Source organism: Camarhynchus parvulus, chromosome 2 (genome assembly GCF_901933205.1).
Source record: "Camarhynchus parvulus chromosome 2, STF_HiC, whole genome shotgun sequence".
In the NCBI taxonomy this organism is placed as follows: Eukaryota; Metazoa; Chordata; class Aves; order Passeriformes; family Thraupidae; genus Camarhynchus; species Camarhynchus parvulus.
Window position 1 is genome coordinate 35,074,345 of NC_044572.1, and position 226,948 is coordinate 35,301,292.

Genomic DNA, 226,948 nt, shown 5'->3' on the forward strand with positions numbered 1-226,948 from the left:
GTTACACGAACACCGCCAATAGCAAACCCCTGGATGACGGGACGATGTGATTGTCTTTTAAAAAAACCCGCAAATAAACACCCCACTCCCTGTACTGTGGTGAGCAGACTCAAAGGTGCTATCCCAAGGCCGACGGTGGGGTCTCTGAACCTTCCCACAGCCCTCGCCAGGAGCCAACGTGCTGACTCTGAGGCCTGTGTCCCAGTTCCTTCTGGCTCTCAAGCCGAGGAGGCGCTTTGCTGCTTTCATCTCACAAGCTGTCTTATCAAAGGAAGGGGGGGTGCAAAGTGCTCTTATCTAATTTCAGGGCCGAGGACCTCCGGTGGTGCCGAAAGTGCACCATTAGCCACAATCACATCTTCCATCCCCCACGGGGGTCCAAAGAGAGGTATTGTGAGGAGCAGGCTCTTGCCTTCACCCATGTCCCACATCACATCCCATTTGCATATGGAAAAGGCAGGACGGTGCTGGTATTCTCCCTCTTCTTGCTGTGTAATACTAAGAAGGTGTTTCAGAGACTGCTCCCTCATAGTTCTGTTACAGAGGGAGGCCCATGTTGTCTAGCAATTCACACTATTTACCCAGGGGATACATGATTTTTGCATAATTGGTGATAACTGGGATAATGAAGCTTCAATGAAGAAATTGTGTGATAAGATGTAAACATTCTTTTGGGAGATGAGACCAGCTCTAGAGAGCACAAGCAGGGTTGCAGTTCTAATGTGGAAATAGACTTGGGCACCACTGGAAGTGTTTACTGTTTACTTTGTCTGAGGCTTTTGAAGCAAAGTAAAGTGTCCCAGGATTTCTTCTGATGGTGAGATAATGTGCTTTCACTCGAGTAGTTACCCTCTCCCTCTAAGAGCTCTTGGATTTTTTTTTTTTTTGACAAATAAATATAAGCCAGATTTGTACTGGTGTTGTGCCTTACAGAGCAAAATCAGCTAAAAATACTTGGCAATTACACATTTCTTGATAGTAGGTGATGTAGCAACAACTGACTTATTTATTTTAAATGCATTTGCAATATGCTTTGTATTGTTAAAATGGTTTTAGACCTTTTCTGAATACAAGATACTGCGTAGTGGCAGGCACTGAAAATTATTTCCTAACAGTCAAGTATTATGCAGTTATGATTCTGTTTGGTTGTAACTAATCATTTTAAAAATAAAAGGACTGGAAAGGAAATAAGTGAGTTCCAGTTGAAAATGTGGATTAAACCAGCCACTGACAATCACTGAAATGTTGCACTAGATGCTGGGCAAGTGCCCCGTGGTTCAATGTGCACAATAATATGTAATGAACCTTGAAAGCTCCTGTGCAATAAACTCAGACAACGTAGCTGCTGAGGTGCTCACTGGTCATTCGTTCCTTCAGACCCTGGAACCCAAGGACAAAGGGACAGTAGTATCAAATTTCCATGAAAGCTTTTTTTTCCCCTCCACCCAGTGTGTAGATACATGCTTTTAAAATTTCCTTTAGTAAAACTACAAGGTACTGGATTTGGACTGCCTTTTTATATTGCTGACTCCATGCTGACCAAGAAAAGATCTGGGTAGGGCGAGGGGAGTTCTTTAAACTTTCTCCTCAGGGGTGCTTTTCTTATGGGAGGCCTCTTCAGTCAAGGGGCATCTGAAATCCTTCTCTTGAGAAGAAGCAATCAGAGCAAACCTAGTGTTGGGAAAAGGGGGATAAGAGAGAAGGGGGAAAGTTTAAAAGCTGGAAACAGAGAGGTGGATGATGAAGAACCATATTCCAGCTACAGTTAACCCAGAATGGGACTGAGGAAGAAGGAAGCACAAAGGGGTGCTTTTGTTGCCAGGGTTGTCATACTACCTTTGGAGGCCAAACTGTTCATGTTTCTTACAGGCAGAAGTAGTTTGCCTGTGTTTATGTATTTTAAGGTTCAAAGAAGTGTTTTTGTGTGTGTGCGTGCGCCCAGAATGGAAGAATGAATAAGCAGAAATTGCACTGATGCATTTCTTAACTCCTGCATCTAGTTTGGTGTAAGTTCTGTGAGGGCCAGATCGTCAGAACTAGCCAGAGGCTGGAGAATGAATGCAGACTAGTGTTTTATATATCTCATGTAGATGCTTTTTTGCATTTTTAATCCTTAAACTGTTGTGAAAATAGACTTTCCGCCTCTCTTCTGTACCTCAAAGCTGCCTTGTTCTACAGTGAACCTCTGTTTGCTCTTTGGAAATGTCTCAGGTTTGTTGTTTGCAAGTCTTTACCTAGGCACAAGAAATACACAATTTGGGTTTTATTCGAGAAGCCTGGTGTGCTGTTCAGATGGCTGCTGCTAAGGTTCAATATCAATACCGGCTAATATGTGACTAAATATTAGCCATGTCTTAATCCTTGCTTATGATACTGTCACCTTTGAAATTTGGTCAGAATACGAAGTCAATAAATGCACCTAAAATACCTCACAATGCTCCTCCATCTTTATCCTGACCTTGAGCTGTGGGAAGAAGACGTAATTCTATCTTCCTGCTCAGTCAAATCCTTGCTTCAATGAATATGATAGCAGCCACTGAAAAACTAGATCCATGAGAAAAAGGGCTAGCAGCCTCGTCTCACTTTCCCTGCCCTCTGTGCACAGCGGTACCTGCAGCTCAGGGCTCACCCACGCAGCACGGCCAGCAGGAGGGAGAAGGCCTCTTGGCCATAACCTGTTGCACAGAAATAGTCCTCTTGTTTCTCAGCCAGAGCACCAAAAAAAGCTTAAGTAATCTGTACACATGTAAATTAATTAAGCTGATACAGAAAAAAAAACCCTGGCATTTTATGGAGCATCTGAATTACTGTTTTTAACCCTTGAAGTGGAAATAATTTCTTATGTATTGGACAATACTTCCTCTGTATAACCATAGAGCATTTCTGGCCACTGGATTATTAAAAGGCAGTTTGCACTCTTAGTATGGGTATTTTTCTCATCTTCTTTATAAAGATCATGGATCAGAAAGAAAGTTGAGGAAATAGGGTGACTGAAAAAGTACTTGCTGTATATTTTTAAAAGTAAACAGTGACATATTGACAAAATAAATAGAAATAAGCAGATGAGGTGAACCTCAGCTATGTCAGTTACAGTGCTATTTTCTTAATATTAACCTAGATACTAAGGATTGCTGGTTTGGGGCAAAAGATAAATATTTAGGAAATAGAATGAACTTTTCAAATAAACTTGCAAAGTATATGCTTGCTTATTCCTACTCTTGCCAAAACTAAAAATAAATCTCTGAGTGGTTGCCTGGTGAATCATTCCCTGCTATTGTAGGTTGGTCAGGCTGGACCTCAACAAAGATTATAGGGAGCACCTGCAGAAGATGATCTTAAATTGGAAACGCTGGAATAAATGCCTTGAAAGCCTCAAGACTTGTAACCTCAGATGTTATGTCAGGGTATGACTTAAACTGAACTGGAAAAATGGAGAGGAGACCTGACTGGAGGAAGAGGAGTCTTCACTGTTTGGAGGATTGGTTTTGGGTTTGTTTTTTTTTTGGGGGGGGGGGAGGGGAAGATGTACGGGTTTTTTGTTTGGTTTGGTTTTGATTTTTTGATTTTTTTTTTTTTTTTTTTTTTTTGGGTTTTTTGGGGAGTTTTTCCGGTGATGGTGGCGTATTTTTTTTCTTTGTTGTTTTTTTTTAGTTCTCTCTTCACTGTAATGGCACCAGTGATAATTTTATATTTAAAATATCAAGTCTCTTGTCCCTGAGCAAGATAACCTCATATGAAGGCTAAAATCTGAAGGACAGAACTTCTGGCCTTGGCCTGGCCAGTGCAGCTGGATGCTCGACCTTAAAGTCCATGTTTAATGTGGCTCATTTAAATAGCTGATATCAGAAGACAAGCTGTTTCAAACGCAGCCACAAACTGGAAGCTCATTTTACTGCCTCTTGGGATTCTATCTGGTAGAACAAAACAAAGAAACCCAAACCTTGTATTTTCTAAGATGTCTTCTAAAAGCTGGGGCAAGAGAGGATTGGTTATAGAATGATATTTGACACCATATAATTACACAATTTTGAAAAGCAAACCATTCCTCTTCATCTCTAATTTATTGTAAATAAGATGAGAAACCTGCTGGCTCTGATTTTTCATTTCAGAATACAACAAAAGAGATAAAGTTGCTCGATTTTATAGACACAAGCAGCAGTGAAGTAGTTTATCAGTTTTATCTTTAATGACACATCTGAAATTCACAAGTAGCTCCAAGAAACAGTATTTGAATGTAGTCTTCAACTAAAGCATATTGATTAGCAGCTGCAGCTTATGAATTTGATTTACTGCCCATTTGATCTAGATAAAGCAATATAACATCAGCTAATACGTGTTTTGGGGATAGCAAGTGGCTTTCCATGATAGCTGTAGGGCATGATTTTAAGAAAAAATCTACCCTGGTGAGTAAACCTCATCAGATCAAAACATCAGGTTTCTTCTGAGTTAAATGCAAAAGAATGATTCTTTTCAGAGTATTAGTGACCAGACTATTAGATGTTTTGGGATGTGGGAAATAAACTTGATTCTCAGACACAAGCCTGTGTATGCTGTGAATCTCCTGCTGCCTGTTTGCAATATTTCAGGTCTTTCCCCTCATCCAAAGTTATTGTTCCTCATGGTAGTTCCTTTTACATAACGAGGTAAAGAGCATTACTCTCCTCATTCCTGAAAATAAGAACCATACCTTTGTATGCCTGTTGAAGTGAAAAATTTGAGGTAGTGTGTACTTGAACTTTGGTGACTCACCTTTTTTTCCCCACTGCTGACTTAAGTTAATTTTGCTTTCCGGGTCTTTGTTCTATCATCAGTCTGTAAATGTTTGAGCAGATAAACCATCCACTGATCTCTCAAGAGCTTCAGTGACAGGGCAGCACTTCAGTGGCCAAGGGAAAAGGAAAAAAAATAGATCTGTTTCTGGGCTCTTTCCTACTGAATTTCACGAACAGGAGCAGAACTGAGCCTTAGTCTTGATTCTGGAGCTATGACTACCTGGGAAACAGAAGGAGCCTCATTGTCTGTGCATTCTTGGTTGTGTTTATCTTGGCACGTCCTTTCAGTGACAAGTTTCCAAAAAACAGAATTGGTTCACCTGTCCTGTTTAACATCACTGAGTTCAGGACTAGGAGCATGGTGTAAACTTCAAAGAGAAATCCTGCCAGCAGCACTTCCTAGAAATGCTGTAGCTCAGACCACTGCAAAAAGGGGAGGAGGAGGAGAAAAAACATATTTTCTGACTTCTCTGTTCTTGCGTTCTTTTCATGTTATACCAGTGCTATAATAATCTCCTTGCTAGACCCTAAAACAGCTAGAGAAGTAGAATTTATGAAATGTACAGAATATACAAGGACAGCATTTTACACTGGCATACATCTGGGGAAGAGATAAGCCCATGGCTAGATACTGCACTGAGCATTTAGAGGTAGTTTAATTCTTCCTGCAAGGCTGGCAAGTTATGGTTTGTTCCTAGCTCAATTCTCCACTGACTAACAGTAGGTAGGAAAATGCCTCTAGGTAATATATTAGCTATCACAGGTGTTAATTAACATCTGCTGAATTGCCTCTGAAATGGCAAAGAGTGAGAAAGTGAAGAATCACATTAGAACAGCAGTCATTGTGGAGCATGACTGAAATCACATAAGCTTTAGAAAGCTGAGGTCCCACTTTAAATGATCAGTTGAAGCACTTAAAATATTATCTGTTTTTGTTGATGACAGCTATTTTTTCTTAATCCATATATTTTTATTTTTCTGCTGTTATAGTTTACCATACAGACATCTTTTTAATGAGTATTCTAATACACTATGTATTACCTCTCTAGTTTTATTGATTGGTTTTTCAGTTTTTTCCGCTGAAACAAGAATTTGGCTGAGCTTGTCATCTGCAAAAGGTTTCCACAAAATTAGAGGATAAACCTATGACTTATGCATAAATCTAAACTCAAATTCATAATCTTGCAGTTGTGGAGTGCTCTGGAGAAGTGAGCTCACCTGAAGACTAATCCTTTCATCTTCCTGAAAAAAGGCATCCATCATCCCTACTTTAAAGAAAGGAAATGTAGGAAATAGGGCTAAAGTAAAGCTTCTAAGTATGTGAACAAAATTATGCATCTAGTCTGAGAACAGAAGTCAGACTATGCCAAAAGTACCTAAGAAAACCAAGGTGTAAAAAGTGGAGGCAAAAGTCTCAAATGGGATTTCTAAAGTTTTAGATCTCTAAGAGGAGCCTTTAGGTATGTGGGAGTTTTAATATGACTTAAACTTAACATATCACTGCACAGAGACTTCCAGGACATGGCTGAGACTTCAACTAGAACCAGAGATGGGCAGAGGTGGAATTGCATCTGTGGCATGTGTGTCCCACTTGCACAGGTAGGAAAAACAATTCAGTTATATCCTAAGATGTGTATATAAAGTAGTGGTGTGGGAATGTGCCTCCCCTCGTGCAGCTGCAGATTTCCAGTGTGGTCAAAGGGTCACACTGACAAAAGCATTGAGGTGTCTGATTCCATTTACTTCAATGGTGTCTCAGTACCTTTGTGTCTCTAAGCTTCAGTAAAAACTCATAAAAAGGGAGTGTAGTTACGCAAAACTGTCAAAATTATACTAAGGTGAAAAGGTAGAAAAGGAAAATTTCTGGTTTATTTACCAATGCAAATGGAGTTAACACTGCAAAAGAGCTGCCTAATAACATATGTCTTTTTTATTCTGTATTTTCAGCTATTTGTGCTGAAGCAGTGTAGCTGCTTTCTCCCCTCCTCCCTGGTATATTCTTGCTTTCCAGATGCTATTTGATCTTTTGCAGTCAACTTGAAATTATTCCTTACAGAACCTCAGCCCCGTGTAGCATTTCGGCAGGGCTATTGTTCTTTTGTCCGTTGCCTGTAGATCAGCTTTTACTGCTAAACAGCTTCTTTATAAAGCCCAATGAAACCTTCTCTCGTGCTTTTGTTTGCATTGAGAGCAAGACCAAAGGTTGAAGAGGGTTTTAAGTCCTGAGGTGTGCGGAGCACCCCCATCCCTCCCTGTGCTTCAGTGTTAGTTACTGCTTCGGCCTTTACCTGTTTTGCTTTGCCAGCCAGGATGGGGCACACCCTCACACAGCACAATACAAACCCGTTTAATTCAAGCTCTTTTTAAAAATACTTGCTTCAACAAATGCCTATGTCAAGCAGCAGTCATACTGCACCTTTAAAAACCCTTTAATCCAGAGTAGAAACCAGCAGCACAATTTTAACTTGTTTTTGGGTCTGAACCATCACTGTAAATGTTGTCAGGGCTTGCTCCCAAGGCTGGGGAAAGGTCAGTTGCCAAGGCTTTGCTGGTCCTTTATGGCATTTGTGTGCTCTATAACAGTTCCTACAAGTGATACCAAAAAGTGCCTGCTATTAGGGAAGAGGCAAAAATGGCAGCACAAATTTGGCTTCTTGAGATTGGCAACTTCTGCATGCAAATGCCCAGTGAGCACTGGCAAGTGGGATATTTTCAGGATATACACCCAGCCTTTGGTATCTCCATGTAAGATGCCAGCTGCCAGAGTGTGTGAGGGATTTGCTTTTAGACGTGGACCTGTGCCAATCAGCATGCAGGAAACATTTTGAAAATGCTGTCCTTTCTCTCTTGGGAACTGGGGCATCCCTGCACACCCCGTGTGACTCCTCAGTGGCACTGAGCCTGAGGAGGCTCAGTCTTCTGCATGTCTCCTAGAGCACCTTGGCAGTCCCTCGAGAGGAAAGAGAACTTGCTCAACCAACAAAATGGGAACTAAAAGCTACTACCAGCAGTGTTAATGCCACAGGGATCCTGGAGAAGTGCCTCTCCATCTTCTTTGCCAAATTAAAGCTGCTTGTGGTGGCTGTGTTTCTGCTGCCTGTTGCAGTGACAGCTTTACCACCTGCTTTCATCTGACTTTAAGTAGCATGGCAATATCATTTGCCATGTTTGACAGATTTTAGAAGGGGTGGGGTTCACTGAAGGCTTGACTAAGGAGAGAGCTAGGAGAAAAGTCATTTTTAGGTGATAAAACAGGGCTAAATTTATGGGGAGGGATTCCCTTGTCTAATGCCTGTATCTATTGAGGAACGCAACAACTAAATTCTTTTATGAGTGGCAGGATCTTATCTGAAGATGCAGCTGACTATGGGGGACAGATCTATCTGCCCTTACACTCTAGTAGGAAATGGTGTGTGCTCTGAAGGACTTTAAACCTGAGGCTCTTCATCCTTTCCAATGGATGAGATCCCAACATGTAGAGAATGAGCAGCCTTTTCTGTCATGTAATTGGTTTTTAAGACAGACACGTTGGCAGTCCTCTTTTTATGCTTATGGCAATGTATTACCCATGTGCCATTTTAATCAGTCTTCCTTACAGCTGCTCTGTTAGCCTGTGGTGTTAATCTTCACCCTGAACCTGCCCAGAGGCTATTAAAATTATGCCTGAAGAGGAAGATGCCTTGTGGTATCAGGTAGTTAGAGAAACCTGCCCATCCAATAGACTGGGAAGAGTCATTGCCCCAGGTATCTCTTGTGACAGAGGAAGGGCTGAGTGCCCTCAGACATGAGGGAAACATAATTGAGGGAGCCACCTTCCTTGTAAGTGCTTTAAATGTCAGCTTAGGTATCTCAGTGCTGTTGATGGGGCTCAAAAACTATCAGACAAATTCCAGAACAAAGACAGGGTTATAACCCCCAATGGGAATTTCTCGAACAGTCAGTGTTGATGTCTTGTCAGAAGTGGGAGAGCATAGCAGAAGAGTTATCTCATATTCATCCTATTCAGGAGATGAGAAGGGAATGTTTGCTATCAGTTACTGTCAGAGGGTGCTGGATTAGATGGATGTTTGGTCTGACCTGGTAAAAACCTGTGTCTTGTTAAAGAAAAAATGAAAATAAGCTCTATGTCTTTGTGGAAGGAATGGTGCTGACACACGAGTTCAAGAGGCAATCCTAGGCTCTGGAGGTGGCCTTGGTGAAAGCATGATCCAGCAGAAAGGTAGGATACAAAGTACTCATGACTGTCCTTAGAACTTTCACCTGAACCCAGCACCTAAGCTTTGAGTTTGGAGTGGAGTCCAAAACTGAAATTCCTTAGGGAGCATGGCTGTGCTATCACACAGAAGTAATTTGCACCAGACCAATGACCCTTTACAAAAGACTACAGTAGAGGTGAACTTGTCAGAGCTGGTTTTTCTCTGGCTCAAACCTAACAGGTACCTTTTGCAACTGCTACAATGAGCTATAAATTTGCCATATTTTATCTAATTGTGGCTGTACTTTTTCACACCATGTACCTTGTTCACAGGCAGATAGTATTTCCTAAATGCTTTTGAATTCCTCTGCATGGGAGCTGCATGAACAGAAGGGATGGTTTTCTGCTCTTAGGGGTGAATGAGTACTTGGCAGGAGCTCCCGTGCCTGCATTAGAACATGAAGTATCTTTAAAATGCTTTGTCATGTTCAATATTTAAAAAAAAACCCAAAACAAACCAACAATAAACACAAAAGACAGCTCCAGGCATATGCAGGGTGAAATGGCGTGCAGGTGCTTATGGCAATTAAACTGTCCAATGTTCAAACAATAAAATATTCAGAATTATGCTGTAATAGACAATGTCCTTCCTGCTACAGGGAGGGGCTGATGTGAAAGGCTTTTCACCCACATCCCTTGGGAGGTTTCATCTCCTTCCCAATGGAGACACCCAGATCTGTCATCTCCAGTGTTCCCTTTGCAGTAGAAAGCAGTTTTTACACTCAGGTACTCTTTCTGATGACTCCAGATTTTAAATTTACATACCAAGGGAAATATTTTTTAAATCAGTTATGTTGTAACCTTGAGATGATCTAGAGTACACCCTGGTAAAAATGTAATTTGCAAGAAGAGTGAGAATTTTACAATTCCAGCCATGTAAAGGTAACCCTTTCATGTGTACATAAAATTGCTTAACATTGATCATTTCCTGAGCTGGCACATAGTAGCATCTTATAGTTTATGTTCACAGTTTATGTTTTTAGGTCTTAGTTGTTAGAGCATGGTGACAATAATGCCAAAATCCTCTATGGGCCATGGACTTAAGAGCTGGACTTGATCCTTGCGGATCCCTTCCAGCTGAGAATATTCTGTGATTGTGTGGGTTTCCTCAGCAACAGCCTCAGTCTCACAGAGACTGGCTGTCATTTTACACCACTGTAGTAAGCCCAAGGAAAAAATCACTAAAAATGCTTCTTTTGTCATAGGTACTTCACAATCTGTTTAGAAAACAAAACAAAAATCCAGGGTTTTTTTTGAAGGAGCTCCAAGTTCCTCCAGAGCAGGGGCTATTGTAAATTGCATCACCAAGGTGAGGCAAGGAAATCTGACAACTGACTTTTAGTAACTACTGAGCTTTTAACCTGTAGGAATTGTGAATCCCAGAGGCAATCTGCCACTCACAATTTTTTTTTTCCTCACCCTCCTAGGAGTTTGAAAACATGCAGTTTACAAGCTTTATTTGTTGGGCACTGACAATAGCTGCTGCTATTGATTCTGATTCTCTGTCAGGAGTGATCCTGTTTGGAGGATTTAAGCTTTCCATAACACTTAAATCTTTTGCTCTTTAATGCACCAGTCTTCACACTTGCTCTGCCCTCTGAGGTCTCCAGAGGCATGCTGAAATTGCAGACTGGTACATCAAGGGAAAACACAACCAGGAGATTCCAAGAGGTTTTAATCAGGTATTTAATTATGTTAAACCTAAATATCCTAAAGCTTTATGCATTAGCAATGATGGTATAAATGTTAATTTTCATGTTTGCAGGCCTTCCTCTTGACAGTGATGACCGAGCTAAGGACACAACTTCCACAGATTTTCTGCAGCTGTCTGCTATCCACAACTAATAACACATTGTAGGATTCGCTTAATTATGCTTAAATTTAAGAGTACTGTATGTAACTAAATCAGAAGCAAGTCAGGCCTATAATTTTATTAGATTCCTTGGGGAGGAAGACTTAATCTGATGTTCTTAATACTTGTCTGAAAGTATGTCTGGGTGCTTAAGGCATTACAAAGAATGAATGGCTGACCCTTACCAGAAGTGGTGGAGAGCTTTAAAAAATAGCACATAGGCCTCTCACCAGTTCACTGTATCAACATGGTTTTGTCTTGGGCCTGGAGCAATCTCAGTGGGCACCAAAATAGTTTTTAATCTCTCTCTGCCACCTCCCCTAGTAGCTCCTTTCACAAGGTGTGATTACTGCTGTCTTCCGCTCAGCTGTGTGTAGCTGCTCTGGCATGAAAGGTCCTTGACTCTGTATTCTCCATGTAAGGCTTTTTAATTTTCCATCTGCATGTGCTGAGTAGCTCTGCTTTTTCCTGGCTTAGAAAAGCTGATCAAGGGATGTTTCCCATCCTACACTCATGCACACTGCCCTCTCCACAGAAGGGATGGCACAAGAACCCTAATCCATTGACAATATGCTCCTGAAAATGTCCAAGAAGGCACCTGGAGGAGGAAGCCAGAAATCTGCAGGGCAAAGTCTGTCTCTCCCCCAGACAGAGCAGGGGAATACAGTTCATTCTTTGTGATTTTGCCATGAGTGCTAGAAGTGCCGTTGGTTTGAACTGTAAATTGTGCCAGATCTGGAAGGTTGAAGGATCAGGAAGAGCAGCAGTTGAGGAGCAGGACATCATGTGCTCTGTGTTGGTCACAGATGCATCAGGGTAACCTGCCAGAAAGGAACAGGGTGTGACAGTATACTGTCTGCAGAAGTGATATCCAGTAAGAAACAGGTTTGGACATAAATATTTATGCATGTTGTGTGCTCTTTGAGGGGCAAGCAGTCTGCTTTGGTATGGTAAGAAAAAGAGCCCACTAACAAACTGGGGGCAGGGTTGACACTCATTCTGTCTTTTATTGTTATTTGCATTATAAGCATGACACAGGGCCTAAAAACAAACCCTTTATTAATGTTTGAAGTAGTAATGTACTAAAGCTAATCCTGATCCATGGCTGGTGGATGAAAGGACATTTAATTTCCCAATTGAGAAAAGCTGCTAAGGACGGAAAAACTTTCCTATTACACTGTTGACATCTGATACTCAGTGGAGTATACCAACAGTCCCTACTAGCCTCAGAGACAAGAGAGCTATTATGAGTTTTTTCTGCTTTTATTGTCCAAGATTTATATGCAGAGACATCTTGATTTCCTGCTGCTTTGGAAAACAAATAATTACTTGTAGATACATGCAGAGGTTTACTGGACCATAGGACTATATGTCTAAAGCAATGTTTTAACTTCAGTGTGCAGCAATCACCATATGTATTTAAAATTATACATATTTGACTGCGGCATCCAGAGCAGATGTGTATAAAGAAAGACATTTCTTTTAATTCTTGTGTGTGAAAACTGAAGCTATAAGTATAAAAAGGGTGTGGATTTGAAAAGTTGTCTTCCACGGCAATTAAAATTGAGTAGAGCAACTCCCTTGTTACTTGGGCAGTAAATTATTTAATTGAAAAAGGAACATTCCTCTCATGAATCAATAATATTTTAAAAGACAAAATTTTTAAAGGGTAACAAACAGTCAAGTGCTGGAAGCATTTTCAGCTCTTGGTGAAAAAGCAGTGGAGGGCAAGGTGACAAGACTATTGATTAGTCAGAAAAGTCAGAGTTTAAAATACAGTCTCAAGAGTTGATAAATAGAATGACAGATGTCAGTACAGTAAGGATCCAAGGAAAATAACCCTTGCAATGGTAAACTCTCTAGAAATTATCACTGGGCAGTAAAGAGAGCTTAAAACTGCTTGTTGACTTTTCCAACAAGAATGCCAGTTCAGTACCCTTTGACAGTCCAGAAAGATAAATCAAATGTTAAGATTTGTCAGTAAAGGAACTGAGAGCAAACATGAAAACTGCAAGTTCATGATGTGACTACGGTGTGACTGTCAAAGGCAGTTCTGGTCCTTTTTTCTGTGAAAAGATGGTAGGACTAGAACAGCTGTATAGAAAGGTGAAGAGGCTGTCATAGGTTTGGAAAGGTTTTTGTTCAAGATGAGATTAGAGAGATTTGCTTGGGCAAAAATAGTGACATAACAGACATAACACACCTATACAAAATCAAAAAAGGCAAAGAAAAGTGAGGACAACACCATTATTTTCTCTCTATGCAAAAGCTTGAGAAAGCTGGTTTAAAGAAGTTGGGAAGTATTTTTCACAACCAATGGATTAAGATGTGCAACTCCTCACTATAGGGTGTTGTGGAGACAAAAAGTATAAGTTGAGGAAAATATTATTAATAAATTTGCAGATAAAAAAAGCCATCTGAACTATTAAATAAAAAGACATGGATTAAATCCCTCTCTTGGGTCAACCCTAGCTAGTCTGGTAGCATCTGTGAGGATATACCAGAGGAAGTATAACTGTGCATTTGCTTTATTCTTACACTCCTTTCCTAAATTTTTGCTACTGGCTGCCACAGAGCCCAGCTACCAGCCTGGACGGACCTTTGCTCAAATCCAGTGTGGCTGCACTTGGGCACCATAATCTGTCTGTTTGAGAGGCAAATACTGAAATTAAGTTTGTACACCAGATAGTGCTGGAAAATACATCCTATCTTGTGAGTCCCATAAAAAGTATACAAGCCATCTATCATTCCCTTGTAAATATATGGCAGGGAGCTATTTTAAAGCAGCACGATGTGCTCGTTATCTGTGCTCTGTCAGACTATTGGTACTAACTCAGTACTGTTATATTGCCACAGATTATGTTATTTTCATAACACACGTCATGGCAGAGTCTTGGCGCCAGGAATATCCTAAACTTAGGATAGTTTAAAAGGTCATTTCTCTATTGTCGTCAAATAGTTGTTCTGAGATCAGGGTCTTGCTACCAATTGGTCTGGTTTAACAAATTCTTGTATAGGATCTTAAAAATTAGGATATGCCTAAACTGTAAGTCTGAGGTGCATTAGAGTTCACAATTTTAGATTATTCTCTGAAAATAAATGACTTCAAAGAACTAAGAATTTACCAAATATTACCAACCTCAATAAATTAACAACCCTAACCCTTGTATTAGAGAGGGCTGAGAAAAAGGGGTTTTTTTTCATGATTAGAGAGAGATCCAGACTAAAGAGTGATTTCTTTTTAACAGAGATCACCCACATTTTCCCATTTATGTAGTAACATTCATTATATGAGGAATTCAAAGTGCTTTACAAATATGAGTTAGCTAATGGCTATGAAGCAGATAGACACTGGAGTAGCCTCATTTTTTATAATGAGAAGACTTCTCTGAAGAAAACTTAAACGGTTTAAAAAAATCCCCTGGCAAAAGGCAACAAAAAAGTTATTTTTGTGAGACTTTCCATGTCTCTGCTGTGCTGTATTTTCACATTATTTTTATATGTTGTGCTTCGAATTAAAGAAAGATTAAATACTTACTGAAGGAATAGCTGAGACTCCAGCAGTTATTAAAAAAACAAAAAACAACACCTTCCTGTAGCTGTGGTTGAGTTCAACTGAACTTCACTTTCTATAATCCTGTTCCTGTTGGCAAACTTCACTTCTGCAACTGCATTTTCCATGAGCTCATTACTCACAACAATGCCACCCTCTGAAATCCTAAGTGCTAACTCAGAAATCACTCCTTTCTCTGGAATATTCCCCACAGGTTAAATTCATGCACTCTCAATAGCAAAGGCATTAGTCACTGATCAGCATACATTCCCTCTTTGAAAGGGGAGGGAGAGTAAAGCATTTTGGGGAAGCTGCAAGCTGGCAATTCAGATGGAGCAAAGCTGGTGTCTGCTATTGCCCTTTAGTATGGAAATTGATGTTTTGGTTCAGCTGGAGGATCAGTAGCTGGAGATGTTTTAGCAAACAGGCTTTGGGGTTGAAGACAATTAATTACTTCACATTAAAAAATAAATAAATAAATATATAACCCCATGACCAAAGTTTCAGTGGAAGACAACTGTGCCCCTGTGAAATGGCTTGTGAATGTAAACAGTGGGCAAATGTAATGTAAAAGAAGGGCAAAAAGGGAAAGCTGAAGGAGAGCAGGGAGGTAAAGCTGGTTCTGATGAGCCAGGTAACTTCACTTGTCATCTGCTGAGTTGTGAAAAGTGGGTGGGAAACGTGGCCTCCTGGTAAATGGATGGGATATTTCCAAGAGAAATTAAAAGGCAGAAACAATCCTGGAACTGCCAAGCTCTGAGCTGGTGGCCCTGGCTAAAATGCTAAATTCTGCCTCTCTGTTGGCAGTACGTTTTCTCAGAAAAACTGAGCTCCTCCTTGAAAATACTTTAAATTACTTTTCAAGCTGAGTACTCAAACCATGAGTCACTGCTTCTCACACTAGTTAGTGATCAACTCATGCTTATGTATCTGTTTAAATGCCTCAGTGTTTCCTGTGGAATATTCTCCACAAAGTACCAAGATACATTTCAATGTCTTCTATTTTAAATTAAGAACATTTCAATGAAGAAAAGCAACAGAAAGAAGGCTCTCTCAGAGAGAGACAGAACAAAGTGTGGAACTATTCTTCTTTAAAGTCCTTTGCCTTTCATGGTGTGACTGCTGTTTGCTCTCTGTTAAAATGAAACATGGAATTACTCACACGAGTAGAAAAAATGTTTAGAAATGAGTCCCAGTATTTTCAGGGAGTTACAAACAGCACCCTTTAAAACTAAATATCCTTTATTAAAAACAATGGACCATTTTATCTTTCACATAATTCAGAGGCCAAGCAATCTTTCACAATTGAGCTTTCCCACTGTCATCAGTGGGAAAAAAAGCATGGAATTCCCCTAGCTGTTCTTGAAATGTCTCTTCTAGGTTTCAGCTGACCTCAAATACAGGTTTTAAGGAACTGAAGGAAGACAGGGAGAAGGTTAGTCGTCAGTTTAGAGGGAAATCATCATTAGGCACCATGGGAATATGGCTGTTAGGAAGATTTGCTCTAGTATGGCATTTACCAGGAAGGTAGTGCAAAGACTGCATACAAATGACAGGCTGTGGTAGCAGAACAACCAGGGCAGCAAGAATTGCTGCAGTCTGGACGAGCTGCATCACAGAAGTAGCTCAATGAAATGAAGAACAACAGTAATTTACCAAAGAGTCTATATCCTTAATGAGCATAAGATCCCTATAATTTTACTGACAATGCATTTGATGTACTGTGCTCCAGTTTATTGCAGAAACAGCAGGAAGTCTCTTTGAAAGCAAAGCAACGTCAACAACAACAAAAAAACCTGTAGAAAAGTAATGATTGTTTCATGTCTCCAGGATTCTGAGTCCTTTTCTTCCTGAAGGTACATTCTGACCCTGTGACCAGGAATGCCATGCTGATACTTGAAGTCCCTTAAACACCATGACTTGTTTTTTACCCACAAACAATGCTATTAAGCTGTTGCAGAGAAAGTGTTGAATCAAGGGTAGTGTGGCCTGGGAGGCAATGCTTCAAGTCTGTTCTGCACTGATGAGATTGCAATTTGAGTATTCATCCAAGTTTGAATCCTTCAGCCATTAAGAAATAGGGAGGGCAAGTAAAAAGATTTTATGAAGGTACTTAATATGCATGAGCAGAAGCCTAGAAAGCATGATATATGAGGTCAGACAAGAGAAATTAGAGGTTTTTAATCTAGAAAGGAAAAGAAAGAACAGGAAACATAATGGTCTCGAAACACCTATAAAATTGCTGTAAGAAAGAATAATCTGCTTCCTGTGTCCTTGGTAGCTAATGCAAGGAGTAATAGGTCTTGACTTCAAAGTGGGAGCTTAGGCTTGACATTTGAAAAAGCAAAGGTTGGAAGGCTTGCCTTTGCTGTACACAGCTTTAAGATAAGGGTGTCTCAGAAATATAGCTAACATTGCCTTGGGGCAGGAGACTGGAGCCAGGGATCTCAGCAGATTCCTTCCAGCCGTCCAAGGAGTTGGTTGTAAAGGGAGAAATAGTAGCTGTCTGTATCTGATGGCTGTTTTATGGACACAGGAGGAGCATTCCCACCAAGGAAAGAAATTTATATGAAGCTGATCAAGCATAAAACATTTGTTTGGTCCTGGGAAACATGCTGAATAATTGCAATCCCTCTATGGACCTAGGATATTTTTGACACCAGCAAAGGCCATAACACCTTCGTGATACCTGAAGGCATGTACTATGGGAAGGTAGAGTGATATAAAGGAAAACCTCATATTGGGGATGGTGTTGGGTCTTTCTCAGCAGTAAGATTTTTAAGGGGTTGTAAATGCCAAAACTTGGCCCTTTCCACAATGACTCTGAGGATTGCAGCCATCTGGCCTTGGGGAAGCTGAAGCCATAAATGACTTCTGCAAAGTGCATGTTAAGAGGAACAACTGGCTCTGATGAAGAAGTAGGAGATAAAATCTCAGCAAGAACCAGTGAGCGCAGGTGTTTCCAGCATCCAGAGCAAACCAGTGTGGGAAGATTCCAAGTTTCATGTGTTTTACTCTCCCAGTACTTCTCATACTGTGCCCACAAACATTTACCTCTTCTTGCCTGAGCTGGAGCAATTAATTTCCTAACCAATTAAAAATGTTGTTTAGATAGTTTGGTCTGCATCTAGAGAACCCTAAAAAAGGCATGAATCAACACGAGGGAATATTTCAGCTCAGCCCCTTGCAGCAGTCCCTGGATGTTTCATTTAAACAGCAGGCAACACAGTGCCCACCCTGGAGCTGCACAAATCCGAGGAGACAGCAAATTTCACATTCCCATCTGTCAGCAGCAAGCACAGCCTCGGAACAGTAAATCTGCCAACTTAAGTTAGCAATTAGCAATAAAAATCCAATTATTAAATAGCAGCAAAAGTCTTTGGCTGAGAAGTTTCAGAGCATGGAGCAAGAACTGGCATTTGCTGGCCACCCATTTGGTTCTGCAGGAGGTTCATCTGTTCATGTAATGTGGCTGAGTGTCCTTACAGCAAGATGAAGACAAGCTTTTATTGCTTCCCAGTAAACAGATTTCACAGACTTCTGATTTTTGTGGGAGATGGAATGCAGGTTAAAAGTTGTCTGGGTAAACCTGTGCCAAAACTGTCAAGCAGGAGGGAGACTGCAGAAGAGCATGTCCCTGAAGCAGGAAGATCTAGGTGCAGATGGGTGCTCCTTAGGGAGCACAACCTCTGTAAGAAGAGCTTGTATCCTGCTGCCCTCACTGTTGCTGGTCAGGAGTTTGTCCAGCTTCCTTCCAGAGAGAAGGATTTGGTCATGTCCTGGTGCTCACTGACCTTATCACCCTCCAGAGCTCCCAGAAAGGAGCTTGTAGCCAGCTGGGAGTCAGTCTCTTCTCCCAGGCAACCAGTGATAGAACAAGAGGACACAGTCTTAAGCTGCCCCAGGGAATGTTTAGGTCGGGTACTAGGAAAAAATTCTTCACAGAAAGGGTGATTAGACATCGGAATGGGCTGGCCAGGGAGGTGGTGGAGTCACTGTCCCTGGAGGTGTTTAAGGAAAGATTGGATGTGGCACTCAGTGTAACCAGTGACACTTCTGGTCACATCAAACAATACATAGAAACAAAAATCAATTCCTACAGAAACTATAGGGCATTCAGACCATGAAAGGCAATCCCTCTTTGCAAGCTTCCAGTGGCCAAAGTATGTACCATAAACCTTGATGTGTGAACAGGAGAATGGTGAGAATGAGCAGGGAACGCACTCAGTGCCACATGGTTTGGCTGACAAGGTGGTGTTGGTTCTTGGGCTGAACTTGATGATCTCAGAGGTCTTTTCCAGCCTCATTGGTTCTGTGATTCTCTGATTCTGAGGTATACTCGTGCCTCTGTCCTCCCTGCCCCTTGACAGGACTATGGAGATAGGACGATGGAGATGGGACTAGCCTTTCCCTCTCAAAGGTGTTTAGATTTCAGTTTTAAAGCCTGGATGGAGAAATTGCAAGGAGAAGAAATTGACCCCTAAATACCTTGATTATAAAGTAGGGTTGGTAAGGTACAGAAACTGTTATGTGCAGCAATATCCATGGAAAAACACTAGCTATTTTATTAATAGTCAAAAGAATACCAATGAAAAGTAAAAATGTTTAATAGTTAATACTTGACATGTACAAAATCTCACTGCTAGTAGGAAATGAACATGGTTGTGTTGCCAGTAAAATCTGACATGAATTGGCTCTTATTTCCATGTAATTTAACATTTTCCATCAGTGACATGGAAGAAAAAAATAATTCCCAGTCTTAACAATTATTGAAGTCTTGAGCTTGCACAAAGACTGGAGATAGTGGGTAAAAAGCTAAGAGGTGTCATGCACAAAGACCAGTCTGTGTCTTCTGTCACATCAAACAATATATAGAAACAAAAAACAATTCCTACAGAAACTGTATGGCATTCAGACCATGAAAGTCAAGCCCTCTTTCCAAGCTTCCAGTGGCCAAAGTATGCACTATAAACCTTGATGTGTGAGCAGGAGAATGGTGAGAATGAGTGGGGAAGGCAGACGGCCTCCATCATTCCACTGGTGTAGCCACTTCTAAAAGAACATCTAGTTCCTTTGTCTGGGAATGATTAGAGAGAAGACTGATCATGTAAGATCATACAAGGATGATTAAAGCACTGGAAAATAGACCTCAGTGTGAGACAAGAAGAGTTCAATCTATTTAGCTTAACAAAGGAGCCACAGCATGACAAAACTTTGATCTCAGGCTCCTTCATCTCACAGGCAAAGATATAACAAGATCTGGGACAGGATGGCAGCAAACCCAGATTATAAATAAGATGTAATTTTTTATAAAATCGTTGCAATTTTAAGGTAGTAATAAAATTATTTTTAGATAAAAGGCTTTAATTCAAGCAAGAAAATGTTTGTCAAAACCTCCTAATTCATGGTATATGTGAAGTCAGATACATTAACCAAAGTAATCTCTCAACCCAGATAATCTATGGGTTACTAAGAAAATTTCCCATGACTACTGTTTTATTATTTCATTATATGTTACAAGCACATCAAGAGGCTCTCAATAAAATCCACATTTCTTTGTAGTCAATACTATGCACGTATGTTTCAGAGAGAAAGTCTGTACCCCAAACAGGTTCTAAAAGAAATTATTTTATGCCCTGTTTTGCAGATGAAGTAATTTGACCAAAATCAGACAGGAAGCTTGTGACAGAAAATAGATTTAAATCTATGTAGTCCTTAGTGCTACCTTAAGCAAAATGTCACCCACACCTCACTGGGACATCTGCCAGTGTTATGTGCTAACAGAGTGAGTGCCCTCCTAAAGTCTCTGCAGTGCCTACGTGCTTTGTGCCCCAGAAAGGTGATGGAGGAGTGCAGAAGGAAAGGGAAAGTTCACATAGTTCATAGGGAAGGCACCTCGATTCTTGCTCATGGGACAACACTGATGGGATTTCTGGATCAGTTTTCTTTCTTTTTATTAGAGCCTGCAGAGGACAATAAAGTCAGACTCACATAATGTGAATTAGCTATTAACCTGTCAGTGCCAGAAACAGAGATATAGGGAGCAGTGCATGGGAAGTGCAGGTCTGCCCTCCTGACGTGCGCACAGTTGAGGACACGTCAAGATTTGTGCTGCTCTGAAAGCATTTGAAATGCAGCCCAGCAGCTACCTCTCAGCCGACTATAACCAACCACAATCACACTCTGCTTGTGGGAAGCCATTGCCCCTGATGGATTGTGTCCTGGCTTTGGATTGCACTGCAGGCTGCCTACGGTCCCAGTCCTAATGTCTCCCTCAGATGTCCCTGTGTGCTGTTCTTCTCCCCATTTCGAGAAGGGAAGTAGAAGTAAATGATTCTTCTCTGCTTTTGTTTTAATTTTCTCTTCTTCATCTTGCACTTTCAGACTGCATTTTTAATGAAACTTAACGTTTTGAGAGGAGTGTTTCTGCAGGGGGGTGGAAACAAAAAATCCGTGAGTGCCACTGGGAAGATGGAAGCCCACTGTCAGAGAACTCTTGTATTGGAAGATATGTACATCCTCTGGGGACTTTAGGTGTGTAGGAAAGATGCACCTAGACTCAGTGGCTATTCCTTTGGTGGATATATCCCTATGCTTCTTGGCAATGTGTCATGCAGAGTGGGGAAGAGAAGCCTTTTTCTGTCCTGTGCTTCCAAACATGCACATGAACTCACACAGTTCAGAAGAGTCAGCTGGTGCTTTCAGGTGTTTATGCAACACTGTCATTGCTAGCTAATGCAATGGAAATTCTGAGCAGCAATTACATGGCAATTAGTAAGCTGAATGCTTTACTGTGGTCATAATTCCTTTCCATTTTATTCAGTGACAGCAAGAATGTCTTGGCCAAAAGCCAAGCAATTCCTCAGAAGGGTGATTCTGCATCTCCACGGCACCCAGAGAGTTAAATTTCCTAAAGAAATCCAAAAGCCAGCAGTGAAGATGTAACTCTGTGAGATGCATGGCAGGAATGATTGCTACAATAATGTTACACAGGGACAAGCATTTTGAAAATAGCCCTTTGGCAAAGGAGCTGATCTCCTCCCATCTTGTAGATAGGCTAAGGGCTTTTTCTTGCCTTTCGTGATACTGCTTTTTTATTGTTTCATACTTTGAACACTTCTTATGAACTTGAAAAGTTATGACACATTTTCTTATCTCATTAAGATAAGCAAGAGATGAAAATTGTGCAGATCCAAAGACCCATGTCTATTTGGTCCTGCTGATCTCCCCAGCATGTCCTATGACTGAGGAAGGCATATCTCAAGCTGTTCAGCTGTTACTAAGCTGACTAAATGAAAACAAGCGAGCTAAGGGTAGTGGGGTGTGGTGCCAACCTTTGCTCATGTGCTTTTGTTTGCAGTTGGCAGAGTCCAGGCTCAACTTATTTATCTTATTCCCTGAAATCCATATCTCTATATTTAATTGTTGTCAAAAGGAAATGGGCATGCCTTGTGGCTGCTGATTGAGCTAGGAAAAGGTAGTGGTCACCTTCTATTAAATATAATTTTTTTGCTGCAGGACTGCAGTGCTATGCAGCTCGTTGTCATTAGAGTTTTAAAGCACTTGTTAAAAACTTCACCAGAAGCATAACTATAAAATAAAAGACTTCTTCAATCATATCTCAGCATCAATCAGAATAATCCTTAAACTACAAATACTTCTTGGAATAGATGCAGTAAAAAAATGCACCCATCTATGAGGCATCACTTTTGTAAACTTTCTCAAACCTGGGAGATTTGTTGGGGGATGCATGACCAGCTGCTGCTTTTGTATCTAAACCACAGCTCCTTTGAAAAGATGAAGTAAACTTCAACTAATTAAAAGAAATTGGTGTATATAGCCATGATTCTATACAGACTGTGGCATTTTAAGGCTATGAGATAAACCCATTTGGAAATACTGTCTGTGGACAATACATACCCTCAGTATATTGAAAAGGCTAATCGCTAGGTTTCTCAAAAACATTTCTCTGTTTTTCTTTGTCCTGTTGCTCACATCGCCTCCTCCATTTTCATTTTTGTGGGTATGATAAAGGAATTGGTGTACCTGCAGAACCATAGTTGGTAGGTCTTCATTAAAGGTAAGGCCTTCCTGGTGACTTCCTAATCTGGACAATAATCAGAGAATGAGATTAAATGTATTTTGGGTAGGTACTCCACTCTTACTGTTAAATACAGAGAAGGATAATAAGGAACATGCACAGCAGCACTGCATGTACTGAATGTATGGTAAAAATCAGAAGAGCTTGGAATTTAGGAAGCAGCACATTTTTGCAAGAAAAGAGTCACCATTCACTCTTGGTAGTATAGTATTTGCAAAACCCTGTAAAAGAAAAGACAAATTCAAAGGTAGATTAACTAATGTAACATTGCATTCCTAGAGACCGAGGTGAGTCTAAATCTTTATTTATTCTTATAATAAATAGGTACATGGGACTTGCTGTCATGATAAAGTCACTTCAGAGTGCAAGAAGAAAAGTTTTGCTTATATGTATATGTGTCAGGGACAAGAAACATCTCAACAGGGACTGAAAAGCAGCTGCAATTCACTTTGAAATACATGCCAGTCAGAGAGGATTTACACCTAAAACATGTCCTCAAAGCGACTTATGCCTAAAAAGTAGACTCTAGAATATTGTTTTCCCCTAGACAGACTTTATGACTGCTATTCTGATGTATTAAAGTCTTATCTTTGAGTTTTTCTTTACTTATACCGAAATTAAAAGAATGAGCAAGATACTTTTAGTTTCCATAATTTTTAAGAGATCGCCACCAAGTGGAAAAAGGGAATCAATACCATTTTCCAGCTCCCGGAGGCAGCAGGTGTATGGCACCGCTTAGAAATGATGGTGCGGATCAAAATATCGCCATAATAACGCATGCAAAGTAAATATTAAGGATCATGCAATCAAAGGTAGTTCTTATTTTAGAGTGAATTAATCAAGGAGGTAAACCATTTAAATGTAGATGACATAGCTTTCACTACCATGCCATGCTCTAAAAGAAACAGCCCTAAAGAGGTAACTTTTTATTTGAACCACTGACATTGGTTATTACGAAGACAAGAAGCACCTGAACTGCACAACTGTGACTTATTACCATTTAGAAAACTCAAGAGAAATGATTGCATTAACACATCTACCTTTTTAGCTGGCTGGGTTTCAAGTAGCTAAGTCTCTTAAAAATTAGCATGCTATTATTCACAATTTTTCTGGCCTAATAAATGTTACTTGTAAACCCTGTGTTTGCATAGGGAGAACAGGATTGCTCATAGAGGGTCCTGGACAACAAGCTGGACATGAGCTAGCAGGAGTCCAACAGTATCCCAGGCTGCAGAGTATGAGGAAAGGCTGGGAGACCTGGGACTGTTCAGCCCAGAGAAGAGAAGCCTCAGCAGGGGTTTCTCATCAATGTATACAAATATCTGAACAAAGGAAGATGGTTCTCGTTTCAGTGTTGTCAAGTGACAAGTCAGTGGGCATAAACTGGAACACAGGAGTCTCTGTCTGAATATAAGGAAACACTTTTCATATCATAGAATGGTTTGGGCTGGAAGGAGCCTCTAAAGATCACCTAGTGCAGCCATCACTGTGAGGATGACCTGCACTGGCACAGGCTGTGGCACAGGTTGTGGAGTCACCATTCTTGGAGGCATTCAAAAGTTATCTGGGAACTAGCTCTTCTTCCATTTACCATACCAAGTTTACCAAAACTTATTGCTTGAAACTGAATTTCTTGATTCACAGAAGGAAACTGTTGACTTGAAAGTCCTGAAAGTAGAGATAACAGGATCTTCATTTGCTGTATCTACATAGAGGTCAATGTGTTTAGTCCACTAAACAGAACTTTGCAGTTACTTGATCTATTCTTATTTGCCATTTCAAAAGCATTTTCTGTATTCTATAAAAGAAGTCAGAAAAACACACAAAAAATTACCACCATTGATTCTTCTGCAAAACCAACATATTTTTACATAATTTCGAGATACCTTAATTTTTGGGATCACAACTAGCAATTTTTTTTAAGTGAAGTAATCTTTAAGTAGTGCTTTCAGACCACCTTCATCCTGTGTTCCACAGTACTGTTGGAGGGCTCTGCAATAATAAGGCCTTTTGTGGTCCAACATTATTTGCTATTTATAAAAGCCAGCCAGCTATGCACAAAATAAACCTAGTCTTCAGGAAATTTGTATTTAGGTGCAGCTACAGAATCTACAATCAGAGGTGGCCAGTTCCTGGTCCATGGAGTTCCCCTCCCCTGTTCCTGGACTTCATGAGAAACCATTTCATCCAGAACTTCTGCAGGCTGTGTTGCACCCCCTAACAAAAGCAAGGGCATTTAAGATCCCGTCCTTTGCAAAATTCAGTGCTTACATAATCATTAATCCTCTCCTGCATACCCTAGGTTTTTCAAATGGCACTTACAATGTGGGGGACAAGTCTCTAGTTCCACGTGATTTATTAAATGAAAAAAAAAAGAAAAAAATAAAAAAACCAAAGACTGACTTCCCTCTGGGCTCTTAAACAAAGCAAGTCTTCTACATCTCCAGTGATCCATGAACCATCACGAAATGTTCGTGTTGGTGATTCATTGCACCGTGACCAAACACATCACCAAATGCAACCAGCTCCAAAGACAAAAACACACACACATACACAAGACAACTTTTCACTCTTTCTCTGGAATTAAGAGCTTCCTGTCAACTATATTATACTATGTTTTGAGCCAGTGATCCAACACAGACAAACTTGTCTTGGGAGCCTTGGCTTGTGTTTCATCAAACAACCGATATTGCTAACAGGCTCCCTGTTGAGCAGCAAGGATCAAGTGCCTCTCAGGAGCAGACCCAAAAGAAATTTTACTTAAAGATTGCTGCTTTTTAAAATAACTTCATCTTTCAAAACCAATTGCATGCTTAAGTCTGACTTGTGGCAGTGGCATTGAAAATCAAACCTGAAAAGAGGGTCCAGCTCCAGTCACCCCGTGGACATCAGAGACTGCTCAGGATGTGGCCACTGTGCCACAGTCCATTGTAACAATTCATGTCCTGAAAATACTGTGGCAAACTCAAATACCCAATGCTTTATCATGCATGTAGTTATGCAAACATTACTCAGTGTTGGGATATGTTCATAAGACCATGTAGCTAGGTATGTGTTTGTTTAAAACCTGGGAGGAATGCCAGACCTATATTTTCCTCCTTCCTGTTGATTAAAGGAATAGGGTGCAGTTGAAATTTTTTGTGCAGTGAGCAGCATGGAGTCCTAAAGAGTGTGGGAAACAAAGACTTCATCACTCACAGGAGCCCCATCCTCCCTTTGTGCATACAAATCTGTAAGAATTATATTGGATTATGGAAAGAGCCTTGGTCAGGGCAGGAATACTGGTTGGGAATAAATTCTAAATTGAAGGGACTAGGTCAGCCTTGTTTTAGCAGGATGATGGTTAGCATGTTAATTATATTTGGTTTTAAGCTGATACAGCTTAAACAGTGCAAATACTAGAGGTTAACTGGGCAACAGTAGAGAATAAAGATGCAAAGCACCTCAATATTAGTGTGTTATCTGTCCTCTGCTCACATAGCTGTTTCTGGATTAAAATACCTGATTTATGCACCTTGTAATAATTACATCTTCAAATTGATCACGCAGTTGTAGTCCCTTGATTAGTGTAAAGCTTTGCTTGGTGAAGGTACATTCAAAGTTAATGTCCCAGTCTACTGTGTGGACAGCTTTTACGTGAAAGGTGCTGATCTCAGCTGTCTGGGATGTGGTGGTGTCTAATCATATTTACTAGGCCATCTTCTCAGTCATATCAAGGTCTCATATGCAATTTCTTTTTTGCAATGGAAGCCTGTGTGCAGGCTGCTGCCTTGACTGATGCAATGAGGGATGAACCTCAGACCTTGGGGGAAACAAACCTCAGGGATCTATGTGCTGCTACAGTTTGAGCTGAAGATCACTGACATCATAGCTGTGAACTGTAAAACGCCTCCCATCAGCACAGATGGGATCTGTATCACATCCCACAAGGGGTTTGCACTTCAGTTCAGCGAAGTTTGGCTACCTCAAGCAGATGAAATTTGGCCGTGGGGCTGAACAATGCTGCTCTGTTTAAACTCCTACTGGTTTAATGAATAAATAGCTATGAACACCACTATCAAAATGGTCTCTTAGTCTCTTTGCCTTTATTCTCATTCCTACAGAGATGGGAATAGGAGCAGTGTCAGTTTGTGACTTGTAACCTCTGTGATGTGACAAGGTTATTAATCCTTTTGTCAGTCTAAGCCACATTGAGAGACTGAAGCAGAAAACGAGGATCAGCTTTCCTTAGCAGCACCCTCCTGTGTTTGGATGCATGTATACTCTGCTATATCAGTGACAATTCTATCTATGTCAAACCTTTTCCTTTTTACATATTCATATACATTAATGAAAATTTAACATATTTTGTGTAGATTTTATTTCTCTGTTGCGATGAAAATAGTCACAATGTTGGCAACTGTCTCAGAATATAGGGATCTGGCCATGGGTCTAAGGCAATGTTTGGCTGTTCACTGTGCAACTCCCTTGATTATAATGTGTTTATACTATTTCATAAGTGTTAAAGTAATGAAATAGTGAAGTAGGCACACTGTCTTCTCTTCACTGACCCAATGCTGCAATGAACAATCTGTTGAAGACATTAAACCTCTTACAGAAAGTAATAACCTGACTGCACACATTCAGGGCAGATTTTGTAGGTGTCCCATGATTGCCCTAATCTCTTTTGAACATGTGGCAGCCTCCTGGTGTCTTGGTAGGAGGATTCGGCTGCATCCAGTCCCACCAGTCTTTGATAGGTGGTCTTCATCTTCATTTTGGAGGAGTCTATTAAATATCTGCTGCATTGCATTGCATAATTGATAGGGGAAGAATATTCCTGGAGTTATTAGCTGCAGGGAAGACCCTGAGATGCAACAATCTGATACACATTTGGCCCATATTTAGCTCATTTTTGGAAAGAGGGTTGAGTTTAAGCATTATTGAGTTTTGAATGTTGGGATTGATTTAGTTCCTCTTTTTTGTGTTAGTTGGGCTGAAAATGTGGATAAGACAAGGTTTGTTCAAAAGCAGTTCTGCTAACTTGTTTCAGACCTATTATGTTTCATGACATGAGAGCTGAGCACTCTCAAATGAGTTCTTCCCATAGGCCCACCCTGCCCTGGCTGCTCCCCAAGGCAGACCTCACTTCAGCTCCTGGCTCCCCAGGGTGCAGCTGCTAAGCCACAATTGCCTGCTCCTAAATTGATTTCAAATCCTATTTTTCCCAGGAACCAAATTCATTCCCAGCCTTGCTCAGCCACAGAGCTCAAGCTGACAGAAGATTTATGACTAGCCTCACTTTATTAAGGCAGGATAACAAACAGAAATGGTTTACTGTCAATTGAGCAGTGGTCAGCTGTCCAGCTCCTGGAATCCCATAACCCTCAAGCTGCAAGTGTCTTCTGTATACATTTATTTACTTGTATCTTGCAGCATATTGTTGGGTATTCTCTTTTACCATTCCCTTTCTAAACGGTTACATACTTTTCCCAAGCCCTAAGGAGGCACACAAACTCCAAGCCTCAGCAATGACAGGTACTCAGGTCAGACTGTTTCTTTCAAGGCTGTAGATGGGCTTGTCCCAGTCCCTAGGTGGACAACAGACATTCTGCTCATTTGTCTGGTATTTGAGCTCTTAGTAGTCACACTCTTCTCTTTACTTCAGTTGCTCAATTGTAATGATTAGACTTGCAGCTTTCCAGGCCCCTGTTGCATTGCATTAACCTCTGCCTGGCTGCAGTCTGCAGCTCCAGCATTTGCAACACAAATGCACCTGACAAGGGGCCTGCAGCCCTGGCAGTACCTGCCAGAGTTGCCCCATAGCCAAAGTAAGACCAAGGTCACCCCAAGCAGCAGCTACAGACCCCAACCCTGCATCTGTCATTCCCTTGGGTGCACCCATTATACTCCTCTCTTCATCCATCACTTTTGATCAGGCCTTTGGAGTCTCGTGCATCAGCGCTCAGGTGAGTGGTCTGTTACAGAGCAGCCATTTGCTCAGAAAGGGATTCTCTGCCTTTCTGTACAGACTTGTCTGCATCCACTCTTGTTCCTGCTCTCCTCTGTACTGAAAACCTTCCTCTAACCAGCCTGTAATGTTCGGTGCAGGCTTCCATGTAAGAGCAAAGTATGATAAGGTATCCGCAGCAACGGCCAATTAAAGTGAGGTAAAAAAAGGAAAGATTTTCAAGGTTAAATATATAGCAGGAGGTGATTTAATTACTCACAGGGTAGGGGGATTGAGAGCCCAAATAGCCAAATCAGTGCAGCTGGAATAATGACACCCAGCAGCCTCCCAGGAAAGTACAGAGGAGAGATAAGTCTGTCTCGAAAGAGGCTTAAGATAACTCACATTATATCGCATTTGCTGTGGGCTAAGCCTGAATGCAGGACAGTTGCCATGGCTTAGCTGATGTGCAGTAACTTCTTTAACTCTCATACCTCAGTCACATGTGTGAGCCCTAAGATTGCAGAAATACACACTAGATCAGATTTGCAGAGTTCCATAAAAACAGACAGAACTTAGAAACACAGGAAAAGAAAACAGAAATTGGTTCAGGAAGAGAAACAAAACCAGTTCCTTCAGGATTTTTTTGTAGACTCAGTTCAAATTCCTGCAACACCTTAAATCTGCACGAGTGTGACATAAAAGAAAAGAACCATTACATGAAGAGTGAAAGTCAATGATGTTGTTGTTAACAAAATGTAAAGCTAAACATAAATTTCAGCTGTGTGCTGAACTAACTGGGTGAAAAGCAGAATGAGGAAATGGGTGTTTTGGTGAGAATAAAAAATAAATCTGTGCTTTGGGAACCAAGAACAACATCCAGGTTTAGTGACAGAGTCATGGAAACAACACTTTTTCTCAGTTTTTCCCATAGGGCTTGTTCATAGATGTCAAATGTCCTTTAGGTCAGACAGCAAAGAATGGTGCAGCTCAAGACTCTCACGTGTGTCTTCCAGCACCAGCTCCAATGACCAGAGTTAAACAAAGTGGATAGTTTCAAGACCAGAAGTTCAAACACTCCCTAAATCAATGACCAAGGCACTCTTGTACAACATCAGACCTAAATACAATTTCTTGCTTCAAATCAGACAAGAAAGGGATCTGAACATCATCTTCCTGTACCCTAGTGAGAGCTGTATGTGGATTTAGGTCAACTATAAGCAGCAGAGACAACAAGACCTGTACTACAGGCAGCAGACATCCATGATCCTGCTTCTCATTTTGTCAGAGTGGGAGCCTGAAAACCTAATCAGGGCTGTTAGAGCAGGGAATGAACCATTTCAGAATAAGCAGCTGTCATCCCCACCCCTTCCTCTGGCTGCAGCAAGTCTGGCACTCCTGAACTGTCCTCCACACTTTCTCTATAGTCCTATCCTTCCCTTCATTCCCTTCCTCCCTTCCTGTGGTAGAATGAACCTAGGCTTTAACTGCAGGCAGGAAAATTCATTTTTTCTGATGCTGCTGAGATGCCTTAAGCTGAATCTGCTGTAAGCACAACACTTTTGCCTAATAAATCTCATTTTATTCCAAACTATATATATAAAACATCACAAAGAAACGTACCATCTCAAAAAAATAATAGTTTTGTTTAATTCTCAGCATATTTACAAACTACAAAATAAAAAGTCGTGTTTTCCAGTCCAGTGAAAAGGATTTTTCTGTCTTTTCTTCAAAAGACAAATTAAAAACTGGAAATCTTAGACAGATGTGAAATAAAGGAGTGATGTCTTATAAATCAGGATGAAAGAGACATATATGATCTCAAAGATGAGTAGAGAAAAAAGATCCATGAGAGATCACTAAGTACATTAAAAGCGGTAGCTGAGGTAGAAGCCGCTTGGTGTGAAACCTCTGATTTCAGCAAATTCTGCATCAAAATCCCTTCCTTTTTATTGAGCACTCCAAAAACTGCCCCCCAGCTGGAGAAAAGGGTGGTATGCAATACACTGGAGAGTCCTAGAAGGCAAAGAAAAGGCAGAAATTAGCTCTTAAGACAAAGTGGTTGCCTGCTGTGTAAAAAGGAAACGGCATAACTGAGGAAGACGTGGTGACCTTGTTGCCTGGAAACATTTAAAATGTGCTTTGTTAGTGACTTTCCAGTTGGCTGGGATGGACTTGGCAGTGCAGTACAAGCCAGAGGTGTTGGCTGATTGTGAGCAATGTGCCAGCGGCTTGTTTTCTGCGGGATCATTCTGCCCTTTGTGTCAGGACTAATTTGGCCAGTGAAACGTTCTGCACCATGTTTGCTGCTCCAGAGCACCTGTGGTGTGTAGCACCTGCCCTGCTGCAGAGTTTCCTAGAGGGGAAGGGAACTGCAGGCTACCTGAGCAGCTTTGGTGGAAGCCTTTCCCATTCCAAAGCCCTCTCGCGCTGAACACCAGAATAATCAGCCTGATTAGTGCTGAGCTGCTCCTCTGCACACTGTCTTTGCTAACCTTGGAAATTCAATTAGAAATTATTTCATCTGGCCTGGTTCTGTTTATTCATTTAGCTTTTGAGCTGAAGTATATCCTACGCTTACGAGATGAGTTGATTGGGCAGTTCTGGATTCTGCAACATTTTCTAAGGGAACAAATATTCTTGTATTCTTTTACTGTTGTACTATCAAGGATACTCCGACGGTTTTCTCTGATCTTACCACAAACATCATCCTTCAGTCTCAGAATAAAAATGTGATCTCTGCCTTGGTACATTTCATCTCCCAGTATTTTCTAAGAATGTGTTCAGCTTTGACCCATTTTACCTCATGTTCAGGTAAGTTTTCTTTACTTATAAAAGTTTATCTGAGGATGAACATAGTGACTTGATAAATATATGATTAAAACCAAATGACAAAGCACAATAATAGAACTAAATAAAAGGGAGTTCAATGGCAAGCTTCTGATAGAAAAAGCAGAAAAAAATATCTTGCTCCAAATTCTGTTCATAGGTTTTCCACTTGTGGAACTTCTGCATTTACATAAATTACCATCTCCTCTGCAAAAGATTATTAATCTTGTTTTTCCTGGGGAATGATGAAATTTGTGGTGTTACTAGCATTGCCTTCTACTGAGGAGCACTAATGCTTGTGGTTATTTGGGCTAGGTTACCACAGGTGGAGAAATCAGAGAGTGAGGGCTGGGTTGTATTCTTGGTGTTTTGTCACCTCCAACTAGATGGTAGCAAGCCTTGCAACAGCACGTGTCACGTGTCAAAGAAGGTGAGGGGTCTTTGTCAGCATCAATAAGAGCTGTAGTGGATTTCTCTCAAACTCTCACAACCTCGAAGGAATCCTGCTTTGCCTTCCATCCTTTAACACCATTCACTTCACAAACTAGACAAAACCCACAATTTTATTTTCATCTCAGTATCTTGAAGAGATGAGCAGGCAATTAAGCCTTTTCTGTGCCCTACAGGAGAAGTGGATGCAAACAAGAAGATGAAAAAGATTGTTTTTGACACACCATGCCTCTTGTAACTTGCAGGATAGTTACTGCAGGCAATTGAACTATTTCTCCGGAGATTTTTTTTTTCTCAGATACTTTTACATCTGGCTTTTAATGCAGAATTCATTAGCACTTTAAGTCATAATAATGGAAAGCGCATTGAGATCCTGAAACAAAAACAGTTGTTATTACAAAGTATTAAACACTGAGTAAAAGAAGCAGCTCCTCAGTGGTACGTAACAGTTACAGCTTTTATTCCACAAATCACTTAAAGCCACTTATAACTACTATTATTAGGCATAAAAGCCCACTTGGGCTTTACGAATGCTGGAGAACTGAGACAAAAAGATTGCTTCAAAAGGAACAGTGTCTTGATCATCATAAATTTTTTGGCCCCTGTTAAAACCTGGCCATAAAAAAATGGAGATTATACCAGCCAATTGCATAGAAAAAAAGAGTCTGAAGATTTAAATACAATGTATCTACAAAGATTTTATTTTAATTAGAACATAGGAGAATAACAGCAGCAACCTGCAGTGATATCATCAAATCAAGGCTGTTTCTATGGGAACACCACCAACTCCCAGAAATTATCATGTCAGTTTGCCATAAATAGAAAAAAAAAGGAAAAAAAAGGAGAAAAAGGAGAAAGGAAAGGGAAAAAGATTACAGAAGAAAGAGAATGAAGAGATTGAAGTTCTCTCCTTTTGATACTTATTGCCAACATGTTGTCAAGTTTTATTCTAAAATAAAGTAGTGAGGTAAAAACATCAGTTGCACTGTTCCTGCCACCCATTCGAGGCCTTGAACATCTTTTATGAAGACTTTCTAAAGTGTTTTGTGGAAAGAAAACTTATGCAATGCATTATTCTATACTGATCTCCCTGCTTCCTGCATTTTCTATAGCGTGAGTGAGCTCAGGATTGGTGTAGGAGAGAGAAATACTTCTGATCATAGATACTTGCTCTATTTCCTCATTTCCATTTTTCTGTTAGCTCTGTAATTTGAAGGTCTGGCCTGAAAGGGATACAACTACAGAGAAAGAAAAGTAAACAAGGAACACACAAACAGAAATTATTATTTCCCTCCATATGCTTATGTGATTGTCCCCCTTTCCCAGCAATCTTCTTTCCAATAGCTACCTCCATCCCGGTGCCTTCAGTAACCTCATAAACAAAGGAAAACCACTCAAGTTCCTCCCAGGAGTACCTAGAGAAGTCATTTCCCTTTGGGACTCCAGTTCAGCAGCATTTCTGCCTTCTGACACTCAGCAAGCTTGTTTCTCTGGCTCTCCTCGCCACTGACACAGACTCCCTTCTGTGGAAGTAGTGCCTTTCCAAAGAGCAGCCCAGGCCAGGAGGAACAGATTCCTGGAACTGTATTCCCAGCTGTGAAGCTCTCTTGCTTATGGTTTGTGGCTATTTTTTCCTAAGTGCAAGATGTCTGTTCTATTCTCAATGATTCTCTTTAATTTCTCCCTCTCCAGCCATTCCTCCTGCAATTATCCATTATAATATTTTTGAGTCTTGCCATATTGTTGTTAGTAATATTTCCTCAATGCCACACCATAACTTGTATTATTTGCTTTATATGAGAAGAAATCTTCCACTTAGAAGTAGTCCATGATAATAAATTATTATTGAATTTTACCTCATTGAATGACTGAAATAATAATGTCACTTTCAGAAAATGAGACAATGATAGTAACTGCTGCTGAGAATATTGGCAGTGAACTTGATGATAGTCCTTCAAGTGCAATCTTTCCCCCTTAACAACTTGATTGAAACTCCTATCTGCATACAGCACAGCAGAGAGCATGCCCTTCTTCAGATCCCCACAATGAGTCTAAAGTACTGTAAGTGGGCTGGGAGAGACAGGAACTACATTTCAAAGAGGAAAAATGCTTTTAAACATATATTAAATGGTTGATTCCACCACTTGTCAAGAATAGGTGTGAACCCACTTGTTCCTACAGGTATTATGAAAGTTTTTCATCTGCAGCAGAATGTAAAATTTCAGATTTTGTTGTTAAGTACTGAAATGCTGTACAGGCATTTACTAACATTTTATTTGCATCATAGAATGGCTTAAGTTGGAAAGGATCTTAAAGATCATCCTGTTCCAACCCCCTGTCATGAGCAGTGACACCTTTCACTAGACCAGATTCTTCAGAGCCCCACCCAGTGTGGCTTTGAACACTTCCAGGGAAAGGGTATCCACAGCTTCTCTGGGCAACCTCTTGAACTGCCTCACCACCCTCCCAGCAAAGAATTTGTTGGTTTCAAAAGAGAAATCTTAGTTTCAAAGAAGGCTATAATTTTCTTTAGACACAAAGGGCCAAATTATTACTTCAAAGAAAATCTGAAGGATTTTCAATAATATATCTACATGTTAAAGCTGAAAATTTGCTTACGCAAATAAATCATGAGGCCTGCTGCTCGCATGCCTCCTATTATCCAACGACACAGTCCAACTCCTCTATATGAGCATAATTTTAAGGAGGGCAGAGCTGAACAGTATTTCAGGTTTGACTGGTGGTGAACTAGACAGAGAAGAGGAGCATTCTAGAGGCAGAGGAAGTACAAGGAAGTACAATAATTTGCTGAGAACAATCAGTTATGCCTGACTTACCACCAGGAGCTGTAAGGACAATCTGGTCACTCGTACTCAAGATGTGAACTCTCACCTCACTCTGACAAGTTGCACACACAGCATTAATAGCTGTGCATGCCATGGTGTAGGAGACTTCCATTTGCTGTTCTGGGTAAAATCTGAGCTAAATCCTGTGCTTGACATCAATGCTTAAAAACAGAAGTCTTCAGAATAATAGGCCCAGCATGTAGAAAAACACACATGCTGCTTCTCTGCTACAGTGTGATAGCTGAAGCAAAAGGAATTTCAGGGGGCGGGGTGGGAAGGAGGGGAGGGGTAGCCGAGGGGGGAAAGTCTTACAAAGATCACAAAGTATCTTTCTATTTTAAAAAAGTGAAAGCAAAGGAAAGCGTCTTCTTCAAGCACACTATTTTTGCCTCCTAATTATTAACTTCAATTAGGCTCCCCCTGGTGGGGATGAAAAGGGCACGCTCTGAAAAGTGAGAGCCTGAAATGGTATTCTGATTCTTGCCCTACTTCACTTTTCACCCTAATTGCAGACTAGCACCAGGCATGCTTTCAGCTCATTATTCTCTACAGAGGCCTGCTAATGGTATTTCATGTACTGCCTAATTCTACAGCTTTAACATGGAAAAATTCCTTTCAAATTCAATACCAATGAGAGCAAACAGTAGGTCTGCCTCTCTGCTTTTTGTTTAGCTGTTCAGTAACTGGATAAACATTAACCAGCTGGATAGTGCAATTATAATTTTTTTAAGGTACTGTAAATGCTTGCAACAGCATAGTATCTGGCAGCCTCACAAATATTAATGAATGCATTCTTGTTCCACTCACACTATTAAAAGTGATTAAGTACTTTCACAGAGGTCATGCAGAAAATGAATGGCAGAACCAAGCACCGAGGAAAATCCGAAGTTTTTTCCTAAGAGATACTTTTTAAGACATCCCACAGCACAAACAGAAATAAGCCGAAGAAATGCAATTAGAGAAAGAATTGACATTGGGCACTAATTATTTACTAGGAGCCTGAATGTATTTAGACTTCATTTCCAATGAACTCAGCAAACAGCTTGCTCAACAAGATCAGGAGTAAGGGTTTAGGATTTGGATTAAAAACACGGAAAAAAAGTAAACACTAATACCCCTCTCTAGGGAAATCATCTCTACTAATTATTTGTCTACAGCTTTCCTCAATATCGTTGTCTAAACTGCATTTGTAAACATGGCTCCATTGTTCTGTAATAAGCAAATCATGCACTTTTAGGAATTTCTTGCTAAAATGTATTAGAGAAAATTAAAGTTCTGAGCTATTATTAATTCTCTATAGAAAACACTTTATTTTTACCAATAATAAGGGAAAGGTAAATATTTGGAGACAAAAATATGGGAATATCTCTCTTCATACACAGGAGTGTCTCTGTTAATTGTGTTAGCTCTAAAGCTAACAAAGTCATCAAACACAATGGCTGAGACTATTATTGTAACAATTTTCAAATGTTGAAAGCTATCAAGAAGTGTAATCAAATGGCACCCTGAAAGGAAGAAGCTTTTTTTTGTTGTTTTTGCTCTTAAGCTTGTAAGTTTCATGCATTTTTAATGCAAAAATTTTTTTTACATTAGTCACAAATGCCTTGACCTCTCAGTATTTTTGTTATATTTTACAAATGCATGCATAAACAAAGACAAATACAAATGAATTTACATTTTTGGGACGTATTTAGCCTTGATCAAAGTTGGGTTTTTTTAATTTGTGTGTTAAAGTTATGTATTTTTTGTTTGTGTTCAGTGCTGACCAGAAAGCTTTATGTGTGCTTCTTATTCAAAACACCAAGGCGCAAATGCTGTAAGAAGATTTTCAGCTTTTTCTTATATTGTCTGGAGAGGAAAAGAAGTGTAAGTACTTAGGATAAGTATAAGCACTTCTTTGGCAAGTATTTATGTTGGCACATGCCAGCAAAGCCTCACAGATTGTTGTTCTCAAAATCAGTAACCATGCCAAATAGTTGTGATTCTTTCTCTGTTTGAGACACACAACCTCCTTTTCATTGATTTCATTTATTTCAGACACTTTTCATTTTCTTGTATGAAATTTTGAGGAGTCTTAAAGGTGACAGTGTCATAAACACATTTTTAGTGCAGGAAAGTATTTTTAACTTTTTAAGAGATGGTCAATGATATATTTGCTAAGAATGATCATCATCTAGTATTGAACAAGATATGAACAGGAGGAAATTCCTATGAAGTTATATGCGGAGTTTTGTTCTAATTTATATTTGTTTGTAGTAAAAACATGGTGAATCGAAATGAGATTTCTCTCAGTCTCCATCAGATCCTGTAGCAGCTCACCACAGGCCATTCACAACTCTCCCATCTTTAATGGCCGTGACTTCTTTGTATAGAAGACAGAGATTCTGATTCTCCTGTTTTAGGTTAGATTTATCCTGACATCCATTTGTGCTCTTGTTAGACTACACTTTTGCTATGTTTTAGAAACTATAGGCTTATAATGAATTTGGCTTTCAGCAGAAGGGCCAGGACCAGAAATGGAAAGGGTGCAAAATTTCTCATTAAGTCTGATAAGACTGAAGACCTTCAGCTGGGGTTCAGCTGTGCAGGACATAGCAAATGAAAGAAATGTAGGAGAAAAGTACCAGGTGTAGCAGCTGTGCAAGAAAAGTACCAGCTGTCTGTTCTGGAATACAAAGATGACAGGCCAGGGGTGTTATGTTGCTCAACACAGACACTCAGAAAATCTTCTCCAGATCAACCTCAGAGACACATTCCCAACCTGTGATGAAACCCAAAATAACCCTTACAGTTGCTTGTGACATGGTACCAAGGAACTACAGAGAACCAGCAGCCCAAGTCTAAGACACATACAGAGATTCTCCTTTTCTAAAGAGATTGATGTATTGTTTGATTCATATTGAAAAGTGTTTGTCAAGAGTAAAAATATAATTGTGATACACAACATAATTTTTAGTAGTTATGTGGGCAGAATGTATGGAAAATAAATTCCATACATGCATAGCCATAAATGCATTTATGGCTATGCATTGTAAAGCATATCAATATTAGCTACAAATATGTTTGAGGCAAATTTTCAGTATGTAAAGCACTTCAAACAATCTTAAATTGGTAATGATAATAAAATCCAAGAAAGATAATAAAACCCAGGAAAAGCACATCCTATACGATAATGTAGGGTAAGTTTTGTCCCTGCTGCATTACCCTTTCTGTGATCTCAGATACCTCTGGGAGGAAGACCAGCAGGAGAGGAGGAGGAGGAGGAGGATTACATGTGGACAACTAGAAGAAATGAGTGTTTCAGTGCACTGGCCTTCACAGAACTCCTTGAAGTTTGTGCAGAAGTCTTTGGCCTATTCCACTGCCATCAAGCGCTTCAGTACCTTTCTTCCAATTCAGCAACGGAAAAGGAGCACCTCTTTCCTTTTTCCTTTTCATCTACATCTCCCAAAGACAAAACAGAAAGAGGAGACTTTCATAACTCCTAGGCATGTAATCCAGTAGGATTCTCTGAATGAAATATAATGTATGATAAGTTTCTGTACCTAGCCAAGAGGCAATGGGGTCTCCTGCAGTGTTTTAAATGTGGGCAAACTGTGTCCCACAGGAAAAGCTGATTGTTTCAGACCAGACCAGTGTGCAACATTTGTACTGGGTCAGTCCAGCCCCATAGGGTAGAAATGGTTGCTGCTGCACTGGACAAATTCTGCAGAAATTATGTGGACCTTGTTGGAAAGTGAAAGAAATCAAATTAAAGAAACAGGACAAAACCAGGTTTTTTCCTATAGCTCTTGCAGCCTGTTCCTCTGAAGTTCTTTTTCTATCTAATCCAAAAGGTGGACAAAGTTCATTTCAGCATTAGCAATCTAAAATCAAGTCTCAGCTGAGACTAATTTGCATGAATAATGAAAGCAGTTTTCAAGTGTGGTATTATAGATTTTTTTTTAAGTAAATGCAGATATTTTGATTTTTCTGGAGTGCTACCTAGGACCCTCTTGGCTTTGTTTTGTGCTTTGAAGTTCAAACTAGTGACCAGTTAGAAATGGATTTAGTGCTCCCTGACCGCTGTGGAAGCAACTGGGCAGATACTTAGGACTTAAAATTATTTAGTCTGGCAAGCAATCAAGAGGATATTTTCAGAATAATAAATCAAACTCACACCTCTGGACAGACAAGACATGGAGATCTAGAGCATTGATTTTTATGCCCCTGCCCTGATGAGCAGAAGTGCCACAACAGCCCATTGTTGACTTTCCACCAATCTCAGGCTGACACTGCCATCATTCAGGTCCAAGTGACATTGATTTGTCTGGACTGCTTTATAGACAAGCAAGGCAATGAAAAACAGCATTTTACATTTCTACAGCTAAACAGGTGTTCCAGAGAAATCCAGTGAAGATGGGCCTGCCTCTCACCCACCTGAAAACACATCCAAAGGCTGCTGGGCAGACCAGAGCCCACATTATGATTTTTAAGTTAATTCATCAGCATCATCATTCTTGACACACTTGCACATAACAAACTCGGGGTACCCCACTCCTCCAGCTATCCGGGAGGCTCCTCCACTGCAACTCCTTTGCCCTGACAGAAACATGGAAGGCTCATTGGGGCAAGACCTTAATATTCCCATCTTAATGCAGTCTTGGAATAAATCCAGAAGAAAACAAGATTTTTTTCCCCTAGTGCTCAATCAGGGATACAAAAGCCAAGGGTGCCCAGCCAGCTCCAAGGGCAAGGCCCTCAGGGCACTGCAGGGAAGAAGTGGTTTGGCAGGTGCACGCGTTTGGGCAGAGGGACGGGGCAGTGTCATCTTTTTTCCGTGCCATGGGGCAGCATTGTGGCATCCACGTGGGCTTTCAAAAATAGCTTAGGCTCTGCCGAGGCACCAGCATGTGGGAGGGTGCGCCAGGCTACAGCCGGACTTCACCCTCGCACCAAAGCCGCTCCAGGGCTGGGGGTGGAAAGTGGGGCCCGCGGGTGGGCGGGCTGTGTCTGTGTGTGCATGTGTGTTAAATTACTACTTTTAAAAATATAGATTTATTTTTATTCCCTCGTGAAGACCGGCGCGGGCTTTTCCCCCTCAGGATCCTAAGATCCCTGCCCTCCTTTCCCCGCCCCCGCCAGGGGAGACTGGCGGCCGCCGTACCTGGCGCCCTCTGCCCGGAGGAGCGGCCCGGGCCCCGTCGCCAGCGGCGCCGAGCAGGTGGGCGCGGCGGGGGCGCGGGCGGGGCTGGGGGTCCCCGGTGCCCCGGGTCCCCTCGCAGCTCGGCCAGCCGGGAGCGCGGGCGGGGGCGCGGCCGCCGCCTCCCCTCGGTCCCCGCTGGGGCCCGGGCCGGGGCTGGGGCTTCCCCGGTGCCGCGGGGTCAGAGACGACTCGGCGGGCAAAATTGGTGCCGCGGCTGGGCCCCGGCCGGGGGCAGCGTCCGGCCGGCGGGGCAGCGGGGGCTCGGGGCGACCGCGAAACCCGCGCCCCTGGGATGTGGGTGCTCCCGGCGGCGGAGGAGGAAGCGCGGCTGAGGTCAGGCACGGGCTGTGCGCGGTGCTGCTCCTCTGTTGTGTCAAGCAGCGAGAGGGCTGTTTTCCGGCGGCGGTGGATGGCAAGAAGTTTGGGGTTTTTCCCAGTTCTCGTCCTTGAAGTAGATGTGCTGGAATAGGTCAGCCGAGAAAACGGGGCTGAGTGATTGTGAAAAGTACCGTGTATTAAATACTTGTGTATATATTGGAGGGGGAATGCTGGAGAAGTGTTGGAAAGAAGCTCTTAAAGGTTTAATAATAATGAACATGGATAAAATTGAGACTGAAATCTAGTGACTTTCTCATCAGCCTGCTGGCGCTAATTCAGAGTGACAGGGGATGTGTTGGTAAAGGGTAGCACGCGGATTTTTTATTTCTCTTTGGATATGCTCGGAGTCTGCAAAGACATAGAGATGATGGGTTATGTGACAGCCTGCATCTCTGGGGTTGGGAAGGAGGTTGGGCTTGTGTCGCTCAAGAAATTCAGGAGTTTGAGAATAGGGAGGACACATGAGACCTGCGTGCCTTTGTTTTGTTGAAAGTGGAATATTACGAAGCGAGGTTTCTGAAAGATAGCAAAGTAAGTCTGGTTTAGGAGAGGAAACTGATATAAGGTAAAGTTTGATGATTTTTGCACAGAACAGTCTTGGGGTGGTCTGGATTTATGGGCTAAAGTCTGCAAGTGCTCCTGCTGATTCAGACAGTGACATATTGCTGAAATTGCGATAGCAGTGATACCTGTTACTGTGCACGCTGCATGAGTCAAGTCGTTGAACTGCCTCCTGATACAATCAGTGTTTTCAGTTTCTCCATCTGTGTATGCGGTGCAAGTTCCTGTTTATTTCACAACGTGTGTTTGTATAATCTTTGTTAACATCTTCAGTTCGCGTGCTTTGTGCTGAAGGAGAAGCCATAGGGCAGATAATCAAGGAAATGAGTGCAACTTTACTGCGTGATGGCAGTCGGAGCTGGGACACTTGTTAGGCACTTGTGTGCGTGGGGATGGTTCCTGTTCACTGCGTGAACCTGTGACCCAAAGCGTGTCCCGCCTGGAATGCGCAGGCGGTGCAGGCGCTGCTGCCACCCACGGCTCGTACGGGACATTGCCCTGCGTGCAGTGGAAAGGTTGAGACTGCTTTGCTGGCAGGTACCGGCTTCCATGTGCGAGATAACATATGAGGAGCTCAGTGTGGGACACTTAAAGCAGATTGCGTAAGTGTGGTTTTTTAATTGATAGACTGCTTTGACTGTTTTGCTGTAGATAATGATGGCAAAATCTGGGTTAGACTTATAACCAGAAAGAATGCTGTGGGAGTTGATGTTTTTCCTGGAGAAGATGCAGGTTACGGAATGGGGCTTGCAATTGAAGTATGAAACTTTTTTTATTTGTCTTTTTTAATAAAGGATATATATTCTCTAAAGACAGGGGTGTATAAATAGTTTGACCAGCTTTGCATAAAGACTTCGGTTGCTTAGGGGCAGATGCAATGTTTAATTCATTAACTGCAGTGCTCAAGTTATTGCTGGTTTGGATCTATGCCTGAAAATAATTGAGATGCACTTGAAATTCAGATTCTATGATTGTACTGCACTGGAAAGGGCAACATATGACTGTGTTTATCAAATCATGTAGTATAATACAAAGCAACTTCCTCTTTTTTTTTCTCACTCCTTCCTCACCTGTGAGAGGAAATATATATATATAAAGATCCTGTAACATCTCAATTTCTGTTACTGCAGTGTGGGAATTTACAATGTTTGGAGTCTGTACATAATGACTACTAAATCTGAACTTGCAGAAAGTACTTAGATAGTTGGGTTTTTAACAGTAAATCAAAACATAGCACTGTCACATCTCAGCAGTAACACCTTAAAAGTCAGCACTGTTTGTTGAATGTCCTAACAGGATCTAGCCAGATGCTAATAGTTATTAGCATTATTATTTTTATACTTAGTAATTTTATTGCTTGATGAGGCCTGTATTTTGGGAAACTCGTTGTCCTCTGAAAAGAAGACCTTGAACAGAAAATAATATTTTAGTCATAACAAATAGAAAAATATTTGCATATTTTAAGAGACAGATGTTGAGAACTCCAAAGTAGAATAACACAATTAACTATTTTACATCTAAAAAAAATTAACTTATATTAAGTATTAAAAAGTTTAGTATTAATGTTTTAAAGTATTTTAGCTCCAAAGAGAAGCAAAACAGGGAAAAGGCTGATATGAAATCTCTTTGTTTATAAGTCATAACTCACCTATAATAATTATTTTTTCAGACACATTGCTTTTGTGGAAGCTTTTCTTCTCTGTGACTGGGACTAGTTCTGTTCAGTCATGCGAAGTAGGTGAGACTGGACAAGCTCAGCTCAGCTTTCTTGCCCTGTAAGTTACTGATGCTGCATGTGTGTGAGCATCTGCTGCATTATTACATGGGTATTTTATGCAGTTCATTTAAGTTCTAATAAATGAGATCGCAGATGAAAAGTTGAAGCTTAAGGAAATTATAATGGGCTCTGCTGCACCAGAATAAAAAATCCCATCTTCTTCAGAGTGTATATGAAACTAGTATCTAAATAAACATAGCAATCAAGTGAGATACCCAGTAAAGTCTTTTATCTAGAAGTCTTTAGTACTCACATTACACTGAGTTACCAGTGGCTCCTATGCAGTTTTGAGATGCAGCTTTCTGGACTGCCTTTAACACTGCTCTTACAGATCTTCCTCAATTAGTCTATGTTCTTACACAGAGTAGTTACTGTCTTTGTGAGACTGAAGCTTTCTGAAAACAGGCATATAGTAGCAAAACCTTAATGGTACTTCACAGTTGCTTTTTTATCTGTGGTCATTCTGCATCAGGGTTGTCTGGTGGCTTCATAGCCAGGGTGAACAGAGATATAAAGAATGCTATATTTGCAAACAGAATAAAACGTCCTTGGGGCTTCCAGATTGGAAAGAAACTGTATTTTCAGGCAAAATTGTATTTTTTTGAATACGCCCACCTTAATTTGACTTGTGAGTATTGTGAAGTGAACTCATTCAGTTATTACAGACAGGACAGCTGTAAAGCTGCCTTTTGATTGCTTTGAAAGAATGTAAAACAGCAAAGGATTTTCACAAGATGCAAAAAGCATGTTTTCATGCTGTGGTAATTGAAACAGCTGAAACGGATTTCACTACCAGAAATACCTCTCTCAAATAAGATCATGCATGGAGAGCTTAATTCTTCTTTGCATTGACGCTGTGTCATCTTTCCCTGTTGTTAGAAATAGATAGATAACTCTGTGGTGTGAATGGTGTCACTGTGCAGCCAGACCAGGCACAGCAGAGCAACATAGCAGCTATGCTGTAGCTACAGGGTAAGTGCTAAAGTGAAAAGTGGGGGAAAACTGGGCCAAAAGTCCCTACATGATTGAGTTCTCTAAGCATAAGAACAGAAAATTCAGCATGAAAGCGCTTGCTCAGTCCTGACCCTGCTCTTAGAATGTCTAAGAAAACTAAACAAAACTATGTCTGCTCTGCAGCTTCTGTGTAATGGATATTCTATATCCTCCATTTACCCTGGTGGCAACTGTCGTGCCTGCCTTGACAAATGGATGTGTTGGCTGGAAATTTACAGTGCTTCTGCTTCATTCATAAGAGAGGGGTAAAATGAAGGAAGTGAATGAATAGGTTTAGAGATAGTAACCCCTTTGTGTTGGTGCCTTTCACAGGTCTGTAAATGACTGCTGTACCATTTAACTTCTAGTTACTATATCATGCTTTCCTCTTTTCATTATAAGTAACAAAAAAAAAAAAAAAAAAAAAGAGGAGGACAGAATATAGTACTGCAATCACAAAGGAGGTCTTGGGGTGTTTTGTTCCTCTTTTGTACCCTCATTGTTTTAAAGCTATTATGTTACTGCTTTCCTAACTGGCATAGTTATGTGTGAGAGAAAAATATGTATGCAGCAGCACTACTGATGTGTATAAAATAGTCCTGGCAGGTTTTTGGCTTTTGTCCAAGTCAGTTACACATTTTTATATGCTGAAGAAGAAAATAAATAACGCTGTATCTGTTCAAAATCTGTAGATCTGCTGTGTTAGTTGAGTAGACACGTAAAGAAAATCATGAGGAGCATAAAAGGCAAGCCAGGCTTATATACCACGGAAACAGACTGGGGTTTTAGCAATTTATTTTCAGAGGGAATGTTTGCTTCTCTTGGGGATATGTAAATTACTGCAAAAATATCTGTCAGGTTCTGCCTGGGATTTGGATAGAAAGTTGCTTTTATTGGTCAGTTGTGTGAGTGTGAACAGCTTAACATGTTAGTGATGTTACTTCTGTTGCTGCAGACCGTATATCCTGGAGTATTTTCAGAGTTAAACCCTAAAGAACTGATCTCACTTCTACTGAAAACAAAGGAAAATTTGGCATTATAAAAATAAGAGCTGGATTAGCCCCTAGATTAGTAAATTGGCAGAGGAGGTGGGGAATATCTGTGTAAGGTACTGTGTGAGTGATAGATGTGGGGCCTAACAGGGCATTTAATGCAGAATGAAAGCCTTTTTTAGCTTTGAAATGACTAAGTAGCAAGGAAATTATGCAAAAGCAGATTGTACAAAATATCCTTGGATCAAGTGATCATGAGTTTACATTGACTTAACAGTAGGATAAATTATGCAGTCCCATGTGGGGGTACTTGGGCTTGCTCTGAACAGACTGTACCAAGAGCTGCAAAGGCCTGGACTAGTTGCAAAATGCGTATGCTGTGGTTACTTTGCTGCTTTCCTCTGCCCAGACTTTTTGACCTGCTTGTTTTTCTCCAATACTTCAATCTTTTATCCAATCCATCAGATGGAGCTTTGTACATTTGCGCTAATACTTACCAGTTCTAGTCAGGATGTATGTCCTCATATCTCCTAGAATCACATTTTCTGTTTTTTTTCAGAGCTGTATCAGCCTAGCTCTGCATTTCTTCTGTTTTTCTCGTAGCCTGTGCTGAACCTTTAGTATCATCATGCAGAGTTACTTAATTTTACTCCATGTGCAGTGTTTCTTTCCCCAGAACAGACAACTCTACCTTTTAAATGAAATGCCTCTTCTTGCCTTGCCTTGCAACAAGATCAGGCAAAAGGTGCAGTGAATGGTGACAAGGGCAAAGAAAGTGGAGAGTGGGAATGGAGAGGCTGGTAAACCACTAGGAAAGGGGAGAAATATTCACAAAGTGAAGTAAAGAAAGAGGATGGGCCAGATCCAGGCTGGTTAATGTGAAAGCTGAAGTCCAAAGCCAGCGTAAAACTTGACACCAGAATTAATGGAAACAAGTGAGTCCTCATCTTTAACCTGCTTGGTCTGATGGTAGCAGATACTGATTGCTCTGCAAGTATACTTGGGAGCTGTTCAAAGAAAACCACTTTTCTCCTTTGTGCCTATGAAAGATACAAATGCAAAAAAAATTCTATTGCCATTTAATCACTAGAATAATTTTCCTTCTTCATCAGGCAGCAAAACTAGTTGAATATTTTTGAATTGCTGATGTTCGTTGCTTATGCCATGTGTACAGGTATGTATCAATCACAATTTCCTCTCTAAATATAATGCCTTTCCCAGGGAATTACCAGTGAAGACCTTTCATAAGTCAAAGGGCTGAAACTTCAATTTAATGAACTCATATTGTTTTTTATCTCAGCACTTTGTTTTTTTAGCAATTCAGAACTAGACCTACAAATCAAAACACCTTTTATCAGGAATTTTTTTTGTTGCAGTTGCAAATGACTGCAATTTGCTGTTCATTGTACAAAGTAAAATCATTGTCCTGAGTAAATGGATGTAAGATTGGAGCTAGGTACTTTGTGCACTTCCTTTAAAAACAGCTAACAATTTTCTGTACAGGAAAGATATTTACACCTTTATGCACATAGGCAGTTTGATCTCAGTTTTGACGCTTAAGGGAGAATAAAAACATATTGCCTATTATTTTTTCATAACAATGAGCTAGTTAAAATAACAAAAAATGCAATGTTATGGTAGCATAGCATGGCTTTCTTAATAACATAAGAGTTTATATGTACAAGTACAAGAGTACAAGTATGTACTTGTACTTATGGAAACCTTACCCTGGTGTAACGAACATCTGAGATGAAACTATCAATTATGTCACTGAAATGGGACAGCAGCTTCAACAGGATTGACAGAAAAGGGCATGAAAGTGAGAATGAATGTTCAGAAGTTATAGTTTAATTTTTTAGGGCTTTAGGGCTAACATTTTTACCATTGGAATAGAAATTAGGTAATCACAATTTCACTGAAAACTGGAATCAAAGTTTCCCATTCTTTCTTTGAGGTGAGGATTTCCCTGACAACTTATTCCTGCAGGGGACCAGATCATTATGTTTTACATCCCTTGTGAAAGGCAATTCTCCTTAGCACATACAGTGACCACAGTCCATGCTGGGGCCTAAAACTGTATTGTAGGAAAGCACGGCACATGTTGAATTGCAAAATTTATTCTTCTTCCATTGCCAGTATTAGACTGTTTTTTAAGCTGATAGCTATCAGCCTGACATGACATGACATGCATGCATATTTCTATAAATTTATCATTTCAAGATGTAAAGCTGTGAAAATCAGAGCTCTGATAAAATATCGTGATTGAAAGTGGAAATTCCAGAATTATTTAGGAACTGGATTTTTAAAGTGCTCTAGTCTTCCAATACCCATATTTGCAAATTCTTTTCACTTGACTGGCAGTTTAAAACAAGGTTTGAGCTGTCTGTAGCAAATATAGAAGAGCAAGATGCTGAATACTACCTTGTTTGCATTTTCCATTTTGATGCTAGCTACTTAATTGGAAAGCAAAACTTTCTTCTCTTAAACGACTTGGTTAAACAATGCTTGGAAATTTTTTTTGTAGAAACCATTCCGTGTACAAGTGTACTTTTTAAATAACTCTGTATTATAAAAATGATAGTCAATATATTAATAACTATAAAGGAATAGATCATTAATAATTATGTGGAAAACATACAATTAGCTTCTTAGCAGAGGCTGCAAAATTTGCAGATGTTAACCTGAAACATCAAATTACCTCTACAGAGAGAGATCAAGCGCTGCTCACACTGATACTCTTGAGGAGTATAAGAGTAAACAGTTGTCTTCAGAATGTGCCTGTGACCTTGAATGTCTACTGAGCTGCACTTTCTTTAGCTTAGGCCAATGATTAACTTTGCTAATGGCTGTATATCAAATTCACCATTGTTTGTATAGCTGGCAGTGAAACAAGCCATGTCTGTCTTTGTGTGGATGATGCAGTATTAATTTCAAGGAAACCCTTTGTATAAATTGTTTCCTTTGAAAAGTTATGTCTTTGTGCAACTCCTAATTACTTCTAATTTACCTCATTTGTCTTTGGGCTCTCTAACTTCAGATTAACACTACTACAGGCACGACATACTTCTTCTTGGTATGTGTTGTTCTTTTCTCTTAGTCCTTATTTAAAAGAGGATGATGAATTCTCTTATTCTGCTCTCTTACAATCAGGCTTCTCTGACAGATCCCCATGGAGCAGAGGAAGCTACACCCTGAAATAGTCATATGTAGGGATGTGAAGTCATCTGTGCAGCTTTGCTCTGAAGGGAGGTTTGTCAAGACATAGCACTGTAATTTCTGGCCTCAGCACCACAGGGAACCCAGCAGAGATCTGCCCACAGCACACATGGAAGCAAGGCGTCTTCAAATTCCTGTAGTCTCTGCTGGGTCAGCCCTGGACAGTTTGTGGCAATTTTATCAGGCATCTGACAGAGTAAGAGTCATGCTGGGCTTTTTTCAGGCAGAAAGGGGAAGCAGCCCTTAACTGCATTAAGCCTGGTGGAAATAGTCCAAGCTGAGGGGAACTTACAGTCCTTGGCTTAAATTCAGGATACTCTTACGTGCTGTGAGACAGTCCTACAGACCCTGTAGAAGACAAATGCTGCTTAGAAGTGTTTCATCAGGTGTTTAATGGAGAAAGAGCCCTTCCTTAAGGTTTGCACATTCCAATGGAATTGAAAAAGTCAGATTCTGCCTTAAGTTGCAGTGATGTAAATGGTGACTGAGAGCAGAAATTTCTCTCAAGTTGTACACAGTTCTGATGTACAACTGTGAGATGGTAAAAGGCTGGAGTTTTCTTAGCTGTGGGAATATACATGTGAAAGTCTTAATATATATAAGATGGGTATGTATATGGTATTTGCCTTCCTGCTATAAATGAAGGTTCTGACAGTTTGACACTTCTACACAGTTCTTAAATGTCTTAAATGTTCAAGATAGTCTTGATAGCAGAGACTATCAATTATTTTGTGAATGGGGTTATCATTGGAGGGTGAAAAAGAGACTCATATTCAGAGGCTCTATCTTGATTCTTTCTTGTTGGGTTCTCTAAACACAAAAAGTCATTCACATTCTCCAAAAAAGAAAAAAAATGTAGCATCCAATGCTTAAATATTAAATGGTGTGATTATCTTAAAATTAGAATCTAGACTAGCTCATTCCAAACAGAAGATTTTTCCAAATCTTTTCCAGTTGTGTGATAGTGACAGCAGGAAAGTTAATCTGTGTAACACACATCTACTGTTGTCTGTTTTAATCTTCCCTGTATCTGCATGTGTTGTACTGTCTTTAAAAGATCTGTGGAGATCTCACGCCAGTGATTTCAGCTGTTCTTCAGTGATGTTTCACAGGAGCAAATGGGCAATTTGCTAATTAAACAGTTATGCTAATTGTCTACCTTTGAGATCATGAAAGTTGAGCAGATGCTTATTGATCCTGTTTTTTCCCAGGTAATTTTGAAATTATTTGACTTTTCTGTTGAAATATAAGGGCTTAAAAACTATAATTCAGAACAGTACAGTTAATCAGAAAATCATACTTGATTATATAGAAGTTGCTTAAAAGATAAAAACAGGTTGTGGTCTACTCTTTTTCTTAAGTTTTTAATCAAGAAAGCAAGACAAATACTATAGATAAGCTCTCCTGCACACCTTTGAAATATCTCTCTCAGCTTTTCCTTTGAAGGAAGAAAACCTTTACATTTCCCCAAAGGTGAATTACCTACTTCAGAGTGTACAGCTGCAGTGATTGCAAATCCAGTAGTAATGAATCTGTTATTTTGTAGTCCTTTCTCCAATTTCGTTATAAGGGTCAGATTTTCAGTGCCAGCTGTGTTGTTTCATGTTAATGACTATACCACCTAAAGACCTAGGGACACTGGCCATTTAAAAAATACCCCTGTTTGGAGTAGTTTTAGTGTATAAATGCATATTATGCACATTTAAATAATTGTGATTTTTTTTCCCTTCTATCTTTCCCCGTTCTAGACATTGTACTAAATTAAAGGTACAGCTGTTTCGTGCCTTCCCTTTCCTTGATGGGTGAAGGCATTTTAGAATAGTTTTTGCAGTCATACCTGTGGTGGTTCTGCTGAATATCAGTGTGGCAGGAGAGATTTGAGCTGCTGTCCAAAATCCACTGTTTCTTAGTGCGGATCTCTGCTCCCAGCAGGATTTTGTTTTAATGTGAGCCCTGCACTGAGGCTGTGGCGGTGATGCTTCAGGAGGAGACCTTTGGGAAGCACTTGGATCAGTTTGTGCATGTCTGGTAGCTTAACTAAAGTGAGACCAAAGCTACAGAAAAAAGGTTTTGAGTTTCTCACAGGCAGATCCAGCACAAGATTGAGAGAGCAGTTCATGAAGAAGATCTGCACCTCCTCTGTCTTGTCTGACACTTCAAATTAAAGTTTGGGTGAAGACTTTATTTGGGCCTTCAGAAATCTGGAGCTTGAGTTCTTACATTGATGACTGCAGACTTGTTCTTAAACCCAGCTGCTATTCAAGCACATGTGGTGAGAACACACAAAGAACAATCTGTGACACTGAAATTGCCAGGTTCAAAATTTTCCTTACCAACAGAACAAAAGAACACCAATTGTTTTGAGATCAGAGAAGAGTAATAATGTTCTCTGATTGATGAAAAGTTCACTGCCTTGTGAGAAGTAAAACAACTCCAAAAGTATAACAAGTCCTTGCAAATGTACTTTTGAATTACAGTGCTTATATTCCACGAAGCTGATGCAGAGCAGTAGGAGAAATTATTTTGCTTGGAACAAGGTAGAGTCATCTGCAGTGGAGTGCAAATGGGATCAAACTAGGAGACAGAGAAATTAGGCTGCGTGTCAGGCAATCTGAACTAAAAGAGTTATTTGACTGGGAAAGAGCTTCCCAAGGGAAATAATAAAAGCCACATTATTTGGGACACCTAAAATTAGAGTTCAGAAAGCACTAGAAAAAAATGTACAACCTTGCTTTGGTGGGGAAGTGGACTAGAAAAGGCAGGGTTTTGGATTTTCTTTTTTTTTTTTTTTTGTTTGCAATAAATTCTACAATTGTTGGGCTCAGTTCTGTTCTGTGATACATAAGTCAAGGTAAGATTTACATTGCTTCTTGCCTAAGGAAACTGAGGTTAAAACTATAGGCTTCTCCCCTCCACCTTGCCAGCCTTTTGAAGTGTATCTTTTTATTTCTGTCCCTCAGGGATGGTTCAGACCTCTCTCTTCCAATTATAGGTATGCATATTTAGAGGGGTGGAGAAAGGGCACATGTGCCTTAAGGATCCTTTGTAGCATTTCCCTCTTACCTGGCTCTTACCAGACCCTGGAACTGGTCAATATGATCCTCCTTTTTTTGGTTTTAATTCCGAGTTTATTTCGATTGCTATGTGGAAATCCATAAACTCAGCATGTTCTGAAGCTATTGTGTGAAATTACGTATGTATGTATGTATACATGTTTTTGTGTGTGTGTGTGTGTGTGTATATATATATACAGTATAGTGAGGGGAGAGGCAAATGAAATAGAGCCTTTAACCAAGGAACAGAGGCCTCCAAGTAATGTGTGTTGATATACTGAAAGTGCTGCAGCCTTCTCCATAATTTTCTTTCAACACAGTCCATGTGATATTGCTGCAGTAATACAAAAGGGGTTATCGTAGCCAATCCTACATATTAAAAAGTGTAGATTGTGCAGTTATGACTAAATGTTAAGAGCCAATTGTTTTTTATTGTACGTTAGCTTGAAGATTCCTGTCTTTATCAGCATACACTGTCTACTTGTGAGATGGCAGTGCTCCTTTCAAAGCCCACTTGAACAAATAGAGCCTCCATGTGGAAGATGGTTCTTCACTGTGTAGGCATTACCCTGTAGTAGTTCTGGTATAAAACCCTGAGTTTTAGTGTGCGCACAAAAGGATGCCAAGGTCAGGACATTGAGCCTCCAAATTTGTGGTAAGAGACTAAAGAAGGCATGTCACCAGGATTTTCTGAAAGATGATTCATTTGTAGAGGGTTTGAAAAATCATGAGAGGAAAGCTATATGGTGTCTCCAGTATTTCATTCAAGGGCTGTGTGTTACAGCCCCACAGAATGCATTTTTCCTTGATGCCACTGGACAGGAGTATATGGGAGTGGGATACATGGTGAACACTTCCTCTGCACTGAATTTTGGGTTGTAGTTTCTACACAGTTTCTAGTCCTTGAATTTAGGCTGCATCATTTGGAGAAACAAGTGCTAGGGCAGGGACTGGTGGAGAGGCAGCTAGAAAAGTCATTTAATGGCATTTCAGACTGTGACTTTTAAATAGCAGGAGCTGATTCCCATTTCCTTTCTCCCACTGCTGCTTGCCTCCAATGTGCTCTACCTCCTGCTGCCATTCATGTGGTCTGCCACAGGAGCGTGGGCTGTATTTTTTTTTCCTAATTTGACTAAGAGCATATTTCCCATTCTAAATCCTTAATGAAGACAAAAGGCCTGTATTGCAGGGTAGGAAGATACTAACCCGAAACATGTTATTAGCTGGGAAGACTCATTCTCCTTATGTCCATGTTTTTGAATGGCTTAATTGAGGAAAAGAGATATCTTCTGATGATGGGTTTTTGAATAGGGCAACAATGAGGGTGGAATTATGGAGATGCTGTGATGCCAGCTTTCTTGGAAAGCTTCATTAAGAGATTATTAAAGTGATTGTAACTGATTCTGTTACAGATCAGGGTGCTTTGATCAGCCAGCCCTTTGCATAGCGATCTCTCAAGGGAGAAAATGAGTGTTTCAGAGGTTCTGCATGTTTAATTTTGACTGATCTCTCATTAACTATTTTACAAGATGGAAAAGGAGGAAAATACTCAAACGTTGGGATATTATTCATATACACTAGGTAGGAAGTGACAAGTCTGCATGTACATTTTAATTTCACTGCCTCTTCCAATCTAGCCCTTTAGCAAAACAGCCAGATATTCCACTCAAGATTGTAACTTGCCTCATTTCTGTTATCTTGTCTCCTGAACTTTTCCAGATTTAACTTTAATGCCTCCTCCCTACACAGATGATTCTGGAAAAGCATAGAGTGCCTGTTTTTAAAAATGAAGGGAGAAGCAAGGCAAATAGGTTCTGGGAATTGTGGTCTTTTCAACTTAACATCAATTTCTAGTAAAACATTAAAATGTGAAAAATGTTTCTAAGACCTTTCAGGAGTCAGGGAAACAAATTATGACCTAGAGAGATGTATAAAGAGTAAATGTGAGAAACCAATGTAATTTCTTGTTAAGATAAAGCCTTGCAGAAAGACAAAGCATATGACATATTTTGTGTTATTGTAGGGTTTTTGACACTGTTTCATATGACATTGTGAAGAGTCTCAGAAAATAATCGTGACATGATGGATGTAGAACAAGATGTAAAATTAGATGTGTTTGGAGCCTTTATCCAAGTGTCACTATCAAAAGAAGATTTCAAGCATCGCTTGCATAGGCCTCTCTTTGGCACTGCCTAGTACTTCCCTTTGCAACATTACTGATGAAATACAGGAGTTTCTTGTTAACTTTAATGATGACTGAGTCATGCTGAGGGCATGGTTAGGTATGAAAACCAGTGAGTGATGCGTTGTCATTCTACAAAAGATTTTTTTTTTAAGAAAAGCATATAGCTTTTGTTGGGAAGATAGGTGCCTTTTTGTCAATGTATTACTAAAGAATTGTGAAATTAATATTTAAAAATGGCAGGAAAAACACTTGACTTCAACACTTGAGATGTCTGATCCTTGATGTTATATAATTTGGTAATAGAAGCATTAATTTGCAGAATTATTTCTTTATTGGGGACTTAAATAATGAAGGACTTAAAAAGTCCCTTACTCTCTCCCTAGAGCAGCAAACCTCTGGCTTAAAGTCAACTGAGTTTTTGTCCCAGCAGGAGTGTCAACATGTGGTCGACTGTGATTTGTTCTCTGCAGAATTGCATTTCAGAGCTATGGGCTAGGTTAAGGCAAGATGTAATAGTTGGACAGGCTAGGATCTATGCATTTGGTGCTCATGGCACTGGTCCAGATGCGTGAGCTTGCTCTTTAGATGTATGTTGTCATCATAACTGTAATGAGGCTGCTCATGCTGTACTTTTGGAAGCAGTGCAGTATAAAAGTCTTCACTCTGCTGAGAGCTAGATATTTTGGCCGATCTTCAGCTTGCAGTGTATAAACACATTCCCCTCTGTTTTTTCTTTTTATTCTTCCACTTTTCCTCCCTTCCTTCTCCTCAAGGACATAGACTGGCAATATTTTTCACAACTGGGTGAAGCTAGAAATCCGAGCAGATGCCTGTGCCGCCGCCACCACCTCCTCCTCCACCACCTCCACCACCACCTTCTGGAGGGCCCCCTCCACCACCACCTTCGGGAGGGCCCCCTCCACCACCACCACTGGTAAGATTGACTTTTCATTTCTGTGTGCAAAAGCTTAGCTGTAGTAGCCAGCTCAGAGCCCACAGGGTTTTGGCATGGATATTCATAGCAAATATCTGGGGCAGATGTTTGTTTTGCTGGCACTGATTCTGTTCATTACAGCAGTGATCTCCAAAGTGGGGTGTGTGAGATGATCCATTGATATGTGGGATGAAAATCCTGCAACTTCATACATGTGTATATTTTATAAAGAAATAAAGCCATGTGTTTTGGGGTGCATGCTCAAAAATTTTGTTACTGCTAGGAGTGCATGATCAAAAGGTTTTGAGATTATTAGAGTGCATATGGTGAGAATTTAGCATTTGTGAATACTTTTCCAGCCAAAGGGAATTCATTTTTGTATTGGTAATGGTACAGATGGTAAGTATTAATTTCTTCCTCCTTTTTCTTACAGCTCCTATTAAGACTCACAGTGTTCAGCTGCACATTTTGCCCTTTCTAGCACACGGTGTCTTCCTGGGGATACAGCACAATATTCTTTTGTACATGTGCAGGAACAATTACAGCTTGTAGCAGATCATTACTGTGTGTGTCATGAAGTAGAACATGTGCCTTGCCAGCATGTTTGCAATAAGAGGAGGATGCTCTGGGTGAACTTTCAGGGTATTACATTTTCATACCTTCACAATCAATTATTGTACCTATTGTAAAACCTGTTTAAGTAATTCCTTGAATTCTGTGATCAGTTGGTCATAACCTGTTTCTGCATTGAAATTCTTAGACTTTTCTTGAAAGAGCGTAACCTGGCATGGTTGTGTTCAAGTCATAAAATCTCCCCTGACTTTTTTTCATACATTTTTCCATCACTGATGTGGTTATTTGGAGAGTATGTTAGACTGTGTAGCAAAACAGTACATGGTACTTAAAATGTACTTCAAATGTACTTCAAGTTTATTTTTTTTAAGAACTACATTTCTCTGTTGCATTCCTTGGCATCTCTGCTGGTTTTGTTCCCAGGAAGGTTGGTTGATTTTGTATGGTATTGTTCATAATGCTCTTATTTTATCTTTTTTTTTCCAGAAGGAGGTTTCTTTGCAAGTTTCTTTCTGCTACTTTACAGGCTAAACAATATTGTAAAACTCCCCATGAGTTGTGGAGATGAAGAGGAGGAGGATAAAGACAGCAAATCAAATAAGCAGTGTTTGATTCTTTTCAACATTCAGCTTAAACTTTGGCACCAGGAGCAGTGTTTCCAATTAGCAATTCTTCTGGGCTGGTACACAGCCTATACTTAGATGCTGAAATAAGTGGGCTGCATATTGTGAGCAGCTCAATGCTCACAACTGCAATTAAAGTCAACAGAAGCTACAAATGTTCTTATCCCAATAAATTTAGATCAGTAAAGTATCTAGAGACATTTTTAGACTCCTCTAACATACACCAATTATAAATGACTTGAGAAAGCTAAAAGGACCCCTAAGGATCATTAAGAACAAGTTTAGGATTTTTTGATTCCACTTCCCTTTTCTGACAACTAAACCCACTGCCGTGATAGGGTTTTGATACAAGAAGGCTTGTTTTCATATTGCAGTTGGATCATTCTGTTTCAAATGGGTGGTCTCTGTATAAGACATGCAGAATTTTGAGTCAGCTCCATCTTGGTGACATGATACATACTAGATGTGTTTCTAGTTATTGTCTGATATTGAAGCTTTGCTTTTAATAAGTCTTGATGCTAAAAAGAGTATATGAATCAACACAAATAATTAATAAAATAGCGTGATAGGACATTGTTTTTTCTGCAACAGCAAAATTACTTTTCCCTGTCACAACTGAATGAGAGAGAGGATCAGGAATCTGCCTGGTGAGTTCAGCAGAAGCACAGAGTAGGAGGCTGCTCTCCAGCTGGTGCCAAGTTACAGAGTAAAACCTTGTAGTTGGGGAGTCTTCAGAAACTTGCTACAGACCCTATTTTCTTTTACTGGAAAGCCCTTTTCTAGAAATTGGCATTTGTCTTTTACAGTTGCTAATCTGCCCAGCTGTTGTTACAGCTGCTAGATCTACAGTTGGGGATGGAAGAAGGAAAAATTTTTACAGGTGTATAGCTTTAAGGAAAACCTTCAAAACAAATAAGTTATTATTTGGCCGACAGATGGAGAAGTTCCAAAGTAAACAGCACAGTGATTTTTATTATACTGATATGATTAAATCAGAGTAAGATTTGCATGTCAGCAATTAAAAGTTAGGTTTTAATTTTACTATTGATATGCAGGGTGAGCCACTAGTTTAATTTATGTGATTTATGTTAAAAGAAAAATGTCTGTGTGTAGGTGGGGTTTTAGAACCTGTAGTTTTTCATTATGCTATTGCAGGGGTACCAGGGACTCTCTTGCTTTTCTGGTTATGGATGAGAACCATACTTTCCTCTTGCTTTCACTATCAAGAGATTTTTAGCAGAAGTAGTCACCACATTATGTTTTCTCTGCACATTTTCTTTACTAATATTGTAAGCCTTGATCCCAAATAATTTTGCAGTCCTTACTTCGTGGAAATTCTAATCACTGTTGGCACATAACTTTTTTGTCCTGTTGACTCTTAAGGCTGAAGAAACTTCCTTCCTAGTGTTTTTTGGCCTTGTACCTGCTGTTTTCTAAGACTTTTGGACTTGCTGATATTCTGTAAGTACTTGTACTGCATTTTGTTCACAAAAGTTGTTACAAGACAATACAAAGTGATTTGGAGATGGTATTTAAGACATGCTAGGAGCCACCTGTGCCCAATAGCCAAAAAGCTACTGGCTGTTAGAGCAAACTTAAAAGGAAACAAATTCCTGGATTTCTCAGGAGGGAATGGTGGGATGTCTGCTGTAGCAGATGCAGGTGGCTGAGTCAAAATGCAAATACAGCTAATTAGATTAATTGACCATGTCTTCAAATGCCTGCCTTCTGGGGGTCATAGAGATGAGAGGGGTGAGTAGGCAGAATAAAACTATGCCCTGATGTATTTTCTGGCACTGGCTTACAGAATTCAATTCCCTTCATGTTCCATTTTCCTCTACACCTTAACAAAGCACACTTAGACAGGAGGCTTTTTCTAAAGCTCTTCTAGTTTATGGGTGTGCCATGTAAGGTAGAGTTTTTTAATAGTTTTTGTTGGTGGTCTTGGGGAAGAGGTTGGTAGTTTTGGGGTTTTTTAAAGCTTTCTGCTCACGAAAAATTTAATTTTATTCCCAATCTGTTTCTTTTACCAGTCCTGCCTTTAAGCTTGGCATATGAGGCAACCAGGTTAGTTTTGGCTTGTCATATTTTCTGGAGTAGGTGTCACCACTGAGACGATTAAAATTTTTCTCTACTTCATTTCCCAAGAAAAGGATCAAGAGAGAATTTTGCTTTGATAAACACTGTTCACTTATTACATGCAGTGAAGGCTGCTTACTGCTGTGTGGCCTCTGTATATATGAATTTGTAATGTTAAGATCAGTCATCACCTATTAAAATGTTAATATTGGAGGAAGTGTGGATGTGTAGCAGCCCTGCTGGGTTGTGCCTTATTCAGAGATGTTTGTTTAATGATTCATATGTTTGTGGGGTTTAAGAAAATACTTCTGTTCTCTTTAGAATTGGTATGAATAAAGTCTTAGCATAGAAATTAACCCCCAAAATCACAATGGATCAGATGATTAAAGCTCATAAAGTAGCACCAGGTGTTTATTTGTTGCCTTGTGGCACACTAGAAACAAGGATAGCAGAAGGAGAAAGTAATATGCTTACTTTGGTGATAGAAATGTGAACCTTGAAACGATGATGAATGCTAGAATAGCATTTAGATTAAGCATAAGAATTGCCTCATCCTTATTTAGTTAAATTTTTTTAAAAATTAAAAACAGAATTACTGTTGTAGGTAAACCTGTCTGTGTTTACCAAGTTTTTTATTCTCTTCTTATTTTCTACTCTGTAATAGAAAATTCAGAAAAGCAATTCCTCATGATATAGTGTTATGATAAAATCCTGATTTACACAGAAGGATTTCCAGGGTTGAGAAAAACATCACCTGATAGTTTCCCTTGGGGGGATGTTTTTTCCCCTCCTTCATGCAGTTGTTAGATTGAAACCCTTGCTGAGCTGTTTCCTTCAGCTTCACAAGAAATTCAGAGAGCTACAGTGTTCATCTGAAGTTGTGTGGGAGTTGGTTTTGCTCCTCTGACATTTAGCACTACTGTTCTTTGGAAAGAGAACAAACAGCATATGTAAACCATCTTGGCTGAAGATAATGATGATTTGTGGTATTTTGATTTGGTCTTACCAAATATAGTATGCGTGAATGTGCACATATGAGCACTCATATGCATAAATTTTTGGTCATGCTTGCTAATTATTTATTGTAAAAATTAAAGTAATCTCTCAAGTTTCTATTCAGACCCCTAGACATGCAAGTGTAATACTGAAAGAACAGCATTGTGCATGGTGCCAATAGCAAAATAGTTAGGAATGTGTTTATTAAAATTTTATCTGAGCTGTAAGATCATATTTAGTACTTTGTCATGGAGCCTAGGGAGATACTAAAGCACAATATTTATTGCTGATAGGTAAAACACACCAGAATGAGAGAAAATGCTGGCTTGGTAATCTTGTTGGTGACTGACTGATCATACAGACTGTGCTGAGGGCTGGACAAAGCACAGCTGAAATTTTTGAGTGCTGTATTCCAGATGAAATAAAGGATACTGATGTATAGTGTTTTAATAATAGATCATATCTCACACCGTCTGCTTTCATAAAGAAGTGAGAGTGAATCATGTAGAAAAAAAAATACTGTATCTTTGTGTGGTTTATTTGACTTAATTTTTAGCTGTTGGAAAATTGGGATTGCGTAGCTGTGGTGTCTCAAAGTGATGTTGCTGTAGCTTTCTGTATTTCTGGTCAAGAAATACAGAAAGAGTAAGTGGGAGCTGTGAAATATGGGAAAGATGAAAAGAAAACATAAATACTAGTCTGAAAAGACTGTTTCATCTGGACAGGTACAGGGGCATGGATTGCATATAGTTCCTAGCTGCTAATCTTCTTGAATGCTTCACTTGAGAACTCTTATGTCACCATGTTAAATGTATTTACAGAATGTTCTGCAGGTTTCTTCATAATGTCATATGTCTGAATGGAATGGAATGCATTTGAAGAGCATGCTTTCTCTTCGTTTTTCGTCTGTATAATGTACAAGTATGGAAATTGCAGAGTGGATTTACCAGCTGTAAATGATCAAGCCCAGGTACCAGAAGCAGCCTAGCTGCAGACAACTAATAGGTTAATTTACCATTCTAATCACAAAGTAATAATGCCCTTAATACCCCATCTCTAGTGTATGCAGTGGCTACATATTAAATTCCATCTGTCAATTAATATTATACTTTTAGCCTTTTAATTAAAAGAGAACTCAAAATTATAGCAACGCTTGAGTAGGACTTCTGTGAATGGCTGGAAGGTGAGAGTGCAAGAAATGCCAGTTTCTTGTTGTTCTCTCTTGGGTTAACCATAATTTTGTGTAGGTGCTAAATGGCTTTTTAGAATGATCAGTAACTTCTGCGCAGGTAACTGGGTATGAGAAATAGCCTAGTGTTCTTAGAGGTTAAATTGTGATGTGTATAGGTTGTTACCCGCTGAAGTTTTTGTTGCCACTACTCATGGTATCCCTTGTCATTCTGGGGAGTCTGCAATGGTAGACAGAGAGAATAAACAGTGCTAGTGTCACCAGCTCCCATGGCAATGTTTTCAGCCTTGTTCTGTTTGACATTTTCATTGCAATGCCAGGCCCTCAGATTTCCTTGTTTATGTAAGAGTTTTCCCTTTCTTATCATTGATGCAGAAGCTATCATGGGACTTTGAATCACAAAATTTTAGTAATCAAAAAATGAAGTCCAAAATTAGCTTTTGAAGCCAGTCTCAGGGTATTTTTTATTTGACTTGTGATCTTTCTGGACTGCTGGGAAACACTTTTAGAGTAGTTTAAATTTTATACTGCCTTAATTTTGGTGGCTTCTGTTACTGCATGTTTTCTTTTAGTACAAGAATAGTCAGAATTTACATTTAAAATGTCAGTGTCAGAAAGTTAAATACCTACAGAAAAGCTCAGCAGGTACAAATGATCCTGCTTATTCTGTTGCATTTTTTGTATTCAAGTACAGAAATCTAGCAACCCACACTGGAAAACCTTAAGTGCACCCTAGTGAATTACCCCCTGCTCCATTTGAGGCAGGAGCAATTGAACCCTTTAGTATACAAGATTTTATATTATCTGATACAGTGGTGCTAGCATAAGGGACAGAGGGTTTCTTGGGTGCAGTGGCATTGATTCCTGGTGGTATTTAAAATGAGCACTGGGAACATAGATTTAGAAGAAAGTTGCTTCTGCTATGCTGGTTTTTGTGTTCTGTTCCCTGGCATTGTGTGTGGTGGTTGCTTTAAGCAGGTGCAGAGCAGGCACCAGGCTCTCCTCACACTGAAAGGCCTCACTGCTTGGGACTAAAGCCAGGACTAGGCGGTGGCTGTAGTGCCAGGAAGAGATCCATAACAACTTTTGCACTACTTCCCTAGCTGGGAGCTGAGAAACAAGGTCAGGGTAGACTCAGCCTATCTATGTACACACATTGCTCAGTGACCTTTTCAACCTGGCAGGCTCAGACTGCAGAACTTTGTGCCATGGAGACTAAGATCATGGGTAATCAGTACTGAGCTGGGTGTAGGTGGAATTGTCAAGTGCTGGTCCTGTCATTCTGTTGAAACAATGATTTCATAAGCTGCCAGGAAGCAATTTGGCAGGTTCCCTCATGTGGGTTCCCTCAGAAAAGTTGGCTGGAGAGTGACCCCTCACATGGGAAGCATTTGAAGCTTGGCTTGCTAGAAGGCTGAGAGAGTGCCATGTTTGCCCAGGCAGACCAGGTGCCAAGAATTAATTAGTCTTGTCCTATGCTACACAGCAGAAACGCAGAAGTGGCTCTGATCTCACAAATGACTGTGCAGGTAGAGTCTTGCACTGTGGTGAGGTCTTCTGTAATTAAAAAGCTTTAAATTAGAGGTCAGTACTCTCTTGTGAACAGAACCAAAACTGTCAGGTACCAGATCTCCCAAGCTTGTTTAGAAACAAGCAGTTTAAAATATTTAAAATAAAGGAAGACATCTACTTTGTTGTTAAGACTTGTTAGATTTTTCCTTAAACTGGAAGGGGGGATTATTTTGATTATTTTATTTTGTATTTGACAGTGCATGAGTGAAACTACACCTGATGCATATGTAGTGAAAATACAAGAAGGATGACAATGTTTTTCTCTATGGTACTTCGGTTTGTGATGTGCTGGAAACTGAGTTTATTATTTTAATAAGCTCCTTCTTTTTGTTGCTGCTGCTTTTCTTGGCACATTCCTGGTGGAGACTTTAGCTGCTGGTTTGAGAATTCTTTGTAAAAGCAATGCTCTTGCCTGCTGGGCAAACTATTTCTGCTGCAAATGTAAAATGATTAATTCCTGGCATAATTCAAAACAAGTAGTAGTGGATTGATCTTGGACTCAAGTTCCAAATTCCTCTGGGGTTTCAGATTTCATGCTGAGCTACAATTGGATAGATGACTTTTATAATCCTGTGCAATGTTGAGGAAGACACGCTGGTCAGCTTACACTGAGATTTCTGGTTAACTTCCATGTTTTACTTTATTCCAAAAGAACCTCATTCTTTTAGTAAAAAGTTACGACATTGTAGTTGTTAGATTGTTCTGGCATCTTACTGGCAATATTACTTTTTTCTGTCAGTTCTGCTTTTGGAAAGGATGAAGTCTTTGAGGAGCTGAATTTGTTTAAATACCTTAGTCTGATGGTTACAGGAATCTCCTTCTGGAACTCCTGTGGTCAGCAGTTCATGGTTAAGTGGAAGGAAGCTACAGAGTAGGTTGCTTGCAAGCAGGTCTCCCCTGTTCTTGGTCCACTCTTTTTTATCATCAGTGGTCCCAGAAGGATATTTTAAGACTCGTACCCTTTGAGGCCCCTTACTCAAGGGCTCTGGCTTTCCAGACTGCTGTGAGCACCAATCCAGTGCCTGGCTTTCCTTCAAAGGAGTAGGAGATTTATGGCTGGATAGGGACCCAGTCATCATCTCTCTCTTCATTCTCCCCTGCTTGGAAAGTCTTGCGGTGCCATATGGGTAGTAAGAACATTCATCATCCTTCCTCGGATGATTTACCAACCACAAACAAGCTGTGTTTTTCTCTCATATTCTCAGCTATCTCTGACATGACGCACATACTGCATTAGGCAGCCAGCTTCACCTTTTTTATCCTCTTTCCTGAAAAATCTGCATTTGTTTACACCAGAATTTTGGTTATTGTTAATATCAAAATAATATTTGGGGAATTTTGTTATATTTCCAATGGTTTCTGCTCTTTCTTGATGTTTTATACATACCTTATTTAAGGTTTAGATGTTTTAGTTGTCTCTCATTATTGACAAACATTTTCTTTGACCAGAGCTGGCACTATCACATTACTGACTACACTGCCTCCACAGCTCTTGCTTGTTTTGCCCTACCTGCTGTTTTAGATGCTGGTTTTAATTGTCCACTGTCATGTTTGTAGGCTTTTTCTCTTGCATTTTTTAGTTTAAGTTGTGTCTCTGAATCATGACAGATTGGGTGCCAGAGAAGGCCAGGACTGGCTCAGGAACAATTTTTTTTTCCCCTGTAAATATTTTGTCTCTGTGATCAAATATCCTTTATCCTGGAGCTTTCTGCTTAGCCTTTATCTTGCTGCACTATCTTTCCCTTCCTTAAAAGCCAAACCTGAGGTGTTTCATGCTGCAGTGGTGAAAATCACTTGCCTCAGCCTGGATCTGTGCAGGTTTGTGTGAGCATGGCAGAGAAGAATAAGAAAGCAAGGGGTGTCCTCAATCTCTTTTTCCACTGAAATATATGCTGCTTATGCCTTCTGCCAGTACCTGTGCTTGATCCCTGCATTGAACCTGGGGGATTTTGTCTACAGGAGGAAAAACTGGTAATGGGAGAGAAGGTTAATTGCCACCAGATTCATAAAAATAATTTACATTGTCAGCAAAAGAGAGAGCTTTCCTTCTGCCCATAATAAAATTCTGATGTCAAATGTATTCATTGATCTTTAATGTTATCGTTATATGTCTCACAAAATAATTAGGGAAAAGCTCAACATGTTTTGACCTTTTTTTTGTTTTAGTTTTTTATCTAGTTCGGATAAATAATTTTCTACACAGGTGTCTTCCCAGTGTTTCCTGTAAAATATGACCAGGAGAAGGAATCTACTATGATGATACAATTCATTGCACATTAGAAGTGTAAATACTTGGTACTATTAAGTTCTCTGAGTAAAAGTATGTAGTGCCTTTGGATGGAATAATGCTTTATTTTATCTTACTTATGGCTCCTATCTAATTTAGAGTTCTAGTACTGGATCATCTTTTCACATCACCTGATGGGTTTACTCTGAAAGAAAGGCCCATGACTGCCTGACTGTTGGGTTGTCCAGAAGGCTAGAGGTACATTTTTCCTGCAGCTGTCCTGTTTATGTAGATCTGTATTACTTGAAGTACTTTGCAAATGCATTCAAGAGCATATTTAAAACCAGAGTAAATACAAGCCATTTATGGGACAGTATGTGTGAACTGTGACTGAACTACCTGTCCAGAGTCGAGAGGATTTCCCCTTTTCTGTGTGCAGGGGTACTCTTTAAAATCTGAAGATTATAATTAGTATTAATATAAACTTTTCCAAATGGCTGGTGTCTTCTGCATTTACATCACTTTAGTATCTGAGCACGTATGTCTCTTAAATATTTTAAGTATCGTAGGAGCTCAGAGGGTAGGTCGATGCTCCCGTCTGTCTTGCAGGATGTAAAGTGACATTCTGAAGGTGATGCAAATATCACAGCAGAGTGTACCCAGAAATGGAGCTCATTGCCATGCATTTTAGTCAGTTTTCCCTAGAAAAAGTCTCTCAGTTCTTAATTTGTCTGATACAACTCAATTTAGGATGTTAACATTGTGATTATTCAGGGTAAAACCTGGAGTGGTCCATGTATAGAAAGTGTAAAAATAGAAACTTGTTCTTCTAAACTAAGCAATCCACTTTCACAGAACTCCTGACTGGAAGAAGCTGTTACAAACCACTGGCTGTGCCACTCCACCACAGGATACTGCACATTACCAGGTAGTTCTGCACAGGGACCTGGTGACTTGTGCTTCACAAAAAACACTTCTGCCAGGGAGGATCCAGCCTTGATCTGAAGTATTATCAAGAGATTGATAATCTGCTGCTGCCTGTGGCTTGTCTGTTTGCATCTCACATTAATTCACCAAATGCCTGTCTCTGCTGCTGAGTCCTCCCCACCATTCCCAGTACAGGTTGTCGTGTGCAGGCAGACCATCCCTCAGACTTCAGGGCTGACAGTCAAAACAGAGTTGCTGAAATCTGAGCTGTTGCCTCCACTATTTTGAACACTGCTTTGGCTCTTTCTTTTGCACCTCCAGGTTTCCACAATGTAATTTTAAAAATCTGGAGACCAGAACTGAGCTTGGTATTCCATTTTTGCTCACACTGTATTTTTCTGAAAGGATGAGACATATTGGAGGAGTGTACTACTCCTCCTTGCCATACTTGGTAATTCAGGCTTGCTGCTGGAGCCCCCTTCCAGGTCCAGGCTTGTGGGACTTGGAATGCAGGCTTTAGTTTCAGAGATACGACCATTATTTGTAATACAGTCCCTTTCAGTTTTACGTTTGACCTTTTTACATTGTGCATTTTCTTTCTCCTTTCCCCCTCCAAGTAGCAGTGGGAAAACATGTTTTGGTTTGTTGTTCTTTTCAAACAGCCTCAAGCTGCACTGATTTAGATCTCTCTCTATATTTATGCTGTCCTCATTAATAGTTCCACTAGTCTTAGTTACCAGCTTCAAATTCTGAAAGGTTTATTTCCAACATTGATGATTTACAGTCTGAAACATCACTCTAAAAAATATGATTTGATGGTATTTTCCTATTTACAAGTATTTTTAAGACCTGATAGATAGCCTAAACATTAGTCCCATACTTTACTGCATATCATAGCTGAGTGTGTAATTTAGGACACTGAAGACAAAACGCGGTGGAGTTGGGTGAGATGAAAATGAAGTAATTCTTATGTTCAGGCTATTTACATGTGTGGTTTGTTCCATTCTGTTTCTAAGTATGTACTGAACGTGACGTTCATTGTGTCTGAAATAGTAGCAGAATAACCTAGTGGTTGCTAAGGTAATGAGAACCCACCGTTCCTTTACCAATTCCTGTAAATAAAGTATGGAATTTAATTTCACTCTATGTTACCTGAGGCAGCTCTGGCATCTGATAAAACAAATGATCTTCACATTCTTCTCCACTTCCCTTCTGATTTTCATTGAAATACTGAGATGTTTCTCTTTTTGTAAATAAGTGAGGCTGCCCTGCAGATGGTGGGGTAGAAGGTAGCCTAAGAATTACATCTTTTATCTTGCAGCTGTTTTCCCTCTGTGACTTAAAATGTATTTGTCTTCCTGCTGAAACACTTCTGTTGCATGTGATCAGGGCTGAAGATTTGACAGCCATAAGAGTTCCTCTTTGTTTTTCTCCTGATGCAGAACTTACATGTTTGTTATCTGTGCTTGTGCTATGGATTGCAAGCACAGCATGAGTGTGAATCCAAGATTTATTTCTTCATTAAAGAAAGGAAGGTTGTCTCAAAAAATAATATGGTAAATCCAGAAATTTGCAAATGCTGGACACCAGTAGATGGTGAGATACTTACCTGGTGAAACGATGCTTGGCAAGGATTATCACTGGCCTTGGGAGTGCGGGCAGCAAACAAAACATCCAAAGGAGCTCTGACTGCTGTGAAACCAGGCAACACTACACCCCAGACCATCTTGACTTCGTAATGGAAAAAGAGAATCCATATCAAGCTCCTCAGCAGCTAATCAATCATCCGAGTCCACCAGGCTGGGCATGGAAGATTGAATCTCTTACGTACATTAAGAGGAAAAAGAAGCTGGGGCATGGGATGGAGTTATGCTTAGAGTAAGGGAATCTGCTGTAAGAGAGAGGCAGCTTCTTAGGCTGCATTATGGGATGGCAGAACAATATTCCTGCTTTTTTATGCCACAAATTTTTGTCTTGCTTGTGTTACATTGATACCAAGTTATGGGTCACTTGCCACAAGTCACCACAAGTTGCTTATTTTAACCTAATAGCTGTCTGGGTATCAAGACTTTGTATTCTAATAGCCTGTCTGCCCAGAAAAGTAGATCTGGGAGGTGAAGTGGACAGCTGGCATAATATATGGACACTTGAACCCGGAAACGAAAGACAGCTGCTAGGTCTAATTTTAAACATAGCTCTTGATCAGATCCCCCTAGATCCTGCTTGTCCTGCCACGGCAAAGTCATTAGTGGGAGTAGAGACACAAGAAGTTGAATATATTGGTAAAGAGCTTTTGTGAGGAAGGGAATCACCTTTGTTCCAGTTATGGTATTTCCATTTTTCACAGTAAGTACTGTCAGCTTCCAGAGAAGGGGAGTGGAAATGGTTTGTGGCTGGTACACAGTCTAACACCGCTGACACGGGCAGCTCTTCTGGGGCCTCGTAATGGACAGTGGGACTCCCTGTTCTGCAACTACGAGGGCAGGCAGCGCTGTTCCAAACGAGGAAAATGTAGCAGAGTGGGGGTTTTCCTAACATTTTAAACTAGCACGTGGTTACATATCAGCCGGTTGTAATTCCGAGTTTTTACATCAGGGCTCGGGAATGCGGCGGCGTTAGCGGCGGTCTGGAGCGCCATCTAGCGGGGCGGAGCAAATCCCGCTGGCTGGGTTTGGATTTTTTTTAGCAAGTACAAAAATTACCACGAATAATATCCTACTGATAGAATTCTTCGCTTGGGATTAGCGAGTTAGACACATTATTAATTCAGCAGCTTGTTAAGTGTTTTCAAGTTTCTGTTTTGCTTTCAGAATGTCATTACCAAGCTGGGTTGGCTTTGGAGGTTTTTTCAAGTGTGACGGTATTGTTCAGTTTTATTACAACTATGATGCTTAAATTAAGGGCAATGGAAACATTGCTGGTACTCGTCCTCTTTAGGGAGTTATCTAACTTCAGGGAATTTTGGTAGCAAGCAGAACATTGCTCCTCTGATGTGAAGATTCCCCTTTATTAGACTGCTCTGTTAATCACAATAGGTTTGGGAATAACAGCTTTGCTATCTGCTTTTAAAAAGTGAAACATCCCATTTTTTAAAATATATGCTTTTTTAATATATATAAACTTGAAGAAGTAAGAATAAAGAATAAATTTTGTTTGTTTTACTAAAGAACTTTAAACTACAACTTGACTTTACACTTACCAAGCTTGGTTAGGATAGAAACTTTACTAAAACATAATTGTATTATTCTAAAGGCATTCTGCTTAAACTGGTGTTAATCTCCAGTACAGACAGACAGTCTAAATAAGTTAATGATCACATTCAAATATAAGTGCAGCATGCATTTATCTATCTCTTTTCCTAAGAAAAGTGGATAAACCAGGTATTTATTATATTTTGACACATAAAAATTTTGATGTAAAGCATTGTAAATAGTGTGATAAGAGCTGATAGAGGCAGTTGGAGCTGGAGTTGTGGGACAGAGGCCATAAATGGCCAAATTAGTTCACATTTCATTTAAGCATGCTTCCTAATTTGCTTTCAACAGTATTAGCCTAACTAGTATTAGTTTTATGGTATATTTAAACTTTCAGCTTTCCTGCCTCCTGCACAACCAAATGCTGCTCCTGTTGATTTGACTCAAAGGCTTGGGAGTGACAGCTGCCAGGGAGGGCTTATTTCAAGTCTTCTATCCCATGTTTGGCTCTGTATCCTTTCTAAACACACATTTTTGTCTGTACCTCCCATCTAAAGCTCTTCTTGTCAACAGGCAAGCTCAGAGATACCAAAATTGCGAAAGGACGAGCAGAAAGCACGAAACGCGCTCCTGGCTGATATCCAGCAGGGAACTCGCCTGAGGAAAGTGACCCAAATCAACGACCGCAGTGCACCACAGATTGAAAGTGAGCATGGGCTCCTCAGCAAGGCCCTGGGGGAGCTTTGCTGAAGCCTCAGGCATGGGTGGAGGTCAGGTGGACAGTTTAAAATTAAAGAGCAGGTTTGAAGGTCAGCAAAGGTCTGCATCATCGTATGGCTTTAGGATGCAGAGAGGGGACACTTTTTAAACGTGCATGCTGCTCTGAGATCAATGACTCGTAAGTCTCCAACTGGTTATCACCTGAACAGGCATTCCTTTTTCCAAAATAAATAATGAATGATGAAATCCTTAAGAGCATTTCAATAAGATAATTTGGTAGGAATTGTTGGCTCTAGCAGAAGAATTGTTCTTTATTAGATTAAAAGAACAAAAAAAAAACACACTGAAAAATTCTGGAAATGTGAATTCACAATTAGGCCTAACATAGCTACTTGTTGGTGTCATGCTTTGTGTGAGGTTGAAGAGCACCAGAGGGTGCTGGGCTCCAAGGTCAGAGAGGGATGGCAGTTCCTGTATAACAGTACAGGGAAGAGTTTAGCCTTGGCTTTTATTGCCACCAGGCCTTAGCAGCCTCGGGGCAAGGATGAAATGATTTTCTGATATATCCTGCATTTTTCGTTCTTTTTAACAGAACCCAAAGGAGCTAACAGAGATGGAGGTAGCCCAGCTGTTAATAAAGGTGGCTCTCAGCAGCCTTTGGGAGGCTTATTTGCTGGTGGCTTTCCTGTTCTCAGACCAGCAGGCCAGAGGGACATGACAGGTAAGGGCTTCATTTGTATGAAAGCAGAGCAGGGTGGGCAGAAATTTGGGATGAAAAGTAATTTGGGATTAGCTTTGCTGATTGATTTTTATTGGGGTTTTCTTCTGAATGCTTAGTTCATCATGTGACCATGGAAGGCTCAATTAATAATGTGATTGAAGCCACCTTTCTAGATCTCAGGTGCCTTATTTCTTAAAACATAAATAAAAAGCTATCTCCACACTTGGTAAGAAAGAGATTAAATAGATCTCTGTAGCTGGGGTTTTTACATTATTTTAATGAAAGTTTTAATTGAGTCTTGAATACAGTATTGAAATCTGAGCTTATCAGTTTCAGAACAAATGGCGAAGTCATATTCCTTCCCTCCACTGTTGTATATTTCTACAGTATTACAGTCCTGTGTATGACTTTAAAGATTCATATTTAAGATTTTTGCCCTCTGGATTTTATAGAGTACAGCTTTGATCCAACAAGGTAATTTACTGATCTGAAAAATAAGGGTATTGTTGCTTCACAATGACAGGAGGAAGGCACATGGGGAGCCCCACTGCTGCTTTCACCTCAAGAAGTGTCAGTATCAATGAGAAATGACTTTTATAGTCACAGTAATGACCTCTGACACTGCTGAGCAGCTGATGCCTGCTCAGGAAGCACAAAGCAAAGTAGATTTTTGTAGGGAAAGACAGAACTTTGCTCTTCCTGAAGGTTTTTTGCTTCCAAAAGGCAAGCCAAAGATGCACAGCACTGTGTGTGGTGGGGCTTTTGACATAGCTTCTGTGGCAGTAACTACTTTGAATTGTTCTTAAAACTATGGCCATACCTATCAGACTGTGTGAGTGTTGAATGAGATGCCTTTTTTGGCATCTTGCTTTGTGATAAATCCTTGACATTTACACAGGAAAAGACATTTTGTAAGTTCAAGAGTCTTCGGGCATTTGCTGTTAAAAAGGAAATACCAGAATGTGTGCCTTCTGGAAAGCCTTTGAGGCCTTGCTTTTAAAAACTTGGGTTTTATCTGTGGAGCTGAGGTTTCTGTAATATTTGTGTGAATTTTTTGATCCTGAGCAAGTACTTAACTTGAAGGATGCCAGTTGATGTGTGTCAGACTGCTCATGTACTTTTCACCAGGAGTCGCAATACCCAGCGGGCTGTACCAGGCAAGATGAGGCTGGTGTGAAGCCCCAGGCTCTGCAGAAAAGTTCCTTCTTCTTAAACTGTTCCATTCTGCAGAAGTTGAGGAGCAGGGATGGGATAAAGGTCTCCCAGCAGGTCGTCATATAACTAAGCAGAATCCCTGGTGCCCACTGGAATGCATCACCTCCTAAGCCCCATTACAGCGTGGGCAACCGGGATGAATGAGTTTGATCCCTCCGGGTATCCACTGGGGAGGGGAAGATGAAGAGCTTGCCTTTATCTCTGTTCGGTCTGAGGAGTGGGAACGCAATCTCGGTGTGTAACATGTGATATCTGGTTTCCAGCAGGGAAGCTCTCCGGAGGCCGAGCAGCATCCCCCAGACCCTCCGCACCGCCGAGCAGCGGCGCTGCCAAGGCGAACAGCACCCCCTCGCAGCCGGCCGAGGTTCCACGGGCAGCTGTCCCACCGGAGCCTCCCGGCACCTCCAGAGCCGCAGCGGGAGCGGGTCCCGGGCGGCCCAGCCTGCCCGCGCCCCCTCCGCCGCCCCCCGCTTCCAGCAAGCCTTCCCTCACCTTCCCTCCTCCTCCCCCTGTGCCCCCTCCGGCCGATCGCCCTGCCAAGGGGGTGACCCCCGGCGCTGCTCCCCCGGCCCCGCTCCCTCCCCCTCAGGCTGACAAACCCGCCAAGCCTCAAGCAGGCGCTTCGCATCCGCCCCCGCCGCCCCCTCCTCCTCCTCCTCCCCCCCCGCTGCCCCCCGTGCCCCCCTGCGGGCTGCCGGGCAGGGCCGCCGAGGCCTCTGCGGCCGCCGCCGCTCCGGCCGAGGGAAGGGACTGTCCCCCTCCCGCGCCGCCGCCGCCACCGCCGCCACACGCCCATCCCCCGCCCGCGAACAGGCTCTCCTTTCCCCCCTCCCCGGCCTTCAGCGGTGCCGACGTGCCCCCTCCGCTGCCCCCCAAGTCTCCCCACCTGCTGTCCCAGTTCCATAAGCCGAGCAACATCCAGTCGCTGCCGCTGCCACCCACCCCCGGCCCCCCTCAGCCCGCAGCCGTGGGGGAGACCAGGAAGAAGAGAGCTGGCCGAGGCGCAGGTGAGAGAGGCACCTCCGAAGGAAGGAGGCTTTTCCTTCCTTCGGATAGCGGGGAAAATCACAGAATTATTTGGGTTGGAACAGGACCTTGAAGATTATTTAGTTCTTCAAGGCCGCTTTCCAACCCAAACCATTCTATTACACTGGTGGCTGGAGAGCATGGAGGGGCAGGGATGAAGAGCACATATGGGAGGAATACCTGTAGGTGATGAATACCCAACACACTTGGCTTTTTGAAGTGCCAGGCAGTTCTTAGCACTGGGCACACATGCCTTATCGTTTAAGCTGCCACTCTTGGAAGTGACATGCAGATCAGTGGAGACAAGTCTTAGGACCACTGGGCTGCTTCTTGCTTTTGTATTGGCATTGGTGTGTCTCGAACAGTGGTACCTGACAGGCTCAGGTGCGGGAGCAGACTACACACCACGGTGTCTGCCAGGTCAGCAGCTGCTCATGTGCCAGCCTGCCTAGGATACCAGTCTACAGCTGTACCCATGCAGGAGCAATACTGGCAACAGCTGGGAAACACTAGAGAACGTAATGAAACAGAGATGGGGCAGCTACCAGCCACAGGTGAGCAAAAGCAAATCTCGCTGCAGCCCTCTGCTGTTCAATAAAGGGAAGCAGCCAGTGCCTCCTGCAATCAAGGTGGTTGTGCCAAAAGCTTCTCCACCTACTTGGGAAATAGGGTATTATCCAGTATTTCCTTGAGTAGATGATAGAAGGAAATTTTGTTAGACTCCTCTAATGTAATGAAAATAATAAAAAATATGAGCCTAGGTCTGTGTGGGTTTGAGAAATGGAGACAGCTACTTAACAGGGAACATCTGAAAGAGAATGTTCTGTACCCTGTATTTTAGCAGCCACATGTCAGGAGAAAGATTACTGGTTCCCTTTGAGAGCCAGGGTAAAGGCCGTGTAAGTACAGCAGGTCAGGTGCCTTGTGGTGGTGCTTAATGCTGCTCAGAACTCTCTGATGAACTGTTGCTATGTTGAGATGCCCATTTCTCATGGTAGTTCAATTTTTATGTTTTCCATAAAATTACCCTGCCTGTCCCTTGTTATGTAGGAGAATAAGCAGTTTTGAGAGGCTGCTAACTTGGAGGCCTTGGGCTCCCTCCCCCTCACACAACTCTTGTGTTCTTCCAGATGTAAATTTGGATGGCCCTTGCAACTCCTCAGTGAAATGCACAAAACTAATGATAATTACATTGCATAGCTGCGAAGTGGCAGGAAATTTTGTTTTAGACATACCACCTAGTGTGGTTGTTTTGTTGATTTCCCTTGCTTAAAGAGACTGCTTCTTCTTGTGAAAGTGGAAGGATAATCTTCCCTTCCAGACTGGGACAAAACCACACTTCTGAATGTCACACTTTCCTTAGAACTGGAGATGAAGCCCCAGCCAATTCCAGTAGCGACTTGAATTTAATACTTAATGCTACAAATCTATGGTCAGGCTTGGCAAACAACAGCTATGGGTATGTTTGCCTCAGATACTGCATTCTTTGTACATCCCCTCCTCTTTTTTTGTAGTTTACTGTTGGGTTAAGTCATGATGGTGTTTATATGGTGGTCTCCTGGTTTTCTTTAAAGGAACCGGTGCTGGGAAGCTGGTCACACCTCCACAGCCACCTGCAAGATCCCCAACAACTGAACTTACAAGCAAGTCTGGAGTCTCAGCCTGGGCTACAGCTCATGACCCCTACACACCACTTAAAAATGGAAATATGCACATCATTGGTAATATCATTAAATTAAATATCTTTCTGTAGTTAAGAATTTTAGAACAAAAGCCTGTGTGTGTCTCAGATCTCAAAAACTCACTTAAGACTTGTCCTAGAAATAACAGGGTAGTATAGTAGAAACATTTTTGTACAACTTTATACAATTATAGAAAAAGGATTTTTCAAAAAGGATTTTCATTCAGTCAGTAGAAAAGAAAAGCACGCACTACCTGCAAAGTTACTTAAAAATATGAAGAGTTCTCATAGTGTGCTTATATTACCATTCTTCAAACCAGATCATAGACATTTAGAGGTTTCACTCCTACAGGGCAAAGACCAGTAAGAATTATTTTTGTGGTCTGATGAATTGGCCATTCATTCTTGTTTACAGCTACATGTCTTAAACTAGTGATGAATACCTCTATTACCATAATACCATCAATGCAGAAAACTGGAACAGCAGACTTAACTTCACTTTTAATAGCAGGCAGTGATTGCAATTAAGGTAAAAAACTGGGGGGGCTCACAGAAGTACTCATCAAGATGGTTTATACAGAATGAGCCACTATCAGTTCCAGGAGAAAATAAGCCAGCATTTTTAACAGAAAGTACTTGTGGCAACATAGTTGGGTTTGGGGGTTTTCTTTGGGTGTTTTTGTTTTCTTGTTGTTGTTGTTGTTTTGTTTCTCTCCAGCATCAGCTAATGTTTATTTCCCTGAAACTTCCCAGATGACTTTGAATCGAAATTTACTTTCCATTCTGTGGAAGATTTTCCTCCACCTGATGAATTTAAACCATTTCAGAAAACATATCCCAGCAAGATACCCAGAGGTAAGTGTGTAAACATGGAAAGATCTGATCATTATCAAGAGGTTTAAAAATGTGGATGCAAAATAAAGAACTGAACCAGCATTAGCATACGTGGACTGCTAGCACTGGCACAGAGAAGAATGGGATTTGTCACAGTGGCAACAGGGACTAAAGATATAATGAAAAGCACTTAGTTACTCTAGAGTCTTAGCTAAAAACAAATGATGTGGCTGGATATGCAGCCTGTGTTTTTAGATTGCTAAATTTGCAAAGCTTGTGATGTTAAAAACAGTCATGTTGGAAAAACATATTTGGGCAGCTACTGGGTTTGATTTTTTTTGTTCACTAATTTGTGAAATCACAGAGAAAGATACCTTGATCCATATCTTCCATTATGTATTATGACTTAAATCCTATGCATGGTGTTTTAGACACCTGAATAACAAAGAGACTTAGTACCTGAACTTTGTCAGGAAGTGATAAATGGCAGAACCTTGCTTTATTTTTTTTTTCCTCCTTTCTTAACTTAGTAACTTAGAATCAGGTCACTGTTGTAAGAGCAGTTCAGATATCCAGTTTTGAAAATGGGTAGTTTAAAGTGCCAAAAGATCTCATGCCCATATTCTGCTTTTTAATAAAACCCAGTTTTCTCTATTATTAGATCTCCAACTTTTAATTAACCTTTTTTTTGTTTCCATGCTAAGGTACTTAGCATGACTTTTCATAGCAGCCTCAGTCAAGCTAAATTGTCTGCTGTATATTCTGACTTTTTACTGAAGGGCTGCAGAGCACAAGCAATATGTGTGTGTATGTATGTAAACATACGTATGTATATATCAGGGGTAGCAAATAAATGCAGCATCCCTGCTATATAACTGCATCCAAAATACTTATTTAAAATCTGTCCTGTCTATTTACAGATCCCTCTAAAAATCCTCCATTAAGAACACATGTGAGATGAGAAGAGTCTTCTGATGCTCTCTGGACTAGTATTAAAAAAGAAGATCAAGATAATATATAAGACAGAAGGGGTCCCTGTTGCAGTGATAGATTGTACTTGAGTCACAAGTACTGCAATATTAACATTTCTATAAACTGTAAAACAATATAAATTACGCCTTTTGAACTGGCCTACATACTACAGGAATGTTAGTACAGGCTTTTAAATTACTGTATATAGGTGAATATTTTTTAAGCAAAGCAGCATAAAATTTAAATTCTTTGTTGTGTTGAAGCAATTCTCATTCTTATTATGCTAACAATGTTACCTCAGAATGTTTTGCGCTATGTGCCTGTTGTTCTTTTTTCCCCTTCCATCATAATTTTTGGAAATTCTCCAGTTATTTAGACATTTTTTCAATGAACTGTCAAACTAATATGCTATCTTTAGTCTGTTTTTATGTTTCTTCACTTCTTCCATTCTGCCTGGCCTCAGATTGCAGCAGGATGTCACTTTCATGAAGAGATGGGCCCACAACCCTTTTCTCATGAAGCATGAAGAGGAGATGCCAAGGAGGCTGCTAATGAGCCTACCTCCTAAAGATTACATATCCTTATAGGATAGTGTTGAAGAAGCCCAGCTGGGTAGGGTGGTCATGGACTTGACAAAGATGACAGAACCCTTCCAAAGTAGAGGAAAAGGAAGTTGCTCTATTGTAAGCAAGAAAAAGAAATGGTGTGTGTGAATACACATGCCGTGATGAGCGTATGTAAGGGCACATGTCCTGTCTTTTCCTGCTGGCACAGTGGGTATTTACCATTTCTGTGATAGATTGCCTTTACCCAGTAATTCCAAAGCCTTTGGATGAGGGGCCCAAAACCTACATTTTAGAGCTACTACTATTTGCTAGCAGTGAAGGTTCATTGCCCAAAACATACCACATGGAACACTCGGCCCCCAAAGTGGTTGTTGTCTCAAATAGAGTTGGTTGGGAAAAGTAACAACCTAGCAGCAGACAAGACTTGAACTACTGCTTTTAATATTCAGACCTTGGGTATGGTCTTTGGATCACAGATGTTCAAATCTGATCCTAAGATGTTTATTTCTAGAATTTATTACCCTTATTCTTGTGCACTGGAAGGAGTGGTGCCAGCGAGGTGTCAGGGAAGTGATTCTTCCCTCTGCTCAGCACTAGTGAGGCCACACCTGGTGTGTGGCCACATGTCCAAATTCTGGGCTCCCCAGTGCAAAGAAGACATGGCCATGCTGAAGAGAGTCCTGCAAAAGACGACAAAGGTGATAAAGGGACTCGAACATCTCTCCTGTGAGGAACAACTGAGAGAGCTGGGACTGATCAGCCTAGAAAAGAGAAGGCTCAGAGGGGATCTCTCCAATGTATATAAATATTTGGAGGGAGGTATAAAGATAGAGCCAGACTCTTTTCAATGATGTCCAGTGACAGAACCAGAGGAAATGGGCAGCTGTAACACAGGAGGTGCAGAACATCAGACAGCACTTTTTGACTGTGCAGGTGACTGAGCCTTGGAACAGGTTGCCCACAGACTGTGTAGAATCTCACTCCTTAAAGACACTCAAAAGCCATCTGGCCTTTGTCCTCAGCAGCTGGCAGTAGGTGACCCTGTTCGGCCATGGGTGTTGGACCAGATGACCTGTAGCCATCCCTTTCAATCCCAATCACCCTTTGATTCCCCTTTTTACAGCTTTTCTGGGTTCCTAGACCTGGGTTGCAACAACCCAAGGCACCTCTGAGGGCAGAGTGGCTGGAAATCTGCCTGACACTAAAGGAGTGGGGTGTGCTGGCTGACAGTGGCTAAACACACTGAACAGGGGCCAGTGTGTGCTCAGGTGGTCAAGAAGGCCAACAACATCCTGGCTTGAGGAGGTTCAGAGGGGACCTTATTGCTCTGTATAACCCAAAAGGATACGGTACCAATGTGGAGGTCAGTTACTTCTCTCAAGTAACAAGGCACCGGACAAGAGGAAATGGTCTCAAGCTGTGCCAGGGGAAGTTTAGATTTGATATTAGGAAAAACATCCTCACCAGAAAGGTGGTCAGGCATTGGAACAGGCTTCTCAGGGAAGTGGTGAAGTCACCATTTAATACCTACAGGTATTTAAAAGACTTGTAGATATGGCACTCAGGTGATGCCTCAGGTTTTAGCTTTTACACTTTTCAGATTCTGTACTGCTTTAGTGTGTAATACTCAGCTTCATATCAGGGGATAGTAAGCTCTCATCATAGAGTAGGTAGACAAAGGACCCTTGATCCTGAGGACCAAGGACAAATGATCCAAATTTCAGGCCCAAAAGCGTAAACAGCAGTGGAATGAAGAGAGAAAAACAGGAAGGATGGAACTTCATAACCTAAAGCTATAATTGGATAATTAACTCCAATATGCTAATGGACCAGAACTTATAAAAGTGAGAGACCTTGTGACTCATCATCCATTTTGTGACCATTTTGGGTTCATCTTGGGTGTAGCCCTGGCTGGGCTCTTGTACACATTGGGCCAAGGTGTATCCATTGAGGCCTTCTAATAATACCTACTTTATTCTTTAACTCTGTCTAGTCTCTGTTCTAGGTCAGCCTTCACAAGGCATCACAGAGACATGGTTTAGTGGTGGAGTTGGCAGTGCTGGGTTAACAGCTGGATTAGATGATCTCAGGAGTTGTTTTCCAGTATAAATTATTCCATGATTCACCAGTCTGAATAAGAATACTGCTGTTCCAGGGTGAGTCTGGTGCTAACAGCCAGGCTATTACAGTTATGGCATTAATTTTTATAATTACCATCAGTTCCCCTCAGAGAGGTGTAATAATGTTATAGGTCACTGATGATCTTTCCCCATGGTGTTGCCTTTGAAGAAAACTTTTTGGAAAACACAGGTAACTGCATCTTTACATCCCTGCTTTTCTTTGTTGTTACAGCAGCTCAGTTATGCTGTAACTATTCCCACACACATGCACATTCACGGTGTGAGATGGTGTAGGGGTAAGAAGATCTTCACCCATAGGACTCCAAGAAATCAACATTACTCTTTTTTTAGCCTATTGTGATAACTTGCTGTACATCATGTGAAAAGAAAAAAAGAAAAAAAAGTGGTGATGCTTTGACCAATAGTGTCACTTACTGTAGTTACTTGATAAATATGCATGAATGTAGTAACAAACAGGGGTCTACATCTACATTGCTTCTCGAACAACTGGAAAAGTTGAATACTGTTTTAAAAACGATTTTGTTATAGTATTATTAAAAGTGGCATATTGTTGGCTGTCATTTATTCTGAAATTTGTGTACTGCTCTGTAGTAAGTACCTTCCTAAGGATTTTAAAACTAATTCTAGACTACCTACCAGCAATATATAAAGGAGAAAAAATTTTACTCCATTTTTTATTATGGTTTGGGTATTTTAGAAATAAACAACATCTTTCAGGGATGAAATGAGAAATCCTGTGCCTATTTGCTAGCATTTCTGAAATATTTCCATTTATTTGTCATTCAAGATCCATTGAAGCATCTGGAGATACAGAGGATCACACTGGCTGTCACCCTGAGGCAGCTGATCCCACAAGTCCCAATGTGTCCTTCCACTGAGACACACCTCTTTTCAAGACCACTGGAAATACTAAGACCATGCAGTTGCTCTGGTTTCTACTGATTGTACCCAAGCATGTTGCTGTACCACAGCTGGTTTTGGTTTTTAACTGCACTATACAACCAAAGCAAAATCAACATACTATTACAAAATTACTACCTGGATCACTGTGCTCAAAACAATTTATTCATTCTGTCATATAAGCAGTTCCACATAAGGACATAAACGCCCATGAGATAATTGCAAGTGTTGCTTTCTTCTTTCTTAAGAAACAGGCAAGTAAGATACATGTTTTTAACAGGAACACTCCTTTCATCTTGCCTCCCTCCCAGCTCTCCAAGATTAGAGATCCAAGTTGTGCAAAATAACTGTGAGAAGTGGTACATCCCAATTTTTGTCCTCTCACTGGAGCAATCATTTTATTCTTGTTCCCTGATTGTGCAGAAATACCCAGCTACTCCTATCAAGAGATGTGATTTCATGGGAAATCCATTTACTTCAGTTACAGGCAGCTGGAAAAAGCACATTTCTCTTTCAGTGGGCTTCATCCCCTGCAACGTTCTCTGAAATCAAGTGTGCTTCTTGCAGTCAGCCCCTCTGGTTACCATACAGAGCAGCTAAATTTCAGGGATCTACTTGAATATTTCCTTCTCCTATTGTCTACACTTTAAAATACTTAGACACAGGAGTTGCTCCTAGGATAGACAGCATGGGAGGATTTCATTGTGAATGGGAGATTATTAGGTAGGCCGTAAGAGAAAATATATTCTTCCTTGTTTTCTGTAAGTGAAAAGGCCCCATGTTTTCTTGCCAATTTGCCATTAAGGCAATACCAAAGTAATGAGTCTGAATGTAACAAATTCATTTTAAAAATCCTGAGAATGCAGTATGCCAATATGGCAATGACTATTTCCCTGATGCACAACTCTTACAGTTTCAACTTGAGGTGTTTCTGCTTTCTAAGAAGCTTTTATTTCCTCACTACAGAAGCCTGTGGTTCTTAACCATCCACTTTCTCAAACAGTGAAGGATTTTAACTCCATATGTTAACTTCACTTACTAAAGACATGGATGTCCTCTTTCAACCCTCATGTATGTAAAAAACCCACCAACCATATTCACTGGACACAGTGTTTACTGGTTTAATTCTCAGTGTTTTCCCTACCTCACTTCCACAAGAAGAAAATACAATGAGAAGCAGGTCTGCCTGTAGGACTGTGGAGGAAGGGAAGCATGCTGCAGCAGTGCACCTAATGTAAGGAAGCATAGGACAGCCATTTCTAAGCCTAAACAGCTGGATTGCCACACCCACCAGCAACTCACTGGTACTTAAGGGATTCATCAGCCATGTGTCTCACAACAGAGATTACTAGGAACTGTTCAGCAGTACAAAGGCAGAAAGATGGAGAATAGCCAGGTACTTATCAGTGTCCAGCATCTATTCCTTTAAAAGATTCCAAATCTGTAGCTTGTATATAAATCTGACACTTTATTAATTGCATCTTAAGAGCCAATATGTGTAGATCTCTACGGCATCCGGGGTGGCTCTGCACTTCTGGAGCAGCAGCCAGGTGCACTACAAACACAAGCTGGCTGAGAGCAAGGGCAGAACTTAACCTGATGACTGAATTCTGATAATTTGTACAGGCATAATGTCAGGTGCTGAGCTACTGCAACCAGATATGGCCATATGAGTCCAACACAACAAGGTCAAGAGCCAGGACATGCCTTCCTGCCCATCTCAAACTGTGATTTCAACTCTACCATTTCAACTTTGTATGAATTAGCAAGAAGAGAAAAATGCAAGTCAGCTTTGCTGCAAGCCTAGTCCTGAGCAACAGAGGGAAAACCAGATTGCTTTCAATGACAATATGGCAATTAGCCTGATGAAGTTAAATCTTTACTTTAATTGGTTGCCCAACATACATGTTTTAACATTCTGTACTAAATTAGCCAGCATGCACACAGTAATTGGACCAGTCAGTGACTTTCTCCTTTCACTATATACATACACAAACAGGAACACCACAAGATTGGACAAAGGAAAGCAATTTGTTAACCGGATACAGCTAGCAAGTAACATTTTTTCCTCTAGAAATGTTTTTTCCTGCAAAATCACAAGTGTGAAGACTTTCTTTCAAGGCTTGAAGAACATTGCAGTCTTCCAATGAAAAGGCTAACAATAGCCACTGTAGCTGAAATGAGATAAAATTTGTTGAAAATCCATTCCAAGCAAGAGTGAAATTGAAAAAAAAATCACCTGCAATGCAGCATAGGGAAAAGGGACTTTGGAGACAAGCTGAGCAGGTAGAAAAATGGGTTTGAACCCAATTCTTAACATCCTCAGCTTAGTGTAAAAGAGGAGGAGGTTCAGAATCAGATCCAACATTTCACATTCACTGGTAGAGTAGTACCTAAAGAATTGTTTGCTTACTTTATTTGAAGAACTTTAGTTCTGTGTCAACACAGTCATAGAAAAGATCCACTACTTCAGCTGGATCCAGAATCTCTGTACGAGAAAGGATATCTTCCATTGCTTCTAAACCTTGTTTTTCAAGGTCTAACATAATCCTCATCAGTTTCTGGCCTTTATCCTAAAGGCATGAAATAACCAAACTCAGTTAACCAGCAAACAGGCTCATTAAAGCATTTTACTCCCTTTGTTACAGAGTTATTTTCAAATATTTTTAAAAAGAAAAAGCCTTTTAAAGTACAAACTACTTCTGTTATTAGTTATTTTGGATGGCCAAAGGCTAAAAGGAACAGTCCTGGACATTTTGTGCATTAAGAAAAATAACCAAAAAGGAGTTGCTAAGTTTAAAGCAAAAAAGGAAGAGGGTGAAAGATGGATAGAGGAAAATTATACAAGGCTTGTACATATAACAGAGGTAAAGCAAATTCTTAAACTTGTAATCCCACTAACAAAACTATGTGAGAAGACTGGAAGCCCTAAGAATTGAACAGATTGTGGTATTTGCATGTGCATCCCTCAAATCAACACCTGCAAGATGATGAATAGATCTGAAATTATGTGTCATGTAACAGTTTTAAGACTCCAGATTCCAGGGAGGTCTTGTGTGCTGCCATTCTGACTTACTGCTCTTTGTGTTTCTAGAAAATTTACTCCTGAAAAGGTGTAATTTCATTTTATCCAGATGTTATTTAAACCCTACCTTTTTATTTTCTTTTTTTCTTTTTTTTTTTTAATGGAGAAGTGCTGTTTGTTTTGCTTGCAGCTTTAAGTCATTTAGAATGAGTGGTGGTTCTGAGTTGTTCAGGGTTTTTTTCTCAGCATTTTGTCCAGAAAGAGTAGGGCATCTCATCTAAGGTTTAGGCTCTTGGATGGGCAGCTTTTATAGCATGAAACCTGAGTAGAAACTGCATTTTCTTTTCTACCACAACTATTGGTGTCACATTGTGGGGACTTTAATAGGCAACAGTCCACAAGATGCTAAGATGCCTCTTCCAGGTCTTCCCTAAGTCAACATCTTGCACAATGATATGAGAGCCAGCTGCACATTAAAACAATGTTACCAGAGGCCACAGATTTTAAATTACACCATTACAAGAAATCAAAAATCTAGCCCAAACTGCATTTAAATAATGTTTGTACTAGCAGAGGTTATCATAGCTTCCGTTATCAATAGTGGGTAGGTCTGAATGTTGTTATGTCATAGCAAGACTCTGATCCATGCAAATACACACACAGGACAATTGTAGAAAAGCAAATCCTCTGTGGGAGTTCAACCCAGCTGTATGAGGGTCTTCCACAAATTGCCTGAATACCCATAAAAGCTTGACAGGTGTGCCTTGGTGATCTTTCCCTCTGTTTCACTTCCTTAAAATCACTTTTCCAGTTTACTGCTGTAGTTGTAATTGCAAATGTTGAGATGCCCAATGGCACCAAAAGTTGTATCTCAACCATTCAGAAAAGCTATACAGAATAATCTCCTTCCTGACTTTACTTATTCCAAATTTTTTTTCCTAAGAGATCTTTAACCCTAAGTTTTTACCATGGAAGGTTTTCAGCCCTTGGGTATGTACTGCACAGCACTGCAAAGGGTGCTTTCTTCTCATATGGCATTTTCAGTTAAAAATTAACAAAATGCATTGAATTGCAAAACACAAGACTCATAAAACTGTCATGTGTAAATTATTCCTTCAAGAAAAATACCTTTCCAAACTATGTAGTTCTTAATCCAGCATATGATTTAAATCACAACACTCCTGCCCTCTTCCTAGCACAAAATTCTGATATAATGTTGCACTAGCATCCAGTGTTCTAATCACTAAAAAGACTATATGCACAGTGGGGATTGAACAAGATAATCAGCTTAACAGTTTGACTTTTCATTTTGTAAAAGTAATGGAACAGAGCTATACTCTAAGGACAACAAAAACTATGCAGAGTAGTTTGTCCTTCAGAGGGCATCATTAGTCAAGCTACACTCTCAAGGATTCTAAGAATATTCAGAGAATGTTTTTCAGTGAGTGACTGTGAACTAAGGTACGGAGCTGGGAATCTACATTGACTTCTATTCAAATTACACACCTATAATCTCAGTTGTCATTCAATTTTAGAAGCCTTCTCCACAGTCTCAAGTCAAATGTAATGCTCTCTTAAAAGTCTGTGCCTTTTAGCACAGAAAGCCATATACTCTCAGTATTCAGGGTTCCAACAACTTCAGTTCTTTAATTCCAGGTCCCACGGATCTTACCTGATCGTTCTCCAGGAGAGATCGGGCCCATTCATGTGCCTTGTACAATTCATGCCTACGATCTGGTTTCTCCTGGAATCGAGGTATCTTTTTAGCAGGATCATCATTGCCAAAAGAAGGAGACTGCACTTTCGGTACTAATTTTACATCATCAACAAAAATAAAGGGTTTAAATATGGACCTGAAAGAAATGAGAATTACTGCTTGCAGTAATAAGAGACATTTCATATATGTTATTGAAATGTTCACCAGGTTGTTTTAAAACAACACATACAGCGCAGCATAGGTAATTCATCTACACTAGGCATGGGTAAGGTTAAAGACTTGGTACTGGTCAAGCAAAACAAATCTACATGCTTTAAAGAACTGGGTTTGGCAATTATTGCAAAAACTTATTACCCCTTTTACCTATAAGATTTTCTGGTGTCCTCATGCCAGTTCTGCCACTTCTTTAGCAGAGTAGCACTGATTTTCTCCTCCAAGTTTTTTTGTAACAAATCTCAACATTCGGCCTCACATCAGTTTTTCTCCTCTGTTCCCACTGGCATCTCTCCTCCTCCTTCCAGATTTAAGTTTTATTAAAATCAGAAAAAAACACTTGCGTGGAGCAGGGAAGATTACATATCTTGCTCAATATCAGAGGATTTTGCATATCAACAGCAGCACTTTAGAATTCTACTTCAAGAGCTGGGAGAAGACATGGCTACCAATACTGTGACATTTCTCAAACTATTTTAACACTGAGTTTGGATCTAAACTCCTAAGAGAGACAAACAAAAAACCCCATCAATACAGAATCTTCATTACTGAGAAGCTGAAAATAGGTTTTGGCAGGTGAATGGAACAACTGCCTTCCTTCTCTTTAGATACAGAACAACAAAGCACCCTGCATTCTGCAGTGAAGAACCTGCCAAAAGTGAAGACTTCTGCAACACACGATTAATAACCACTGCCTGTGTACAGTCAGCAGGTTCAGTGCTGCAACCCTTTCCATCAGTGTCACAAAGCCTTGCTGACTAAGAATTTACGTGACTCACTAGCTACATTTAAAATAATTCTTTCTTAATGCATTACAGTGTCGAATAAAGCAAGAAAGGTCTTTAAACAAGGCTTTTAAGGCAGGTTTTTGACCTTGAAATGGACAGAGATCCCAACAAATAATTTGAAGCCTTGCTCCTTCTTATCGCAGAGGATTTGCATCAAGTCAAAGAAAAGTTTGGGTAAGCCAGTTTAAAATTGACACTTAACCCTGAAAGTCTGAGTTACATAATGCAAGGTGGGTGGAAAGTCCCTTTGGCATGGATGACTTCCACAGCCCTCAGTAAAACCTACCAGTCCTCTAACAGGAATGACAGTCAAGGGCACCATTTTCTTCTCCCCATAACCTCTTTACCTCAATGCAAGTGGCAGATCTCCTGAATAACTTCAAGTGGTTTAGTTTAATTTCTGTGAATCCCAGGTGGATTCTGCTTAAAACACAAGGTAATTCATTAATCTTTGATGATCTGGCCCATGAGTTCCCTAATCTCCTCAGCTACTTTCAGCTAGAGAGGACACCATGTAAACCAACTGGAAATTGTCCCTCAAATAAAAGACATGCTTGGGATCCCAGCAACTTGCAGATGTTTTGCTGTGTTAACATTTTGATGTCATATGAAGCTACCTAGAGTACACACCCCCTCTCTGATAGTTAAAACACTTCATTTGTTGAAGTTTTGCACCTACCTGTCCAAGAGAAGTGACTTGGCAAGTCCCCAACTTCATAATCTCAACAACTTTCCAAGTGGAAAGCAACTACACTGGAATTCCTGGCCCCTCCCTAAACTGCATTTCCCCTGGAAGCTCAGTAACACAGGGCTGTCAGATTGCACATCTCGGAGCACTGTTCCAGTTTGGGTGGCAGGGTTTGTTTGTTACCTTTGAGCCCATCACTGCTCTGCACCCCAGGGAGCCCAATGCTGTGGCTTACCTTGAAGGGTCTGGCGTGCCAGTGAAGTAATGAATACAGGGAAAACTAGGGTCCTGAGGCAGAACAGACACTATGCTAGCTGTAGTAAGGAAAGATTCAGAGTCCACACAGACACCACTGTCCTTGTCACGCAGGACATCAATCATAGCTTGTGCAGAAACGTCACCTATATGGAGGGGGGGAAAAAATTCCTGAGTGTTCAATGGCTTGGAGCCCAGGTAAGGATTTTAGCCTGAACAAGCTTTGGCCTAAAATGGCCACTGACACTTGGCATGGGCATGTCACAAATCCCAGTTAATAGTTTCTACTTAAGCAATGAACATTCAGAAAGAACGTGCCTAGCTAGTAAATGAGAATGGTAAGAAGCATTAATTAGGCATGGCAATTGCCAGGTAATTGCTTCAATAGCAGAAATGCTATTAAAAAGGTACATTTTCAGGAAGAAGGCTGTAATACTGCTTTACCAGCCACTATGAACAGACTACTTACTTAAAACATCCATTTTCCTCTACCCAAGCAGGACAGAATGAGAACATCCTGATTTTCCACTTCTCAATTTCCATTCTCAGTCAAAATTTTGAAACATCATCTTGCAGTCACAGACAGCAGACCTAGACACCAAGATTTTTCTCCAAACCCCTATCTACAAGAATCCTCTGTTCTCATTGTGTTTCCTGCCTGTGTTCATCCCAGCTTTCCCTCATTGCCATTCCATGTTTTCTTCCCCATATCTTCTCAGGCTCTGCAGTGACTCAAACCTTCATGCCCAGGTGCCTCAACACACCAGGAGACACAGGATGACTCAGCAGCCTGCAAGATTTTCAGCCATAGCCATCTGTCTGTAGGGACCCTCAGGGTTTTTAGTGCTATAATCCAGATTTATTTAGATCTTTTACCTATAGTCCTTCAGAGTTACTGTATCTGCCTCAGACACTAACCACACTCCCTGCAATTCTACAGCCTTTGCAAGAGCTCTGCAGTGCAACAAATATCTCACCTCTACACTCTTTAGAACATTTACCAACATGTGAAAATGCCTACAGTCCAGTAAATTCACATCTGTAGTAAAGGGCTTTTTAGAAAATTATAATTTGTGCTATTTTTCATGCATGAAAGATCAGAGATGCATGCAGTCCCATGCACTGCTGCAGGCTGTCCATTTCAGAGGTATTTTGGCCAGCTGCAGCGAACTGAAGTCAGTAATAAATCTTGGTGTGGAAATAAACCCATCCTTTGATTGCAGAGAATAGCACAATGTCTGTTCCAGTAGCTTTGTTCTGCTCAACAAAGAAAAAGGCACTTCAGTTTGCAACTGCTCTTCCTTAAACTATGCTCTTGAAACTTTCCCCAAACAGTTAAATCTACATTTTCCCCACAATGCAGATTCCACTGAGCTCAATCTTTGATATGTGAGGCCATTTTTTAAAATAGTATAATTTTATATTAGGTAGGGCCACTAAAATTACAGGAAAGCACAGATGCAGCAGCACATCATGCATATCAGAGCACTGAAGGAAGTTACTTTGTAATTGTAATCCTGTTTTGAAACCTTAGGGGTGACATTAAGGGCTCCATCCTAAATAGTGGCAAATTTAGGGACAGTCTTTAGTTCTGATCCTCCTTCCTACACGGTTTACATGTAGAGATGTTCTCAGTCACATGTAGTTCTGGACAGAATGCCTGAAAAGGAGGCAGCAGTGACTAAAAAACCCAGTGTGCTCACAGAAAAATAGTTCAACACTTACCACCTTGTTTTTCTAGGCTCTCCCTGCCAGAACAACAGGCTAAATGGTCATCAGCAAGAGAAAACACTTCAGAAAAATTGAAGTCAGAGTCTCCATTCCACCAGCCTTGACTTTTCACATAATTCCTTAGTTCAGGATGCTCAGCATCAATTTTTGTAGTTAATGAAAGCTGATTGCAAATGCATTTCACTCCCTCTAGAAAGAGCCACATATTAAAAGAGAGCATTAATAGTTTTCCTGGGAGAAGCTGGAAGGAAAATGTCATATCAATTAGGAAACAAATTAATCCATTGGTTAGTGTGTACATTTGGCATGACTGTGTAACTATATAATTACACATACACAGAATTACCAATCCCTGCAGGTTACAGAGCTCAATCCTCTGTGCCCTGCTGAGACACTGACACCTGTGATTAACAGTGGGATTTAGACAGAATGCCAGTTTCTCAATCCACACCTCACACCTTCTGACCACAAAGCAATGGTGGTATCCAAATGCCAAAGGCACCCAATCTTTTTTCTAATGGTATATTCCCCACAGACACAAGAGGGCTTGAGATCTGACTTGATTTCAAAATATATTTCAGCAGAGCTTCATTTAATGAACCTTCCTTGCCCTTCAAAATTGAGAATTTGGAAAATGTTTTTAAAATCACTACAATTGCTTTAAGCTTCCCAGCTGAGAAACAGTTTCATTGTAAGATGCAAGATAGGTTCAAATTACAATTCTTTTATCTTAGATTTTAAAATGGCATGAAGTAAAAAGAATGCATAAGCAGCCTCCAAAGAATACTGAATGTGGGGTTTTTTTTGTTCCTTTTATCAAAAATACTGCAGTGCTTATAACCATATATCCATAGCATGGCAGTGGTTGCTGCAGATATTCCTCAGGGAGAATAAAGCAAATGTATTGGAAGCCAGAGAAAGAGCTGATAAAGTAAAACTATAAACTAAAATAAACACAGATTCTGGAATTTGGCACAAATAATTTCTTAGCCAGAAACAAAACCAGTAGCTGTGGAAGTTTTTAATACTGCCTTCCAGAAAAGTTATCTTGCTTTTGCAATGCCCCATGCACGCAATTTAAATAAGGGGTAACAACTTCAGGAAATTCAGTGCATCATTCTGCAAAAAAAGTCCCTGTCATCCAATTCTGACTTACACAAGGGTCACTGACAGCTTATTCTGATTCACCCTTTCAAACATCATACTTTTCTGGGAATTTTCTTGACTTGAGTGATGAGGATATTTGTATTCATGTCCAGCTAGGCAAGTCACTCTTTAAAGAGCTCTTTAAGTATTACATTTATAAACTCATGCAAAATAATATTTCATGGGTTTGATCCACCACAAAAAACCAAATTTAACAATCAAATATATTTTTCCACTGAGACTCAGGAACATTAACAGAAAGGATTTTGAAGTATTTATTCTTAAATTATTTTCAGAGAATTGCTCGATAAACACTCACTATAGGCTTTACAGTCCTGCAGCAGTAATATCAGAACTCTGAGGATAGTCAGGAAGAGATATGCCTTCACACTGGGGAATGACACATTTTCCCCATTTTAACAGCATTTGTGCATTCATTTGAAAGCTGAAGAGGCACACTTATGGTTGCAAAAAAGACCCCTTTGAACAAAGTAAGAAATGTAGAGTCCTTACATAGCCAGCAGCCTTTCCTGCAGGGCTGCAGGAGGTGGAAACTACTTATCTGCAGCTCACAGGGACCACCTGAAGAGCAATGTGCTGGTAGAAACCAGAACAGAGCTGCAGAATCATTTCAAAAAGCTGCAAGCAGCAGATGAAGGCAACAGTTTATTTGCTGGGAAGGAGGACGTGAAGGTTATGTATTGCTGATGCAGCTAAAACTGCTAAATAAAACCCACTGTTCTTCAAATATCAGGCAGGCAGGTCAAGAGAAGAAGGCAGGCTGTCACTGCATAATCCCAGGAACCTCAGGAGTCAGCTGCTTGCCCCAACTGGGGTTTCATCAGGACAGCATTTTCAGTCTTCTCTATGTTTGGTATCTGTTCATGCCAGATAACCTTTAAGGACACCTCTAGGTATCCTTAAAATGCAAGCTTTACTTGGGAAAACACCACCTCTGTGAAGGAAACTGATTCCTGTTTGGTGGCAGGGACTGACAGCAGACCATCACATAATACTGCACAGCCTGGTGTTATTTCTTTGCTCCTTCCCATATCTGCTATCTCCTACCTTTCATCATTTAGGGGGAAAGGAGGAGAGAATTGAATGGATCTGTCGTAGCTCAAGTCATGGATGACAAAAATCCTCTTGAACACTCTGAATTTTCACTTCATTCAAACATGAGTACATTTTAAAATATCTCTACTCTTATGAAAATAAAAATACCTTCAAAATTGAGAATAAATTAAATACAGACCTTAAACAATCATATTATATTAAGCAGCCTATATATGCTGGAAAAGTTTTAAATAAATTCATCCACTAAGCCAGTGAATTCTAGAAGTTAGTTTGGCAGCTCTGGCTTCACACATACAGAAAAAGAAACCATTTACAAGTTTAAAGAGCTGAAAATTATTGTTTTGCATCATTTAAAAAACAGGGATATGAAGGGAGTATATCTATTTCAGTAAAGGAACCACCACCAGCAACCCATTCAATTTATCATCTGAAAAAAGTCCTTTTATTAAAACTATCAATGGTTATCCTTTCCTCACAATATTTTAGATTTGTAAGTAATAATTTGGGCATTAACTCGTTCAAAAATACCATCTGACCTGTTCCAAACAGAAAATAAATATTGGAAAACACATCTATCAAACATAAAAATTGTGATTATTACATAGTTTATGCATAAAGGCAACAATCTCCACCTTCACCGAAAATGCTAAATCACATCAGCAAATGCAAATCAACACATAAAAAAAAGTCAGAGTAGTGCAAATATAGAAAACTACAATTGGTGATTTAATCAAACACTTGCATTCATTAGTCACTTATTTAAACACACTGACTTTAAGACCAATTCTTCCAAGACAACTCTTTACAGCTATTTTTAATAGGATTTGCTGCGAGTTCTAAACTAACCTGTGATTTTTTCAGCTGCCCAATACTTTCCAGAAGTCTCCAGTATCCAGGCTTCATTCCTGTCCACAATCAAAAATGCACTTTGGAAAGTGTGGCATGAACTCCCATCTTCATAATAATTTCCACCTTGTCCATGCTCTTCCAACAGAGCAACTATTACATCCAATGCTTCTTTAGCTGTTGCCCCCCTTTCTAGGCCAAGTCTGTAAGAAAAGGGTAAAACAGATTCACAAAGGAATGATACAGTAAGATCTCCTTAAGTTACTATTTTTAAACACCAGCACTCATCTGAGTTTGCCTAATATAAGAGTTCTTGCTTGAATTAGTAACTAAAGGATGAGCTATAGAATTATTTGTTTCTAGTCTTGATTTCTATGCTGGCTCTTTACTCTCAAGCCTATCATAGGTGGCTTTTAGTTTTTTTTAAAATGTCCAATTACCAACCAATGATCTCAGCTGCACTGTAAACATGCAATGCTCTATTTATCTCCTTCTCAGGCAGAATACATTTGAAGGACAATTTGCAAGTATTTTTTTTAAGTAACAGCTGTACCAAGGTTACTTTTCTGTACAAGGGTGGGAAATTGTAAATAATTATTACCAGCTATTTAAAAAGAGAAGGAGTATTCAATATTTCAACTTCTCTACAACCTTTCTTTCCCAATGCTCTGGTTGGCCATGGAAACCAGGTGTTATCCTCCTATGCATGCTACATGCTGTAAAGACAAGCATTTGTGCACAGTCATACTTCAGAGCTCCTGCAGAAGCTTGCCCAAAAAAAACTCTTTGAATACCAGATATGGCTTTTGTCAGAAGTAAGAGCAACCACATGCCTGAAAGAACAGAATTTTAAAAGGAAGTCGAAGCAAAGCAAGAGTATTTTACAGGAAAGCAAACTGAGGTGTGGTAATAAATTTTACAAAGCCATAGGGAATGACTGTATCCTGCCTTGAGTAAGTGGCATTAAATAATCCCTTGATATAATTTACAGCCCTAATTGAATCAACAACAAAAGCAGTAATGAGAAATTGAAATCAGAACTGCAAACAATTTCACTGGTTCCAAAATCCAATTACTTGTAATAAGGAAATGCAGTGTTTCAAACAACAGTGTATCCATGCCTCCATCCTTTGGGAGTTACCTGGACCAGTCCAAAATTTCTCTCTGTTGTTTTGTCACCTTAATATTTTCTTCTGTGTTTGTCTTTCTCTAACCGCTCTGTAGACAAAATAATTTTGACTGATGGACAGTTCCAAGAAAATCACTTTTTTATACGTAAGTACTATCTATGCTAGCTCTTTCCATTTCTCTTGAAGTCCCATGACAAGAAAACACTGCTCTGTTTCTTTTCTAAAAACTACAGTAGACAAATCAGGTCCTGATAATTTGAACACAGATTTGTTGATCTCAGTACTTCTCTGCAGTGGCTCTGCATTGTTAAATACCTGGCTACCATTAGCCTTGTTTTAGGCTGAATTATTGAAAGCAGTGTGTTTCATCTCTCTCAGCAGCATCTATTTCTCACTAACTCACAAAGAAGAGCCAAGAGTCAACCAGAATTTTAAGGCTTAACTTGAAGTGACAGTTCCTTCCCCATCATCTTCTTACTTGCATTTATAGGGTCTTTCCCTTTCATATTTTCTTGTTAGCTGAAACTTGTTTTGTACTGGTGACTCCAATTTTAGTCTCTCTGCATTTATGGTTTTCCTTCATTCTTTTCATCACTGGTGCAATTGCTTTTTCAGACCAATACAGCTATGCCAGTCTTTGCACATACCAGAGACATAATTTAAAATCCAGTCCAAAATCATGTCTTATTTGTTCCCTAAGAGCAGTCCCTGCCACAGGAAAGTGAATGGACTGAAAACTACCTTGGTGACCATACAGCCACTAGATTCAGTGATAATCTGCTCCCTTCTCCCCAGTTAATGACCAAAACCATTTTGATCTATCTACCATTTAGATCAAAACCTGCCAAGAGACATAACATCCCACTAAAACTTTAGTGTCTCCCTGAAATGTTCCATCTGAGATGGTTACAGCCTAGCGTTCACTGTCAAAATGGCAGCAAGGATCCAGGCTGAAGAAGCACCCTTTAGGTATTATTTTTTTATAAATGGCTCCAATATTACATTTATTTCCATTAAGTAAAGGTCTAGACTCTGCTTTTGCTTGGCTGCTCCTATCTGTCAGTCACAAGGGACAGGAAAAAAATAAAAGGAAAAAAAACCCATCCTACACGACAACCACCCAACTCATTTCCACAAAATTAAGTCTTGTCAATTATCTCAGCATCAGTGTCCTGGGCAACCACAGCATAATCCTCCCACAAACACAATTCAGAGTACCCTTCAAGGTGAGCTGGAAGAACAGTTAGAAGCAATTTCAATGCCAGATGAGAGCTTGAATTACTTATTAATAAAATTGCAGTGATTTAATACAATCCACTGCCTAAGTACCTCCAATATACTGTCATATTGTCAAAACAATATTATCTTAAGCTTTTCAACTTCACCTATCAGTTACATAATGCAGGCTTTGCAAATTAACTAACATACTTGATGGCATTTTACTTTATTCAGCTTTGAGATCTCTAAGGAAAGAAATTGGTAAACAAATTAATACCATTTTAAAGACCATTCTTGACTCCCTGCCAAGATTGGCATCTCTGTGTGGCTCTGAAAAAATAATTGCACCTGTGATGAAGAGAACAAATAAATAATACAAACACATAGGGATTAAAATTAGGACAAAAATTCAAAAATAAGGGTGCAACTTACAGGTTTCTCCGCATTTATCTTTTGTATGATAATGCTGTCCTAACTTATCAGCAAAACAGTACATGAACTCTTCAGAAGAATATGCTTCCCTAAGTGAACAGGTGCTTTATAGTTGCAACTGTGCATCAAAAAAAACCAAAACTGCAGGCAGCTAGGAAGAATACCTGAAGAAAATCCTGATAAGCTAACTAATGCAGCAATACTAGCATAGCTTTCAAAAATCAGCTTTTGAATTAATCCCTAGGGAAAAAAAAAAGTTTCCTTAGGAATTTGTACTGGGGCATATTTTCTGTCAGTTTTTCTGTATGTTGTGACTAGGTCCATGTTCTCCATTTAGATTAACTGGGATGGGGACCAGCCTGCATGGAATAGGACCAACTTCTAACCCTGAAATCCATCACACAAAATTTATCAGTTTGTTAAGAATCATTCAAGTGTTCTGACATGCTGTGATTACTTGTAGTTTGTGGTAGTGCCTCCTTACTTTGGTATGTCCTGATTTGCTAGTGTGGGTAAATCTAGAGCTGTTGGATAACATACATATTTGAATGTTAAACAGTCCTTTGAGAATGTAGTAACTGAGTAAGAAGTTAGTAGAAATCGACATTTAAACCAATGGTTTGTTAAAGTTTCCAAAGGACTGTGGTAGGACGGAAAAAATAAAAGTAGAAAGTCATCTAAGTACTTTTCTTCACAAAAGGTTGTCCTACACTTTCTTAAACAACCCTTCACATCTACCCAGACTTCTTTGATACAATTAAATTTACTGGTTCTCTCAGGTACAGTTTCTCCACAGATTCCTTCAGTGTATACAGGTCTTAGAGAAAATACCAAAGAGAAAGTTAACCCAATTTCCCTCTTGATTTTGTCATTGGTCAGATTTTATAGCTCTCTGATCACATTTCCAATTTCCACTGCATTCTCTTCAATTGGCCCATATTCCTCTTGACTTATGGTAGCTGGAAGCAGACACCATTTCTGCAGAGACATGTTAGAGAACACTTGCAGTTACAGTTCCAGGCAGCTATGCACCTAAAAACAAGTTCTTCTAACCCATGCTTCCCATCTTGCTCATGAGAATAACTCCTAAGGTTTTAACATCCTCTTAAAAGTCAAGGTATCTATTTCCTATCCTTTTATCTATAAAATATCTTAACTCGTTGCAGGAGTAAAGTAGAATGGTTTGACAGGATTTTTCTTGACTACCAGTTATTACTGTGCATTTATCAACTCCTTGATATTTGAAGTTTTTCCCCTTCAGGAACTGAGATTAGGCTGGTTTACAGCAACTCTTTTTAACAATATTAAGCATAGCCACAACATTTAACTTTTTCCAGTCAACCAAAACATCTCCCATTTTTCACGAGTCCTCAAGAAAAATGAGAATTCACCTGTAACTACTTCAGTCAGCTCATTAAGTATCCCAGGGCAAAGTCCAGTAGGACTATTTTGTCTAAGACTGATTTACTTAAATATGCAGCTGTTGTCCTGTTTGGTCTTTGAATTGAGTCCATTTGCTTCATTTCTCTTTGTAATAAGTCCGCACGTTCTCTCTTCTTTCATTTTCAGCTTTCATCCCCCACCCAAACCTCCTTTAAATTCTCTTCACCACAAGATCAGCATGCAGGCTGAGACTCAGAGTGCAGCACAAGCCTTTTGGGAGCCAGCTGTCAATGAACAGCCTCACAGGAATCTGTGTGCCAGTGTTTGAATAAGGGCAGTGCCTTGCATTGGAATGCATGGGCTGAAGGAAGCCATTGGAGTTTGTTTATGCCTACAGTTGGCTATAAGCCCAGAATAAGCTTTTGAGGTCAGAGAAGGCTGTGGTAAAGTGGGGGAGAATGAAGGGCGCACCAGAACTCTAATATTACAAATTAGTTAGCAGTTCTTTACTAACAATGTAATCATATCTCCTGCCCTGTCAGACTAGCCACTGCTGGACTGCAGGGTAGGTAGACAAGGTAGATTGAGTGAACCCACAACAGACTGGCACATTCTTGGTAGCTAAATTCAGATTGCAAGTGTTTTAAGTTTTCACTCAGCTGTATCTGGAGCCCTACCTAGCCTGCTTATATTGTTTTAAAATCTCCTTAGACCAACACCACAAAGCTGTTACCTGGTACCAGCATCACCTGAGGCTGACCATGAAAGGCTGGGCACAGCTCAGCAGGACACTCACCTGACAAGATCCATGCCTAGCAGGGCTTCAGACTCAGAAGCTGGTTCTCTGGTCACGACAGCTTCGTTAGCTACACACACTCCGTGCTCATTAGCTCCCATTTCTGCCCCCCAGAGCCAGGAGGGCCTGCTCAGCACCACAGCGTGAGTCCTGGGCACCTGCTCAATCTCGATGTACGTGCACTGCAGAGACAGCAGGGAGAAAGTTAAACAATCACTTCATCTACTGCTGTGACTGAAACAAAACATGCCTTCAATGTACAGAAAGGACACATGTTGTTTAAAAGGTCCATGCTTTGTGAATGAACAAGGAACTTGTTTAAACAATATTTAAGTGTCATGTTTGAACCTTCGCATCCTTATATTGCATAAGGCTGGGAGAGTACATGTGCTGATGCTTGCAGGCTTCCAAGAGACAAGCAGGACCCAAATGCTAGGATCAGTGGAAAGCAGCAGGAGACAGACTGTACTGTCACATTAATAAAGCACCAATCATACCTGTACACAGTAACAAAATCAAACATTCTACCACCTCCCCTATTGTCAGGGTACCCGCTGTGGGTTTCTCTGGGTCTGGATTGAAGGCACTTGAGACTGTAGTTCATGTTTGAACTCAGGTATTTATTATTTCTTATCAGTAAAACAATCTCACTACTGTGAGTTCAGCAGTTTTTCATTAGAAGGCACAAAATGGCTAACTATCTCTTGTTCCAAGGTCTTTTATGACTAAACTGTCCAATTAAGAACTGACACCTAGATTATTTTCCCTTTCAACCCAATAACTGATCTCACAGAGCCTGCAATGCGGACTTTTCTGCCCAATTACAAAATGCCACCCAAACCCATGAAGAAGAAGGATGAAGAAGAAACCCAGGATGACACCCTGTGTCCTCCATCTTGCTTCCATCCACAACATACTAGAAATCCCAAAACCTAGATTTCTCACCAAGTGATACACCTACACTAATCTCTATAATCTATTTCACACTTTTGTGGGTTCTAGTCTATTTTGAAGTCTAGGAAACTTTCTCCATGAATGAGGGCCAAAGTCAGTGCTGCCCTGGGGGTCAGGACACCCCAGAGCAGACAGAGAAATATTCCCAGCGCTCTTGGTTTCCACTCCCTAAGCACCATCTCCAGTGCTTTATTACAGACACAGAGTAACAATGGTAACTGGGACAAAATACATTAGAAGGCTTCCTCCTCCCCCTTGCTGCCACCCCTGCAGCTGCCCCAGCACAGAGACAACTGGTAGAAAGAGGAAAAAAGAAAAACAAGCCTTGAAAAGATTCAGTGGTACAATAAACCACTTTGATAAACAGTCACAGAAGTAAAACATGGATATTGCTGTTGTTTAAACTGGTGTTTTTACTATTTTAAATTGTCTGCTTTAATTAGAGGTCTGCAAATGTACTCTGACAAGTTTAAAACACAAAGGAAGGCTGCAGAGAAGTCATAGTAACTGCAAGGAAGAAAGAAATTATGTTGCCTTTCAAATACATTTACTTGCCTTCAAAACAAGCACTGTTTTCCCAGAAGCATGGATGACAGCTTGATCCATCATTGGTTTGTGCAAAGCAGAGAAATATTTTATATTTTTCTTTATATTTTACTGTTGAGTTCACATCAAGTTTTTCATGGATCAAACCCTGCAGAATTTGCTTTTGAGAAACCTAAAATTGTCTGTATTTATGAGGCATCTCTTAAGGTCCAGCATTCCTATTGTAACATCTTCCTTACAGGAAGTAATCTGCAACAGGTTTTTAGAGGAATATCTGATCAGGTGTATCAAAGTAAACAGGATCATCAAAATGGACTTGTGGACTAAAAGTTATTTGCCTTGTTTGCCTGGCTGTGTTGATATTAAAATCTAAAGCCAAAGAAATCAGTCCAAAGTGATCAGAGCTTTAAGAAGCTTTGTTTTTTTCCTAGCCTTTCTTTCTGCCTTTAAGGATTATACAGCATGATCATCATCCGCCTCCTGTCTTGAGCAATGATTTTCACAGTAATAGTTCCTCTAGCATGCAATTAAAATGTGTAATAGACTATCTTTGGTCAGAAACGGGATTTTCAGAGTCCTTCACTTTGACCATGCAAGAGGGATACAAGAAATGAGCTTGCCACCTTCATTAGGTAATGTGTGCAAACAGGTCAAAAACAAAAAAACAAAACACCACAAAGCAGAGGGGCAGTGAACTGTTTCAGTCTAAGGACAGGCTTAGGCAAGCAGATCCTGTCAGGGACAAATACCTGCTGTATTTGTAGGAGATCATCCCTAATATTTGACCAGGCTGTTTGACCAAATTTGCTTATACACAGTAATACACTGTGATTTTGTAGAGGCAAATTCCTCATCTATCAAGGTGCAACAACATTTGGCACTGGCCAGGAGCTAAGATCTGTAAAGTAAAAACTCTTTACACAGTCCACTCTTAGCTTCATTGTGTAACCAAGCCATGCCAAAACTCACATTTCTCATCAAAACTCCCCCCTCTCCTTTCGAGCTGTCAGCAAACAAATCTCATTTTTGACATTCTGCACAGTTTCATTTCAGAGCTTCAGGTGAGTGCAGTTTGGATAAGCACCCAAAGCATGTGTGTGAACAGGGAATAACTGCATTTGCAGGATGTGCAAAGGGGAGCTGGAGCAGCAGGGGAGGATTACATGTGAAGACAACACCAGAGCAGCTCTCAGGCCCCAGGTCTCAGCCTCAGACCCCTACATGTCACAGGTGCTCAGCTGCCTGTAGCCATCCTGCTACAGTGAATCTTCTCAGTCCTAGAGCAGAAAGCAAAACCCTAGACACAGTGCGAAGGAGACTCCAGTACTCTGTACACCCACACTTGCAAAGCATTTTCTGGCTGAATAGCCCCATTATACCAGCTTGCTTACACTGACTCTTTGATTTTTTAGAAGGAAAAATGATAACACTCTGAAAAGTGATAGTTAAGCTAAAAAAATGCTGAATGCCTTTGCTCTGCAAAACATATTTGCAAGGCTATCCTTGTTACCAATCACATATTATTTGGTGTCTCATTCCAAAAGCAAGCACTCCCAAAGCCGCTATTCATTGCAGAGATCTTATTGTCAATGGTAGCAGTTGAGAAAAGGAAAGGAGGAAATTGTTTGTTCCTGCTTGAGGAATCCAGAGCACTCTGAAAAAAATGTGTGTTTGTTTTTTAACTATGTAATCAGAGGCCAGAAAACATCAGTAGGCAACACTACACACCTCAAAACACAGCTGTCACCTTCTATATTGCTTCTTTATGTCCCCCAACCCAAAAAAAGGTGAACACGGAGCATATTTTCATGCTATATCCAGTGCCCATACAATAACTCAGGTACATAGACAATATTCAAGCCTTGCCTTATTTATAAAAATTGTCTCAGAAGACCTAAATAACAGAAAAACCATTTCAATCTGACAGTTGCTGACAGGTCTTGTAAAACTACTCTTGACTTGATTCTTATTCATTTGTCATGGTTATTGGCACTGCTGAATAAGTCTTGATGACATTTTACCTTCCCACTATAATTATTTACTCCAGTAAGCATAAAAGTAGGCACTCAATGGGATTTATGCATTAAGGCAGGAGCTTGGTTCATATTTAAAATAATAGGTATGAGCTTCTCAAAAAGTAGGGTCCAGAGGTGACAGTAGATTATTAATTTTAAACATAAAGCTTCATAACTTCACCACTTCCCCCCCAAAACAACATCAGAAAACCCTTTCCCAAGAAACAAGAGGAACTGGGCTATCCACTTGTAGCCAAGACACATAAGTTGTAAAGGTAGGTCAACTAGAGCCAGACACTGGATTTGCAACACAGCAAACCATTGCTCCTTCTTGTTCCACAGAAACCAGGACATATCCTTTCAACAGCTAAAGCACAAAAGGAAATAGTGGGGGAAAGACAACACCATCCACCAAAAAAACCTCACTGGCCACTAGATCTCTAGAAACAGGAGCTCAGATGATGACAGGATTTCAAAAGCAGGCAAAAATTTCAAAATCCCTGCCCCTCCTCCTGCACCCCAGAGACTTGGCAAATCCCTCCAGCACAACAGCAGAGCAGCCTGTTCCACTGAGCACTGGGCCAAACTGGGCAATGACAAATAAAACAGACATCAGGTACTGCTGTGATTCTGCTTGCCACCAACCCTCTCTTCAAATTCCTGAAATGCCCAGCCTCAGCTGGACTAACATTTTTCTTTGATATAAATGCTAAAACCAGAAGAATACTGAAATATTTGGTGGCAAAGGCTGAGAGTGAGTGGTGTCAGGCTCCATTGATTTTCTAGAATTCAAGCCCTGAAAGTGGCATAACTGGCATCTTGCCCTGTGACAGTAAATTCCCATTAGAAAATATAAAACTGAGGAAGAGAGACATCACACACAAGAGATGCAGCCAACAACTTTAAAGAGAATTGAACAGGCTGGGAACTAATGATATTTCTTTTATTTCACTTACAGTATCAAGAAGAAAATCTTATCAAGGGAGTTCTAAGAATAGCACAAGGCACAAATGTATCTGCCAGCCTAGCTAGGGCATGCAGATAAGTTGGAGGTATTCCAAAACCAGACAGGACAGTCATAAGCACAAGAGATTTCTTCTTTCATTAATGAAAAGAAACTATTGTGCAGTTTCTACTGTACCAAGGCTGCAGAAGCCCAATTCCTAGCACTGTCAGTCAGGTCATTATGAAATATCAATGAAATCACATAGGCTTCAGCCTTGGATAACAAAGGCAATAGTCAGGGAATGCTTTAGAAAGAAATGATCTTTGAAAGGGGGCATTAAAATTCCAGATACAAGAGAGATCCCAGGCCAACCCCGTTCCCTGCCATCAGAATCTGCCTGGAATCTGGCATTAACTCTTTGTTTCACTGCTTCAAGCACTGCCACACCATAGCACATATCTGAAAGAAGGCAAAATATCTGTGTGATTGCAGCAACTCAGTAAGTTGTGCTGTGGCTGCTTTTTTAACCCCTTCCAAAAGAGGGGTGCAAAAAACATGTTGAGGTAGCCTCACAGCCTGCTGCACCTCTGGCCATCAAGGCATTGAGACTGACAGCCTGCTTGGAAATGTACAGACAGGAGATCCCACAAGTGACATGGGCTGCCTGGGCTTCCCCTTCATGGGGAAGTGAAAATCTGGAAAACTAGAATGGAGTTGTTCAAGGAAGCCCCTCAGACTATCTACTGCAGAGGTGCCTAGCAATGAGCTTTACAGACAATTCTTCTGCTGCTTATTTACAGAAACAAGCTTAGTAGAGCTCAAAAAAGTGGGAATAACCTCTCCTTGGAAAGAGAAACATGCAGGCAGTACTGCACAAGACAAAAGAGGTGGTTAGCCAATGCTATTACCACTGCTTGCTCACACAGAAAGCAGAACTAAGTATAGAGTGCAAGACACCTGGATGATGATTTTACCGCACCCATTGAACACGGTCATGACATCTCCTGCAGCAGCAGCAGGACTTGTGCCACAGTGAAGGGAACAGCCACACACCAGGGTAAATCCAGCCTGGGCACCTCCCAGGCAGTCAGCCCAATTCTAGTGCTCACATGGTCAAAGCAGGACAGTGAGCAGAAGTCTCTGCAGCAGCAGGATGAATCCTCAGGTAGCCAGCTCTCAGAAACACACACCGAGGATACTCACATTGTAGCCAGATATAAAAGCATTTACTAACTGTACAAATAGAGAAAAAAGCCATTTTCTGCCACAGTAAAGTGTCTTTCTTTTCATATTAAGAACAGTTTTTTTCTCTTTTATGAAGACTCTAGTGTACTTTACGTAAGTTTTCTGTTTGCATATTATTCCCAGCTGTTTGCATTAATTGCAACCAATAACTATAAAATTTGAATCTTATCTCTAGCAGTGTGTAAGATTTTATTCTAGGAACATAGATTTTATTCTAGGGAAAAAAAATTACAGGAGGTAGAAAAAGCGAAACAGTTCCCCTGACAAAAAGCAGAACTATCTGCACCCTCTGGCTGACTTTAATCTGCTCTATCAAGCCACCAAGGAGCCTCAGGCACGCGAGCCACTGTATGGAAAAGTGCTCCACAAAGCAAAATTTAAATGTCTTTAAACAAATCAAATACCACAAAGTTCAGCAAGGCACCCAAGGCTGAGAACACTCTCTGGAGACACTGTATGTCAGAGTAGATTTAGCAGTCAAGAATGCACCTCTTGTTTTTAAAGACACACATTTAGCAGTCTCCCAGGGGATAAGCAAAAGTAAAACTGAAATGTGGATGAAGCCTATTAATTTAATGTTTTAAAACAGTGAGAAAGAGATTTGAAAGAAGCCACAAAGAGCCCATCACAGAGACATCCTTGGAATTCTTGGATATCTTAGGCATCTGAAATACTTGCTCACTCATATGTTTTGGACACAATTAAATGGTTTGGGTAAAGATGGAAGAGTTGATAGATTTTTGCCCCACACAATTCTAATACTATCCTCTCCTCTTCCTGTCTGCAACAATTAAAATAAGAATTAAAAAGATTAAGAACAAAAAAGAATAGTTCAAGCTAACCAGTTTTGCTCTGGTAGCAGAAGAGAACAAACAAGCAGCACTCCCACAGTAAAAATAAGCTTTGAGAGGGCAGAAACATCCAAGAGATTTTGGCTTCCAGCTCTGAAGTGCTGCTGGGGTGAGCACTGTGCTACAAAGCAAAGTCAGCCACATCAGTGTCAAGGCCAGTGGCCTGCAATGGAGCAGAAGAGAGAAAACACTCACATTAGCCAAGCAACAGAGCTGAAGGCAGCAACCAGTTTCTTTTCTTAGCTGCTGTCTGCCTGCATGGTGCCTCCAGTCTCAGGGTGAGCTCCAGCAGGGTGGCCTGGACAAAGCCTCCAGTCTGGGTGTGCTGGAGCTCTGCTGCCCACCAGACCAGCCAGCAGCTGTCTCAGTGGAGAGGCAGGAATGCAGCTTCCTAAACCCCCTCTGAACTGCAAATCTGCAGGCTAAAACCTCATTTGTTTACACAGAGTAAGCAAAACGCTCCATCACAGGCACAAACACTGCTGTGCCCCATCAAGGTTTCCTGCCAGGCACCACTTTCCCATGGAGGTGTCACTGGGGGTGCCCAGGTTTACACCCACACCTGCAGCAATGCGAGTTAGCACTGCCACTCTCACCTGGAGGCTTCCCAAGAAACAAATTCTCAGTAGATCCTGCTGCTGATTGACTTCTGCTACCAGATTCTGAACACCTTGCCCATGACACAATGCAGAAAACCCAAACAACTGGCAACAAGGGGAGCCAAAGCAGCCCAGAAGTGAACTGCAGCACTGGTGTGATGCCTGGTGATTATGTTACAAACACCAGGATTAAGATCACCAGGTGATACAAAGCCAACTTTAATACAGTCAAAGTCTGCTTTCCAAGCTTTACACTGTCTTGTGACACCAGGCAGGTACCCACCAGTTTCCTTTAGGTGAGTTTTTATGTCTGCAGTTCTCAGACCAATGTACAGAAAAACATCTTACTGCTCCTCTGAAAACTCAGAGCAAGGGGAGGTAGAATGATACCCGTTAAAAAAAAAAAAAAAAACGCCAACAGAGGAAAACAAAAGAATAACTAAGGCATAACTATGTCATGATGTTTTAAAGAACAAAAAAATTCCTCCTACCCCACAGAGGACTGGCTTTTAGCCCAGATCTGTGTTTAATACCAACAGAGTAGAAAAATTCTGAATGTTCCACAGTTTTATAGACTTCTTTGCTAGTCTATCCTTTCTACTTTCCCCTTTCCATTCCTCTATAAGAAGTGCATGCTGTTAAGGTGAAAGAGCTTTTATAGCTCTATAGTAATGCAAGAAACCATGACTATTTTGAAATCATGAATATAAGGTCAAATTAGAGGAAAGGACGATGGATCTAAAAGGAAAAAGAAATCCACATGGGAAATTCATCCACAAAAATGTCATTTGGCCAAGACTTCTTCAGCAGAAGGAAAACCACAGCAGGTTACTAGAGAATAAAAGAAATCTAGTGAGTAAAATCTACCCTGAAAATAAGACAGAGGGGCTTGCATCTTAATTCTCACTAATGTGACAAATTCTTAAAATCCACATCTGGGGAAAAAAACCATACTTTTAGTAGAGGAATTCAAAAAAGGACCTTATTTATGCTTAGGGGAGCAATGCTTCACCTGCTCACACAAATTCAGTTGGCTGAGGACTACAACAAGGAAGAAAGCTAATCAGCATCTGCCCCTGCAAAATTGCAATGCAAGGGAAGAACAAACCTTTGAGAAAGTTGTCACACACATACACAGAAGGGACCTTTAATGAAAAGCCCCATTGTTCAGGGTCTTGGGAACCTGCTGACGTGGAGGGAAGGAATTATGTTGATGAGCTAGCTGCAGGGTTACTTGTCTGGTAGATTGAGGCAGAAAGATCAGGCTGAAAATGACTTGAAGTATTCACTGAGTTCCCCTGAGACCCTGCCACAAAGTGACTGAGAGCTGTACAGCACAGCCCTCCCAATTCCTTTATGGCAGCAATCTCACTGAATTACTGAGAGCCACTTTTGGTTACATTGTGCATTTTCACCGTTGCAAACAGGAGCAGCACAGAACAGAAATAGGAAATAAATAGGATACAAACTCCCTGACAGAGTTCTGTAGAACAATCCATGTTATTACCACATCTTAACAGAAATTCAGAACATGAGTGGCAGCCACAACCAGGTAATCGCAATTTGATACACACTGAGCCACACTGTGTGCAAAAAATAGAATATAATGAAAACCAAGTCCACTATCATTGTCCATTGAAGGTAAGGAAACCAAAGCAAGTATACAATATGGAATGGAGAGAAAAGCTGCTCATTTGGGAAAAAAGAAACCCAAAAGATTAGGATGGATGAAAAGAAAAATCTAGTCAGAGGCACAAAGGATTACCGACTTAGAAAAACTGTAGTGTGAAATTGATCAGCCACATTTTTCCATTTGTAAATATCATACATTTAGTTTTTCAGAGCTGTTTAGTTTTACGAAGTGTAAGGGAAGGAAAGCTGTAGTAAAAAAGAAAACCTACACCAACAGCAATTGAAGTGTTGGCAGCTTTCACGGGTTTTAAAGAATTAAGTATTAACCCTGAGTATGTCAAAGCTACATATGGAAGCTTTTGACACTTCTCTCCACTCCCCCATCAGTTAATTACCTCTGACAAGTTTGTTTCAGAGGTAGATAGTGCTGCATGCCTGGTACTTAACAAGGGAAGCAGCTGGATCCAAGCCTTTCCTTGAAGCTTTTCTTGTCTCTGAGGTACCACTTACTACCAATACACAACGACTGTGAAATCCGCCCAGACAGCTACCTTAGACCTAACAAAACAAGTAAAATCAGTTCTGTGGTTTAACCAGCTTACTCTACTCAAAATATGCATGAGTAAAAAAAAATAAAAGCACATTAACAACGCTCAGTGCTGACTGTGATGAAGAGGCAGTGATAAGTAATTACTTGCACTGCTCTCAGAGAAAATGATGATGTTTTCATCCTGTGCTAGGAGGAAACAGGAAGAATTTTGGCAAACATCTGGAGCCTGTATGTTGCTGTACACAACTCTACTTGAAAAACCTCAGGGTAGCTAATGAAGAATTATGTAGTAGTTTAGACTAGCAGAAGCCAAAGTATCCATGAATTAGGACTTAAGCCCCTACTTCAGAAAAAAAAAAGGCCCACTCCAGTCTGTCATCTAAAAGTGCATCTTCACTACACTGCAACAAACTTTACCTTGATTAAAAAAAAAAAATCAGCATTTAAGGACACTGGTTGTAGATCCTTGTTGGCAGACTAAATCTACAAACTGTATTGTGCTATGAAAAGGAATTATGCTTCCTACTTCTAAAAGGTGTGGCAAAAGAGTTGAGTTCATGACTGAATTCTAAAAAACAGGCACTAAACCAACTAATCATGGTGTGAAAGAGAAATCATTATAGATTATTGGTTTAATTATATGCCAATTATAAAATTATAGATTATTATATATGGCTTAATTACATGCTTCAGCAAATTATGACAATCTCATCAAAGATATGGGGCAAAGAGACCAAAAGAATCAAGAACTCTTACAGGAAGTTCTTTCAAATTATTCTTCATTAAGGGTACAAAACAGAGAAGCTTTTCAAAGTTCTTCTTCCCCAATAACAGAACTTTTGTTTGCATTTCCATTTCCTGTTCTATGAAAAGGTGTTTCAAAAGAAACTGCTCTGAAGCTTTCTTCTTGTCTTATTGTCACATTTGTGTTACATATGCCAGCACATGTCTACAAGGTGCTACAGCATTTAACTGTGCATAGTGTTCCTGGGGGAGGGGATTTCTTTATATCCAAAATTAAACCATTTAATAATGCATAAGTAGTACGAGATGTTGGCAGCAAAAAGAATTAAGAGAATATTAACTGTTAGAAAGAATAGCACCAAACCCTGTGAAATCTGGAAGTCATCCCATTTGAAAAACAGCATTAAAAGTGGCATTGGCCTTCAGATCTCTCCTGAGTAAGTGCAACTAGATCCATACAGAATGTGTTTGGATGAGAGACATCAGCCTGGTGCAGAACACCTCCTGTCCCCAGCCTTCTGCAGAGCCACAGGGCCAGGAGGAAGCTGAATGCAGGGAGCCTCCCAGATTCTGCTTTCCCAGCTGCCAGGCAGAGCAAGAACCTGGGACTCTAAAAGCTCCTGGCAGTGCCACGTCAGGCTCTGTCTCCTCTGATAAAATGACTGCCTGCACAGATCCTTGTCTTTCCTTCTGGTGCCTCAGTCTCTTCATTCCACCTTCACTTAACATTTTCCCCTCTTCCTGTCTTCTGGTTCATCTGTCCCTTTGCTTCACTCTTCCACATCTGCTTATCCTTTCATTTCTCCTGTCATTAGAACAAGGCTGCAGTGACAGACTACAATTACAACAACCTCCAGCAGGGTCCCTTTCAACCTGCATCCATGGCATCAGTGTCCAGCTTCAGGACTCCACATCCAGTCCGGATTCAAGAAAAGCTACAGCACTAAAAACTGACCATGAGGCACGTGCAGAACATGCCAACAGAGCCCATGGCATGTACAAGAGTTAAGTCTGGCTTACAAAGCTTGTGCACTGTCATTCCCCTCCTCTCACATCCCTTATTAAAGCACAAGCTCCTCAAGTCCCAGATTTCTGGCTACCTGTTTTTCAACTTGTGTAGCATAGCCAGGCCCCATTACTGCCAAACAACAACCATGAATGAGAATAATTCATTTGACACATGACAAACTCTGAAAATTAGCTTCTAGTTCCAGTTAGCCAGGATATTTTTCCCTTAAAAGTAAATCAATTGACTACATGGTGCAGGAATCTGAGATGTGAACAGTTTTGCCTGTCTGCCAGAAAAAAGTAGAGGTCATGAATTTTTCCCCAGTTAAAAAAGTTACATTGTGAGTTTCATTTTCAGATGTGTAAAAGAATCTTGTCTTTTTCTACTCAAGAGATTTGAGTGAAGTGAGCAAGGACTCCACAATCTGATGGGAAAACAAGACAGTATTCATTTCTTCCAGTAACAGTGACTTCTCACAGTTTGAATGCAACAATTCACCCTTACCTCCACTTTGCTTCCTGGCTCGTGCTCTGCAGCAGCAAAGTAGACCACCTCCTGCACTTCATCCCTGGGCCGTGCAGAGTTCTTCCCAAAGACCACCAGCCCATCCTTAGAACAGGGGGGGAAGGCTACAAAACAGTAGCTTGGAGGAGCTGCAGCCATCCTAGGAAGGAAAGAAAGCATCAACAAAACTAGTGAGGTTTTATTGTTCATAACTGCATAGATTAGAGAATCATTCAGAGCCTACTGGTACCAGCTGTAGCTAAGAGGGAATGCACTCCCTCTGTCAGTGGATCGTCGTCCAATGATAAGGGAAGACGGGGTCAGCTCAAAGGAAGCTTATCTGAATTTAATTTTAAAAATATAGTAATTTGCATCATTTTTCAAGCTTTGTGAAGGCATAAATAGGAGAAAAGGCAAGAGAACTGTGCCTTGATGAGCCTGCTTAGTCCCCACTGAAAGAAGAGACTCTGCCCTGGAGCTCCTTGGGAACGTATGACCTAGATGTATTCTGCTGACTCAGACAAGTGCAGAGACACAGAATAACTTTAAATAATTTACTCCCTCTGCTCACATGCACTTCAATATTTTTAAAAAGGAAAGATAAAACATGTTTGAGGGATTCCTAAAAGAGGACAATAGTATAACTGGAAACAGAACAAAGATACAGCACAATTACATCAAAAACTGTCAGTCAATTTATCTACTCAGATGGGAGACAGACTGAAGCACTAATTGTAATTTATTTTCTTTGTGGTTTGTCTGCATTGCTGCTCTTACCTGAAGTTAATGGATTGCTGTCTATTTGTTTATGCAGACTAATGTGACATGTTTATAGGATAATTTTAAGTGTTTACAATAACAATATATTAAGAAAAAATACCAGCTGTTTCAGGACTATTACACTACTGTGTGGTCTTGTGTACATTGCCATATCTGACATTTTTTTCCACCATTCAGGAAAACTTCTGGCACATATGGCTACAAAAGAAAAATGTGGGGTGTTTATCACTTGCTTAAAAAGCACTCAACACAGATGTCTAAGTTTTCTTCATAGTTCTTATCACAGCAATAGAAACTCAGCCCCCAAATAAGCAAACATCTTTCTCTTCATCTTCCACAATATCCTGAAGAAGTAAAATACTAGCACACATTTGCACTCCTTAGAAACAGCCAGCACATGAGTTTCTCCCCCAAATTCATCTGCAAGACAATGCTGGGCATGGGGAAGTGTGCAAAGCTGCTTTTTCACCATTAGCTTGCATATGCTTCAAACCATTCAAATTTGGCTTTTTCTTTTTCTTTTTTCTTAAGCAGTGCCATTTGAGTAATAGTTCTCACAGAACAGCAGATAATAAAACAGAAGAATTCCTTTTCTATAAAGACTGTAATCCATAAAATGGTAATTGTTTGCCTGTGGGCTATGAACAGGTCACACAGATGCTCAGCCTTGCAAGAAAAGGTCAAGTAGTTCCATGTTAGAAGTGCCCTCTACCAAAACAATGTGAGGCAATGAATTGTCCAGGGAACTCACAAAATCCTTCCATTTAGGTAAAATTATAACCATCCACTTGAGCTGAAAATGCATTAGGAAACAAACAAATCCCTTTTCATAAGCAGAGTTTTGACCAGTGGGAAAGGACAAGCTCCTTTGAGCTGGAATTACTTCAGCTGATAGAGCACATCTGTCAGAGGACCCTGGGCCGCAGACCTGCCTATTGTGCCTCTAATCTAGGACATTACTGGCTCTACAGGAGTGTCTTGCACACAGACAGGACACAAAGCCCCACTTCAGTTGCCATTCATTGCCTGCAAGTCCTCAGAGCACCTGTGGCTTAACTGGAACCAGGAGTGTTTGTGGAGTGTTTGCCCAACCTTCACCACTAATGAAACCATTCAGAATTTTGTTACGAATTACTCCAAGTATGAGTATTGCTGTGTTGGTGATGTCAATAAAACTGCTCTCCAGAACTCTAGGAGTTCCCATCTGCCTTCAGGTAACTCATCTTTTAGAGCACCACCAAATTTGTCTTCTGATACACTGCCAAATGAGCCAAAATCTTGAACAACTTGCAGATTTAGTAAGGATCTCACTATTCAAAAGAAGTATTTCCTTTACTCCAAACACTAACTAAGCAGATTTATTTGAAATACATGACACAGCTGAAAAACATTAAGCATCCAAGAGCCTAGCAAAAAAGGTTAAAATTATATACAATACTAATTTTTATTAAATTGATACCTAAACCTATTGGCAGATAAGCTTAAGAAGAGGGGAAATATTTCAGCATTCTGTTACTGAACAAATACAAAGGTATGCAAGGCAGACATTTACATACCTCCAGTCTGAGTAGATAGGGAAAAGAATTAAAAGCTTGTAGGTATCTAATGCCCTTAGAATTCTGAAACTCCCCTGAAAGAAATAGTCTCAACTGTATGTGTGAGATTTTATTTTTTTCCCCCTTAAATATACCAACAGTTACTGAACCTAAAACAAATTGCCATTTTGGTAATGCTTTAGAAGTATGAAAGTATGAAAGTATGAAAGTATGAGTAAGTGTGGGAATTTTTTTTTCCTTAAATACACCAACAGTTACTGAACCAAAAACAAACTTGCCATTTTGGTAATGCTTCTTAAGCATGAAAGTATGAGTAAGCTCCTCTATAACTAGAGTTCCCTTCAACACACAGTGTATTTCATAAGCATGAGCAAGCTGCCCAGTAACTAGAGGTCATTTCAACACAGTGTATTTCATACAGGCAAGTATGTAACAGTCACACACCATGTCAAAGGTTTTAATCTAATCCTGAAAACATGACTATCAGTGGAGGAGTTTGCACTGGGATCCCAGATTACATTTTAGAGAAGGAAGCCATCCAGCAGTCTACTGCAGTTTAAATCTACTCAGTTTGCTAGGCAGCACATTTTCCCTGAACCTCATTTGGTTCATTTTGAATATGACAAGGATGGCCATTTCTCAGATATACCCATAACCTCTACTTGTTCAGAACTCTACTGCACTTTATCTTCCTCCATCACATAGCTCAAACAGTCTGTTAGCAGCCACCTGTCTAAACAGGACATTTCTATTTGCCTGCTTCATGTTCTTCTTTTCTTTATTCAGCTTCAGGTTCTGCTCATACTCATCTTCACATATTTGCCACCTTTTTGCCCTCTTACACAGCTCAATATGGGACAAACATCTTTCACCCACAGGAGGAAAAGAACACTCCTTCATGGTACCTCTGATAAATCAGCCTGACTTATAAAACCACCTACTGTTATAATTCCTACACCTTTTTTCACAGAGAGTTTGCTCCTCCAGTGAAAGGCAATCCTGAAAACCTTAGAAAACACAGGGAATGACTGCAAATAGATCTCAAAGAACAGCTTGCTGCCCATTCACACAGTTCTTTACCACAGACCATTGTAGGCTACATGCAACATCACTGCACATGGAAGCCCTGGAAACAGAGCTGTACATCATGCTGTGCCACAATGGAATAACTGCTGCAGTTGCAGGGACTTAACAGGCACCATGCTTGGTTGACCTCGAATCACTGCAGGCACAAAGGTTGAAAAAAGAGTTCTGAGCAGCAGCCACAAGCCAGTACACTCCACTTGCTATCTTTTTATTTGACAAAAACACGCTGCAGCAGGGATGCAATATTCTACCTGGTCATACTTTTTTCCAGTCTCCTGTGTTCTGACACTATGAAGAAGACTTAGTTAACAAGTTCCTTTATTAAGATCTTTTCTCATTGTGATAAGTCCCACTTAACACCTGACAAGCCAAATTAATTGTATGAATATATCACCACTGCTGTCAGTGGTAAAACAGACAGTACTGAGTTCCTAAGCATTTTAATGCAGAAAGAAAGGAGTAACAACCATTGGGCAATCATAGAATCAAAACAGTTGGAAAATAGCTCCATGATCATTGAGTCCAACCTCTGAGCAAACCATCACAGCACTAGGTGCCATATCCAGGGGTTTCTCAAACACCCCCAGGGATGGTGACTCCATCATCTCCCTGGGCAGACTGCTCCAATGCTTAACAAGCCTTTCAGTGGAGAAATTCCTCCTGATGTCCAACCCCAGCGTCCCCTGGTGCAGACCATGTGCTCTTCCCCTGTCACTGGCTGCCTGGAGAGCAGGCTGATCCCCAGCCAGCTACGGCCTCCTTTCTGGCAGTTGTAGGAGCAATAAGGTCTCCCCTGAGCCTCCTTTTCTCCAGGCTGAACACCCACAGCTCCCTCAGCTGCCCCTCATAGAACTCACTCTTCACAGCTTCATTGCTCTTCTCTGAACAAGTGTCTGGCTCCAAATATCACAAAGGGAAACAACAGGTACAACAATTATCAGGGTTTTATAAACATGTCTGAACATTGAAATGTTCAGAAATGCTTCTGAAATAGAGTGAACAGGGGTGTGTTATTGCCTAGCATCACCTCAAGAAAACTAAACCCATAAATCTGGATAAACATAAAGCACCAACTTTCAGGTTAAAAATATCAAAACCTGAAACATTTTACATGAGGATCTTACACAGATGCTAACACATATTTTAAAAGCTCATAAATTCCAATTAGAACAACTTGTGGTGTTATAAATAAAATCTCTATCTAGTAAAAAAAATCTCTAGTAAATATCTATCCACAATCAGAAATTTAAAGTGCTCAACATAGAATAAAATCACTATTAAATCTGTACATAGAAGTTGGGACAATCTAATGGAAACTTCATTTAGAGGTCATTTTTCACGTACAAAAAAATGAACCGACAAAAATACAAAAAATAATGCTGCAAGAGAGATTAACACATGGAACAAGACTGCAGTACCCCATCCTCCACCTCATGATCATGAGTGTCAGAGGCTGAAGCTATGCTCTTAAGAAAATAGAGACAGGCATAAATAATTCAGCGTGCTTTGGAGCCTTCCTTCCCCCCAGCCCAAGAAAACTGAAATAGCTTTGCATCCACAACAAAGCACTCTCAGCTTAGCATGAGAGTCTAAACTAAAGAAAGGAAGATTTTCATAGTAACTCATTCTAGATTCCTTGGGGTTTTATTCTTTGTTATTTTTTCAGAATAACACTGTGTACTTCTCTGAAAGCTGTAATTTGGTACTGCAATAATCTTTTATAAAGCTCAAGAATCTGACTGCTACAATAAAATTACTTCTCAGAAAAATAACTTTATCATCCCACATCAAATAGATGTTGACTTTTAAAGTCAACTTATTTTCCTGGCCTGGTTTGCCAAAATAACCTGAAGACATTCAGCACAAAATAATTAATAGTTTTACAAAGCTACAAATTATGTGAAAACTGGCTCACCAACAACAGCTTTCAGTTGCTCTTTTTAAAGAAAAAAACTACAAAAAATAAAGATTTTTAATGAACTATTGTGATCTTGAAGCACTTATAACAAGTTAGTGTTCAAGTAGTGCCAAAACCTATAAAAGTACAACTGAATTTGCTCTTTTCTCTGTCTTCTCTGTCAATTGAAAAACAAAACAATAGGTTTATAATGAAAGTGCAGCACTCACTAGGAAGCAGTGGGTGATAAAAAGGATTGGTGTGAGAAAAAGAGGGTGAAAGTAAGGGTCTGTCTTGAAATTTAACTGATGTTTATTGAACTAAGCCAATATTTGCTCTTCACACTTCTCTTTTAATTGCTGTTCACTTAATGCCCTGCATCTTTTTCTCAGGGAAAGCTAGAAATGCAGCTAACATTGCAGATAAAAACCCTTTGGGTTTAATACAAGTTTCCAAAATGTTCATTAGTAGTTATTGTTGATCTCAATTAAGATTTATACCAGATGACAAAGATCTGAAGGAGATATTCCTGTGTAGAGCAAGTCCTTTCCAGCAACACACCATTTAAGACATTTTAAGTGATGTATGTCTGCAAACAGGTCTGCCCCAACACACTACGCAAAGTTGTTTTCTACACAATATAGTCTCTTGCTCAAAAATGTAATAATATCCAGTCATTACCATGTATAAGGTAAAAGGTGCTGCATGAGAGGTCAGCTGCCACCAATACAGATCCTCTTTGCAAGAAACTGGAGCAACATTCAAGCAGATATTAAGGATATTAAGCTTCAGTGAGACCAAGCAGTCAGCTCTGACACCAGAAGAGCATTCACCTCATGCTGTGGTGAGTAGCATTCAGCTGTAAAATTTGCCTTGTATTGATTTGGCTCAGAAACTTCAGCTTGATCAGGCCAAACCTTCACCCAGGAGCATAATTGCTGTGTTCATACTCAGCATGGCCATGCTAGCAAGCAAGGATGGAGCAAGGAACAGCACACCTTGCTTTCATCCACCTCAGTGAGGCTCCACAGATACATCACACAGACTCATCTTTCAAACACTTTCTGTCTTCAAGAGCTTTGTTGCTATAGCTGTCAGGCTCTCTGAAGCTCAGACATGATCAAAGTGTTGTACAGGGTGAAGACTAAACCTCTCCTAATTCCCAATTTTTCAAGCATACCTGAGATTGTCCTAGATTAATATTATGATTATTAATGTCCTAGATTAATAGTACCATCATTAATGCTAGTAATAATCAACATAATGCTTTCAAGACAGCACAGGCGTCCACAAAAACAAGTGTGGTAGTGTCAACACTAGGGTTTCATCTCAGACCTCCACAGCAGTTTGGTCAGAACATCAGTTTTATTGATCATATAGCCTGATCCTTCTGCCCTCACTTCTTTGGCTTCTTCAGATTAAAGCTGGTCTTCAGCACGTGCTTTAGGTTGCAGAAATACAGGCTGCTAAACTCCTTGCTGCTAAGTTTGGACTACATTCTGGTGATGACAGCATTTTCTTTAATATTAATCTTACAAAAGATATTTGAGCTGCTTTTAAGGTCCAGAGAGCACATTAAACCTTTTATGAAGACACATAATGTGGTTTTGTGTATTAAAGGATGACTATTCCTCACTATATTTTGTGCTTTTATAAAACAGAAACCCAGCTGTGCTAATATTGCTGAACTATTTCAGTAACATTTAAAGATTTCAATAAACCTGTTTTCATTGCACCCAGAAAGAGTAAGTGAACTAATCTGCAAGAAACATTTACAATAAAAAACAGAGAGCCAACATATGAGCAAGGATCCTCAGATTTGGATCAAGGCTCTCTCATTAGGAAAGGAAGAATATATGGAATGGGCCATGTATAATTTATTCTCAACTCTTCCATATTTTAAATGGAGTGGCAAAAGAAAGCTCTGTTACAATTGTGAAAACTTAGTTCAGGGCTTAGTTGTTAGTTTTCAACCTGTATTTTAACTTGAAATTAAGACGTTTCTTGTGCCTCAGACAAGCTTGTATTTCCATTTACAAATCAAGCCCAGCATCTTATGCACATAGAGACATGTGATCTCTGCACCCTGCAGAAAAGCAGTGCTTCCAAAAACAGAAATGAAAAGCAAAATTCATTCAGCTGCAGGCACAGAACAAAGACAGCAAACTGAAAGGCACAATAATAATACTGTTCCCATCTAAGGAAACACTGAAAGGTTATTTTTCTTTTTTTATTGACAATTTGGACAGTTTTAATGCATGACTTATCAGGCAAGAGGAAGGTTGCATGTATTAAGAAATTAGAAAGCAGAGACTGTTCCTGAATATAAAGCACAAAACCATGCCAGATCCCTGTGTCCCTATCATTCGGACATTTCATTATCAGACCTAAGTCAGATTGTTCGGCTCTTTCCTAACTAACAATGGATGATGCCAATTTATTGCTTGAAGGTGCCACATCCTACTGTGATTGTTTCTGTCCCTCCAAGCTGTGCCTGACAAGATATCCAAGAGGAGTTTGATCAGTAGCTGAAATTTAACAAGCCATGCTTAAGACTTTTCCTTTTTACATTAACTACATACTGAAAATTTCTCAAGAATTTACTCAAAACGGTCAAACATTGTGTCAGGGATTTGGGATGGCCTTTTTCTCCAGAAAATTTACTTTTATTTTTGAATTATGAGAAATAGCAATTCCCTACACAGGCATAAAATCAAGTTGCACGTCAAAGCTCTACTAAGCTGTGTGCTCCCTTCAGTCATTTAACTGAACAAATGCATAATAGGCCTGGAAGGAATTGAAAATATTTCTCTTGCTGTATGTGGGAAATTTTGAAAATTCCTGCCAACAGCTGCCAGATTGCTTTAGACTGTCTAAAAAAAAATCAGGTAGTGGCCATCAAATGAGCATTCTAAAATTCTTCAGCACTTCAAGTCCTAACAAATGGTGAGACTTCAGCTGTTACAAAAGTTTACAATCCCTTGAGCAACCAGTTCTATTTTAATTCTGTAATACACCCTTGTATGTCCAAAGTAGGTCCTGGCTTTCAAAGCAGGCATCTTTCAAAATAAGACAGGATCTTATTTTTTGCCCCATGTCATCTGAATTATGTTAATGAAAACATAGCTCTATTTAAAAACAAATCAGGGTCAGTCATCCAGAAGACAACAGATTTCAGACTCATTTCCATCACAGGCTGCACATACAGGGAAAATTCATTATTTATACAGACTTTTCACTGAGTGGGTGTCAGTGCTCTTAATTAAGTCCCCAAGCAGTCACAGAACTCCATCCCTTTTGTGGCTCTTATCCCAGCCTGCAGTTTAAGGTCATATTTGTAACACTCTCCATTTTGTAGGGAAGCACCTGCTCTCTTGCTCCTGTCACTGGGGCACAGACCCTTGTTAGGGGCTGCTGGCATCTAAAGCATCTTTGTGCAACACCCAAGTTCACAATGAGGAGTTGCTGACTGCAGTTTTGCTGTTTGTGAGGATGCAGCTCAGTCGCGTTCTGCGCCTCGGTCGGGTCTCGGTCCCCACACAAGGGACGCTGTCTAGCTCCTCACAGCTGCCTAATGCACGCTGACTGCTGTCATTTCACATCAGCAACACTGTTATGTCAACAAGGAGCAACATAAAAAGCATCAAAGTAGCTTGCTGGAAGTCTCCCTGTAGTTTTAAACATATCCCAAAAACCAGAAAATGCAACACTATCGATAGGAGTTTGCAAATGTTAGGATGTAACACAGCGCGTTGTCAGAAATCAGGCATTCACAGAGAGGCAGGTCTGGGCAGCAATTCTGTTTCTCAATCTGCTGAATTCACAGCAAAGAGAAAAATACACTATGGGGACAATGTCCATCTTCACAACTCTTCAAGTTCGTAACAAAGAAATTCTTGCTAGAAGCTTTGAACATCTAGCAAACTTTCCAACATGCAAGCTGCGTAAAGAATCCACAGTTGATGGCTTCTGAAGGAGAGGGTGGAGAGCCAAATTCAGCACCCTTTACCAAAGATACCAACCTTGGCATAAGTAAATAAATGGAGCTTAAATCATGCCATACTTTACCAGAAAAAAAAAAAAAAAAAAAAAAACAAAAACCAGTTTTACCAGAAAGACATTTTACCAGAAATGTCTTTCAAAACTGGAAGAGACCTTTAAAAATCTCAAGCTCTAAGCATTGAAAATACTATTCTGGGGAGGACAAAACTGACTGATACCAATAAAGGATTTTCATCCACCACATTTGCCTCAATACAACACCTGCCTTTTTAGACTGTTTCTGTAAGCTCTGGGACATAAGCTACTTACAGCATTATAAATGGTTTAAGTTAATTTCAGTGTTGGTTCACCTCAAAAAAGCTGAAAGTCCCGTGTAGCCAGAAATCTACTTCCTAAGTAGAGTATGATTGGAGGGTTTTCAAGATTTTGTTTTGCCTGGCTGGAAGATTTAGAGTGCATATTATGAACAAAAAGCATGTTTGGAGGTGCCTTAAATCACTAATTCTACAACAGCTTTTAGAGCAATAGTTGAAACTGTAGTAGTCTATAATCAAATCAGCCTGTCACTCCACTTCACACAAGTTCATGTATTTATTATCTTTTAAACTAGCTTGTACAGACACATAGATTGCATCACAAAATTTACCAAGTTTACTACAGCACAATATTTTCTCTGGGTTTATTAAAGTTTCATATCCTACACATAAGGATGGCTTTTCTCAGTTCTGTGACACTTTTTCATAGGGATAGATTTACAAGCATGTGCATTCATAGCGTCAAGGCCCTAAGCTGCCTTCCATTTGAGAATCTGGTTTAATATGATTTATTTCCCCTTTAACTATCAGTACCGGAGAATTTTCTTTTTAAGGCAGATTAATCATAGCCTGTACCGTACCGTTATTACAGTAGCACAAATAGAGATGTCAGTTTGTAGGATACATCTACCTGCAGGGAGGTTTATCTGCTCATCAGTGACTGAAACCAGCACTTACCTATCTGAGCGTAACAGTATGCTTAGAAAGGCACATGAAGGCATCTAGGTTTCAAGGTGACCATATGAAAAGGCACCTTCAAGAAAAAGATGGGGGGAAACAACCCTCCCTCGCCGCGTCTTTACAGAACAGAAGGGAAAACAGCCGCGAATAGTGAGTGCAGCCAGCGAAGACGAGAGGCCGGACAGCCTTGCTTCCACCGGGAAGGCAAAGGACAGCCGGGGACAGCATCTGCAGATGCCAGCTCCCGGCACTGAGCCCTCCCCGCACCGCCGGCCCGGGGGAGGCGGCGGCGCAGCCCCGGAGCGGGAGGCGCGCAGACCCCGCCCGGCGGCGCGGGGACCGCCAGGTGCGCGGAGCCGCGGGGACAGCGCCCGCCCGCACCGGCTCCGGGAGAGCGGCTCTGCGCCATCCTCCCGCGACAGCCCCGCCGCTCCCTGCCGCGCCATCCCCCACGGCTCCCTCCTGCTTTGCCTCCCTACATCCCTCCTGGCCCCCTACATCCCTCCTCGCCTCCCTACATCCCTCCTTGCCCCCCTACATCCCTGCTCGCCTCCCTCTCTCCTTGCTTCCCTCCCTGTCCGCCGCCGCCGCCCGGCGCTGGCGGGGCGAGCCCCGCCGGGGAGGTCGCTGCCCGCGGACCCCGACACTTTCCCCTGCGCCGAGAAGTGACACGCTCGTCCGGCCGCGCCGCTCGGAGGAGGAAGGGGACGGGGAGGCGATGGGGAGGCGATGGGGAGGCGATGGGGAGGTGCCGCCCTGCCCCGCGGCGCTGCCGGCACCGCTCCCGTACCTGAGCGCCGCTCCCGCCGCTCCCGCTCCGCTCGGCCCCGCGGCGCCCCGGCCCCGCCCCCTGCGCGCGCAGCCGCCGAGTCCCGGCCGGCGGCGGAGGGCGCGGCCCCGACCGTGCTGCGGCCGCGCCGCACCGGGGATGCTCCGGATAGCGGCCAGCCCGAGCCCGCGCCCCGTGCTTTGGGATGGCCCTGGAGCGTCCCACTGTGGTCCCGTCCCACCCGAGCCGCTCAGTGATGCTGCGGAGAGGCGTCAGCGTTCGTTCGGCATGTTGTCCCTCAGCCCGTCTTCAGGACCGAGAGCGTGTCAAAAGAGCAGGGGCTTTTTTATTCAGTTTTAGTCTCATGACTAACTTGCGTTCCTCTGTCTCACGTAAAAGTAACTCTAGGAAGAGAACTGGGAGTTTTAAAATATGGCTGCTGCCTGCTTGACCTGTCAAACCGCTGCCTAAGGAATTCTCCAGACTTTGCCAAGCCGAGGAGATGAGCTCATCAGAAGTATCCCCAAGGAAAGGGTTGTTAAGGATTGGAATGGGCTGCCCAGGGAGGTGGGGAAGTCACCATCCCTGGAAATGTTCAAGAAACATCTGGGCTGGCATTTAGCACCAAGGTCTAGTTGACCTAGTTGATGAGGAAGTGATCAGTCAAATGTTGGGCTCGATGATCTTGGAGATCTTTTCCAACCTAATGAATTCTGTGATTCTATGGTTCGTGACTGAGGAATTCCCTGCTGCTGCATGTGGAGTGTCACAGTGGGCTCCAGCCCCTCCAGCAGCTGAACTTCCAGGGATCTCTCAGCTCTTTGGATGCAGCAGCAGCACCAGCACCAGCAGGCCCAAAGCAAAGCAACACCCACTGTCCCTCTGAGGGTGGCCCCACTCACAGCACAGTGTCCCTCAGCCGTGGCATGTGGAGCAGATGGCCTGCCCTCCTTGCCAAACTTGCCCAAATGGGGCTGTCCTCTGTGCTCCATCCTCAGCGCACAACCTGTGCCTCCATGCAGAGGTAAAAATAGTTTAACTGCTGAGTATAAGCATGCAGGTCCCTGCATAAATGGTTAAACTGCTAAATACAGTCTAACACATATGGTCATATGGTACTGGTAGAAGACAGCACCTTTATGTTTCTATCTCTGTATTCAAGGAGAAGAAGAACCTTGCTGCACATTCCACCAATTCCTGCCTTAAACCAGGCACTTAATGTGCAGAAGAGACTGCCAAGTATGTTTGATGAGAAGATAGGAAGGTTAAAAGGAAGCAGGGGGAAACGGTCAGAGAGGCAAGGATGAGCCAGTAGAGATATTAAAGAGCATTACAAACTAGAGTATTTCAACGGGAGAGCAGAAAGAAGCAAGTATGATAGGTTGGTAAAGCTATACCACTTAAATATTGCACTGCCTGTTAGATCTGGTTTAGTAACCTGGCTAAAGAGAAAACAAAAACCTGGCTAAAGAGAAAACAAAAAGACAGACAGAATCTGCATATGGGATGATGCACATTTAAAGAAAATATAGAAGGAAAAATTCTGAAACTCTATGCACCAAAAAGAATTTCCTCTCATCACCACAAACAGCACTGCGGGTCTGCATCTGTACAGAAATTGTGGATAAGCATTGGACACTGCTGCTGTCAAACTTAAATGCAGATCAAAAGTTGCAGCTTCATTATGTAACTAAGAGAGAAAATAGTTTGCTGTTCCCAGTCTCAGTGAATGTGAAACACTGTGGCATTGCACCTTTCGGGGTATGTCAGTAGCCTGAATAGGGACTACTTGGGCTCAGTGCTTTTGATTAAAAAGCTGAGCTGATCATTAGCAACACGGAAGCCCTTCATACTCTAAGGGTTTCCATTATATATTTTAAGCAAAACCTTTGCTTTCCTCTGATATCAGTTTTGCTCCATCAGAATTACATTTCAATGTGTTTTACAACAGAAAATTACTGTATATGTCCTGCTTAGGATATATGATTGAAAAGTGATCTGAATCACTGAAAAGCTGAGGACTTTATACCAATTTAATTGTAACAAGTTCAGTTGAACATAACAACCCAAATTCCTTGCTCTGGAGTTACATCAAGGATGAACTGCGTCACAGGCAGCTTACTTCTTAGAATCAGAAAGACAGCTGATGAAAAGAGCAGGTGCAATTTAGAAATGGGTTCAGATTATATCCTATTGCACACCACTTATATTACCTATATTATGCTCACTTAGATGACTAAGTCTCTTCTCTAATTACACTGGAGATGATTATGGCTGAGTATAATCTACCTAAGAATTATTAGACTGTCTACAGAATGATTACATACTGTCAACACAGAAATCCTTGATGCTTCCTTTCTGTGTAAGCTGTCATGAACTGTGCAAAGCAGCAAGGATGAGTGGTTAGAGCATAGTACTGGGAATCAAGAGAGCCTGTGGTGTATGCTGTTTTGCCATAAGCTTGCTGCTTGGCTCTGGATAAATCTTGTAGCCTCACAGTAATTAAATTACCTCACACAAGAAATGGGGAGAGCATTTACTCAGAGCTGCATCTTTAAAGTCTTTGAATGGAGATTGCTGAGTAAACAGAAAATACAGAATTATAATAATTAGGAGAAAGCCACAATGCCTATCTATTGATTATTTTCTCTTTAAAAACATAACAGCAGAATGTATGGATTTTATAAATGTTTTTTTCTTTTGTAAAAGATTGGTTTCAAATGGGATGCAAAATGAAAGAAGAAGAGCAGGAAGGACACCTCTTTAGAAAAGACAATTTCAATGAATCTTTGTTCCATGTTTTATATATGAAAGGAAGAGAACAAAAGGCAGACACTGAAATATACAGCTTAAGTTACAGTGTTTTTTGGTTTTCTTTAACCACCTCCTTAGTTGGAGATCAAAGCTAGTTCAGCAGAACTAGTGCCCCAAAATCATCAAGACGCTGCAGCACTAATCTCTGTTTCATCATTTCCAAAATATTTTCCTCTGCAAGTTCAAGACAGCAGCCATGCAGACACAGAGCAGATGGGACTAGTTTTCTCAATAAACTATGTTTTGGAGAGAAGTTGACTTAATATAGATGGTAGAAAATACCATCTAAGTGTTGAAATTATATTAAGATGCTTAAAATGATAGATTTTGGGGGAAGGGTAGTACAGCCAAGAAAAGCTTGGTATTCATTTTTGTGATTTCAGGGCACCACCTTAGTTGTGTTTATGTCTGGTGGAACACTGATTTGGAATACCTAAAAATCAGATGAACTTGGGTTGTTCAGAAGAAATGCACTTGATTGCTAAAGGCAATCTAAGCCTATACCCATGAAGGCATTAAATTAAATTATTCCTTTTACAGTGAGTTACGGGAAAAGAGCTCCTTTTATACAGAAGAGTAAGTAACATTGAAAATGCCTATGAGACCTAGATGATAGTTACATCATAGGCCAGTAAATTCAACTGATGTCATAGAATGAACCTAAAGAGCAAGAAGTGTCAATGGCACTTGGGTGTTTTGGGGTATTTTGTATAGACAGAAGACTGGACCAGAGAACTGAGAGTAATTCTCCTACACTAAAGGTAGCTTCCACCCATAACAAAGAAAAAGGATGGAAGGGTGGCAGGTGCTGGATTATGATGTAAAATAAAGATGTCACTTGCTGAGTTCTGTGAATGTTCAAAATGAAAAAGATAGGAGAAATCCTGGCTACAGCCTCTTCATCCAATTATACCATTGAAGTTTAATCTATGGAAATGGCTGCAGCTGTACATAAAAAGTGACTGTAGGCACATCAGCAGGCTTAGATGCTGAGCTCTTACTCATGCACCACAGAAGGTGATTCATATCTCTGTTACACAAGTGACAGAGCAGAACACGACTCCTCAGTGTGAGAGGGACACAGTGCTGCAAGGACTCCAGGCGTGCTGCAGCACTCTCAGTGACCAGAAACCTGTTAGGCACAGCAGCACTGAACTACACAACCAACCACTGAACCACCAACCAAGCTGCTCCATTGCCCAGTCAAGAAGGTTGCCTACTCCTGCAGTAATGTTGTATCAAAAAATCATCAGTCTCTTGCTTGGTTTTCATAAATTTTGTTGTTTTCCTTACTTTAATTCACAGAAATCTGGGACAGGGTATTTATATTTGTAACTCTGAAGTGTATCACAAGACACATTTTTTATTATTATTGGCTTTTTTATTGTGTTAGAATGCCACTTGTAACAGTGAGGCTAAAGCACTTGACAATAGCTAAAGACTCATAATAATAAATAGTCCAGGCAGATGGACTGTCATCCTGAGAGGGTAAGGCAGTAATGACAGTGAAGTAGCATAAAATACAGAGGCAAGAGCATTACTTTCTTATGCAATGAACATGTTTTATCTTCATCTGTGCTTCATGGTTTTTGATGCTGCCTGTACAGAAATGCTTGTAGCTGGCCAATGAACTGCAAAAGTCATCTCACTTCCCTCTGCAATAAATGTGCTACAGTAACTATGTTATTAAATTTTTATTAAAATTCAGGCATAGGGTTTTTTCTCAGCTTAGCATTGTTCATCAAATTGCAGCAATGTGAACATCAATACATAAGACAAAATACATTCTTGGTGTTATATGGGTGATACAGGAGTTAAAGTGACTGCACACCTGCAGCAGTTTCATGTCTTATATTAGTGTGTCATGGCTAAATAATCTGTATGTGAATTGCTGCAAACTAAATCATAGCACTTGGAGAAAAGATCAGACAGTAACACAAGGGACAGCAAAATCCCCTGTATGACTTATCAGACTTATCTGGTGCAGTGCAAATAGCACTCATTCAGGGGAGGCTCTGGTTAGTAACCACAGCAACAGGTCTGCTGAGTACTCCTAGAAGTTATGTATGGGTCAGCAACCTTTTCTCTCCTCCATACATATCATTCACAGGGGACTGTGAGCAGTGGCATGTCCTTCCTGGGCTACAGATGTTTTTGCTGCAGCATTTTCCAGTATTCCATTTTTCAACAGACTTAAAACTTGGAGAGTTTTGGTTTTTTGTAATATGCTTTCAAGGAGTTCTGACTCCAAAAACTCTTTCTATGATGGATGGAGCCATTTTCCTTATTCATGGAAGGGTAGATAGCTGCAAGGTAAGAAGAGATGGCTGATAACAGAAATATTTCTAACTAAGATAAAACAAGTGCTTTTGGCTCCTGTAGTTCCAAAAGGATAGGAAAAATGTGTTTTCTAAAATGTTCACAAGTGAGTATCTCTGTCATAAAAGAGTCCATGTTTGCATAAATGGCCTTATCCACAAGGTACAACTGGAAGATAGTAATTAATAGATGGTCAAAATTAGAAAGCTCACACTGTAGTGTAAGTTTCATGCTGTTGCATGTTATGTACATATTTTAACAGAGAAATGTAAATAATAAATTACCCAGGAGTTTTTAAACTTCCTCATATTTGCTGTGGATATCAGCCAAGAAAAAGTGGATGATATGGAGAGATATTCCCCTGCTTATCTTCTCTGCTGCTCCCTGCCAGCCCAAGGGCCCTGGTGTTTTCTCCAAGCCTGTCTGTAGCTTTACTGGTGTGACAGCATGAGCCTGGCTGCTGTCGCGATCCGTCCCAGTGAATGGGTGACGCGGTGATTTTAAGGTGCAAAATAACCAGCAAAGGCACAGGGGATTTGCAGTAACAAAATCAGCAAATGCAGTTTTATTGAAAAGACCGCAACAGAAATGCGTTGGTGAGGGGAAGCTGGGGAAAAAGGAGAAGATAAGGAAAAGAGGGAGGAAAGAGGGGGATGGGTATAGCTACCGAAACGTGGTGCTGCTTTTATTCTTCGAGGTTCAGCCGTCGAAAGCTCACCAGGCCACGTCCCGGGAGATCTCAAAGGCACGGCTGAACTGGACCCCTGTTATAATATCTTTCGCTGGGGGAAGGAAGGTGGTTTCTCAGCCGAAACAACGGTCTTCAGTGGGGGAAAGTACAGAACAGGGGGGTACACAAAGTCCAAGCCAAGCAACCGGCGAGAACCATTGTTTTCATGGCTCAGTGCTCGCACCTGCGCTTACTCTGGGCAGCCTTCCGCCCCCCACTGCACACCTCCCCCGAGTTGGGTGAGGTTCAGTCCCAGTCTCTGGAAGAAGGTGCAAGGCGGGTTTCTTTGCACAGGGGGTTCTTGTCTTGATCCCTTGATGAAGAGGCCCGCATCTCTGCTCGTCTGTCACGATGGTTGAAGGCAGGCGAGAGGGGTCTTCTCTTGGAAAAGGGGCCACCCCCACAGCTCAAACCAGCCAGGCCAAGAGGTGGGGAGAAAGTCCAGGTCCATTGTTCAGAAAAGGGCAGAATGTCCCTTCAAGTTCAGCGTGGCGTATAACAGATAACACCTATGGAAACAGTGAGCTAAGAGGCACATAACTCCCCCCTCCACTGGCTGGTTTTAGCTTTTCGGTGCTCATGACAATCGTGAGGCAAAAATGCAGGATATTTCAGACAGACTCTCACAGCTGCTGCCACTCCAGTCTGTCCTGAGGCTCTGACACATCCCACTGACAGCTGCTTGCTCAGGAAACAAGGTGTGAAGGTCCAAAGCCAGCAGAGGTCTGGCAGATCACACCTAGAGCCCACCCCACACAGCCCCAGCACTGCGTTCGGGTGCAGGTTGTGGCTGTTTCAAAAGGTGCCATGGTGAGTTGGGCTTGGGTTGGCAGGAGCAGAATGTGCTCCTAAAGGCATGGGAGCATTGGCTGCTTCTGCTCCAGGCGTGCTCCCACTGCAATTTGTGCTTGTTTGTCAGTGCAAGGTGAGCACCATGTGTCTGGGAGCTTTGCTTCAGACAGTTTTGCAGAGGTGGAGCATTGGATTATGTCAGAGTGTGTTGCAGACAGGTAGAAAAATTATAAAAGAAAGGTCTCATAAAATCAGGCCTGCTCTATTAAATCAATAGCTAGCCTGTCATTTCTTCTAAGTGCAGCTAGTACATTGCAAGTTTCCATTGTGAAATCAATCTTGGTATGAATAGTTCTTTACTCTGACAACCTATTCTTGGGTGAAAAATAAGTGCACCTGCATAAACATTAGAGCTGTTCCATGAGAACCCACAGAAGAAAAATGTAAACAACCTGAACTTTAGCACATACACACAAATCCCCTTCTGTCCAATAAATGAAGTAAGAAAACTACCAGCCAATAGATGTTGCGTACGAGGTCTGTGAAAAATGTATAAAATAAGTTATGTGAGTAAAGATTCAGCTTTTCCTGCATGAAGAAAATGGAACCTCACATGATTTATTCTGGTAAGAGTGCACGGCACAGCATGATGTCCAAGTAAAGCCCAGGTTTTAACCCAGCTGCTGGTAGTGACAGCCGCAGTACAGACATGATGGTACATCATAAGGGCTGAGATACTGGATGCAAAGGTAAATTCTCACCTTCTGTAAAAATGAAGGAACGCCACCAGTCTTGTCTCTCTTAAGTATTGTGGTTAGTGTTACTAAGAGTAAAATCCAGCAGGTCATGATTTTCTTCCAACTACAATTAGTCCATACCCAGAGATGGACACAAGTTCACCAAAACCATTTTGTATTGCATTTGTGGAATGAAAACCTATTCTCTAAAGAGATATCCCAGCAGATTAGAGAGACCAGAGGTAAACTCTGCTATTTACTCCCAGAGAGAGAGCAGGCCAAACACACACACACAAAAAAAAATAGGTATTATCTAGTTCCATAGTCAGGGAAAGTGTCAGAAAGGGAAACATAACTGCTTTAAAGAAATTTCAATGGCAAAAACATGAAAGAGGACAGGATTGATTTAATGCTTCCAGTCTGAATCCCAGATGAGGAATCAATTATCCTGCATCATTTAATCTCCTTATGCAGGTCATGACACAAACTAGAAATTAGAAGCATCGTGTCTAAAATGAAGAGCAGCTCTTAATGGTAGTTGGCATCAGCCTCAGACTTTTTAGAGGAAAACATAGGTAGGATTTGGGGAGCTCTGAAGAGTTGGCTCCACTGGATTTCTGCAGTCAGACCCTAACATTTAAAAGTGGATTCATCCTTGTTAACCTAATGGAGATGCAAAGCAGTTATAAGAAAAGAAAAGGGGAAAAAAAGTAAAAAGAAAAAAAAATTATCACTTTGGAGAAACTCAAGCCTACAAGGAACATGACCTTCAGAAAATTTGCAAAAAATTATTTATCTGCCATGTTGCAAATTATCCTTTGTCATGGCAACTTTCTCAGAGAAACCAAGCTCCTACTTTTTTTACTTGATTCAACAGAAATACCGCATGTTCTCTGAGCAGGTACAACCCCTAGCTAAACCAATCATTTTGGAACGAAAATTCCTGGGAGGAAGAAAAGTGATGCAGTAGGAGCCTCCATCTGAATCCCCTCCAGGCTGGAAGAGATGATAACCAAGTTCTTGTCCCTATACAACCTCCCACTGAGATTGTCAATTATATTTCTTGTGTGAAACTGTTGACATAATCAAGCACAGGCATGAAAACAGAAGCAGTATAGCTAAAGAAAGATCTTTATTTTGTCAGAGAGTTGTTTTTCCTATGAACCAGGAGAAAACTAGGACACAGAATGTCAGCATTATGATTAACTTTCAAGAGAAGCTAAAATTATCCAGGATTATACAAATATAAGCAGTTTTGATCTATTTCCTGTTACCAAAAACAATTCACAATTGAAGACAAATTAAGGGGTTTGGGGTAGTGTGTTTTGCGGGTTTTTGCAAAAACTCTATGATGAGGCCAATGTATTTTCAAGAAGTAAACTCAACATACCATTCTGAAAACTCTTTTAACAAACCTTAGAAGTGTTAATTTAAATTTTGCCTTAAATTCCATATAGGAACTGTCCAAAGCAGTTCTAATCAAAGCCAAAACAGGAACTACTAGCCTTATTACTTGCAGTCCCTACAACAGTGGCTGCCAGTGCTCTTTCCTCCAACTAACCAGATGCCAAAGGATCCAGGAAAGAAAATCTTTTTGCATTTCTCACATCCCTCTACATAATCCCACTCTCTCTGACATTTTCCCTAGCTTTGTGTCTTTTCTCAGAATGCCCCAAAGCAGTGAGCTTTCCCAATCCTGCTGGTACTCACCTGCATCTGAAACTAGATTTCTGGATCAAGGGATAGATCACCTTGTATCTATAACAGCATAAAGGATGGGATGTGGGGAACACCTACAACAAAAGTAATTTAAAGGCCAACCTGTACAACCTATTTTTTACACCCAAGTACTCAGGAACCCAACTATGTATCACTGTCATTTAAGATATCATGAAGAAGAAATTATGGCAGCAATTTGTTCAATATGTACTTAACACTGGAACTTTATGACTCTCTAACATATCATACTCACCATAATACCAAAACACACCCTATGCTTGGGATGTTCCTGGCAGCACAAGGACATGCTCTACAGAGGGATCTAGACAGGCTGGATCAATGGGCTGACTCCAGCTGAATGAGATTCAACCCCCAAATGCTGGGTCACATCTACCCCAGGCAGTGCTACAGGCTGGGACAGAGTGCCTGGAAAGCTGCCTGGAGGAAAAGCACCTGGGAATGCTGGTTTACAGCAGCTGAACATGAGCCAGTGTGTGACCTGGTGGCCAAAAAGGCCACTGGCATCCTGGCCTCTATCAGCAGTAGTGTGGCGAGCAGGACCAGGGCAGTGATTGTCCCCCTGCACCCAGCCCTGGGGAGGCTGCAGCTCAAACCCTGTGTCCAGTTTTGGGCCTGTCACCAGAAGACACTGAAGTGCCAGAGTGCATCCAGAAAAGGGAATTAAGCTGCTCAAGGGTCTGGAGCACAAGTCTGATGAGGAGAGGCTGAGGGAGTTGGGAGTGTTTAGCCCAGAGAAAAGGAGGCTGAGGGGGGAAAACCTTTTCACTCTCTACAGCTGCCTGACAAGAGGTTGTAGTGAGGTGAGGGTAGGGCTTTTCTCCCAAGTAACAAGGCACAGGACAAAAGAAAACATCCCCAAGTTGTACCAGGGGAGGTTTAACTTGGATTTTAGGAAAAATTTCTTCACGTAAAGGGTTGTCAAGCATTAGGAGAGGTTGCCCAGGAATGTGGTGGAGGAACCGCTGAAACACCGGCAGGTGTTCAAAAGACATTTAGCTGGGGCACTTGGACATTATTGAGTGGTGGACTTGGCAGTGCTGGGTTAACAGTTGGATTGGATGATCTTAAGGGTCTTTTCCAACATAAATGATTCTATAATTCTATGACATAAGTTACTGAAAAGATTTAAGATAAAATAAAATGATTCATTCTGTTTGCCTTGTCAGTTTATCTCAAGAAAGAAAACTTTAAAAAACATTTCAGACTAAAGCACCATTCCTGAAGATTTGCCAAAAGCTTTCTTGTGTCACTGCATTGCTTATCAAGAATTTTCAAATAAAATGTGCTCTGGAGGCTGCTTCTGTACCTACAGAAGGCAGCAACTCCCACTGTAATTGTTAGGTACTGACTGTGAATGACAGGCTGCAGTTCTAAAAAACATCACCATATATTTTCCAAAATAACCACAAACCAACAAGAAATGTTTGAAGAAGGCTATAGGATGCTGAAGGAAAGTGCTCCGTTTTGAACCCTCTCCACTTTTTCAAGTGCCATGTTTTACAGATAGGCAGTGAGGGTTTGTTTCTCCAGGGAAATACACCTCACACTGCACACACAAGCTATCAAAATGTTCCTGAGTGCCACTGAAGCTCCAATATTCCTCCCCACTTCAGGGGACAGGCAGCTGCCTGCCTCTGGTGTCCTGCAGGTTGCTGGCTGGCTCCTGCTGGCACTGCAGCAGTTTGTTCTGTGGATTAACAAGCAAATGCAATTGAGGTTAAAACAGGCAGTGCTATTTCTACCTAAGAAAGCCTTTCATCTTCACAGGAGGACTTTTAATGGTAGCAAATGATAATCAAGTTGAAGTGACTTCTCAAATCTGCTGCTGAATCTGCACTTTAAAAAAAAAACATTTTCAGTTCAATTTCAGAATTTAACACAGCTCTCAAACAAATTACTAAGAAAAATCATACTCTCATTTGGCATAAACCTATACACAACACCAAATAAGGCATCTTGGCCTTGCAGCTTTAACACTCTGCTGGCATTAATAAATAACTCTATGTTCACTGAAAGTTATTTTTATGAAATGCTTTAAAAATCCAAGCAGAAGATTATGCCTATGTACATTTCACAGCAGTCACTGACTATAAACTCCCATTTAATACAAAAGAAACAACTGGCCCTTACTGGAGTCACTTATTGGCACCCCATTATTTAATCTTAACTTTTAATATATTAGGTCAGTAACATGGGCAAATTTTATTCCATTCTTTTATGCTTTTATTCCCCAGCCAGATGTTTTGAGAACGTTGTAAACACTGCAATGATCTAAAACCCTCTCTCACACCCAATGAAAGCCTCAGTTCTCTCTTCCCCGCAGCACACACACAATTTCCCCTTCAGCTGGTTGGGTACCTGCCAGTCCCCACATCTAGGCAAGACTGGCTTAAAGATCAGCTTCATATCTGTAATCCTCCCTTGGCCTAGGCTGTAATTGTCTAGGTTCCCCACATAGTCAACAGAGAAAGACTCTATTTGGGAAGGCAGCTATCTCAACACAAGATAAACACACGTGCAATGAGCTGCCCCGTGCTCCAGTGACTGTAGGGGAAATCAAGACAGCCAGCACAGAACATGCAACCAGCCTTGGGCAAACTGAAGTCAGGCAAGCTTGATTTTTTGTAAGTGATGAGAAAAAAATATCAATATGCAAAACCATGACCAGTAAGAACAGCTAAATAGGTAGTGACTATTCATGATTGCTTCACAATAAAAGAATAAGGGCAGGAAATGAGCCTAAAACAGAAGGGAAACATTTTCCTACACTATTTTACTGAAACTCACAGCATTAGAAGTAAAAGTTTTATTGGGGTCAAGAAAAGCAGATGGCATCACTGAGGAAAGAGACCTAAGGTTACTAAAAATAAAATACATGGTTGCAATTCCTGTCACTTAGAACATCATCCACAAAATGTCAGATGCTGGAAGACAACCAAAACAGAGCAGCCCAGTGCTGCATACCCTCACAACTTTTCTTCTGCCCCCAGTTGTCACTATTGACAAGCCTCTCTGCACACCCCTCTGCAGCTGAGCTGTTCAATGAAGCAGTCTCCTAGTCCTCAGTTGCAACACTAGATGGCAGGGAAACATCTAACACACGTACAGCACTGAGAGCCTGGAATGCAGTCTGCAGTAGTTAAGGGTTAGTGCAATGCAGCAATCTCACTTTCAAACAACTGGATTTGCTTTGCATCCTTACATTGCTTTGGGCAACAATTTCCAAGTACAGGGCTGTGTTCATAGACCCATAGGTTAGTGATGTCAGAATAAATTCTGTCCCTGAGATACCTTGCCCTCTCATTTAAGAAACCATGGACAATTGTAAAATAGGTCTTCTCCAGAAAGATCTTTCAACTCCAATTTTGTGTTTGAAATCCTAATGATCTCCTCTGTAAAGACACAGCACCATAACACTTACCTTAACACCTCATTTTTTCTAAAAATTCACTTTTTAATTGAAAGTTCAAATCACTTGTGCACTACTTGTGAAAAATGCTGCAAAGGGGCAATGAAACAAGTTCTGCCACTTACACAGCTGCAGACAAGCCCATGGAAACTGTTCTTCAGACCATACTGATCTTCCTGTCAGTACACTCTCTCTCTTCTGCAAAGAGGAAAAACTTCAGACTTGTAACATTCTGCTCGACACTCCTCAAATTGTGAGAGAAAGGTATGAGCTTTTCTGATGAATGCCAAGTCTCAGTTTCAAAACAAATGTGTGTGTACATTTAAAGGACACCACCTCTGCACTGCAGCACAACTTGCTGCTTTCAAAATTACAGATGTTTCCTAGAATGTTGCTGGCAGTAGAAGTGAAAGTCTGACATTTAACTGCTGCTTTGTTCACAAAATTTAATGAAAAATGCAGAAAATTATTGGCATGGGTGGTAACACTCTCCCTTTAGAAGGGCAAAATCAGCACATGATAATCATTCTTCTCATTCAGCTTTGTATCAGTTTCTCAGCCATACAGAGATGCTGATGCCTTCTACTACATCTTTTGAAAATCTGCAGAAAAAAACCCCAAGGTCAGCAAACTGCTTTTTAAGCAGTGACACTCAAGAAGGAAGGTCAAGTAATCAAGCCACAGACTACAAGTAATACGTAAGGTAGCTGCTGAAAGTGATCTTGGCACACAAACAAATTACAGAAAGTCACTGAACTGGATTTTTGATATTCATAATGAATGATAAATGGAAAGTTTGTTTCATTTCAGAAAAATAATTTAATACAAAACTTTAAAAACACTGATGTGCAAGTCTTCACTGTATACGAGGAGGAACATTTTCACACTTTAAAACAGTTTAAAAGATTTGTACATAACGAACTGAAATTCTCTTTTATATAAACAAAGTGTTTCTTTGCCAACAGCAATTGTCACTTCCAAAGCACAGAATTAAGATGACAGGAGAACCAGACAGTCTAAGTCACTGCTATTTGTGTCCAAAAAAATTATGCCACTCTTTTCTTGCTACAGCTCATCATGCTTGTACGTGAATTCCCTTGCAGATATAAACCCGTCACTGTCTTCATCCTCCTTATCAAATATGTCTTCAACCAAAGCATCATGCTGGGTGTCATTTACCACTGCTCCATGCTTTTCAAACTCTTTCTTCAAGTAAATTTTCACCTGTTAGACAAAAGGTGAGAGTGAACATTTTCAGACTTATGAAAGAATTGATTTCTGCAGCATAACTGGGATGCTGTGCTCAGGATGGTGGTATTAGATTACAGATACCTGCCCTCCTATGCCACTGCCAGAATAATACTTGTCTAACTGACTCTGCAGTCTCTTTGAATGAAGGGTCTTTAGTGATAGAAGTGATGGTAAAACTAGCAAAGCTGTTGCCATACCTTTATGGTATCTGACTCAAAAAATGAGTCAGGACAGCCTGTCTTCTGATGTCTTGATGTCTATACAGTAAAGTAAAAATAGCTGGGCAGAAGTTATTAGCTACCAATTGGTCAGAGACAGCTTTTCCACATTCTAGCACCCTGACAACCCAGTACATGTAAACAGCCACTCCAGATATATACAGAAATCTGTCCACAATCTCAGTGCTTGCTGCTCCAATGGGAAATACATTAAAAGATTTCTAGACGTCTCAAAAATTTTAAGGATGCAAGGATTTCTTAAGGATTTTAAACCCAAGGTTTCAAACAGACCACTGGAACACTTACTTACATTAAGCTAGATAGTAATGGTAAGCAGTGTTTTCAACAACATCGGATTGCTTTTAGTAAGTTTTTAAGGTTTAACTAAGGAGATCTGAAGTGTTCTGAATCACAGAGCCTTCTACAAAAATTACAATACCAACATATTCATCTATTAAACAGATACCACTTGTATAAGAACCACGGGCCATGTTTCAGGTCTGTTTTAATCACTTCAGTCTCTGGGATTTGTTAGGGCTAATGCTTACATTCCTAATATGCAGACATTACACAAACTGACTGTCTGATACATACATATTATTAATTAGCCTTCTGAGTCTGGTAAACTGGTACCAGACCCAAATCAAAAAGAACTCAGTGGTTTACACTAGCTTCTCATGGATCACTTTTGCTGAAAAAGCAGAAGTTTGCAAATGAGAGGCAAACAGATGGTGAATAGTGCTGAATACATGTCCTTCATAACGAAATAGGATTGCCCTACAGCAGAAGAGATCCCAGTTTATTAATAAATCAGCAATTAAATCAAAAAAGCCCTGAAGTCTGGTTTTATTTCTAAGATGCTTTACTTTATCCAAGTCTTCCACAAGCGTGCAGCACATGAGTCACATGTCTATCCTCAGCTTACCAAGGCTCCTTTTGAACCTCCAGTCCAGAATTTTCACTAGGATGCAAGGCTCAGAGCAGTGTAGCATAGATGTGCATTCTTTTCCACTCTCCCATCCTGTTAAATTTGCTCACAAGAGAAAGATAACCCACTCACCTCTTGCTTGGATAGTTTCCAGTCATCATTAAGATCCATCTCTTGGAATGACTCATGAGACCTTGGTCCATTTCTAATTTCTAGAAGGTCAATGTTGAAAATCAATGTGCTCTCAGGTGGAATTTTTCCTGCCCAAAATGGAGAAAAGTTAAAACCAAGTATATATTCAATGCCATTTAAAAGCCACATGTGTCAGAGCAATGTCCAGCAAGTCTAATAATTTCAAAGCATCCTGCAGTTCGAACTAGCAAGGACAAGTATCTGTAACAGTGACGACACAACCATGTCAGCCTGTAGCCTGGACTCTGAGCAGCCCCTACAGCATAAATGCAACTTTAGATGCAACTGTTTTGTTGGAGACTAGTAGGTGCTGATGCAAGCTCTTATTCAGCAATTACCATCACAAGTTTGTCAAACAATGTTCTTGAATCTTTTTTCTCTCATGGCCAAAGCTAGATGAACTGGAAAATAGTAAAGGAGACTGTACAGTCAGACAGGCTACAGCCAAGAGTAAAGTACAGAGCAGCAGGAAGGGAGAATTTAGTCCTTGTATTTGCTGTTCTGCCACTGGAAAAACTCTTGCAGAGGGGATGATGCTGGTCTCCCTCAGCAGCCTCTGGACTCAGGGCACAAAGCACTGAGCTGTTTCCAAACACACAGCAGAAACCAAGTACCCAAACCTGATCACAAGGCCTGTGTTACCACAACATCACTTTTGATCTAGGTGAACAGACTGGTAACTTCCTAACAGTGCCACAGAGCACTCCCCATGCCACCCCACCTCAAGGATATCAATTCATCAGTCACTGGCTTTGACAGAGATGTGATACGCCCTCATGCTGGTGGCTTCAGCTACTGTCAAAGACCTTTTAGCACATCACTTTGCTCCTTTATACAGAGACAGGTTGAATACCACCAAATATATCCCTATATTGGACAGCAGCACCCCAAAAAATTATTTCTGTGCCTTGAGAAGACAGGGAAAAATAATCCACATTTACCACTTTGGAGCTGTGGTGTTAAATATACCCTGAGCTGCAGCAACAAACAGGCTTGAAGAGTTCTGGGATGAAAAAACATGCAGAATCTTCTGGAAATACAGGGCACAGTGCCCTGTTTAGGGTTTGAAACACAGGTAATTTTTTGAGTGTTACAGAAAAAGGCATCTGACTCAAATGATGAGTCAGAAAGCAACCAAGGTGGGAGGCTAGTGAAATTATGTGCATTTGAAGGAAAGCATGAAGAAAATGAAATAATTCCGTCTTCAAGGGCATCACTTGAAAATAGCAACATATTATGCTCAAATACTTCAAAGTCTTCCTAAAGCAAGTAATTTCTTACCGCAGTTAGCAGTGTTTAGCTGTTTAACCTTCTTGCACTAAACACAGAGGTGAGGCTTGCAAGTCTTTGAAGAACAACTACGGTGCTTTACATATTAATCAAACAATTAGGCCTGTGATAACTACATGAGCACTGCAGCATTTCACATCTTCTTGTGGAAAAATTTACAGCTGAGCTCTGCATAAAGACTGAATGACAACCACAAAGTTCCTGTTCTCTACTAGAAACATGATTACTTCTAATACTGTATCTTGAACTGTAAACCAGGGCTTCTAGAAAAATGTGTGTTGAACAGGTACATTTAATAAAGGAGAGTATGAAGTGTGCTGTAGGTATGAATAGTACCTGGCATGAGGCAATATGGAGCCCTCAGCCTGTGTGCAGCCCTACTGGCCACAAGACACAGATATGCAAACCGTCCTCATTCCCAAAACAGTCTCATGGTGGTAGGAGAGAACAGCAGCAGGATGGACTGTACGTTTCCCGACATTTATTCTTTCTGCTTTGGAACCTTCCACTACCGTAGGTCATTTGTTGCAACTCTTGTCATGACATAAATAATTGCTAAAATTATTAATTGCTCATAATAATTGCTCAAAAAAAGTTAACTAAAATAAATCCCATAAAGCAGAAATGGAACCATTCAAGCTGTCACTTGCTTAACTGCATATTCCAAATCTGGCCCTCCTGTTAAAGGAATCTGGAAATATTTGAAAGGAAAAGGCCCAAACACCCTCAGAGAGGTTGAGATGTTTATATCTGTCTGCACAGCAGTCAGTGCATTTTCAGTAGGTGACAACGTGACTGCCCATGCGCATCTTACTGTGGATAACAGGGACCACTGCCCAAACTGAAAACAGGTGTAAGAGAGAAAGAATTAATGTCCCTATATGGAGGAATAAACAGTGACTTCTTACTGTATCATCTAAGAACTGGTTGAGCAGCAGTACAAGGTGTTTCTTAGGGTTCTAAAAGGAACCTGAAAGCAAGAACGAGTCTTGCACATGCACATTCATGAAGTATTGCCACAAAACCAGATCCAACAGCCAAAAAGCCAACTGTTACCTAAGCAACCACCTCCACTTGACTGTAAAAGAAGAGAGAAAAAAAACCCAACTAAAAAAACAAAAAGAAAAAGCGGGGCACTGAGCTTCTGTTGTGCTTCTGTTGAGCACAGCACTAACAGAAAAGACACTCAGAACATACAGCACAGCAGCTACAATCAGTTTCTGGGATTTTTTTCCCTGCATTCACAACACAGCCACTTAATGGATATTACTGCTGGAAACAAATTTATGAGAAAGAGCACTTGATTCCCTCAATTTTTCTCTTAGGCCAAGAATAACAGTAAAATACAGAGATGAGAAACAATTAGAGCAAGGGGAGTGCTTCACATGTTTTACCTTTCCCTTCTTTTCCATAAGCAAGGGCTGGTGGAATGGTCAGCTTCCGTTTCTCTCCCACACACATGTCCTTCAACCCTCTGTCCCAGCCTTTCAGAGCTTCCCTTATGCCAAGTGTAAACCACATAGGTTGGCCATTGTTGTGCTTGTGACTGGAAAAGAAAGGAATAAAACACTTCCTGTTTAAACACCGAGTTCCACAAAGGCCCGATGGAATATGCTCATAATGTAGATATACAGTTAAAAACACAGCACCACTCAGCACCTTGACACCTCCTAAATGAAAGACCTACACTTTCAAAGTCTTTAAAACTTATGCTTTGCATGACAAGGTTCTTTGGGAAGTGGAAAGAAATGAAACAACATTTACCTCGTGTGTCTATGACAACACTAACCAACCCAGATCTCCACTTCCCTGATCACTTCCACTTGGAAACTGATCGGACTAGAAAAGGCATTTTCTTAAAAATCTACAGTCAAGGCCATAGTAAATTGCAAATCACGCAGACCAGCATGGTCATCATAGCAACATACATTTTAACATGCTCAGAAGCATCAGCCTCATCTCTTTCAAAAGAAGCCATTAGGGGAAAAAAAACCCCAACAAAGCAACTACATAACAGTCTAGGAAAAAACAGAAACAACTGCATGCAAAACATTCAACTTTAGATTTGGGAGACAAGACCTTTTTCTGATTTAACCAGATGGTACAACCCGGACTACTTGCACCCTAGTAACAGACCAGGAATTTGAAAGCTCTATCTACTAGTCATGCAGGAGAGGTGTTTAAGAAGAAAACAGAACACTTACAGAAGTTAGTCAGCAGCAAAAACTTTAGTGTGTCGCTAGAAGTCCTTTTAAAGAGGCAGGTTAACTACAAGAGAAAATTAGTGAGATTTTAGTTGAATTGTCTGCAAGAGCATAAACATGCAAAACTGTCTCTTTTTTTTTCATATACAAAAGTAGCCTTCAGGCAGCCGGCAGAGACTTGAATATTTTGCTGTCTCCCACTATTAACACTTCGTTGATGTTTCACAGGACATCCAGCATTAGCAAGTCGTTGCAGGCTCTTAGCAGACTCCCTCGAATTTCTGGCTCTTCCTCCTATTTGCATTTCTGTGGCTCTGGTATGTTGACTTGTCTGGTCGGGGGCAGGTAAAAAATAATGAAAAGCTGTGATTGTGCTGCCGCTAGTGGAAGGACTCGTATACCTTTTTTTTTATTAACTAATAGTTTGCTTTAGAAACCAAAGAGAAATTTATGCGCAGCACAAGACCTATTAAACCGCTGAGATCACATACCAAAACCTGCACCTAAATCATAGAATCATAAAATGGTTTGACTGGAAGGGACCTTAAAGATCATCCAGTTCCAGCCTCCTGTGCCATGGGCACGCCTTCAACTAGACCAGATTCTCATGGCCCCATCCAAGCTGGCTTTGACCACCTCCAGGAATGGGTTGTCAACAACTCCCCTGGGCAGCCTGCTCCAGTGCCTCACCATCCTCAGAGTAAAAATTTTCTTTCTAATAACCTGATCTAAAGCAGCTCTAAGTTTGAAGCCGTCCCCCCCTTGTTCTGTCACTACATGCCTTTGCAAAAAGTCGCTCTCCATCTTTCTTCAGGTAGTGGAAAGCCACAATTAGATCACTCTAAAACCTCTTCTTTTCCAGGCTGAACAGTGCCAGCTCTCTCAGCCTTTCCACACAGGAGAGGTGCTCCATGCATAACATCCCCATCTTTTAAGAAATGCCACATGGCTCTACTTCCTACAGACTGACCAGAAAACAAACGCTAAGTAAGATTTATTTTATAACCTTGGGAAAGAAAATTGGCCTTACTGTTGGTAATCAACTTGTACAGCATTGTGAGACACTGCTTCACACCAAACTTTCTGAGAACAGGTAGCAGTGGGAGGCACCCCAATGACCAGTTTATGCAGTGTTATTTAAGCTCTTTTATCCCAAAATAAATAAGGCATTAATGCATTGCTTTTGGGCATTTGGGGAGGGAGGAGTAAAAAAAAAACCAACCAAACAAAAAACCACTTGCCCCCTGACAAAATGCTCCTCACAGAACTATTCGCAGATGGGATTGTGGAGCCCTGTGAGAGGCCTGGATTCAGAAAAGCATTACTAGAAGAGATCACCTATATTAAAATAAATAAATAAATAAATAAAGGTATATTTATTTATTTATACATATATATGTATGTATGTGTATATACACACACACACACACATATATATACACATACACATAAAGTAGCAAGTCCAGAGAAGGTGAAGGTGCACCAAGATTGTTGGAGGAATGGAGCAGCACCTCTCCTATGCGGACAGGCTGAAAGAACTGGGGTTGTTCAGCCTGGTGCAGAAAAAGCTCCAGGTGACCTAATTGTACCTTTCCAGTACCTCAAGGGAGCTTACAAGAAAGATGGAGAGATACAATTTTAAAAAGGGCTTGTAGTGACGGGACAAGAGGTGATGGCTTTAAAGTGAGAGCAGGCTCAGATTAGATATTCGAAAGAAGTTCTTTACTGTGAGGGTGGTAAGCCACTGGAACAGGCTGCCCAAGGAAGCTGTTGACAGCCTATTCCGGGAGGTGTTCAAGGCCAGGCTGGATGGGGCTCTGAGCAACCTGAGCAGCGCTCAAAGGCTCCTCGGATGCGGCTGCTCTGAGCAACTTGAACTAGTGAAGGGTCAAGGAATCTTTAGGGTCACGCACAACTGTAGGCATTATATACATATATATATATACACATATATATACACACACACGTATATATATACATATATAGACAGATATATATACACACACATATATAGATACACACACACATATATATGTATGTATGTATGTATTTCCCCACGCAAGCTCAGCCAGCAGCTCGCCCAAAGACACGCCGCTCACTTACGTCGAGTGAAACATGGATCCGTCCCTCTCCAAGAAGCCCTCGTAGTGAACCAGCATCAAGTCCCCCCACTTGGTCCGCCGGTGGCAGAGGAAAGGCTTGTGCAGCACCTCCACCTTCACGTCGGGCGCGGGGGGAATCAGCGCCGCGCCCGCGCAGCCCAGCGCCGCGCACAGCAGGGCGGAGCCGAGCAGCAGCAGCCCCGCCGCCATCGCTGCCGCCTCACCGCTCTCACCGTGCCGCCATCCAGCGCCCCGAGCCCGGCCGCTCCGTCCGACGTGGCAGCGGCGCGCACCGCTGCCAGTCCCGGCTCCCGACGGCCCGGCACAGGCGTCGCGCTCGCTGATTGGCTCTCCGCAGGGCGAGCTCAGGAGGAGCTGTCGCCCATTGGGACGCGTCCCTGTCCTTCTCTCAGCCCATCCAATCGGCAGGCCCGAACAGCCGAGGGGGGTGGGCGGGCCGGGCGCTCCGGGAGCGCCGGCGAGCGGGGCAGCCCCGCGCAGCGCGCGCACAATAGAGCCGGCCGCTGCCGGCCGTTGATTGGGCGGCGGCCGCAGCGAGGGCGCGTTCCGATTGGCCACGGGAGGCCACCTGCTCTGGGCATTCCGCGTCTGCTCCCCGCGCCCGCCTCTCCCTCCCGCCGGTCACGCGGGCCGCGATTCACAGCGCGGGTTGCGCTGCCGTAGCGCCGCGGGGCCGTGCCGTGGCTGCGCGGCTGCGGCGCTCCCTGCGCTGGGGAGCGTGGCGGCGGCGGCGGGGGGCGGGCGCGGCGCGGGCCGGGCGGGGGCGCGCGCCCCCGCGATGGCGCTGTGTGGCGGCGGCGCGGCGGAGCGCGGGCGGCGGCGGGCGGCGTGACCCCGCCGGGGGGCGGCCGCGCTGCATGGGGCCGGGGGCCGGCCGGCATGGAGGGGGTCCTGTACAAGTGGACCAACTACCTGAGCGGTGAGTGCCTGCCAGCGCTCAGCCTTTGCGGGACGGGCGCCGTCATCTTCTCGTATATGTATTTATACAAGTACATACCTGTATGTATTCACTGTGCTTGCTGCGTGCGGGTCAGCGCTGCCCCTTGACCCCGCCACGCAGGAGAGCAGCCCCGGCGCTGCCTTAGTGTCACTGCCCGGCGTTTATCCCGGTGCCAGTGCCCGTCCGGGGCCGTGGGTTGGGGTTTGGGTAGTTTGGATGCTCTGGGTCACAGCTCCTGCAGCGAACTTCCCCGTTCTCCACACACCTCCGGGGAACTTCTATCGAGGCGACTCGGGGCATTCCCAGAGCTGGGAGAAAAACGTGCTGCCATTCAGTCCCACCTGGGGGATTCGGATGAGAAGGCATGCAGAAAACCAAAAAGACTAGGAAAAAGGTGGAGGGGGTTTGTCCGGCTAGCTCTAGGCCCAAATTTTAATTTTTAGGGTGTTCCCGTGCCATGGAAGGCTTGATTGTCATGGCAGGTTGGAAGCAGCCGTGTGTGGCCAGGGTTTGCTCAGCAGAGGTTGAAGGTGGTGGGGTCAGAAGCCCCCTGTGTTCCCATGGGATGTCACCTTCGAGTCAGGTGGGGCAGAGGTGTGTGGTTTGGGGCTGTGGATGGGGTCTTGCCAGGTGCCCACCTCTGTGTGGTTTGTGGGAACAGTTTGGGAACTTGAAGGTCGGAGAGGAGTAACCACGACCACCCTGACACTGCCAGGTGCGAGTGCTGCTCAGCAGTGTGTGTGTGTGTGTGCAAGGGCTGCTGCCTTGCTTGACTTTCTCCCGAGAGGCTGGAACAGCTGCAGCACTCTGGTTAGCTGGGAAAGTGGAGGAAATCAAAATTAAACAAAGAAAAAGCTGAAGCACAAGCGAGTGTTGAATTCATGTGGTAGGGATGGGGGGGCAGCAGTGGTGCACGAGGCTGGATTTATTGCTATGCTGGAAGATTGCTGTGACTTTTCCCCTTTAGGCAATAGGTGTTCTGAGATGAGAATCAAAATTTGTCAGGTCTCAGTGAACAGACATGGATTTTTTCCTTTTGTTGTTAATTATTTGTGAATGCTCTTGAATTATGAAGTGGTGGTAGGAGCAGCCATGCTTGCCTTTTCCATGTGAATTGCAGAACTGTGGGATTGATGTTAGTCCTTTCCCCATACTAACACCACCTATGGTTCAGCTGATCGAAAGTTTTACATGTTTTTCTTTGCATTGCTGAGATGCTGGGGTGTGTCTGGAACCCTTGTGCTTGGTTTCATGCCATGAGACCTGGGAATGTGTGTCTGTAGGAAACAATCCATGTTGTTGTAGATAACTGAGTGGCATTTGACATTTTAGTGCCTGAGTGTGCCTGTTGTAGGATCAGCTGGTCTTCTGTTTTGATGGTAAGATGAAGACTAAGAAGTAATCTGTTTTCATCAAAATCAAGTTTTCTATTGCTAGCCACACTGATAAGCGCTTCCAGTCAAATGACCCTGCATGAAGAAGGATGATGCTTTGCAAACCTCAGTCGAGTGAATGCAGAGTGAAGGAAACTTTTCCTTGCGTATGTAAGATTTGTACTGGCTGAAAACTAGGAGAGGTTTTGCTGTCAACACAGAGAAAATCTGTGATGGAAGATTGAAGCATCCTTCTGATTTCTTGGTTGAAACTTGACTCTTCCAGTAAGTGTCGTGGTCAGGGTCACTCTGCCTTTTGTTAGGTTGCAGAAGGCCCATGGTGTGTTTGAGAACAGTAAATTTGCTGTTCTGCAAGCTGTCTGTACATACTAGTGCTTTCTTTTGCTGCAAAATGAAGAGTTCCTGCCCTGAAGCCATTAAGTTACAAATTTATGCAGAGATGAAAAAAAAAAATTTCATTCTGGAATGTAGCGATCGTTGTAGCAATAACGAAGAGCTGGAGAGTGAGAGACAGGAAAGCCTCCTTTTGGGGATTAAGGGAAATAAGAAGGTTCAACAGGTCATCCAGAACAGTATTTCTGCCAGTATTCTGCCCCCAGTACGCTTTTCCTGTTGCTCAAGATTGATGAATCAGGTGCAGTACAGTGTAAACGATGCATGCAAAAAGTGGGGAAATTGTGTGTCATCCCTCTGTGTTGGTGTGTGCCTGTGCTAATAACGCAGTGCTGATGTACTTCAGAATGAGGAGGACCCCTCACAGTCAGAGAAGAGATAGACCAGGCATAAAATTGTAGAAAAGAACTGCTTTTCCTTCTTGCTGTGAGAGAGGAGCTGATGCGAGTTCGTTGGTAATTGAGTCTTTTCTGGGAATTTTGATTTCGTAATGTCTTATGTCATTGCCATCATGAGAGGTCAAGTCCACATCAGCCCATTTCCTCCCAGCTCTTGGGCCCAGAGCTAGATCTGTGTTGCAAATTACATAGTTATTGACAGCAGGAACGTTTCAGAAATAGAAAACAAGTTTGGTTTTCTGTGGGTAAAGGGCAAAGAAAGCACACCGTGATTGCCACCAACTGAAAGACAGATCAGTTTGTCTTACTGCTTAAACAAGTTATCTTGTTTGTAATAAATGCACTTGTTTGCTCTGTGTAGATTAGAATAAATTAAATCAGTATTACCTGGTTTCTGCTGGAAGGTAGGGTTTTTCCTCTGGTGTTGATCCTGCACTCACATTGTGGTTTCTATATGCAGGGTTTCCAGTGCTAACTTGGAAATCTCTTGAGTTTAGAAAACTGAGATTTTTTAGAGTTTTTCTGTCCCCTAATGCAATGGCCACCAGAGAGTGATTTCTCAGTGTGTTACTTTTGTTTAAGTTCAAGTGAAGTGTGCCAACTTTGGATCAGATATACAGTCACAAAGTTCTAGCCCATGAAAATCTGTTGTGATCTTGTGTTTGTGTTGTGTGTCTTTTGATTGCTCTTGTCTATGCTTCCCTCGCTAAATTGGTTAAAACCTTAAGAGAGCAGGGAACTTTGCAAGCAGAATTATTGTCATATAAAGTGAGACAGCACTTTTTCTCTTGGGCAGATATGTAATGCATCTGCAAACTTCAAATTATTAATCCTCAAAACCCAGAGCAGGGTGACTTAAATCATGCAGGCATGTTAGTTGGCCTCAGCTGAGCTTATAGTCAAAGCATGTAACATGATCTTAAAAAATTCCTATATTTCATCCTTTGCCAAAAGTCTCTATCTGATGTTAGCTTTGCTCGATGGGGGCTGGGGATGGGTGTGTGACTATTGTTTCAGTGCCTCTTAACTGTAGTAAGCAGTTGGAATGATAAAAGTGTCACTGTGTGCCCTCCCTGTAGCTCCTCGGTTTGTTGTGCTGCCACTGCCTGCAGTCCTGGCTGAGCACAAACCATTCTGGTGTGGGCAGCATCAAAGGCAGATCCTGGCTGCAATGTCACAGCGTGACTGATCTCCAGCTGGGGAATGCTGCTGGCAGGATAGAGAAAGGACAGACCAAAGCTGAACTGCTCGTGAAAGCTGCTCTTGGCTGCTTGGAAACTGCCTCCCATGGGACTCTGAATTTAACCTGCAGTGTGTGCTCTTTGTTGAGCATAACTTCTGGTTAATAAAATAAATTGATTTAGTCTTTGGGGTTAGCCTTGTAAAAGACATTGATGATTTTTTTCTCATCAGGTTTATAGAATGAGTAAGCTACTGCTGGGAAGCAGCATGGAATTGGGGAATACCTCCCTTCAATGGTGTGTGAGAACTTGGCACTTTTAAGTTGATTTTTTTCTTTCTGCTGAAATTCAGTTCAGTTTAGGTCTTCAGTTCAGGCATACACCCTACCTGGAATTGCTGGCCACAGGCAGGATTGCTGCTAACTCTGGAAGAATGGTATGGATCAGCTTTGGCTGGTTCAAAGGCAGCTTCATCATTTGAGGAAAATGACTAATTCCACTGCCTTGCCTGGTATTTTTTAGGTGCTCCATAAAATGGCTTTGATCACTTTCCTTTACAAGACTAAGCTTTTCCTGATATTTAAATATTCACTATCTTATTTGTGGTGAGTAATTCTACCCCTAAGTAATTAATCTTCCTCAAGGCATGATAGACTCGCCTTCATGCCATCACCAGTGACGCTACATCATGCCACATACTTCAGATAGCTCTCCCCATCTACCTGTATGTAATCATCCCCTCTCAGTTTATTGTTGTACTTTGGATTCTTTTCAGTTTATCCCAAGATAAACCAAGAGCCAACACCAAGCAGTATATTTCAGCTTCCACATAAAACTTTAAATTGCTCTTGTCTCTAATGATTCAGACTTCTTTAATAAACTTGGGGATAGAGCTCAAGAAAATGAGAAAAAGCATTAGTTCTTGTATTTTGGATCTGGATGCATGTGATATTGCTTAGAGCAAGTCTTTGTTTTGGGAGTTTGAGAAATCTGACCTTTTGAGATGAGAGACACATATCCTTCCAGCTGATATCGAGCTCTGGAAATAAGCTTCTCTGTTTCCAGACATAGAGGAATTAATCAAAAACTTCACACTTAGAAAAAGACTTGGTTCTAAAAAGCCTTTTATAATTTCCCCCTTCATTTTAGCCTCTGGGTATAGTCCAAGTTCTGATTGTATAAAATTAGAAGTCTGGTTTTTGTGGAGGTGGACCTAGACAGCTGAGGTTTCTGTTGCCTTCGGGGCAATGGACTGCCATCTGTTATTGGCTGTGGCCTGCTCTCAGGATCCAGGTGTTGGTTTAGATGAATGCCTGACTCTTAGCCAGTTCTGGCTGGATGAGACTTTTCATGCAGTATACTTCAGGGACTGATTAGTTAATTCTCTTTGGATGTTGCTTAGTTGTCTTTGTGTGATTTGACCATTCTCATTATTTTTTCCCCTTTCCATCTGTATTTCTTCATGCAGCAACCTTGCTTTTGTCCAACCTTTTTGGAATTATGTAATGTGTTCACAGTAGAAAAGTTTGATGAGGCTGCAGGAATGGAAATCGGTGTCCCCTCTCTCCTCTGTGTTAGAGCAGTGCTGCAGAGCCTCCATTCCCTGCCAGGTATGCTGCAGTACTGGTGCCGCTGCATTCAGTCCCCCTGCACTGAAGTAAGTAAGTGATCACAGGAAATGGCTGGGTAGGACAGAAACCAAAGGTGTGGTAGACTGCTGGTGAAGAGATAGCATCATGTGGTATCTGTATGTGCTTACATAAGTTCAGTGTGTTAACTTAGTCTGGCCTGATAACCACCCCAGGGGTCAGAGAGAGGAGCAGCTTGGTTTCCGAGGCTGGGAAATACAAACAGAGGAGGAAAACTCCCAGGAGCTTTGTATTACTTGAATTAGTGTCTGAGCAGAGGGCCTGTGTTATTGAACTTCCGCCTCCACCCTCTGCCCTTCATCCTTTCACTGCGTCCCCTTCGAAAATGCTTGACTGATACATTGTGCTCTCTGCTCTCTGTGCCTTGGCTGGGCACTGCCATAAAATCGTTTGCAAACAAACCCAGTTGCCCTGTGATGACAGGATGCTCTTTCAGCGCTGCTGACATTGGCCTAACAGTTGTGATTGAAACAAAAATGGACTTCATGGAATCCCTGTGAGAAAAACAGTTTGGGAGAAGGTCGTTGTGTTAAAGCCTGTTCCAGCTGTTGCTTCCTTCACTCTAGTGTCCCTCAAGCAAGTGCTTTAAAAAGTGGTACCATTGTTAAGGTGCTAAATCTTTGACCTTCATTACCTTTAGGGGCTTTAGGTATTGATTCCTGCTGTTAATATGCGCATAATCAGAGTAAAATTGCAATATGGGTATTTCCAGAAGCTGCTCTCTAGGTGACAGGATAATAGCTCACAGAAGAAGCATAGATTGTTACACACTCTTGTCTGCCTTTCTGCTGTTCCTCATGGATACACACTGGATTTTTATCCTGTCAGATTGTTCTGCTATAGAATTAAGGCTGCAAAATGTCTTCCGGCACCTGGGATTGCCCTTCCCAAAATTCTGGGTAGCCTTAGGAGGCTGTGTAGAAAAAGTAGGCAGCAGTTTTGAGTGCAAAATGCTTATGTCAGGATAATATTTTACTTCTGTTCCTTGAATGAGAAAAAAGGGGAAGAGTGTGAACTTTGATCTGTGTAAGATCCTTTCTTGCAAATTGCTTTTTTTGACTGGAAGCCTGGTTGACTGACAGTGTCTTTGCCCTGCTAGAGCTGAGTTTTCAGCAGTTCTTGTCCAGCTATCCAGTCGCAGACACAGCACTGGGCCAACGATGTGGTGCTTTTGCCCTTGGGAGATAAAGCTGGAGATGGTGGGTCAGTGAGCACATGGCACAGTTTACATTTGCTCAGGGTGGGATGAAACATGGATATTGCTCATTCTCACTGTGACATGGCTCTGACTATCAGGGCAGCAACTCTGGGACTCTTTTGTGACCCTGCACAGAAAAACAGCCATCTGTCCTGCTGTGCCACCTGTAATTAAGTCTTAGATCTTGCCCTTGTTATAAGCAGTAGGGAGGTGATGGTGGCTTTGACTCCTCCTATTAGACAGATGTTGTAACATGGAAAGTCCATCATCATCTCCCATCTGCAGTTAAAGTCTGGATTAGGGTCAAGGAGTCCAAAGACTATCTATTGCAGAAGTTTTACAAAAACTTATTCAGAAGCTCAAGGAATTAATAAGCCTAAAGTGTTACATAATTCTCATGGAAAGCAAGCAATGATAAAAACCTGGATGTCTGGGCATTATGCGTTTTAGAAATGCAGGTGGAAGTGGCATCTCTTAATTGCAGCTTGTTTTCCAGGTCATCAATTTGACTTCTTGAGTATGTAATTCTCCCAGATGGCTTGGCTTTGTAGATGTCGGACATGATCTACATGTCTTCAAATGCTGGTTTTGTTTTTCTTTTCTTCAGGCTTGGCACTTTGGAAGGAATGCTGTCTGGAGTCTGAGTTGTATAACATTAAAGTTTGAATTATGTCCAAGTTTCAACTGTGTTATCAAGAAATGTCAAGTTTGCTCAGTGATAGCTACATCCAGATTTCCTGAAGTGTAATGATAGAAGTAGGCAGATCTTTCTTTCTGTGGAAACTTCGCGAGAAGTAGTGAATCCTTAGCAGGCACAGACTACTTAAATATCTGTTTTGGTAGTGGACAATATCAAATCTTCAAGGTACTGCAGGCACTAACTTTAAATTTCACACAGGAGTGCGATATGTACTTTAACCAGTGCCTGTGAAGTCATCTGGAATATCCTCACTCTTCTGTGGCTGAGACCTTAAGCTACTAATCACTTTTTATTGTGCATTGTGCTTTATTGGGGATTTTTTTGTACATACCTTTCCCACCAAGGTCAATTTTTACTGTTAATGGTACTGTGCCTCTAAAATGAGATGTTGGAAGTACCAGCTATATTTCTTCCTGCCTGTGCACCACCAGTATAATGGACTTAAATTCTTCTTCAAAGTTATGTGATAATGCTGGCACCAGGAACACCTTAAAAGGTTCAGCTTTACCTTTCTATATCAGGTGATATCTGAATGCTCAGTTCCAAAAATTGCAGTATTCCTGCGACAATTTACAGGAGGCAAGTAACACTGAATAAACCCAAGGCTTGTGTTATTGGAAGTGCCTAAGTATCTTTTTGCTGCTTTGGTTTTTGTTTTGGTTTCTTTCATTCCTCCATTCTTCACTTGTCTGCAGAAGTGAAGCTCCTGTAATTAAAGATTGTATCCCTGTGCAGTGCCCATGATTTGTCAGCCACGTGCTATTTTTAGCTGGTTGTTTAGGATAACCTTCCCATGGCTGCTGACTGTCAGTGGGTACCAGGTGGTTAGTGCATCTTCTGACAGAACCTTGCTGTGAGGTTTTTAAAAATTATTTCCCTTTTACAAAAAAGCGGTTTTATTATTGTAACAATTGTGTTCTGAAAATATATATTGTCCTAGGTAAAAATTGTCTATCACAATCTTTTTAATATATATCTAATAATTAAAGAACTATTGACTCCTGCAAGGGAATACAGATAGTTGCTCTGTTCCCCACAAAAAAAACCCCAAGACCCAGAACCAAAACAACCAACCAAATAAAAGTCTCAAAAAATATATTCATTCATGATATATTTTTAACCAGCCTCCAAAGTGATGGAGGCAGAGTGATTTGTATGTTGGCTAATTGATTGCACAGCCTTTGATGGATGGGGCACAATTTGGTTGAGCATCAGCTGCAATTGTAAGCTGTAGGACCATGGCTGAAGTGATTCATGCGCAGCAGCAGGAGCTCCAGACTGAATTAGAGGCTTGTATTGACTGTGGCACTGTGCATTATTTAAAGAATTGGTTCTGTGCCATTGAGTGTCTGAAGCAATTAACTGCTCCTCTCTGCTGAACAATCACTTCCTTTTTTTGTGAGTTCCCGCATATCAGTAGTGACTTTCAGGAGAGTTGCTTTGTTTTGGAGGCAAGACAAATAGAAACCAGTCTTGCTGATTTAATTTTTTTTCTCATTCTTGTAATTTTCCCCCCTTCATATAAAGTAAAGAAGTGCTGAGAGTACTTCAGATTTTTGGTATTTTTATATTTTTCTGGGAGATAATGGAAGAGATCTAGAAGGGAATGAAATATTATTTATGTTTAATTTGTTTTCCAGCCACCACACAGGGTTCAGCAATCTATAAACTGGGTTGGACTGAATGCAGTGGTATTGATTTAAAAAAAAAGGCAGGGGGGCAAGCCAGACCATACTCCTGCTGTTCGCCTGAGGCTTTAGGCCTTTCTAATCTTAAACTGTGTTGTGCTTGGCTTCAGCAGTTGTCTAAGGAACCAGTTTCTAGGTGGAAAGGAGCTGTCATTCCTCCAATGTGGTATCAATCCAAGCCCAGCTTGGGCTCCTGCTGCACAGTTCTGGTTGGCAGAGCCCTGGTGCAGGGGACAGCAGAAGTGAAGGCCCTCTGCCAAAATACCTGAGAGCCCATTTGGCCCACACAGTCTTGTCCAAGTGTTTTCTTTCAGAGATGGTTGGCTGGCACAATGTGGGAGTGTCAGAACCTCAATCCATTGAACCTGGCCAGGGATGTTTGTTACAGCTCAGTAAATGAAAGCTGCTTTCCTCCAGTGACGTTGCTGCCTCATTTCTTCTTAAGTTAATGAGCTTGTAGTTTTTAATTAGACATAAATGGCAGCTGTCGGGTTGTGTTTGGTTTTATCTTTTCATACTGCTGTAGTGCTTCCAAAAGTAGAAAAAAAGGATGATTTACTTCTAAAGTTAGGCAGCAGGCTGGGCAAAAGTGTACCCAGAGCTAGTGGTGTGGGTCTAGCCTTGTTTTGGTTTTTCTCTGGGAAGGTGTCCAGAAGTGCGGGTCAGTAATTCAAGACTATGTTTTATGTGGGCAGCACAAGGAGTTTCAAGAGGCGTTGAAAACTGCTTCACTGAAAGATGGTATTCAGCATGTTCAGAAATCAACAGATCCGCCTCTGTTCGTCTGTTGCTTTTTAAGAGATTCTTACACGTTGTTTTTCAAGATAACCTGGCTAGCCCTTCCTTCAGGGGAGGAAGACTTGGAAGGCAAGACAGCAGGGGTGGCTTTTCGGAAGAGTGAAGAGGTTGGGTTGAGGAGTGGTGAAAGGAGTTGAGGGGGGCTGAACTGAGAAGGCAGTTTTGGAAGACAAGAGTGAGTCAGTGATGCTATGTTAGCAAAATACTGAAAATGACATATGGCATCTCAAGACACACACTGCCATGGTCCAGCTGTGTGCAGAATGGATATAGAGGTGTCAGAAAGCAGAGATTACGATGTACAACATCCAAGTCTGTCCACAAATCTTAATGCTTCAAAGAGTTTGGTTTTCCAGGGGGACTGAGAATCTTTGGGGGCATATATGCGACAAGTCTCAAGTGAGAGAGATGGTGGAATTGCAGAGAGAGGCGTAACTGAGAAATGCAGTTTTGTTTTTCAGGCTGGCAACCTCGGTGGTTCCTTCTCTGTGGTGGCATACTGTCCTATTATGACTCTCAGGAAGATGCCTGGAAGGGTTGTAAGGGAAGCATCCAAATGGCTGTTTGTGAAATTCAAGGTAACTAAGATACAGTAGCACTCAGCTGCATTTAAAGTTTGTCCAATAATGTTGCATTCAAGATGAGAATTCAGGTGACAAGAGCTGTTTGGCAGCTTGATTTCTCTGGTATGTATTTGCAGTAACTTGATGTATATGCAAGTTTTTATACCATAGTATTTTGAAAATGTTGAGAGAACTGCAAGTCTCTAATATCATGGGTATTCTACGTGCAGGTGGGTCATTGCTTTTCATGAGCTGTGGTGGAACATCACACAGCTTTAAATGACTCTTCATAAGCACAGAGCTGAAGCTAGAAATATGAATAATAAACTTCAGTATTAGGTCTGCTCAGTCATACTACCACATTTTTGAGGTTCACTTAAGGGCTGGAAGCTTGAAAGAGAGGCTTGCCAGAAAAGGATGCCCTTTCCATAAAGACTCAGATTATACTGATCACAAAACTGTCTTTCATAGTTGTACACATGTGTGTCCTGCCCATTCCCTAACTCAGAAGAGAAGTCATAAAATGGCAGTGGGGGAAGTTGGGACCATAGATTTCTCCTCTTTCATTTCTGTTTGACCTGCCGCCTGACGCATCTCTTGGGATGTTTGGCTGGGCTGGGAAGGGCCAGGGGGCTGGTCTGAAATCTATGTTGCTTTCAGTTCATCCTGCAGATAACACACGAATGGACCTGATCATCCCAGGGGAGCAGTACTTCTATCTGAAGGCAAGAAATGCGGTTGAAAGGCAAAAGTGGCTTGTTGCGCTTGGAACTGCCAAAGCCTGTCTGACTGACAGCAGGACACAAAAGGAAAAAGGCAAGAACACCCTTTTGCTGGCACATGATGTTTGCTTTAAATTTCCCCATGCTTTGCCTAGTGCATGTGCATAGGACAACTTCAGTGTCCAGCCTGTGCTTCAGGTCTTTGGTGCTGCTGAAAGCTAAGATATGTGGGAATATTAACTAGAAATCTCAGGTATTAATTCTCAGGGTAGGGATTTGGAAACTTTGTTTTTTTCTTAAAATACACTATATAAAAGTAATTTGAGAACGATGTGCTGATGGGTTCTGTACGTACAGTGAGTAAATAATCCCTGCTAGGGGTCACTGTGATGCAAACTGTAGAAGAATGTAAGACCCCACCTTGTACAGCTGTCTAAATATGATGACCCAGCCTCTTACACCAGTGTCTCTTCAGTTTTGGAGTTCCTCACATGTTTCCATGTTCTAATTGGGCTGTCTTCTGCACTTTGAGAACTGCTTCAGCAACTGGGTTCCAAATTTATTAGTAATCAGAAACCTAAATCTGATCATGGTCAGGCTGTGAAAATTAATTCACTTACCACTTTGCTTTCATCAGCTGTCTCACTTCCCTCCCCCAATGAAAACCCCTCTTGCTTACAAGTGTGGCATCAGTCATAGAGCATTGTGAGGCCTCATGCCTTAACCTTGTGTAACCTCAGCACAGTGACTATACAGAAGATGGGAAAACAGCAAATTATTAATGTCCTGAGTAAATGCAGGGGGTGGCAAGCACTTCCTTTCCCTGAGGTGAGGATTTGCTTCTCCTCTTAGCCTTATGCGTGTTATCTCCAGGCTTTGCATCTACTGGTTCAAACTGAGTCAGAACTGAGCAGAAGATGCTACTGTAGAGTCCTTCACCAGTGCCTAGAAGCAGAACAAAGTTGGATCTGTAAAGTGACATACAGTAGCACAGGTTGAAAAGCTAGTCATGTATTTGCAGAACTAAAGCACATTAGTCTTACTGAGAGACAATTTATTTTATAATTCAGGGACTCTAATATCAAAAACATTACTTCTGAAAAATCTCAGAATTACTGTTAATCTTATCTGGATTAGTCTTCTCAGTTCTGTACTCTCTGTTTCTCAGAACGAGAAACATATGGACACACTGGAATGAGTCCAGCAAAGGGCTGCTAAGATGATTAAAGAAAATATCTAGTGAGAGAGCATAAAAAAGATGAAGCCAGAGTCTTCTCACTGAATGAATAAGAGAAGATATGCATGAATTTTTATACAAACCGCTCAATTGAAACATAAGCAAAAATGTTTGTTGTGAAGATGAGGGAGCACTGAAAGGCTGCACAGAAGAGGTTGTGTAGTTTCCATCTTTGGCACTGTTCAAAACCTGACTAGACCTGAGTAATTTGTTCTGACTCTCCTTGAACAGGGGAGTAGAACTAGCTGGTCTCCAAAGGTGTTTTCCAATCTCATCCATCCCATGATTCAAGAATATCTATATTAAATTAATCCCTTTCTGTTGGACAGAATGCATCTTTTATGTCTAGTGTTTCCTACCTACAACCCTATCTAAACAATGCTATTGCTTGCAGTTTAAACTACTTTGTGAAAACAAAGAATATTACATGTAGGGCTTTTCTCCCATTTAAAAGGCCTGCTAAGACCAAATGTTGTGTACTTGCCTTGCACTGGATACAGTAAATTTAACTTTTCTTTTGTTTAACTTTCAGAGTTCACTGAAAACACAGAAGCCTTGAAGACCAAAATGTCCGAACTTAGACTGTACTGTAACCTCCTTGTTCAGCAAGTGCATAAAACAAAGGAAGCCAGCATTTCTGGTGTGTCAGAACCAGAGGTACAGCTCTAGTTTTGTTATAGACCACATGTGTAATGTTTTGGGCACATGAGCTTTTCTGGATACCCAATGTAGTATTCACTCACAGTTACTTAATGTTACAACCTTCTTCTGCAGAGAACCTGAGGGAAATAAAGTGCTCACACAGCAGTTCTTGTTTAAATGGAGTATTGTGTTGTTGCAAATGACTTGCCCTTTGTTGGGCTAGCAAGTAGTGATATGAGATCTGATAGCTGTGATCTAGACAGTAACAGCTCTGTGGGTGATCATGTGTTTACAGTGGATCAGAAAAAAAGCAAAAGATCCTTTATAAAAAGATAATTTGCACAAACACACATTTTTCTGCCTGAGTCCTTAATATCCTGCTCAGCAAAACACATCCAAAGCCCTTAAAAGATCAAGAGATGTTGCAGACCACAAAAAGAGCAAAAGTGATATAAAGAACTGCTTGGTTTGCCTCACTTAAGTTAAAGTTTCAAACCTTGCAAATCTTTGTGACCAAAGAAGCCTCATTTAAGAGCGATCTCCTAAAGACAGTGATCTGCCCCTTGCTTGGAGAGAGAAATGTGTGAAGAAGAATGCACTCCTTTACTAGAGAAGCTGGTGTGGAGTTCCAGGATGCCTCCCACTGGAGAGATGGGTCTTCAGATGCAGAGCAAGCAGGCAAAACACCTGAAGGTTGATCAAACCTTTGGTTTGGTGTCCAAACCATCTCTGTAAAGATACCTGATAAACTGTGTAAGGTGAATTGAAAGATAGTGCAGAAGCATGATGTGGTGTACAGATGACTAAAAGGCACTGTTAGAACTTGCAGCTCGCAGATGTTGACCTGTAATGTGGTGTTTATCCTGCTCATATTTCATGCATCTGGGGGAAGACTCTATTTCCCTGATCTTACTGGCATTTAACTGCAAAGATTTATTGCTAAAAGCATTTCAGCAACAATAACTCACTTTGCAGAGATGAAGAGGCAATGTGATACCTCATTCTGCATTTTGTCATTTCCAATAAGTTTCTGTTGATAGGGTTTTTGAAATGATCATCTACAGATCATTCTACATCTATTTAATTTGTTTACTTTTCATATCTCCTGTCAGTGGTGTTTCCTGGAATGCTGTTGTTGAATACATTCAGGCCTAGTAATTCTTGCACTTCTAACACCAATAAGATAACTAAGAGGCATTGATTTCAAAACACAAGCATATTAAGCTGCTTGCACTGAGACGCTGAAAAGAGGGGTAATACTGCAAGGGGACATAGCCACAGTAATATGTGATGCCAGTCCTCTGAGCAGCTGACACATTGAGTTTTAATTCATGTTAGCCAGAAATCACAACTGTAGCAGCTGTGGGCTTTGCAGACATTAGTTGCTCCAAATTGATCTCTTCCCACAGAGTGAGATTGATATGGGAGCTCTGTTGAAATCAACCTGTGACACTTTCCTGAAGACTCTTGAAGAATGTATGCAGATTGCAAATACTGCCTTCACTTCTGAGTTACTGCATCAGACCCCACCTGGATCCCCAAATTTAGCAGTTCTCAGAACGAGCAAGGTAATGGCCAGTATCTTCTTCTCTCAGCCTCAGCAGGGATGCTAATGGGTCTTTTTGTCAAAAGTAGCATTTGTAGAAGTAGGGAATGCCTTTTTACCCATATCATAGCTACTGGTCCTACACTGGACATACTCTGCTATTTCTTGTGGTTTGCAAGTGAGGTAGGGCCATTTTTTTAACAAACAGTGACCAATCGCTTAACCTATAATGACAGGTGAAAATTATTAAACATTAACTTTCAGGGCCTGAAAGTTACACAGTGGTGTTTCACAGAAAGTCCAACAGTGGTGTTTCAAAGTTCTTTGGCTCTACAGCAGGTTTGTCCATGTGGGAGCTCACAGCAATTATTATTCTGTTAAGCTGCAGCAGTATTGGATGTGTGCTAATATGTCAGTGGGAGCTGATGAGTTTAGCTTTCTAATGAGAAAGGCACTTTGTTGATTCCTGGATCCATAACTGTATATGGAAAACTGACACATCTCTGGCTAACAGGAAGTTAAGATCTATGTAGGAAGGTAGATGCATGGCTGCATATGAGAGATGGGATTGCTTCACCATACCTGGTACCTAGCTTCATGTTTCTTCTATTTTTTTCAACACTTTTTGATTAATAAAGAAAATGTTACAAAGGAAGCTCACTGCATTGTTTCTCTTCCATATGCTGTGTGGTGTCTCACTTGACACTTGCTAACTACTTTCTGAAAGAAATAATCTGATTTTTTTTCTTTATTTTTTCTTCTTTTATTTTCAATATTGTAATGGTGTAATAATGTAGCACCATTTTCACATTTGTCTGTATGCTGCCTCCAGGTCAGAGAATTAGGGAGGGTTTTTTTGCTGACTCCAACTTGTGTTTAATAAAATGTGAAGTTTGAGAAGCATGATACAGTCTTCTTGCTTTAAACAATGTTATCTCCCCTCCATATCTTTCAGGTAAAGCACTCTGTCTTGTCCAGTCACACCTCAACAGAAAGGTATAATAGAAGTATTTACTGCTAGTCTCTTTCTAATCTGTGTTTGGTAGTGTCTGTTCTTTCCTTATTGCTAATCTGCTCTTACTGGATACAGGCAGAATTGTGTTGCTCTGAGCTGCCTACTTGGAAGCAGGTGAAACAAAAGGGATCTGGCTCATCCCACTTCATGTCTCTTCTGTATCAGCCCTTTTCCTTTCATTTTTCTCTGCAGTCCACCTGGTGTCTTATTGCTCAGTCACCAGCCAACTCTCTCCCACTTCAGTGCTCCTTCCTGCATTTTAGGTTCCACTCCATAAGCTCATAAAAATCATTGATGGTGAGCAGACTGATTCCTGGAGTAGGTGGCAAGGATGTATATTTTAAAATACTAATGAGGGGATATTCTAGAAGTTACAATACCTGCCTGCAGTTTTCTTTTCTGTAATCGTATTATTATGTACCTTTTTAATAAAGATCATTGTAAATATACTTGAAATCTGCAAGATGAGGTTGAGTCTTTAATCCTCTTTGCTGCAAAAAGCTGCCTCATTCTTCTTATTATTTTAGACAAGTTCTTTGCTCAGAGCAACCTGTGACTTCTGTCAGCTGTTTTTCTCTTGTTATTTGTGTGTTCACAGGAAGAAGCTTACCTAGCAATGCTTTATGCACCAAGTATTATTCTTTCCCTTTCTTCAGGCAGGTGGAATTGAACCCCTGTGAAAATGGCTGTGTAAAAGCAGAAGTTAACCATCAAGAACAAGCAGTTATTAAAAGCATGGAATGTTTAAACTTGGAAACAAATGAGGGGGCTGGTGATGTTTATGTTGAAGATTGTGTAGGAAAGGATTTGGCAGGTGAGTATATGCATAGTCTTTTGTCCACAATGATTATTCTATAGGTGTAAATTAAGGAAGGTGTAGGCTCCTTGTGAGACTGCTGATCCCTGGCTCCCAGGAGAGGGAAATATCAGTCTTTTAGTCTGATACTGCCTCTTGCAAGTTTTCTTGGCATAGCTCCTGCTGCCTTTGCTGATGGCTAACTTGGGACTGAATGGAGGAGATCAAAAATTTGGTTTTGGACAAGTTGAGGCTCTCCAGGTGCAGATTGAAGCCTGACAGGGCTTGGGCTCTCTGTGCACTGTGGGCAGACACATCATTCCCTGCTAGTATTAGGGCTGCAGTGTCAGAGCGGGCTGTGGAAGCTTTTGTGTGTATGTCTGAGGGCTTGAACTTTTTTTTAGTCACTCTTGATTGCTCTGACAAATGTTTTCTGCAACTAAGATCCTAGAAAGCATCTTATTTCTTCCTTTATCTTAGCAATAGTGTGAAAGTTAGATTTGTGTGCAACTTCAGTGAAATACTGTTGAACTGATTCAGTATAAAATTCCCTCCAATGTGCTTGTATTGTTAAGGGCTGCTGAACTTAATTTGGATAACTATTCATGTAACATGATTTTTGCACATCATGTTGGATGGACTGTACTGTTCTTGAACAGTGGCTTTCTCTGCCTGGCTGTTCTTCCAAAACATAAGTATGCAGTCAGTGAGTCAGCAGAAGTTTTTAAGTCCAAGTTAATGATGATAGTCATTTTGCCCTTATGGGTTCTCTTTGGAGTTTTTTCCAATTTTGGGGTTGGTGCTACATAATGTGGCAAGTTCCTGCAGAATAATACACACATGACACCATCTAGCATAATATCAATAAAACAGCACTAAAGCAAGGACATCACACTAATTCAAGTTTTTGGAGTCATTTAGCTACTGTGGTTCCTGTGCACAAAAGAGAAAAGGCTACCCCCTGTTGGGTTCAGATATTTGAGCTGCAGAGTTTTGCTGTCAATATGGGGTGGAGTTAGGATGTGCAGGCCATCCATAGAGGATGGGCTGACCCAGCCAGTCCATGGGCTTTGTCTTGCTGATGGCTGTACCTGGGTGCTCCCTCTGACCCCAAGAGCTCTGCCTTGCCTCAGATACTTTTTCTTCCCTCTCCCCATTTTTAAGAGCAGTTAGTCTTTAAAAGTGCTTGAGCACTTAAGTCCCATAGCAAATTTCTCTGTCATTTAGGGCTTACAGTGTTTGAGTTTGAAATTTCAGAGGGCCCAGGGTTTTTGCATAGCACTCCTGCAGTGTCACTGCAGACCTGGGCTGTTTCTCTACTCCTCAGCCTATGTGGCTTGGTGAAGGACAGATCAGTGGCGTCACTCAAACCTCTGTCATTCCTTGGCAGACACTGTGCTTGGGAATGTCAGTGATGTCTGAGGCTGGAGAATGGCTGGTGTGGGTATGAGGGGTTTTCTTTTCACCCAGCACCAGGTTTGTTCAGTGGTTCTCCAACTAATTGGCACTGCCGTAAGCCTGCTTTCAGTTGTCACCTGGAGGAAAAGAGTTCCTTGCAGCTTGATCCCTTCAGCCAGAAGCTCAGTTCTGCTTCATGTCTCTCTCTGATCCTCACTGACACTTGAGAGTATTCCTTTCCTGGAAAGACAGGTTCCCTGGGAAATTCTGGATGCTAGTTTGACAGTCTGGCAGCAAGATGTGCTGTAGCTATGGCCTCTATGATGCAGATGCTGTGAATCATTTTTCCTTCTTTACTTGTTCTCTCCATGAGGTCCGAAGGTCTTACCATGTATGGGATGTATATGAAAGATTATGTCTTTCCTTTGTCTTCCTTGTGCTTTATGTGAAACAGATGTACTTGGCCCCAAAGAAGAAATAAAACTAACCACAATAGGGAAGATGTACCTGGATCTTTTTCTGGAAAACTTTAAAGATATTTACAGTAATCAGGGAGAACATAGCAACCTTTGATAATCATATAAGTGTCCATTTAAGCAGCCAATTTGCTTACCTGTCAGAAGGAGTAAACATGTTGCTATTATTCTTTTGCTTTTGAAAATGCATTTTGGCACTTCAGCAATACTGGGAAAGTTACAACCATGTGAGAAGTAATCTTCCTTTCAAGGAGATGAGTCAGCTCCCTGCTGCACCAAACTGCTTCTTCAGTGCTCTTCTTTCTCACAAGACTGTCCTTGCTTAGGTTGTATGGGTTCACCTGTACTGCAGCCTGGTGCTTGGTCTATCTGATTAAAAGAAATGGGGGGTGACTGATTGAAATGTGGTCTGAGCACCTACCAAACCTGCAGTGGTGCTGGCAGGGATGCTTTTAAACTTGCATTATCCAGATATCCAAGTGCCTTCCTTCAAATAGAAAGGCATTTTGATGAAAAGGAATAACGATATGTGTATGTAACTGGGGGTTTTTTTGTTTTTCTTTTGTTTCCTATAAATGTTAGGCATTCAAGATGATGGGGAGGACAAACTGCAAGCTGTAGAAGGCTGTGGTGCCCACAAGATGCTGCAGTCAGAAAAAAATTCTTTAAGTGGATTGACTCTGTGTGAGGAGGAAAGAAATGAAAATGATTCTCCTACCTTCTTCAGTGTCATGAGCAATAGGTAGTACAGATTTCTATTAAAAGGATTATTGCAACTTTATGTTAAGCCTTAAATTGAATTATTTTTAAGACTTTTCTGTCTGTAAAGCTGTATTTACTGAGATTATATGACAGGACTGCCTACAGCACAGTAATTGGAAGAAGATATCTTTTGTAAAAATAGCTGTACAGAGTTAAGTGGGAGGTTTTTCCTTGTTTATAATTGCAGGCCTTGCTTGCACACCACCCAATGTGTGTTCTCTGCAGTCAGTTACTTTAACATAGTAAAACAAAAGCCATGTTGGTGGTTTCATGCCTATAAGTTTTCCCTCTATGCAAATAACTCAGACAGGAAATCTAATTTTGCTTTTGGAGGTTACATAAAAAGAATAGTTAAAGTAACAATATTTTCTGCTTGTCCTGGACACCAGGTTCAGTGATATTGAGCTTCGGGAGGAAGAGGGCATACCAACAGAGGAGTTCCTGGAGTCGTGTTATGCAATTGTGCCTGTTCTGGGTAAGCAGCTTCTTTTCTTCTGACTCCTTCTGACTGCTGCTAGCAGCAAGCAAAGGTGGAACAGTTGGGTTGGAAAATTTGTTTCTTCACTAAAGTGATATAATAGAACCAGTATAAGCAGAATCAGTTTAACTGGTACCAGAACATGTTTCTTACCCCTCTGCTTTAAAGAGGATCCACTCTCATTGAGATGGGATCCACCTATAAGCTGTTTGGCAATCTTGGTGTCTGTATGGAGCAGTGATTTCTCCCCCTCAAAAAAGCAGCATAGATGCCTTGCAGTCTAGTACAGCTGACAGCTCACCATCTATTTGATTCTTTTGTACTCACTATTTGATTTTTTCAAAGACTTTGATCTTCACCTAGCACAGCCCCCCACCAGCTTGACCCCTGCATCTAGTGGATGTGGTGGCCCTGTGAGCATGCAGCCTTTAGAAGACTTGAACTGTAGGTCAGAATATTTTAGCAACTGGGATGGATTAGTTCTACACCAGAGAAAAACATTGGTTTGTCATTCATTTAGTATTTTCCTGTCATTTGTTAAATGAGTAAATGAAGTTATTTTTACTAAAGCATGAGAACTGGAAAAAGACACAATTTTAAAATGTCTCTTTTTTTTCCCTAGACAAGCTGGGACCAACTGTTTTTGCTCCAGTTAAAATGGATTTTGTAGGCAACATCAAGGTAACAACTTATTTCTAGCACAAGTTTTTGTTTTTTAAACAAAATATCTACTTTAGACATGAGTGCTCCAGAATCTTTGTGGTAGGAGTCAGTGCTGGAAGGTTATTTAATATTTGATAATGTTACCATCTGTCAGCTTAAAACACTGAAATGCCCCTAATTCTGTTCTGACAGTACATGCTGTGTTTAATAAATCCACTTGTGTGCAAACTTATAAAATACTTGATTGACTGCCAAGTAAAACATCTGTTACACCTAATGAATGTGACTTTGATCCTGAGCTGTATAGGTTATAAGTCATGATGTGATGTTAGCAATGTTGACTTTAACCTGTAAAACGAATGGAGGGGATGGGGGGAAAGCCCCTTTGCTCAATCAAGTAGGATTGAGAAGCAGTTTAAGAAGCAATTTCTCAGCAGACTGGGGCAGCCCATGCAAATGCAAGCTTAGTTCTTGTTCTGGAAGTTCTTGCAGCTTCAAGTACCTTCTGAAGAACCTTCAAGAACCTTTGAAATGCTGGTTATGAGACAAAATGTGTTCAATGTAGCAAGACTTTTTGTAGCATTTTCTTGCAAGAAAAGAGAAATAAAAGCAAAACGTATCTTCTGAGTGTATGCTGAGGAATGTTGTATACAATCAGATTTCTTTGGTTGCTTATCTTATAGAAGGTAGCCACTGGAAGACTGAAAATAGCAAGAGAAAAGAATGCTATTTCAAAACCTAAAACATAGAGTATTTATTGTTAAGTGATAGGCAGCTACTCCTTCAATGTAGAAGGAAAAATCTGTTTGTATGCCCTTTAAATATTGTCTCTTATGTTTGCATGAGGAGCTATGTATAGAAGCTTGGGAATAAATGGAAACCATAGGCATGCTGAGCACTGCCAAATGTAATATTGAGAGTTTGCAGTGGTCAGAAGGTAAATTTTGCTTGTAGTTGAAGCTCTGGGCAAATGGGACTTTGCTTGAAGAGCAGTTTGAATTAACTCCTTTCCTCCAGTGGGGAGGATGTCATGGGAACTTCAAGCATTTTGTTGGACAGAAATTGTAGGTCCCATGTAAATTTTTGACTGAGATGTTTTATTTTGGTTGTGTTAGCCGGATGTGTCTGGGGTGTGCCCTGGGATGGCATGCCCAGTGTGTCAGAGCAGCCATGCCATGCCATGGGGAGTGCGTGACATCCTTGGGAATGTATAGGCCCCTGTTGGGCCCTGAAAGACCTAAAGCTTTGCCTATTATGTTCTTTCCAGAAAATAAACCAGAAATTTATAACCAACAAAGAAGAGTTTGATACCCTTCAGAAGATTGTGCTCCATGAAGTGAATGCAGGTGTAGCACAAGTAAGAAATTCTGCTACAGAGGCTCTCCTGTGGCTGAAAAGGTAATGGCCTTCTAGCTACCTTCACTGTGAACTGCTGGTGCCATGAAGGGCCTCTCACCAGTGCAGTCTTATGTACGTGGGGCAGGCTGGTTACTTCCCACAGGCTCCATCAATCCAAACTGGCCAGCTTCAAGATTAATGTGCTTTCTGTGGCTGTATCACTGCAACTTTGCCCAAAGGCCTGAGAAAAACATTGCAGGCAAACTTTTTTCCTGTAAAAGTGAAGTTAGAGTGAATGACTGACTTGGCTAGGGCATCAAGCAGATGATTTCAAGCTGCAGCAGAAATGTTTAGCAGTGTTTTTCCCTTGGACTGGGAGAGAGGCTGGAGGAGGTGGCTACAATTTTGTTCAGATTGAAATTGACTCCTTAATACTGACTTTTATTGCACTTTGGAGTTGTATTGCAACGTTGGGGGCTTTGTTATACTTTGGATTACTTTCTTATACACATGGTTTCTTTTTATTTCATGGGTTTATCCTGGCAGAGGTTTAAAGTTCTTGAAAGGGTTTTTGACAGAAGTGAAGAATGGGGAGAAGAATATCCAAACAGCTCTGAGTAAGTACCAATTGCTTTGTTCTTTGTCTACTTCTAAATTCACATACTTGGCTGCTTTCCTTCTTGTTTAGAACCTGTGTCTTCTTTTCTTCAGTGGCTGATGAGGAAAGTGATCTCTAAGACATAACATTTTTGAAAACTGCAGTTTTTTAAAATGGCTGCTTTGAGATGGGTTACTAGATAACTGATAAATGTCAATTCATTAGCAAATAAAGATTCCTTTAATTGGCATACTTTTGGCAGAGGAGACAGTCAAGTGCTTTGACTCATTCAAATTTCTCTACTGGTTTGCAGTGGGAGCTCTCCCAAATGTATAATTGCTGTTTTGTTAGTTTTCTAATTCCCTGTGTGATTGGCCATCATTCTTGGAAATCACCACTTTGCCAATTTGGCTGTGAATTGCCTGCATGAATTAGTAGGGAGGTTGTAACAAAGAAGAAGGATTTTTTTCCAAGTACACAATTTCTGACACTTTCTTTGTCGAGCTACTGGCCACAGTAAGTACAAAACAAAATACCAACTTCTCTTAGACTTGGCTTGGTTGCTCCTGGGCAAGACCCTCTCTATATGCATGCAGTATAATGTTGTAATAATCCTTTAAACCAACTTCAAAACAGCTTTTTTAAAGCTTTTTATATAATCTTCTTTTACACAGTGAAGCAGTTGCCTTATAAGATTAGTAAAAAGAACTACTACACTGAAATGTGTAGCAGCTCTTGGAAGTGGGGCTGTAAATACATTGCTCCCATATATGGGTATTAAACACCATGGAAAGTGATTAGGCACTTATTTGACCTTCTGAGTCTGAAGGCTTCAGCACTGAACTGCTTCTTGAATTGGTCTGTGTCTGCAGCAGAGTCATGCTGCTGGTTTTTTGTACTTTTTCATTTCCTTTCTTCCCCTGAAAAGCTCTTCTATATCTGTACCACCAGTGCAGCTTTGGTTTACTGTTGGAATTTCACTCCATACAGTATTTTCTTAGACTTTGCATTAGTCTTCCTGTCTGTTGGAACACTTACTTGCTGTGGATGAGTTGAAGGAGATTTGACAGGGGAGCTGAGACCCCAGTGCAGAAATCCCTAATCTGTCGTCTCCTTTCAGTCTACTCAGAAACAGCCATTATTTACATGAGTAGCAAGAATATACCCTTGAATAGTCATCTCTAAGCTCTGTGTTCTCTTTGTGAACTACCATACATCTATCTCTTGATTTTTTTTTTTTTTCCTTTAAGACAATGCTTATGGAAAGACATTACGGCAGCACCATGGTTGGGTTGTCCGTGGGGTCTTCGCTGTGAGTATTTATCTTGGCTGCTGACAGAGCTGAGGGTCTTGTCCTTGTGATCTTATATTGTGTGTAATTAATAAACTGTGTTAAAATTCTAAGTATTAAAATGAATAGATTCCTTTGCCAGACCTTATTTTCAAACTGAGGATTGTGGCTTTCACTATGTTCAGTACTGGACTTTCAGGATGCAGCCTTATTTCTAGAGATGAAACGGGCAGATTTTACTTGCATGCACAATTTTTTAATTATTTGCTTTTGAGCACAGTTTTGCAGGGCTATTAAATGAAGAAAAGAGGTTTTGAGGTTGCTTTTTTGAAGATTGATCTCTCTTTGAATATGAAGATCATTCAGACAGGGTTAGCACAGCGTGTGTGGGGAGTTGGATAGAGGAAATTTTTCGTCCAGTTTGGCAGCTCCCCCTTGTGTCTGTCATTGGAAAATTACCACTGAAATTACGAAAGGAAAAAGGAAGACCTCATCCAGGCAAACATGACTTTGAGAGGAGCAGAATTGGAGAGAGCTTTCTAAATAACTTCTTGAGAATTGGTGATGGTGTGTAACACTGGGTTGGGAGCTCCCCTAACTAACTATATTTTATTTGGAGTTTGTATTTAATTGATTTCTGATGTGCTCAATTTATTTATACAAAATATGATACACAGACACTTTCTAAAAGTCTAGCATCTCTGAAGATGTCTTTAACTGGGGATCTACACAAAAATAATAATAAAAGATAATATTTTATAAAGTTAACCTCCCTTCTAGTTAAAATTCTCAATATATGCATGTACACGTGATTAAATTGAAGCTATGCAGTCTAAATGCCAAGAGGGAAGTCTTAGAAGTTTTCCAAGGCTTTAATTGTATTTCTTTTCCCATTCTGTGTTGCAAATCTAAAAGCTTTGTTTCCTCTCCCAGTTAGCTTTAAGGGCAGCTCCAACGTATGAAGATTTTGTGGCAGCTCTGTCTGTAGATGAGTGCGATCCTCAGGAAGAAACATTTTACAAAGGAATGCAGAGGGACCTCAACATTTACTTACCAGCCATGGAAAAGCAGCTAAATATCTTGGACACTCTCTATGAAGTACATGGTTTGGAGTCAGATGAGGTGGTATAACTACAGCAAGACCACATCTTAAAAATTCAGGGACTGTGTCTATTAACAAAGATTCCTTCCATTTTGGTTTTGGGACATCATTTCTGTTCATTGTATCTTTTCAAGTGGGAAAGGTGTTGAGTGTTTTGGGGGAAGGGTATGTGTCATTTTTATCTTTTCAGTATGCTTATGTTGCATTTAAATGCAGAGGTACTGTCTCTCTTTGGATCATAACTATGTCCGTGGTGAATGTTTTTGACTGTTTCTCTTCTGCCTGTGCACCTCCTCTTCTCTTCACCTCATAAAAGTAACAGAGCAGAATTTGGCCTTTGCTGCTGTACCTAAGGAGAGACCTGCTCATGCAGCAGAGCTGTTGTGTCACCACTTGGCACCCAGGCAGGTGCTGCTGCCTCTGACTCTCCCATTCCCTGTGCCCACTCCCTGCCATGGTGTAGGAAGATAGTGAGAGTTATTGTTACCCTGATAGCAGAAGAGAAGGACAGCTAAACACCAGCTTATAATGTGGTTTGTCCCTCAATTTGGGTTGAAGCTCTTTAATGCAAATAATATATTTGCATTACATAAATATTTATTAAATTAAATAAACATTTTAGTTCAAATATTACAGAGATCTTCACCACAGGTGTATGTGGCTGGTGGTCTGAGTGGCCCCAAGGTCTAGCCTTTGAAACAGGATGTTGTGTTCTCTGACCAGCTCCCAGTACATGCTGTGGCTTCCCTGCCGTATTAGAAACCGTTTGTGTTTTAGGGGTTTCTTGAATCAAATTCATGCAAAACTGTAATACTTGCTTTTAAGTTGAGTACAGCTAGCAGTTTGAAAAGCAGATGTCATTAAAATCCTTCCTAGACTATCATTATGGGCAGAAACATCATGCAAGTAGACATGAAATGAATAAAGTATAGGGGAAGCTAAAATTTGTGATGGAGCTATTAAACATGGGACCAATTACAAATCTCGAATTTTGAAATTACTTAGAAGTGACTAAAAATTAAGAAAGATTTCTCCCTTTTCCCATTTTGCTGACACAGATAAAAACGTGTTCGTCAGCATTGCTGCTGTTAAAAATAATGAAGAACTCCTTTTAGCTGGTTAGCAACAGAATTTCTAGTTGTGTTGATGACCAACCAGAAGGCTGTCTGTGAATTACTGACTCCCAAGGCATAACCAGGTCTCTCTGTGTTGACCTTGGGCTTCAGATGGCTTTGTACAAAGAGCTGAGTTTAACTCATGTGCAGGAGTGGTGAAGACTCTGCTAGTGAGGTACTTAGAATTAGTAAGTTTTCATAAATACACAAGGCAGTGTTGCCATACTCACAGAAGTAGTGCTGGCTTTTGCTAGGCTAAAACCAGTGTTGTTAGTAAAATGAATGTACTGCAGACCTGCTGCCCTGCATTGCTCTGTGACAGGAGCCTCTGCACACTGAATACTTGATCCTTTCTAAAGAGCTTAGCATTGTGAGCTTTAAGAAAAGCATGTGATACTTGAAGAAAAGGCCAACATCAAACTTACTGTATAAAGAAAGATACCAGGACTCTAAATTAGACATTCATGGAGTCATAGAATGTGCTGTGTTGGAAGAGACCCAAGGGGTCAGGATCATCAAACCCAACTCCTACCCCTGCACAGGACACCCCAAGAATCCCACCACGTGCCTGAGAGCATTGTCCGAAAGCTACTTGAACTCAGATGGGCTCAGTGACCATTTACCTGGGGAGCTTATTCCAGTTTCCAGTCCCCTCTGGGTGAAAAGCCTTTACCTGGTATCCAACCTAAACCTCCCCTGACTCAGCTTCATGTAATTTCCTTGAATCCTGTCATTGGTCATGAGAGTGAAGAGATCAGTGTCTGTTCCTCTGCTTCCACTCATCTTCATGAGGATGTTGGAGACCACAATGAGGTCTCCCCTCAGTCTCCCTTCTCCAGGCTGATCAAACCAAGTGACCTCCTCATAAGGCTTCTCCTCCAGACCCTTCACCGTGCTTGTGGCCCTCCTTTGGGCGTTCTCTGACAGCTTAATGGGTTTTTAATATTGTGGCACCCAAAACTGCCCCCAGCTCTCAAAGTGAGGCCACCCCAGCTCAGAGCAGAGCAGGACAATCCCTTCCCTTGCCTGGCTGATGATGCTGTGTCTGCCCCCCGGGACAGGGCTGGCCCTCTTGGCTGCCAGGGCACTGCTGACTCAGATTCAGCTTGCCATCAACCAGGACTCCCTGAGCTCTCTGCAGTGCTGCTCTCCAGCATCTCATTCCTGTGTGTGCACACAATCTGGACTGTCCTGTCCCAGGTGCAGAATCTGGTGCTTGCCCTTGCTAAACTTCATGCATTTGGTGATTGCCCCTCTCCAATTCTTCAGGGTCTCTCTGCAGGGCCTCCCTGCCCTCAAGGGAATCTTAGTTTAGCTCCTCCCAATTTGGTGTTGTTGGCAAACTTACTTAGCATCCCTTCCAGTCCTGTGTCCAAGTCATTTATGAAGATGTTGAAAAGCACAGGGCCAAGGATAGAGCCATGTGGAACTCCTCTAGGGGCAGCACATCAGCCTGATGAGTCACTACCATTTGTGCCCAGCCCATGAGCCAGTTGCTCACTGATCATGTAACATGGTTATTGAGCTGTGTGCTGGTCATTTTGTCCAGAAGGTTACTGTGAGAGTGTTAAAAGCTTTGCTGAAGTCCAAAAAGATCAGCTGGCTTTCCTAAGTAACTAAGTGGGCTGTCGTAGAAGGAAATCAGTTTTGACAATCAGGACTTCCCTCTCATGAAGCTGTGCTGTGACCAATGACTGCATTGTCTTTCAGGTGTTTTTCAATACCTCCCAGAATGGTCCTTCCCATGATTTTACCTGGCACTGAAATGAGGCTGACAGGCCTATAATTTCCAGGGCCCTTCTTCTTCCCCTTCTTGAAAATCAGGACAATGCTTGCCAGCTTCCAGTCAGCTGAGATCTCTCCAGATTCCCAGGAGACTGTTTAAATAGTGTATCTTCTTGCTCTGTCATCTTCTCTGAGATTTACCCATCTGTAGTTCATAGGAACTTGAGAGGGATCAGAAGGAATCAGGTTTTATGGATTTTCTTAAATTAAGTATGTGTGTGAGTACAAAGTCAAAACTTTTGACCAAAGCTCTATTCAATTATTTCACTACTCACAGTACTAAAAATGAAGCCAAGAGCTTTTGGAATTTGGTTGTCTGCTGCTTCTAAGCATGAGTCCAAAGAAACCACTCCTGTAGGAGAACAACCAACTTTCCACCCTGTGTAGTTTCCTCACGGTTTTCAGCTGTTCTGTTACTTCACTGTAACAGTTTTTAGCTGAATGGTCTGGAAAGATAATGGAGACCACATTTCCACAAAATATCAGCTAGGTTATGGGAAGATCAGGAAGAGATCCCTCTTCTCTAGAAATTAACTGTCAGATCACGAAAAAAAATTGAATTCCTTTTTGCTCTGAGTTTTTCCAGTAGTAGGAAAGTATATTCAGATCAGAGTGTCTGGAGGTATTTGTGAGGTTTCTGTTTTGTTTTGGTTTGTTTTTTAACTAGCAGGAGAACCACTAGTTTGTTGGGTGTGCATCAGATGCAAAATTTGTTTCAAAAAGTCAGGAGGCTTTATTTTGTAGCAAAGAACAGCTTCATTGGGCCGCTAGCTCCAGTTACTAAGTTCTACCATTCTTCTTTCGTCCAACAAGCAAGGAGAGTGTTCCACGTTACATATTCTCTAATCAGCATGGCATCCTGCCTCAGAGCAGGCTTTCTCATCTTGCTGTTTTATGTGAAGTTGTTTTTTCTGAACTCTGGAATTGGTGCTTGAGAACGTTTTTAGGAGACCGTGGCTCCAGGAGACCCCTCTGTGCTTGTTGTTAAACAGGGGCCTTGCAGAGAATGAACTGAGCAAGGTCTCCTTGCCTTCAAAACTTGCACTTCTCCATGCACTGCTCTTGCAGGGCGTTGAGCACTTCTAAGACTTCTGAATGCTATCTTTGCAGTCAAACCACCGCTGAGAAAGAAACCCATGCAGCATGTTGCAGAGCTGAACTCCAAGTTACACTTCTCAGGATGTAGTAGACCATGACCAAGTGGAAGCAAATGCACTGATGGACAGCTCACTGTCTGTTTCTGTGGTGTCAGTTTGGCAAGCAGAGAGGATGGCGTTAGAATAATTGTAGAGAACAAGCAACTAATTTTTGGCCTTCAAATTTAGAATTGGAGAGAAGGTCAGTGTTTTCTGTTTCATCTCTTTGTTTCGTTGATTAGTTAGGATTGTTTTCTTTGTTATGTTTTTTTTAATGGCTGACATTTATGAACAACTGACCTGCACACTGATAGACATCCACATGACTCTCAGATAACAGCACCCTGGCTGTCTGTACTTCACATGAACTGCTTTGCTTTCTTGAGTTGCCATAGTCTGAAGGTTTGCATCCCTTTCCTTTAGAAATGCTTTTGGCTGTTTCCTTCAATGTCTGACAGTTGCATATTCTCAGGGATTTTACTTACCCAAGGTGAAATAAGAGTAATCACAGCCTTACCTAGGGGGGAGTAAGGCTGCTTTTTGTGAAGTTAGTATAGCTGAGTGTAGAAGTCTGATAGAGCATATGAGACAGGCAGTGTCTGTACAGTGTGCATCCTTGCTGAGACATGGTAAATCCCAAAGCAATCTGATAGAAGTGCTATCTAGTACTGAATAATCACAGCATATTTGAATAGAGATCATGAACACATCTTTGTTATATAATGTCATTGACATCAATGCAGAGCTCTCAATTTCAGTCGAGTTCTGCTTAGCAATCAGATTGTTTTATTTTATTTATTTATTTAGTTTTTTTTTTTTTTTTCTTCTTTTTAAACAAGCTGTGTTCTGGAGTCCTCTGCTATTTGAAGTCACCATACTCAGTTCCATGTTGAAGTTCTGTGTCATTACAATTGTAGAATATGAATTGTGTACTCAAATGCTTCAGTGTAAACATAATGAGTCATTGAAACATCCCATCTTGGCACTGTTGTGCTGTGGATCTCCCTTTTACAGATGCATTTAAAGTTAAGGGCCATGTACCTTCACTTGAAAGCTTTTTGTAAAGCATCATCAGGATTTAAGTTACAGCTGTTTGCTTTCGAAATCTTTCCTAGTTTGAAAGGTGTTGCTTAGTTGGTTGGACATGTAAAAAGTATGCCCAAAACCTGCCCCAGGTGTTTGCAGCCTGCTTTGGGAAAGGGGTGTGGGCCATTATAGAAAAAAGTGCTACATATGTCCATATGCTGTACCTTCTAACTCTTCATTGTCACTTCAGCTTTTGTGATAACCTTTAGGGAAGCTTAAACTGCCTTTCAGACACCAGGGAAGATCATTAGCCTGTTCCTACCTGGCTGTCTTGACCTTTTTCCCCACCTGGTCTTTCCTTTTTATCCATTGTCATCTGCTTTGCTATGAAAGCTGTTGCTGTCAGAGCAAAGCAGGATGTTTTACAAGGCATGCAGATATAAACTCAGATATTCAGAAATTAATTCTTTGGCAGGCAGTGTAAATTGGGGCATTTCAGACTTGGGTGTTCTGCCTCATAGGAATGAAAGCACAAAGTTTTTTGGTTTTGTTGTTTCATTTTGTTGCTTTAGTTAGTACTTATTTCTCTCCTCTTGCCTGCATAGTGCAGATAACAAAACAAACCAAAAAAAGCTGTGTGAAATAACTGAATTCATGCCTTGTTGATGCCTTCTGTAGCCCCCTGGTGAATAAATCCTGCAAACTTCTGCTTGCTCCAAGCAATATGAAACATCCCTTGTGCAGGAGGGGTGCACTTACTGGCTCTGAGCAAACCCAGGCCATAGCTGATCCTGCTCACAGTTGACACAAGGATTAAAGCACTTGCTTTGAAGTTATGACATAGGCGTATGCTTCACTTACACGTGCACCATCCCACTGGCATGCAGTTCTTCAAAATGCAGTCTTAGATTGTCAGTTTTAATATCCCTTTCTTGGTGTAAGATTTCCCCCCCACATACTTCAGATGTGCTAAAGCTGGGTTTTTTAAACATGAAACTTCCTTGTTTTCATTTCCTTATTTCTGCTTAACACTAAGTATGTCAACTTTCTTTTGCATTTCAGCATTCAAGGTGTCCAAAAGTTATTGATTCCTTTATTTAAAGCCATGTTGAAAGTTTGAGATTTATGTCTACTTGAAACTATGTGAGTAAATTGCATTCCAGAATACAATAATTAAACTGAAAACCAAGGCAGCTTGCTTTTATGGTTTCGTTTCCTATTTTCTTTTTTTCAAGCCAGTTTTGGGCATACATTTTTATCTATGTCAAGCTAAGCTTAATGTAAGCCTTACTTTGCATACTAAAACATATACATACTGAAATACATTTAAAGACAAGGAGAAGGTATATTGCCTCACACTTTAAATTTACTGAATTCTAAGGGCTTGTTCGTGCCCCCCAAATCACCTCTCTCTATGTAAGCTTTGCACAAAGTGTGCTGCCATAAGCAGTTCAGTCAGAAATACTCTGAAGTTTCCAGTCTGCATCATCTCTCAAATCATACAGTGTCTGTCTCTTCTTTTGGAGCGTTTTTAAAACTTTGACAGACTTTTATATTATTTCATTATAATAAACTTATTTTAAATAAGCATGTTTTTAAATCTTGTTTTCTCCTTGCATGGATTTTGTTTCTTTTATTACAATATAGGGCCTAAAGTGCTCTTCAGGACTCCATTTGTTATGGTTACTGTGTGAACAGTTGAAACCAGTATGTTTCTGGTTGACAGAAACTGCCTGTATGTATCTTTGTATGAAGAATGTTAACACACATGAAGCCTGTTCAGACTGTGAGAATAAAAGCTGTGTCTGGTTCATGGTTGTGGATCCTTAGCCAGTGTAAATATGGGAAGATTGTATTTACAAAACCCAGCTGGGCAGGGTGAGAGGAATTTGTATTTTCAAATTGCATGGATTATTTGTCCTTGGACTTGAATCTCTTACATAGAGATTTCAGACACTTCAGCAACTCCTGTGGGGTCAACTCGAGATGCAGGTAAGAACTGGCGCTTCTTAACCTGCGTGGAACATATCCCTTTCCTCTCTCTTTTCTTTCTCCATCTGAAGACAGCATGGATCTGACAGCAGATCTGTGATACCCAGTCGTGTCACTCTAGCAAGGACAAGTCTCTCTGTTTAATGGCAACAGCCAGGCAGAGAGCTGGGCTGTGGCAGAAGCATTTTCTCAGCTGCAGAAGAGCTCTTGCCTACCCAGCCGTGTTGCAGGGGTGGGATGGGCTGCACATATCCCAATGCAGCAGCACTGCTCAGCCAGAGCTGCTGTCTCCCATGGGATTCAGGAGAGATTCTGAACCCTCCTAATTGCAGCTGGCCCCAGAGCATCATCCTTGCAAAAGCCAGGAGTTGTATTTGCTTCAGCAAGGGCTGAATGTGAGTTGTCAGTCCCTTCTGCAAACTGCCTCAATCTCCTGAACAGCCAAACACAGACCAGCAGCCCTGCACAGACATGTTCTGGTAGAAATCCCACGCACAAAAAGATACCTCCCAGGCAAGTGTCACCTCACTGCAACTTCTGCTGCTTAGAAAAGTGAATCTGTTGCTGTTACAGGATCCCAGATGAATTGCAGAAAGAGCCCCAGCTTTGACAGTTTGCCGTATTTGTTAGTAAAGGTCAGGGCATGTGATGCTGGCTGCTAAATTCCTGTCCCTGCAGGAATCTAGATCCATGGTTCAAAATAAAATTGGTGTGCTGAGCATGTAGGGTTTGTAGGAACACACAGGTGCTGCTGTTAAACTGGGAATGTCAAAGAGGACACATTAGATTCTGTAACAACCAAAATACCCTTAAATATTCTTTTTCCTTAGGGTTCGTCTGTATGGATAAAAACTGTGTTTTCTGATTTTAAGAGGGAAAGACGGTGCAAGCTCACAGCACCAAAGCTATGACCAATGCAATGAGGCAGAGTGCAGCCTTCAGTAGGCTGGTTTCCTTTTAGCCCAGCTGGAAACCCTGCCTGCTCTGCAGGCAGCATGGGGCTGGCATGCAGTTTTGCTGACCTCTAGGAAGTTAAAAGCTACTGAAATGCACAATATGGGGCCATAACTCAGCACAATAGCAAAACCTGGAGTACAGGTTTTAAATATCAATTTAACACATTAATGCAGAGTTGTTCCCTGAAAAAAAAGTTTCGGTCTGCAGTGCGCCAGACATTTCCAGACATTGGTGCAACCAAGGTAAGTGTTTGTCTGTCCATTTGAATGCTTTTGTCCAAGATGTCACCATGTGTTTTTTTCCTAATATTTCAATACATTGACCTAAATATATTTCTTAATGAAAATCAAGAATTAATATATTTCTTAATGAAATTAATATATTTCTTAATGAAAATTTCTTTATTCCACTCCTCCTGTGTCTAACACAGATTTTAGACTTGATTCCCATTTCTTGCATGTTGCAAAAAAAAAAAAAAAATTCAGCCTTAGAAAGTTTCCCCCTTCCCTGCCCTGCCCCTGTAGGGGGATGGTTCTCAGAGAAGCTGCACTGCTGGGGCACTACAGGCTCTACCCCCAACTTTGTGGATTTGGGAAAAGGCTTTCCCAGCTTTTGTTGTGTTCAGGCATTCCCCTAAGCTTCACCTTTTACCAACTTGTATGTCTTTGCTGGTGTCCTGGCTTGCAAGGTCTGGTAAAATTTCTTCAGGGTCTTTCATTGTTTACCCATGACTCTAGGGCGGTGTCACCCTGAGTGCAGGAGTTCTGCCTGCAGCAGGAGGAGCTGAAATTGGTGACACAGCCTCCCAGAGCTGTCAGCAAGGAGCTTCACTAAGATGCTGCTTCCCCAGTGGGTGCTGGTGCCAACCAGCAGCGTTTGGCTGCTTTCTCTGCCTGTACCTCACTGCTTTCAGCAATATCCACTGGTGTTTGGCCTGAGCAAAGCCCTACAGCAATGCCAAAGAGAGAACAGCTCCCTGTTTTCCCAAAATCAAACAGATCTGAGACTCCAAAATGCATTTTGCATCAATTCGTTTGTAGCAGGGCTCCTGCTCCCTGGTACAGGAGTCAAAATAACTTCCAATCACTTTAGCATCTGTTTCCAGTGCTGGTATCACCAGCTCATCTGTAGTCTTCAGAGACCAGCCGTGCCTCACATAGTTTCCTATAGGTCATAGCTTTCTGCTTGTTGTCTTGCTTAGCAGCTGGACCCAACCTCTTCCTGCAGGCGGGAGGAGCTGGGCAGTGCCACCTCTGCTGCGCTGCCACCCTCGCCCACCTCGCTCTGTCCCAGCTGTGACATCGCATCTGTGGCCTCAGGTACCCAGTGCTCCGTGTAGCACCAAGGGAGCAGCAGCTTTCCCAATCCAACCCGGCAGCTCTGCCCCACGAGCAGGGCATGGCTGGGTGCAGCAGATGCTGTGGATGGCTGTGAAACCTGCGCCCCTCCGAGCCCTGGGGCAGCTGGGAGAGGCTTGCTTGCCAAAAGAAAGGGGAGAGGCTGGGAGGGGCTTGCCTGCCAAAAACCCCTCAGCAAGAGCAAGGGGCCTGCTCTGCCTCACAGCTCGGTTCTGTGCCCCTGGCCGTGGTGTGAGGCACTGCCAGTTCTGCCACAGCAGATGTGCCAGCCGGGCACAGACACCTTCTTGCACATGCTCCTCTCCTTGTCGGCATGTACTGAACATCCCAGTCACTCAGTGGACCACGCCAGGACATTTCATTATTTATTTTCTTCAGTCCAGCTTACTAAATGCCCTTTCCACCCCATGAGTCTTTTAAGGGTCTGTATTCTGTCACCTTCCATCTATAGTGCACTCTCAGAGTGTAAATGGTCACTGTTCCTTATCCCCACCTCACACTTCATCAGTCACCTTGAGCAGGCTGCTCTCGCCTGGGGCTCAATCCAGCCCCTGAGCAGAATCTGGGGCAAACCCTGGGCTATTTCAAAGCACTTGGACATGCTTCTTGTCAGCCAGCCCAGAAGTTTCTTCATACAGCACTTTGTTTACTTATGTGAGTCTTGTGTGGAGAGTTCATATATCCAGACTACGCCCCTTCTGAAATAGGACTCCCTCCTGTCCAAGCTCTTCCGCTTTGGATAAAGTAATTAAATATTAATTTACATTTTCTTAACCCTATATCATCCAGCAATGTTCCCAGCCTGTGAGTATGTAGTCCATCCAGGGAGAAGATTTATCTGTCCACAATCACATTTTTTTTGTCTACCAACCATCTCAAATGGAGCTCTCTTTTTTATTGATGGAGATGTCTAAGAACACATAAAACCATGATATTCCTAGACCAATGGAACTTTTCAAAAATAGCTATTTGTTACTACCTTTTTATTAAAACAGAAAGCGACAAAAAAATTAGGGAGGTAGGGAGTCTTGCCTTAAAGAAGTTTCTTAGGGCTTCAAAGTTTGGTGGAACCAAGGCAGGGCCTGGAAAGCTCTGTTAATAACCCTAAATAAATATAGGACATATATAACCACATTGGTAAATTACAGCTCATAGGCCTGTGTCCCTCAGCCTCAGCTGAGCCACAGTTGTTGAGGGTGTGGGGGGAACTCCTTCCACTCCCAAACCCTGATGCAATTCATCTGCCATGGTTACAGCAGAAATTCAGACGTCATCAGCCTTCACATAAAGATGTGCTCACCAAGCAGACACCCTGCTGGGAAACATGGATGTGAGTGTTGCAAAAAAAGAGCATCACCCCACCGTGCTGCAGAAACCCCCCACGGCCTTTTGGGGCTTTGGCAGGAAGATTTAGCTCTCTGTACCCTGCAGCTGCAGCCCTGCCATCCTCAGGGCTGCAGTACTGGTAGAGAGAGAGCAGGGGAGTCCCCTTGCAAACAGATACTTGCCTGACAGATACTTGATTGCTGAATGCAGGAGGAATGAACACATTATTTGCACGTCCTTAGGGCTCTTTTCTTCTTTGCCAGTACCCAGTTCAAACTCTCTGATGTCAAGCTATTTATTCCATTTATTCCACAGGCAGTTTGATCATGCCACGTGATTACTCCCTGACAAACCTACAGGACACAATTGCTCATCAAATAACGTGATAGTGTGGAGCAGAGGACAAATATTTGACGTCTTGAAGTTATCATAGCAGCTCAGTCTCAGGCAGCATAAGGCAGAGCTTGTTGACCCCAGGCAGCAACAGGTACAGCTCTCAGAGCTTTATTTAGAAGCTGTAATCCTGCAGCCTTTCACACCAGATATTGTCTTGCTCAAAAAGTCCTGGCACAGAGCAAGCCTCTCTGCCTTTCCCTGCACCCACCAAGACCAGCAGGATTGCCAGCTTTTCCCACTGGTCCCATGCTTCTGCTTTGGGGCTTTGCTGGGTTTGACAACAAACCTCTGCCCAAATGACACAAACCAGTAACTTGTCACTACAGCCACCACGTGGTTTATGATGGTTAATCTGAACCTACTGGGGTACCACAGTTTACACCCTGCATTTCATTGTATTTCACAACCAGTCCCCCTGTAGATCCTGGCCCATAATGCACACATTTCAGCCAGCCAGTTCTGCACAGTTCAGTTGCCTGAACTGTTCTGTTTCTCACCTCATCAGTCATCCTCCCCTTTAAATCTGCTAACAACTCAAAACCTGAGCAGTCCTCAATGCTTTCTTCCTTGGCACATCCTGTCCTCAGAGCAGTAATAGTGCCAGGCAGGTAAAATGTCAAACCCAGCGGAAATGTGTAAAATAAATTTACATTGCTGTGAAGCATCAGGGTTGCCAGGCTCCTCTATATCCCCATTTGTCCATCAAATAACCTCTGAGAGGAAGGCATGGGAAGCACCAAATATAACCTGTCCCAAATGTCTGACTGGCTCAGCACAGCCTCTCCCAATTCATGCATGATGAATTCCATGGGGCTAATTGAAATGAGCAAGGCAGGGAGCAATGCTAGCTCTTATCTTCCAAACAAAATTAGTCACTGAAGAGTTTCTGGGATCCCACAAAGGATTCAGGGAACAGATGGGGTTCTCAAGTGGTTCTCTCCTTGCTCCACCAAACTGCGGGTACTCTGGTTAGGAGGGCAAAGGAAAGTAAGTGTTACATGCCTGCATTTCCTCAGTGTAAGTCAGCACTCTGAGGTGGCTCAGTGGGAAATCCCACTGGGTGTCTCTTCCTCCCAGGAGGGTGACAGTGAATAACCATCAACACCCACCCCCCTGTTTACCCTACAGAGGATGCTACAGACCCTGACAGGGCTCTGACTGCACTTCAAGATGAATTCTGAAAGCTTCCTCCACACGTGGCACAAGGGTCAAAGACACCTTGCCATGGGCTTGAATTTAATGCTGATGTCAGTTTATTCCCTCATTGAATGGTGACACTTTAGACCGACTAAGAGAGGGTGATCAGTTGCCAAGTTGCTAAATATACTAAACATGCTGCTGTGTGAGTAGGTTAATGTTACCTCCTCTTCCTCCTGGCTGATTTATTGTGCCATTTACTCAGATTCCTGCTCTGTTGAATGTCTGTGTTTGTGTTATCACAGACCAGCCAGGCAGGCTCCCAGCTGCACCTGCAGAACAGCTCAGGGAGTGCTTTGTCCTTCCCAGTGTCCTGCAGGACATACCACCAGCAGCATTAGCCCTGGGGGCAGCACTGCAGGCAGCTTTTCCTGGAGAACAGGAGATGCTCTGGTGCACATGTGGCAGCATGAGGCCCCTTCCCAGCCCAGCCACACTGCCCAGAGTGGCTCCTGCTCCATGCAATGCCCTGCTGCATCCCTTGGTTTTGCTGTCAGTGACTTTGAGGGGTTCAGCTCTACCATTCTCCTTCCCACTCCTTTCCAAAGAAAATCCTGGGCGGCACTCCATGCAGGAGGGCCACTTGCTCAGTAGTGTGTGGGAAGCTGCAGCAAAATATGTCTGCTTAAAGCCTCTTCTCTGTCACTGGAGAAGATTATGCATCCAAACTGGACCCTCCCTCAGATGCTCAGGGAAACTGTCAGAGTGAATTAAAAGCTGTAAAAGGCCAGGGCTATAACTCAGTGCCTTTTAAGTGCCAAGATTTTTCCAGGGATGCCACTAATGTAATTTCCATCAGGAGTACACTCCTCTAATTTAATTTGGCCTGGCCATCCTTTCACATGCAGCCTTCCCTGGCTGGGCTGGTTCAGGGCCATCCTCCTAAGTGCCCCAGTAATTACTGATGCAATGAAAGCATGTGCCCGGGCTTTGCTCTGGCCTTTTTGGCCCTGGAGTGACACCAGCTTTCTGCATAGAGCACATTGCTGGGCATGTAACTAGGACATATTACACATGGACATATTAATTTTGTGGGGGTTTTTCACTGACTATGTTCATTAAAGATACAAATGGCTCATTTGCTTAGGCTTTGTTCCTTTTCTCTCTTTGGTTAAGGCCTGACAGTGCTCTAATTGTCTACAAGTTGTATGGTCTCTTAGCAGATTAATAAGCATCAGTTACTCTGATCCAAATTCCTGATCTAAATTTTACATTCACCTGTTGCCTGTCCTTTTGCTAGTACCTTGTGCTGCCTGTAGCAGGGTTCAATAGCCCATTATTCTGTGCTTTCCTTGCAAGGGAATGTTTTCCTGGGAAGGGACCCTTGCTTTGCCATTTCCATCTCCTTAGGCAAAAGCTATCAGAGAAAGAACTTGAAAGTCTTTTAGAAAGTGCTCTCATTGCTTCACCTTTTGTGAATTAAAATTTCAATTTTCCAACAGCTCTTTAAACATCTCCTTGCAGCATTGTGTGTGATAGACTTAAGTATCAGCAAAGAACCACAGCACAGCACTGATTTCCTTCTCTTGGGTTTATTTTGGTCATCTTTTTAAAATACATCTCCTGATTGTATGTGGCAGCCAAGTGTATTGAATTGTCTCCAATGCAGCTAACTGGGGACTTACCACTGTTATTCCTCATAAACAGCTGGTGCTCAAGGACAGTTCTTGGAGACCTGCAGTTTAAGGATAACCATCAATCCCCTCTCTCCTTGTACAAATGGGTGGGGCTGAAGTGGGAAATGCATCCTACAATTTTTAGAAGGTAAGGACCATGACCAAGGGGCTTTGCTGACATATGGCAGGGCTGTCACAAGCAGAAGATGTTAGAAAAGGGGTGGTGTGAGAGACTGAAAGAGAAGCTGATGAAATCCAGCAGAGCAGCAAGGGCATTGGAGAGTTTCAGGAGGCTACAAAGGATATGAACTTCAGTGTCCTTAGAGGAAATAAGAAGAAAGAAGCAGATGAGGTGCATGGCCAGGTTTATGGGCAAGGACAGACTTGACAGCTATGATTTTGAGCAATTTGAAGGGAAGGGAGAAATGACAAATGACATAGGCATTTGGGTGCCAGAGAGGTGAGTGTCACAGAAGCTGAGTTTTTAGAAAGAGCAGGCAGAAAATAGACTCACTTATTCTCTGTCTGTCAATACACTTCCTTTCCCCTGGGGACAGGAAGGACTGCCCTTCTCTGGAACTCCCTGTTATACACAAAAGCCTTGGGACCACAGACTCCCAGGCTGCAAGGCAGGACCCTCTTCTGGAAGCAGGCAGGACCCTCTTCCCCAGGCCTGGCTGCCAGTTTCCAGGAGTGCCCAAATCCTGGATGCCAACATCACCATTCCCATTGTCCATCAGCACCCGAGGCTGCTGCTCTCTGTTTCACAGCTCAGCCTCTGACAGAGAGTTACAAAGCAGCCAGTAAATACATTATCAGGTAGCAGGAGCAGATAATCCCCCAAACCACAGCCCAAAGCCTTATTAAAACCAAGTACATTACAGATTCCAATCAGAAATCAGTGGAAGTGGAGCTGCTCTGCCCATGGTGTGTTGCAGGGGTCAGTTTGGGGATGAGGCAGTGGCAAGCCCAGGAGCAGGGATGCACAGTCACACTCCCAGGCTGTGCCCACTGTCACAGTACTGGATGCACTGTCACTGTGCCCACACAGAACTGGATCCCATGGCAGGCAGGGAGAGGCAGCAGGCAGGGGAAAAGAGGTGTTTTTTCCCTCCTCAGCATCTTAAACTAGGTAATTATATTTAAAAACCATGCTGTTAAACCCAAAATTAAATAAGTGAAAGTAAGGACATAGGGGAACTAAGGTAGCATGATTTATTGACATGAGCTGCTAATATATGCAGTAGGCAATTACATATATTTAATCACATATTAAGTGCAAGCCAGATTTTTTGGTATACATTAATACAGTGCATGGCATAATGCTTTGTACTTGCCTAGAGTTGCATACTAATCATTAGAAAACTCTCCCAAAAGTGTATGCTGCTACAAAAGTCCAATGAACTGAAAATTTCCAATTAACTTTTGAACCAGTCTTGGCACAATATTTTAAGTTCCCAAACTCAGAGAAGGAGGGAAGACAATTTGCATCAGACCAGGCATCACTCAGCTGAACAATACCCAATTGATGATAAATCAGGTATGTCAGTAATGAGGGCAAAGGATTTCTTTTGCAGCATTTAAAATCATATATACTTTACACTTGCCCAGGTGTCTTTCTCATGCTTTATCTTCTGAGGGGAGCAAGAGAGTAAGGGTAGTATGAAACTTTTTTTGTTTTCTTATATTACATTGCTTTGTCCATTTAAAATCCATGCTGTGCAAGTGCTCCCAGACTGACCAGGCTGTTAGGCCTCTTTCTGAACATGAGCAGCACAGTAGTTTTACCTATGTGACCACATCTCCTCTTTACATTTTCTATGATCCATGCACATAGCTTTGTTATTTCAATGTCCTTTGGAGGTAGGAGCATTTAATGAAAAACGATCCGACTGAAAACTAAAGGTGAAGAGACTCCAGCCTTTTGAGGGGTTGAGATTAACTCCTTGGAGAAGGTGAGCAGTTCAGATGGAGTGTCTCCATCCCAGGATGGCAACACCAGCAGATTCTGCCAGGGGTTCACCCAGAGGGATGTGCTGCTGGGAGTGTGTTTGTCCTCAAGAGCCTCCCAACAACCAGAACCTGCTCCTCGTGGTGTGATGCTGCTGGAACCTGCTGCTTGCTCTAGCACAGGAAATTAAAAAGGCAGCTGTGCTAGTGCCCAGATTTCCAGAGTTTGTGGCAATTTTCTTGTCCCAGTGGTTCCTGGACCTTTTATTAAGACCTTAGTTAACAAAAAAAAAATTAAACCATTGAACTGGGCTACAAATGCTGGTGACTTGTCTTCATAGCAACATAAATAGCCCAGGTAAGAGATAATCATGAAGAGTACACAAATTTTCTTTCTTTTTTTGTTGCTAATTGGTGATTTCCAACATCACTTTATACATGCATAGTTAGAGTCTTCTAGGCAGGTGGTAAAAGTTGCATGTGTTTCTTAATTGCTGTAATGCATTATCATTATAACACAACACCCACCTTTATTTAACCTCTACAGAAGTGCCAGTGTCAGTGCAGCTGTTGCAGTGCTGTCACTGGCACAGATAACTCACACACTTCACACAGTCCTGTACAACATTTACCACAAAGCAGGAAAGAGTGGCTTGTATGAAAATAATGCCTAGTTTTAAGGCTTTTAGCCCTGAATTCTGCCCATTCTTGGTTTCATTTTCTGTTATAGACTCTTTTTCACGGAACATTTAATATGCTTTCCATATGAAATTTGCTCTTTACTACTTGCTAATAAATATGTCTATAATTACCCTGACTCCAACCAGAGCCGATATAGTTGAGAGACCTTCCCAAAAAACAAAACCCCACATGTACATTGCACAGCATGACCGAGCACCCACGGATGCCCTACTCCATGGTCTGATTTTTGTCGATACAAAAGTGAGCACACACACCCTAGGGCACACGGTGCAGAAACAGCCAGTGGCACAGGGGGAGGGAGCACAGGGGATAACTGGGAATTCAGTGGTGATGGCTGAGTAGACAAGGGGTTGCAAATGCAAAGACCTTCCAGTGTGGACACCAGAGAGAAGACAATGTGTACATGGCTGTGGTTTCAGGCAGGGAGCCAATGATGTCCCAGCCCCTTGGGGTCAGGCAGAGCCCAGCCAGCTCAGCACAGAGGAGAAAAATACAGAAATATATTCCTTCTTTATCTTCCCTCCTTGTCTGATTTTCTCCTGGGAGAGAACTTCTTGGCTATTTCACAGTTTATTTGTCCAGTTTGTCCTTTTGTGCTGCATTTTGCCAGCCTCCCCTGACTGCTTGTAGTGCACAGACACACACAGACAACGCCTTCACCTGAAGGTGATGTTAACCAGCTTATTTGACTGGTTTGCTGATTCTGAAAGAACTTCAACTCCTTTGACCAATGAAGGAGCACTGGTAACCTTAGAGTTGCTGAAGTCATCTCTAGTGGATGCAACATTTGCTAAGTTCACATTGTAATAAAAGAGAAAGTCCCTCTAAACACTGCATCCAAGATATGCTTTGTGTTTATGCAGAGAAGGGTTAAAGACAAAACCCCTGAAGAGACTATATTTTGGTTTAACAGTGCTAAGTCGAGGTAATTGTTACATGGCATTCCTGGTTAATGAAACTCAGCTTCCAGTAGTTTAATGTTGCTTTTGTGATGGAGAGCCATCTGCAGCCGCATGGAAGTCTCACTGGCACACACAACTTGACATTTATTTCTCTATTAAGACAGGATGCAGTGGTCCTATTTTTCCCTATCTGACAAATCTATATTAAAAAAAAAATCTCAGAATGGCCATCAGCAGCATGATGTGTCTTTGTTTGTTTGTTTTCCCAGAGGTGGGTGGGTTGTTTTTTTGTCCCAGTCCTTCTTGGATAGGTGATAGTGTAGCACCTAGCACCCCTAGGCGAGGGATGCTGCCCACCTCTGCTCCCTCATGTGAAGTATCGACACTGTGTGGAGTCAATGTAGCAGTAAGGAGTGCAGCGCAGTTTCCCGTAAGACCTGGAATAAAAGAGAATATCTCAGTTTCAAAGCATGGTATGGTTCACTTACATGGCTCCTGGTTGTAACTCTCCGTAGGAGTGAAGAACCTCAGAATATGCATATGCAGCAGCGTATGGGAAACTGAATAGGAGGGCAATTTTCATCAGTGCTCGACTGTGTTCTCCTCTGTCAGCAAAACAGGGGGCCAGGAGAAACTATGAGTGAAGACTTAACTCCCAGTAATGTCAATTAAAAAAATAAAATCCCCGTTGGCGTGAGGACTGGAGCATTTCATGGGGGTGGATGCAAAAGGCCCTGGCGCTCACCCACGGGAGCTGTGGAACAAAATATCTGAGGCTCTGAGTTAAGTGTTTTTCCAGTTACTCCCAATAGCTGCAGCAGGCATGACTGTGCCTGTCCTTTAACTTCTTTTTCATGTACTTGAAATAGTGAGTGACACATTCCCACATTAGAAATAATTATAAAAAGAGTAAATTGAAGAGTCCTCACAAAATAAGGAACACCGGAGATTTTCTCTTTCTACTGACTTAAATGAGCAGGGACTCTACCTACTGAAGACCTGACCAGAATTGTTAATAAGAATTTAAATGAGTGTTTATTGTTGGAATGTCTAAGTGAATAACCCATCCACAACGTCAAGCCATGCCGCTTTAAAACTACGTCCTAGGATAACCCACATTCTCAGACTACCATCAAATCTGAAGAGAAGGTGTGTGAAACAGGAGGAGGGATCTGTGGGCTGGAAAGAGTAAAAAATGGGAAAATCAGTTGCAGCAGAGCTCTTGGAGGAAAGGTTACTTGGGGGTAAAACTCCCATGGGAGTGTTATACTCACATACTCAGCCCACTTTCTCGTGATTCACAGCTTTTTCTTTAGTTTGGCAGATAATTTGCAGACTACCACAAAAATACAAGATCTCGGCTGCTCTTCCACAACTTGAATATACGAGCAAAGTGCAATTTATAAAGTTTTCCTCAAGTTTTTGTGGTGCTATGTTGGGCAGCAAATTTCAGACTCTTAGAAGGGAGTAGTTTTCACCATAGAGAACAACTCCACATTGTCTGAAGATGAGGTCTCTGCAAAATGTTTCAGTTTTGTCAGGTTGACTGGTCTGGATTTTAGTAACCTCTTATACCAAAAGTGCTCCAACAATTACAGTGGAAGGATTAGCACAGCGCTAGATTTACAAAGACATCATGTGGTTTCTTATTCCTGTCAATTAGCACATTATTGTTCCCTGAATAATGAGGGCTCTGCACATAATTTAATTTGCAAATTAAATGTTTCCTGTTAGCCACTAACAATACCTGACAGCTAAATAGAGGTGCTGCTGCTGGAGGCAAAACGCCGACCACAGGAAGCTGCCTAAACAATAGGCAGAGAAGGCAAGTGAACAGTAAGCAGATGTTTTAAATGAAGGACTTTGCTACACAGATGCATGGCTTTGCATCTGCGGGTGAATGAATTTCCTGCACGTTGGAAAAGCTGACAGATGACTGCTTGATTCAAAGCAAATACACCCCCAGAGTACCCATCGATGGGAAGGGCAGCAAGAAGTTGGTACAAGCTTGTGGTTTGGATGTTGTGCGTTTTTTTTTTTTCCCTTCAGTGTGATCATCTTGTCATGGTCTTTCCTACTTTTCTTATGTTATGGCTGGACATTAATGTGACCAGATAAGGAAATCTTGGCAAGAAATGGGCAAACCTAGGTTTATGTGACCTTCATTTGTTTTGTACAGTAAGAGGCATGTACTTCTTACTGTGAAATGAGATTTAGCCCTTAAAGTCAATTATATACAGAAATAATTTGGTAGACTCTTTCTTCCCTACTACTTGCAGTGGTCCCAGTGGAACAAGTTTCAAGTGGGTGAAACTCCTCTGTTTTAAAGCTGGAAAAGAGAAAAAAGAAAGGAAAAACACACACAAAAACCCCCTCCATAAACAAACCAAAGAAACCCACCAAAGCCAAGTGAAGACCTCCTCTTACATACCCAGGAAGGTAAGTTCTACATGTCAAGTATCCAAAATCCATCCCATCACAGTCTTCAATGCCCTCATGCTTGTAGCCATCTCCACAGTAAGCACGGCGGCACCCTAGTGAAAAATAAAGAAACAAACACCTTCCAGGCACTTCACAAGTAAAAGAAACAGGGGAAGTAACTGGAACTAGCTTTTTAAGGGTTAATTATAAAGCAAGACATTTTGGGGAAGGCATTCTGTAAGGGCTGTCTTAGGAGGAGCAGTACTCTTCACTACAAAGAATGTACTTTTTTAGATTAATTTCAGTGATGAAGGGAAAGAATGGCTAAATACTAAAAATAATTACTATAGAATCACAAATTACAACAGCACTGATTCCAAACCTATTATTGCCATAAATAATTACCATCAAAACAAGTTAAGGGAAACATAAAATACAGTTAACATAAATGATTTGGAGAAGTCACAATTTTAAAAAAATAATCTTAGGCGGATAACTGGTTTGGAATTCCCAGCCTAGACCTTTACCCAATTCTGTGCAATATCTGTGTTTGTCTGCTGTGAGTTTCCACATATGAACGGAATTATGCAGCCTGTCTATAAAGAAATAAAATATATAAATGTTGCCAAAATCATGTCTTTCCCACTGCTGACTCCTACTGACTTGAGTGTGAGTGGGATTTGTCACACTTTTTCATGGTGACTGACATGTAGGCTGCAGTAATTTGTGGGTTTGTTTGCCATTTTAGCAATTGGACTTTGATTTTGATATCTTCAGCATATTGAGAATGACTTTCTAATATGAACAAATTAGTTTAGTTAAAATCCCTTTGACATCTTCTGGGAGAATCCATTGGTATCAAGCAAAGGATTAAACAGACAGGAACAGGGAGTTTTTAAAAGGCTAAAGTGACTTATTAACAAATAGAAATGATTAATTAATTGCACCAAGGATGTGTTTGTCAGAAATTGATGCTTCTAAAACAAACAAGCCTTTTTTACAATAAAATCCATTTAACATTCTGCTAGCCTTTTCCTTTTGGTTCAGTTACAGGAGAAGAATGACGACAGTGTGCCCATTTCCAAATAACTCAAGGATGGGTCACATCAGTGTCAGAAATCTGTACTGCAAGGCCTCCATTGAGGCTTTGCCCAATGCATAACACAGAGAACATGATGTGCCCTCAGACACAGAGTGCACAATTTTGCGGGCACTGGGACTAATGAACACTATCTCGCCACATGGTTGTTGCCCACAGCTGATTACAAGTTCTAATTTAATCGTTTCCTCATGTCTGGAAACAGGAGAGAGGTTGTCTGCTGTCTCTCTGGAGTACTCTGCAGTCAGTCAGGCTTAGAGGGGCTTTTATTTATGTGTCTCCTTAGACCTGTTGAGACGGAATTGCCTTTGAAATCTCTTTCCTGTTGTCATTGAGAAGTTGGCTGGGATTCCTAAGTCATAAGGGGAAGGGTGGTGATGGACAGCTGGATGGAGAAACTCGCACAGGGCATAGCTGCATATACCCCATTTTCAAAGTCAGTGAGTGATATATAAATGAAAAATTGCATCTCTCAGTGTTGAGTGACGCTGCTCTGAAATGTGAAGAAGCATCCCTTTGCTGGGAACAACAGAGCACCAAACCTACTATGTGGAGATGGTGTAGGGCTGTGCTCTGGGGAAGGATTCAAGATGTAAAAATAACTTAGAGAGGAGGAAGTGAAGGTTACCACAGCTGCTCAAATGCTTATGTGCTCTTTGCTATCCACAATCAGCAAAATGGAAGGAAGATGGAGTAGACATGAATTAAATATTATGTAAATCTGATAGTGAAGGTAGTGGGCTGACACCTTCCCTATGCAGGTGAATAACAAAATCCGAAGTAGTGTTTCTGGAGTCAGGATCTATTTTATTGTAAGAAACAGTGTCCATCCCAAGGGCTCCAGTATCTATCCCACGGGCTGTGCTGCACTGCAAAGGTGTGCTACAGCTTTAGAGAGAGCTGGCAGCCCCCAGGAAAGGTGTGTGTGTAAACCAGCTGCTGGATGCCCCCTGAAATGCAGAGTCTGTGAGTCAGCAAGGATGCAGAGAAGTGCTGTTGCTGCCTCTGTCCTGTGTGGTGTGTGCCATCCACATGCATGGAAGCCTCAGTTTTCACCCTGTGGCCATCGTGCCTCCCTTTCCCCAGGCCTGCCCTTGATCCACAAACCACACAAGCTCTCCCACACATGAGCAGTGTACCCTGTGGTACAACTAATGCACCTTCCCTGGCAGGAAGAAGCCCCTCCTGCTGTGCTGTAACTCACTTATGCAGTCATCGGTCACCACCGCGTTGCCGTCGTCGCACTCCTCCCCATCCTGCACAATGCCATCTCCACAGGTGCCCCCCTCCTCCAGGCGGTAATCCACGGGGTACAGAGGGGAGAGCTGGCCAGGCAAACACACAGGAGTTACTGAACCAGACCAGCAGCAGCCTGGGTAGCAAGCAGAGGAGAAGGGCTCTGGGGGGCAGGTCCCACAACCAGGTTTCTATGGCTTGTTATTTGTTGGTTAGAAGGTTTATACAGAGTCTGATCCGAAGTCCAGCAGACACAAGAAAGATGCTGTTGCTAATTTCAGCAGGACTCAGCTCCTTGAAGCAATAAGGAAATATGTGATTTTGGTTTGCAGGGTTTTAGTTCTGCAACTCCATACCCTGGTGAGTTTTGCCTTATTTTGTATTAATAAAAACTATTTTTACCACCATAACTCCCTGAACTCTGCTCCAGTTTGTTCACCAGTGGTTCACAGGGAAGTTAGCAAAACCCGCAACACTGCCGAATCAATTCCTCAGTAATTAAGACCCCTGTGAGTAAAATTCACAGAATTATGTACAGTTGTGGCAGTGTTCAAAAATGAGCTTTTCCCCATTTGCTTAACTGATTTGGTATGGCACCTTAAGTACAGAAGTATGTTCTGTATTTCAAAATGGAACATACACTCAAGGATTTTCTGAGACCACAGTCATATTTTCACCTGGACTGGGAGCCATCCAAAGGTATCCTTGAAATACAAAGATCTCTGATCTCTTCTAAATGCTAACGCGTTCTCGGTGTTTAACCGGTCCAATTCTTCTTGATTGTTCACCACAAAAATCTGGGGCACACAAAAAGAGGTGATTGGTAACCTTCTCAAGAAGTTCTTTGGATTATCACAGAATCTAGTTTGGCATATGTATCTTCAAATAGGTAAATAATATATAGGAAAATGGTTCTGTTTTTTTCAGAAAGAGAAGAGGTGAGAACCTACAGCAATGGAAAGAATGGTCTTTCCTGGGCCCCTGTTTTGAAATGCACATCCTCAAGTAAAAATCATACAAATAGTGATGCACAATCACTACTGAGAAGAACTTTCTGATGCTCAAATGGTTTGATGCTGAAGCAATTGCAAAATCCAAAAGGACATAAGTGCTTTTTGTGGATTGGCTATAACTTTTTAGGCATGTTTGTGGCTACAAGATAAATAGTGCATGGCTCAATACAACCTTCACTTAACTTCTACCTCTTTGTTATTTCTTTAGATTTAATTGACACTAAAATGCATGTTTCTTTATATGCATATACTATGGTCTGAAGCCAAGTCTCCAATTATACTGCAAAAAAAAATAGTTCAAAATTGAAAAATTAGGACAAGCTGCTCTCTTACCCATTTCTTTAATGTCTCAGTCACTGAAATTGGATGTAAAAGGCATTAGGAAATAATCTTTTCCTTCAGCAGCCTAATCAATTTAATTTTTGTAAGATTCAAGCCATTTTTTAAATTAAGAAAAAGCAAATGCAGTGTTTCTGGGCAAAATAGTTTTAGGTCTGAGTCTGATTCTTACCAACATAAACAGAATTGGCTCTTTTAAAAACATGTTATCTTGAAATTTTTACATAGGAGAACATTCCCATAACCATGGACAAAGGCCAATTTCATCATAGCAGCATTGAATAAAAATGCCTTCAGCTTGAATGAAAGGGAGCAAATAAATAGGAAGCCATCACAGAACTGATTCTGTAATTGTGTTCAGGAGCTCAGGGCCCAGCCCCAGAGCTCCAATTTCTCTTGAAATCAATAACAAAATTATGCTGTCTCAAGCCATTACAGATATCAGCCTTTAAAATTGCACAAGATTTAAAAAATGAAATTAATCTAAGCCAATGACAGAAAACCAGCACTTTGTTTCCCAGCCTCTGCCCTCCTCTGGAGGAGCTGCTGGTTGCACGGGTGGTGGCACTGAGGTTGTGCTGCTCTGGCAAACCACAGGGCACACAGCACCACCTCTGGGTCTTTTCCATGTGCAGCTATAGAACCCTGACAAGAGCTTTCAAGGGGCCCAAGACAGACTTCAAAGCTGCTACATGGGGATCTGGACAGAATAAACAATAGTGATGTTTAAGCTCTGGTTTAAGTTAAAGTGTTCTTTAAACTCGAGGAAGTAAAACAAATGGGGCAGGCAGGAAAACAGGGAACGCTGCTCTGGAAGGGCCTCATTTCCAGAGCTAAGCCTTGCTTTTTTGCTACCCCACATTCCTGGCAAAAAAATGGCACCAGGTGGCTCATAGTGATAGTGTATGGTATTTTAGATATTTACACTCTCATTAGTATCTTTTAAGATCTATTACTATCATTACTATCTTTTAAGACAGTGCCTGATGGAGAAGGAGGGTAATGAGATCTCTACATTATGTTGAGAGCCTTAAAGCTTTTCCTATGAGTTCTCCAGGCTGCAAAGTACACAATGGGCTTTTTTTTGCACGCAGTGTGGTGTGATGTGCACCTTTATTTCAGCACATTCATCTCTCACCATTATGTTTTCAAAACAACAGGAGGATTTTTTCTCATGCAGCACAGCCAGGGATGAAGGAGCAGCTGGCCCAGCTGCCAAGACTTGAAACACACTTGTGCAAAAGGCTGAGCTCAATGACCCAGTTTAACGGTGCTGTGAGTGTGTCCCTTCCACCACCGTGACAGCTTTCTGACACTGTGACAGGTGGGGCTCTGACAAAGCCAATTGCTGCTCATTGGCATTCAGAGACAAGCAGACACCACACCATCTCCACTTGCATGGGGAGAGCAGCTGAGCTGTGCTGGCACACAGCACCAAGGGCGCATCTTCATCGCTGACTGAGTGCTGCACTGCACAGATTAATGAGGCAGGGCCCAGCAGAAGGAGAAGAACATAAACAATAGCCACAAAGCCCAAGGAAATCAGTGATAAAATATTACTAGGTTACATTTTATCAATGCCTTGTCCTTTAAAGTATTTTGTCCAATTTGCTCATAAAAATGCTTTCAGGTCTAGAGATGGAAATCAGCCATATAATGTGTATGTCTGCAGACTGGAGCCCAGACACCTGATTCTCACAGTTTGTGGAAACTCCTGTTATTGAGGGTCTGTGCTCTGGGAGAAAGCTCTATTGCATATGTGAAATACTTGATCCCAAAATTCAATTCTGAAATCTGTCTTAAAAAAGCCCCAAACAAACAAGAAAGGTATGCTTACTTTACTGACCAATCTGAAATGCTTTTTGATTTAATGAAATAAAAAGGACAGATTACATATGTACAGTAGTAGATGAAAGAGAGCGCCCCTAGGCTTGAAAAACATTTCCAAATATGTGCTACCTTACTGATGTTTTGGAACAGCTGAATTTCAGTACATCAATCACACAACAAGTTATGAGACTGAACTCTTTTGCACCTCTGGATCTCAGAGGTTTTGGGTACTAGAAATCACACATTGCCTATATATCTTCCTATTAAAAAAAAGTATTAGTGAGTACAACACTTCTCGTAATAAAAGCACTTCAGGACTGCTCACATCCCCTCCCAGAAAACCTGCTTACCGCGGGAACTTTTGGGTAGCTGTGTCCAAACACAGAGTGCTCATATGATGGGTTACTCATTTGCTGTGGGGTTCTGCAGAGACATCTCCCTGGAGGCCCTGGAAGTCCTCTTTCTCCCTTTGGTCCTATTGCAAATTGCCCTAGGAAGCAGAGGACCAGCTTGCCTTGTTATGAGGTTACTACACAGCACACACACGCAGCCTTAGGGGGAAAAGTACAGGTCAGGTGGATGTATGCATTTACCCAAGTTTTCAGACAGGCACAGCTCCCACCAGTTCCACTGGGAACTGAAGGGGGGCACTAATCCCAGTACTTCAGGAGAAAGATGCCTGTTTTTTTACCGCAGTCACATTATTTCAGATCACCTTCTGAATTTTTCTACCAGTTTTACAGAGGAAGAGAGAGACCATTTGCTTAGAATAAATGCCAGCCTGTTTGAAACTACAGAAATTCAGGAGAGGATGAACACACAGATCACTCTACAGCACCTACACACCAAATTTAGTAGAGTCAATCTCTGTATAAGTCCACAACAGATTGGACTTGTGCCTTTGTACAACCATTTGAGCAATGCTGTTTCACAGGTTTCTGTACAGCAAAAACCCAATTAAAAATACAGGAGCTATTTAATGTTTTAATTAAACATTAATTTAAAAATACTGCTTTTTGACTTTCAAACTTTGGCAAGGATGCACTACGCTGCAGATTTAGATTATGATCCAATATGGTCATACTGCAAGCAGTTGCATCATTAGAGAAATGTCTTTTAGGATCAAAATTTATATTCTGGAGGAAAAAGATTAATGACCCTGACACATAAAGTTTCTGTGGATGGAATAAAGCCTTGAAAAAATAATCTCAAGGTCCTGGCTGCCTTCCCATCAGTGTGGTAAAATTCTGCCTTCTGAAAGGTTCCAGCTAATTATTTACTCAAGCAAAGATGCTTCTTAATGGGAGATGTGAGATATGTGAGGATTCTGAAGCTGTGCTCAGCTTCACAGATGTCCCATTTCCACACCACCACAAGAAGATACCTCCTGTCCACTAATGCAAGCAAGGGAAGGAAAAGGGAAAGCAAAATGGAAGGGGACATTGTGTGTTGTGGGTCATGTCTTGTCCTTCCTGTCCATGTTTGGTCCCTGAAGGTGATGAGGGTTCATGTGCATGCACAGCTCTGAGGATGTACAATTATGTTATTACAAGGTTTTTTTCTCATAATTTCTACAACACACACAATTGCAGTGAGCATAGATCTCAAGCATTTAATTATATAGACAGTTTTTCTCCCCTGCTCTCTTTTTCCCCTGACTCCTATCCCTTTCCATTCTCTTCCCTGCTTTCCTTAATGACACTGTAACTTAAATCTCATCTATTTTTCCCTTGCAGAGCTGCACAGGGTGAACCTGTCCTGTCTGATTAGAAATCACAGTTTTTCACTGCAAGCCAGGATATCTGGAGAGGCAGACCTTTGATGATGGAGATTACCTAGTCTCTCCAAGGCTGCCAGATGGCTTTTCATCGTAGCCATCTACAAAAATCCCTCGGGGACCACATAGGATTTAGTTTTGGTTTTATCTGAAGCATCGGAAGCCATAAAGTGGGTTTTAAAATCATGGACAAGGATGGCATGCCCTGCCTCCAGGAGAAATCCTCTCCTTGCCATGGACGGAGAGGCAAACAAAGCCTTTGTGCAGAGGGGTCTATGTGTGCCTGATGAGTCAGGAGGGGCTGGGGAGCAGGGATGCTCCTGGGCAGTGTTTTTGGTTTACCTCATTTTCAGCTTACCTAGTCCTGAGGGTCCAGGGGGGCCTGGCTGGCCAACAGGGCCAGGCCTGCCAGGCGGGCCCATGACACCCGCCGGTCCAATGTCTCCCTTGAGTCCCTGGAAGAGAAGTGACATCCATTTCTTGGCTAAGCTATTAGTAACAAACAAAACAAACAAACATTAGTAACAAGCCAGCAGTGGCTTCCCATTTTAAAAAGCCAAGACATATGCCAGAAGAAGCATGAGCTTCATGGGCACCACCCTGGGGAAAAAGAGCTCTCCTCTCCTACGTGGAGACAAAAGGGCATGCCCAGGCAGGACTTCTGCTCCCAAATGGGAATGGTCACAGGGATCTGCCCTGGGAAGAGTCAGCAATCACCCTGCTCTGACTTCAATCATTTGATAGCCTTTCTTTAAAGATGCCTTTTTAACCCCTGTAACTCTCTAGAAGCGAGTGCCACTGAGAAAGAAAGGGGAAAATCAGTGAGGAGTTGTCAAGGGCTTCCACAGTGACATTTCCCAGTCTTAGGGTGCAGCCTTTCAGAAGCTCACTAATGACTTTGACACCCACACTATTTTCAGAATGTTTGAGGTGCCTGGATTCCTGTATCTCCCTGGCTTTCACCATGGGTATAGCTAGGATAACAAATCATCACAAGCCAAGCCACTTACAAGTGCAGCTTAATGTTTAGCAGCACCATGCTGAGAAATGGTGTCCCACTGGCAGCAGTAGCAAATGCTGCAAAATTACCTGTGGGAGAGGGGCTTACACACAGTTAACACACAATAGCTGATATTCTCAAAAATCAGCCCTAATGTGCCTCATGGGAGCTTGTTTGTGCAGCCATACCCTAAGGCATTTGGAAGTTTCAGCCTAGAACTGTTTGGCACCTTCTCATTTTTTGCTCCTGAATTTAATATGGTGACACTTATTAAAAATAACTATATTTATCTTCCTGCTCATATACTCTCCAAGGCTTGGATTTCTCAGCTTTATATTTCAGAAGTGTATTACATAGTTAAAGGTTTAAATATCTGACTTGATTTTTATGTAACAGCAAATATTATTTAGCATAATAAAAATGATATGCACTATGTAAGCTCTCTTTTAATGACAAAGGAGATTATTTCCTTGAAGATGGTGTAATTCCAGGTTAATGTGCATTCAGAATCATACAATGAATGGCTGCACATCTAATTTAAGTGTAGAAAAGCATATATATTAATATATGCTGAAACAATTATTGTTATATAATATGTTACATCCCATGGATATGTTTGAATGTCACTTGCACCATTTCAGCAGAGGAAGGCTGATTTTGTCATGGCCTATAAAGAACTAATTGAATATTTGCTTTGTTTAATCCTATTAGGTAAGCTCTGAGCCATAAAAATATTTCAGGATTTATGTGAATGTCAGTGATGCTGATCTCTAATTACTTCTTACATTATGCAACACAGAACTAGCAGACCAGGATTTTCTAGCCCCAAAGAAGACTGTGGGAAATCTCCTTCCCCCGCAACAGCAATTTGACAGAGGCAAGGCAGTGCCAGTCAGACATGTACTGACTGAGAACAAGCTGTTTTCTGCGTCCCCTGCTTGGAGGGATGATTGCTTAATGCTCTCCTGCTTAGCACTGATGGGTTAAATAATAATTGCAAGGCTTGATGTTCAATGTTTTTGCCTTGTTTATCTTTCACACGTGCCCATGGCACTGGGAGAAGCTTTTCCCATTGACAATATTTGTGTTCATGCCCTTTCTTCCAAACTAACATTACCTAAAGCCCTAACTCATTCCTCCTTCTCAAGACTGAAACCCTAAACTGGGGTTTGCCTGGGCTCAGTTCCCCAGTTATAAAGCTTTGGGTGCTGTATCTCAGTCAGCTGTGTAAGGCTGTGACTTGTGACTCCCAGCTCCTGGCCACATTTCAGGAAGAGCCTGTCCCAGAGGCAGGGAGACTTGAAGAAGTCAGCGAGCTAATCAAGACATATCTGGAAATGCAAGTGGAAGTGACACCTGCTTAATTTAGCTGCTTTTATCTTGGCATGTCAGCTGGATCAAGAGACAGGAAATGGCCCCATGCTGGTGGAAACTATCCTCTCAGCTGGACAAACAGCCAGACCACTACAGCACTTAAAGGTGGCAGCCAGACCCACAGAGCCTTAAAATGCCACTCCCTAGTTTTTTCAAAGCATTAGAAAAGAAGAAAGGGAATATCACGTTCACCAGTTACAGAGAGGGAAAGCCTTTTTCATGCTGAATCAGTGCTAAGATTGCTCTCAGGGCACCAGAAGGGGGTTTGTGTACTGAGCCTTGGGTCTGGAAACAGCAATCTAGAGGCAGACTATAGGTCTTTTAGTCACAGTGATTGTTGTCTTAAATTATGACATGCTTATGTCACCACTTTTTTATTAAGCCACCGTGTAAGGTGGCAAAATGTCTAAGGTCAAATAAGGAGTGCACAGTGTTCGAGCTGATCTGCAGGCACTGCATCTTCTCTTTTCTTATACTGTGGAAAGATATTCCACAGCACACAAGCACGACAGATAAACAGGGTTAAAAAAAAAAAAAAAAGAGCAAACCCTTCAAAACCAGCAAAGAGCACACAGCAGCTTTTAAAACCTGACAAATCTAGGACAAAAAATATTTCTTGTGGGTCATCTAGGAGACTTACATTGCTCATACCTCCCTTACCTGGAGATCTATTACTTCCTCCCTACACCCAACTCATCTTTTTTCCCCATATTGGCTACTTTATCACTTCAGATATTACCTGTTCTCATCAGAGCAACAGTGAAGCAGGGATGTGCCTCTCCTTGCCATGCTGAGCATAACAAGACTGCAAATATACCACTTCCAGCTAAGCCCCTACCACTGAAATGCTGCATTGGTGCAGTCAGTATCCAATTTACACACAATTCCGAGTCTTTACAGTTCAGCTGGAACTCTGCAAATGTAGCTCTGCTAGCATAGTTTTGGGCTCTCTAGCTGTCAGGTGGGGCTGGGACCATAGCTCTGTGTTGCTTAGGATTCAAAGGAAGCCTTCAAGATCTGCTCAAATTGTATTAAATTAGTTCATTACCAATCCAGGATAAAAACAACTTTTCCCATGCTGCCTGGGCAGAGAGCTGAATACTGCAGACAAGACTCCAGCCCTAAAGCTGAGGTTTTAACTCTTGTGTATCCTGTGCATGCCTGTGAGGTGCTCCAAGCCTTCTCTCCCCTCCCTGTGCAGCACAGTGCATGGTACAAGAGCTTAGACCACACAGTCACACAGATGCCATGAGTCACAGGAAGAGGAAACACCGTGGTCCTACTTGTTTGCCTCGTTTTCCAGGTCTTCCTATAGGTCCTCTGTGTCCTGGTACTCCAGACTGTCCCTTGGGGCCCATCTCTCCCTTGGTGGGTGCAGAGGGAAGGAAGAAGGAGTTAAGTACATGATTTTACCTGCCTTGAGCAAGACAGCAGAGGCACATGGTTGTCATTCACATGATTCCTCTAGATAATGCTGGCACCGTTTCATTCTTAGGAACCCAAAATTATAACAAAATAGTTTAAAACAAATGTAAAGTAAAAAGAAGCTCATACAATTTACCCACATACCCCTGAAAAATCCTTTCCTAAGGAAGAGGCCACATGAGATCAGAAACACACTTAGAGAAGTCAAGGCTGGGAAAGCTCTCTGACCCCTTTGCAACGTCTTGCTTTGCTGTTAAGATGCACATGTGATGAAAATACTTAGGGAAAGGAAGGTAAATTCACTCATCTTCTCATCTCTCTAGAAGCAACTATTAATTCCTTTTCTAATTTCAGAGGCACGGTTTGATTATGTGCTAAAATTATCCACCTTTAAGTTTTCCATAAGCCAGCACCCGATTGTTTTGCAAGTACAGAATAATGATGACTTAAAAACTGGTCAGGGTCATCACTGCTCTATACAGTAGCGCCATTTTGTTTCAGAATATCCATAAGGAAATATTTATTAGCTTCAAGTGAATAAAACGCTAACAATTAGGGCAGTTAAATAGGAGGAAGATTATAACTAAAGAAATAATCTGTGAAAAAAGTGAAACAGCACCAAGGGGCTAAATCTGAGTTTTCTCTTAAGCTAAAAAGCCTAAAGAATTTGATAAGTTCAGGCAATGCTGGTCTCTGAGTCAAGCAAGACCTTCAATGTCTTATACAACCCGGGAAGTCCCTGAATCCACTCACTGAGCCTGTCTCAGCATTTAACACAACTCCCAACATATCACACCCACTTACTTTTTGTCCCAGCATTCCAGGGAAGCCTATTTCTCCCTACAAAGTCAAAGGAGAAAAATAATCAGAAAATGTGTAGTGATCTTTGACAAAGCAGCACCTTCCTTGGAAGGAAAAAACAAGTGCCATGTGTGGGTATCAGTTGAGAACCCCTGCACTGACTCAGCACTGCAGGTAATGCAGTAGGGGGAGTTTTATAAGCAAAATTTTACTATAAAGCTCCTTTATGGTGCCATTACTCCTCTGTCTGATCCTCTGCTGCCAGTTTCTGCTTCTCTGGAAAAATTATCCCAATTGTTCTCTTGTCTACAGGCAGCTCTGCTACCTGGACAGCTTCCAAAGCCGGCCTGGGAATGGCATTTCTGCATTTGCACCAAAAGCAGTTTATTTTTCCTTTCTTAGTCCAAAGGAACCCCCAAGCCACGAATGTCTCCCCCTCTTCCCCTCGCGGTGTTACCATATGACCAGCTGAAAGCATTTTGGGAAGCTGCCGTGGTTCTGGGCTGCACAGCCCAGGAGGGGCTGGGGTGACTCCAGGGAAATTCTCCTGACCCATTAAACCCCTGTGCACTGGCCTGGGGGCACAGGGACATGGAGCTGCCCCACTGCCCTCCCAGCTGATGGAACCACTGCTTTCCCTCACCACTCCTGCCCTCCCTGGAAGATGCTTTCAGGCTCCTTTCCTCCACGCCCCTCCTGTTTTTCCCTGTCAGATCCTCAGATGCATATTCACAGCCATCTGGGAAAGAGAATTACCGGGTCTCCTTTGACTCCTTTGTCGCCTCTGTCACCTCTGGATCCCTGAAGAGAGATAACAGTAGAACAACAGCCCAATTACTGCCATTTCATGAAGAAGCAAAAAATACTTTTTCCCATACAATGCATTATTGAAGTCAACAGAGTACAGTAATATCTTCAGAGTGAGAGATATGCTTCATTACTGATATCATAACAGAATTAATGCTAAGGACTGTAGGAAAAGGGAGTCATTCTCCCCAGATAATTACTTTAATTATATGCTTTCCTGGACATAATACTTTCAATTTTTTTTTTGCAGTTGGCTTCTTTCCCCAGTTCAGATCCCTCTGTAAGATCCTAGAGTACAAAGTGTCTCGGTGCCAAAGCGTGTGTCACCTAACTAAATCCAATCAACAATTAAGGATTATTTTACCCATGCTGCAGATGGAGAACCTGTAGTGAGTTTCATTGTAGCAACTTGTTCACAAGGATACAGGGTGTAAAATTCACTTCTTCAGCACCCCAGCCCAAACCACAAGACTGTGCTCCTTCTCAATATGTGTTTGCATTTCTCAGTGGGACTTTTAGACTTCATCAAAATTCAACCTTGTTTCTACAGTTGCATTTTTTAAAATGTGTTTCCAAATGTTAAATTATACATTATGCTGTTGTCACACTGACCTTTTCTCCTCTAGTTCCAGGAAAACCCTAAAGGGAATGATAGATATTTTAATGCTTCTCGCTTTCAAGATCACCCAAGAAGCCGGACTTTCAAACTTTGAAGTGAAGAAAAAGAACGAAGCACAAAGAATTAATTGCATCAACACATAAAGGCAAACGAATATTTACAGCTCCTAAAATTGCACTGAAACAGAACTGTGAAATATGAATTAAAGGCAAGACAGCTCAGCCCAAAAGCCATTATGAAAAAGCTAGGTAAAGCCAGCAGCTTTGATTATGCTTTGAAATTGAAACAAGTGAAATAAATTGTAACTGAGAGTAAATAAAGCATTAGAAGACATAATTAATAATCTGAAATAATTTCAACAATTATCTTCCTCTTCTGTTTTGATTGTTGTTTTTTCCCCTGGAACATACTTAAGTTATACTTAAGTAATCTAGTGTCATCATTAACATAAAATTGAGTTTCTCTTGAAGAAACATAGGATAAACAAAGGTGTTCAGTTCTTCTTTCCAATCCTTTACTTGAATAAACTAATTGCATAATTTATTCCAACTGCCAGTAATATGCCTAGTTCTAATAGGGGACCAAAATAATCTTCACAGTCTTATGAGGTGGGTGGAAAGCATTGCAGACATGATTTAATGCTGCAGATATGCTTAAGAACTCAATTTTTCCAGTGGGATACAATTTTATCTGAGCTCGCTTTTAAAATAAATTACAAAAATTTATAACAAAGCATTTTTATGGAAAGCCAAAAACACAGCCAAGCCCAAACAGACAACATAACCTTGCTTGATGTCGAACATATTTTTTATCTGTATTAGACACATATATCTTGATAAATTCTTTCCAGAAAATTCATGAGGGAAGCAGCTGTCAGCAGAGCGTTAGAAACCAATGTCTGAAAATGCAGTTTGGTTAACAAACCTTGGAGCCCATTGGTCCTCTTGTACCTGGCAATCCCATCACACCCAACTCTCCCTTTTCACCCTAAAGGGTTCAATAAAGAGAGTTATTGAATGAGGCTCTCCCATGAGGTCATGACTGAATGTATGACAGTTCAGGTAGGTTTTATGTCAAATAGTTAAGCCTGACCTTGATGCAGCATTGTGGACAGGGGTTTATATTGCAATTGTATTCTGCCTGAGCCCTCACATGTTATCTTACTCCTCTATTTGAATTTTCTTGTGTGGGTAACTTTTGCTTCAGTTTTCCCAGCTGTTATTAAAGGACATGCAAGCAAAGCACCATCAGCAGCGCATCCTTTTCTGCATGAAGGTGCATTGTCTCTACCCAGCATCACCTCCACTGAGCTGCAGAAAAGAAAGGCATTTTGCTGCATGCCTCACAGCTTGTGGGGGCATAGTGACTGCTTTTACAGTAGTTCTGAGGCACCATGTCTCAGAACAGTCATTTGGAGCCAGTAAATCATGAAAAAGTTTCACAACCACTTCTCTGGCTGCGGTCAACTAATTATATCTAGCATGAAATAGAGAGTAGACCCCCAAACTTGCAGCAGTGCTACCAGCAGAACACATTTTGTTCTTACTGCTCCTTTGGCCTTCACTGTCCCAGAAATTGAGAGGATTTTCCCATTGGCTGCTGCCCGGCCGGAAGTTCAGACAAGACTTGAAGGAATGAAGTAAGAGAAATAGGGACTGAACTAAGGCTGTGTCAAAGTAAGAAGACAAGAAGACCCAGCTGAAGAAATGGCAAATATCCACAGAGGTGGATATGAGTTAAAAACCTGGAACAGCAGCTTACTGGAGATTTACAACAGATGGGGATGCAGCAAACATCTGTGGTGATGAAGAATATTGTAAGTTGGTGAAGATCAGAGATGGGGAGAAAGGAAAGAGAGACACAACCAACTGAAATGCCACAGAGATCTTCTGCACTGTATTAAACTGGAGCCTTCACTGACAGGCAGGAAAATGAAATTTATAAAGACCAGAAGAAATGAAACTGTGAACCTACATAAAGAACATGACAGACCAGTATCAGAAGAGACAATAAAAGCAGAAGAATCATCATCAAACAGCAAGAAGGACTTGCAGTTAAAGTGTAGGAAAAAACATTACTTCTGAGTATGACGGATCCTTCTAGGAGTGTGATGAAAAAGCGCAGTAATAGACTAATCTAGACTAATGAGACAAAGGAGATTAATCAAAATTAGGAAGACTACATAAATAAAACTAATGCCTATACAAGAAGAAGACCGAGTGTATGAGTTTTTGTCTGCTTTCCTTTCTTCCTTCACTAAGACTATGAAGGAAGGAGTTGATTGAACCTTTCCTCTGCCCTCTCTGCTCCTGCTGTGGGAAATCATAGCACACAATGTGTTTGTGGGGGGAACCATTTCCCATCTCACAGTTCAAAGTGAACAGTGATTTCTTTTAAGTACGTACTCTCTTGCTGCTTGCCTACATTCCCACATACTCAAATATTATGTTCTTCATGTAACATGGCTGGGAAGATCTTCAAAGTCTGCTTCCCAGATGTGGCTTAAGTTCACAAGTCACCTTCTTCTATTCTTGCAGTATCAAGAGCTAACGCATCACATCCTCTGAGGTGAGGGCATCAACCTTCATAGAGCAAGTGAAGAGTCAAAGATTTACCAGAAAAAGCAGTTTTGAACTAGGCATTGTGTGCAGTCCTTTAGCCTAATGCATCCTGGATTGAAGAAAAGCAGGTTGTCTCAAAAGTCCCTGTAGAAGCTCCATAAACCACGGTAGAGCTGTTATACCTTTTGCATAAGCCAGTGCTTACTAAAGGACTATCCTGAAGCCTTTTCTATAACAAATGCAGGTGAAGCAGTCACTTTGCAGTAGCAAAGCACATCCTGTCATTTCTTCTGCTGTTGGTTAATAAAAATAACAGGAATTAATGTTTGTTTGTATGAAAATGAACTTCAAAGATGTGATAGCCGTTCTCATGGTTTGTCATCTCTTTCCCTTGATATAGGCCTGGTATTTTCCCTCTGATCACAAGCTCACAGTACATCTTCAGGTAAAGGGATCCTCATAGAGAACAGTCATAATGATGGCAAGCACTTTAGAAACACTGATTGGTGTGATTGTGAGGCATCAGTGACTCTTTATTGTAATAATTTTTAGCTTCCCTTTGACAAGCTTAATCCACATAAGAAGTGCTACAGGGTCTGGACTGAAGGTGGAGTAACCTAACCCTAGACTTCGCAGAGCAGTGTAAGAAAGGGGACAAGCACAGAGTGACCTTGCAAAGCTACAGCTTCCCAGCCTCCTGCAAGCAGCTGTTTAGAGATTTCCCAAGACAACCCTTCTGTCCAGATGGTGATGTTGAGCAGTTTGTTCCATGTGGATTTCAGTCTTACCTTCTGTCCCACAGGTCCAGGCCATCCTACTGGTCCTGGCATCCCAGGGACGCCCGGGGGACCCGGTCTGCCCTTGAACGGAAAACACTGATTACAATGATTCATAGAAACATCACTCCTACACAGCTCCCTGCTGCAGACAGGGGATAAAAAGACCTGTGTGTACTCATATCCATACAAATCCAATTTATGTTAAAAGCAGAACCAAATCTTTAACTAACTACTAACTATTCCTGTTACTATGGTCCTTATTCTGAACATTGCTAGCTGTAATTGCTCTTTATCAACTACTATATGACTACCAAAAACTACATATGTACATACAGTTATTTGTCTGTTTTAATTGCTGCTTGTAAATCACATTTTAAATATTTCCTAAAATGCTGCAGATTAATGCTCTTCCACTGCATTACACTCCTTGACAATATGATCTCAGAAATGTCATTATGACTTTCAGGGCCAAGAGCGAGCTCTTGTGGGCCAGACAGCTTTTAACAAGAGTTGTACAGTTTTATTTCCAACCTGAATGACTTCTCTTTCAGAATCTACTTGTATTTGTCAGAAGAGTAAGTGTTGATGTACTGTGTTTAAAGTTTAGCACATTTTGTAGGTTAGTGTGTTAGTCTCTCGAAGACATTGCTGGTTTGAACCCTTTAATTTATATTAATAATATTTTTGTTTACTGTAGGACATTTGAAAATAGATTAAGAAAATTGTCTCTTCTGTTTATATGTTTTATATTTATTTGAATTACTGATTGGTAGCTGGTGTCAAAATCCTTGGTGTATTATTAGAAAGGTGTCAAAATCCATGGTATATTATTAGAAGGGTACTTCTTTTCCTAGTTAGTGACCACCCCCTGCATATCTCTGATTTCATCCTGCATTTCTGTCTTCTTTAAAGTTAATTACATTAAATGGATGTACTAAGTGACTGAGATAACATATTCTGTTTCATCACATGTAGGGGCACATATTTTTGACAATATATCACAGCTGGTATGTCCCCAAGCACAGGATTGTAGTCAGCATATTGCACTGGTGCCAGAGCTCTGGAAGGGTAATCATTAATGGTTGTTCCTTCTTCAGGGGTATCTGGCTGAGCCTTGTTTAGACTTTGGATGAGTAAAAAGTTTGATTTTGCTTTTTTTTTTTTGATACATCTTTTATAATAACTCCAATAATCTGCTTCCCATTGTTCACACAAACACTTCAGGTAATGTCCCACTCTTTGGCTTCTCTCCATGCTTTTACTCAGGGAATTTGTCAAATTCAAGCCAGCTGGGCAGGTCTCCAGCCCTGCAGCCAGAGATACCTATCATCCACTCTGGATACCAGTGAGAGAAGCACTAACAGGCTAAACTTCAACATTAGCTGAATTTTATTGAACTGTTGTCTGCACCTCTCTCTGGCAGCTGCTATTAAATATTGGATGGGTTTCTGAGACAGCACCTTTATTCATACCTTTCTTCCAGGCCTGCCAATCTCCCCCTGCCAGAGAAAGGAATTTGTCAGTCTTGCAGTCACCACGTGAAGCACAGTGGCTCTCAAGTCAACGCATCAATGCATTTCTATTAAAAAACAAACAAACATGCAAACCCACACCTCCCTCCCCCAAAGAACAAATACCACCAAACAAAACACTGTGAATATCTTTGTGCTCAAAACTGTGCTTACAGAGGCAAAATTAGAAGAATTACTGTATTAGAGCTCCTTCGTCTTTCCTGTGTCTTTCCTACAGGCAACTCCTTGTATAACAAATCACACAATTAGCTGCTCAGCTTCATCTGTAAGGGTCTTTGGTATCATTATGGAACAAAACTTTGCAAAACAGAAAACATAACATATAGGCCATCTTTAATACCTGAGCTGTCCCATGCGATTCACACTGCATGGGAGAGCTCCTCTCCTGATGTTCTCCAGGAGGGACAGGCAGCTCAAAGGCCTTTGGGCCAGTAAAATTGCTGAGTTTTGCACCTGAGATACTTTCTCAAAGCACACCCTAAACATAGGTCACAAAAGAAGACATAAAATATACTTCAAGACTGAAAAGGAACACAGGAAGACTAAGTTTAAAATTACAGCTTCAAGCCAATTCATAGCTTTACATTCAAATTAAAGCCAAACCTTCCATTCATAAGGCCCACCATTCACTAAACAGACAAAGAAAAAAGTGAACATCCTCCCCTGCTTCTTTGCTCCTCAAAACCACATCAAACTCCATGACAACAGACACTTACTTTCTCCCCTTTTAGTCCCATTATACCAGGAATTCCTTGTGGACCCTAGGGAGGAACATGAACACTATTATTAAACTGCATTAGTGAGGTGTTTGTGTTCCATCAGCCCTAGACCCTGTATGTGTCTCCTAGGACCTGAGGTGTTGGGTGTGTTTGAATGTGGCTCCAAACCCCAGGTCTGTGCCGCTGCTGAACAGCAGGATGGAGAGTTGGACTGACATGGGAATGGGAAGGGCAGGGGAATCTCATAAATGAGGAGAACCTGCAAGAAAAACAAGCCTGGGGCAAATGAAAAGTTATCAGAAGTTATCAGAGTCCTGAAGAATTAGCAACCAGGACATGGAGACACCACATCAGCTGGCAAAGGAGGTCAGCCCAAGGGGTGGTAATGGAAGTAGCATAAAGCATGCGGGATGGGCTCTGCAGGGTGGGATGGACATTGGGATTGCACCATTTCTGAATTCTGAAAAAATTTCTCTCTGTCAAACAAGGCTGATTCTCCTTTCTGGAGACTTCTTAATCCAGGGAGACCTTGAACACCTTCCTCAGGAAAAAACCACCAGAAAACAGATTTGTTTCTAGATGGCTTTGGTTTGCAGATCATCTTTTAGATGACTAAGGAAAAGAATCTCACAGGCCTGCATTAGAGAAGCATCAGATTCACTGTAAAAATCACTCACTCCAGGTTTGGATCCTGCACATCTTATAGTGTCCAAAATGTGATCAAATTGCACATGAATAGGAGCAAAATCTATCTTCAGACACAAATTACTCCAACTACTTTAGTTAGTAGAGTTATTTCAGGTTTTCAGTAGTGAAAATCAATGCACCCTATTAGAGTTAGAACCAAATTTAATCTTGTTTATTTCTTTTTACCTTAGGATACACATGGGAGGAATTACACTCAAAGTTATACCATTACAAATCTAATTCTCCTTCTTATGAAAATTCATTAAAATTCAGCTATGAGTCAACAGTATGAGATTTTACAACTCATCTGAAAGCCCTGCAAGCTAGAGAAGAATTCAGAAGTAATTACTAGATGTCTTTGTAATGGTAGTATTCCTTTGCAGGTGACCATAGTCACAAAAGTATTTCCCAAAAGACTGCTGGTTCTAACATTGTCCCTGTACAAGGCACAGTCCTGTAATTTGTAATTAAAAATTCCAAAGCCATGTTATACCCATCCTACTGTCTGCTGTTATGATAAAACCTGCCAGCCTGCTCTATTTAAAAATGTTCTTGGAGGCATCATAGGTCATTTGTTAGCAAGATTAATATTATTTATAGCAATGGACTTTGTAGAACAATAGAATTAAAATTACTTTCTTGCAATGTAAGTCAGAGAGACTACCGAGAGGATTTTTTTTAAAAAAGACAGTCTAGCAAAGACTGGAATAACAAGTGTATTTTTCATATGAACAGCAACTCTGGATCATGGCCAATCACACTACAAGGCTGTTTCATAATGCAGAGAAGATTTTCTTCAAGACAGAACTAGGCAAACACCAGGCATCACTTCTGGCCACACTTTTCCACCCTCATGAACTAAATGAATTTTCCCCACCCTGCATCTCAGCAAAGACAAAATGGCAAAACAATAAAGACAAAGTTCATGGGGAGTTGGAACTAGATGATCTCTTCCAACTCAAACCATTCTATGACTCTATAAAAAGACTTTGTGGCTTTCACCTTGAAATTTCTAGACTCTCCAATTATCTCTGAAGTACTGACTTATAAATAATTAAAGCTAAGCTTTTTGCCACATAACTGAGCCTTTACTTTGATGTGTTGTCCATATTTTTAAGTAGTGTTTGGGTGCTTGTTACCTTCTCAGGCTGCCAAAGCCTCGGCCACAGCTTTGCTGAGCACAGGCCCTGAGCTGTGTCTGGTCTGTATGGCAATAAACTGGCACCCAGGGGGCTTGAGGAAGATCATTGTCCCGAGGCACCAGGCACAGCACATGGATTGGGACTGCCTGTGCCCCAGCAGGAACTGGAAGTGCCTCTCCATGAAAACTCTCCATTTTCTTTGGAGGGAACTGGAATGGAAAGGCAAACGGAGGATCCTCTCGACAATACAGAGATGTTCATAAAAAAACTTCCCTCTAGGGGTGGCTCATTTCCTCAGAAGAAGAAGGCCAGGTTGGATGGGGTTCTGAGCAACCTGGTATAGTTGTGTAGTCTCTGTTCATTGTAGGGGGGTTGTACTTGCTGACCTTTAAAGGTCCCTTCCAACTCAAACTGTTATGTGATTCTAAGATTTCTGACCTTCCTCTGAAGATTTCTGAAAGAATAAATTGTAGGAAATGAGGTGTGAGGACAAAAAGACTGGTCTGAGGTTATCTAGCAAGTCAGAGGCAGAAATGTTGCAGGTAAAGCTAGAAGACCCTGCACCTCCTGAATCCCACCCGAGTGCCCTGCTAAGCCCCTCCTTGTCCCTGATTTTACTGTAGATGTTTGCCTTCTCAGGGCAACCGGGATGTTAGCAGATACTCTGCTAACATCCCGGTCCATTTTTTACCCTCTGCATCCACTCCACAGGCTCTTGTCCTCACAAAAAAAAAAAAAAAAAAAAAAGAAGAGAGTCTAAAGCAAAGAAAAAACTGACAAGAAGCATCTGAAGGAAGTGATGACACATCTGTGATTTTTAATGGGTGCTACCCACTGTAAAACTCCACAAAAATGAAGGGTGAACTTGAAACAGAATGAAGTGTGTAAGACGGGGATGAGAACATAGGGTAAAAAACCTACATGATTTATACAAAATCATATCAAAATGAAATTTAGCCAGAGCTTGGCATGCTTATTGGGTGGTAAAAAGCATTTTCATGTGTTTCACAGCTTTGTAAGGACTTTGGAGCAAGTGAGAGAATGATGTGGCTCCATCACACATGCCTCACTCACCTGGGGGCCAGGAGGCCCTGCAGAGCAGTGCAATTCAGGCAGAGAGGAAGCCTGTATTATCCGGAGCTCATGACACAGCTCTTCCATATCCAGCTTCTAAGAAACATCAAACATATGAGTAAACATGCAACCACATGTAGCCTGTTGGAGAAATGCATAAAATTCCAGCCACCATACAGTACAGCCTCAAAAGAGTTTATTTGTTCCCTCTGGGAGAAGTCTGGGGCTTGTCACAAGGTTATCTTCATGGATGCCTGAACATTAGCACTTCAGCACAGCCTCCTGCCCCATGCTTCCTTCTCTTCCCCCTCTTCCTCCTCTTCCTCTCCCAGAGGCACATTGCAGCCAGGCTGCCCCTTTGAGCCAGTGTGGAACCCATGTCTATTCTTAGAACTGACCCTGCCCTCTCTGTCCCACTTTGCCAGCAGCAGCTCCTCTCCAGGAATAGCATCTTTGCTCTAAAAATAGAGACTTCACCCAGGGAGGGCACAGGCAGCGTGAACTTCGCTCCAGAAGATCCTGACTCGCAGGCATCCGTTCACTGCAGATCAGAGCCAGTGCCTTAAATGATCAATGAATGCCTGATCTTCTGGCTTCAACAGCAAGCTTGCATGAGTGAAAAGCCTTATTTATGTCCTGTGACAAAAGTGACCTCCCCTGGAAATACAGATGAACACTGAGCCAGAAACACTGGACCGAAACAACTGATCTTCAGCTTCCTAGAGAAAAGGCCATTCTCCAGTAAAGCTCTGACTACAGGCTCCAAAGAACAAACTGCTCATGGTTTAACTTACATGGCTCCTGCCCTGCTTGTAACTGCTTATTTTCATATCATGTTTTCATGGGGAGATGGTGTGAAGGGTGATTTTAGGCTCAGATTACTCTCTAAGCTGCTTGAAGGAATCTCAGGGACCCTGGTCCCAGTCCCATTCATACTGCAGGAGTACACAACATTCCTAAAGAGATCCTGTCTTTGGATCTCCTCTCTGTGGAAATCAAGGCACAGGCAGGGGAGGTAATGAGGAAGGGCTGGAGAGAACAACAGCCTGAGTTCAATCCTGATCAATCAGAAGGCAATGGAGGATTTTACACCATACTTTTTCTTGGGTTACTTCTTGCCTGACATCTTACAAATCATTATTTACTATTATTATGATTTACATAATTTACTATTTATATTATTTACATTATATTTTATTTGCATTACTATTTACATTTGTTATTGCATTATTATTTACATTATTGATATTATTGATATTATTTACATTATTTACTATTTAATCATCATTTATTTAGAACACTAGGAATAATTGCAGTGTCTGCATATGGTAAATGAATATTAAACTTAGGGAACAGGAATTACTGAGTAGGTAGAAGAATTCTTTATGCTGGGATGGAGGATATGTTGTAGTTAGCAGAACCCGCAGTAAGAGTGCTTGGGCAAATTGCTGTCATATTCCCATTGTATCCTGCACATGCTTATGTCAGCATATGTGTATGGATATTTATCACATATGGCAGGTTTGTGCATAGGTGGGTGAGTGAAAACTGATGCCAGCATCTCAAACACATATGTGTTTCTGCAAAATGAAATGCTGGGGGATGGATTTCACAGGAGGATTTCAGGACCTTCATTTCACCTGCTAGGTAAGGCAAATGTGATGCAGAACAGGACATACACCCAGAAATCATTGTGCAGGATGGAAAATTGCTTTTCTGTCCTTACTGGTTTACTGCATTGCCATTTCCTCTGGTTCAGGATTGCCTCACTCTAAGAAGGTTTCAATACAGAGTAAGGAAAATATTTAAAGTTAATTGAATTAACTGCAGGAACAAATCCAGCCTCATTTCATTCCTTGATCCATTTGATATTTACTTCAAGCCGCAGTCGGGGATGCTGTGTGATTGTCCTCAGACACAGAGCCACATCAGCACAGCCAGACAGGTTTGCTGAGTGACGCCATGAAGCAGTGCTCGAGAGGATGCTGCATTCTTTGTCATTAAAGCTCATGTAAAAGAAGTGAAAGCCACACTTACAGTGCTCCAGCTGTGCCTGAAGTACGGTGGTGGGAACAGGGGCGGCGGAGGAGGGCCAAGGAGGCAGCATGCTCTGCAGTGCTGCTTCTTCTGTTCCAAACAAGGCAGATCTGTTCAATACAAACACTCATCTGTGGTCTTGAACAGCACAAACATTTCTTAGAGAACAAGAGAAGTTGCCATTTCACAGAACGCTGTCCTACATCCTGTATGCTGTGATTACAATGCTGTAATCCAAGCAGGGATTTAAGAAACCTGGTGGACCCTTAAGTCTCTAAGTTTCTTTTTCTGCCAAAGGCTATGGAGTGTTCTAAGCTCTAAATGTGGCTCTGACACGGGCAGAATCTCGAAAATTCCAGATTGGTCACATCAGAAAATGAATCAAGCATTTCTTGGTTTTTGTTCCCTCTGTTCCAGAAGTCTGTTACAAATAGCATCTTCTGGTCCCTGTTACAGCCCACTTGCCACCAGGAAAGCACTCAGTGCTGTTGGCCATCACCTTCCCTGTGAACTGAATCACTTTAGGCACTTCTGTGCTAAGTGGGAAGTGAAAAGCTGTCCCACAACACATTGACTTGTATTTCCTCTGGAGCTGCAACCAGGTTGCTGTATTTCTGGTTTGTGCATCATCCCTAAGAATAAGCCAAACTTAGTTGACAGCTTTGTCACTGACTGACTGGTAAGACAGGACCTCAGCTGTGTTCAGCAGTGTATTTAAGGTTTTCTGAGAGGCAAACGTCCATCAAAATATGCTCTGACCAAAATTCACAAAGGAAGATACTAAGATGGTGCATTTATACACTGTATTTTTTTTCTCTGAATCTTATTTACTTCTTGGGAAATACCTCTCTGATCAGAGTGAGAACCTTCCTCAAAGGTTTTTCCAGGGATAGCAAATATTTATTTATGCCTGTTGGTTTCTTCCTCTGGCTAGTGGCAGCTGGAATGGGTGTCTGTGAATTGAAGGGTGGCAGGGAGCCAAGAAGAAAAGCCTATGATGAAGTATCTGGTATTAATAGAAAATCTCTAAATTAAGTTTCTGGGAAGACAAACCTGATGAAATTGCTAGATTTGAGTGCAAATCAATTGCAGGCTGGATATTAGTCACATCTCAAGGTAAGGGAAGAACAGAGTTCTAGTTTTTCAAATGTCTCAGAAGATATATTACCTCAGTTCCACCACCCCATGTTAATGGGGATGGCATTTTTTCAGTCCTGATGCACAGAAAAGAGCTGCCCAGAGGAGTGGGATTCAGGAGCATTCAGGGGTAGTTCTCGTCATTCAGATTTTTTTTTCTCTATTAAAACGCTATTTGTGATGATATCTTTGAGACCTGAGTCAATTGAATTCTGGAAGGGTCCATAATGAAGACTCTTTCTCAGCTTTTCCTCACAAATTTGAAACTCAGTCAAAAACTTCAATTTAAGAGAAAGGCAGAAGACTTATTAAAAAAAATAGGTATATTTTTCAATTTAAAGCTTTAAATATGTACTGAAAATGCCAATGTCTTTTAAAAAGTAACAGAGGTATGAGTCACCTGTCTCCAGCACTTGTAATAAAATACCAAGATATGAAGAGTTGAGTTTTATATTGGCTTAACCTGAATTCAGTCACCGTTATGCAGCTGTAAACAAGTTTTTCAATTTTTAACACACGACTTCTGTGGTTGTCTGTATTTCAGGATTGAATTTGAACCTATTACATTGGGACAAAATAGTGCAGTATTAAGGTAATGGACAGCTTGTCATTTAACAGGGTATAAAGTGTGATTATTACTTTATTTTAGGCCACATTGCAATATAATCTTTCTTAGTATCACCTCATTTCATGGTCTAGTTAAAATTTCAGTAGGATTATTATCATTCAATGAGAATAAGAATATCAAAACTAGCCTGATGTGGCTTAGTTGCTAAGAGATCTCTACCAGCAACTCTTTTTCTGCAGAAAAAAGGTTTACATTACTGCAGTTTTACTGCTACTTAAAAAAAAATTGTTGTTCTTTAAATATTTTGCAAATATAAGATTAAATATAGATGTACAGCTATAGTTCTAGTATGATACTTGTCACAACCTCAAGAGTAAATTCCAGTCCTGGGTTATAAAAAATTTGGATTCTCCTTTTTAGAAGAAAAGCCTGAAAATCTGCGGAACAGCTTTATTGTGAAAAACACTATACCTAAGTGGGATGGTAAAAAAAAAGCCCCTTATTTCAGTCTTTATGCTACTGTAACACAAGTTGGGTTGAAGCCCACTCTGGGTTTGCTGGTATGAACAGCGGTAGCATGCACTGATCTCGATGAGGAGACAAGCAAAATCTAACTACCAGTAATAGCAATAGATACTATTACTGCAGATATTATTAGACACTATTACTAATAGATGCTATTCCTATAGATAGATACTAAATTCTAATCGACACTATTATTATATACCAAGTAATTACATACCATTAATAGTAAAGATATTGCTATATAGGACAGGTATCAATTATGTAATGACTTGGGTAGTTAATATTTCAGGGGCTCCATCAGTAACCCTGGCTCTGCTCTGGAAGGTAGATTTGTCAAGCAAATACTTAAGAAAAGACTGATTCTAGACCAAGAAACCTTCCCCACTCAGGTATGACAGGTGATAGGGCAGCAGAAGGAGCAAAAAACCCAATGATTCACAAAGGGGCTGCAGGTAGGACTGCTGTAATCTGATCTTCCAGTAAGCACCGCATTTCTTTGGTATGGGTTCTATCAGTAACTGCAATGGGTCCAAGATGTACAACTATTACAGTATTGCCTTGATTGATGTCACAAAAGAGTTACCTTGGCAGGCTCACAGGCTCTCTGCAAATGCAATGCGTATTTTTAGGCTCCAGGTTAGCTTTGTTTGCTAAACACAGCTTCAGAATACTCCAGTCCCCATCAGTGGAAAAAATCTCAGCCCAAGAATAGGACTGTCATAGTTTTCTGTGAAATATGAAGAGCCTGCCTACACGGAGCATGCGTGTAGGAAGCTGCTCTTTCAACAATTCCAATGCCAAAGAACATGTTCAATAAGAAAAAAAGACAAAGTGAAAAAAATTTTTTTAGGACTTGTCCAAGAGGCAGTTGTTTTCAAAGAACATAAAAATTAAAATAATCACCTTTGAAATAGAACATGTTTACATTGTCAGGTTATTTTTGTGGTCAAGGCTATGAGTTAATCCAGTTCCAGAAAGTGACTTTATAAATCTATGGGTATACTGGCCATGATAGCTTCATAAAACAACATACTTTAGATAAGGTGTGATGTTTCATTTTGCTGCTGCAGATTTCTTGTGACAATAGCTGGGATTTGGGAACTCTTATTCAAGATGGTACAATGCAGAGCCAGAGAGAAACCTTCACCCAGGCTGAGTCCCCTGGAGTGGGGCTCATATGAGGTCTATGAGGCCTCCTAGGGCAGATCCTAGAGAAATCTCTAACCCCACAGCTGCAACAGAAATACCAGAGATATTCTGCTGGATTCAGGTCAGATTTACAAGATGTCACTGAAAAAAAAATCATAACTAAACCATGAAAGTGGCTTTCATCCTAAAATCACAAAGCTGTAAGCTGAACGCCAGGAGGAAAGGACAAGAAAGGAAAAGGATACTTAACATGTGTTTCCCTTCCTATTTATGACCACATTGATCCAGCAAGCCCTGATGGGAAGTTGAGCTATTACCCAAAGTCTCACCCTAAGAGCAGGGCTGGTCCCTTGCCCAGTCTGTGGCAGGCAGGGCCGTGCTGGACGGAGCCCTCTGACGGCTGACACCCATCACAGATGCCTCTCCCACTCGGATGGCACTCAGAATTAATCACAAACCAGCTGGGCAGAGCAGCCAGTTAATGAATGCGGGCTTGTCCAGCTGAAACTGAGCCTTTCATCTGCTTTGTTGTCATTCATTCAGGCTCCTCTCAGCCTCCTTGCAAGGACAGCAGAGCCCCACAGGCTGCAGCCACGCAGCTCCAGTGCGGACATCTACTGCAGGACACTTGGGCACATTTTCCTCTTCAGTTAGGAAAGCTTAAGAGCTTGTTAAAGGTGCCTTTATTTACAGAGCAGATGCAGGTATTAACCTGTCGTTCAAACTGCCAAAGATAAGTGCCAGCATTACCAGTGTATGCTTCTTTAAAGCATGTTTTATGAAAATTTTTGACCCAAAGTGTGCTTTAAGGTCATATAAGCAGAGATGAGAATACAGCTTGTGTTTAGAGCTGGGTTGAACAGTCAAGTTAGTGAATTGTCTCCATCTCTTAAAACATTTTTGAACTTGAACCTTATAACTGATGGCCACAATATATCCTTACTTATAAACCACATTAAATATGCTAAAGAAATATATCAAGCTTAGGTAATGGTGTCTGTGTGGAGGAGGTGGTGACCCATGAAATTCCCATGGGAGTTACAAAATGAGACACAGAGATGCAGCTCTGCCCTGCTACTAATTTCCCTTTGCTTGAGATGGGCTTCAGACTCTTTAGGAAACAGAACAAAGCAGATCGGAAATTGTTTCAATTAATTTGAGAAAATGAAGAAATCCAGATGAAACCTTGCAAGTTTCTTTTAATAGAACCATAACATTCTTTAGGCTGAAAAAGACCACTAAGTTCTAAATGTTAATCTAGCACAGTCAAGAAAATCTCATAAAAATTTGAAAGTGCCCCATTTTTAATCTCTGAAGAATCACAGGCTATGGCAACAGTACTTTACCAGTTGATGAGCACTCAGAAATAAATAAATAAATAAATAAATAAATAAATTTTTTAAAAAGCAGTCAGTGTTCCCAAAGCTTGACAATAGCATGATCCCTGGCACTCTGCCTGGACAATGGGTCTGGATGTTCACCTGGCCACAGCAGCAAGGACACTCTGTCCTCCATCCCCATCTAACACTGAGCCCATGTCCCTCAGCAGCTCTGGCAGCCTGGCTGGGGAGAGAGGGGTGGCTGCATCTCTGAGGTCAGCCCTAAAAAACACTGCAGGCACGGCAAGATGTGGGAGAGCAAAGGGGCCTGTGGGAATCTTTAGCAAAGGAAAGGTCTTTTACTGCCTGTATGTAACATTTCAGACATTTTATCTGTGTGTATGTGCATGTATGAGGACAACGCATACACCAGAAGATTATACACTGTTCTCTCAGACTGATTGCAGAAGGAAAATTCTGAAAACAGTACAGGGAGAGAGAGGGAGGAGGATTGGCTTGTGTTGGCTCTGCATTCTATTTCACAAAACAACAAAAAATCCCAGTAAAATCCAATGGGTATAACACTTTAGTGGGTTATAAAACGGGTTTGAAAAATAAACCCATGTGTTATAAATCCTAATAACCATGACAGGGCCATTCTGTGCAATTTTCCTTCTATTGCCTTTCACTTGCAGAGTTCCAGAGCTCTAGGCACTGCTAAACAATGCTGACAGTTCTATGCACTCCCCATCGGTGTGCGAGAAACTGAGGCACAGAGAAGTTAAGCAAGTCCGCCAAGGGCAGGGATAACTCAATTACAGTACCATCTGGTGAATTACAATATCTCATCTCATTTTATGAGCCAGATCATAAAACTCAACTGCTCTTCACACCAGAGAAATAGTATAAATACCCTGAGTATTAAAGCTTAAGAATGTACTGTAATCTGTAGAAGAGCCTGAAGCCCAAAAGATTAAAGCAGGATGGCCTGAAAGACTTCTGCATGTCATTCACTGCCACACAGTCCTCTCCCACTTTGTGTAAGATCAGTAGCAACAAAGCTGAGAGACACCAGTTCCACCCTTCTGCAAGTGCAAGATCATAATCTGTCAGTGCTGGCATAGATCAAACATGTACTTGACTTTGATGTTGCTCCACCATATGCTCAGACAGTCCCAGACAATCCCTATGAGACTGTGGGTGTTGCTGTGTGCTCGAAAAGACTTCAGAGAAAAGCCTCTCAATTCTTCTTTGAAAGCCTGTTGCCATCAACTAGATTAATGCCTCATGACTCCCTTGCTGCAACAGATTCCCAGGCCAGACGACTTTGCTCTTCTGCCTTTGACCAAAAACCCAACTATGTGTTGACTTTGTATTGCAAAAAAATTGTTAACTTTGTAGTTTCAAGAAGCTGGTAAAAATACTCCATAATCACTTCCCTGAGTAGAAGAGAACTGAAATTGTAGCACTGCCTTTACTTGTGTGCATTCCCCAGAAGCTTACATTTATCCATACCTTCTTGCTAGTTCCTGAGGAAAATGGTGAGCCTCTTTTCCCCACAATGTTTCAGTTCTCTCCCCAGTGGTTTTCCTACATCCATCTTGTCTTCCCAAATGCTCTTTTACCATCACAGCTGTGTGGCTACAGAAAGAATCCCCACAATTTCCTTCCCATTAAAGGGGCAATTCCCTGGAGAGGAGAAGGGAAGAAATGGAACACCTAGGCTGGGGTCTGTTAATTCCTGTAGAGTTTTTCCTCTCTTGTTTATTTCTGATCTTCCTCAAACAATTCCCCCTAGATTTGAAGGTCTTGCCCTGTTCTTTTCTACCTTCTAAGCTGCAGCCCCAGACAGATCTCCCAGTGGTGTCCTGAGTGCTGTGCTGCACCACAGCTGAGTCTGCAGCCTCACATCACCCTAGCACCAGGAGCTAAAGCCTGCAGGGATTCAGGGTCTATTATGACAACAAACATCCTCCTGTCTAAACACAAGTGATACTTTTCTATGGTTTTAACTGAGATTAGATGTTTCTTTTGCTGCAGTCACACTGCTGGTGCTTCTGTGCCAATAGCCCACCCATGGGAAGCCTCAGTGTCTGATAGGAAACAGATTGCCAAATGCAAGGAGGCTAAAATGTGAAGCCACAGACTGTCCTCCTCCTGTGCAGGGATTTGGTAGTATTGACATGCCCACAAATGAACTGTCTGTACTAGAGGCAGAGGCCTACAAGCACCATCTGTCTACAGCTACACGGGGACAAAGCTGATTTTGCAGCACCTTGGATTGCTTGCTGGTGGAGCTTCTATCCTTTCAGTGAAAACACCTGATTTTGAAACAGCTTGCTCTGCGTGCTGGAAGTTAAGCCTCCTCCTTTCAGTCTGCTCATAACAAAGATCTAGTATTGACCAGCCTGTGCAACACCCACGGGCTACAGCCAGTGCTCTCCTCATTCATGGCAAAGGTGCAGCATGGACAGCCTGGAGCAGCTGGATGTCCATGGCAGGGCTGGATCACTTTCAGCTGAGGTTCCCTTTGGGAAGTGCTGCCTGTCGGAAGCACTCAGAGGTTATGGAGAAACCTCCAGATCAGTTACTGCTTCCTTTGCTGGAAAGCCAGGCAAGCACTGCCTCAGCTGGACTGACCTCTGTCCCTGGCAGCTGGAGGGCTTCTTCACAACCCAACAAGTGAATGTCACAATATTCTACTTCAACAGCATTTCACTGAACCCCTTCCCTTCATCTGCATTATCACTGAACCTTTTTTGACAAGACAAGCACCTTGTCAACCAGTAATGCCATAAATATGTCAGAAGCCTCTTCCTTCTCCTGCATGCAAGGCCAGGGCTGCACTTAAGGAGCTTTGCTGCAAACCGGTTCCAGCTTCCTCACTAGAGGCTTTGTCTTCTTCTGATTTTTATTTACTGCTGCAAGGCAAATGCCTAACCCTCTGAACTGCCTTTCCTTGTCCCCGATCCACAGGATCAAGTAGGTTCCTACTCACTGGTTTACTGTGAATTTCAGAGCATCTCTGGGGGACCTTGGCTGCCAAGGATGACATCAGGGTTCCCTTCCTTTGCCCTTGCTGATGAGAAGGTGGATGGAGGCACGGAGTCAGGACAGGCTGTGCAGCAGTGTGGCTGCTCTGCTCTCGCCTTACTCAGCACAGCATACACACCAGAGAAGCTCTGTAAGTCCCAAGGTGATTTCTTTCCTGAGTATCATCTGCATTGACCAGAGCAGGACACCCAGTATGGGATTTTCACAGGTCATATCTACCAGGGGAGAATATATAGGTAAAGTAAAATCAGGCGGGTTTTAAAATTCTGCTTATTTAAAGACCCATTTACTTGAAGCAACAGTAACCACACCACACCACACTAGGCTGTTAATTTGCTACCAGTCCAAGCTTTTCCCCAGAGGCTGCTCAGGAATTGTCTTCTTTATCAGCTTAGTAAGGTAGCCATATACCTTCCTTCTTTTGGCTTATCTTTCCAGCTTCCCATTTGGGCTATCAAGTTAAACGAGCCAATCCCAAGGTTATTTTCTTCTCTGAAGCTGAACAGAGAATCTACTGAAAGAATATTTTGTTTCCCTTTCAGGCTCATATGAATCACAAACAAGACAGAAAACTCTCAAACATCCTGCCCCAGGACCTTTGGCTGCCCAGCTCCACAGCTGGGTGACTGCCCTCTCATGGCCAATGATACTTTGCTTTCCTGCTTCTAATGAAGCTGTAGCCTTTGCCAGGGGCTCGTTTCCATCAGGAATTTTAATCTAACCCCAGCTTTCCTGCTTATACTTGTTTCATGAGAAACTCACTGACCAGTGGTACCAGGATGTTCAGCACCTCCTGGGCCCATGCTGACTTTACAGAGCAGAGCCAGACTTCCTTCCCTGGTCTGGTATTTTTGCTTCCTAGTCACCCTTTGAGCTATTTTCCCAGCAGGCTCTGGCTGGTGCCTTTTGAGAGTCTTCAAGCTTTTACTTTTCATCTTGTTTTAAATTCCTTCTGCAACTTCCTTTCTCTCGCAAACACTCTGATAAGTCATTCTCTTGCGATTTTACATAAATAAATATTTACAATTACTCTCTTTAGAAACAAAATACATCCACCTGACATCTTTGCTGTCCATTATGACAATAGCTTGGATTCCTGCAGGGAAAAGAAAACCAAACGCTGATGATGGGGTCAGATATTCCTTTTAAAGGAAGACAGCCCTGATCCCAACTCCCCCAATGTCAGGAATCATCCCTTGTTTCTGTGTCCTTTTGCTGTTTCACAAATGCACAATCCCCTCTGCCCACAGCACAGCACCACAGTGGCTCCCAAGGTCTCTTCTTTGAGCTGCCCAGCCATGGTTGTCACCCCACACAGTGACACCCCACACACCCCACCCCTGCTCTTCCCAGCCCACCTTGCCCATCACCACAGCTCCAACTGTGATGATATTGGTAATATCAGTCCACAAGAAAATGAATTCTTTCCTGCAGCTCTGCCACATGAAGTCTGGCTGCAAATATTATACCGTCCTGACTCAAAGGGGATAACCTAATGTCCAGTGAGATATAATGTTCCTTTTCTTCAGGAAAGCAATAGGACAAAGACAAAGAAAGTGTGAGGAATATTGCCAATAGTGCTCTGATATCCCATTGAGTTCTTTTAGGCTGATCCACCATAATATTTCCAAAGGACTAGGAATCAGTATTGACTGTAGGAGCCAACTGAATTGAGGGATGCACTTGTGGCATGCATAGAAGGCCAGAAGAAGCACTGAGATGCAGCTCTTTTTCTCTGGATGCTTCTGGTAATTTTGATACTGTCCCATCTCCGGGCAAAACCTTGATGGGCCTGGATGAGCAGTAAAGGGGAGGAGAAGGAAAGAGGAGGGGAGGAAGAAAGTCTTTCTACTACCTGAATTTGGAAGGTGGCTTCCTTCAGGCTGGTTCTTAGAGGGTGCAGACTGGTTCATATAGCCCTACTAAAAGTGACTACAGAACTCATGCTTCATCATGTGAGTGCAGCAGTTCAGGAACCTCAGTAGGGCAGAGCTCTGAAAAATAGATGTAAATGACACCACAAACACAAGTGGTGTAAGGGTGGGGTATGACAGGTTACCCTGAAAATAACCTGCTGTCTCCAGGGGCTGAGCTACCCACCCTGGGGGTCTTCACTGCCGTGTGGAACCACAGCTAGATGCTGTTATAATATGTTATCATACCACTCCCTGGAACATTTTCTCCAGAAATGACACTTCAGCACCATGAGATTCAACTCTTTGGATCTGACATGACACTCAAAATACTTCTAGAAACAAGGATGCACTGTTGCTTGAGGCTGATGGGACTCTAAGGTGGAGCTGGCAGAAAACAAAGATCTAGATTATTCCTCTTTCCCCAGTTATTGTACAAACACTTTTCCACCCTACAGGCTGTTTCCCCTTTGCTTTCTAGGTACTGCTTTGGGACCTGTAAGCCTTTTTATTTGTGACCTGTTACAATGCAAAAATGTGTGAGGACAGAAATAAAAGTACTTTTAGGCTAGAAGTTTCCAGACACACCTGGAAGATACCCAAATGTTCTTTCACAACTATAGGAAAGACAAGCCATCACTTAAGAACATTCTCTCTGCTAAATGGGATTAGTTCCAGAATTTGAAAGTGCGCTGCTGAAATTCATTCTTTAAATGTGAAATTGCATCCTGGTGCTGAATACAAATAATTGACTCAGCTGACAGTCAGAGAATATTTGAGAAATCACTAAAATAACTGAGAATGCAAGCAGAATTAATTCACCTGCAGAGTAAATGGAATTAATTCATCTTCTGTGCCTGCTGTCAGATTTATACCAGAAAAATCAGAACTTACTGGTTTTTTCTTAGAAGTTTCTTAAAATGCAGATGTAACCAAAGCTCTAAAGGAATACCTTTATTATATATTTTTAATACCAAATAGCCCTGATTAGCAAGTAATAATGACACATAGGTATGTCTCAATCCAGCCTGTGGCTGTGGGATTATGACAGAATCTTTGGCCAACTGCTATTTTTTCCACATATTATCAAGCAAACATTGACAATTCATACATGGCAGGAGCTTCACTAAGAGCTTGTTGGGTATAAAGGTTATTTTCAGTGTCTTGGCCAGAAGAACACAGCGTGGGACTTTGCCATGGAGCAGACTGTGGGGTGGGAATCTGCCCAATGGGGTCTTGCAGACAAGATCATAGGACTGCCCTCTGGAAAATGCTCCACTCAAGGAATAGGCTCTGGAATTTTCCTTCATGTTTACCTCTTCTACTATGGTTTCAGCAGAGATGACAAGTCTTCCCTCTTTTTAGGGGCAGGTTATTTGCTGAACTGTTATTTAACAGGACAGATCAAATGCCTCCTGTAGACACACAAGTGCGAGGCACAGGAGAAGGCAAGGAAACATCATATTCTTGCTTGCCTGTGTGTCATCTACAGGTGCCAAAGAAACACAAAAGTCTTCAAAACAAGTTTTCAGGTCTGATGTTATTGCAAAGCAATTTGGAGCATATCAGGGAAAATAAATCCTGGTGATTCCTGTACCTCAATATTATGGAAAAAGCACATCCCAATCAAAAAGAAATGGTGACAAATTTAAGGGCTTTTCAGCATCTTAGAGAGCTTGAATGTAAACCATTTGGCTTCATGGGTAGAGCAGAGGGATTTGAGAGCAAGAAAGGCTGTGTGCCTTTAAGTCCATGTCTAGGGTTGATTTTATGTACAGACTTAAAATACACAGCTCTCTGATCATGGTGAAAGCCATGGGGAGGATCTATAGGTGTAGCAGGCCCTGACCTGCCGACCTCAGTTGAACCATCTCAATTCTGACACTGAAGGAACGCAGGACATTAGTTAGAAACATCTGTATTGATACAGAATAACAGAGAGAAGGTGGGAGGCAGCAATTTGCATTAACTGGTGAAAGTTCCTCCAAGAAGATGGAGTCAGAGCTGTCGCCGCCTTTCCCCTTCCTTCACACAGAACGTGACTGAAGGGAAGTCTTGCTGCTGAAACTGTAAAATCTATTAAGAGGGATTTCCAGTGCCCTGGCTCAGCTGACAACTAATTTGTTTTGTCTTTGCCTAGCAGGGATTTTCCATGCAGTGGGCTCTTGTTTGCTATGTAAGTCATCTGGGTATTTGTTAGTGTCATAGCCAGAGCCAGATGATGTTTATTCTGCTAACATCCAGCCGGGCTCCAGCAGCACTCATTGAGGTCAGGGCTTTATTTATAGAAGCAGATATACATTGAGATTCATTTTCTTTCCCTTGCTGTCTTCTACCTAAACTCATCCAAAATAGAAAGAAACATGCAGACATGCAAGTAATAAACTAATTGGGCCAGATCCATGCCTTAGCACAGCACCACAGAGGCCAATGGAAAAAAGCATTTTTGAACAGCTGAGGATCTTGCCCATTATTTCTCATGGGGAAGGGAAGGGAGGGGTTTAAAACCAGAAATTATAAAGCAAAAAGCAAAACTGACCAAGCAACAAAATGTCCTGACTTGTGGCAGAGCAGATCTGCAATGAAAAATCCCTCAGCCGAGATCTGCAATTCAAAGGGGTTTTTTTTCCTCCTGTGTTCCTAATCACCAGAAAGTGCAAGAATCAGAGTGCAGAGTGCTCCAAGCAAGGAAAAGTAATGACTTAAAGCAATTTACCTGCTGAAAGTGAGAAGACATTGTCAGCGTACGCAGTCTGAGGCAAAGCAAAGCAGAAGAAAAGCAGCAGGTAAGATCCCCGGACAAGCGGGCTGAGGACCAACATGCTGGCTGTGCCCTGGCAGATCCCAGCTCAGAGGCACGAGGCTGCTTTGGGGCTCTCTCTCTCTCCCCTCTCTCCCTCTCTGCCTTGCCTGCTCTCTGCCTCTGCCCTCACTATGGGATGCGTGTGTGTCTGTCTGTGTACGTCTCTCTCTCTCTCTCTCTCTCTTCCCCCTCCCTCTCCATGCCTTTAGGAAGAAAGAATGCCAACCATTTCCCATTAAATCTTCTCCTTACACTAGACACAGTTATATTTAACTCCTGTGCTGGATCAGTTGCCCCTATTGTGGACATTAGCTGCTAAAACTGAGGCATGGGGAATTCTGGTTTTGCTAACAGAAGCAAAAAGCCTCTTTGGATAATAATGATGAGCAGGAATGGGAGAAATTAAGAACTGGACTGTAAACAGAATCCTTTGGTACAGGCAACCAGACACTGGCGTCGAGATGGATAAAATCCCTGATTGATCATCTCCCACAGGTCACTAATTGCCTTAATGAGAGATGAGCAGTGACCTACCATCTGCTCATCCCTGGTAGCTACGCATGTTGCAGTCGTGTACAGAGTGCAGCTCAAGGTGAGGGATGCCACAAAGGCTTCATGAACCCACAAATACATTATTGTTTTGCATTTAAGTGAAAATGACAGCATCTCTGACAGTGCCAGCCATTGCAGGATTGCAGAGTCCACTGATGGGCTGCAACAGGGGAAGAAACAATACAAGCACCATGATGGGGTGAATTAAACGCTATCAGCTCTGGGGGTGGAGATGGACAACACAATACACAGCATCATGTAAAGAAAATAAACCTCCTCCTCTCTGAAAAGCAGCAGCTGCCCTTGCTACCTGTACCAAAGTTTGGGGGTTCTGTGCCTTATTGCAGCATGCAGGGCTTTACAGAGTAATTTGTGCCCTCTGAATAAGTAGCAGAGAGATCTTCCTCTCTACGTGGAATCTGACAGTGGTTTCCATGAAAATTAGAGGTACATCCTTTGCTGTGAAAAACATTACTCTCTCCCAGATGGAGATGGTTTTCTTTGCCCACTGTTTATAGTTTGCCCCAAGAAAAACGTGAATATACTTTGGATTAATTACAGAATTGATTTTTTTTCCTTTTGAGAAGAGTTCTCACTGACAGAAGTGGTGACATGTCCCCCTGGGTATTAATTCCACTGAAGAGCAAAGTGAGATATTTCCACAATTCTGGTTAAACAGTCTTGGCTGTTACTTTCAACACACTGCAAACATATTGACAAAATTTTCTAAATGTAATGGCTAGATGGGAAGAATCACATCTGCCTTATACATTTTTATCCCTAAAGGACATGTTTAATATAACCATAATGCTTTCTAAAGTCCCTTTCCAGTACTGCAATAATTTGGATAACATATTTTCTACTTTAATTTAACCTTATCCACTTTGTTCCACTGTCTGTTACTTTTTAGTATTTGGCTTTTCTTAGTAAAGGTAGTAATTTGGTCTCTTTCTTCTTTGACCAAGATAACCATGGATAAATTGAGGGCAATTAGTTCTCTTGGCACGCTCCATCTCAGTGGGAAAGGAATAGCTCTTGGGAAGTTTATCATCACAAGCCCTAAGCACACAAGATGAATGTTCAGCTGCAATCCCCAAGTTAGAAGCCTGCATGGAGGTTGGAAAAAAATGCTCAAAAGTTAAAATGTCAAGATTATATTAAAATATTCACCTCTGAAAATAGGTGACCAACACGATAGCCAGTCAAAGGGACAAGTGAATAATTTCAAATCCTGCTGAAATCCTCCTGCAGCCTTTTAGCAACTGAAAATTTCGGTAGAAATTTCTAGTACAAAACAAGTTCTATTTGATAAAGAAATAATTAATCCAATAATACTAGAATGGACTAAGAACATGCAGCAGGACTAATATCTTTCCCCTCCTTCTATAATTCTATACCAGAGGTAACCAGAAATGATACAGAAAGCCAGGGCTGCTTCAGAGTTACAAAAAACATATGAAGTTAGCTTTGCTGTCAATTCTTAAATAGAGACTTTTTAATCCACTTATTGCAGTGGAAACCCTGATTAAAATCAGGTTTTGTCAATGTTCTCCTTTCCTGCAGCATAGCCTCTCCATCACTCTGAGCCTGTTTGACCTGAAATGGCTCTCAGCCAATGAGAGAATAAAGCTCTGTGGGCACACCCTCTTCTGTGGAAAACACACCATCACCCACAAAAACTCAAAATGAGATGTTTGGACTTATATTCATTTGAAGAGTCCTCTTCTTCATGATGTAGATCTATTCCCTCTTTAGATTTTAGTGGAGAGCTCTCATTACAGAGCAGCGAGCCAGGCCATGTCAGGGTGCCAGTCCTGTGTTCTGTTTCCTCTAATTTTGAGGTGTTGGCCTTACCAGCTGAGACTGCTGGCAAGGTAGGCAGTGGTTTCACAAGAGAAGGACAAAGTCCATTGGAAATAAAATGGACAACAGCTGTGGCCTTACTGATTTGGCTTAGGCAGGTGGCAGTGCAGCAGAGTGACATTCCCTGCTGCAGGCTGCGTGGCAAGGCTGCACACCTGGACACACAGCTTCTTTCTGGCCTCCATGGCAGCCGTGCCTGCGGCAGAGAGAATCCTGAGGAGGGAAAGTGTCACGTAGCAGGGGGACTCTGGCATGAGAGACTTGACAAACATGTGCTTTCCAGGCCCTGAGCTCCAAGAACTTGCTCAGCCAAGCAATGCATTTCTCCAGCTATTCCTTTTTTTTCTTTTTTTTTTTTTTTTTGTGGTAGATGCCATGACAACTAAAAATGCCAAAAGCCAACCAACACATAATGAAAAGAATAGCCTGGAAGGTTTGTCTGTTCAAGGAGATGTTGCTTGACCTTTTCAGCCCAAACTTGAACTCTTAGAAGCGTGTGGAGGAATCTGCTGATGATACTGCCATGTAAACAGAATTTATGAACCTTTTTCTATGCAAGAATTAATGAATACTTGTTAAAAAGAAAGCTTCTTCCCAGCCCTGTTCAATTTTGGTTGGCAGGTACTGCATCAACAAGACAAGGTAAAATGAATATAGTTAAAATACCATCAATCTCAAATTCTTTCATGAACACCATTCTAGTTAGAAGGACAGAGATAATCATGGAATAATTTCGGTCAGATAGGTCATCTAGTCCAAACCCCTGCAATAAACAGGGACATTTCAACTAGATCAGGTTGCTCAGAGCTTCACCCAACCTGAACTTGAATGTTTATAGGGAAGGGGCATCCACAATTTCTTGGGGCAAACTGTTCCGCTGTCTCACCATCCTCACCACAAAAAATGTCTTCCTTTTATCTAGCCTAGATCTACCCTCTTTTAGTTTAAAACCATTCCCCCTTGTCCTGTTGAGATACTCAATATATAATTTCTAGTTCAAAAGTCTGAAAGCTCTTTTGCTGAGTGGGGCAAAGGTAAAACAGCAACCCCAAGTTAATGTAGTAATTCAATAACAGCTCATGTCTGCAAAGCAGTACAGAAGAATCCTGTTCATTCAATTAGAGCAGGGGCTGGAAAAGAATCTTTATAATTACATTTTCCTTGTGAGGTAGTTATTTAGCAACAATTGTTTTTCACAATAAAAATACAGGTTCAGTTTTGCACACTTGACTCAGTTATGTCTAACACTTAGATTTAGTGCCATGACAACACAGCTAACGTCACCTTGGGAGATGGTGTTATCCAAAGTACAAAGGCAGCTGCTGAAGCAAAATGATAGTAAGTGCAGAAAGCCACAGACTGGCTTCACCATTTCCTTGCTGGTGTATTTGAATTTAATTCAGAAGTCCATATAGGAACAGACCTTAACTGTGTAATGAAGTAAACCCAAGCACATTCACACTTGATGGAGCTCTGGCTTACCCACAGCTCCAGTCGTGCCAATCTCCCAGCTGGATATCAGGACAGGAGCAGGTGTCTGGCTAAAGGCAAGCCAGCACTAGTCAGCCTTCACATTACCACCCATGGCATGAACAGGGTGAAGGAGGACATGGATGGCAGGACATTCATGACTAGCAACTTCCAAAAGCAACTCCTTTTTGCAAATTAGGCACTTAATGGATGTTATACATTTCACAACAAGCAGCAGCCTCCTGCTTTCTCTGTACTCTGGTTCACAGAAAAGCGAAAGTGACTAGGGAAGCCGATTTATCTTTACACTCTTCAGAGCATATTTGTTTACAGAGCAGCCCGGCTCTCATTCCATGTCTAGAAAGTTCATCTTCAAATGTAACTTTAAGACTTAATTCAAAGGCTCAGTCCTTCACTTTTTTTTTCACTCCAATGAGTAATCCCCATGCACATATTTCTATTTTACTGAAGACTGTAGAACAGAAGAGTTAAGGACATGATTAAAGCTCATGGGATAATTCAAAATTACTTCCATCAAAGCTACCAAAACCACCCCACTTGTGGACTTGTAATGTTGGAGGGCACAACTAACTTTAAAACAATAATTCAGGTGCTGACTTTTATAAAAATACTCTTCTTCCTCTTTTTCACTTCATTTTTCTTTTAAACCTCGCCTTTCAAACTGCAGAACATGCAATACTTCTTGGATGAGATGCACTCATCATACATGCTCACACATATGCAGAGAATAAAGATGTATGTCCAGGATTGCCAGGTTTTTAAAATCTGGGGCAAACATGCAAAACATTAGGATGACTAATAGAAAAATGTCCTATAGGACAAAGAAGATGGCCTTGACAGTCATAGTCCCAGCCAACTGAGGTATCCAGTCACCAGTATCTAAGCAGATAAATTGTCTTCAACATCCTTGGACAGTGAATCACAAACAAGTTACAGCTATCACCCAGTCCGGTCTTAGTACTTGCAACTAGAGGAGATGGAAATTGTGTGCAGGGTAATTTTTTTCATCTTCTTTTCATTTGGCTTGTCTACTGCTATTTACTTTGATTAGTAAATGTCTGCAGAACTCACTGCCTGTACCAGTAGCGCTGCCATGCTGCTGGAGGCACAGAACACAGGAGTATCTGGCAGTAATTGGCTCCCACAACTCCTAATTTAAGTGATTTATCATCTATCTTGCCAAAGAGCCCAATGAATTAGACACCACAAAGCACAATCTTCTTTTTATTCTGTCAACAAAGAAAATTTAACTTTTTTTCAGAAAAAAAATCATTAACATCATTATTTTAATGCTCACACTAAACCCAGGACTTTTAATTTCAAAGAGGTTCATGGATGCCTGGCAATGCAGCATCTGCTTCTGACTTTCATACTGCAATACAGCCCATTACACCCCTGAGATGCAAACAAACATGGATCCAAACACCAGTGCATGCATGCAGAGAGTGCCCCCACACACAGGGATCCTCTACAGAAGGTTGTAGGGCCCTTCAGGTGGGTGGCCAAAGCACCACTAACTCAGGAAAATAATTAATCATGAGTGTAACCACGGGCCTGCAGGTGAAAGCAATGAAGGTGCTCCTGAAATGAAGCATGTGCATTGGTGCCTTGCCAAATAAGGGCCTGAAAAATCTGCAGACATCTTGTCTTTTAAATAACATGGAGCCTCATTTTCCCATGGCTCATGGATACCTTTGGGCACTAAATATTTTGGGATCCTGTGACTTAGAGAATGCAGGAGCAGAGCTGCTAAACCCACTTGGGGAGCAGTAGTAGAGGACAACATCCAAGGGTTTACTCAAAGGTTTGACAGGATAACCAACATTATAAAGCTGAGGAAAGGTAAAGAAATAGGTCACAGTAGAACAGCAAAAGAAATAGCAGAATGTTTTTGATTTTTAGGGTGTTTTAAGCAAAGGGATGGCTACAAGTGCTGACCATGACACTACAGCAAGCAGGACTCAGTGAGAGTCCTCTGGCACCATAGCTGCTGGGCAAGCCACATCCATGTTGAAAAACTGCCCTGTTTTTGTAAGCTGATAATGAATCTCATGCTGATTTTAAAAGATGCTGGTTCAGGCTAAAGGTGGTGAGGATTTCTCTTTTTACAGTGGTTAAATTTTGAAGCCCAGCTACAGAGTTACCATGGCAGCCATAGAAAAGGCCTGGGCACTGCCTGTTGCCCAGCCACTCTGGGATGCCAGGGTTGTCATCTCCCAAGCACAGGATAACTGAACCTAATCAAATTAGACAAGAGCATTTTTCCAGCACCCTTTGCAGAACCAGGGAACTGTAATTAAGGCTGCATTAGAATTTCCATCATAAAGTCCTACTTTTGAAGTTTCACTAATTTGTATTTAAGACCTTAAATACCAAATGGCAGTTTGGCACACAAAGAGGAAATCTTAGAGAAAAAACAGCTTCTGGACCAAAATCATTAATAAGGTCTCACTGATTTCAACTACATAAAAGGAGACCCAGCATTAGCTGTTTAGGCTGGGTAGATTTAAATTCCTGGCAGGGCTGAAATAATAATTTTATCTAACATACCTTTTACTTATTTTCTGGGCACTTAAATTATATCTCTGTTTTTGCAGACAAAGCAGGTGGTTTATGGCCTGGCTAAGGCCCAGCTTTGGCTGGAACCTGAAGTATATCTGCATATCCACCAGTTCTGGTACCAGCACCTCCCAGCACCAAGGCTTATAAAATGCCATACATGCACATTGTCTTCATGACAATGCCAAGGAGACAGAAGACAAATCCTTCAAACACTTAGAAAAGCGCAAATTTAAAGAATAAATATATTTTTAATGCGAAGATTTAATTAAAGAGGGACTTGCATCCAGACATTGTGGAGCTCTAGCTTGGATCACTAAGTGTGTGTCAACATTACATCACCTCTAGAGCTACAAGGTATGCAGAGGTAGGCAAACCCACACAGGAGAACCGAACAGCCTCTCTGTCCAACAGTTTTGGTCTCAGGTAGGCCTGCAGGTAATGACAAGTTTCATGCTACAACAGCTACAGGTAGTCACTGCTCAAAATTCACAACCAGGAACAGCAACTGCTCTCTGGAATCAAGAGCCACAAAACCTTAGATTGCTGCATAGGCTGGAAATTTGGAAAGGCTTATGTGAGTCTTCCACTATCTTCCTCATGCGGTAACATTACCAGCACTAGGGGAAATCTCCCATCATTTATGTGCAAAGATGCTCTAAGTTGCTTACATTCATGTAATCATGGCCATTTATACAATCCTAGATAAGATGCTAATCCATTTCTCCAAATCTCAAGTACAGCAATTCATATCCTGTCTTCAAAACATCCCTTCTCTGCATCCAGTTTAGAATCTGATCCAAGGTATTATACAAATAATTGCTAGTTAGATTGCTCAGACATTCTATAGCTGACAAAAAAAAAATCCAGATTAAACTATGCAACAATTTCAGCAGCATCCTTACTTGCTTTTTCTATCACCCCCTTAAAAAGACTGATGAAACCCAAAATTTCTTAAGTATATTGACTCAAGCAAGCAGGCTGTCATTTCATTAACTTTTCTTACTTATTTCATCACTATTTCAGGCATGTTAGAGATTCCTGGGAAGAACAGACACTGAAATAACTCCCATTTATATTAACATGTGCCATAATTCCCTGGAAGGGTGTGCTTTACTGAGGGCCTCTTTAAAGCTTGTCCATCTGGTTTCAATCACCTCATCAAAAGAAACAGCAAATGTCTCCTTCAGAATAGCTGTTTCTTACTCATTTCAATATTCACTTATGAGTCAATAAATCGACAGAAGTCTCATTCCCAGTTTGCCATACAGAAGAGCAGCTCTGACACCTTGTCTCATCTCAGAACATTACTAAGTAGAGGAGTGCCAAGCCCTCTTTTCCCTAAGTACAGCCATCAAGCTCTTTAAACAGCCTGAAAAGAGCTGCAGGGGGGATTTTGATTACAACATATAAAATAAGAGGCAGTCAGT

The 226,948-nt window shown here is 41.5% G+C and overlaps 6 protein-coding genes across 12 annotated transcripts in view; 3 read left to right on the plus strand and 3 right to left on the minus strand.

The window, feature by feature from the left end:
• Nucleotides 1–157, plus strand: part of PRR15 (proline rich 15) — a 1,130-nt gene extending 973 nt beyond the window's left edge. Inside the window, exon 2 of the mRNA XM_030943607.1 lies at nt 1–157. This exon is cut by the window's left edge and continues 568 nt beyond it. The gene's annotated coding sequence lies outside the window, so the exon portion shown is untranslated.
• Nucleotides 158–39,653: 39,496 nt separating this feature from the next.
• WIPF3 (WAS/WASL interacting protein family member 3) lies at nt 39,654–76,779 on the plus strand. Of its 5 annotated transcripts, none has more exons than XM_030943248.1 (9): nt 41,219–41,313; nt 42,381–42,486; nt 53,701–53,861; nt 67,815–67,947; nt 68,554–68,682; nt 70,161–70,904; nt 72,498–72,644; nt 73,358–73,459; nt 74,359–76,779. In XM_030943248.1, exons 3-9 carry the CDS (start codon nt 53,754–53,756, stop codon nt 74,397–74,399), a joined length of 1,404 nt encoding a protein of 467 aa, XP_030799108.1. In that variant the 5' UTR covers nt 41,219–41,313; nt 42,381–42,486; nt 53,701–53,753; the 3' UTR covers nt 74,400–76,779. The 5 variants fall into 5 exon arrangements, with proteins under 5 accessions (XP_030799109.1, XP_030799110.1, XP_030799108.1 ...); XM_030943251.1 differs by having other exon boundaries at nt 70,164–70,904; XM_030943249.1 differs by lacking the exons at nt 41,219–41,313; nt 42,381–42,486 and adding an exon at nt 39,654–39,790.
• A 1,003-nt stretch (nt 76,780–77,782) lies between these two features.
• On the minus strand, nt 77,783–117,213 carry SCRN1 (secernin 1). 2 transcript variants are annotated; one of them, XM_030969184.1, is made up of 9 exons: nt 117,164–117,213; nt 106,058–106,217; nt 94,463–94,644; nt 89,504–89,706; nt 86,429–86,623; nt 84,684–84,849; nt 82,715–82,895; nt 80,431–80,590; nt 77,783–80,191 (listed from the first exon to the last, which is right to left on the minus strand). In XM_030969184.1, the coding sequence occupies exons 2-8, from the start codon at nt 106,214–106,216 to the stop codon at nt 80,432–80,434; spliced, it is 1,245 nt and encodes a 414-aa protein (XP_030825044.1). In that variant the 5' UTR covers nt 106,217; nt 117,164–117,213; the 3' UTR covers nt 77,783–80,191; nt 80,431. The 2 variants fall into 2 exon arrangements, with proteins under 2 accessions (XP_030825044.1, XP_030825053.1); XM_030969193.1 differs by lacking the exon at nt 117,164–117,213 and adding an exon at nt 106,308–108,587.
• Nucleotides 117,214–130,022: 12,809 nt separating this feature from the next.
• On the minus strand, nt 130,023–138,302 carry FKBP14 (FKBP prolyl isomerase 14). The gene is made up of 4 exons (XM_030944122.1): nt 137,870–138,302; nt 134,957–135,108; nt 132,213–132,340; nt 130,023–130,907 (listed from the first exon to the last, which is right to left on the minus strand). The coding sequence occupies exons 1-4, from the start codon at nt 138,076–138,078 to the stop codon at nt 130,749–130,751; spliced, it is 648 nt and encodes a 215-aa protein (XP_030799982.1). The 5' UTR covers nt 138,079–138,302; the 3' UTR covers nt 130,023–130,748.
• A 399-nt stretch (nt 138,303–138,701) lies between these two features.
• PLEKHA8 (pleckstrin homology domain containing A8) lies at nt 138,702–166,301 on the plus strand. 2 transcript variants are annotated; one of them, XM_030971589.1, is made up of 14 exons: nt 138,702–138,808; nt 148,690–148,806; nt 149,452–149,607; nt 151,283–151,407; nt 152,802–152,960; nt 153,894–153,934; nt 154,610–154,767; nt 157,206–157,365; nt 157,775–157,860; nt 158,486–158,544; nt 159,794–159,924; nt 160,411–160,481; nt 161,713–161,774; nt 162,687–166,301. In XM_030971589.1, the coding sequence occupies exons 1-14, from the start codon at nt 138,769–138,771 to the stop codon at nt 162,882–162,884; spliced, it is 1,563 nt and encodes a 520-aa protein (XP_030827449.1). In that variant the 5' UTR covers nt 138,702–138,768; the 3' UTR covers nt 162,885–166,301. The 2 variants fall into 2 exon arrangements, with proteins under 2 accessions (XP_030827449.1, XP_030827451.1); XM_030971591.1 differs by lacking the exon at nt 161,713–161,774 and having other exon boundaries at nt 162,687–162,860.
• A 13,279-nt stretch (nt 166,302–179,580) lies between these two features.
• COLQ (collagen like tail subunit of asymmetric acetylcholinesterase) lies at nt 179,581–219,144 on the minus strand. The gene is made up of 17 exons (XM_030971601.1): nt 218,967–219,144; nt 206,586–206,695; nt 204,549–204,644; nt 201,643–201,687; nt 200,867–200,893; nt 199,404–199,475; nt 196,979–197,041; nt 196,048–196,074; nt 195,385–195,429; nt 194,632–194,667; nt 193,686–193,766; nt 190,387–190,483; nt 188,602–188,741; nt 185,747–185,866; nt 185,038–185,158; nt 182,745–182,847; nt 179,581–180,750 (listed from the first exon to the last, which is right to left on the minus strand). The coding sequence occupies exons 1-17, from the start codon at nt 219,070–219,072 to the stop codon at nt 180,681–180,683; spliced, it is 1,359 nt and encodes a 452-aa protein (XP_030827461.1). The 5' UTR covers nt 219,073–219,144; the 3' UTR covers nt 179,581–180,680.
• Between the last annotated feature and the right edge of the window lie 7,804 nt (nt 219,145–226,948).

Excerpts from the sequence above, each read along its gene's own strand:
- FKBP14 (XM_030944122.1), bottom strand. The coding sequence starts at position 138,078 with ATGGCGGCGGGGCTGCTGCTGCTCGGCTCCGCCCTGCTGTGCGCGGCG. Across the intron at positions 132,341-134,956 it reads TTATGGAAAAGAAGGGAAAG|GAAAAATTCCACCTGAGAGC; the intron begins GTAAAACATGTG and ends CATTTTGGGCAG. Across the intron at positions 130,908-132,212 it reads GGAAACTATCCAAGCAAGAG|GTGAAAATTTACTTGAAGAA; the intron begins GTGAGTGGGTTA and ends TTTGTCTAACAG.
- SCRN1 (XM_030969184.1), bottom strand. The coding sequence starts at position 106,216 with ATGGCTGCAGCTCCTCCAAGCTACTGTTTTGTAGCCTTCCCCCCCTGT. Across the intron at positions 89,707-94,462 it reads CTAGGCATGGATCTTGTCAG|ACTTGGCCTAGAAAGGGGGG; the intron begins GTGAGTGTCCTG and ends CTTTTCTTACAG. Across the intron at positions 82,896-84,683 it reads GGCACGCCAGACCCTTCAAG|GTCCATATTTAAACCCTTTA; the intron begins GTAAGCCACAGC and ends CATTTCTTTCAG.
- WIPF3 (XM_030943249.1), top strand. The coding sequence starts at position 53,754 with ATGCCTGTGCCGCCGCCACCACCTCCTCCTCCACCACCTCCACCACCA. Across the intron at positions 68,683-70,160 it reads AGGCCAGAGGGACATGACAG|CAGGGAAGCTCTCCGGAGGC; the intron begins GTAAGGGCTTCA and ends TCTGGTTTCCAG. Across the intron at positions 72,645-73,357 it reads TGGAAATATGCACATCATTG|ATGACTTTGAATCGAAATTT; the intron begins GTAATATCATTA and ends GAAACTTCCCAG.
- COLQ (XM_030971601.1), bottom strand. The coding sequence starts at position 219,072 with ATGTTGGTCCTCAGCCCGCTTGTCCGGGGATCTTACCTGCTGCTTTTC. Across the intron at positions 193,767-194,631 it reads CTGGAATGCTGGGACAAAAA|GGAGAGATGGGCCCCAAGGG; the intron begins GTAAGTGGGTGT and ends GCACCCACCAAG. Across the intron at positions 185,159-185,746 it reads TTGGATGGCTCCCAGTCCAG|CTCTCCCCTCTGTACCCCGT; the intron begins GTGAAAATATGA and ends TTGCCTGGCCAG.
- PLEKHA8 (XM_030971589.1), top strand. The coding sequence starts at position 138,769 with ATGGAGGGGGTCCTGTACAAGTGGACCAACTACCTGAGCG. Across the intron at positions 152,961-153,893 it reads CAGTTCTCAGAACGAGCAAG|GTAAAGCACTCTGTCTTGTC; the intron begins GTAATGGCCAGT and ends CATATCTTTCAG. Across the intron at positions 160,482-161,712 it reads GAATATCCAAACAGCTCTGA|ACAATGCTTATGGAAAGACA; the intron begins GTAAGTACCAAT and ends TTTTCCTTTAAG.